This window comes from Schistocerca americana, chromosome 6 (genome assembly GCF_021461395.2).
Source record: "Schistocerca americana isolate TAMUIC-IGC-003095 chromosome 6, iqSchAmer2.1, whole genome shotgun sequence".
Lineage (NCBI taxonomy): Eukaryota > Metazoa > Arthropoda > Insecta > Orthoptera > Acrididae > Schistocerca > Schistocerca americana.
In genome coordinates, this window is record NC_060124.1 from 231,377,482 (window position 1) to 231,621,274 (window position 243,793).

At 40.1% G+C, this 243,793-nt stretch overlaps 1 protein-coding gene and 1 pseudogene across 1 annotated transcript; both read left to right on the forward strand.

Annotated features, from left to right (window-relative positions):
- Window positions 1-41,371: 41,371 nt before the first annotated feature.
- On the forward strand, window positions 41,372-43,154 carry LOC124620063 (annotated as a pseudogene).
- A 3,361-nt stretch (window positions 43,155-46,515) lies between these two features.
- LOC124619879 (centrosomal protein of 120 kDa-like) lies at window positions 46,516-238,094 on the forward strand. The gene is made up of 16 exons (XM_047146505.1): window positions 46,516-46,639; window positions 46,678-46,860; window positions 68,407-68,554; window positions 71,204-71,324; window positions 116,326-116,466; window positions 135,904-136,095; window positions 155,308-156,053; window positions 156,218-156,464; window positions 156,552-156,687; window positions 166,107-166,210; window positions 166,288-166,470; window positions 178,073-178,126; window positions 178,214-178,369; window positions 178,456-178,595; window positions 232,899-232,986; window positions 237,819-238,094. The coding sequence occupies exons 2-16, from the start codon at window positions 46,827-46,829 to the stop codon at window positions 237,981-237,983; spliced, it is 2,655 nt and encodes an 884-aa protein (XP_047002461.1). The 5' UTR covers window positions 46,516-46,639; window positions 46,678-46,826; the 3' UTR covers window positions 237,984-238,094.
- The last annotated feature ends 5,699 nt before the right edge of the window (window positions 238,095-243,793 follow it).

Below are 243,793 nucleotides of genomic sequence, written 5' to 3' on the forward strand. Positions count from 1 at the left end.
CATTTGAGATAGATAGGTCACATGGATTTTACAATACCAATAGTTTTTATTTTTGCATTTTTTTGTTATTGTGTTAACTTTTGAGAATTTTGTGCGCTTTATTTTTGGATGAATATTTGTTTTGCATTGATATCATTATTCTTACTGTCGTATATTTAGTTTGTCCCCACCTGAAATCTCCCTTTTTAAGTAGCTGTTCTGTTAGTTTCATTCTGTTGCTGGAGTTAAATACTTGACATGTTATTTATTTTTGTTCACATGTCTAACGAGTGACGTCGTGGTCGCCATAGTTTATGTGCTTGAAATAGATGTGTATGCCACCATGATGACATCACTGGTCAAGACAGGTTTGTGTAATCACAACGTTTAATTATGCCAGTCTATCTTTTATAACTGTTTCAGCAGTAGATCCCTTTATACAGACTGATTTTGTTCTTCTGATATAGTTTGTGTGTGATTTGATTAGTTAAAAATAATGCCATATTCCAAGCATCATTGGTCTATTTCTATCAAAATGGTGTAGATTACATTGGTTTCACACTTTCACTCTGTGTTTTTTGCGTTTATGGCTACATACTAGCCATTTGCAGATAGTTGACTAGCTCCTTGGCTTAAAAGTAATTACATAATTGCTATAGGACGTCGATTTGCAGCCTTGGCATCGGTTTTCAACGTGATTCATCAGCAGCAGCGTTCTCCTGAAGATGGTGAACAGTTGGATTGCCAAAATATTGAATACAGTTGATTTTAGGATCTGGCAGCAAACCCAAAGAGACACCAGGAAAGCTTACGAAGTCACAATAATAATGAACATATTAGTCTCTGTCATTGCTCATGTTACTGTTAAGGAATATTTACACCTACTTCTTAATAGGAAAAACAATTATTCTAGTGTTTTATGCTACGAGTTTTAGTTAAATATTTATCTTCAGAGCAATGTAAGTTCCGATTCGAAATTGTGTAAAGCTTTGCAGAAATTACTGCGACTACTGGCATTTTGTTTTCTTCTTCAATTTTTATTTACCATGACTGGTTTTGAGTTGAACCCCTATTTATCATCAGATGGTGCATATTTATTGTATATTTGCAGTATTTTGGGAGTCATGTATGTAGCAATGGCAAGATGTAAAAACGATACACGTATGCACAAAATGTGGTAAGAATTATATAGGGTGGTTCATTGATAGTGACTGGGGCAAATATCTCACGAAATAAGCATCAAACGAAAAAACTACAAAGAACAAAACACGCCTAGCTTGAAGGGGGAAACCAGATGGCGCTATGGTTGGCCCGCTAGATGGCGCTGCCATAGGTCAAACGGATATCAACTGCGTTTTTTAAAATAGGAACCCCCATTTTTTATTACATATCCATGTAGTAGAAAATGTAAAGAAAAATGAATGTTTTAGATGGACCACTTTCTTCACTTTGTGATAGATGGCGCTGTAATAGTCACAAACGTATTAAGTATGTGGTATCACGTAACATAGCGCCAGTGCGGACGGTATTTGCTTCTTGATACATTAGCTGTGTTAAAATGGACCGTTTACCAATTGCGGAAAAGGCCGATATCGTGTTGATGTATGGCTATTGTGATCAAAATGCCCAATGGGCGTGTGCTATGTATGCTGCTCGGTATCACGGACGACATCATCCAAGTGTTCGGACCGTTCGCCAGATAGTTACGTTATTTAAGGAAACAGGAAGTATTCAGCCACATGTGAAACGCCAACCACGACCTGCAACAAATGATGATGCCCAAGTAGATGTTTTAGCTACTGTCGCGGCTAATCCACTCATCAGTAGCAGACAAATTGCGCGAGAATCGGGAATCTCAAAAACGTCGGTGTTGAGAAAGCTACATCAACATCGATTTCACCCGTACCATATTTCTATGCACCAGGAATTGCATGGCGACGACTTTGAACATCGTGTACAGTTCTGCCACTGGGCACAAGAGAAATTACGGGACGATGACAGATTTTTTGCAGGCGTTCTATTTAGCGACGAAGCGCCATTCACCAACAGCGGTAACGTAAACTGGCATAATATGCACTATTAGGCAACGGAAAATCCACGATGGCTGCGACAAGTGGAACATCAGTGACCTTGGCGGGTTAATGAATGGTGCGGCATTATGGGAGGAAGGATAATTGGCCCCCATTTTATCGATGGCAGTCTAAATGGTTCACTGTACGCTGATTTCCTACTTAATGTTCTACCGATGTTACTACCAGATGTCTCACTGCATGACAGAATCCGATGTACTTCCAACATGATGGATGTCCGGCACATAGCTCATGTGCAGTTGAAGCGGTATTGAATTGCAAATTTCATGACAGGTGGATTGGTCGTCGAAGCACCATACCATGGCCCGCACGTTCACTGGATCTGACATCCCCGGATTTCTTTCTGTGGGGAAAGTTGAAGGATATTTGCTATCGTGATCCACCGACAATGCCTGACAACACGCGTCAGCGCATTGTCAATGCATGTGTGAACATTACGGAAGGCGAACTACTCGCTGTTGAGAGGAATGTCGTTTCACGTCTTGCCAAATGCATTGAGGTTGATGGACATCATTTTGAGCATTTATTGCATTAATGTGGTATTTACAGGTAACCACACTGAAACAGCATGTGTTCTCAGAAATAAGTTCACAAAGGTACAGTACATGTATCACATTGGAACAACCGAAATAAAATGTTCAAATGTACCTACGTTCTGTATTTTAATTTAAAAAAACTTACCTGTTACCAACTGTTCGTCTAAAATTGGGAGCCATATGTTTGTGACTATTACAGCACCATCTATCACAAAGCGAAAAAAGTGGTCCAACTAAAACATTCATATTTCTTTAGGTACTAAACGAATATGTGATAAAAATGGGGGTTCCTATTAAAAAAAAATGCAGTTGATGTTTGTTTGACCTATGGCAGCGCCATCTAGTGGGCCAAACATACGCCAACTGGTTTCCCCTTTCAAGCTAGACGAGTTTCTTTCTTTGTAGCTTTTTCGTTTGATGCTTATTTCTTGGGATATTTGGCCCGGTCACTATCAATGGACCACCCTGTATACAGTTCACGTCTGGCCACAGCTGCACAACTCCAATGCCGCAAACGTGCAATAAATATATACCGTCTGATGACAGTTATTTGAATCTGGTCATGATAAATAAAAATTGAAAAATAAAACAAAAGGTGACTGATCGCAATGATTTCTGGCAACTTGTATTCGTCACAGTCACAGTGTCCCACAACTATAATGGATAGACCTTAAAGTTTTAAAAATTGTGTTGTTACCAGTAAGATAATAGAAAACTTCTGTGGCTATTGTTGAACGCTTTCGTTAGCCATTGGCAGATTTAGTGATAAATTATTATGTTTTCTTCTAAATTTCGATTAAAATAACTTTCTGGCCGACAAACATCCATGGTGGAGCAGGATTGTTGGTGTTATACAACAGCAATAGCTAGAAATGGAGCAAAACGTACATCCAGATTATTGTTATTGTTGTCGTCATCAGCGGCAATGGGGAGTACATCAGTGGTGGTGGTTGTTTGGACAACTGTTGGATCTCCCCATCCAGTGTATCCTACTGTGCCTGGGAAAGTTGTGTGGTGTCGAAAAATCAGTCATTATAGCGGGCAAATTAGCCCAGTCAACAAAGACAAAAAAATGGCGATTAGGGGAAAAAATTCGTATAGCCACAAATTTTTGTATAGTGGTAGCGGGAGTGTCATGAACGTCATACTAAAAATCCTGACCTATAAGGTGTGGCCATTGGGGCATTTAAAGGTCACTTTTGCGTTTTTCTTGAATAACTCGAAAACCGTGGCCTCTAACGAAAATGTTTCCCAGTACAGAATTAAAGTACGCTGAATTTCCTACAAAAAAGGTTCATCCACAAGGGGTGGAAAGATAGCAAATCCATGAAAACAATGTTTTAATGGTATAAAATTAATGTTTATTGTTAAATGAAGTTGATTAAAACCAAATATTAAATGGCTATAACTCTTTTATGTACAGTAGAACAGCACTGAGGGATAAATTTTGTTCTGAGTATGTGACAGGTGGCAGTGGGTGAGGGTGGAGTTTGAGGGGATGGGGGGGGGGGGCAGTGGAACATAGACGACGATGGAAGGCATGATGCGGAACTATGTCAAACACTTCCCTTATTTGTGCATCTGCAAAACGAAGAGCGAGTTAGTGAGTCTTCACTCTACCTACCCCTTTACGTCACAAGAAGCAACTATAGGATGTTTCACCAAGTTATACCAGCCCTTCCACAGTGCACCTCGTAAACAACTGGTGACGCAGTGTACAGACACACCTGGAGATTTTTTATATTTCGCGAAATGCATTGTATGTGGAAACATGTTAGAAGTGTTTATTTTTCACAAATGCTTTAACACTAAATCCATTTAGTACTGATATTAGTATTTAGATATTAGTTATTAATAGAACTACGCTTATGAACAGCATCTACATACATCTCTACACACCACCTTGCACCGGTAGGCTGTTTGTTGCAGCTTTTTTTCTGGGAACTACTCGCTCTTCAATTTGCAGACAGCATTTTCTGTCCAGATCTGTTATGCAAGTAGACAAAACAACTTTACTGTTGATTTAGTTCAGTGGTTCCCTCTACCTTTATAAGGCATGTTTGTACCTCGTGCTTATTGTTTATTCTGCCTCTAATGGTTTAGATAAGTTCATGACTCAAAAGTTTCATGTAATGATTACTCCATCATTTGTTGCAGTTTATATGATGGTGGTCTAAGAGAACAAAATGCGTTTTTAATTATTAACCATTGCAGCAGAGACTGTCTTATATTTTGAAATAATTTTATTAAGTTATTAGTTATTTGCAGTGTGTAGGAGTGTTGGGCAAGGATGGAAACTGTCAGGATGCACCGTATTAAAACTCTTCCAAGTGATTTATTATTTCCAGCTACAGTGCCCCCGTTTCTCTCAGTCTGTGCCACCGGGTCCTGCAATGCTGAGGACACCACTTTGCTGTCTGCAAAACAGCTTGGTGTGGAATGGCTGCCTCAGAGACCTGTGCAGTGCACTGCTGTGTGTCGGAATTTATGGCCGCAGAGTTGTGACACTGTCAGGATGCGCCGGCAGCCGACTCAACGGCCTTCGTCCTCGTTGTCTCAGCGCCACTCATGGGAAGCCACTGGGCGGCCCGCTGTGTGCTTCTTTGCTGGCGTGGTTAGGATTGCGGCGACAAGAAGCGTCTGCAACCCAAGAGCCAAATCTGCAGCCCTCACCTCAGGATGCCTCCGGCATGTGTTGAAAGCCAAAAAGACTGCATGTGGTAGCGAGCTGCGGCGTGGCCCACCGGTGGCTGGCTGCGGACCCCGCACTGGCCTCAGAGAGTCGAACCAGCAGCCTGCCGTGGACTGGAACGCTGGTGCCCCATCTGTTGCTACGTGTAGCCGGTGGTGTGACACAGCCTGCCGTCCAGGAGAGCTGTCACACTTGAATGCCTTGTTAGTGAACCGGCACCTAGTTATACATGGCTGTGCGCCTCTGATTTTCTGGTGCACTGCTCCGAGTCATGTAGGCCAATGGCCCCCTTCTGCCTGTAACATGTGCAATGCATACCGCTGTGTTTACTCTTTTCAGCGGTTCCACAGCCCTGTGGCCTGCATTCTACTTCACAATCGCGGGTAGCGCAACTTACTGTGAACAGGCCTGCACCTGGCTCTAGCTATTGTGCTCAGAAATATTGCACCATATCTAACTTTATCCTATCTTAAATGGTGGTGCAACTACAGTATTCAGAAAGACGCGGTCCCTGGGTCGACCTCTAAGTACTCTTAAACTTGTTTGGGTCAACCCGTGCTTATGACTATTACTACTATTACTACTATTAGAAAACTTAGATGTGCCCTAGCCCTCTTAAAACATATGACATGAGAAAAAACGTAAAAATTCCTTACTGGATGACCATTCCACTTAATGCTCGATCAATCCCTTACCTATCTGTCTTACACCCTTGATATCCAATCCACTGGGATTTGGACTACCGTCGGTTCTCTCTTGGAATTGGTTCTCTGCCTGATCAGAATGAAAACAACACACAACAAAGTACAGGATGCAATGGCACTTGGCACAGAGGTGCTCATACCGATCGTTACATGTCGTTGCCTTTCCCTACACTGAGCAACATGCTGCACAAGCTGTTCGGCTGATATGCACCCCTCTTGCTCTGAAATGAACTGGTTTATGGATCTCAACAGACCTCACTTCCGAGTTTGATTTAACAAGGTCAGATTCTGCCTTGGCAAAACTCTAAAGTTGCTTCTGGCCAGTACAGCTGTGGCTGTGTAACATTCAATTGCGTGACTCCTGAAATTGATGCTGACAGATGGAAGCTTGCTCCTATTAAGTTACACGCAGTTCCACTGATTAAAATTCTGCTCCCTTCGAGCTCTATGCATTTTGCTTTTGCAAATACTCCCTGCTCAAAACTACTTGCTACTACTTCCAAATTTTCGTAAGTGGAGAAGATCCAATGCAGCCCGACCTATTGCAAGCTCAATTTTGGCTCCACGATGTCCCTTGGACAGTCTGTTTCTTTCCTCCTGGCTAAAAATAACTGCACTGTGCACGTGTCCGGATACGTGCTTATCACCATGGCTGGACATACTGTTACCTTCCCTCTATGGCAGCTCCGTAATTCCTCCCTTGTCATCTCGGCATACCAGCTGTTAACTGCTGAGATCAGCAATACCTCCTCAGTTTTTACTTCTACAAATTTGCTCAACGCTCCCCATTTCACTGGCTAAGGACAGGGATCACCATCACCCTTCCTCCCTCTTCAAAAAGACTGTTGTCCCCAGCAGGCTCACAACACTCGAAAACACATACAACAAATGAAAATACAATACCTAATTAATCTACGCAAACCCAATGATACATAACAAGAAAACAAAAAACTACAAATACTCTACTACTTTCTGGATCGAAAAGCATGTGGTACATCATGCGGTACTCTATCTTCCTGGTTTTACCTGCGCTTAACACCCCTCTCCAATCTCTCTTTCTTCCTCTTCCCTTCCTGTGACATGCCTGGAACCATATCCGGACAATCTTTGAATGGCTGCAACTGCCCAATGTATACTATCATTGTTCTAGTTGACAGCTGAAGCTCAACATTAATGAGGGATGTGATATCAACTACTTGGTGTGGCCCTTGATACCTAGTGACGAACTTCCTCGTTTTTCCCTTTTGGTGTATTAGGGCTGACTAGCATTACCCATTGCCCTACTCTATACTGGGGTAAACTTCCTTTCTGCTTCACTGCGTCTTCCTGTCTTTCTAAAGCCTTTTGTATCTATTTCTCACGAACTGCCATCTGCTTCACATCTCCTGTGCAACAAGCTATGTAAATTTAAGTATTAACTGTGTTTTTCTTACTTGTCACCTGTTTTTCCGTGTGTTTTTGATTTTAGGAAGCTTTAATTTTTGAGTACTAGTAATAGTGTTCCATAGATTACGTGTTTTTTTAAATACAGTCCAGAGACAGTTAGTGCTTATTTTCATTGTTTACAACAAGAAGTGTCTAGTACCACAGTTTAGTCAGCTATCAGCCGCTTTTAGTGAATTAGCAGTCTAATTAAAAGTTGATTACTTAACTCTCTACAGTAAATTGTTGATTTCTTAGGATGGATAGGATGTGTGACTCCTGTGTATGGACACAGGAGGAGCTGGCCACTGTTCGCGAACAGCTGAACGTGCTGATGGCGACGGTCAGCCGTCTTCAGGTTGCTGCTTCAGAGTGTAGCGGCAGTGGGAACTCTGGTGCATTGCATGGTACACCCCAGGTGTTACATGCTTCACCCACGGTTCCTGCTGTCGAGACATCTTTGCGGGTACCAGGCATGGTTGGATTACCCTCTCCCCAAGGAGAGTGGCAGATTCAACGGCATTCACATCGCACGAGGCGGAGGGTCAATGTGGAGGCTGCCCATGTGGCATCACCCGCGCTGCTTGTGAGTGGACATGTGGCCTCTCCTTCAGCAAGATTTGAGGAGGCACATGGGGGGAGGGTTTTATTAGTGACTGGGAGCTCCAATGTTCAGCGGGTGATGTAGCCCCTTAGGGAAATAGCGGAAAGGTCAGGGAAGAAAGCCAGTGTTCACTCTGCTTGCCGGGGGGGTCTCATTCGAGATGTTGAGGAGGTCCTGCCGGCGGCGATAGAGAGCACTGGGTGCACCCGACTGCAAATTGTTGCTCATGTCAGCACCAATGACTCCTACCGTCTGGGTTCAGAGGGCATCCTCAGTTCATACAGGTGGTTGGCGGAGTAGGTGAAGGCAGAAAGCCTCGCTCATGGGGTGGAATCTGAGCTAACTATTCGTAGTGCCGTTCCCAGAACCGATCGCGATCCTCTGGTTTGGACTCAAGTGGGAGGCTTAAACCAGAGGCGCAGACGATTCTTCGGAGATCTGAAGTGCAAATTTCTCGACCTCTGTTATTGGGTGGAGAAATGTGGGGTCCCGCTGAATAGGTCAGGCGTTCACTACACGCAGGAAGCGGCTACAAGGGTAGCAGAGTATGTGTGGAGTGCACATGTGTGCTTTTTAGGTTAGAGAATTCCCTCCCTAGGCCTGACAAGACGCCTCCTGAGACACGACAAGGTAGCAGTAGGCAAAACGCAGCAGGGAATGACAATATTAATGTGATAATAGTAAACTGCACGAGCCTCTACAGAAAGGACCCAGAACTGCTCTCATTAATAAACTATCACAGTGCCCGCATAGTACTAGGGATGGAAAGTTGGCTGAAACCAGATGTAACGGTAACGAAATTCTAAACTCAGATTGGAATGTATACCATAGAGACAGGCTGGTCAGTGAAGGGGGAGGCGTGTTTATAGGGATAAAATGTGCGATAGTATCGAAGGAAATTGACGGAGATCCTAAATGTGAAATAATAAAGGTTACAGTTAAAGCAGGCTCAGACATGGTAATAAGATGCCTCTATAGGCCCCCTGGCTCAGCAGCTGTTGTGGCAGAACACCTGAAGGAAAATTTGGAAAATATTTCGAGTAGATTTCCCGACCATGTTATAATTTTGGGTGGAGATTTTAATTTGCCAGATATAGACTGGGAGACTCAAACGTTTATAACAGGTGGCAGAGTTACAGAAACCAGTGACATTTTTTTAAGTGCTTTATCTGAAAACTACCTTGGGCAGTTAAACAGAGAACCGACTTGTGGCGAAAACATATTAGATCTTCTGGTGTCAAACAGACCCAAACTGTTTGAAACAGTTAACTCAGAACAGGAAATCAGCGATCATAAAGCGGTTACAGCATCGGTGATTTGAGCCGTAAATAGAAATATTAAAAAAGGTAGGAAGATTTTTCTGTTTACCAAAAGTGACAAAAAGTCGATTTCAGAGTACTTGAGGCTCAACACAAAAGTTTTATCTCAAGTACAGACAGTGTTGAGGATCAGTGGACAAAGTTCAAAACCATCGTACAATATGCATTAGATGAGTATGTGCCAAGCAAGATCGTAAGAGATGGAAAAGAGCCACCGTGGTACAACAACCAAGTTAGAAAACTGCTACAGAAGCAAAGGGAACTTCACAGCAAACATAAACGTAGCCAAAGCCTTGCAGACAAACAAAAATGTAGTATGAGGAGGGCTATGCAAGAGGCATTCTACGAATTCGAAAATAAAGTTCTGTATACTGACTCAGCAGAAAATCCTAAGAAATTTTGGTCTTATATCAAAGCAGTAGAAGGATCAAAACAAAATGTCCAGACACTCTGTGACCAAAATGGTATTGAAACAGAGGACGACAGACTAAAGACCGAAACACTAAATGTCTTTTTCCAAAGCAGTTTCACAGAGGAAGACTGCACTGTAGTTCCTACTCTAGTTGTCGCACAGATGACAAAATAGTAGATATCAAAATAGATGACAGAGGGATAGAAAAACAATTAAAATCGCTCAAAAGAGGAAAGGCCTCTGGACCTGATGGGATACCAGTTATATTTCACACAGAGTACTCGAAGGAACTTGACCCCATTCTTGCAGCGGTGTACCGTAGGCCTCTAGAAGAGCGTAGCGTTCCAAAAGATTGGGAAAGGGCACAGGTCATCCTCTTTTTCAAGAAAGGATGTCGAACAGATGTGCAGAACTATAGACCTATATCTCTATCATCGATCAGTTGTAGAATTTTGGAACACGTATTATGTTCGACCATGATGACTTTTCTAGAGACAAGAAATCTACTCTGTAGGAATCAGCATGGGTTTCAAAAAAGACAATGGTCTGAAACCCAGCTCGCATTATTCGTCCACAAGACTCAGAGAGCCATAGACGGTTCCCAGGTAGATGCTGTGTTTCTTGACTTCTGCAAGGCGTTTGTTACAGTTCCCCACAGTCGTTTAATGAACAAAGTAAGAGTATATGGACTATCATACCAATTATGTGATTGGATTGAAGAGTTCCTAGATAACAGAACGCAGCATGCCATTCTCAATGGAGAGAAGTCTTCCGAAGTAAGAGTGATTTCAGGTGTGCCGCAGGGGAGTGTCATATGACTGTTGCTATTCACAATATATATAAATGACCTTGTGCATAACATCGGAAGTTCACTTAGGCTGAAACTTCCTGGCAGATTAAAACTGTGTGCTCAACCGAGACTCGAACTCGGGACCTTTGCCTTTCGCGGGCAAGTGCTCTACCAACTTGCCCGCGAAAGGCAAAGGTCCCGAGTTCGAGTCTCGGTCGGGCACACAGTTTTAATCTGCCAGGAAGTTTCATATCAGCACACACTTCGCTTCAGAGTGAAAATCTCATTCTGGATTCACTTAGCCTTTTTGCGGATGATGCTGTCGTATATCAACAGGTTGTAACAACAGAAAACTGCACTGAAATGCAGGATGATCTGCAACGAATTGACACATGTTGCAAGGAATGGCAATTGAATCTCAATGTCGACAAATGTAACGTGCTGCAAACACATAGAAAGAAAGATCCTTTATCAAATTAGCTACAATATAGCAGGTCAGCAACTGGAAGCAGTTAATTCCATAAATTATCTGGGAGTAGGCATTAGGAGTGATTTAAAATGGAATGACCATATAAAATTAATCGTCGGTAAAGCAGATTCCAGACTGAGATTCATTGGAAGAATCCTAAGGAAATGCAGTCCGAAAACAAAGGAAGTAGGTTACAGTACACTTGTTCGCCCACTGCTTGAATACTGCTCACCAGTGTGGGATCTGTACCAGATAGGGTTGATAGAAGAGATAGAGAAGATCCAACGGAGAGCAGCGTGCTTTGTTACAGGATCATTTAGTAATCGCGAAAGCGTTACAGAGATGATAGATAAACTCCAGTGGGAGACTCTGCAAGAGAGACGCTCAGTAGCTCGGTATGGGCTTTTGTTGAAGTTTAGAGACCATACATTCACCGAGGAGTCAAGCAGTATATTGCTCCGTCCTACGTATATCTCGCAAAGAGACAATGAGGATAATATCAGAGAGATTAGACCCCACATAGGAGCACACCGACAATCATTCTTTCCACAAACAATATGGGACTGGAATAGAAGAGAGAGCTGATAGAGGTACTCAAGACACCCTTCGCCACACACCGTCAGGTGGCTTGCGGAGTATGGATGTAGATGGATGTAGAATTGATGTACAGATTAAGTAATCCTTCCCTTCTGTAGTTTCACTAAATCAAACTGTGATGGCATTTTTCGCCTGTACACTACCTCATACGGAGACAAAACGGTATTGGTATGGACTTTTGCATTGTATGTGCATACAATATGCTTCAAATGCTTGTCCCACTAACAGTGATGAGAATCCACATAAAAACTCAGCATCTTCCCGATTGTTCTGTGTACCCGTTCTGCATCCTGTGGGTGCAACGTGCTCATCCTCAACTTCTTTACCATCAATAATTTACACAGTTCCTTCATTAAATCTGACATGAAATTGGTCCCTTTTTCAGTAATTATTGTCTCCCGTGCACCGACTTCAAAATCCAGTTATATATTAACACCTTTCTGACCTTAGCTGCCTGTTAATTTGGCACAGCCAGCATCTCCACATACCTCGAAAAATGGTCTTTTATTATCAGAACGAATCTGTTCCACGATGATGTTCGACTGAAAGGTCCTAAGACATCAGTTCCCAACATAGAAAATGGACATGTTGCTTACGGCAATCGAAGTAGCTGTATCTGTTTCTGACTCAAATCTGTTCTCTGCGCACATGGTATACAATTCTTGACATACTGATCCAGAACCACCTTCCTACCTCTCCACCAATACTTCTCCGCCACTCTCCTATTCGTCGCTCTACACCCACTATGACCAGATAATACGTTGAAACCTCCCCACAATAATTTATAATAAATAATATGAGTATGATTCTAATCTAGTGTAACCTCCCCACAAAATTCTTTTCACATTAACCTCCACACAAAATTCTTTCTGATTTAATCTAAGCTCAAAATTCATTCACATTTAGCGTAACCTCACAACAGAAAAATTCCTAAACCACTCAACAGTAAAAATTATAATTACGTCGTTCACATTCAGTGTAACGTCCCAATAAAAAATAAATAAATTCAGTAACCTGGTAATAAAACAATGTAACTAACCTCTCAATTAAATTGTCGCTCACTTACAACCTTTCAATAATTCACTGTGAATTTAACCTGGTAAATTTTGGATGACAGCAGTGCTGCGTCATGGCCCTGAAAAATCTTCTGAATAAAAAAAGGAAAAATTCTTACCTCAATGAAGTCCCTGGATATATCTGCTCTTACAATAAATTTTTCCGGCACAGCTCTGTGCAATGCTGGCCGACCTATCTGTCATTTATGAAAGGAAGCAACTGATTTTTCTATTGCAATAATCGGGATGATCACGGATGGGAGATATTAGTAAATTCATTAAATTCAACTGAATGGTTGTTAAAAGTTACTTTTTATGAGGAAGATTATTATTAGGAGAGTTTTAAAACATTTACATGCGACTTGAGATAACATTACTACTTATGCGCAAGGCTGCTTTTTTACCTTATACAATAATACTCAGGCTCCGGCATTGCTGCACCGTGACCGGGCCAGCCAACACGATACACCATACCAGACCAGAGCAGACTCCAGACTAGCAACAACTTACTGCTACAGATACGCAGTCCCTACTGCAGTCAACACTGCTCTCTGGTCAGAGACCTTGCATATCGCAGGCAGCACATGAGCAATACATCGAAATTACATCTGCTCAGACCTCTTACATAACCCACCACTGGGAGGGGGGGGGGGGCAAAAATTTGGCAGCGATGGTGAGTCAATTGGACTTGCCATGAGCAACAAATTTTTCTAAAATCTACTTAATTACATAAGTTTACAGTCACAGAGTATATACATATATATACATATATATATATATATATATATATATATATATATATATATATATATATATATATATATATAAGTGCAGAACATGAAATGAAATCGAGTGCACATGCACTGAGTACAGAACATATCAAGAAATGACAAAATGTATACGCAATGAGTACAAAACATATTAACAAATGACATAAAGTGCATATGCACTGTATATATCTCTACCATTTTACAAGAACTAGGATACGCAATGAGTACAAAACATATTAACAAATGACATAAAGTGCACACCCACTGTATATATATTTACCATTTTACAAGAACTAGGAAAGGAAAGGGAAGGATTGCGTCATGGTTGTAGCACAGTAGGTTGCACGTAGCTGCACTGAAAGTCCATATCTTTCTACAGAAGCACAACACCAAGTGAGACAAACTGAAGTTCTCTTCCCTGAAGTATTAATCAGTGTAGCCAAGACACTGAAATGTCGTATTAATATTCAATGTTATCATTTTGGTAGTACATTAGGTACACCAAACAGTGGGACCATAATAACATCTCCATCGTTCAAGGTGGTGGACAGCATGATGTGTCAACACCACATTCTTGTAAAGTACACCAACGTAGAATTAGTGCAAAAACCAAATATAGTGCTCCATGATCATGAGGATAGACAGGACAAAAGGATATTGCAGTAATTTCTGGTAATTACGTCAGAAGGTGAAGTCTTATGCTAATCATCATAGAGAATTACACTAGTCTATTAACCGATTTGAGTAATTGTTGGCACTCATTGCCTAGTTACTAAACATTTCTGTACTGTGTATGGAGTATTACAGAACATTATTCATAAGTCATCTGATTACACTAAATATTGGCACTCATTGGCCAGTTACAAACCATTTTTATGCATTATTCAGAAGTGATCATTCAAAACAAGAGTTAATTAATGGCATACCATTTACATAATTCATCTAATTATAGTAATCATTGGCACTCATTGGCCAGTTACAAACCATTTTTATGCATTGTTCAGAAGTCATCATTCAAAACAATTGTTAATGAGTGTAGGATCAAGCTACTGGTATTCATATATAATAGCATGTAAGTGACATAAGACAAATTTAAAATATAAGAAACAGTGGCATTCATTGGCCAGTTACAAAGTATTCATATAGTTTTATAAAACATTATTCAGTATTATTCAGAAGTCATCATTCAAAATGAGAGTTAATTATTGGCATAGCATTTATAGAGTATAACAAAAATATTATTTACAGAAATTATTGGCATAGCATTTATGCATTATTACAAAACATTATTCAGTATTACTCAGAACTCATCATTCAAGTGACATAGGACATATTTAAAATGTAACACACTGTAACTGTTACTCAAGATCTGTGTTCCAATAATACATAGATGTAATGGATTCAATACATCTGACAAATCTGCATTATATTTAGTACTATAAATATCTCTTAAAGTAGTAGCGTTATTTGGGACTGGTAATACATTTTTTGTGCTAGCAATGCATTGCGTTGGGATCGATAATTAATTGCTGGGGCATAAAAATATTTGCTTTTGATGTATTGCTGCAAATAAGGACTAGTAACGTCATTCGTCATGAGTCAGCTGTAGCAAGGTTATGAAACAAGTAGAGTATATGTGATCACATTCATGAATGACACACACAAATGGGTAAAAAAAAATCAAGTACTAGAACAGGTTTAATAGCTAACTGCTTATAGCACATTAATTTTCATGAATAGCTTCTCCTAAAAAAAATACAAAATGGATTATTAATCTGAAAGAAGAAACGCATATTATGCTGAAAAGTAGTGAAATTCGAATTAACAGGTAATGAAATGTGTACTCAATATGTATGTACTCTAGCTGTCCTTTCCAAAACATTCAGTCATTATACCATGACATACTGTCAAAACGAACTGCAACAAATATTTAAATAACTACATAGCATTTCTTAACTAACAGTAAATATATGAACGTCATCATTATCCTCATCTGCAAAGAAAAACTTCATTATTCATATTACCATAACTTCATCACTATCATCAGCTGCAAAGAGAAACTTCATTATTCATATTAGCATATTCTTCATATAACTATTCATCATCATTCATTATCATCTGCAAAAAAGACTCTTCATTACTCATATTACCATTTACTTCATACAACTATTCATAGTATAGAGTTTCTTATTTCTAACGTATTTCATCACTAAAACTAAGATGTGTAGTTCTGTCTGACAGCCTGCATCAATCGCCTCGTATTCTGAAAGAAAAATAATTAGTTAAGACTGCTATCATACGATGTGTATAGCATATTCTTGTGAATGCTTGTTAATTCTGATCCATTTACTCTTCATCACAAGGTATTCCATTTTCTTTCGTTCATTCCGAAGGTCAAATTCCCATTTCATAGTAATCCACTGTGGTTTGTTTAAGTTATTTCTTTTACACGTTATTGCTTTCTGAAAATGATGAAAAAGGATTAATATCTTGCATTTAAATCATATACCCATTAAATAAAAACCGGTTTCTAGTGATATAATTAAGCATACAGCATAGCATGACAGAAAACGTATTATGTCAAAAACATAGACAGTTTTCAAGTGCAAAAAATGTACACAGAATATCATAATGTAGTAGCAAAAAAAAAAAAAAAAAAAAAAAAAAAAAAAAAAAAAAAATGTAAAATAGCCACGATGTTGAGATATCATAAGGCAAAATGTCAAAGTCAACTGGTGTTTGTTATATCTTAAAGATTTCGTAGTGCATACAAACAAAACAGGAAAACAATCATACATACACGAAAAATGGAAAATGTGCACGGTCTGATATATAACGACAGGAGAAGCGACCTGCTAACCTTATCTTGCCGGGCACTTGCCAAGAAAAAATACGATAATCATCAGTAAGTAGTCACATAGATAGAATTGCATAATTGGTCATAAAATATGTAAGTTTATCTGGAAAAATGTGCACGGTCTGATGTGTAATGACAAGAAAAGCGACCTGCTAACCTTACCTTGCCGGGCACTTGCCAAGAAAAAATATGATAATCATCAGTAATTGTTCATTTAAATATAATTGCATAAGTGGTCATATAAAAATCAGAAAATGGCATTACAGTGTGATAAATCATAAAGTATGTTCATTCAATAAAGGGTTTAATATTGGAGGCATGATGATTGCCCCTGCTTTTTCTGGTTCTCAAAGTTTCGACGTGTATTACATTGGGGTGAGGAATGCTGCGAATTCGATATGGACCTGCGTGTAAAAGCTCAAATTTACTGCATCTACTCTTTCCTCTGTTGGATAAATAATGTGTGCGTACTAATATCTTCTGTCCAATGTGAAAGTCACGGCGTGTACAAACCTGTTTTTGCTGTCTTCTGCGGCGCTCTGCGGCACGTTTGATGTTGTTCAGCGCAATGTCAATTATTTCATGGTGTCGTAGTCGACGAGATGTAGGAAAGGATACTAATTCTTTAATTTTGTTAGGTGGTTCATCATTTTTCAGTATAACAGTCGGAGATAACATAGTAGATTCATTTGGTATGGAGTTAATTACATCCTGGAATGACAGTATGTGTGTATCCCAATCAATATGCTTTTTATAGCAGTATATTCTACATAGTTTACCAATTTCTTTCATTAGTCGTTCACAATGGCTCGAAAAAGCGTGATACTTGGATATATAGATCGGAGAAATGTTTCTAGCTCGTAACATACGTATCCATATAGCAGATCGAAACTGTGGTCCATTGTCGGAAATTACTTTCAATACATGCCCTACATTAAATAGAAAATGTTTTACAAATGCTTTCGAAACAGATTTAGCAGTAGCTTTGCGTAACGAAGTGAAGGTAACTAATTTCGAAGTGAGTTCAACAGCGACAAAGATGTAACAAAAACCTCTATTAGATCTGGGAATCGGACCAAAAATGTCTACAGCGGCCATGTGTCTTAATTTAACACGTACAATAGGATGTAACGGAGGAATATGTGAAGTCGTGTCTGACATAGCTTTCTGGCAGATTTTACACGACGCTAAAACTCGTCGTATACGTTTCTCCATGTTGGCAAAATAACAGTTCTGTCTCAGTATAAGAAAACATTTTCTGGCTCCGTAATGTGCGTAACTTAAATGAGTATACCAAATTAATTTGTTAACAAGCTCGTCAGGAATGCATAGTAATCAATTGTTGCTGTCAGGGTGAGGGCGGCGAAACAGAATGTTATTGCGTACAGTGTAATGGTTTCTGATGGTAACGTTATTCCTATCTTGCCAAAGGTGTTTAATTTCTTTCCACACGTTGTCTTTGCTCTGCTCTTGTGCTATGTCTCGTAATGATGCCGAAATAAAATTTTCGAATGCAACTTGTTGAATATACATGACGCTAAAATTTGCTTGGCTGAAGTTGGTTGCGATGTCTTGCTGATTGTTGCTGAGAGAACGGGATAGTGCGTCTGCTACAATATTTTGTGTACCGGGAATGTGAACAATTGTAAAATTAAATTCCTGTAAATAAAGTTTCCATCTGCTTAACCCGTCGTGTGTAAATTTTGCGGAAAGTAAAAACTGTATAGCTGTATGATCTGTGTAAACGGTAGTGTGTCTTCCATAAAGAAAATGCCTAAATGTCGTAAATGCCCATACAACACATAATGTCTCAAGTTCTGTAACAGAATAATTGCGTTCAGCAGGTGACAGAATGCGACCTGCAAAGGCGATGTTTTTAGTTACTGTAGTACCGTCTACTTCAATTTCCTGAAAAATGTGTACGCCTCAAGCGGTGTTAGAACTGTCGGTGGCAATGGAAAAATTTCTAGTAAGATCTGGACGTGATAAAAGTGGTGCATTCAACAAAGCTTGTTTCAGATTGACAAATTCAGACTGCGCTTGACTATCCCAGGACCAAATAGTGTTTTTACCCGTCAACTGACATAATCTAGGGGTGTCTAAAGCAGAGTAATGAATAAATTTACGAAAAAGTTAATTAAACCCAAAAAGCTGCGTAGTTGTTTCTTCGTCGTAGGAACAGTAATGTTACGTAAAGCTTGAAGTTTTTCCGCGTCAGGCGCAATGCCTTCTGCTGAAATTACATGTTCAAGAAATTTTATAGAAGTTTTGCCAAAATGCGATTTACTGAGATTAGCTGTGAGTCCTTGTGCACGAAAAGTTCGTAACAGTTGTTCAAGAATCAAACTGTGTTCAGGCCAGTTAGCTTCTGCAATAAGAATGTCGTCTACATACGTTGTTATTCTGTCTTTTAATTCTGTCGGAAGTATAGTATTCAAACCGCGAATAAATGCTGCTGAAGAAATAGTTAAACCGAACGGTAATTTGCAAAACTGTTAACAGTCACCAAAACAGAGAAAAGCCGTGTACTTTCTGCAGTTCGGATGGAGCTGAATTTGCCAAAATCCCGATTTCAAATCTAACGTGGAATAAATAGCAGTACCATGAAATTTCTGTAGAAGTTCTTCCCCAGATCACGTAAGAAACAGATTGACCGTCCTTACGGCGGAGCAGGCAACCGTAAAAATAGTTTCCCCGTCGGTCAACAGATGTCACAGGCGACGCTACAATGCTAACTGACCTGTCCATGTCGCGGAATTGGCAACGCTGTATCTTCGGTGGCGTGAATGACGCTGATTTGCGTTCGGCTAGAGCGCTGCATGCGAAATGCATTTGTCACACTGGTGACTGTAGCTCATGATCGGCTGTGGTTTTTCCCGAGTTTTCAATCTAAGAATGTAGATTAGCTCCTGTAATTCTACAAACGAAGTTTATTGCTCACAATCATATGCGAAATGAAATAAATCAAAAGTAACATACAAACATTTCTCGTGAGTTACTGTTTAAATGCAGACTGTATTGCAGTCGCAAGGGTGTTACACTCGCCTTCCAAGCCGTCTCTTTCTCTTTGCTATACAGCTCTTATGATACGGATTATGGTGGTAAAAAAGATCTCCACATGCAGGTTAACACTAGAAAGTTTTCAAAATCCGCACTCGGTTATGATGCGAATTAGGGCTGGACATATTTCAGTGACAGCCATTTCAAATTTAAATTCTTTTACTTTGCATGTAACTTAGCGTAAATGATACAAGAGTGGCACAAAACGATGACTTTTGGATTGTTGTTGAAAAGGGGCTGCAAACGCGGTAATATACAAGTGAAAGCGTGGTTTTCGAGCATATTCTGGCGGTGTCAACTTTGAAGAGCCACAGACGGCAAACCATTAATTATGTTAAAAATTTACTTTGTACAGTTTAAAGATAACCCGGAAATATTCGCAACAGACGTACGCTTTTATCTGCAACATAGTTATTACTGGGGATATCCGCACTCGCGCAGACCTGTTACTATAAGTAGTGTTGTTTTCAAGTGAAAGCTGTGTGAGGATTATTAGCGCACAGATAAAAAAAAATTAAAATAGGCAGCGTCTATAGTTTGCATGTTATGCTCGTTCTCTTCTATTCTCCTCCCTTCATTCCAGTATAAACGCTTGTTCACAAGTATAAACGAATGGTAGTGAACATTGACGAATTATCTATGAATACTCGTTTGCAGCAGTGTAAACGAGGTTTTACACTTGTTCACTTCGTTCGCTCTAGTATATACGAGGATTTAGAGGGACCGATGATCTAGCAGTTAGATGACGGCTATTATTCATTTATTTCACTGTTGCGATTTCAGCTCTAGAGCCATTTTCAAGTACCAAGGGAAAGGTCTTGTAAGGTAATGCTTCTTAAATTGTTTACCAAATGTTACCACACTATTCTTTGCATTTTGTTATCCATATGTTATATTGGTTTCAGTTTTCACATTGCACACAAAAATGCCTCTGCATCCAAAATTACAATGGTGAAGTGAATAAACAGTTTTAAAAAGTCCAAATTGCAGCAAAGATTTCATTTAAAAATCATATGATATGATTCTTGTACAGGAAGGGCTGCCACGTTATATCGAATATAACATCGACAAAATTTAAAGAGGATCGAATTATTTTGGCTCTTTATTAAGTCTTACTCGTAACTAATTTATTGATTTACCTGAATTTAAAATCCACTCGCGTAACCTTTCTTTATCTTTGACGGGAAATCTGAACATTTTTAGTTCAGGATTTGTTCGTATACTCCCTCCACAATTGATATACTTGTAGGTCCTCGGTATGACGACTCGATCCACTACCACCGCCGCCCACCGGTATGTCAGAAACAGCTGTACTTCACAGACGCTAAATAGTGGAAAGCTGCACGCGTTCGGCCGATGTTGCCACATATTTCACAGAACGGAGTACCATCTAGTGGTTGATTCCAGAAGTAAGGGTGTGACGCTGTTGCCGCCTGGTGGCCGTTCCTGACAAGGGTTGCCTGCTAGACCAAGCGATCGGGCAATCTGTTTCTTACGTGATCTGGGGTTCTTCAAGTGTTTGAGGGCGATCTGTTTCATTAATAATAATGTCACTGATGTGACGCGAATCAAGTACGAGGCGAAGTGAACCATCCTTTTTCTTAACAATATGGAGTGGGTTTATGTACGGACTAGCTGCCGGTTCAATAATTCCTTGGTCAAGCATAGCTTGCAATTCTTTCGTAACTTGTTCTCTGTGAATATACGGAATGGGATAATGTTTGGCTTTAAATGTATCGTGCTGTTTAACTTGAAATTCATACATAAAACCGGACATAGTACCAGGGACGTTGTCAAAAACTGGAGCTTGCTGTAAATGAATTTTGTGTAGTTGAGTACGTTCGTCGTCTGTATTTGCATTGCTCTGTTTAACTCTATCAGAAATCATCTGTATAACGTCATAGTCGCCTTCGTCTAGAGAATTATAGTTGTGTACGTACGTATCTGTGAACAATGTCAAATGACAGTCTATGTAATGCGATATAGAAATGACCTCTGTACGATTAATTGTTTGTTCTTCTGCAGATAAAGAGTGCTGAAATTCTAATGCCAGTTGTACATATTCATCCTTTAACATTAAATAGGAATTTTGAAAGTCAATAATTGCGTCATGTTGTACCAAAAAACTCGTACCGAAAATAACGTCTGTTGTCAATAAGGGAACAATCCAAAAATGTGAGTGAAACGTATGACCTGCAATGCAAAATGATAAGTGTGTCCGTAATTTTACATCTACTCCTTTACCAGATGCTGCTCCTTTTACTTTAATTTTGCCTAATGGTAGCGTAGGAAAGGTATTCTCTTTGTTACACTCGTTGAAAGTTTCCTCATTTATAACTGACATAGGTGATCCAGAATCGATTACTGCTGAAAATTTGGATGATCCAATCTTTACTTCAATGACAGGGTGGAAAATGGTTTCCTGAATAACTGGTTTTTCCTGCAAAAGAGTGTCTCAGATGTCGTCAAAAGTAATAACATTTTCGTGAACAAAATTCTCTGTGTCAAAAGTATTGCTTGCGTTGCTGAAAGATTCATTCAGCACTGTATCTAGTCAAATTCTTTCTGACGTGCTGTTACTCGCGGGAGGATTGTATTGTTCTGTTATTTCTTCCTTACGTATTACGTTCGGGATGATACCGACTGTCTGTTTCATTCATGATAATCTGTTATTGCGGATGATTTTGCTGCTGGTAAGACCGACTGTTATTAAACGTACGCTGAAAATTGTGCTCATTACTTTTACGTCTGTCATGGTAGTCATTTCTGTACGGTGCATTGCGATATGAGTTGAAATGGTGTGTTTTCGGTACGTACTGATTTCCTTGTTGCTGTGCGTTACTATTTGGCGGAGCCGACGCTATACGTGTAGGCGGCGAAACATTAAAGCTTGGTTGACCTTGCACATTACATTGTTGGTTAAGTATGCTAACCGGCTGGTTTTGTTCCTGTTGTTGGGAAAAACCTCTATTGTTGTCAAAATGCGTTTGCGATAGCTGAAAATTTTGACGATACTGATGATTAAAATTTTGTCACTTATTAAAAATAATACTGGTATTTCTGGTCATTTTGGGAGCGTCTAATGAAAGCTGTTACTTTCGGGTAAAACTTGTCATATCGGGTTTTCTTTATTCATTCCTAATTCTAGATAGATCGATAGTTGAAGAGTTGCTTTGACAGATATAAAGGATAGTAGAAGAGAAGGCAGCAGTGCAGAAAACTAAAGATGAAATAGCACTACTACGGCTCGGGGCCCTGTGCACACTACGGCACATATTCATTGAAGCGTAATGAATCCCCTGAGGTCTATTATGCGCTGCAAATAAATTTTAGTTTCTGCGTTACAGGCAATACCGGTGAAAATTCAAAAGCAAATTGTTGTATCCAGTCCAATTCTAGTTTCTGCATTACAGGCCAAGCTGGAGAAAATACAAAAGCAAATTGTCGTATCGAGTCCAAAGCGTGTACCTGTGCTCTGTCATTTTTAAATACCTTAAATTTTCTCACGGATAGAAAGTGTTTGTAATAAAAATTATCGTCTCTGTATGTCTTAGCAGGTTCAGGATTTCATGAGAATCTGTTTGTCTGTGTCTCTTCGGATTCTAAGTTGCGTGGTATCTGTAAATTACTTAAGTTATACTGGCTGTCTGAGTGTGAGAAATGTTCGGAGAGTGGCGTATGCTGTGTCGTGTTAAAGGCTGAAATATTTTTCATCTCCGTCACTTCTTGCTGTAAAGATGACAATTTTCTACGTAATGTATTATTGGACGAACCTATCTCACTGATCGTCTGCTGTAAATTTTGGAATTTGGGTGTTTGATTAAGCGAAACTGGTGACGTATCATCTGGTTTGGTGTCATCATTATTTTCGATAACATCAACACGACTGGCCAATTCATCATATTTTTCAGTCAGTGCTTTTACGTGATCATCGTTTTTAGTATCACAAACATTAATCTGTTTTTGTATTTTATGTGTGGTTTTGTTCAATTTTTTAACGTCTGCTTTGATGGCATCGGAATCCTGTATTAATTCCAAATTTTCAAGTCTGTTGGTCATTGTCTGAAAGTCTAATGTGTGTGTGTCTGTTTTTGTTTTAAGATCGGAGATTTCATCATGCAATTCGGTATTCAACTGTTTGATTTCGTCTGATACTGTAGCAATATTGTTGTCTACGTATGTTTTTGCTTTCGTAAACAATTTACGCTTATCTTCCTGTCTCTGTGCAGTAATTGTTTCCATGACTTGTTGCTTTACTTTATTCTGTTCCTGTATAAATTTCCTGTAACGCGTTTCACTGTTTTGTAGGTGGTGATTAAAACATTCGTCAATTTGGCTGTTCTGTTGGCCAAATTTCGCGTCTACTTTTGGATCCAGTGTGCGTGAAAGTTCTGCTGACATTAATTTAAACTCGTCGCGTAACTGTGTTGCGTTTTCAGAACATTGTTTAGCGACTGCACTAATTTCATCTCTAAGTAATTTAGTTGTGGCTGCATGTGTATTACTAAATTCTTGAGCCACAGATCTAATTTCTTCACTATTGCTCCTAGCACAAGCCTTAATTTCCTAACGTAATTGTTCTTTAATATCATGACATTGCGCGGCAATGGCTGTAATCTGTTCACTAAGTTGTTTGCTCTGTTCATTAAGGTTGTCTTGTTTTTCATTAAGTTTCTTGTTGGATTCATTAAGGTCGTCGTATTTTTCGTTCAATTGTTTAAGATTTTCATTAAGTTGTTTGAAGTTGTTGTCTTGTCTTTCATTCTGTTGTAGCAATACTGCCATAACTTGATCCAAGCCAAAATTAGCGACTCTATTTTCTATGCTGTGTAATGGTGTATGTGCATTTGTCACGTTTTGTGTAATCATTTGGTCATTTTCTGATGCTTGAAAAGGTTCGCCAATTGGATGTGTACTGTTAGTCACTACCTCGGAATCAAATAAATCTGACGTACTTTGAGCACATTGTTCACCTTCGTTAGAAATAATTATCTATTCACTACGTAAATTTTGCAAATTAGGCGTGTCAAACTGGACAGCGTTCATTGTAACGGAACGTGCTGCGTCATCAATTGTTACATTTACTGTGGACATAATTGCATTTGTTTGCTCATCATTAGGATCAAAATCAATAATAGTGATCGGCACGCACTGATTATCTATAATTAGGGGATTATCACTATTAGACTGAGTGTCGCTAGTATGACCGGTCAAATTATTCGAGTCGGCTATTTCACTCATTGAACATCGTGATGTACTGTTAACAGTTTTTCGCGGCATTTTTCACAAATAAAAATTAAGCACAAAATGAAACAAAGACGAAGCAAAAATGGAACAAACACAATTACAACAAAGAGCAATAAATTGCCGATGATCTGTGAAAGAAAGAGTGACAAATTAGTAAATGCGTTGCGCCAGATACAAACTACATTTAAGTAAATAAGAGCAGATATATGACTACTTCTCAGAGATTCACAAAGAAATACGATTCTGGCCGGTTGTTGCCAAGTGTAACCTCCCCACAAAATATTTTAAATAAATAATATGAGTATGATTCTAATCTAGTGTAACCTCCCCACAAAATTCTTTTCACATTAACCTCCACACAAAATTCTTTCTGATTTAATCTAAGCTCAAAATTCATTCACATTTAGCGTAACTTCACAACAGAAAAATTCCTAAACCTCTCAACAGTAAAAATTATAATTATGTCGTTCACATTCAGTGTAACGTGCCAATAAAAAAAAATTCAGTAACCTGGTAATAAAACATTGTAACTAACCTCTCAATTAAATTGTCGCTCACTTACAACCTTTCAATACTTCACTGTGAATTTAACCTGGTAAATTTTGGACGACAGCAGTGCTGCGTCATGGCCCTGAAAAATCTTCTGAATAAAAAAAGGAAAAATTCTTACTTCAATGAAGTCCCCAGATAAATTTTTCCGGCACAGCTCTGTGCAATGCTGGCCGACCTATCTGTCATTTATGAAAGGAAGCAACTGATTTTTCTATTGCAATAATCGGGATGATCATGGATGGGAGAAATTAGTAAATTCTTTAAATTGAACTGGATGGTTGTTAAAAGTTACTTTTTATGAGGAAGATTATTATTAGGAGAGTTTTAAAACATTTACATGCGACTTGAGATAACATTACTACATCTGCGCGAGGCTGCTTTTTTACCTTATACAATAATACTCAGGCTCCGGCATCGCTGCACTGCGACCGGGCCAGCCAGCACGATACACCATACCAGACCAGAGCAGACTCCAGACTAGCAACAACTTACTGCTACAGCTACGCAGTTCCTACTGCAGTCAACACTGCTCTCTGGTCAGAGACCTTGCATATCGCAGGCAGCGCATGAGCAATACATCGAAATTACATCTGCTCGGACCTCTTACAATGTGATCATGTGGTTCTTTAAAACCTCATCTCTCAGCATCGCTGGCACTACTACCCTTGGCTCTAACTTCGTTTCCCTGTTCAGATGACCCTTGTACATATTAAGTTGTGGCTGTGTGCGATACAATTTACAATCGTTGTCAGCGTCCTGTAATTCTTGCCATACTGCTAGGTCACAACCTATGACTTCTCCTTTTGCCACATTTCTACTTAGTGCATCTGCATTACCGTGCTTCTTCCCAGGCTTGTGCACCACATCGTATTCAAGTTCACTAAGCCCCACAGCCCACCTAGCGAGTGTAGTGGATGGATCCTTCAACGCCAACAACCACTTCAACGCAGCGTGATATGTCACTACCTGAAATCTTCTACCACATAAATAACATTTAAAATACGTGATTTCATAGATTATGCTAGGCATCTCCCTCTCTGTTGTTGAATAATTCCTTTCCACTGCATTCAACTGCCTAGATGCATAGGCTACAGGATGTTCTTTCCCATCAATTTCCTGACTAAGAACACACCCTAATGCTTGATTCGATGCATCACATGCTAGAATAAATCCTTTTTCAAAATCTGGAAACACAAGAACCGGTCTTCTACATCTACATCCATATTCCGCAAGCCACCTGACAGTTTGTGGCGGAGGGTTCCTTGAGTACCTCTATCGGTTCTCCCTTCTATTCCAGTCTCGTATTATTAGTGGAGAGAAAGATTGTCGGTATGCCTCTGTATGGGCTCTAATCTCTCTCGTTTATTCTCATGGTCTCTTCGTGAGATATACGTAGGAGGGAGCAATATACTGCTTGACTCATTGGTGAAGGTATGTTCTCAAAACATCAACAAAAGCCTATACCGAGCTACTGAGCATCTCTCTTGCAGAGTCTTCCACTGGAGTTTATCTATCATCTCCGTAACGCTTTCGCGATTACTAAATGATCCTGTAACGAAGCGCGCTGCTCTCCGTTGGATCTTTTCTATTTCTTTTATCAACCCTATGTGGTATGGATCCCACACCGGTGAGCAGTATTCAAGCAGTGGGCGAACAAGTGTACTGTAACCTACTTCCTTTGTTTTCGCATTGCATTTCCTTAGAATTCTTCCAATGAATCTCAGTCTGGCATCTGCTTTACCGACGATCAACTTTATATGATCATTCCATTTTAAATCACTCCTAATGCCTACTCCCAGATAATTTATGGAATTAACTGCTTCTAGTTGCTGACTTGCTACATTGTAGTTAAATGATAAAGGATCTTTCTTTCTATGTGTTCACAGCACATTACTCTTGTCCACATTGAGATTCAATTGCCATTCCCTGCACCATGAGGCAATTCGTTGCAGATCCTCCTGCATATCAGTGCAATTTTCCATTATTACAACCTCTCGATATACTACTGCATCATCCGCAAAAAGCCTCAGTGAACTTCCGATGTTATCCATAAGGCCATTTATGTATATTGTGAACAGTAACAGTCCTACGACACTCCCCTGCGGCACATCCGAAATCACTCCTACTTCGGAAGACTTCTCTCCATTGAGAATGACATGCTGCGTTCTGTTATCAAGGAACTCTTCAATCCAATCACACAATTGGTATGATAGTCCATATGCTCTTACATTGATCATTAAACGACTGTGGGGAACTATATCGAACGCCTTGCGGAAGTCAAGAAACACGGCATCTACCTGGGAACCCGTGTCTATGGCCCTCTGAGTCTCGTGGACGAATAGCGCGAGCTAGGTTTCACACGATTGTCTTTTTCGAAACACATGCTGATACCTATAGAGTAGATTTCTAGTCTCCAGAAAAGTCATTATACTCGAACATAATACGTGTTCCAAAATTCTACAACTGATCGACGTTAGAGATATAGGTCTATAGTTCTGCACATCTGTTCGACGTCCCTTCTTGAAAACTTGTTGTTAACACTTCTTTCAGTTTGTCAAACGCCTTCTGACACTCTTCTGACCACTAAAATTTCACACCCTTCCGTAACAATCGCGTCGATAGCTGTGTTAAGTCTCCAAAACCCTTCACGAACTCTCGATAGAAATTGCAAATCCCGACGAATGATTGCACTTCCTTAACTGTTTTCGGCTCCCGAAATTACCTTACACAGCCTGTACCAACCTCGGATCTGTTCACACTCCGTCCTTACTGATGATATGACCTAAATATTTCACTTATTACAATGCAAAATGACATTTCTCCAGGCTCAACGTCAAATGAGCTGCTCTTAACCTCATAAAGAGTTCCCTTAACCGCTGTCTATGCTGCTCCATACTGCTTGAAAACACTATAATGTCATCCAAACAGGCAAGACACTGCTGTGGTTTCAAACCCGTCAACACACTGTCTAGCAACCTCTGAAACGTTGCTGGAGCGTTTTTCAAACCGAATGGCATTCCGATGTACTTGCAATGCCCTCCAGGATTAGAGAAAGCAGTTTCTGGACGATCCTCTGGTGCCACCTCTAACTGATGATAACCACTTGTCAAATCCATCATAGAAAAGTACTGGCACTGTCCTAAGTGATCCAAAGTCTCCGATATGTTTGGAATGGGGTATCTGTCCGTTACTATCTTATTGAGGTATAGGTAGTCACAACAGAACCTGCATTTCTTAGTTCCATCCATAGATTTTTTAGGGACAACGACAATGCACGCTCCGCAGCAACTATTACTATGCTCTATAATACCATTCGCAAGCTGCTGATCAATGAAATCCTCCACAATCGGCTGCAAATACCTTGGTACTCTGTATGATTTACGGTAAACAGATGCTTCGTTCCCTGTTGGTATCCTATGTTGGATTAATGGAGTTGCTGGTAATGGCCCTCGTGGAACAAGCAAATCCTTAATTTCCCTCTACAATTCTTGCATTGCTCTTTCTCTCCTCCTTTCAAATGCTTAACATTGTTGCATAATGCAGTTGATCGCTATGCCTACCTCTCGAACACTAGTCTTCATCATCTGGTACATCCAAATTCGCTACTAAAACTCCTTTTATCAAATTCACGTCTACAGCGCTAAAATTATCCACGTTCAAAGGGACTACTCGCCTGTCGTTTCTCTCTTGTACGCTTACAGTACTACATTTCACAAAACAACCTAATGGATCCAAAACTTCATTATCCTCCAGTGGTTCAATAACACATACTGTACCCACAGGTAGATTTGACTCTACACTTACCCGAAGCGACTTCCCAGTACCACTAGACATACACTCATGCGTATTAAGCCTTAACGCTAATGTACGTGTTTCAGTTGGTTTGTTCATTACGTTGAACGCCCCTCGCGACAGCTCTGGATCGACAGCAGTTTCCCCTAACTGAAATAACATTCCGCCAAGTACCACAGTTCGTTGTCCAAGATCAATTTTGGCCTGTTGTTGATGCAAGAAATCTACTCCTAGGATCATGTCGTAGCCCTCGCTTACCCATGGTACTACCTCCAAGCATGCATCAAATTGGACTTCCCATATGCGAAAGTCAACTGTCACTGACCCCAAAGGTGTGACCTCCTTATCCCCCACTCCACGCAACCTATAAAGTGGTGGGTCTAACTTCCTTCGTCCCATTTAACTCTTAGTAGCCACTGAAACTTGTGCCCCTGTGTCCTCCGCGCGACCGCTACGGTCGCAGGTTCGAATCCTGCCTCGGGCATGGATGTGTGTGATGTCCTTAGGTTAGTTAGTTTAAGTAGTTCTAAGTTCTAGGGGACTGATGACCTCAGAAGTTAAGTCCCATAGTGCTCAGAGCCATTTGAACCCCTGTGTCCAACAAAATCTTAAACGTTTTAGTTCCTATGGGTCCTACCACTGAACATTCCATCTCTGCATCCGTATTTGTTGCATCGAAATTAAACAGGAACTCCCTTAAGTGAGTCTTGGGCCCCCTCTGTTGTTTAACGATTGTCCACCTCTTCTAACTCCACTTCTCCATCCTCCACGCTGCTGATTTCCACCCCTTCCTCTATATTCCTCGGTGACTGGGTACATTGCCACTGCATGTGTCCCGTACCACCACACTTATAACATTTTATACCTGCTGTAAACTCTGCTTGTCTGTCGCATACCCTCATTGCCACATCTATTTCCTCACGTTGAGTTGCCAGCTGATTGGCTGAATACAAATCTTTCAGAGTCCCTTCATGCACTTCACGCGCCATATGCGCTGGTAACCTCCTCAAAAATACATCAAGTGCCCTTTTCTCAGCCTCTTGCAACAGAACACCACTCACCTCATCACTCTAACACAACTCGTAAGTATACTCGTTAATTTCTCTTATCCTGTCTGCAAATTTCTCTACCGTCTCCCCCTGCCTCTTTGTCATTGTACTCAACCTCTCCTTGGAGTACCGAGCGTTATTCTGTTTCTTGTACCTCTGTAAAAGCCCCTCCTTCAGCTGCTTAAACTGTCCAGCCTTCCTTAAGGCATCAGAATACCTTACATATGTCTTCACTTGACCCGTTAATCTAATCTTGGCTACATGTAACAACTGCTCATCAGACCAACCATTCATCACAGCTGAAGTTTCCAAGCCCTCCACAAACGAATGCACCTCCTCAGATTCCTTACCGGGAAACGGAATAATCAAACTCGTGGCAGCTGGATCAATCTCCTGCTGCGGCACCCTAGGCAACAACGACTGATCTGACGCTGTTTCCCGCTCATTTCTAGCTGTTAATTCACTTCTCAACTGCATATTGTCCGCTGTCAATTGTGTTACCTTCCCCAACAAAATACGTACCGCTTCTGGTTGTGACACACCTTGTGTCCCTGACACTGCCATTGTGTTGCTTTCGTTCCCAGTTAGTCCCAAAAGAAAACATTTAAGTTCAAGAATAACCTGACTTCCTACAGCTCCGTATCTTCATACTCAGTATCATCGTACACAAATACAAAAGTAATCAAATGCCATAAAAAACAACATCTTATTGCCCCAAACACACTAACATTTATTCTGACAAAAAAAAAGTTTATGCCTATGGAAAACATCTAAAATGGCCTGCCAGGAGTCATACTGAAAACATAAACAAAAAAAGAAACAAAACGTCAAATGCTCAAAAAGAAAAATTGGTCAACATTCACCACGTTTTATGACTGTAATGGAGGTGGTTGATTCGAAAGTCATACTATACACCCGCTATTCTGACACCAAATGTTGAGGTATTGTTGGGCGAGGATGGGCTGTCAGGATATGCTGTATTAAAACTCGTCCGAGTTTCCCAAGTGATTTATTATTTTCAGCTACAGTGCCCCCGTTCCTCTCAGTCTGTGCCACTGTGTCCCGCAATGCTGAGGACACCCTTTTGCTGTCTGTGAAATGGCTTGGTGCAGAATGGCTGCCTCAGTGACCTATGCAACGCACTGCTGTGTGTCGGCGTTGTACAGCCGCAGAGCTGTGATGACGTCAGGATGCGCCGGCAGCCAAGTCAGTGGCCTTTGTCCCTGATGTCTCAGTGCTGCATGTGGGAAGCTACAGGGTGCCCCGCTGCGTGCTTCTTCGCCGTCGTGGTTAGGATTGCAGCGACAACAAGCAGCTGTGATCCGACAGCCAAATCTGTGGCCCTCGCCACGTGATGCCTCCAGCATGTGTTGGGAGCCAACAAGACTGCCTGCAGTAGCGAGCCATGGCGTGGACCGCCAGTGGCTGCCTCCGGCCCCTGCATTGGTCTCAGAGGGTCAAACCAATGAACTGCCATGGACTTTAATGCTGGCGCCCCATCTACTACTGCGTGTAGCCAGTGGTGTGACATGCCTTGTCGTCCAGGAGAGCTGTCGCACTTGAATGCCTTGTTAGTGAACCGGCGCCTATTTATACGCGGCTGTGTGCCTCTGTTTTGCTGATGTGCCACTTCGAGTCATGTACTCATAACACCTAGGTAGGCCAGTGGGCCCCTTCTGCCTGTAACTTGGGCCATGCAATCCGCTGTGTTTACTCTTTTCAGCGGTTCGACGGCCCTGTGGCCTCCATTCTACTTCTCAACCGTGGGTAGCATAACTACACTACATGCTGTTGCACTCTTCATTCACAGGAAGTTTGGATCAAAAACTTTGATCAGTCTACTTGCTGATTTGGGATTCAGTGGAACATATTACAAAGCACAACAGCTGGAGCTCTCAGCTGTCTGCCTCACTGAAAAGCCTGTCCCAAGTGGAACATTTTGTCAGTATGAATTCGACAATGTCGATTTCAATGTCCCCACTATCGACAGCTGGTATACGTTCCACAGTATGGGGGGCATCAAATGCATCACCCCAGCCTAGCTCTCTCACCCTCTGAACAGGTTCAGAAGGTTAAATCGGCTCCCTCTGCCGCAGAAGCAGGCAAACTGGGTGTCATGGAACTTGAGGTACTTGTACACCAGTGAAACAATGCATTATGATACATTACTGTCCTTGACTTGAACATAATTATCCCATTCCATCTGACATATTAACACTCACTATTCCAGATATGCTGTGGATGTGTGTTAAATGGCTTCATTCTGTGCAGAACATTCCACAAGTGTCAGCAGTTCCTGAGTGGAAGGGATTTATGCAGTCTCTCAGTAACGCAAATAATGTCGAAAGAAGTGCAGTAAATTTCCTATCATTCATTAATTCACCATGAAATGATTACAATACAGTATACGCAGCTTTACAATCTGCTGCTAACGAAGGCCAGCAGCAAGGTGCCGCAATTTGTTTCGTTACTTTCGAACATCCACTGTACATAAAGGCTCGAAAAGTCCATTGTGGGATAGTATCCGTGAGATTGGGAGAATTTCATACACTCATGTCGTTCATGGAGTGCATTGGTCACACAATGTCAGGGTTTGGGCTGGAGGAAGTGTTAAGCTTAGTTTGTGGTGCAAATTCTGTTGAAAAGATGTTAACTGAACATGGTTCCGGCAGGGGTGTTAGAGGAACTAACTTGTTCCAGCTGTTTTAACTGGGATCATTCTGGAAGATGCCAGTGTCTCCAAGGAAGAAAAGAAGAGTTATCAGCATTTTGAGTAATAAAGATCCTCTTACTGCACAAAAAATTGAGGGAGATGATTGTTTGGCATCAATTTAAAAAAATGTAAGAATGAGCTGGGGCGTTTCAAGGGGAATGGACCTACTGCTGTTTTGTGGGTGCAATATTTTGATATGGTTTCATTAATGAAGAAGTTCATAGATTTTGAATGTCGTGGTGATTGGAATGGCCATTTGGCATATGTTCAGAAAATGATACCATTCTTCCATGCAACTGGTCATTTTCAGTATGCAAAATGTGGCCATCTTTGCATCTAAGATACGATATTATTAAAAATTAGCTGGCCAGATGTGTTCAAGTATTTTTCAACTAAGGGTTATTTCACCATAAATAGAACTGCATCTGTTCCATAAAATTTAGGGCGTGCAGCCGCATAAATTCAGCTTCTTCTCCTAATATTTCGGCTGAATACCGTCGAGCCATCTTCAGAGTGAGCCCAGGTGACTTACGCTCCAGCACTTGCTCCATCCTTTTACACCTGAGGACCAAACCACTGCGTATGCGTCCAAAGAAGAATCGGAATTTATGCGGCTGCACGCCCGAAATTTTATGGAACAGTCTTTGTGCCGTGAAAACGTGAAGATGCACAGAACTTCATCTTCTTGTGGAAGGATTTGATCAGACGTGACCATATAACAGACTCTAATGAGCTCCATTAAAAGCTCAGGTCGTCTGGCACAAGGAGGAGGCACAACTAACTCCGTTCTAGAAAAATGTGGTGGATGATCTCCTGGAGCAACCGCCATCTGCTCATAACTGGAAGAGTCTACTGGAGTGATTTTTTCGAGTGGGGCCCAGCATGTTGATTTCCAGGTGTCACGGCAAATTAGGGATAGACGAGACCAGACAAAGATCTACGAGTGGTTCAGCAACCGTCCTCCTTTTCCAAAATTGAATTCACTAATATCTCTCTTGACAGGCATTATCGGAAACTCAAAACTAAATAGTTACTAAGTCCTAGAAATTGGTCCCAGAACCGTGCACAGTTATATTGGTTGTAATTTTGGTGACATAAAACAGTCTAAGAAGAATGTGATGACATCTTTGGCTAGTATGAAACATACCATAAAGGTGCACGGTGTGGGCCATCTGACAATTTTCCAAAGAACAGCCAATGCAAAAAAGGGTGATGAGGATGTTGCAAAGCTTATGGAATATGAATTATCTCCATTATCATTGTCTCTCTCTTTAATGAAGTGTTAATGAAGAAAGGAAAGAAATCTTCTCTCTATGATGCTTTTTCAGAAGAAAATCATGCAACTCATGACCTACAAACCAACAGTTCCCAGTTCCTTTGCATTTAATTTCCTCCCTCGCTAATAGTTGCAGAAAAACATCTCTACATGATCCTGGCTGAATTTATACATTAACAAATACTTCTTATAACCAATCTCAACGAGGTCAACAAACATCCCTCGATAATTTGAATGATGCAAAGGAATCAATTATTGGAGTTATGCACTGTCTTCTACAGATTCCTTTACCAGTAGTATCTGTCAAACCCAACAAATGAGATTCTGCCTCTGTTAAAAAGGCTCCCAGTTGGGATTGTTTGAGACCCATAAAGCAGATTTGTGATTAACTGCAAATGGACTTTTGCAATTGCAAATGTCAAACATTTCACAAAAATCTGCTGTACCTTTAGAACCTTTAGAAGTATCAAGTTGTAGGTCTTCAGTTAAGTACCATAGACTTGTGCAGACTGAAGAACTAGACACTTGTACAGCTGATTTCACGTTTATTTTTTGTCTCTGATATGTGACATGATTTCTTTTCAGTCTGTTACCCAAAACTAGTCCATCCTGGCGCAGTAATTTTTCTAGTGCAACTATGTATTCCCACCTGATGACATTTCCATTAACATCTATCATCACTTTCATATCAGAATAAATTGCTCACCAATTTCAACCATCAGCCCATATGAATACTTTTTCTGAAATACTGAGACATAAAAAGTAAGGCTACATATGTTTAACATTTGTAATGGCTCCCAGTTTTGAGGCAAGTGTCAAGTTAGTGTTTAGATCATCAAATCTCAGGCCCACATACTTCATGTTAACTTCATACAGGAGGAAGAGCATTTTGCACCACACCAAACTATTCATCAGAGGACACGCTATAAACTAAAATATTGGTATCTTCCAGTTAGTTTTTTTGCCCACAACACGAAGCACTAATGTTTTCTTGGCTTCCTCTAATTCCCCATTTTGTATTGCAAAACCTCTATCAACATAACCAACAAACTTTTTCCCATACCAGTCTAATCTTTTTTAAATGAATTTTCATTATATGTTAAACAGACATTAACATCACTATTTACCTGCATTGGTCTTTTTGAAATTGCTAAAAATGCTTCAACAGTAAATACTGACTTTCCATCTGCAGAGTTGTACTAGTGTCTCAAACTACTCTAATATGGCAAAGCTAAAGCTAAGGAGTTACACATACATTCATAAGCCCACAGCGAAAAAATTGCTGTGTTAATGAAAATTGTTTCAATGTGTCAGAGTATTCACCGTTCTTGTGAGACAAAATTCTCATAAATATTTCTAAAGACACATCTTGCAGGGTCTCATCAATGAGGCCTACAGTTCTGTCACTGATTAGGTTTTTAGTTTGTAAATCAGATACAAGCTCCTTTAAACACCTCCTTGTCTTTCACATTTCACTTTCTTTGCACACAATTGTTTTTGTATGGTCCTAATCACACAATCCTTCTTTTCGGTAATTTCACTGCGCTGTCCTTGGCCTTTTTTTTGCAGTGAATATATGTGGTTATTGTTAACACTACCAGTACTTTTTATGGGTTTTGCTGCTATTTCTTGTTCAATCGTGGTAGTGGACCTAGCTCTCTCTACCCTCCCGCCCCCCCCTCTCTCTCTCTCTCTTGCCAACTTTGTGAGACAGTGATGTAATAAAATTCGTGGTAGAAAGAAATCACAATGCAGCTCTGTCGTGGGAAGTTGTATATAGCCAGTTGTACTTTATAACTATAAAAAAGCCCGCTAACCAAATCTCCTGTTGCTTGCATCTCAGTATCTTTAAAAGTTCTACACTTAAAATATGGATTACAAATACTCAGAGCACAGAAAATAATTATCTGTTAGTCAGAAATCTTGCCTCGTGACAGCATATTACGATTTTTTTAATATCTGTGATTTTGAAATGGGAAACATGCGAATAAATGCACAGTCTTTATGTCAACATCATGTAATAGTCACTTTTATCGGGCAAGGGCATTAACATACAACACTTATAAAAATATTTATCATAGGTCCATATTTTTTCGAAGAGACAGGTGCTTCCGGTCCTGTTACCTGCAACATCACTGGTAAATACTATGAGTGCCGTTTGCGCAACCACATCATTAGAACTCTCCAACGGCATGAATGTGTGGATGGGATCATTTTTATGCAAGGTGGCCACCTCCGCACATTGCAAATTCAGTTAAGCAGCTGTTGAAGCGCTATTTCGGAAATGCTAGAATTATTAGCCGCCATTTCCCTACAGCCTGGCCATCCCAATCACCTGATCTTAATCCGCGTGACTTCCGGCTGCGGGGCTATCTTAAAGATGTTGTGTTCAATGTTACGATTGCAAACGTAGCTGCATTCAAGGCATTCATTGCGCAATGCATTCTGAACGGGACCCCGGAAACACTTTGATCAACTGTGGAACATGCTGTTTCTCGATTTCAACTTGTTGCAGAAGACGGTGGGCAGCACATTGTAAATGTTTTTCGCCAGTCACACAGCAATCAATAATCCGACTCGATTTTGATTGATACTTTTTATGCGGTTTATGGCCTCAGGAAAATTAAAAACCGATGTGATTGATGCTTTTGAAGCAGATTTTGGCCTCAGGACAATTAAAAACCAATTTTTTCCATCTGATGTGATACAACCTTGCTGTGGTTGATGGGCTTACGTAACTAACAGTATCACACCTGTACACCTATGCACACTGAGTACAACAATTTGTTTAACGTCATATGTATGCCGCTTAGGCATTGTTATATGACTCATTTGTCATTTGTAGTCGACCACTATTAAATTATGATGCTTACAGCGCCATCTATTGCTACATATTGTAACTATTTAATTTTCTACTGCTATACGTTTTCCCCTTTCTCCGGTAATATTCCATTGCAATTTGACGTCATTCTGACCAGTGGCATTATTTCTATAGCGGTTTGAAAGTTTAATTATAATTATCCTGCACATTCAAAGCTCGTGCGTGAGTTAATAACTGGTTCATTACAAATCTAGCGAGAGGTTTTTCGTAACGAAACACAAGGGCGACTGCTTATGTACTTGACATACAAGCGGAACATTATGCATTGCATTTAACCAAAATTATCTCGTGTTAGAAAAATCGGACAGATTCCAGGTTGGAGTAGACAAAAAAGGTCATGTAATCTTAAGATTTCGTTCACATAGTGTGTCCACCTAACTCCAATAACAGAAAAGTTTCCCACATGTCGAAAATTCGATAACATCGCCAGAAATGCTTTTTCATAGACTGTCCGTAATCGTCTTAATAATTTGTTATCGCACATAAAAGTAAAACAGAAAGGTAGTGCAACTCTTCCAGGACATACTGATGCCAGTTCCACATTTGTAAACTGAATTCGTTTGCCTTTTTGAGCGAGTAGAATGAAATGTAATATTACACGAGTCTTCTATGCAGGGCGTGGCAGACAACACACACCGAGAACCTTCTCAAGAAGGAGGGGAGGTAGTGACATAGAACTCCCTCATCAGAGAATACATTCGAATTTTTTACTCATATAAAATTGACATGGAGGTAAGAATAAATATTCTGATCTCTGTGAAAATTGGGAACTTTCTCAGAGAATGCTCTTTTGCTCTGAGATTCTTGTCGGGTGAATGTTCTCTTTTTTTATCCGTAGGACCCATTGACTGTGAGAAACTAATAAGTTTAGTGAAAGGAGGAATTTGTGGTACCCTGAGGATGAAGATATCGTAATTAGGATATAATTTGTTGCAAACCACAATTAGATAAAATCTATATCGGAAATTTTGGCGTAAATTATAATTTCAAAAAATAATTTGTTCAGGTGAGAAGGATGGCGAATCATATGCTTAAAGTGACTGTGTTGGTTCTTTTTTTGGCTGTGTTAGGTATAAAAATTGTTATTACTGCTTACTCGTGTTTTGATGCCCGCAGAGTGGTGATTCCGTTTCTGTTACATGAATTGGTTTGGAAATGTGGTGTATGTCTTTCTACTTTTCAATGCTTTAGGTGTTCAGAGTGTCTTCTTCTAAACTTCACATTTGTCTTTCACACATAAGCTGAATGACAGTCATTGTAGGTTAACTGACCTACATCTGCACAACTTCAAATAAATGTAGCACAACAGAGTGTTTGTAATCTTGCTTTTTAAAGGTCGCCATGAACCATCTCGAGTATATAAAGCCGATGACCCATACATGAAACTTTCGGATAATGAAAGCTAATGGCGAGTAATTGTAGAGATACGATTCGAGATTTGTTAAAAAAATCCGATACTCATACTAAAGATGCAGTTCTGGCTCAAGTAAAACTGAATGTGACACGTTGATATTTGACATTTGATGATTATACCTTTCCACTATATTAAGTTCTGGAAAGTACAATTTCAAAGTTTTTGTGTGATATGTTGGCCGCTATTTACAATGTACTAAAAGCTTATTTAAATCCTAATATTTTTATTTTACCCCCAAATAATACAAAATATTAAATTTTTTCTATACCGAATTTCAGAGTTATGTTTCGTGCAAGTGCCCTGAAAGACACTGTAATATAGCTGATTTACTTTATTAAATGCTAGACTCAATCTGAAATAATACTGCCATCAGAATGCTTGTTACTTCCTTTCTCAAATCCACTGGGCAAATGTTCAAAGTGTGTTAAAGTTGCGAGTACCACAATCTATTTACCTAAATATACTGCCAGTATTGCATTGAAAATTAATTAACTTTCAGTGCGTTATTTATATAAAATATAAAAATGCAGTAAATGAAACAGGCAAAAAGGAATACAAACGTCTCAAAAATGATATCGACAGGAAGTGCAAAATGACTAAGCAGGGATGGCTAGAGGACAAATGTAAGGATGTAGAGGCTTATCTTACTAGGGGTAAGATAGATACTGCCTACAGGAAAATTAAGGAGACCTTCGGAGAAAAGAGAACCACCTGTATGATTATCAAGAGCTCAGATGGGAATCCAGTTCCAAGCAAAGAAGGGAAAGCAGAAAGGTGGAAGGAGTATATAGAGGGTCTATACAAGGGCGATGTTCTTGAGGACAATATTATGGAAATGGAAGAGGATGTAGATGAGGATGAAATGGGCGATATGATACTGCGTGAAGAGTTTGACAGAGCACTGAAAGACCTGAGTCGAAACAAGGCCCCGGGAATAGACAACATTCGATTACAACTACTGACAGCCTTGAGAGAGCCAGTCCTGACAAAACTCTACCATCTGGCGAGCAAAATGTATGAGACAGGCGGAATACCCTCAGACTTCAAGAAGAATATAATAATTCCAATCCCAAAGAAAGCAAGTGTTGACAGATGTGAAAATTATCGAACTATCAGTTTAATAAGTCACGGCTGCAAAATACTAATGCGAATTCTTTACAGACGAATGGAAAAACTGGTAGAAGCCGACCTCGGGGAAGATCAGTGTGGATTCCGTAGAAATATTGGAACACGCGAGGCAATGCTGACCCTACGACTTATCTTAGAAGCAAGATTAAGAAAAGACAAACCTACGTTCGTAGCGTTTGTAGACTTAGAGAAAGCTTTTGACAATGTTGACTGGAATACTCTCTTTCAAATTCTGAAGGTGATAGGGGTAAAATACAGGGAGCGAAAGGCTATTTACAATTTGTACAGAAACCAGATGGCAGTTATAAGAGTCGTGGAGCACATTAGCGAAGCAGTGGTTGGGAAGGGAGTGAGACAGGGTTGTAGCCTCTCACTGATGTTATTCAATCTGTATATTGAGCAAGCAATAAAGGAAACAAAAGAAAAATTCGGAGTAGGCACTAAAATCCATGGAGAAGAAATAAAAACTTTGAGGTTCGCCGATGACATTGTAATTCTGTCAGAGACACCAAAGGACTTGGAAGAGCAGTTGAACGGAATGGAAAGTGTCTTGAAAGGAGGATATAAGATGAACATCAACAAAAGCAAAACGAGAATAATGGCATGTAGTCGAGTTAACTCGGGTGATGCTGAGGCAATTACATTAGGGAATGAGAAACTTAAAATAGTAAAGGAGTTTTGCTATTTGGGGAGCAAAATAACTGATGATAGTCGAAGTAGAGAGGATATAAAATGTAGGCTGGCAATGGCAAGGAAAGCGTTTCTGAAGAAGAGAAATTTGTTAACATTGAGTATAGATTTAAGTGTCAGGAAGTCATTTCTGAAAGTATTTGTGTGGGGTGTAGCCTTGCATGGAAGTGAAACGTGGACGATAAATAGTTTAGACAAGAAGAGACTAGAAGCTTTCGAAATGTGGTGCTGCAGAAGAATGCTGAAGATTAGATGGGTAGATCACATAACTAATGAGGAGGTATTGTGTAGAATTGGAAAGAAAAGGAGTTTGTGGCACAACTTGACTAGAAGAAGGAATCGGTTGGTAGGACATGTTCTGAGGCATCAAGGAATCACCAATTTAGTATTGGAGGGTAGCGTGGAGGGTAAAAATCGTAGAGGGAGACCAAGAGATGAATACACCAAGCAGATTCAGAAGAATGTAAGTTGCAGTAGGTACTGGGAGACGAAGAAGCTTACACAGGATAGAGTAGCATAGAGAGCTGCATCAAACCAGTCTCAGGGCTGAAGACCACAACAACAACAACATTTATATTTTATTTTATATCAAAAGTTGTTCACACAACTTTGATTACGAAAGATTACATGCAGATTAACAACCTGGGACTTGACAAATTTGTGAAACTACTAGAATGGAGAGTGTGTTTTCCAATTTGGTACCTTTTGCATAATCAGTGTATTTTTTTTCTATTTCTACTACTTTGTTGAGGAGCTACACATACTCCATCATTTCTTTTGTTCAGATATCAGGCTCCACAGTTGTTATGCTATAAAGTCGTCATAGCATGAATTATTATTCCCTGTTTTCCTATAAAGTCGTCATAGCATGAATTATTCTTCTCTGTTTTCCTATTTTGAAGCTTATGGTAACTTTTTCTTTACAGTAATATAATCGGGGGGTTTCTACCTAATCCTTGCACTCAGGGCATCTCATCTCAAAATTTTTAACATTAAATCTTAGGCTAGGCGCGCACTGGCGATTTTCCGTCGCGCGATTTATTTGTCGCAAGAATGAAATACAGTGGCTCGAATAGGAGCGCGCACACGTGTGACAAAAAAGTAGCGGCGATTTAAAAGACGCAACCGGCCCTATTTCACGCGCGACGCGATTGTCGCAGGTGTGGAATGTTTCACAGGCACTGGCATGGGTCCGCGCGCACTAGCGACGCGATTTCTCGGTCAGTCGCTCACGCTCTGTGTTGCAGACACACAAGTTCAGTGCGCCAGCAGCATGTCTGATAACGGGAATTGCGCCACGGATGACATTGTAAGTTGTGTTGTCGATTCAGGAAGACTAATTGCAGAAGTAGAAAAGCGACCAGCTCTCTACAACAGGATATTAAAAGAATACAGTGATCGCAATTTGAAAGAGTGACTATGGGGAGAAGTATGCTACAGCCTAATTCGGAACTGGACTGAACTGCCTGGACTAGAAAAGACTAACAAAGGTATTTCATGGTTCACTTATTTTATTCATTCATGTAGACATCACAGTTACAACAATTTAATTTTTTTCAAATTGCCAAGATACTGATCCTTGTGGAGTCACAAAGCAGTTTGCAAAATAGTCCCTTATCTGTATACCACACGCATTAGCTCTTATTCCTACAGGCTTCCAGCCTTGCAGAAGGCATTCGTACGACTCGTCCTCAGTTCGTACACCGTCATTTCGTCTTACGAAATTATGCAGAATACAACATGCTTTTATGATTGTGTCTCAAAAACCAACATCCACATCCATAGGTCGATGAAATATTCTCCATTTGTTAGCCAAAATCGCCAAAGTACATTCCACCATTCTACGAGCACAACAGTGTCTATAATTAAAAACACGCTGCTGTTTCATTGTCAGGATTTTCTTCGAGTACGGCTGGAGAATATGTCTAGACAATGAAAATGCTTCATCTCCTACAAAATTAAAAGGTTGAGGCTCTCCTTCCTCGTCGTGTGGTAATTTTTGAGGATTTGGAATGTTTAACTGATTAGATTTCAGTTTTTGATAGAAGTTAGATTTCTTGAACACATTAGAATCCCCATTGGCTCCATACGAGCCCACGTCTACCACAGTGAAACAATAGTCAGCGTCCACTATGGCCAAAAGCACTGTCGAAAAATAATTCTTGTAATTATAAAACTCTGAGCCACTGTCAGCAGACTTCTTCAGTCTCACATGTTTCCCGTCCACAGCACCAATGCAATTTGGAAAGTCAGTTCTGTCTAAAACCTATTTGGCAATAATCTTCAGTTTTTCTGCCATATGAATAGGCTGTAGACATTCCCACAACTGCTCACATATATTCTTCACAATTTCTGTGATTGTAGTGGCTCCCAATAGATATTCGTAGTGTAATGAGCGAAAGCTATTTCCAATTGCAAGGTATCTGGAAGAAATAATATTCAGTAACAGCAATAATATTTATTCATAAAAGTATTAAGGTAAATACTTACAATAAATTATATATAGCGATAATTTCATTTATGACAGGTAAAGAAATTCAAAGGAAGTGGAAAAACCTGAAGGACTGCTTCGCGAGAGAACTGGCATCACAGAAAAAATCTTCGTCTGGCGAGGCTACAAGGAAACGGAGGAAGTATCTATGCTTCGATGCAATGTTATTTCTGCTCCCTCAAATGGAAGACAGACCGACCACCAGCAACTTCGAAATTATACCCAGTAGCACAGGAAACAAGGAAGTAGGTTCTCCCCCCAGTTTGTCTTCACAAAACAACAAGAGCACACTGCACAAAGCACAAGAGTACGACATCCTACGAAAAGAGAAGCCAAGAAGGTTACGTCCTACAAGGAATCTCTATTAAATATTTTAAAAGACAGACAAAAAGAAGATGTTAACGAGGATAAGAATTTTGCATTAATGCTTGTCCCCATGCTGGTGAAGTTAAACGAAGAACAGAAACATTACCCGAAAATAGAAATACTGAATGTGATGAGGAATGCCAGATATTATCAGCTTTCACCGATTTTTCCACAGCATCCGACCGAACATGTGTTATAAAACAACTCAAGCAACTTATTCTCCAGCATCTTCATTCGTTCAACCGTATTCTTCAAATTTCCTAAATGAAACGGAACCTCCACAAAATTTGTTCGTATGCCCCTCTGCTGACTACCGCAACAAGACCACAGAAACCTCTATGCGCAACATGGTTTTGCAGTTTTCTCATGAAACAAGTTCGCCAGTTTCGACTTGCAGTAGTAATTTTCTTTATGTATCTGATCAGTAATGTAAAATGGCAACAATAATTGTTGAATGCAATGATTCTCTTGCTGCATCTAATCAATAATGTAAAAGGGCAATAAAAGCTGTTGAATGAGGTAATGTGTGCTCACCTCAAAGTCACTGATAAGCCCTCCTCAGGTGGTATACACTTCCTCCATGTCGTATCTTGTTTTGTTATATTCGGTCCTACTGTCTGAAGCAGTGCATCAAAAGTATTCTTACTCATTCGATAGTATTGAAAGAATATATCTGGGTGATTTTGTAACTCTTCGTGTAATTTGTAAAACTGCCCTTTCACTAGTCTTTGACTTACAATCGGATGCACCCAGTAACGACATTCGCGCTGTTTTCTCGCTCTTCTTCGTAGTAAAAGCGCCACCAAACAAGCTGTTTCGATGAAATCCATGCTGGTACTGAGAGTAGTTGCGATTTTCCTGCCGCTGTGTGCGCACCACAATGTACTTCCGCGACAGCGATTGTTAAGTCGCGCCGACTGAAAAATCGCCTGTGCGCGCCTAGCCTTAGAAGCGGCATTCCATATGGCTTATCTTTGTAATCATCTATAAGTTTAAGCGTGTTTCCTGTGGAGTCGATAGGCATTATTGCACATGAATTCCTTCGCAGCATTGCCACAACATACTACACCACCAAACACAAATGGATCACAGCTACCTGTCTGCTAAGAAGTACAAAGATTCCAAACGAAGCCGGGAGCAATGCGCTTTACGTATGCACTATATAGATAGTGTATTTACATTGCGTTGTTTATGCAATAAAGACTAACACATGATGTTAACGTCCCACCCATTTCAGTTCCATAGACGGCCTGTTACCGCAATTTGAATGCGTTAGGTTCGTTCAAGCAGCTGCTAGCGCGCTGATGCGCGGGTTCTTCAATTCATTCATTCATTCATTCTTTATTGATCCACTGAATCATTTTGTGTACAGAGAGTATTTATTACATGATATGAAACAAGTCATTAACTTGTTAAACATTTAAAAAATACATAACTCCAAACTCAATACGCCTAGACTTACACAGTTGTATGATAGTTATAGATTGCAGGATATTGTATTAGTGTATTCACAAGTTGTTCAAAACTAAGGTCAACAAGGCCTAATTAAAATTAAAATTTGTGGATACATTTAAAATGAAATTAAGTACAGATAATCATCACGTAATTTATACAACAGTAAATATTTACTAGAGAAATATAATAAGGACGTACAAGTAGATCAATTTTTGACAGTCGGTTAGGCCTTATTGAATATTATAGTAGGGAAAGATAAACGTGCAAATATATTACATGGAAAAATCACATTCAAAATATTCATGTAAGTTATAAAAAGAGTGTTTTAATAATATCGATTTAGGCCTTATTTTGAAAGCTGTTGTAGTTTCCGTGATCGACTATTTCGTGCTCACGCTTCATCAATAAATATAAGGTAAGCATTTTCCTTACTCATATAAAATCACCTTTTCTTGTAGAAGTGCAAAAGAATAGCAACTGGCTGAATCATGAATCACACAACTGCCGTTTATTTCAGGTGTCCAGCGAACGGAAATCGGATTTTCTGCCGAGTGATGAGTAGTTGGTAGTGTTAAGTCGTTCAAATGTGATACCGCAGTACAGCGACGCTGAATTTATGGAACATTTTCGTGTGCGGCGTCATGTGGTAGGCGAGCTTAATGAAAAATTCAGGAATTCTCGCATTATAAGTATCAGGCAGGGGGAAATGGGAAGCTGCTTCCACTACTGCACACTCGGATCTTCTGTGGTTTGCCGACCACGAAGCGCCAAGTTTTAAAGACGTAGCAGACAGATTAAAGAGTGGCTTATTTCGTTAGTGGTTTAGTTAGGAGTCGTTATGAAGTGGCCACCTGCCGAGGAATGTTTGCGTATCTTCCGACACAACTTCCCAACAATGTACGCAGTTGCTGGTACTACACATGTCCGGTGTTCAACCATCACTACGCGCGGGAACCAAACCAGAAATAGGACAAGAAACGTTTCAGGCCGGTATTACACTATAAAATTTCCTTGTCAAAGTTGATATGTCAAATATTTATGTCAAAGAAATTTGATGGTGTAATAGGGAACTTTGTCAAACGTCGCCTGTCGTCAAGTAAATATGGTCAGATCTAGGGCGTTGTCGTAGATTTGATCATAAGAGTTCTGTTCACTGCAATGTGAAATGTAACCGCTTTGAGCGCTGGTGCCGCTACAGCTATTTGACGAATCTGTCATTTGTTTATTTCATGGAGGTAAAAAATGGTTTATTTATTAGTTTAGCAGCTTATGATGTACATCTATGGAGTAAATCCATATTTTTAATAAACTTGCCTGGACGAGGTTGGGGTTGAGCAAGGGGCACAGTGCATGCTATTAATTGTGTGTTGATGGGCAAGTGGAACATGCTGTAGGCGACTTCATGACCACAATCACAGCTACAGGCATCCACATCTTCATCTGGAACCATCCAGGCCGCCTTCCAGCAAGCCGGAATAGAGAGCAAAAAATAAAAAAATTCTTTCTTAGCGTTCCATTCCACTTTGTTTATCCTTAAACTCTAGTTGCCACAAGAGCGCTTCATCTGTTTCGTACTTTTTATTAATTTTGTAGTTGTTGGAACACTAATTCCATTATTCAAAAATAGAAATAGTTCTTATTGCCCATGTAGTGTACTAAACATTTATTTACATTCACATATTACCCCTTCAGTGCTTTATAAATCGCTTCACACCTTTCTGGAATTATTTTGGTTAATGTGCAATGTGATAGTCGAGTACTGTGTTGTAAACTAGAGTAGCTCTCTCCTGTGTCAAGATATCCCAGTGTCACAGTTTGCCTGTCTTCTGCACGTAAATCATTTCTCAAAAGAGTATTATCTTTTGTAATTTGAGAAGCCACTTTAATGAGCAAATACTGAAATACACTCTCACCCATTCGTATGTAATTTACGTCCTCCATTAGCAGCTCTCGTAACACATTTTGCTGAATGCTTTTACTATCTCGACGTAATACCTATGATTTCATCCAAGTATAAGCAAAGGAAACATGTTTTTTACGTCATCGTTTCTGCGCATGCGTAGTGACTCCTGTTTCTAGTGCTTTAAGGTAATTCTCTAGCAGCTGCTTGAACGAATCAATTGTGGTATGTTTTGAAACCCCCATCGACCAAGTGTGTATTGTCCTTTTATAAATAGCCAAAATGTTGATGATTTACAAACCGAAAAAAATTAAGTACTTAAGCCAATGGTAAAATGCTTAGGTTATAGATACATCTGTGGTTTAAGGTAAAATACGAATGTAATTAGGCAAATATCAGATGTACAAAATGTTCGTATTATGGCACACCTGCCACTTGTTGTGCTGTTGCCATGGTGACAAGTGACATGATGCCAAGCTAGGCATTGCAGTTGCGGCGTGTGTTTATATACTGAGAATGGAGTCGTCGGTTATTTTGCGTATAAGGAAAGGTACCGATATTTAGACGTTTTTATGCAATATCTAATTTTAAGTTGGGCATCTAAATTTATTTATTCATTCAGAAATCATCTCATAGTGACATAGGATTAATTTTTTAATCTTAATAATAATGAAAAAATTGTACTGGTAGCTCAAAAAATATACACAGACAGAATACAATTATGTTTTTATGAGGATGGACAGTTGGTGGGCTGTGATCTAGATAAAGGAACCATCACAGTATTTGCGTAAAACTAGTTAGGGAAACTTTATCCCTATAACGGACAGAGCTAACTCCAGAATACTAAATATCAGGTCATTGTGTTAACAACTGCACTATCCCATCCGGTTGGCCCCTGATGTACAAAATTTTATAATGTAACTAAAGTATTGACTAAACGAAACATTTTTTTTTAGCCAAGGTTGTTTCACAGAATTTATCATTTCTGTACGACCAGTGTTTCGGATTATGAGCCCATTTTCTGGTATGCAACTGATCCCGAAGATAGAAACCAAAAATCAACGACAACTACTTAATCTGTATGGTTTGGCAAAAACTATAAATTGTTTTTTTATCTCTGCTGGTAATTTGGCATAGTTTAATAAATTAAAGTAATATAAACATAGTTTTGCTCTTCATCACTGCACACGGCAAAGGGCACATGCTGGTGACTCCTGGACAATGAACATGCTGTTATACCCCTTACACAGACTCCAGTCTCTTTGGAAAATTGACACCAAGCCCACAAAACATGTCACAATTACCCGAACTCATTTTTAATGTCCTCCCGTCAGTCCAGCAGACTTGACATCTTCCTGTGATGAGTGGAATGTTGATGTTACTGTTATGCATAGTACATCTTGGCACATTAATTTCTCATAAAACCGTTATAATGTGACAAGATTGTGGTGTTGTCCCCTTCCATTGTTAACCACTACTCTGAGTCATCTAAATGATCTTTAATTGTTTAGTATGGATCACTTTTGAAGTGTGTTTTAGCTGCTATTTCAGACACACATTTTAGTAATCTTTTTGATTTTCTTTCACAGTTTGTCATACTTTTTTATTCTCTTAGAGAAAATCCTGTTTGGAGTGAGTTGTTTGTTTTCTTTGGAAATTACAAGCTTGATTATGTACAGAACTATTTGTGAAATACTTAGTAATGTTATCCTGATATGCAAAATATCTACATCTACATTGATACTCTGCAAATCACATTTATGTGCCTGGCAGAGGGTTTGTCTGAACTGACACTGTTTGCTGGTGGTACAAACATCATTATTAATCTGGTAAAAGAAACTCCAAATGAAAATGATACAAATAAGGTCTTTGGAAAAGTCATTAATTGGTTTTCTGCAAATGTGCTTGCTCTAAACTTTGGGGGGGGGGGGGGGGGGGGGGGAACAGTAAACCAATTTTCTGCTGCAAAAAGTACAGTTCCTTCAATAAATATAGCACATCAACAGAAATCAGTAGACAGGGTAGAGCACCTAAGTTTTTGGGTGTACACATAGATGAGAATCATAGTTGGAAAATTCATATTTTTTATCTTCTAAAGTGACTAGGTTCAGCAACTTTTGCAGTCAGAATAATTGCCAATTTTGAGGATATAGAAATTAGTAAGCTAACATACTTTGCATACTTTCACTCTCTGATATCATACGGAATAATATTTTGGGGTAACTCAACATTTAGACAAAGAGTATTCACTCCTCAAAAGAAAGTGGTAAGAATAATGTGTGGGGTTGATAGTCGCACATCTTGTAGGCATCTTTTTAAAAGATTGGGAATTCTTACAACAGCCTCACAGTACATTTACTCACTAATGAAATTTGTTCTCAACAATATGGACCAGTTTAAAAAGAACAGTGACTTTCATGATTATAATACCAGAAAAAAGAAAGACTTACACTATCCTTTACTCAACCTATCTTTGCCACAGAAAGGGGTAAAATATGCTGCTGTAAAATTTTTGACAAATTACCAGATGAAATAAAATGTCTGAAAGACTGCAGTAATAGCCGTTATGATGTGGAACGTGTCAAGTGCACAAGAAATGCACATATGAAACAAGATTTTTAAAAATATATATATATATTTTACAATACAGAGTTAAGGATTAATATTTCTATTATTTACCCCATTCCCTTAAATGGCACAAAATGGACATACTATATTTATAGATTTATTTATTCATATCCAAGAATTCATCTATGGTATAGAAGGAGTTGTCAAGGAGATATGATTTCAGTTTATTTTTGAAGCTATTACTGCTGTCTGTCAGACATTTTATGTGTGTCTACTGCTGACAAAGGCCTTAATGGCTGATAGCTATGAGTGTGTGAATCTTATTATTGTGCCTATAGTGACTCAGCATCTCTGCTATATGGTGAGTAGCAACTTTCCTTCTCTGGTATTGTTACATTCCATTCTGGATTTTCCATTGTTTGTTTACGAGGTTTCTTGTGGCTATATATCAGCACATGGTCTAAGATTGATGCTGAACTTTTTGATACCATGCCAGAAGTGCTCAGAATGTTTAGGAAATTATTACTAATTTCATCATCAACATCTATATCAATATTCATAACACAAACTCAAGCTTTTAGCTTTAGTTAGTTTGTGATGGGTATCGGTCAGGGCTACGCAGTGGCACTGTTTAGCAGCTTACCATGTCATTAGGAGCCTTGGTTCGAAAATGGTTCCGTAGACTAATACTGGTAACTGGAAGTAAAAAATAAAAATTTATTGTGGTATAAACTGATGTAGTTTCACAAGGCATTGCCTACACCTAAACAGGACTGTGAAGGGAAGATTGGTACAGCTGATTCATGAAAGTATAGGGGGTGGATCTCAGGCCACACATGGTCAAATACCTGTTGTCGTAGGTAGAAAAAGTAGGTATTTTTTGGGATAAATCCAGACAGCAGGTTCCCCTGCCTAAAGGAAAAAAAAAAAAAAAAAATACTGAAACAACCATTCACAAGACAGATTGTAACACTTCAAATATCACACATACCATATGTCACAAAGGAAAACAAACCATTGTAAAGAGTAACATGGGGCATTTCACACACTTAACAATCCTCCATCAAAACATGCAATCATTAAAAAATGAAATAACTGTTAGAAGTTGAGCTCCAATCTTTGAACTGCCCAGTAGTTTGCATTACTGAGCACTGGTGTAGGGAAACAGAAATCCAACATGTAGTATTATCATTATATGAAATGGCAAACTCTTACTGCAGAACTACTTCAAGGGGTGGAGGATCATGCATTTATATCAGGAAAGGAACACAGTTCAAATCAAGATATGACCTCAGTATAGTAAGTGAAGACAAACACTTTGAAATATCAGCTATAGAATTAACAGGGCTTGATATCACCAAGAAATTAATCATTTTATGAGTGTATAGATCTCCCAGTGGGAGTGTGGACACTTTTTTCAATAAATTAACAGAAGTTCTAGATAAAGTATCAAGTACAAAGGTCAACATAATTCTGTGTGGGGACATTAACATCAACACTAATATCATAAATGAACCCAACAGCACCCTCATAAATATCCTTCAAAGTTTTGACATGTCCCTATTGGTCAATAGTGCAACAAGGGTTACTACAGTGACTGCATCAGTAATTGACCATGTGGCCACAAATATGGACAGGGAAAAATGTGATGTAGTTGTAAAAGAGCTCGGACTATCAGACCATCTCTGTCAAATAACAAAAGTAAAATCAGGCATTGAATCATTCCCTAAACTACAAGCCGACAAACGACATCTATCAGAAATAAGAATAAAAGATTTTTCAAAAGAACTAGCAAAACAAAGCTGGGATGAAGTGTATAGGGAAACCAATGTGAATACGAAATTCTCTAAATTCTCCACCTTATTTAAATTGAACTTTGAAAAAGCATTTCCAAAAGTGTGCATGTCTGTATCAACACCTCACAAAAACAGATGGATAACAGCAGCTATTACAAAGTCCTCCCAAACACTTAAACGCCTCAGTTCCATGAAAAAGATTTGCAATGGTCCAGAATTCTTAAACTTTTATCATAGACACAAAAAGATCTGTAGGAAAGCGCTGACTGCTGCAAAAAGTTATTTAATGACAAAATAATATATAATGTAGAGAATAACAGCAAAGCAGTCTGGGGTGTTATAAAAAAGGAAACAGGGAGAAGCAAACAAATGCAGAATAACATAGGCCTACTTCTAAGGGAGGGGGATAAGGTAATAAATGGTCCACAACACTTAACAAACTAGGTAAATGAGTATTTTTCAAGAATTGCAGAGAAGTTACAGCAAAAATCCCCCAAAACAAATATAACGCCTATAAATAATGTTGCACTAAATACAATGATGTTTCTTCCAACCAAAGAGAATGAAGTCAATAAAACTGTTCATAAAAATTCAGTAGGCTTAGATGAATGTGTGTACTGAAACAATGCATAGGGATAATACAACGCCCCTTAACAAATATAATAAATGATTCCTTCACATCAGGGACATTTCCAGAGCAGTTAAAATGTTCAAGAGTTGTACCTTTGCCTAAGAACGGTAATGCAGAAGACATAGAAAATTACCGGCCTATTTCCCTGCTGTCACCATTCTCAAAAATAATAGAAGCAATTATGAAACAGAGATTAATGATTACCGGAATACATACAATCTTTTAAGCGAATCACAGTTTTTGGTTTCTGCAGTGGCAAAAATTTGGAGTCAGCCATAGTAGAATTCACAAGTTGTACATGATGCTCTTGATGAAGATGAGTGTGTCATAGGCATACTGTTGGATCTTTCTGAGGCGTTTGATACAGTCAGCCACAAGATTCTATTAAATAAATTAGAAGCATTATGAATAAGAGGAGTTGCTTATGACTTGCTTCGATCATACCTAGCAGATAGGGTACAAAGAGTAGAGATATCACATACTCAAATACATCTAAACTTCTAATAAATCACTTATCAGAACCAAAATACATTAATGTACGGATTCCGCAAGGTAACATATTAGGATCAATACTATTCCTGATATACATCAATGACTTTCCCAGTAGTGTTACTCATAGTGAAAAAATTTTCTTTTATCTAGATAGCAATATTATAGTTGCTGAGAAAACAAGAGAACTCATGGCAGAGAAAGCAAACGAAACTCTCAAGGAAGTTTATGACTGGTCAGTACGCAGCAAAGTGACATTGAACACAAAGAAAACTAATGCCATGAATTTCAGTTTGAAGAGGGAAAATGACAATGTTAAATTAAATATAGATGGCACCTCTATAGACTGTGTAACAAATGCAAAATTTCTAGGAATGAATATTGATTCTCAGTTGAAGTGGTGTGAATACACAAAGGTACTTGCAAACAGAATGTCATCAGCATGTTATGCCCTTAGAATCCTATCATCAGTGTGTGTCATGCAGTGTCTTTTAGTTACATACTATTAATATGTACACTCAATTCTTAGCTGTGGCATTCGTTTTTGGGGAACAAATGCACAAAATATGAACGCAATTATTAATTCCAGAAAAGAGCCATTAGAATAATAACCAAAAATTGTAGTCGAGCTCATTGTAAAGATCTGTTCAAAACAATGGGGATTTTAACTGCTCTATGTGAATACATTTACCAGTCAGTTGTACACATCAGAAATAGTGTAACTAATTACTGCATAAACAGCTATGTTCATGACCATGCAACAAGAGATAGACTCAACTTACATTTACCAAGATAAAATAAACATAAAACTAAAAACAGCATTTTCTACCAAGGAATATAACTGTACAATAAATTACCAAAAGGGATTTAAGAAACTGCAAAAATACACTTATTTTAAAAGAAAGCTAAAAAGTACCTGTTATGCAATACATTATATACATTGAAGGATTACTTAGATAAAACAGAGTAGGAGTTTGGTAAAAACAATGCTATACAAATAAATAATAATAATAATGATTATGAAACATCCAACATTCCACACAACACCTTCACACCATGTTTTCTCCCTTCTTTTTTTCGTTTTCTATAAATATTTACCGCCAAGCTATGCATAACACAACACTAACACCTCTTCCTCTTTCTGAGCTCAACATCTCACTCATTATGGAGGGATATATCTAAAAACACAGATGATGTGACTTACCGAACGAAAGTGCTGGCAGGTCGGTAGACACACAAACAGACAATGTCTGCTTGTGTCTGTGTATGTGCGGATGGATATGTGTGTGTGTGTGTGTGTGTGTGTGTGTGTGTGTGTGTGTGTGTGTGTATACCCGTTCTTTTTTCCCCCTAAGGTAAGTCTTTCCACTCCCGGGATTGGAATGACTCCTTACCCTCTCCCTTAAAACCCACATCCTTTCGTCTTTCCCTCTCCTTCCCTCTTTCCTGACGAAGCAACCGTTGGTTGTGAAAGCTGGAATTTCGTGTGTATATTTGTGTTTGTTTGTGTGTCTATCGACCTGCCAGCACTTTCGTTCGGTAAGTCACATCATCTGTGTTTTTAGATATATTTTTCCCACCTGGAATGTTTCCCTCTATTATATTCATTATGGAGGGATGTTGACTCAGTTTTTCAGGATAGCAAATGGGAAGTTGCGGTGCAGAAAGTGGTCCAAAAATCACCAGTGTGTGTGTGTGTGTGTGTGTGTGTGTGTGTGTGTGTGTGTGTGTGTGGTGAGTGAAGTGTTCTGAAACAATGCGTGTATAGTGTGTGCAGTGACTGATAATGCGATATGAGTGAACAGTGTGGAATTACATTATTTAATATGTTATTTGTAAAAAAAGTCTTGTATACCAGTAGTAAATCTAATGATTGTCTCTAACTAGAAGTCTGTAAATATATGTGTGTACGAATTAGCTTATTTTAAATTGGTCTAAACTTGTAAATACTTTGACATGTCCTATATCCTTGTAAAAATAGAACTACAGATGAATAAAGCTACTACTACTACTACTACTACTACTACTACTTTATGAAGGTAAGAACTGTATAAAAACTTCATAGATCGCGAAATGGGTTGATGGTTGAAATTTAATCCACATGATCTTGAATCAGAAATGCAAAAAGACTAAGCCCACAATGTCCAAAAATTTTAACTGCTATGTTTGAAGTGACCAAAAATTTGTTTCTGAGTCAGTTTTGTTACACTTGCCTACTGAAACTTCCACTTCCATGGAAAACCAATCTGCCTGCAGTCATCCGTATTCATCAGAGACACTATGGCTCATGTGTCTAATTTGGAATCTGCAGCACAGTTGTTAATGCTTGGGGTAAATGTCAACTTGCTTAGAGTCCTGTGTGGACTTGAGCATAATAGCATGGGGTGAGGGTGATGTACAACAACTGAAGCACACAATTGCTAACTGTACTGTTTTGTTACAGGCGATACATGGGGTGTCACAGTGAGAACTTGCTTGTGCCTGCTACCACAGTCTGTGTTCCACATAACACTGATGATAACATTGATTGTGAACTATTCCATGTATGTGTCATCTGTTCTCAAACAGATGTTGCACAGCCAAGTGCTACTAAAAATGTTTGTGCACTTTTTGATACAGCATCAGGATTTTGTTGAAATGATCTCAAAGCCTTAGCTCTGACCTATGTAATCTATGTTTACCATTGTGAGCTACGGAGCATGAATAGAAAATGCCACATTGATTACAAAGGAAATTACATTGGAAAGCTGAATATCTACAGCCCATGCTGCTTATGGTCATTGACTTTTTGTGCATACAGATTGAATTTCTGTCTGTTAAAACATAGGCAAAGTCACCATAGTAATGCAGAATTCATCTAAATTCAAGGTACTGGGTCCCAAAAATAATGACTATTTGTGCACCAGAAAAGAACAAAAACACACTGTTGTCATAAGGAGAACTTGGGAAGAAGGTAGTGAAATTAAGTCTCTAAACTTGATCTTTGTAAGTGAATAGATTTTGGTAAGCAATGAGTAAAATTTTACTTACTAAAAATGTTTTTGTCAGAAAGATATCACAGATCTGTACTTTCAGCCTATCTGTAGTGACCTAGATGTTGACAGTGTGTTAAACCATAATCTTCCTTCCTTCATAAATTCAGCCACTCTCCTCTTCTGTACATGTTGCTGAGCAGTGTATTGTCGCCCCTATACATATTTCTTATCAAGCACAAAGTATGTAGAAATTAAGGGGGTGCGCAATTCTGTATAAACATGTTATCATTCCTCAGCAGTTGTATCTTCTGTCACGTGGTGAGGAATGTATTCTCAGCCTCTGAAAATTCAAAAGAAAATTAAAACCATATCTTGTGGAATCGTAAAATCGTCATCAACTTGAAGGTTCTTTTGAGCGTCACAGTGCTTTACCAGGCACTGTCCTCTTGGAGATGGCCATCTCTAATGATCTCGATGCTGCCATGGTGTTGAACTCTAATCTTTCTTCCTTTTTTGTTGGAGAAGAGATGGTGTGCACTTGTTCTTCCAACCTCTGAATTGACTTTCCAGTCAGTTATTGGGGCACGACACACAGTTTGTCATGGACTCTGAATCTCACTGTTACTCAGCATTTTCACATATACAAATGATAGCTGAAGGTGGAAGAAGCATTAAGTATCAGAAAACAATCCTTAGACTGACAGAGGATTGAACCTCAGACCTTTGAATACTTACCCATTGGGCTTAGCTACCTTTTTCTTTTTTTAGATTATCTAATTATATAATGTTGAACATTAAAAATTCTATTAGCAACTTGATAAGAGACCTTGCTGTTCTATACTAATAACAAAACTGTAAAACCATCATCCCTGTCTGTCTGTTTGAACACACTAATCTTCAAAACTACTAGACAAATTTCCATGGGATTTTCACAGGTAACATATAGGCTTTATTTCATCAAAATCAGAATACGGAAAAAAAGATATCATAATTTAAAGTTTTATCTGAACTCATAATTCAGATGTTTAAACATGTTTGGGAGTTTACATCAGTGACAGAATTAAGTGCTGCAATCTTATCTTTACAAATACAAACTGGCTATGAATTTACTTGGGTTGGATATATGGATTTACTGATTTTGTTTTTGTATTAATAATTTTACTTCTTTCTATAAGCTTTGTTTTATTTTATTTAGAGTGGACTGAACACAAAACTGGGGGGGGGGGGGGGGGGGGAAATTTCCTTTCGAGCTTAAAAAGAAGCTCGTAGAGACACTAATACTCCCCATATTTGAGGTGATACCATTCTCCAAGGACTTCCGTTCAATAGCTCACACAGGCTGGAATTGGAAATGTATGCTTGTGTACAAAGCATTTGTGACATAGCATTTTCAATCATATCACACCATAACAGAAATACTCATTACCAACAAAGTAAAATCCTCTCTGCACCAGACTTAACATTGTAATCTTCTCTAAATCATTTTCGGTGTCAGAAACCAGTCTTTGGAACAATCTTCCACAAAATATAAGAGAAATTAAATTCTTTCCAGGCATAAAAAGGCAATTAAAGGTCAACCTTGTATCAATATAGCTGTCTCTCCTACATTCTGTGCAGCTCATTCTTGTCAGTCCTCATCCCCCAGAACTTGTATTTATCCTTTGTCAGCAGAATTCTGTACTTGTATCCTGTTCTTTTCTAAAAGCCATTGTCTCTGTCATTTCAGTCTTCTCCTCTTCCTTTATACATCCCACTTTTTATATGTTGTGGGTGTGGACCTCAGTGTCAATTGCTTTTTGATGGGCAGCTTTATATGGCTCTCTCTGTTCAATTCAATTCAATTTTTATCACAACATAACATGCCTTATACAATCAAAGATTGTGACATAGGTGACTTGTCAGTTATTACACTATATATAACAATACTAAAAATAGACAATAAACTAATAATATACATGGTGTAACATCTTCAAAGAGGTATTTTAATTACAATTATAATGCATTGTTACCATTCATGAAATCTTCTACACTATAGTAACATTTATCTTTCAGATATTTTTCCAGGTCTCTTTTGGTGCCTTTTATATTTGGGTCATCCATATCTTTCCATATTTTATTTACAAATTTCATGCCCATATAGTATGGGGTTTTTTCATATGATTTTAAACGGTGGGTAGGTAACATGTAGCTCGTTCTATGTCTTGTATCATATTGATGCAAGAAGAAGTTGCCCTCAAAAAGTTGCGGGTTTCTTTTCGTGAAAGTGAGAGTTTCATAGATGTATATGCTTGGAATGCTCATTAGATCCAGTTTTACAAATAAAGGTTTGCAGTGTTGATTTGGTTTTGCTCCCACCATTGCTCGGATGATTCTTTTTTGTAGTCTAAAAGCTCTAAGTAAATTTGTTTTTTCAGACCCCCAGAAAATTGTACTATACCTAATGACTGAAACAAAATATGCATTATATACAGTTTTTCTTACAGCTAAATCAGTAATACTATACAAGATATTCATAATATATACAAGGCTATTCAGTCGACCCAGTATGTTATCCACATGGCGACTCCATAACAGGTTTTTATTGACTAACACGCCAAGGAATTTGACACAGTCTGCAGTCTCTAATTTTTTGTCCATATACCTTATTTCACTTATAGACTGTGCAGATTGTTTTGTGGTAAAATGAACAATTTCTGTTTTCGTAAAATTTAATGTCAAGTTATTGTTTTTGACCCATGCCTCCACTTCCCCAAGTGTTTGTTCAATATGACGAATTAGGTCTACCTCATTTTTACAACAGACTACAGCTGTTGAGTCATCTGCATAGAGGATAGTATCAGACTGGACCTGACGTGGCATATCATTAATATAATATAGAAAAAGCAGTGGCCCTAATATTGAGCCTTGTGGAACACCTAATTGAGTGTTTTTCCAGCCAGAGAGAAATTTCTTGCCGTTGATGTTAATAAGTACTCTTTGTTTTCTGTTTGCCAAGTATGATGACATCCAGCTAAGAGATTTGCCTTGAAAACCATAGCGTGCCAATTTTTGGAGAAGCAGGTCATGATTTACTGTGTCGAAGGCTTTGGACAGGTCACAAAAGATGCCTGACACACACATTCTATCATCAAGACATCTGCTGACTTTTGCGACTAATTCATTTATTGCATGGATTGTGCTGCGGCCTTTTCTGAAACCATATTGATTGCCTAAGATAATGCTGTTAGATGAATTGTGATTTTCAATCTGATCACATGCAGCTCTTTCAAATATTTTTGAGAAAATTGGTAACAGTGAGATTGGCCTATAGTTGCCCAATTCATCTTGTTTGCCTTTTTTGTGTATGGGCCGAACTTCTGCATATTTTAATCAATCTGGGAAACATCCCTCATCAAATGATTGGTTGATTATGAAAGAGAGTGGATATGCAATACTGTGACGGACTATTTTTATTATTTCAGTGGGGACCTCATCCCACCCCGCAGATTTTGAATTTTTTAGGGACATTATGATTTTGATGACATCTGAGATGGAAACATGAGAAAACTTAAAACATGTGCAATTGCTATCTGTCATATTGGGCTTTGTATTTGGTGGTGAACAGTCACCAAATTTGTTACAATTTATGAAAAAGTCATTGAATGATTCACAAATGGCACTGGGTTCTGTAACAGCTGTACCATTAATCACTATTTTAGAAGGGCATTTTCTCTCTGCCTCGCTGCCAACTTCACTTCTTATAACAGACCAAACAGCTTTTGATTTGTTTTTTGCATTTGTAATGAAGTCGTTATTTGCAGTACGTTTTGTTAGTTTAACTATTTTGTCAAATGTTTTTTTGTATGTGCTTACATACTTAAGAAATTGAGGGCTTCGATTTACTTTTGCCTCCATATGCAGTTTCCTCTTAGTAGCACTAGACACTCTAATTCCTTTTGTTACCCAGGATCTACTTTTTTGGGACCTGGTCCTCACTGTTACAAAAGGGAAGCATTCATTGAATACACCCAAGAATTCAGTTAAAAAGTTATTGTAATTGTCACTTGTGGAAGTGTGTTTGCTGACTGTCCACTTGGTTTGGCTTAGTTTTTTGCAAAATACTTCCACATTTTCTTGACTGAAATTCCTACATCTTTTTGTTGTGCAGACTGAATTTTGCTTCGGTAGTGATACAAATAGTGCTTTATGGTCTGATACTCCTAAATCTAGAAGAAATTTTTCTTTTACATAATAATTATAGCTACTTACAATATTGTCAATACGTGTTGCAGAGCTTGCTGTAATTCTTGTATACTGATCGAAATTGAGATTTAGCCCATTTGTGGCTACCAGGTTCTTTAAGTGTGAAGAAAATTTGTCATCAGTCCTTACATCTATGTTGAAGTCAGCACATATAACCACTTTCTTGTACAGTTTCTCACATTTTAATTTATGTAGCAATGTATCAAACTTATCTAAGAATACAGAGCTTATATGGTACCCAGGGGTGCGATATATGCTGATAATTAGTGTGTTATACTCTTTAAGTTCTATACAACAACTTTCAAATGTGCCTTCTTCATTCAAATGGCTAAAATTCTGTCTGATATCATAGTTTACCGTGGAATGAACTAATATGCAAGAGCCTCCATACCCATTGGTCCTACAAAAGCTGGTAGCCAGTTTATAACCTGTAAGTTTATTTAGGAGACTGATATTTTCAGATTTTAGCCAATGTTCATTAAGGCATATTACTTTCACAGATTGTTTCACACTTTCTAGCAAAATTTCTATATCATAAAGCTTCCTGATCATTCCTTCAGACAGACCTCTTATGTTCAAGTGCATAACGAAATTACTACTGCATATATTATTAGGTAGAGGGTCTTTAAAACTAATTTGACTATAAAGTAACGGAACGTCCACCTGAGTGTTGACTACTTGTTCTGGATTCGTTGTATTGGGCCAAATTCGGATAGAACTGGCCCCCTTCATCAGTTTCCCTGTGTGTGAGCATCTGGATGATGAGTAGGTACAGTTTTCTTGACGATAATTTCAGTCTTTGCTGTATGTTCTGAGGCTGGTTCTGGCACCTTCTCATCTTCTGGACGTGATGTTCCTGTTTGAGCTGGCGCTGTGGCTGCGATTTTGAAATTGTTTTCTCGTTTATCCATTTCCTTGGTCGAAACTGGTTGCACAGCAATTGGTTTTCTTGCAACGTCGTCGTCTTTTTGTATTAATTTCGCTAGCATTTTGCCAACGTATGACTTGCCAGCGTTATTATAATGTAGTCCATGTTTCGTAAACAAATCTCTTGCATCTGGAAGATCAAGAAATGTTACATTTTGTTGGGACTTGCATATTTTGTAGAATTGTCTGTTTACTTTTGCAAGCTCCAGATTTACGATGGAATTGTCTTGCAGGTCGTATCTGTGAGGCAAACTAGTAACAATGATGTTCGGAACTTTAAGATCAAGTAATGTAGTTTTTAAACACTGGGTCGCATGTTTACTCTCATTTCTGTATACATCATTACTTCCACCCATGATTATGACGGCATCAGTCTTAGATAGCTCATTAAGTGAGTTGCTGCTCTTAATTATCTCAGTCAAAGGTGCACTGTGTTAGTGAAGCAAGCAACCTCTTTGTTCATGTCCCCAATTGCGCTACTTCAAGTGATGAATACCAAGAAGCTTTATATTTAAAAATAAATTTCACATGTACAATGTGTCAGGCACTGCTATAAATAAATAGCAATGCCAAGTTTCTCAGCTACTTGTCAGTAAATCTCAATTTTTTATAGTGTAAATAACTGCCATTCTTTGACAGTTTTCATTGTTGAACAAAATGTCCTCAGTTTCCTAACAGACGATGTTTTATGCAGTTTTGCCCCCACAAAAGATTCAGAGTACATGAAGTTTTCATTGAAGTCACATAAATATTAAGGAAGAAGTAATTTATAAATTGCAACTACTTTGGTTATAAATAATGGGAAGAGTAAAACTAACTACTCACTGTAAAGTTGAGGCATTGAGTTGTGGCGTCGTTAGGTTGTATCAACTATTATTAACACCATCTTTGGACTCTTATTGCACTGTCGAGCCTCCATGTTAGTTTTTAGTTCTGTTCTGTATCTTTATGACTAACTATGAAATATATCTCTATGTGGAATTTAATGGGGATAGTTATTGCATTCGACCGATAATCGTATCCTGCTCCCATACTGTTGACACCGAAGTTTCTACGTCTTCCACGGCTTCTGCACTGGGTGTTTTAAATCAACAGGTTATCCACACAACGCCGTAGCTACCTCACCCAATGCTTTGTTCAAAGATTTGAAGGCCCGACTACGACAACCAGACCACTCCAATCCTTTGCCAACGGCCGGCTCTCCACTAATCGACAGTGATTCGCGATCTCCATCAACCAAGTTAACCTCAAACTTTGTTGTTCTACAACGGTAGAGTGCTACACCATTAACTCAGACAATGGACTCAGGTTTTGTGTTGTCGGACTGTGCTCGTTAACATGTGAAATGTGAAGTGTATAATTTTCAGAACTCTGTAACTACCAATCGATCGTGTAATGTTCAGAGTGATCTACATTTGCACATGTACTTTGACTCTCAACAGGCTGCAATGTTGGTTACAGTCGTGCTGTGTGCAATGCCGCCATTTGTGCAAAATGCACACACTATCAACCTATTCTGGTTTTGCCTCACTCACAAACTAACAATGGACATTTTCATGCACCAAATTCCCCTGCTCACCGACCAGACCTGTTGCTCAGTTTTTCGACCAAGTGGGCTCGAGCACATCTTACGGCGCTTCGCCTTCCAGGAACGTTTTACCGCAACAGTGCGATCTTCAGCAAGTTTCACTGGTAATTTATAGTCCGACCACATGGGGTGTGTTCCTGATGTGCACAGAAAACTCATTCTGTTGTCACAGGAAGTACCAGCATCCCCTGCTCCCTAACCCCCCCCCCCCCCCCCCACGTGCATGGGGGCCCCCGATTCCGACCATTCAGCCACTCGCCTCTCACACAGTTCTGCCAGGGTCTGCCGCGCCTGCCTTACGCGTCATTTCCGAGGTGGACAATTCCAAATCTGTACCTTTAACCACTGGTCCAGCTTATGGGACCGCCACACTTGTTGCGCAACTGGTGTTTCCCACGGTACTGACCGTGTGGCCGTGTCGTGTTTTTGTGACATGTCTAGGACAATGTAACCTGCCGTTGCTTCAGACGTGCCTGCCAATAACACACCTTCGCCTATGATGCCGGGCTGCAGTACGGCCCCTCCTACCACGGACCAGCAGGCCTTCCCAGATACTCCGAAGCCGTCTTTGTGCCCCCATCCCCCGGCCGTCTGCCAAAGCTGCCCCCTTTATACGAGGACAACACCGTATCGTGGTTTGCACTTGTGTGGAGCATCTTTTCAAGTTACATCATGTGTCCGACAACAACTCTACATTCCTATGACTCGTCATGCGCCTCCACGATCATTCGGACTTGTGATCTACTCCTCTCGCCCCTGCCCCCACCGACGTACGGGTTCACAAAGAAAATAATATTGGACTGACTCGCCTGCTCACCACAAGAATTAATCATCAAGATCTTGTACAAGGAGCACCTGGGGGACCGAACTCTATCACAACTCTAGCGCCTCCTTCGATTACTTCTGAGTGAACATATGATGCCGAACGTTACTCTGTGGGTGTTATGGTCCGCCAAGTTACCTATTGACCTGCAGATTCACCTGCTGCCACACTCCTTTGAGTCAATTGGCCCTCGTCTTCGCATCGCACACCAGCTGTATGCACTGCTACGATAACACCAACCAGCACACCACTCACCACTGGTTGGCACAACTGTTCCTGTTTACCGGTCGTCTGTGGGCAGAGGCAGAGCTCGATCTACCTCTGTGGCATCTACATCGCCAGGAAGCATCCTCTCGCTCTCTCCTCCGTCGGAGCACTCAAGAATCGCCCACACACCATATGTGCCAGTATACATCCCAGAACAAATCAATGAGGACAAGCCTCCTCCACTGCCACAATTGCCGCCACCACCACATCTGGCTCATCCGTATTGTTGGTACCACAAGATTTTTGGCGATGATGCCAAGATGTTTCGATTACCTTGCCAGCACCCAAACACCGACTGCAGGATCTAGAAGACACCAAGTCCTGCAGGGAACCTAACAGACATCCTCATACATTGCACTCCGTCCACTTGTCCACCGGGTCGAGTGGTCGTTTATACATGACCGATTTTTTGTCACGGCTTGTCTTCCTGGTTAACACAGGTGCTGTCGTGTCTATCATACCCACATCGTTGGCTCCTCCTGCCTTTTCACTGACAAGGTCACTTCTACAATCTGTCAACGCATCAACGTTACAAACCTCAGGCTCTGTCAAAGTTACAGTGCACTTATCTCCTCCTCTGTGTTTTCCGTGGACTTTCTACATTGCTGACATCGATGAACCAATTCTCAGTATAGATTTTTTTTGTCACATTACAAACTCTCTCCGAACGTGGTACAGGGCTCAGTACTACATCATCCCACTAACACTCAGATACCACGCTCCCGCACTTATGTTCCACATTCTGTTTCTCTTGCGACATGTGAGTTAGTACGCGAGTGCTCCGCCCTCGCGGGCAACATTGTGACCTGTGTCACTAACTTACTGTCAGAGTGTGACACAGCGACACAACTGCGCCAGGAAACTGACAAGCTGAAACAACGAATAGCACACACTCACAGCGAGCTCGTCGCAGCTTGTACCTTGCTGATGAAACTGCAGTCCACATTGCCGCCACCTAATTCAGTTTCTCCAGCAGACACCAGCTCGGGCACTCAGAAGGTTAGTCCAAAAACATTAATCGCATGTGAAGATTCGCATCCGGTAGACACCGCATCCCCGACGCGTTCGCCACATTCGGTGCCATGTGTTTTGAACAGTGCTTCTAATGACAGTCACATGCGTGATATGACCACGCCCACTGTGCAGGTAGCTGCCCCGCGTGTTGATAAACATTCCCCCCCCCCCCCCTCTCTCGCGCGCCAGCCGCATGACTCGGCAGCCATCACTGTTCCCTGTGCGATGCCAACGCTTCTTTCGCCTGCACCGGTTACCCAAGGCAAGGCTGACAACAGATAGTCACTGCATGTCCTGACCCACTCCGCACTGCATGTGCATCCGACCTCTCCAAACGGGCGCATGCTGCACTCACGTAATAGACATGTGACTTTCGTGCTGCCTTTTCCCACTCGCGCTAATGGTTACATCTCATTGCGCCTCACTCTTCCAAAAACTTCATGTCAGGACATTGCTCAGTCTCATGTGCAGTTCTCAGTTTCTTCCGTCACTGGCGGAACAACACACAAGATACTTACCACTGCTGGCCCTCCTAATAGCACAAGGTTAGACGCCTCAACCCCATTAAGTAGCCCGCAGCCCGGCAGTAAATTAATGAACTTCTGGAGGCAGGTATCCTGCAACCGTTGGACAGCAACTGGTCTTGACCGATTCACTTAGTCACCAAGCATGACGGTTCTTTCCGAATGTGCGGCGACTAGGGATGCTTAAACGCTTGTACTGTCATGGACAGTTACCCAGTGCCGAACATAAATGACTTCACTCATATGTTATCGCGCACCACAATCTTCAGTGTTATTAACTGTAAATGTGCCTATCACCAGATTCCTGTAGCACCGGAAGACATTCCAAAGACAGCTATTATCACGCTGCTCGGTTTATTCCAATACAACTTTGTGCCGTTCGGCCTGAAAAATGCGGCGCAAACATGGCAACGTTTCATCGACTCAATCTTATGACAGTTCAAGTTTTGCTTTGCATATCTGGATGACATACTCATTTTCAGCAACTTGGTGGAGGAACACGAAAATCATTTATCCGAGGTCCTCCAGACCTTGAGCTCCAACGGCATCGAGGTCAACAAGGACAAATTCCAATTGCACCAGTCTTCTGTCACATTTTCGGGTTACACCATATCCACTGACGGAATACAGCCTCCCAAATCCCACGTGCAGGCCATCTCGTCACTGCTGCCTCCGGCTACTTACAAAGAACTCAGACGTTTCTTGGGTACAATAAATTACTACCATCGGCATCTGCCTTCTGCCGCTGCCATGCAGGCCCCACTGACAGACTCGCTGTCAGGCAAACAGTTTTCAGGCCTTAAAACCAGTTCGCTGGACTGAACCTATGCTGGAGGTCTTCAAGGCTCTAAAAACTTCCTTAGCACACGCTGTGACACTCACCCAACCTGACCCGTCGGCCAAGTTGTTCATCACTACGGACGCCAGCGACATCACGGTGGGGGCAATACTACAGCAACGCAAAGGCAACGTGGTTTCTCCCCTTCATTTCTTCTCTAAGAAACTGTCTACAGCTCAGAAGAAATATTTTGCTTTTGATAGGGAACTTCTGGTGGTCTATGAAGCTGTCAAACACTTTTAACACTTTTGCCCCGACATCGGGGGCCGTTCGTTCTTCATCCTTACTTATCACAAACCACTAGTGGACGCATTTTGCAACACTCCCAAGGACCCCCCCCCCCCCCCCCCCTCCCCCTGGCATCTCCGCCACTTTGATTTAGTCTCTCAATTCACAACACATGTTCACTACATCAAAGGCACAGGACACATCCCCGCTGATTTTTTCTTGAGGATCAATACTGTCTCACGCATCATTGACTTATCCAATGTGGCCACTCTCCAGGCCTCTGATGAGGAATCTCAAGCTCTCCTCGCAGATCCTCAAACATCTCTTGTGTTTACCAAAGCCAAGTTCCCCGGCATATAGGACGAGCTGTGGTGTGATTCTTCTACCAGCACCCTGCGGCTGTTGCTCCTGCCCACATTGTGTCAGCAAGCCTTCGACGCATTGCATAACCTCGCTCACCCTGACGTCAGCACCACCACACATCTTGTATCCGAGCGTTTCATTTGGAAAAATATTAAATGAGACTGTCAGACCTGGGCATACAGCTGGGTCTCCTGTCAACAGCAACAAAATCGGCCACCACACCACCCCTCCACTAGGTAGGTTCGACATTCTGAAAGGAAGATTTCGTCATATACATATCGACCTTATCAGTCCACTACCACCATTGGAGGGCCACAGATATATAGTCTCCACAATCAACTGCATGTCTTGCTGGGTGGAAGCTGTTCCTTTACCCAACGTCACCGCTGAAACCGTGACCAAGGGTTTTGTCTCCTCATGGATTGCCAGGTTCTGTTGGCTGACCACCATCACCACCGATCAAGGTCGGCAGGTTGAGTCTGCCCTGTTCACCATTTTATGTAACATCTGTGGCATTAAAACATTTCATACAACAGCCTTCCACCCGCAAAGCAACGGGTTAGTTGAATGGTGGCACTGCACCCTCAAAACTGCCCTCGTGTGCCATGACTGCCTCTGGTCCAAGGTGCTTCCATGGGTATTGATCGGTCTCCATTTGACCTTTAAACCAGACTTACAGGGAACCATCTCTGAATTCATTTCCGGGGAGAACCCAGTCCTACCAGGGGAACTTATCCTGCCTCAAGCACCCGAGGATTTTCCCCCCTCCCCAGGTTTCATTAGTTGCATGCGCTTTCACTTCAAACATGCATGGCTACACCCGCCTATCAGCCATTCCCTACTGGACACTTACGTGCCAACAGCACTCAACACTTGCTCGCACGTTATGCTCAGGGATGATTCCGTTAGACAACCCCTGCAGTCATCCTACCTCGGCCCCTTTAAAGTACTCCGGCGGGACGAGACAACGTTCGATATTATGGTTAAAGATCGTCCTTAGACTGTTTCATTGCACAGGCTCAAACCTGCTTTCGTGGTCTCCTATGCCCCTCTGCGTCATAATCGGACCCTCCTGATGACTTTTCCGCTGCAGAGTCTGAAAATACTTTGTCTCATCCCATGGCGCTGTTTTCTCCAACCCATGATTCGTCGCCATTCCATGTGGAATTTAATGGGGATAGTTTTTGCATTCAACCGATAATCGTATCCCGTTCCCATAGAGTAATCAGTAGGCACATAAACAAAACAGAAAAAATACTGCAACTTGAGGACCATAGGAACAGCTATAGAGGTGGGCATGGGCCTGGGGATAGTGATAGAGACAAAGAGGATTTCATTATCGTGGATGTCTTGTATGAACAGTTCCCATTTATGCAGTTCAGAGAACCTAATATTGAGGGAGGGGGCAAATCCAGATGGCATCGGTTGTGAAGCAGCCGTCGAAGTCAAGAATATTGTATTCAGCAGTTTGTCCTGCCACTGACTGATGATCAACTCTGCTCTGGGTCACAGTTTATTAGTGGTGATTCATTCATGCTTCTTGGGTCAAACCCCTGTGAAAGACCCAGGTGCGAGGCACATCTTATTCCAGTCCTTTCCAGTCCTGTCATGGTCATGCTATCTTATCAGATGCTGGGTCGTCTTTGAAAGCAGTCATATCAAATGCCGGCTTTCTTGGCACTTCTACACATTCTTTTATGTAGATGAGACTACCAAACAAGCATCCATCTGAATAAGAGAAAGCAGTAGATTTTCTCATAGTAGAAACCCTATTGCTAATTGTATTATATGAAGGGTGATCAAAAAGTTTCCGTTTGAGGGCCACACATTCCAGAATTGGTATTTCAATCAGGCAGAAATGCCACGAGCGTTGAGGCAACCATCGCACCGACACGTCAGGTTGAAGGTACCTGTTTGGTAAAACACTGTGTCCTGCTGCATGAAGAAATTTGCAACTACATACTGCACATCCTTGTCTGATAGGAATTGTCGGCACTTCAAGGCCTTTTTAATGGACTGAAGGTACAATAATCACATGGGGAGAGATCAGGACTATAGGGCAGGTGCTAGAGTGTCTCCGGCTTGAGTTGGCGTAACTTCTGTGTTACGACATGTGCGATATGGCGACATGCAATATCATGAAGCAGTGGCACCCCTTGTCACAGTTTTCCCAGACTTTTCTCTTAATTGCATGCTGTAGTTTCTCCAGCATTGCACAGTACCATTCCCCAGTGTCGGAGTCACCAGGTTCGTTGAAACCAATGGGTAAGGTTGCCCTCCCAGATCAACTGGATTCTTGTGTCAAATCGTGACCAGTACAAAACTTTACGCACCGTTCCGAGAGACATCCAGTATCCATGATATCAAAGACTGGTAACAACAGTTATGGGCCGTCTTGCCTCAGGAGAGGATACAACAGCTTCTTGACACTCTTCCCAATCACATTAGTGTCAGCATCCAGGCTAGAAGGAATGCCATACTGATAACTGGACTCATACTGCCAAGTTATTTGTAAATTTGACTTTATTTTGTAATCATTGAAATAATATTACTTATCCTCTCAACCTATGAAGTTTCATTTTGTTTCCTCTGCCCTTTCTGGGTGCTTCAATTGTTTCTCGGGCAGTGTAAATAATAGCTGATAGTTAGCACAGCCTACAGAAATAATTTATGACAGATTCTTCTTTGTTATGCCTTAATTCATTGTATATTTATGAAGCATCTTCTGGATGATGGATTCTGCAGAACACTTTATGAATGCATGATTATGGAAGTATAATAAGCATCCTTATATTCAGTATTATTGTAATTATTTTGTTTCAGGGTCTGGATTTGGTTTCCTGGAAGAGCCAATCCTCATTAGAGCATCATTAGCTGGAACTGTACACGAGACAGAATTATGTCAGCCGTCAGAAGAACCTATTCTGGATGTTGAGTTACACTGGGACACGGAAAAGAAGGTGGTTAAGAGGTAATTTGAATACCTTTGTAACACTATAACGCTATCATGAAATTGCAGTTGCGTCTTCTATTAAAGTACAACAAACTTAAGTTATGAACAAGAAAAGTATCACCACATTATTAAATCACAGACAAGTTTTTGTATTCCATTTGGATTGATTTTGGACCCGCAGAAGTCTGGTTACATATTGTTTTCTAAAAACAAGCAAAAATAGATCAACTTTGGAGAAATGAGGAGAGTAACAATACCACAATTGTAGTTTCAAAAGTATAAATTAGGTATGTATGAAATTAGATCATATTCAGAAATGACTTTTAATCTGCAAAAAACCTCAAAAAAAAAAAAAAAAAATGGCCAAAACTGTGTTTGGATAAATTCACCCCCTTCATTAATTAAAAGCTAGCATTTGAGGATATAATACAAGATTGAGTTTTCATTACAAACATTTCATTGGAAGGAAATTTACAACATATGTGATGTTACGAGTATAAAGAACATTAGAGCATACATTGGTCAGAAATCAAAAATCAGGATTGTCTGAATGAGAACTTAACAGTTATGTATCACATTAGAGAAATGTGGATGCTATGTGTTTTCACCATACTTAAAGAATTCTGAATACCTTATCGGAGAACTCCTTAAAAGTCATGCAGTCATGACAGTAGCATATAAGTGGATGCCCCTGTAATTCTGTTATGAAACGGAAAGATGCTACTCATCATGTAAAGGAGATGCAGAGTCATAGATAAGCACCACAAAGAGTCACAAATAAGCTTTTGGCCAGCAAGGCCTCCATCAAAAATAGATGACTGACACACACACACACACAACACACACACACACACACACACACACACACACACACACACACACACTCACTCACTCACACGCAACTCGCACACACACGACTGAAGTCTGTAATTCTGTATGACAAAACTAAGAACTTTACGCCCCCACCCCCCGCCCACACACACCAAAGTCAATCATGGAATCTTCTATTTAATACAATCTAGTATATGTCCAAGTCTCTTGTAAGGTTTCATAATGTTTTCTGACACGAACTATTTACTGCAAGCGGGATAAAAAATTCACTCAATGACAAATCAGGTAAATTTATTGAAATGGGGTCTCAAAAGATAATTTTCACCCAACAACACCAACAGCTCCCTAGCTAAAATTATACTTTTTAAATCTGTTAGCACATCATGATGAACACTATGCATGCAGACTCTGGAAAGTGAATGTCTTCTTTCCTTTGGATTGTTTTTGGCATTTTCAGTTCTTTAGCTTCTGCAGATTGCTGCTTGCAATTTGTAGTGCCCACATGGCCCAGCCACCCAGACTTAAGTTTGCTGTGAGTTCCTCAAATTGTGTAAGCTAAGCACAAGAATGATTCATTGAAAAGGACATGTCAGGTTTTCTACCCTATCTTTTTTTAGTCTGAGCTTGTGTTTCAATCACTTGTCACCATTTACCTGTCGTATGCATGCAGGTGAGGATATAAGCATTATCAATCCAGAGATGAAATTATTTTACTTTATGTTTCCAAATGAATTAAATAAATGATTGTTACTGGAATTTCACTTATGTACTTGTTATGCAGAGTGTAAGTAGCAGTTTATGTAAACTTTGGTTTTATTTCACTTACTAAGTAGACAGGTTAAGGGCTAGGAAGAAGCCTGTAGAGGCTACCAAATTGTCTTCACTTAGTAACCTTAAGGAACTGTTAGCATTTGTGGGGAAAAGCAAACTATTGTGGAAAATTCATTCCTAATGCAAATCTTTGCCGGCCGCGTTGGCCGTGCGGTTCTAGGGGCTCCAGTCCGGAGCCGCGCTGTTGCTACGGTCGCAGGTTCTAATCCTGCCTCGGGCATGGGTGTATGTGATGTCCTTAGGTTAGTTAGGTTTAAGTAGTTCTAAGTTCTAGGGGACTGATGACCACAGCAGTTGAGTCCCATAGTGCTCAGAGCCATTTGAACCATTTTTGCAAATCTTTAAATTGTAATGTTCAGCAAGACTGCTGTAAGTGTTTTGCATTTAAAGTCTAATTTGTGATGACCACCGCGTTTATCAGTGACTCATTTATTCTTAACAGTTGACACCTCTCATATCTGGATTGACACAGCACTTTTAAGATAAAAACGAACATGACTGAACAACTGATAGCTTATGTCTTGAAAATACCAAATGTGCCCCAAACAAGCTATCTCCAAATTGAGAGGCAGACAGACCGACTTTAGCAAAAATTTTTGGACATGAGAAATTCCACACTTTTGTATATTTCCTGGAAGTTCCACTTAGTGACAGGTTTTGTCTGACTCATGTTTGAAGCTGCTTGGGAAAACTACATACATACAAACTGCAGTGATGGAAACTATTCCTAAGAGTTGTTGCTATAAAGTAAATTGCAAAACAACAAGTAAACTGACAAATCCTAGTGCTTTATGAAGATTGCTCATGGTCCAAGCCCATATTTTGATACAAAGGGATCAATGTATTTTCAGGGAGCCACAAACTTGCGGTATACTGTGGCATTGTTTCCAGGTGGCTATATAGATTTTGGATAAAAATATTGAGAGAAATTATGGATTTTTCTCATTTTTGCATTGCATGCTTACAGTTTTTACTTTAGTTTTCAAAATGCATTTCTTTTTTCAGGTTACGAACACTAAGAACTCAGTTAAGACTGGAATGTTTGACACAATCACTCAAACGTATTGGTTATTTTCTGGTACCTCTCACAACTGCATGGATTATAAAGCATGGAGAGGATGTAAAGGTAGAGGAAACTAATATTTGCATCATTAAAAGCAAATGAAATAATGTATAATGTTTGGCAGAGATTAAAATTGTTATAGAAAATGAAACAAGCTATTTAAATGAACATTGCTTTTGTTGTAAAGTGAATGGGAATCTGCAGTCTTTGGCACTAGATTATCAGATTATACATGGTGTAAAGGGTATATGTACAGATATTTCTATTAGTGAATGGGTATGGTTTACTGAACAACATTACGTCAGCATTTATGTCAGTTGCAGAGTAATAATTATAGCTGTCGGGCGTATTATGTCTATAGGTTGGTTAGTATCTCCAAGCACATTTGGCAAGAGCAAGCCATTAATGCTTATTTTCACCTTGTTAGCAGGTCAGGTGCTCTTTGCTGCTATTTGTGATGACATCACAGGGTGGTTGTTGAGCGTTAAATGAACTTCAGTAGCAGGTTATGTTTTTCTTATAATTTTGATTAAATTTTCGGAATTATCCTTACTTAAGGTAGGAACTGAGTTAGAAAATTTGAATCTTTGACGCCAGGAAGCCATTTCACACAGCAGGTACAACTAATCTCGTCTTCCACATCGTGAATTAGCTGTCTTAGCCATCACTGTAGTGATGAGACAGAGGTAAATGCAACAGTGTGTAGCCATTTGCCTACTTTGTTTCTTCATTTGTTGTCCTCGGTGTCGACGTACTCTGATGTAGGGCCCTAGTGTGGGTTGCACTTCCACTGAAGAGCTACCATCAGGCAGTCAGAACGGTGGTAGTTAGTCACCATCTCTGTGAAAGACTTGGCCATTCCGTGGGTACACTCACCAACGAAGCTTGGGTAAGCTGTATTCCTTCTGAATAAACTAGAACTTGTGTAATGTTCGGAGTAGTTTATTGCCACCCACTTCATTGGTACATTCACACCAGGGATTTCAACCTCGTAGCCAGATCAAAAGTCTCCCCTCTCACTAAGGTCAACCGGCTAAATCCCTTCCACGAACCATGTCGCTCAATCCCCAGCAAAACCCACACTTGGGACGCGAGACTGTGGCTGACTCCATATTTTTGCCGCTTTGGAAACCAAACTGTGATTTGCTTAAAAGAGTGTATTTATTAAGGTAATTCATTAATCTGTCTTTTGTAATTGCTTCTATTATTTTTGAGAATGGTGACAGCAGGGAAATGGGCCGGTAATTTTCTATGTCTTCTGCATTACCTTTCTTAAGCAAAGGTACAACTCTTGCCTGTTTTAACTGCTCTGGAAACGTCCCTGATGTGAAAGATTCATTTATTATATTTTTTAAGGGGCCTTGTATAATTCCTATGCATTGTTTCAGTACATACATTGGTACTTCATCTAAGCCTACTTCAATTTTTATTTTTTAGTTTTTGAACAGTTTTATTGACTTCATTCTCTGTGGTTGGAAGAAACATCATTGTATTTATTGCAACATTATTTATAGGTGTTATATTAGTTTGGGGGAATTTTTGCTGTAACTTCTCTGCAATACTTGAAAAATGCTCATTTACATAGTTTGCTAAGTGTTGTGGATCATTTATTACCTTATGCCCCTCCCTTAGCATTATGTTACTCTGCGTTTGTTTGCCTTTCCCCGTTTCCTTTTTTATAACATCCCAGACTGCTTTGCTTTTATTCTCTGCATTGTATATTATTTTGTCATTAAATGACTTTTTTGCAGCAATCAGCACCTTCCAATAGATCTTTTAGTATGTATGATATAAATTTAAGAATTCCGGATCATTGCGACTCTTTCATGGAACTGAGGTATTAAAGTGTTTGAGAGGACTTCTGAATACCTGCTTTTATCCATCTGTTTTTGTGAGATGTTGATACAGACGTGCATACTTTTGGAAATGCCATTTCAAAGTTCAATTTAAATAATGTGGAGAATTTAGAGACTTTCTTATTCACATTGGTTTCCTTATACACTTCATCCCAGTTTTGTTTTGCTAGTTCTTTTGAAAAATCTTTTATTTTGATTTCTGATAGATGTCGTTTGTAGGCTTGTAGTTTAGGGAATGATTCAATGCCTGATTTTACTGTTGTTATTTGACAGAGATGGTCTGATAGTCCGAGATATTTTACAACTACATCACATTTTTCCCTGTCCATATTTGTGGCCACATGGTCAGTTAGTCATTGTAGTAACCCTTGTTGCACTATTGACCAATGGGGACATGTCAAAACTTTGAAGGATATTTATGAGGGTGCTGCTGGATTCATTTATGATATTAGTGTTGATGTTAATGTCCCCACACAGAATTTTGCTGAGGTTTATACTTGAGACTTTATCTAGAACTTCTGTTAATTTATTGAAAAAACTGTCCACACTTCCACTGGGAGATCTGTACACAGGCAAAATGATTAATTTCTTGGTGATATCAAGCCCTGTTAATTCAACAGCTGATATTTCAAAGTGTTTGTCTTCACTTACTACTGAGGTCATGTCTTCATTTGAACTGTGTTCCTTTTCTGATATAATTGCATGATCCTCCGCCCCTTGAAGCAGTTCTGCTGTAAAAGTTTGCCATTTCATACAATGATAATACTACTTGTTGGATTTCTTCACCGGTGCTCAGTAACACAAACTACTGTGCAGTTCAAAGATTGGAGCTCAACTTCTTTATTTTTTATTGATTGCAGTTTTGATGAAGGATTGTTAAGTCTGTGAAATGCTCCAGGTTACTCTTTCCAATGTTTGTTTTTCTTTGTGACATCTGGTATGTGTGATATTTGAAGTGTTAAAATCTGTCTTGTGAGTGGTTGTTTCAATATTTTTTAAACTGCTGGACATTTCTTTAGGCAGGGGAACATGTTGTCTGGATTTATCCTAAAAAAAGACCTACTTCTCCTACCCATGACAACAGGTATTTGACCATGTGTGGCCTGAGATCCACCCCCTATACGTTCATGAATCAGCTGTACCAATCTTCCCTTCCCAGTCCTGTTTAGGTCTAGGCCATGCCTAGTGAAACCTCATCTGTTGATAGTACCGACAGTTACCAGAGAAACATGAGCATAGTTGGCTGTCATCAGAGCCATCCCTAACCCCACATCAATTCACCTCACCGGTTCATCAAAGTTGTAGTTGATCATGACGCCGGAACAGCTCAACAAAGTTTACGTTGCTGCCATGAGTCAGGGAAGCTATCTTGTCCAGGTCACCACCTATTTCATATGCCCCATCCCTGTCCAAACTGTTTCCCACCCCACCCACTATCACTACATGGTCCTCTTTTATCAAGTCCTTACATAAAGACCCTATGCCAGGCTGTTCCAGCTCGTCGGCTCCATTGTGAACTGTGGAGCGCTCCCTGCTCCAGGGAGCCGTGTCGCTCGCTGTAACCAGTCAAGTGGGCCGGCACGTGGCACGGCTGGCTGAGGCAGGCGGCAAGGCAAGTGTTTTGATGTGCCAGCTGCGTCTTACAAGATCGACAACCTCATACTCTTAGCTGCTAAGACGTGGTGACATGCTACACCAGGAAATACGATGTTCAGGAAATAAATAAGAAACAACTGTTTTACAAGAAATTGCATACTAACTTTATTGGGTCTCTGTAGCTTGACATTTTCTTTTCATTACAAGATCGGAAATATCAGGCGTCAAAGTGGTCGCAGACTTAATGCGGAGGATGGCCTTCATTGTTGCATCCTGAAGAAACAATCGTTCCTTACTTTTTACTCTTTTCATTTCTGAGAAAAGCTGCTCACAACAATACGTAGATCCAAACATGCACATGATCTGAGCGGCATTGTTGTGAAGCTTGAGAAATGTTTTTTGCTGTAATGAATGATACCATCGTGACAAATCCAACGTGTTGTAGTACCTATCTTTCAACAAATTTGAATTTTGCAAATCAATTATCTCCAATTGAAATGACGGTGACAAGTCATCGGGGGAAACTGAAAAAGGAGTGCTGAACACCTTAAGTTCCATTTCCAAACTAGTGAGGTCTCGGAATCGTGTTTCAAACGACGTGATGAGCTGCTTTAACTTTGCTTGGTAATCGCCGAAAGTAGTAACTTCAGGTAGTTCTAAAGAATCAAGACGACTGAAGAACGTTAAATGTCCATTACTCATCTGCCTCTCAAATAAACATAAATTTTCCATGAACGCTTTGATCTGGTCGTGCATGTCGACGATTAGCTGCCCTTTGCCCTGCAGGGACAGATTTAAATTATTCAGATGCATGGTTACATCAGCTAGGAACGCTAGGTCTGATATCCATTTTATATCTTTCAGACAACACATTTCTTCCCCTTTCATTTCGAGAAAAAGGGATATTTCCTCACGAATGGCAAAGAAAACATCAAGAACTTTTCCCCGACTCAGCCAATGAACTGTACTGTTGTAAGGTATATCCAACTGTACTGTTGTAAGGTATATCCCCATACTCCGCTTCGATATCTTTCAGGAATCCTTTGAATTGGCAATGATTCATACCGTGACGCCGCAAAAAATTCACACACTTCACGACATCTTTCATTACGCCACCTAGCTCTATTGTTTCAGCACACAGTGCCTCTTGGTGAATAAAACAATGAAGAATCAAAATGTCTTTCCCGAATTCATCCCTGAGTTTATTTTTCAAACGAGAAGCAAAACCTTGGTGACGCCCAATCATTTGTGGTGCACCGTCTGTTGCTACAGAATGGAGCTTATCCCACGGCAAATTCATATTGTCCACTGATTCACAAACAGCTTCAAAAATGTCATGTCCTGTTGCGGTGTAATCGAGTGGTACCACATCCAAGAGTTCTTCAGTTACTTGCAGCTCCATGTCGACACCACGCACAAAGACTGCAAGTTGAGCACAGTCCGATATGTCGGTGCTTTCGTCAAGCGCTAGCGAAAATGCAACAAAGCTCTCCGCCTTTCTCCTGAGCTGTGTCTCTAAATCCACTGCCATGTCCAGGATTCGACGAGACATTGTTTGCTTCGACAGGCAAACCCCTTCAATTGCCTGCACCTCCATTGCAAACAAACATTCTGCAACAGCTACCATGCACAATTTTACAAGTGGTCCCACCGAAAATGGCTTGCCACTTGTCGCAATGATGTGAGCGACCCTGTAGCTTGCTCGAAGTGCAGATTCAGTAGTGTTTTCTCCACTCTTATTCACCTGAAAATTATAAACGCATTACAGAACACGAACTATGTTGCATGTTTTGATACCCTCCGTATTACGAAACTGTTTTTGAACTTACGTCTCCTGCTATGTTGTTCTTAAGCCTGGCTACCAGTTCTCTGCGTGCAACGCCTTCTACCTGATCGTAGTGCGCAGCGTGAAGACGTGTATAATGTCATTGTACATTGTACCTCTTCGCAGAATTGAATACTTTATGACATACAAGACCTTGCGGACGACCATCCCTCTCAATGAATAGAAAGGTATCCTCAAACAGGGGTACAGGGCTCCCGCGGCTAGTCATAGCTGTCATTGAACAAGGATTATTGCGTCAGTTACGGCTGCATGCGGCCAGGGGGCAGTGAGTTCGCTTTCCCCCTCCACGCGGGCTCCGAGCTGCCGCAGTGAGCGCTCCGGAGCGCTCTGGCTCCCTGGAGCTCGGTTGGAACAGCCTGCCCTATGTCCTCTATCACATGACTTAGCCCTGCATTTGGCTTGAAGATACTGGTGGTACACTGCCCCTAAACTTTCCTTTAACTGAGGGCCTACACCTCGCTCGTGGCTACTACCTAGCAGCACATTTTCTTCTCTTCTCCACTTAACTCTGACAGTGGTAGATACCTGTTTTTGGTGTTGATGATAAAATTGTCAGATCATATTCTCTTTCTTCCTTTCCTCCTACCAGCTGCCAGTTCCCAACCACCCTCCTCCCCCTTATCTCCTGTGATCCTTATCAATTCTTTCCTTGCTTCCTCCAACTGTGCCTGAAGGGCACACAGATTTTCCTTTCCTGTTCCCCAATTGAAATGTTACTACTTCGTACTCTGCAGTCCCGGGAGAGAGCCTCTTCTGTTCTCCCAACATTCTACCCACTGAATCCCCCCCCCCCCCCCCAGTGAAAATATTTCCTACAAGAAATTTGCACTATCAAGAAAACTTGAATAGAATTTTTTGTTTTTATGTCACGCAAAATTTCGGGTTATGTCTCAATTATCGGGACTTCAGATAACACGAAGATTTTTCAAGAATAGGCTCTGCTGGGACACTAATATTCAGTTGTGTGACAAGAATGGAAAGAATGGACACTACAGCAAATATAAGAAACAAAGAAAATTTAAATTTGACACTATTTCCTCTTAAATAAGTTCTTTTAGCAGCCGGCCATCTTGTAGTCTGTAATAGTCAAAATAAATTAGAAAATCAATTACATACATAAAACTAAGCACAAAATTGGATCTGGTGTTGTATTCTTTAAAACTGAAGGTCAACCTTTCACTTTTATGTAAATGCAGATTATACTTACATATGTTAATGGTAAACAGTTAAAACTGAAAAAATTAATTTTAAGGAGGCAGATGGCAAAACAAGGGGGGAAGTAAAATTATCCCAGCTTGCTTCATCACAAGTAGCTTGTTAGACTGTTCTCAAATAGTTGCTTTGGGAAGCAAACACTACCTTCTTTGAAACTTCCTGGCAGATTAAAACTGTGTGAGCTTCTGTAAAGTTTGGAAGGTAGGAGACGAGATACTGGCAGAAGTAAAGCTGTGAGTACCGGGTGTGAGTCGTGCTTCGGTAGCTCAGATGGTAGAGCACTTGCCCGCGAAAGGCAAAGGTCCCGAGTTCGAGTCTCGGTCGGGCGCACACTCCGCTGCAGAGTGAAAATCTCATTCTGGAAACATCCCCCAGGCTGTGGCTAAGCCATGTCTCCGCTATATCCTTTCTTTCAGGAGTGCTAGTTCTGCAGGTTCGCAGGAGAGCTTCTGTAAAGTTTGGAAGGTAGGAGATGAGATACTGGCAGAAGTAAAGCTGTGAGTACCGGGCGTGAGTCGTGCTTCGGTAGCTCAGATGGTAGAGCACTTGCCCGCGAAAGTCAAAGGTCCCGAGTTCGAGTCTCGGTCGGGCACACAGTTTTAATCTGCCAGGAAGTTTCATATCAGCGCACACTCCGCTGCAGAGTGAAAATCTCATTCTGGAAACTACCTTCTTTGTCTGTTTCAATCTCTCTGGAGACTTACAATGATACATCGCCTTCTCACCCCCTCCCTTACCTTTGCTGCAAGCAGTCAATTCAGAAATCAGTACTGAGCGAGGTGGCACAGTGGCTAGCACTCTGGACTCACATTTGGGAGGACAATGGTTCAATCCCGTGTCCGGGCATCCTGATTAAGGTTTTCCATGATTTCCCTAAATTGCTCCAGGCAAATGCTGGAATGGTTCCTTTGACAGGGCACGGTTGACTTCCTTCCCCATCCTTCCCTAATCCTATGAGACTGATGACCTCGTTGTTTGATCTCCTTCCCCAAACAACCCAACCCCCAAAAATCAGTAAGAAGTTCTTAAGAGAACTTTTCCATCATAAGTCTTTTCGTAATCTTTATTCAGTACCCTTTACATCTGAAAATGAAAACCTTATAAACTTGCAGGATTTTGCAGTTGTTACTACTTCTGCTTCCACTGATGTAATTTTTAGTATTTTGTGAATAGACTATTTCATTTTGTTTATTCGTGGCAGTGAATAATTTGTAAACTGGGTTTCTTTATGCATCTTATCTCATTGCCAGTGGCTCATTAGTCTTGCCGCAGGTGTTTGAATTTGGGTGTCTGTGCTGTTGTATGTGTGAATGTGTGTAGTTTTTCTAGAGAGAGAGCAAAAACTTGAAAGCTTATGTGAATATTGTCTTCTGTTGTGTATGTATGCACCATACATCAGTCAGCTATAGGTGAATGGTTGTCTTTGCTTTATTTTATGTATCAGCGTCATTTTCCTCACTTTTGTGGAGGTTGTGAAATGGTGTTTGAGTATGGGACATAGGGCTTCATGTAGACACAAATTGTTGTACTTATTCATAAAGTTTCTGGCAGTCTTATTTACAGATACTTTTTGTTTTATGAAAATAGAGTGTAGACATATGGTTTTCATGATAACTTGTATTTCATTTGTAGTACTAAAGTGCATATTTTATATATTTTTGCTCATTTTTTTAACCTAACAGATAAACATAAGACTCTAATTATCACCAACAATATTTTTTCTCACATAATCTACAGTCCAACATTGCTTGTATAGTTTTTTAATTTTGTGCCTGTATAGAGTTAATGGTTAGTGGCTCAGGTAATCATCAAACCAAGTTTGATTCAAACAATGGAAAATCCTGGATGGAATAATGACAATATTATGAAAAGGATAGATTGGTACTCACCATATAGCGGAGATGTTGAGTCGCAGACAGGCACAACAAAAAGAGTGCTAAACAAGCAAGCTTTTGGCCAGGAGGCCTTCTTCCGAAATGGACAACATACACGTACATTCATGCAGACACCAGCTCTGGCCCCAGCAGCCAGAGACAGTGGTCATATGTGTGCGAGCTACATATGCGTGAATGATGTCTATTTTGGAAGAAGGCCTTCTGCCGAAAGCTTATGTGTTTAGTTGTTTTGTCGGCTTTTTGTTGTGCCTGTATGCGACTCAACATCTCTATTGTATGGTGAGTAGCAATCTAATCTTTTCGTAATATTGTCGAGTTTGACTCACATTTTCATATGGAAAGGACTTTTCAAGATGGCCGATATGGAGTGAAAAATGGAAACATTTGAGGGCACAAAAGTAGGAGATTAAGTGTGATGACTTCCCAGTGACGATCCTGGATATCTTCTTTTGCCATATCGACAATGTGTGGGTAGTTGATGCAATCATCATGTTTCTTTTCCTTAGGCTCAGTTATTGTCAGCAGCTGTGATGGACACACACCTGGGAAACAGTTCATACTACAAAATACTTTCTTTTGTCACCAGAAGCAAAACATTATGTTTTGTGAGCTTTTCTAGAGGAAAATATTTTTGTTAGGCCTCAGCCATTAATTTGTTTTTTATGAAGTTAACCTAAAGGCACTATATCTCGTTGCCAATAATGATATTGGATAGGAATTATCGAGGATCAATCGATAATGTTCAAGCAAAAATGCGTATATTAGATGTTTGTTTCTTTGATTTACAGCCTGCAGTATCTCTACACCTAACCTTGAATCTTGCCTGTTGAATGCAAATTTTACACAGAGGTTAAATGTTTGCAATTGATCACATTTACTGAAATAGGGTTCATTGATGAGTTTCATCATGGATTAAACCTAAACATTATTCATCATAGCTTGTAGGTTTCTGAATTTGAATAATCATTCTCAGCAAAAAAAAAGAGAAAAAGAAAGAAAAAAAAATCATTTTCTGACATGATTTTCTCCACTGTCATCATCCCATATATAGCACAAATGTTTCTAGCTTCCTCCCTTCTGTTGATCCCAAAGTGAACAATACCTCACAAATGTTAGACTTTCTCCAGATGATACTGCATTTCGTAACACCAAATAACAACCATAACCTTCAACTATGCGAAGGTCAATGTGTAATCTCAAAAGCAATGCTAGAACTTCAAATAAAAAGATGAACATAGGTAAACACCCTCATAACAACCTATACTCAAACATGCCCAAGACAGTGAATCACCATATGATTTCTTTTTTCTTCTCCAAGGTATATTTTAATCATTGTAGTAGAATAATTACATTAATATTCTTCAAGTGGTATTGTGCATGGGCAATGGAAGTGGCAATGGCAATAGCATTCTTACTGCACAGTGTTCTCTCAGTTTTAAAAAGATATTTTTTGTGGAAACTCACACAACAATAATAAATCATTTTATATATTGGGCAGTCAAATGAAAACAAGACAGATAGGAAAAAAATAAGTGAACTGTTCATTATTTCAAAAGTAATCACCAAATCTGTTAATACATTTATCCCACTGTGAGACAGGATGGTCAATACCTTCGTGGGGAAAATGTCTGCGGTTGTCCTTGGAACTATGATTGTACCCAGGCATGCACCTCTTTGTCCAAAGCAAACTGATGGCCACAAATGTCTTCCTCCAGAGTTCCAAAATATGGAAATTGTGCGGGGAGAGATCAGGAGGCTTCCTAAAGAAACTAGTGCAGCATAGTCAAAACAGCCTCAGCATCGTGTTGATGGGCATTATCCTGCAGCAGATGATGCCTTCTGCCAGTATTAATGATTATTTGGACTGGATGGCATGCTTCACATGTTGAGAAGATTGTTTTGCCAGTGCTGCATAAGTTTCGCTGGAAAGACCTGAAACACCCTCCGTACAGTCCCAATCTCTCCTTATGCGATTTGCAAATTTTTGGAGCCTTGAAGAAAGGCTTTGGAAAAAAAGGTACATGCCTAGTGCAATAATAGTTCTGTAGGCAACTACAAATATTTTTCCATGAAGGCACTGACATCTTGTCTCACAGTGGGATAAATGTTTTGACAATTATGGTGATTACTTTTGAAATGATCAGCAGTCTAATTACTTTTTCCATTTGTCTTGTTTTCATTTGACTGCCCCTTATACTTGCTATAGTGATGGAAGCAACTTGCTCTGTAGATTATAGAATGAGATACAATGCATTGTGACCACCTGGGCAGATGGCAGTTGCCATCAGGTGGTTTCTGCTGACCGGTGTCTATTGCATGAAGGGCAAACTATTGAACAAGAGGCATTTGAGCTGAAAAGATGGTGACAAGCTCTTTTGTGGAAATGTTTTCACAATTTTTTGCCATTGTAACATAACAGATGCTGAGGACAGACTCAGGAGTGCCCGTTTTAAAGCGCTCTCCTGTCAGTGGAAGCGGAGCTTCAGCATGGCTCCTGGCTACCTGGTAAATCGCAATGCATGAGAGATGCTGAACATGTGGATTTCCTTGCTGCAAAGATATGTCATACCTGCATGTATGGTATGAAAGGAGTGTCATGGCAAGAATTCTCACTAAAATAAAATCTGTGTATTTAAAAATATTCGATATTTAATGTCACAAGATCCAGTAACACTGTGTTAATTCTAAAGGTACCAAACCAAGAGTGCCAAAGAGATGAGTCCATTGCTGCTTAGAATGTTTTTATACATCAAATTCTTTGCAAGTTACATCAGTCTTTGTAATTGCCATTTACTCTAAGGTACTACACACTCAAATGAGGTGACAAATTAAATATACTTGTTTATAGTATAACCTTTGAGCACCATCCTTTAATAGGCTACAAACACTGTACAAATAATTTTGCAGCTTAACAAATTAAGGCAGAATGTGCAGCTCTCTACAGTAACACATATTATGAAGTCAGTACAGTGCTGCCTTTCCATTACCTATTTACTAAGTGATTCTACAGTATTTTGTGTTTTAATAGTAATTTTGAATTTATTTAAATCATCCATTTATAAAGGTTTTTACCACATGAGTATGATACATATATCGTAAATTCTAGGTGAAAGGTTGTTGAAAACTGATTTGGAATAACTAATTTTATTAGTTAAAAGTGAGAAGGGAGCTCACACTATTACTAATGGGTCAGAAAATGAAACAAATTTTCTTTTTGCTTCCATCAGACTGATATTTTACCCAAACAGGCGAATTGTGGTTTTGAAAAAGTCAAGTAATGAGGCACTTTGAACTCATGACACCGCATGGCATTTAGCCTTGGACTACGAACAGATACAACTCGGTCTCTGTTGATCCATTATGGCCAGGGGCATCGGCTGGTACGTATGTCTGGTGGAATTATCCAGTATTACCCTTTCATAGGAATCAGTTGCATAATAGTTCGGATTTACGGTTCCAGTTTTATGGCACCACATGATAAGCTTGTTAATATGAAAAAAGTTTATGGGGTCTGAAGATGGCAATATTGAGTTGCCGAAACTGGTAGCATTTGATATTTAAAATAAAATAACCCAAAACATATGGCTGTTGGTAAAGTTTTTTGAATCGAGAGATACAACTCAAGTGGAAGACATAAGTTCCTCCAGAAAATTCTGCATTGTACAGTGTTACTAGATATTGCAGAAAACCATACTTATTATTTTGAGTGACAGCCATTTTTCTTGCCTGGTTAGTGAATGACTTGGGCTTAGTCTATGGTATGGCCATCCAATGTCCAAGTTTTATGTCAAATACTGTACATAGATAAGGAGTTACAAAGTCACTATGAAGGTGACAGAGATCCAGTGTTATGACATTTTGTAGCTATCACAACAGTCTCAAATTTGATTGGAAAATCAAATATTTGCGATCAGAGACAAATTAATTGTTCTTTGCAAATCATTTAACCACTATATTGTCAAGAAAGTTTTCACATGCAAGACTTAATTATATTACCTAGTATAAGAAACATCTCATTATTGTAGAAATGCTGACTATGCCAAATGATAACCTCTTGCGCCTGTATAATCCACGTGGAATTTTAGCCACAACTAACTTTTGTGATGCTTTGTCTCATGCTAACTGAAGGTATGCATCAGCTAGATCAATTTTACAAAAACTTGAATTATTACTTTCATTATTGCTGGGTATAAGCCTCTTCTTTTTGGCGTCATCTCTTCCAGCCCTGTGTCTTTCTCATCCACACCTCAAAATATTTAGTGAAGTTGTAATTACTTATTATATAAAATATGGAAACCAGTTCATCTTTAATTAGCCTAAGATTGTTAAAGAATCTATTTATGTTATATACTAGTTTAACATGGTTGCATACAAACTTAGTTTCATTCATTAATCAAACTTATGAGACCTATATTCTGTAGTGGTTTGATGATAGTGTACTAACTCATGCCTCATTAAACTGTGAACACAAGTCGCATAGTACATGGCATGTGGGGTGTAACCAACTGTGGCGGCTGAACAGGCGGTCATATGAGGGCGGATGCCACTGACTGTTGTATCTATATTGTGAATTTTTCGGAGTTAATTAATTAAGACTTTGTCTCAGTGATTTGATATTGTTCTTTTGGTATTTACCTGCATTGCCTAGGTAGCTGACTTGTATTTAAATTTCATACTTTATCATTTTTAAATGTATTCTGCTTTTTGTATTTACTTAGTGGTGTCCCAATGCCACGGTTCTTGAATCAAAATTTTGCAGCTTATCTTAAACTTAGATGGGCAATATATGTTATTTTTTTACTTTATAGACTTTTTTAAATTTTTTATTTAAGTTTTGTTTTTAAACTTCATGTTTTTCTAGAACACACACACTATGATTGATACACTTTACCCACATTCACACAAATACTTTCCGGGATGAAACATGAAATTGTGATGCAAGATCTTTTTCACTTATGTGATTTATGTGTTTCTTTTTTTAGTTCACACATGTATTTATTGAGTATGTTTTAGTACACATTTAGCTAATTTATGCAACATAAACAATAAGCAGTGGCGATAATTCTAAATCGAGAAGTGGGTTGCCATTGTGCTCTCTTGCAAGAGGCTGCATAAATTATTAGGGCAAAATCATTTGATTTAGTACTGAATTGTAAACCTCAAAAAGAACTACAAAAAAGTCTACAAAAACATATGTTTATATTTTACAATTGGGTCGTACTCGCCCTTTTTCTGCTTTGTAGGTGCTGAAACAGGCGACTTCTGAAACCAGAAATCATCAGTATTGTTCAACTGTAAAGACAAACATATATTCTCTCAGACTTTCATTTAGATCTTTCTGAGCTCTACAGTCTGGAATTCCATAACTTGATGTAACTCTTATACATTACATGGTGTATGTCAAGAGAGCACACTGGCAGAAAACATTTTTACTTAATTTAGCTGATGAAATTTAATCATCTGAACAGACTTTCATGGAACATAGCTAAGAACCATCCCAATTAAACCGGCTTTCAAGTAAAAGAACTGTATTAAAACTAGACTTTTGTTTGGGAGCTATGATGCTTCAGACAGATACACAGTTACATATTTTAAACTTACAACACCCTTGTGTTTACATCGGGGTTTAAAAATACTTGAAGTTATCTGTTTGTGTATGGATGTTTATCATTACTTAAAAGTTGCTGCACAAATGGAGGACACTATTATGTTTTTCCGAGAATTACTAAAGCAGTCATAGAGATGGACGGGAAGTCCATCCACACATGACACATTGTTGGTGTTACATAGGACATGCTAGTTAACAAGGTTTGTGACTGAAAACTCTCCAGTGGCAGCTGTCGGTTGTGTCTGGCTCGCAAGCCACACAGTTTGCTTACAAAAATGGTCATGTGTAAAACTGCCTACAGTAGCTCACATTTCCTCCCTTGTCATATCCTAGTACTGTTGTTCTGTCTGTAGTATCCATAAATAAAAACTTCAGTATCCAGGAACATACTATAAGACAAAAAGTAAAGTTCGATGACCAGTCAGTAAGGACATCAGCTTATAAAAGTCTACATAATATCAGTTGTCGCAGAAAATATTTATATTAAATTACCAAGAAATTTCCACAGCCTTTAAGAAAATGTGAATGTGAATTTTAAGAAAATGGATGCAGCAAAACCCAAACCTACTATGGCTACACATAACTTCATAACTCAGCGTCTTCATCTGCTATCCTACACTATCTTTGTGTAACATACAAGCATATATTTTATCATAAATCTCCTGAAGGCTTTAACTTCTTATATGTTATTAGCTTTCTTTTAATTATAACAAATCCTAATGAGAAAGTGTTTTTAATGAATGTTCAGTGTACTGTTGCTGTAAAACAACATACTGTCATAACATGCGATTTATAATATGAAAATAACCAAATATGAAATTCTGTAACCACCAATAGGACTTATCCTGTCACTGTATACAACAAACCATACTAGTAATGGTACATTTTTGAGAGATGCTTAATGTTCTGACTCTTTAAAACAGCATATATTCACAGGATATAGGTTATACAGAGTGTACATAAAGTCTGGGGACGCTTTCAATTATTATTGCACAAGAACTAAACATTGTACAGATGTCAAACATATTGCATTTTGAAGAGAAACTCAGAAATTTTTTTTTACAAACATATGCGAAACATGAGCGACCAGGCAGATGTCAATATGGTAATCAGCATGGCATCGTTGACCGGAGCAGTTGCTTTCTGTATTCTCTCCCGGAGCTCTGCTACATCACATGTTAGTGACAGTACATACACCAGATCTTTAATGTGTCCCCATGGAAAAAAGTCACACGGAGTGATATCTGGTGATTGGGGAGACCATTTCATGAAACAGCTGTCCCCTTCTGTAGCACGGCCGATCCATCGATGCGGCAGCTCCGTTTTCAAGTACCCACAAACTTCACAATGAAAATGGGGTGGAGCTCCATCCTGCTGAAAGAAGAACAGAGAGCCCGATTGCATTTGAGGCCGCCATTGCTGCAACATGTCCAAGTGGGAATATCCAGTGACAGTGCTCTCGGTGAAGAAGAATGGCCCGTACAGTTTTCGACGTGACAGTTTTTGCTTCTCTTTGCTGGGCACAGGCAACCCATCATAACAAATTTGTTGTGCCAGTGGTAAATGGCCTTCCTTGTTGGTGGCTTCATATCGTACTTGGCTCTAAACAGTTGTTGAACAGCTGTAGCACACTTGTTTTTGTCGGACTCCAACACACAGAAAGCTCGCTCCGCACCTGAACTCACCATGTTTGCGACTATCACTGACTATCGGCAAATTACCAAACTATGCTGTGGCAGTACACACAAAAAAAAACTTTCAGGGTTTCCCTTCAAACTGACATATGTATGATATCTGTACAATGTTTGGTTCTTGTGCAACAAATAATTGAAAGTGCTCCCGGGCTTTATGTACACCCTGTATTATAAAACCCACCAAATATGGGCTTAAACTGTAAACAATGAAATCAATATGGCATCTCCCAAGTTCTACTTGTGACGTAGAGAGCATTCTTGCCTCTTTTTTGGTTCAATGTTTTGTGACACATTACTGAGATATTGCAAAATTTATTTTGTGTTGCATGCACAACAGTTACTCCTCAACATGAAATAACAGGAAACGACTTTATAAAACTCTTACATTTCCATGTCATCATTAGCTAACTCACTCTGTGTGAGTACAGCTTAAGGGTGTCACCCAGGGAGACAAAAACTGGCATGTCAGGGATGGCAGAAATGTGGTGGATGGGTTAAGGAAGATGTAAACAGAGTAACTGGTCTAGACTGTCCAGGAAGAGCAATGAGGGTACCAAAAGTGGAATGGGCATAGTTATGAGGGTTTGACTAACAGAAGAAGTAATTGAAATGAATGAGAGAATGATAAAGACCAAAATATCATTGTGGGTGGTATTACAGATGTAATGCACATCGGAGCAAAAAGAGGAGATTTGAGAAGAATTACAGAAGCAGATGACTAAGGAGAACACAGTTGTAGTGAGATGTGAGTGCATTTGTTAATGTAGAGAAATATGAATATGAAAATGTACTTGGAACAAATGGCTTGGGAAGCAAAAACAAGGAAGGTGAAATTTTATTCAGCTTTTGCAAAAAGGAGTCAATTGAAAGTTGGGAACTCACGTACTGATAGGAGAGAAAGTCATAAGGTTAATGTAGTATAGCAGAGATTGGTCTAAAAGTCAGAGGTTGATTATATGTTAGTAGATGATGAATGTTGACAGGCATAGCAGATATCAAAGTAATACCATCAAGAGGCCAGAGAAAATGACCATCAGCTGATATCAACCAACAAGAGAGAATTAAAGGAGAAAAAAAGAAGAAAAAAAAAACAAGAACCGTAAATAAGAGCACTGAAACTAAAAGAATGCAGACTTGAAGGAACACCATCACAGGAGAGTAAGAACTAAAATTTACCTGTGTGTGCTACAAGCAGTGGAGAAACACTGGATGTGTTTTAAGAGCATACTGGTAGAAGCTACAGAGGAAGTGGAGAGGAACACTTCAGTGGAATTCTAAAGTTGAATAAGGAATTTTGGAGAAGAATAAGGTGTTTAAAGTGTGATTTCAACAAAAGAAAACAGAAGCAACAGAAGAATGTGAGAGGGAGGCACGGAAAAGTGGCTGCAGAGGAAAAGAAAAAAGTGAATACACAGGTGGACTATGATGATGGAACAGAATAGCAAAAGAAATAATAAAATACTGGGGGAGAAGTCTGGTGTCTCGGCCTAGCAAGTTTGAAAGCTTGCCGGAAGGTACGGATCTCGATGAAGACTGCTGGAAGGTTGTGCCATAATCTGCAGGCACAGCTCTCTCTGCTGCAGTGGAGACGTGCTTGTCCTGCTGCCATATCAGTGCTCGTGGCCGCCCTTTAAAGGCAGAAGCACAGATCCACAGTCAGTCAGTCATGATTTCATGATACTATAGTATTTATTTCACACACATCATTGATTGGTTCCGAATTTGCTGCATCTTAGATTTTGATCTTGATTTACTTGCTGGACTTGTTCCTCTGCTGTATCGTCACCATTGTTTGTCCTTCTCTGTTGTTGCCTTTCTATTTGCTTTTGGCGCCTCACTCTTGGTGCCCTCACCCAAATGGCCAGACTCAGAAGTTTTGCAAGTCATTCCTGGTCTTGTCAGGCTCTGGTCACTATAACTGACATTGAGGTAAAAGGATAGTGGCGTCTCATGAACGCAAAGCCCATGCAGCTCATGGGACTGCAACAGCTGTTCCTGCAGCAGCAATTGCAACAGCAGTTTCAAAAGACTGAATTTTTTCATCTGGAAATTCAGTTTTTGTTGAATCACTTACAGGTTCAGAGTTCCCAAAGCATCCAGGCTTTGGTCATTTCCCAGGCAGAGAGCCGCCTAACTGTGCTTCCTCCATTTAACAGTGCCAAAGAGGACTGGGACACGTATGTGCAGCAACTGGAACAGCACCCCAACACTTTTTGAGTTATGAATGACACTCTCCAATGATCACTGTTTCTTTCTTGTGGTTCCCAGAGACATTTTTCTTAGTTAAGAAGTTGGCTTCACTCTCAAGTCCTGAGGCTCTCATTTTTGAGGAGATGTGTGTGTTGTTGTCCAGTTATTATTCATAATGATTCCACACGGTTACATTGTGCCTCATTTGAACCTGGCCTGGGTTGTGTGTCAGATTTCCAGGCTCAATTCTCCTTAGGTCCAGATGCAGTGTCCCATTTCTGCTGGGCATGCCCTATTCCTGTCTCCTTCTGGGCAGCCATTAAGCAAGAACGCGATCACTGGGGCAAATGCACCAGTTAAAACCAGTGTTTGGGTTACAACTGTGGTAGTGGTCAAGAAGTCTAATGGCTCCCTCCAGCTATGTGGAGATTTAAATCAACAACCAGTGCTCAGACACAGGTGCAACCCTAACACCATGTTACATCCAGAGGACCTCCTCAATAAGCACAGAGCGAGGTGGCACTGTAGTTAGCACACTGGACTCAAAGTCAAGATGATGATGGCCTAAGTTGTTCCAGGTAAATGCTGGGATAGTTCCTTTGAAAGGGTACATCCCGATTTCCTTCCCTATCCTTGCCTTGCTACAGTCTGAGCTTGTACTCCATCTCTAATGACCTCAATGTTGATGGGACATTAATCCCAGACATTCTTCCTTCCTTTTTCCTCAAGAAGCATGTTGGAGGTGAATATTTTTCTTACATTGACCTTGCCGACACACATTTGCAGACCCCACTGGAATCACAATGAATTATGATCATCAGCACTCCATTTGGATTATACAAATACAAGCACTTGCCCTTTGGGATCTCTTCTGCTCTGGCAATCTACCAGAGATATCTGCAATAGTTAACCATGTCCATCCTTGCTTGTACTGTCTTGATGGCTCAATTATCACAGGCACAACTTGTCAGAACCACCTGTGCAACCTTTGTATCCTCTTCACAACTTTGTGTGATGCACATCACAAGTGCCGATACCACATTGCCACATCTTAGGGGCAAGTGGAATATCTCAGAACTTGCTCAACAAAGATGGGGTTCAACCCACTGATCACAATGTTTTTACCATTGGCTCTCTGCCCCATTCCCTAAACCTACAGAAGCTGCAGGCTTTTTTTGAGAAATGTGAATTATTATTCTAAGTTCCTTCTACAAGCAGCCCACATTATGCACCTGCTGAACCAGTTCCAAAAAGAGGGCACTCAGTAGATGTGGACAGCTGTGTGTGAGCATGTTTTCACACAGCTGAAGCATCTGCTGTGCTCGGCACCCTGCCTCACACCCTTTTCTCCATAATGTCCACTGGTTTGGCTGCTGATGCTTCTCCCTATGGCATAAGTGCAGTGCTGGCACATAGAAATGATGATGGTACTGAGCAACCAATTGCATATGCATCAAAGATACTGACACATGCTCAAAAGAACTATTAGTGGAATGAAAAAGAAACTTTGGTGATCATCTTTGCCATTAAGAAGTTCCATGGTTGTCTGTTTGGGAACAAGTTTACCTTCATTATGGATCATAAACCATTGGTAGCACTCTTTGGGTCTCACTCTTGGCTTCCAGAGTGGACGGTACAATGGTTCCAGCATTGGGAACTTTTCCTCAGCTTGTTCAGTTATGTCATTAATTACAAGCCCATGGCACCACACATAAATGCAGCTGCCTTCTCTCGTCTGTGCTTGGAGCTTGACTCAGCATTTGACCAACAGGAAATCTTGTTTCCATGTCAACATTGAATGACAGCAGACCTCGGACAGGTTTCCCATTACAGCTTCTCGCATCACTGCAGACACACACCGTGACCCTGTCTTACAGTGTATCATGCAGTTTGTGCTCCATGGATGGCTCATTGTTTTTTGAAGTCTACCGACCCAGAACTGCTGGCCTGGGCTCACCTCTCGCAACATTTGTCCATGCCTGCGATTTTCTCCTGCTTGACACAGAGACAAAATCTCACTGTTATCATCCCGTCTACCCTGCATCCTCAGATTTTGCAACTGCTCCATTGTGGACATTGGGAAATGTATAGATGAAAACCCTCGGGAGGTGATGTACCTACTGGCCAGGACTGAATGGAGATGTGGAGGCCATGGTGTGCAGCTGTTCTTCTTGTGCCCAGAACCAGGCTCCTACTCCAACATTTTCCACATCCTGGCCTGCTCCCTGTCACCCCAGGGATCAAATTCACCTAAAGTTTGCTGGTCCCTTTCTGTCCTCCATGTGGCTCACTGTCGTGGATGCTTATTCTAACTACTCCTTTGTGTCAGCATTGTGACCACCACCAGTGATCCTACATTCAATGTTTTCATCCAGTTTCTACTCATTGAAGGGCTTCCCTACACCATCATGTCAGACAATGGACATCAATTCATGGCGACAGCTTTCTAACAATCAAACACCTGTTTAGTCTGCCATTTCATTCATCCTCCAATGCTGTAGCAGAGTGTATGGTGTGGAGGTTTAAACAATAAATGTTAAAGGTGTGGGGCACTTCCACCACCACTGCTGTGCTCACAATGTTTCTGAGCAACTACAGGACCAACCACGTCAACATCTGTAGCCCAGCAGAGCTTGTCCATGTGTGGCAGCTGCTTACCCACCTCAATGTCCTGGCCCTTGCTGGCCATGGGCAGTGCCTTACTGTGGTTGACACTGTGAGGTGATTGTAATGCCATGATACCAATCAACTCCATCCATACCTACCGACTGTCTCAGCATCGATGGCTCAGTTAGACCTGGAACACTCACCCTTACTGATCTCCCACTTGAACTGGTACAACTTGCTCTCGAGGGCTCCTGTAGTGTTTCCCATGGATGCATTCATGGATATGGAACCTCACTGCAGCCTCCACCCCCTCAGTTGTTGTTGCCCACATCACGGGACCCAGTGTGTTGCCAGATGCCCCAGGTTCTCCCAGCCAGCCGATGGGCTTCAGTGCCAGGGCTCTTGCTGTGCTGCCAGTTCATATTCCCATGCATCTCCCTGCACACTTCTGGCCCTGCGTGCTGTTGCAGCATGGACATGGAGACACACCCATCCTGTCAGCCAATCGGTGCTCGTGGCCACCTTTTAAAGCGAGCAGCACAGCCTCTCAGTCAGTCAATTCTTATTTCACTGTGCTATAGGATTGATCTTGCTACACATCATTGATTGGTACTGAATTCACCAAGTTTTAGGTTTTGATCATGGTTTACTTGCTGGACTTTTTCTTCTGCTGTATTGCCACTGTTGTTTGTCCTTCTTTGGTGCTGTCCTGTTTGCTTTCAGTGGCTTACTGTCAACATCCTCAGCCAGCTGGCCAGACTCAGAAGGGTGGCAAGTTGTTCCTGATCTTATCAGATTCCGTTCACTTTAAGAGGAATGTCAGGTAACATAAAAGTGGCTGACAAGGGTACCTAAAAGAGCTGTGGAGGACTTATTTGATGAATTGCTTAATCTAGACAGAGCATTGGCGGTAGGTAGAGATGTTGAGAAGGTAGATGGCGAACTGGGTGTGGAAAAACATCTAACAGATAGACATGGAGGTGGCACTAAAGAACTTGAGAAGTAGAGGCGCACTGGGGTTGGATGGGTTGGGTGTAAAAATGATCAGAGGATCAGAAGAGTTGGGGGTGCTGTGGTGATACAGAGTTATGAGTGCTGTATGGAAGGAAACTGAGAAACCCAGAAGATTAGAAGGGAATAACTGTACTTGCCTTCAAGAAGGGAAGCTGAAAGGATGTAACAATGCTGTTGGGACATCATCCTTATGTGCCACTACAAAAATTTATGGGAAGAATTCAAGGGACAGTGCAAAAACAGCTGATAGAACAACAAGACACCCTGAGGCCAGCAAGGTCCGCAGTAGATCTCATATTTGCAGGGAGACAGTTGCAGAAACACCACTATGGTTTGGGAGAGATCTGCTGATGGTATTCCTGGGTTTAGAGAAAACATACAGCACTATATACAGAAGTAAAGTGTGTGAAACACTAAGAAGGAAATGGTTATAACAGCAGACTGTAATGGTGAGTGTAAATCATTTGAGAGTGGGAAGAAAGAGAACATGATGGCTGATGCAGAGAAGCAGTCTGAAACAAGGAAGTACATTATCTCCATTACTTTTCATAGTGGGACACAAGTGGCAAGGAAGATAGAATGCAGGATGACAACAGTGTTGGTTATTAATGATTTGATGGTGTGGGGGAACAACGAGGATGAAGTACAGAAACAGATCTTTGAGAAGAAGTTGTGCAAGAGTTTGACCTGAAATTTTATCTAATGAACTGTGAGTGTGTGGCCACAATAAGGAAAAAAGATAGACCTACAGTAAACATGACACTGGAAGCAAAGCACCTGAGAACAGTGAAGTCTTCAAGTACATGGGCAGTATAGTACAGGAAATGCAATGAATAACTGAGAGGAAAGTGGCAGGAGTCAAATACTGGGAGAGAAGGCTATTTGCAATTTGTACAGTAACCAGATGGCGGTTATAAGAGTCGAGGGGCATGAAAGGGAAGCAGTGGTTGGGAAGGGAATGAGACAGGATTGTAGCCTATCCCTGATGTTATTTAATCTATATACTGAGCAAGCAGTAAAGGAAACAAAAGAAACATTTGGAGTAGGAATTAAAATCCATGGAGAAGAAATAAAAACTTTGAGGCTCACTGATGACATTGTAATTCTGTCAGACACAGCAAAGGACCTGGAAGAACAGTTGAACGGAATGGACAGTGTCTTGAAAGGAGGATATAAGATGAACATCAACAAAATCAAAAGTAGGATAATGCAATGTAGTCGAATTAAATCAGGTGATGCTTAGGGAATTGGATTATGAAATGAGACACTTAAAGTAGTAAATGAGTTTTGCTATTTGGGGAGCAAAGTAACAAAGTCGAAGTAGAGAAGATATAACATGTAGACTTGCAATGGCAAGGAAACCATTTCTGAAGAAGAGAAGTTTGTTAACATTGAGTATAGATTTAATGGTTAGGAAGTCTTTTCTGAAAGTATTTGTATGTAGTGTAGCAGTGTATGGAAGTGAAACATGGATAAATAGTTTAGACAAGAAGTGAATAGAAGCTTTCAAAATGTGGTGCTACAGAAGAATGCTGAAGATTAGATGGGTAGATCATGTAACTAATGAGGAGATACTGAATAGAATTGGGGAGAAGAGGAGTTTGTGGCACAACTTGACTAGAAGAAGGGATAGGTTGGTAGGACATGTTCTGAGGCTTTAAGGGATCACCAATTTAGTATTGGAGGGCAGCATGGAGGGTAAAAATCGTAGAGGGAGACCAAGAGATGAATACAGTAAGCAGATTCAGAAGGATTTAGGTTGCAGTAGGTACTGGGAGATGAAGAAGCTTGCACAGGATAGAGTAGCAGGGAGAGCTGCATCAAACCAGTCTCTGGACTGAAGACCACGATGTTTTCAAGAATTCATCTGAAATTTAGAATACAGGGAGCTGCACAAGAATTCATTAGTGCTAAGCTCACTTACATGAAATCGGAAAATTATAATTACAGGGACTACAAAAAAAAAAAAAAAAAAAAAAGAAAGTAGTAGTAATGGGTTCTTCCCAGATTTCCTGGTTATAATACTTTTTCTGAGATGAAAATATACTTTTTCCCGGATGAAAATACACCATATCTCAGATGAAAGTATATTTTTTCCATGTTAAGTGACAACGTACTTTCCCTTGGAGCCATAACACGTACAAATCCTTTGAATGGTAAAGGTTTTATACACCAGTGTAGAACTTCTCGGCATTTTAGTTAATGAAACCCAGCAAAAAATGATGCATTTTGGAAACGTGTGATGAGTGGCAGCATACGCTGCATATTTTTGTATTATGAAAGTATGAATGCAAATTCCACCAGATACAGAACAGTAGTTTCCGAAGCCTTGGAATCAAGATTGTGATGCGCTTCTGTCAGCCAATCATAGATCATGCTACATGATTCACTAGCCAATGACAGCAGATATTCAGGATATGTGATGATGTCAGCCAATAGCAGCATCACTGTTAAGTAGTGCGAACACACAAATAGAAAAAAATTAATGGTTTCAATTAATATTCATCCAGTTTAGCTACAAGAAAAGCTTAGTTTTCACATATAATATTGGTTGTCAAAAATTTTTTGCTGTTTTTTTTTTTTTTTTTTTTTCGAAGGGTGTGGTTATGCAAGATCCTAAGAGCACAGCTTAAATTGCAGCAGCTGAAATATTTCTGACAAGCATGATTATAAATTTCACTGCTGTGCACTGAATATTTCATGTGTTACCTGGCTGAATAAATGTTCTGTCAAGCACTTTGACTTTTCCATATGTGTGAAATTGCTCAAGAACTCACTTCGCACTCTTGTTGGAGGATAATAATGTTTTTGCCATTGTTATTTCACATTTTGTAATCTATGAAGGAACTAAACTAAATATGAAAAACTAACCTTGATGCTTGATCTTTTTTAGCTTGTGTTACCTGTCAAGGTATATTAAACAAAAATGTGCCAGTAAAATTTTAAATAATGACATAAGTAGCTTTTCTTCTGGCCCTGATATTTTTCTAAGTGGCTTGTCCTCAAAGTCTTAAGTTTTGAATGAAATTCAGATGCTCCATGATTTAAGAAATACATCACATAATCTCACATGCAACATAATTCATCTTGCGTAAAAGTAAATTTGCTTTGGAAGTAACACTTCTCAAACCACCATTCACAATATTTACCTGTGGCCTGCTAGAAATGTAAACAGTTGTGACGTCCGGCTCATCGAAAGCAGCTTGTTGTTATGAAGTATCTTTGTCATAAAGCTTTTTAGACGTTTTGCTGTTGGTAGATGCTTGTGTGTGCATTTTGTTTTGTTGTTGTAAATGGCGAATTTTCTTTTAACTGTAGTTTTATTTTGGTGGTGTTCTGTAGTTTATGTTTTATTGCTGCAGTATTATTCTGCAGTAGTGGCCTAAAGTAAAAATTCTTTGTCAGAGTATCAATTCTTGTTAGTCAAAATAACAAAAGTTTAACTGAAAACCAAAACAATGAAAAATTCCCAGAATTCTAAAAAATTCCTGGGTTTTTCTCATATGAAAGAATCCTGGGTTTTCCCAGATTTTCTGATTGTCCTGGTTGCATACACTCTGAATTAGTTCAAAATGATTGTTGTTCAGAGGTTTAAATGCAAAAATGAAATCAAATTCTAGATGGAATAGTTTTATAGCCTGCTTTTGCAGCAGGATGAATGTATTAAGCAATTTGCTGACAGAATTTGAAAAATTAATGCTCAGATGAGCTGGTAGATGATGATGCTGAGAATGGCATTTAGCTTTTCAAGTCTTGTCATTGAGCTTTGGGCACATTCATCCATGGGTTGTATGGACAGAAAGTAAGAAAAGCAGCAAAGGCTGGCATGATATAAGGCCTTTTAGGAAGCAGTAGAGAGAGCTGTTGCATATTCAACACAGCTGTGGAACATTAACAGATATAAGAAGCGTGGCCACAAATGTAATGACTGTAAAGAAAAATGAATGTGCTACAATTGTGGGCTACAGGTAATGTATTGCGAGGTTGCCACAACAAAATAAAAAGTAATGTTGGCAATAGACAATTTTGCAGATCGTTAAGAGTAGGTGGATGCATGGGCTACCACAATGTAATACGACAGTGTATATGGATTTAATTTCTTGTTTGGTAATAGGGCAGAATATTTGTAGCACATAGAAAGATTTGACTAGACCGCATTAACTATAACCGAGGACCTCATTCTTCAAATCGTACTCAAAAGGGTGGCAACACAGACATTGTGCTGTTGGACCACCTCGGTGATGTATCGGTTCTAACCCACAGAGACAATGTGCAAATTGATCAGTCCCAGAAAATTCCCCAGGGAACAGGAAAAAAAATATCCATTGTAGTCATGTCACTCTGATGCAAAGAAAGAACTCATATTGGCTGAGCAATCACATAAATGTGAATTACCATGCGAGGTACATTGATATATCACCAGGAGTGTAGGTGTGGCTACATTGGTGAGGCTGAATGCAGCAAGAATCCCAACAAAAATAATGAACATGAGCAAATTAGAGGTTGTATTACCACAAGCTATGAAGGTTGCTGGAGTATTGAGCATAACTATAAGTGATGTAATCCCAATCCCAAATGAGTTATGAAACTGATACTTCAATGGTACCACTTTCTTAGAGAAGCATGAAAACGAAAACAGTAGTGATTCACACCTCACCAGTAACCAGCAGTGGTTGTGTCTGAGACGCAGGGACTGGCCAAAATGTTTTAATTGAAAATCATTTACCATGACATTTTATTAACACAAGTATTGTAAATTGATATAACTATACTGAACGTGCAAGTGAAGTACAATCCTTGTTTTAACAACAATAAGTATTAAACGTGCAAGTGAAGTACAATCCTTGTTTTAACAACAATAAGTATTAAACCCCCCCCATGAACCATGGACCTTGCCGTTGGTGGGGAGGCTTGCGTGCCTCAGCGATACAGATAGCCGTACCGTAGGTACAACCGCAACGGAGGGGTATCTGTTGAGAGGCCAGACAAACGTGTGGTTCCTGAAGAGGGGCAGCAGCCTTTTCAGTAGTTGCAAGGGCAACAGTCTGGATGATTGACTGATCTGGCCTTGTAACAATAACCAAAACGGCCTTGTGTGCTGGTACTGCGAACGGCTGAAAGCAAGGGGAAACTACAGCCGTAATTTTTATCGAGGGCATGCAGCTTTACTGTATGATTACGTGATGATGGCGTCCTCTTGGGTAAAATATTCCAGAGGTAAAATAGTCCCCCATTCGGATCTCCGGGCGGGGACTACTCAGGAGGATGTCGTTATCAGGAGAAAGAAAACTGGCGTTCTACGGATCGGAGCGTGGAATGTCAGATCCCTTAATCGGGCAGGTAGGTTAGAAAATTTAAAAAGGGAAATGGATAGGTTAAAGTTAGATATAGTGGGAATTAGTGAAGTTCGGTGGCAGGAGGAACAAGACTTCTGGTCAGGTGACTACAGGGTTATAAACACAAAATCAAATAGGGGGAATGCAGGAGTAGGTTTAATAATGAATAGGAAAATAGGAATGCAGGTAAGCTACTACAAACAGCATAGTGAACGCATTATTGTGGCCAAGATAGATATGAAGCCCACACCTACTACAGTAGTACAAGTTTATATGCCAACTAGCTCTGCAGATGATGAAGAAATTGAAGAAATGTATGATGAAATAAAAGAAATTATTCAGATTGTGAAGGGAGATGAAAATTTAATAGTCATGGGTGACTGGAATTCGAGTGTAGGAAAAGGGAGAGAAGGAAACATAGTAGGTGAATATGGATTGGGGGACAGAAATGAAAGAGGAAGCCGCCTGGTAGAATTTTGCACAGAGCACAACATAATCATAACTGACACTTGGTTTAAGAATCATGAAAGAAGGTTGTATACATGGAAGAACCCTGGAGATACTAAAAGGTATCAGATAGATTATATAATGGTAAGACAGAGATTTAGGAACCAGGTTTTAAATTGTAAGACATTTCCAGGGGCAGATGTGGACTCTGACCACAATCTATTGGTTATGACCTGTAGATTAAACTGAAGAAACTGCAAAAAGGTGGGAATTTAAGGAGATGGGACCTGGATAAACTGAAAGAACCAGAGGTTGTACAGAGATTCAGGGAGAGCATAAGGGAGCAATTGACAGGAATGGGGGAAATAAATACAGTAGAAGAAGAATGGGTAGCTTTGAGGGATGAAGTAGTGAAGGCAGCAGAGGATCAAGTAGGTAAAAAGACGAGGGCTAGTAGAAATCCTTGGGTAACAGAAGAAATATTGAATTTAATTGATGAAAGGAGAAAATATAAAAATTCAGTAAGTGAAACAGGCAAAAAGGAATACAAACGTCTCAAAAATGAGATCGACAGGAAGTGCAAAATGGCTAGGCAGGGATGGCTAGAGGACAAATGTAAGGATGTAGAGGCCTATCTCACTAGGGGTAAGATAGATACCGCCTACAGGAAAATTAAAGAGACCTTTGGAGATAAGAGAACGACTGGTATGAATATCAAGAGCTCAGATGGAAACCCAGTTCTAAGCAAAGAAGGGAAAGCAGAAAGGTGGAAGGAGTATATAGCGGGTCTATACAAGGATGATGTACTTGAGGACAATATTATGGAAATGGAAGAGGATGTAGATGAAGATGAAATGGGAGATACGATACTGCGTGAAGAGTTTGACAGAGCACTGAAAGACAAGGATAATGGAATGTAGTCTAATTAAGTCGGGTGATGCTGAGGGAATTAGATTAGGAAATGAGGCACTTAAAGTAGTAAATGAGTTTTGCTATTTGGGGAGCAAAATAACTGATGATGGTCGAAGTAGAGAGGATATAAAATGTAGGCTGGCAATGGCAAGGGAAGCGTTTCTGAAGAAGAGAAATTTGTTAACATCCAGTATTGATTTAAGTGTCAGGAAGTCATTTCTGAAAGTATTCGTATGGAGTGTAGCCATGTATGGAAGTGAAACATGGACGATAAATAGTTTGGACAAGAAGGGAATAGAAGCTTTCGAAATGTGGTGCTACAGAAGAATGCTGAAGATTAGATGGGTAGATCACATAACTAATGAGGAAGTATTGAATAGGATTGGGGAGAAGAGAAGTTTGTGGCACAACTTGACCAGAAGAAGGGATCGGTTGGTAGGACATGTTCTGAGGCATCAAGGGATCACCAATTTAGTATTGGAGGGCAGCGTGGAGGGTAAAAATCGTAGAGGGAGACCAAGAGATGAATACACTAAGCAGATTCAGAAGGATGTAGGTTGCAGTAGGTACTGGGAGATGAAAAAGCTTGCACAGGATAGAGTGGCATGGAGAGCTGCATCAAACCAGTCTCAGGACTGAAGACCACAACAACAACAACAAAGTATTAAACGGAAAAAACAATAAGGAAATAGTTTAAATTAAAACAGTAATACAAATCCACACACAGAGCAGGAACCAGATAACTGTTTTCTGTTGATCGGAGACACCTTTACCTTCGGGGAAAGGCAGTAGATGAAGTGAAAACATAAAATCGGGCACCCGCTGAACGTCAGAACAACAAAATTGCAGTAGTTACAGGAGTTAATACTCAAGCAAAACTTTAAGACTGCAATAAGAAAACAATATAAGTGAATAACATAGATTAATAAGGCTGTGCTTAAAGGTGCACCCACAAGCATTCATTCCACAGCCAACCTGAGTTGATGGGGGCCACACTAGCTGGTACAACCACCAACCACACCCGTGCCGCGGACCTGCCGGCATGGGACCAGGGACAGGCCAAGTAGGACCCCACACAAACACCAAGTCAGAAAAGCCACAAACCAGATTACAGTCGAACTCTGCAACACACACACTCACACACACACACACACACACACACACACACACACACACACACACACCATACCACCAGTTAGTTTCTTTGTGGATCATAATAAGGATGATACACTGCACAGATGAATGCATAATCAACAGACACACCATAACCTGCATATACATAAGGGGTAGCCTACAAGAATTTCCTATTAATAAAGCAACCTGCACATATATACATATGTACAGATCTCCACAAATAAGGAGAAAATTATTTTGAAATGAGTAAATAAGTAAATGATAACTTGCTTACACTCATTTTAAAACTATCAGTGAGAATAACAATAAATATGTCCAAGTAACTTTTAGACATTAGAGAGAATTTATAGCTCCTTGGAAGAAGTGAGGAGAAACAACCGTGCAGCTTACTGATTAAAACAATGTTCTGATCACAGCTCAACTACAAATAGACTAGCGTAAAACACAAAATATTCCCCTTAAGTAAGAAAGGGTACAGACCACAGTTTTAACTGATAATAACTTGAAACTCAAACTTTATAAAAGTGACTTAGCATTAACACTGAGAGATTGAGCTACTACTGGATCACCAAAGCAACACGTGTGATGCAAAACATATAACTAGCAAGCTTAACTGCTAATTGATTTCAGACATTCAGAAATGCCAAAGATAACTGCACGTAGCAACACAATACCACTGAGTTGCTGTAGACGGAAACACTCTGTCAATATCCTTAGTTGCAGCTTTATGTCTGCAGGTGATAACAGTAGAAGACCATTCCGGTTGAGTCGGCAGTCCTCGCTGAGTCATGCAGAACTGATGATTCCAGCATAAGGCAGCCAACTAATGCCACACAGTCACAACTCGGTCCAGAAAATCAGCAAGCTTCCACATGCAGCACTCAATGGCCACCAACTCTGTACACTCTTTACACATTCGCTGCCACAAACACATATACTGCCTGCTGTACAAGCGTTTCCTCATCACCCCTTCCCTCACCGATTTAAAAAGCAAAACTGGCCAAGGATGCAGGACCATGAAGATAGGACAACACCAAAGATATCAAAATAAGAATTTACTGCAACATCTGAGCCCCACTGGCTCAGGCTCCTTGCCACAAACTGGACCCTGGGGAGGGGAGACAGTAGGTTAAACAGACCTTACCCCATATTGCCGTACTTGACCTGTGCACAACATCTGAGACCTCATCTCGCACCCACAGCGTGACCGAGGAGGACACCTCGATGACACTCCATTATCCCACAAAGGGTGGGGTAAACTTGTTGGGGTCCTGCCCTTCCTGTCACACTCTGCGACATCCTGTCACACTCTGTGACATAACGCACTTAAATAAGCTGGCTGACTTTGAAACTCACCACTCTGCATCCCTAGTTATAATGGATTGCCGTAGAAATATGAGCATATAGCCTGTTGCCAGTTCTCCTGAATTATATCCGGACTAACCACCTCGGGCAACAGTTCAGATACCCCCCCCCCCCCCCCCCCCCACACACACACACACGTTAGCAGATGGGGAGTTAACCTGATAAGTAAACATCAACTAAACCAGGGTAGATTGGTGCGACTTGTGTCTTGCCATGTTAAATACGAAATTTAAAATGGCAAAGACTGGTCCCACACTGCTGGACAATTAGTTTGAAAAGCAATAACTGCAGCCTTCAAATTCCTATTCATCCTCTTCACAAAGGGCTGCTGTGAGTAATAAGATGTCATAGTCATGTGCTTAAAGCCATTCTTAAAACAAAACCCATGAAATTCCTGGGAAACAAAAGCTGAGGCATTATTGCTCAGCAAGGTAACAGGAAGACCAAACCATGAAATGATTTTACTTAGGAGGTTTGAACTAGCTCCTGCTGTGATATCAGTAATGGGCATCAACTACATGAAACTAGTACAGTAAATGCATCAACAATGATAAAAGTATACCCATAACCATATCCTTTGTGGGAAAGAGGGCCAACATAGTCGACAAGTCTCTGCTTGGGAAATTCTGTTGTGTGGAGTTAAGAAGGCTGCACTGATGTCCCAAACTAGGTTTGGACCTTTCTCATTCAGGAACTGTCTAACCCTAACTAGTTAACATCTTTACACAGGGAAGGCCTTATCTTATGAAGAGTCTTGTAAAGGCCAAGGTGCCCCCCTGTCCCCAACATTGAATGATGGTAATATTTAAGACAGCAGGATTTAGCTCCCTAGAAAGACACAGTTTCCAGACCCCACCTCCTTGGATTTCTGTGCACAGAATGCCTTTCCTAACTTGGTACACAGTACATTTTCTCTGGACTGGATTCACTGCTTAATCTTTCCTAAATCAGGGTCCGATTCCTGCTGTTGCCCCAGATCCCCAAAGAGTTCAGGCACTCCACTCAGAACCACAGCCACCAAGGCCTCTTGCTGGGCAACATGTTTATCTTTGTTTGCATTGTTTAAGGTGTCTTGCATGCAAAAGCTTTGTGTGCCAGTGCATTAGCCAAAATAGACAAGAGTATTGAGTTTCTTTCTGGAGGGACTCCTACCTACACTCAGATACTTTGAATGTGAGCCTAGATCTCACACTGGTTACATAGAGTAGAGGACCTGAAGGTGGTGGTCGACAATGGGGTTAATAAAGAAAAGGTAGATGAGGTAATATTTGCTTCAATGAGTGCACAAAGAAAATTGAGTTCTGTGGAATGGGATGAGCATTGTGTGAGGTTGATGGAGAAGTGCAGGCGAGGGGAAGAGTACAGCAAGTTTTGATTGATACTGTGCAAGGTTTAGATGGATGTTTCCCTAGTTTTGCTAAGTTACCCAACTCATTTTTAAGTATGCTTCGTGGTGTGGAGTGTCTTGTAAAATTCCTGTGGTTTTCAGTTGATTTGGAGAAACAGGTTAGGATTTTTAAAATTCTTTTGCAGGTAGTGTAAAGGTTCACTGCTCAAGTTTGTCAGTGATGCCATGCAGCAGGAGGGAGAGATAGGTAAACGAACATTTCTTTCATATCCAACAGGAAAGGGAACCTCTTCGTGCTACATCTGGGAAGTGCATATGGCATCTTAAGCCCTTGAAATGGCTTTATCTGAAGCCAAGATAGTTTCTAGCATTGTTCAGAGAATAAATCCAGAAGATAAATAACATATTTTGTTTACGAGCAAACCCTCCACATTTCAAGAATTAGAATCATTATCGTCCAATGTTATTGGCATTGCACAAGTCGATGCAAGGCGAAGGGATTGTGATGATGATAAGCAAACTGAATGTGGAATTAATTCAAAATCTGGCGCCAGTATTGCTAATCAGTCCAGCAGATGTTTTTATTGTGGTTTTGCCTGGCAGTGCAATCGCTCATAACGTGTGGTGGCGAACAGGTGGCACGAGAGTAGGGTCAGGCAGAATGGCCGAAATAAGATACCACGTGCTTGTAATCATCTCAGTGCAGCTAGTGACTGAATCTTGCTGTTTGCCTGTACCCATATTAGTGAGGAACCCGTATGTGGGTTAGTGGATTTGGGAAGCTCCACACCACTACTCAGTTATGACTGGTATACTAGACATCAAAATATTTGTAGTTTTGGGCGTTTGCTCCTGACCCCTGTAAGGTATCACACTGCCAATGGTCAGCAACTGGTTACTGTCGGAGCCCTGCAAGTCAATCGCAGTATTGGGAAATTTTCTTGGCCACTTTGGATCATTGTGGTTAAGGATTTGCATCTTGAATTAATTTTGGGCTGTGGCTTTATGGATAGAACTGGATTAGTATTGGATTATAGGAGAAGGTCATTCCATTTCAAGTTTGCGCCCACAACTAAGTTGGTATTTTGTCACTGTAGGCACAATCACAGGATACATTTGATGCCCGCTAGTTATGGGGAGTTTAATTTGCACCACCTGTCGGAGGTGGAGCCACGATAGGTGTGTGGAGAATATTAAAACAGTTTCCTCACTTGTGGACTAATAAACCTGGGGCATAAGGTGGAATACCATATCCAACTTATCAATGATATTCCTGTTAGACAGTCACCATATCATTACCTCCCTCCCCCTCTCCCCCGAAAATGAAGGCCTTGTGTGCCGAGATTGAGAAGATGTTGGGCCTTTGAGAAGATGTTGGGCAAGGGTGTTATCCGGCCATTCAGCTTTCCCTATGCGTCTCCAATATTTTTAGTTAAGAAACGTAATGGATCAGGGGTTAGACCTATGGTGGATCAATGTTTGTTAGAAAAGAAGGTGGTGTTAGAATCTGTTCCTTTCCCAGACCTCCACCACTGTTTTACTTGGCTCGCTGGTGCGAGGTGCTTCATGGTCCTGGATCTCCAACTAACCTATTATCAGATTCTGCTGTCAGAGACTTCTAAGGCTCTTACTGCCTTTGCTATGGACTGGAATTTATACGAATTCAACCATGCCCCTTTTGTTTATCCATGGGAGTTGCAGTCCTTTCACATCTGTTGGATTCCATCTTGGGTGACATGAAACTCTAGTTGTTATACAACTATTTAGATGATATCCTCATATACAGTAATACAGTAAAACCATTTCCAAACACCTGGATCACCTCTGCCAGGTTTTGACTAGGTTGGGGGAGGCAGGTTTAACTGTAAAGTCATCCGAGGTTGATTTGGTCCATCCAGAAATTTCGTTTTTAGAGCATTTAATATAGTAGACAGGGCACAAATAGATCGTTACCGCACACAAGCCATTTTGAATTTCTTTCCTCCAAAGAGTAAGAAGGGGATAGCCTGGTTTGTGGAAATGATTAATTTTTTTAGGAATTAAATTCCCAAATTTGCTGAAATAGCAGCTCCTCTGAACACGCTGCGGTGGAAAAATCAGGAATTTATGTTGACTGATAACCAACAGGCGGCCTCCGATGCCCTAAAGCACATGTTGAGATGTTGACTGATACCCGACAGGCATTCTCTGATGCACTTAAGCACATGTTGAGCAACACTCCAGCTTTAATGGTCCCTAATTCTGACTTGACCTTCATCTTTCAAATTGACGCATCAAACTCTGGGGCGCAGCAATGTCGCTGCAAGAGCAGGATAGTCAGCGACATCTTGCAGCTTATGCGTCACATGCTCTTACCAGTGCTGGGGCCAAATATTTCACCTACGAGTTCAAGGTGCTAGCGGTCCTCATTGGTACCAAAAAATTTCAATTCTACCTCAAGCATCAGTCGTTTGTGTTGGACATAGACAACCAAGCAGCAAGACTGGTAGGATTGCGAGGTGGACCATCAGGATATCTGCATTTCAGTTTAAGGTCAGTCACATCAGGGGTTCTGACAATGTGATCACTGATGCCTTCAGCAGAAGGCATTAAGTGCTTATGTACCCCTCATGTTGTGGGACTAAGATAAAGTGAAGAGTTTAAGAAGGTTCTGTTATAGTTTGTAACTAAACCAACAACTTCACACACGATCTGTCACCTCGATGTTCTTCATGAGCACTTTTACCTTATTGTATATTTACAGTCATCCCTTATTGAAGATTAACAGTCATCTTCTCATGTTTTTCTTGATGCAGTGGAGCAATTATTCCGTGCCACTAACCATCTGCATAGGGTCGAAGGCTAAGAGAACTCACATCTACACCAACTCACTACAAAGTGATGTAAATGCCTTTTTAGTGAACTCTTCTGCATTTGGTTGTCCTTGTATTCAGTCTTTACAATGTTTGGTGACAAATCTCTTATTACTCAGAACAGCATATCTGAAATGAATTTCAGAAGTGTACACAAGAGAATGACATTTCTCGACAGCTTTTATCAATTGTTTTTAGTTGTTTACATTGTCAGCAGATGTGCTTCCTCTGTGCCTTCCAAAACAGTACCAAGCCATGATCTCAAGTATAAATGCCACCTCCAGAGCAGGTAGAGACTCTTTAACAGCTTTGTGCTTTGCCGATGTTGTGTGCTCACACTTCTTGCATTGTTTTTGCAGAAACCAAAATTGAAGCATGCACAGTGGTTATTTTTTACATGCTAACTATATAAACAATGTTTTTACACAAACATCTTTCACCTGATTGCAAGGAAGACGTAGAACAACCTATCACACCCCAGACTTCAAGCACTTTTCAAACATATGGGGAGCATGAACTAGTCTTCTTTGATAGATAAACGTCATTTTGCGCAAAGTTAAGTAAACAACTTTGGACACATTATAACCAGTGAAGGCATCTGCCCCGATCCAAAATTAGTTGAAGCTGTTAGGCAGTTTCCTGAACCACCCTGATCCAAAATTAGTTGAAGTTGTTAGGCATTTTCCCGAACCACTGAATTTAAAGGATCTACTGTCATTCCTAGATTTATCAAATTTCTACAAAAGATCCACAGCCAATTATGCAAATTTAGCACTTCCAATGACCCGGCTACAGAAAAAAGTGGCCTCATTCAATTGGTCGACAGAATGCAAAAAGATGCTCTAAAAACCCAAAACCACTCTAAACATAGTTCTAGTGTTGGCCCATCCAGATTTTTGAATGCTCCATTTCTTTTAACACATGCTTCAAATTTTGCTGTTGGTGTCTGCATAATAACACAAAATTTCACTCCTTAATATTTTGACTAATTATTTGAACAGTACAAGACTGCATACTGTATATGTGTGGATGGATATGTGTGTGTGAGCGAGTGTATACCCGTCCTTTTTTCCCCCTAAGGTAAGTCTTTCCGCTCCCGGGATTGGAATGACTCCTTACCCTCTCCCTTAAAACCCACATCCTTTCGTCTTTCCCTCTCCTTCCTTCTTTCCTGATGAGGCAACAGTTTGTTGCGAAAGCTTGAATTTTGTGTGTATGTTTGTGTTTGTTTGTGTGTCTGTCGACCTGCCAGCACTTTCATTTGGTAAGTCACATCATCTTTGTTTTTAGATATATTTTTCCTACGTGGAATGTTTCCCTCTATTATAACTTAATAAATTTGCATACAATAATTCAGTGGTATAGAAACACACAAATGCATACACACCTTTATGGATGTAATGTAATAGCTATTAATTCTCTACTCAGAGTATTATTTGAAAATAATCAAAAGTTTAAGAACATATAAGCATGGCTAAAATACTGCACATTGATTGAGAAGCAGTCAAGACTATAGCACAAAATACAAAAATGTGAAACATCCAAACACAAAAAATTGTTGCCAGATCTTTGTGTGAAGAAAACTTTTAATAAACAATTTGCAATTATCAAACAGTGGAAAATTAAGGGCTGCTAATGACAATATTATGAAAACGATAGATTGCTACTTACCATGTAGTGGAGATGTAGAGTCGCGGACACCTAAGCACGTAAGCTTTTGGCCAAAAGGCCTTCTTCTGAATTAGTTAGGCAAAACACACACACACACACACACACACACACACACACACACACACACACACACATATTCACGCAACAACAACTCATACACACATTATCACTGTCTCTCGCTGTTGAGGCCAGACTGTGAGCAACAGAGCATGATGGAAAAAGCAATCTTGATGTGGGGGAGGGGGGTTAGGGCAGCTGTGTGCATTTGGGAGGTTACACAGACAGTGGAGGGGTGGGGTGGGGGGAACAGAAAAGGAAAGAAGTAAAAAGACTGTTTGTGCACTTGTGGAATAGAATGCTGCATAGTGCTGGAGTGGGAATGCTGGAGTGGGAACAGGGAAGGGGACAGGTGGGTGAAGGACGGTGACTAATGTAGATTGAGGGCAAGGGGGTGACAGGAATGTAGGATATGTTGCAGGGAGAGTTCCTGCCAGTGCAGTTCAAAAACTGGTGTTGGTAGGAAGCATCCAGATGGCACAGGTTGTGAAGCAGTCATTGAAGTGAAGGATTTTGTTTTAGGGAGTGTGCTCAGCAACTGGGTGGTCCAGCTGTGGCTCAACATCTCCACTATATGGTGAACAGCACTCTATCCGTTTCATAATATTGAAATTATGATTATGTTGGATTAATAGTGTGCTTTTTGGTATCCCACACTATATTTTGACAACCAACCCAGTCATCTTTTCCATGTGCTCTGAGTTTTGTTGTTATACTTGCTTGTTATCTTTATACCAACTGTATTATGAAACATCATTAACGTCACGCTGCTATTTATAGCAGAGTTTGACTCCTGGTGCCCACTGTGCCCTTTGATACGTACACTGAGGTGACAAAAGCTATGGGATAGTGATATGTACATGCACAGATGGTGGTGGTACAGTGTGCAAATGATATAAAAGGGGCAGTGCATCGGCAGAGCTGTCATTTTTACTCAGTTGATTCATGTGAAAAGGTTTCCAGCATGATTATGGCTGCACTATGGGAATTAATAGACTTTTGAATGCAAAATTATGTATGGAACTCAATGCATGGGACATTACAGTTCGGAGATCATTAGGGAATTCAGCGTTCTGTTATCTACAGTGTCGAGAGCATACTGAGAATACCATATTTCAGGTATTACCTCTGACCACAGACAATGCAGTGTCTGACTGCCTTCACTTAATGACCGAGGGCACGGTGTTGGTGAAGAGTTTTCAGTGCTAAGAGACAAGCAACACTGCACAAAATAACCACACAAATCAATGTGGGACGTGCGATGAACTTATCCGTTAAGACGGTGAGGTGAAATTTGGTGTTAATGGGCTGTGGCAGCAGATAACTGATGGGAGTGCCTTTGCTAACAGCACATCACGTGCAGCACCTCTCCTGGGCTCGTGACCATATTGGTTGCCCCATAGACAACTGGAAAACTGTGTCCTGGTGAGATGAGTCCCGATTTCAGTTGGTAAGAGCTGGTGTTAGGGTTTGAGTGTGGGACAGACCCACAAAGCCATGGATCTAAGCTGTCAACAAGTCACTGTTCCAGATGATGGTGGTTCCATAAAGGTATGGGCTGTGTTTACATGGAATGGTCTAGGTCCTTTGGATGTTCAGCTACTTGGAGACCATTTGTCGTCATTCATGGACATCATTTTCCCAAACAACGATGGATTTTTATAGATGAGACTGCGCCATGTCACTGTGCCACAATCATTTGTGATTCATTTGAAGAACATTCTGGACAATTTGGGTGAATGGTTTGGTGACCCAGATCACCCAACATGAATTCTATTGAACATTTATGGGACATAATTGGGAGCTCAATTTGTGCACACAGTTCTGCAGCAGCAACACTTTTGCAATCATGGGTGGTTATAGAGGCAGCATGGCTCAATATTTTTGCAGAGGACTTCCAACAACTTGTTGAGTCCATGTCACACTAAGTTGCTGCACTACCCAGGACAAAAGGATGTACAACATGATATTAGGTGGTATCCCATGACTTTTATCATCTCACTGTATTGGGCTTTTCAGTCCGCACTGTTATTCCATGCTTTACATATTCTGTCAGTGATTCCAGGTGAAATAGCTTTGCTGCCATCACTGGAGAATAATCAAGTACAAAACTGTTTACACTCAAGTTAACTGATACAGCAGTAAAGAAAGATTATATTAGTCCAAGAGAGCAAGCCGTTCTAGTCCAGGGAGTAAAATAAAGTTTGTTGTGTGGCTCCAGATACTGAGACTGTATCATAGGCAGCCACATAACCATGTAACTACATATGGAGTAGCTGTTTGTGGCTGTGACAGTGACTTAATGTCATGTGCTAACCACAGAGTTGGAACATTTCACTCATCATCATGGGAGTGGCTGTGCATGAGGCATCATTCGTAGGATGCTTTGTTTGCCTCATGTGTTGTGGCTGCATGACTGGCATGGTTGAGTGCCCATTCATGTGATTTTGGTGTGGTTTTTGATGGCTTGTTATGTTGGTCAGAGTGGTTGGGTTATTATTACTACAGTGTTTTGCTAATTTCCATTACTTGCACAATTTCAAAGGCTTGTAAGGTGAAAAAGACTTTCTTTAATGTTAAACACTACAGAGTGGACTCTAGACTCCATTATAAAGCCCTAGCTGCCTATGATTTACTAGATAACTTTCTAAGGACTGTTGATTCTTTGAATTAGTACTGGTTACTGGTCACTGTGAGTGTGTAGATCTGTGACCCTCACTTGATGATACTGTATTGAAAGTTTCTATTGGTGGTTAAATTTGAAGCATGTGACCACATGTGTCTTGCTTGTATGATATTCTCAAAGTTAATTGTATTGATCTGAAAAGAGAAATGAGTTGGGCTCAACCAAGGAATTCAGCTTACAAAACAGATACAGAATGTCTGCAAGCAAACGTAACTAGAGGAATGGTTGCTGGAAGGTATAAAAGTCTTGCTGTGGGTGCTACAAGTAGATGTAGCAGTCGTCTGATATTTCAGAATTGGAACATTTACCAACATTGATGGAGGTAGTGTTACTGCTGTGTGTTATTTCTTTAGTTCCTTACTGACAACAAAAACAACAACAACAACAACATACAATTATGTCAATGGTGGTGAGCCAAGCATTGAAATTACACATGCATGAGAGAACAATTGGAAAGAACACAAGTGCAGGTAGAATCTGATCACATGCTATGTCATTCTATTGTGACACATAAATGCTCAAGTCTGTGGGTTAAAACTTCACCTAGCGCAGCTGATGTGCAGGAGAGCAAGGCCGCATTGGTGATGTGCCACCAGCAACGCTCGTCTGGCAGTGGTGCTGCCATTGACTGAAGCATGCGCCCTCGTATTGCCTTCTTGCGGCAGCACTGAACATGAATGTTGTGTTTGTGGTTGTGGCATACATTGGCTTGATGCCACAGTTTCTGTAACAGCTGAAGTTGCAGTAGCTACAGTTGGCATGGTGGCTGCAGTTGGAACTGAAGAACTGCACAGCCATATCAGGTTGTCAACAGTGTGTTGTATGGCATGGTGGTTCCAGATGGCAGGATGGCATGGTGGCTGCAGTTGGAACTGAAGAAGTGCACAGCCATCTCTGGTTGTCAACAATATGTTGGACACATTCCATGAAGTTTCAGGATTGCGGCTGGACATCATCAACATCTTGCCATGATGATTTGGCTGACAGCCATTGAGCCATCATCATTTGAAATTGGCACAATTGTTGCTATCAGAGCTGAAGAAGTGCACAATCCTTTTCAGGTTATCGACAGTATGTAGAATACATAAATCCTTATTCCATGAAGTTTCGGCATTGCAGCCAGACAATGCTAATGTTTTGCCATGACATTTTAGCTGACCATTCAGCCATCTTCAGGTGAATGTTTTACACTGAAGATTGCTGGTGCAAGTCGTTAATTTTATACCAAAAATTGGCAAGGAGGTGCATGAGCAAAGATAGCTGCTATATTAGCACCCTTTTATTGAGTTTAGCATCCTCTTCGAGTATTGTTCCATCTATGGACCTGGCGTGATACCAATTCAATTCTACACAGAGTACACGAAAGAACTTACCCCCCTCCTAACAGCCATGTACCGCAAGTCTCTAGAGGAACGGAAGGTTCCAAATGATTGGAAAAGAACACAGGTAGTCCCAGTTTTCAAGAAGGGTTGTCGAGCAGAGGCGCAAAACTATAGGCCTATATCTCTGATGTCGATCTGTTGTAGAATTTTAGAACATGTTTTTTGCTTGCGTATCGTGTCATTTCTGGAAACCCAGAATCTACTCAGTAGGAATCAACATGGATTCCAGAAACAGCGATCGTGTGAGACCCAACTCGCTTTATTTGTTCATGAGACCCAAAAAATATTAGATACAGGCTCCAGGTAGATGCCATTTTCCATAACTTCCGGAAGGTGTTCGATACAGTTCCGCACTGTCGCCTGATAAACAAAATAAGAGCCTACGGAATATCAGACCAGCTGTGTGGCTGGATTGAAGAGTTTTTAGCAAACAGAACACAGCATGTTGTTCTCAATGGAGAGATGTCTACAGACATTAAAGTAACCTCTGGCGTGCCACAGGGGAGTGTTATGGGACCATTGTTTTTTTACAATATATATAAATGACCTAGTAGATAGTGTCGGAAGTTCCATGCGGCTTTTCGCGGATGATGCTGTAGTATACAGAGAAGTTACAGCATTAGAAAATTGCAGCAAAATACAGGAAGATCTGCAGCGGATAGGCACTTGGTGTAGGGAGTGGCAACTGACCCTTAACATGGACAAATGTAATGTATTGCGAATACATAGGAAGAAGGATCTTTTATTGTATGATTATATGATAGTGGAACAAATACTGGTACTAGTTACTTCTGTAAAATATCTGGGAGTATGCATACGGAACGATTCGAAGTGGAATGATCATATAAAATTCATTGTTGGTAAGGTGGGTGCCAGGTTGAGATTCATTGGGAGAGTCCTTAGAAAATGTAGTCCATCAACAAAGGAGGTGGCTTACAAAACAACTTGTTTGACCTATACTTGAGTATTGCTCATCAGTGTTGGATCCGTACCAGGTCAGGTTGACAGAGGAGATAGAGAAGATCCAAAGAAGAGCAGCGCATTTCATCACAGGGTTATTTGGTAAGTGTGATAGTGTTACAGAGCTGTTTAGCAAACTCAAGTGGCAGACTCTGCAAGAGAGGCGCTCTGCATCACGGTGTAGCTTGCTGTCCAGGTTTCGAGAGGGTACATTTCTGGATGAGGTATCGAATATATTGCTTCCCCCTACTTATACTTCCCGAGGAAATCACGAATGTAAAATTAGAGAGATTCGAGCGTGCACGGAGGCTTTCCAGCAGTCGTTCTTCCCGCGAACCATACGCGACTGGAACAGGAAAGGGAGGTAATGACAGTGGCACATAAAGTGCCCTCCACCACACGCCGTTGGGTGGCTTGCGGAGTATAAATGTAGATGTAGATGTTGATGTATGGCACACAGATGCATTCATAATAACAATCCTACCTGCGTGCCATCTGTCGGTATTCAGGTCTGCAGAGTTATAATTTAGATGTAAAATTAATAAAAGTAATTGTCACTAGATGTGTCAGTAGTCATGAAATGGTTTCTTTACGGACGTACTAGATATGTTCACTATGTTTTAACCATAAAATCCTTTGGATGAAGGTCATAAGTTCTTCTTTTCTGACTTATTTATTTGTGATTTAAACACATGTTTTACATTTGTAAGTGGTGAAACTGTTTGGCTTGTCATAAGTGCATTGTTGATTGCTAATGTGTGCCAGTCTCTCGTGAATGGTACCAGTGTTATAAGAACTGTGTGTGCACGCCCAGAATATTGTTGAAGGTTGTTTTGTTCTATGTCGGCTGCCATGTTGTGCTATTGTGTGCATCCTTCCCATGTGCAAAAACATATAAATAGTGAATATGGCTAACAGACATCACTTGTCAAACTTAGAGATTGAAGAACTCTTGAACAATGGCACAGAGCTTGATGATCTTTCAGACGACATTGGTGGTTTTTCAGAAGACAATGATGACACGTGAGCTGGAGAGTGTAATCTGTGCTGCTGATAGGAATGATGTTAGTGAGTATGAAGAAGCTAAAGCCCAAGTTTCGATTAGTCAGATTTGTCATTCAGTTCAACAGTCTGCCCTTCATAATGAATGGTGTCATTTTTGATGCATTCCCTGAATTACCTCTATTTGAAGAAACAAGTGGAATTCAGGTACATGTTGATACATTATCAACAGAACTAGACTGTTTGTTGCAATTTTTTGATCGTAGCATGTTTCTAAAAGTAAAGTAAGAGAAATATATATGCTACTGATACTATTTCTGAACTTCGCCGCCAGAACAGAACCAAACCAAAATCTTTATGGAAGAAATGGAGAGCAGTGAGGATGCACACAGTATATCATTTTTTTTCAATTGTTTTGCATATGTGTGTTGTAAAGAAACCTAAACTTAGGGATTATTGGTCTGAAGACCCTGTGCTTGCTCCATCATTTGCTTCTCAGCTAATGTCATGAGACAGATTTTTTGCTATATTCAGGATGCTGCATGTGAACAATAATGCGCTATGCTTGTGTCTGTATATATATATGTGTATGTGTGTGTGTGTGTGTGTGTGTGTGTGTGTGTGTGTGTGTGCGCGCGCGCGAGTGTATACCTGTCCTTTTTTCCCCCTAAGGTAAGTCTTTCCGCTCCCGGGATTGGAATGATTCCTTACCCTCTCCCTTAAAACCCAAATCCTTTTGTCTTTCCCTCTCCTTCCCTCTTTCCTGATGAAGCAACCGTGGATTGCGAAAGCTTGAATTTTGTGTGTGTGTTTGTGTTTGTTTGTGTGTCTATCAACATACCAATGCTTTCATTTGGTAAGTTACATCATCTTTGTTTTTAGATACTTTTTCCCCACGTGGAATGTTTCCCTCTATTATAAACATGTAATTATTAAGATATCATTAGAAGATAAATATAAGGGGTGATCAAAAAGTTTCTGTTCCAAGGCTGTACAGTCCAGAATTGGTATGCCAACTAGGCAAAATTACTGTGAGCATTTGAGTCAATCGCCCCACCAATACACTAGGTTGAAGATACGAGTTTGATAGAACACCTTGTCCTACCACATGAAAAAGTCCATAACTGCTTGCCACTCATCCTCATCTGGCTAGAATCATCAATCCTTCAAGGCCCATTAAAGCGATCAATGATGTGATAATTGCATGGGTAGAGATCAGGACTATAGGGCGGGTGCTCAAGTGTTTCCCACTTGAGTTGGTGAAACTTCTGCACTATTACATTTGCGGTATGGGGATTTAGATTATCATAAAGCAGCAGCTACTCCTGTCGCAATTTTCCAGACGTTTCACCTTAATTACATGCAATAATTTCTCCAGCATTGTGTAGTACTGTTCTCCAATGATGGAGACACCAGGTTCTTTGAAATTAGTAAGCAATAGGTCCAAGTAATCAAAGAAGAAGGTGAGCATTACCTTTCCAGCAGATGGTTAGCTCTTGAACTTCTTGGGACAAAGAAATGATGGATGACACCACTTCATTGTCAACACTTTTGACTCCACTTCCAGTGGTGGCACCAGCTTTCATCGCTTGCAATAACATGCCCAAGGAATGCGTTGCCTTCATCTTGGTGCAACATTCCACAACAATGGTTTTTGGACAGATGTGCTGCCCCATACACATTCTTCACTCTCCAATAGTTGTCTACTGGTGTTTATCCTTTGGCAGCCAAGAAAAGAATAACAGCATGTTGGTCCTGTCTGCATGCATTTGATAATAACATCGTCATAGTTCCCATGTCTGCATGTACCTCAAGCATCTTGGAAAGATACAAATGGCACACTGATCCATTGCCTGCATGTAGGTGGTTATATACCCTCATCAGAGTCATCCTATGTTGCATATATGCTGCAGCAATGCCGTAAAATGGAAACTTTTTAATAGCCACTTATAGCAGATATTTAATATGGCAGAGAAAGCAGCATGTTTTTCAGGATAATGGATTTTCTTTTGTACTATTTTACTTGGTTAAATTTAGCTGGTGTAAGCTTAGAAAATTAAGCAGTACAGGAATTATATTCTGCAGATACAATATACAAGTCAATTTTGTGTGAGTCACTTGTTTTGTTAGTGTATTTCTTAACTTGTTCCGTGATCCTAAAGCTTCTCCTTCTCAGTGGGATTTATGGAACACAATTAATGAATGTGGTAATGTAAATGCAAGTTGACAAAAATTGATACTGCAATAAGATTTTATAAAAGAGCTTTTTTGTATATTGTGTTAAAAATAGAATGCTCTGAAATGAAAAGTGCCTCTGCTATTTATTTGATGTATATATTACACATGATTGCATGGTGAATTATTTTCTGAAACTCACAAAAATCTTTACAGGTTGAAGACAAATGGTACAAGTTAATCGATGCAGGGTTTTGTAAACCACATAAACCAGAACTTTTAATAAGCTTACGAATTGAAGAACGAGAGAGAATACAAGTGGACACAGAAATATCTCAGTCTGAAACCAACATCGAGGTAAGAATTTTGTGTATCTTGGGATATGTGCTGTTATTCACTCTGAAATAGAGTTTGTGCAGTGTTCCTTGACACGATGATTCCCAGGTAATCAGTTGTCTGAATTCACTTAACTTCAGGAAAATGGTAATGTTTATTAGCAACCACCAATTTTGTGGTCGGACAATGCTTCAGTACTTGTGTAGACCCATGAAACATCCTAGCAGATTAAACCTGTGTGCCAGATTGAGACTCAAATCTGGGACCTGTGCTTTTCAGGGGCAAGTGCTGTACCAACTGAGCAATCCAAGCGCGACTTACTACACATCCTTATGCCTTTACTTCCTCCAGTACCTTAGCGCCTACCTTCAAAACTTCAGTGAAGTCCTCTTGTATGCCTTGTGATAGACTAGCACTTGTGGAAGAAAGGGTATGACAGAGACATGGCTTAGCCACAGCATGGAGGATTGTTTCCAGAACAAATTTCCACTCAGCAGCAGAGTGTGCATGAATTCAAAACTTCTACATCTGCATATGTACTCCACAGGCCACCTTAGGGTGCATGGTGGAAGGTATGTTGCATTGCCACTATTCATATCACTTCCCATTCCACTCTTAAATAGAGAGGGAAAAACGACTGTCTTTATGCCTCCACGTGAGACCTATGTCTCTTATCTTAGGTTTGTGGTCCTTAAGTAAAGTGTACGTTGGCGCCAGGAGGATCGTTCTGCAGTCAGCTTAAAGCCTGTTCTCTGAATTTTCTCAGTAGTGTTCCTGGAAAAGAATGTCTCCTTCCCTCTAGGGATTCCCATTTGAGTTCCCAAAGCATCACTGTTAATAAATGCATGTTGATTAAACTTACTGGTAACAAATCTAGAAACCCGCCTCTGAATTGCTTCATTGTCTTCCTTTAATCTGACGTGGTGTGGATCCCAAATACTCAAGCAGTACTCAAGCACTGGTACTGGAGGAAGTAACGGCATAAGGATGTGTAGTAAGTCATGCTTGGATTGCTCAGTACTCTAGTGTTCCTTCACAGATGAGCCACACTTTCCTAAAACTCTCCCAATAAATTGAAGTCGAACATTCGCCTTCCGCACTACAATCCTCACATGCTCATTCCATTTTACATCACTCTGCAACATTATGTCTAGATATTTAGTCAAGCTTAATGTGTCAAGTAGCATACTATTAATGTTGTATTCAAACATAACAGGACATTTTTGCCACCAGGTCCTCTCTTACATTGGACCAGGGTTTCCCACTTAAAGTATCTACTGCATCATAGTTACCTTAGAAAATTACAATTTTAATATGACAACTAGTGTTACAATGATGTGAGAGTCTAAAGTGGCAATGTGAGTAAATTATACTGACTGTGAACTGACAAAGTTAACAATGGCCTTACTTGTAGTACTGCAGCTGCAGCCACTAAAAGTGACAGTAGTATTGATAATAATGATGATGATGATGGTTATGATGATAATAATAATGACAACAATTGTGACATTAATAAGGATAAAGACAGTGGCAGATAAAAGACGAATTTGTGGGTCTACAACTAGATGTTTTCTGATACAGCAAGTTCTGGGAAAAGGAAATTTAAGAAGACTACATTTAGAGCTAGCTGCCATTCATCACAAGAACTAGAAATTTTTGAAAGTTATATTATATCCTCCAACAGTCACTCAACAATGACACTTTCCCATACACCTCAGCATCATCATCAAACAACCAAAGATTGCTGCTCACCCTGTCTATCAGATCATATATGTACCTAGAGAATAAGAGCAGTCCTATCATATGTCCTCGGGGCACTACTAATGATACTCCGTTTTGGATGAATGCACACTAGTTGAGGACAACGTACTGTGTTCTATTTCTTGAGAGGTCTTTCAGCTGTCACATTAGTAGACCTAGGTGCTGTTTTACAGGCCTCTGGTATCTGCACTGTTTCACTGAATTATGACTTGAAATAAAATGATGTAGGATCTTCACCTAAATGGAGAGCCAAAAGCCTCCTTTATAAGTTCAAATTGATAGTTCACCAGTCTTTAATTGCTTCACTGAGATCCTGCTGGTGATGACCAGGTCTCTCACAGTCTCTAATAGTGTTTACAAACAGGTAGTTCTAATCTCTTCATACTGTAAAAGCGCGCACAGTACAAATGAAGTGATCAGAAGTTGCTTCACACGTGGTTAAGTTAAGAAGTCACAGATTGTTACTGCAGTCACAAGTATTATTCGACTGAACCAAAACACACACATTTTAAAGTCTACTGCTCATAACAAGAAAATATGCTCTCTCAGCCTGATTTAAACAAAAAGAGAGTTGCACAAACGTAACCCAAGACTTGGCTGTTATGCCGACAAGCGAGCTAAATGAAGACTGAAAGCAGACTGACTGAAATAGCTTGAGCGTTGGTCTCATGAAGATTTGCTCCATGGTATTACTGACCTTCGTTAATTTATAATAGTTTTTAAAGAGTATAGATCTGAGTTCATCTTATATTGGCTATTGCATCTGTCAGTTTATTTTGTTTGTATATTATATACCATGAGCAGCAGCTGATAAAGTATGCAGTACTAATTTATACTTACGCAATAGGAATTCAGGGTTTATGATGGTGCGATTTGTCTTGTTATATTAAAGTTTGTTTATTGAAAACTTAGCAATTTTTAATTAGCAACTCTTGATTCAGAAAAATAGGGCAGTAAAAGTATATCAATAGATCTCAGGAGTTTACAGTGGTTTTTGCTATAAGTAGCACTGAAAATTTGGATCAAATGAAATCTTAAATTATCAATATCTTTTCAACTAATTAAGTTAGGACTAATATAAATCTGTCACTGAAAAGAGGAAAAATAGTTCTTTAATTTGAAAGTTGTCTTTCCAAATCTACCTTTTAGCATATAAGGTTTTCCATATTGCTAGATCTACAAAGTTTTATAATTGCAATAACTTTTGATTGCCATGATTTTTCACAAAACTAATTAGCTGATTGCAACCAGAATAACAAACTGAATGATGTGAGTAATAAAAATTTGTGTGTGTATGTGGGGATTTGTTTCTACAGTTTTGATAATTCACATAACATCTGCTTAATGTACAAACTTAAACCTTCGACTTTTGAAAATTTTGTATGGACCTTACTATTGGATATAGGAGTGTACTAATGAAGTGTACTAATGATGGAAGCTATCATGCTTTGTCATAGGACCACTCACATATCTGGGAATTTAATCCATATTCTTGTACCTTTGTTAACAATCTGCAATGGGACACCATGTGAAATGTTTTTTTGGAAATCTAGGAATATGGAATCTGCCTGTTGCCATTTATCCATAGCTCACAGAACATCGAGTGAAAAATTGACAAGCTGAGTTTTGCACAAACAATGATTTCCAAACCTGTGCTGATTTGTGGACAGAAGCTTTTCTGTCTCAAGAAACATTATTATATTTGAACTGAGAATATGTTCAAGAATTCTGCAGAAAACCACGTTAAGATTATTGATCTGTGACTTTGCAGGTCATTTCTTTCAGCCTTCTTATATTCAGGATGACTTATTCCTTATGCTATTTTTTGTTGTTATGATTATTAGTGAGGTTAGATGTTTAAGTTGAATTTTCAGAATTAGCTTATGATTTAGTTCAGAAGTCTTTACAGATGGTCGAGGTGAGGCAGCAGCTCCTGTGATCACAGGTTAGTGAACAGTCGGAGGGACTCCGCAGTGTGCAATTTGTCCCCAGGTAATGAAGCTGAAGCTGCAAACTTTCTTAGTAGGGGCATGAAATGGTGTTGACCTTGTAGCAGGCTTGTCCCCAGATCACCAGATCCATCATTCCTATTTAAGTGCATACCATCATAACTAAAACCTCAATGACAATTAATAAAATAAGTAGTCAGTGTGTAATCTACCCCCTCCTTCCCAGTTGCTGCTATTGTTCACCAATGTGCAAAAGTCTTTTCTGACGATTTGACAGGAGTAACATTACAATAAACTTTTTAGTTTACTTATCTTTTCTTGTGGAATTGGCTCCAGTTGTTCTTGTCTAAGGGTCTGAGTCTTGAAGCTGAAATTCTCACATTTTAGGTTCTCATCATTCTAAATAATTATGAAGATTGTCGTTGCAATATTTTTGTTTTTACATTAATTTATTTTGTCACATTTTTGTGTAACACACAGTCTTTTGAATTTTCTTATTAACAAAGCCAAAATTACATTGTTTGCCCAAAATACAAAAATACATCCGATTACATCAGAGGCATGCTTACAACTACTTCACTCTGCAGTAATAATAATATTCCAAAGGATTTACAATTTTTCTTGACAAATGAATTTCTATTAGTGTCGATTATTTTTTCATAAATGAGTCCAGAAATAAACATATAAACAGTACTAGATTGCATAATTGATAATAGAAATTTTAAGTGTACCAAATAATTTGTAATTTCAAATGTTTCTAAAAAAAATAATAATTTTGACTGTACATTCAATGCTAGTACTTATCGATTGTCATATCGAAAATAAAGTAATGCCTTGTTCATAGATTTAAGCTTGAAATATAACATATCGTGTATAAAATTATATGAAATTTCTCAGAAAAACAGCTGAGATAATATTGACCTGTCTTAAATTCAAATAATAATACTGGTATCGACTACTACTGTTGAGGAAAAGTAATACTAGAGGAGGATGTCTCTTTACAAGAGGTAATTTGATTTGAGTCTCCCAGAAATCTTGTGATGATTTTTATGTGACTCCTTCCTGCTGACAACTCATTTCCATTCACTTAGCAAGTAATGGCAAAAGACATTTGATGGCTTGTTAACAGCTCTCTTCATGACTTATCCGTACTGAGAAATTACAAAACCAAACTAACTATTCCATATTTGGATATGGCCAGCGTCATAGACCCTGGAACTTAAATTGTTTTCAACTCTTTCAGTTGCTACTCTACGTCAGGGATGCCTCTTACTATGTCCTACATATGTGAGTACGTACAGTGGCCAAAGAATTATGTGTCTGTGTGCTCCTCCCATATGAATGATTTCTTAAATGTGAAATTTAAAACTTAATCTAAAACTTCATCTTTCTTTTTGCTGTCTTCTGTTGCCATACCAAATTGGTCAGTGAGTGGTTGGATAGAGGCCTTTGACCTGCTTAGCAATTTTATGTAGGACCAGAATTTTCTTGAGTTCTTAGCTAGATTCTTTGCTAAGGTATGACTGTGGTAGTTGTACACTTTGCATGTCAATCTTTTCACAGGCGCATGAATCTCTGCAAAGTTATCCCTGTTGTCTTTTGTACGTTCTCTTTTGTACCAAGAGTGCCTCTGTGTTTGCTTCCTCAGCACTATCCAAATTTTGTTATTAAACCACGGTGGGTCGTATCAGTCCTTTAATCCACTTACTCATACATATTTCTCCAGAGCATGATTTACAATCCATTTAAACTTTGCACATAATTCCTCTACTTCTATCATTTTGAAACTAAATGGTCTCCTTTCATTGTCTAAATCAGATGCTAGCAACTTGTTATCTGCTCTTTCTCACAAAAATATTTATGTAGCCATTTTGATTAACTAAAGTAACCATTGCTACAGTGATGACATTATGATCAATAATCCATGTCTTCATACTGATGCCAGCAATAAGGTTGGGTATGTCTGTAGCTGTGAGGTCTAAAATATTTCCACTGCATGTGGGCTTTCAAACTCGCTACTCAAGACAGTTTTCAGAAAACAGTACTTTGCAAAACTGCCTATCTGTATCCCCCTGCAATGAATTCATAGACATTCCAGTCTATACTCAGTAGGTTAAAGTTGCCTCCAACTAATATTGCAAGATCTGGTTGTTTTCGCACTACTGAGCGTAGACTATCTTTAAGTGGTTCTAAAACTGCCACTGTGGAATTGAGTGGCCAGTAAAAACATCCAACAATTACCTTGATTTCACCTAGACCTGTTATACCCATCCAGATAACTTCATAGTCACACTCAAAATTGACTTCATTAGAGGCAAAATTTTTGTTAATTGCAATGAACACTCCCCCTCCTATGGCATCTAATCTGTCTTTCAGAGTTAATGCTCCATGACTCGTTGAATGAATGTTAGAACTTTCTACTTCAGGTTTCAGCTTGTTCTTAGCCCTGAGAATAATTTGAGTGTGAAAAATTTCCTGGAGGCCAGTAAATTTGAGAACTCTGTTACGAATACTTTGAGAGTTTACTGATAAAATTTTGACAGTCAGTGTGTCTGAACATGGTCTGAGTTCGGTATCTGTGTGTCATCTTGTGAGTGTTCATTAGAGTACCTCCAACTACTGCCTAGCCTAAAAAAGTACTCCACAAGTACTCTGGTATCTGACTAACTGCTTCCTTTTTGTAATGCACTCCCAACCTACCAATTGGAGTCCTACAGTTCTTGACCTGATAACACAGGTCCAGAAACCTGCAAATTAAAACCGTGTGCCAAACTGGAACTTGAACCTGGAATCTTTGCCTTTTGGAGACAAGTGCTCTATCATCTGAGTTATCCAAGAATGACTCACCACTGTCCCACAGCTTTACTTACTTCCTCCCGTACCTCAAATCCTGGTTTCCAAACTTTGCAGAATTCTCCTGAATACTTCAAGGGACTAGCATTCCTGGAAGAAAGGATATTGCGTAACTACAACCAGGAGGAATGTTTCCAGAATGAATTTTCACTCTAAAGTGGAGTTTGTTCTGATTTGAAATTTCTTAGAAGATTGGACAAGTTATTGTTGAACCTATATATTTTTGTGAAAGCTGATATTCATGATGTAGTAATATACAATTTCCAATTACACACCTCTTTATAAAGTAATTGTAAGGAGTGCTCAAATGGGAAGGTACGAAATATAATAACAACCAAATCGATCAAAATTTGCATATAATGCTTTCAGATAAAGTAGTGGGACATCTATCGATGCAAATGTAGTGTCGTCACCTCTCCCAAAAAGTTTAAACTTTGCCCTCAGCAGGCAAAGCAATGCTCTCAGTCTTTTTCAATGCCTGAGGTCCAATACTCATCGAATTCCATGAGCCTAATGAAACCATTAACAGTGACATGTAATGTCAGACACTCCGTAGCCTATGGAAGTCCATAGAGAGCAAACAGCTTGGGCTGCTCACAGACAAGGGTTACTAATCCCTGATAATGTGTGTTCACATGTCTCCAAGGTCACACAAAGTGAAATGGCCAAGTTCAAGTGGGAGTAGCTTGAACATGTGGCCTACAGCAAGTACATGTTACTCTGTGTCTTCCGTATGTTTGGCCTGCTAAAAAAAATCTCAAAGGGAAGTGCTTCATATGAGACAATGAACTGAAGGTCATAGTGGAGCACTGGCTCACGTCACTGCCACAGGAATTCTGGGAATAGAGTCTCCTTCAACTCATGAAACAGTGGGATAGTTGTGTGCTCAGGCATCTGGTAATTACTTTTGAATAAAGACTTCAATTACACCGACAGTCTTGTTTCATATCTTTTCTTTTTAACACCCCGCACCCATACATCCTCAGTTGTACAGAATATTTAAGGATTTGTTACAGTTGCAAGTTACTATTCTCATAGATGATAGTCTTGGCGATAGTACTTTTCCTGGCAGTGAACAGGTTCTACAACACTCTCCATGTGGCGTATTGAGTGTAGCACCAAGCTTGTTTGCTTTTCCCTCACAGTCTTGCTAAACCAAATTACAAAAAAGGGGATGCACTGTGCTTGAGCAAGACCTGTACAACAACGTCTCCAAGGTTTGAATAAAGTTACTTTGTGAGAATTAGATGTTAGTGGTGGGGAGCGGTGCCCATTTGGCCAACTGGTGTCATTGTTGCTGGCTTCGTTGGTATTGGGGCGAGTGGTGGTGCATGCTACAGGAACTACTATGCATATTGATGATACTGTAAAGCTCATTTCGTGCATGCAGAGTAAATTATATTTTTCGGAAATGCTTTGCACTGTTTCTCCCTTCTGTAATAGAAAATTATTAATACCCGTAGAAGATTTTTCTCACATGCTATTGAAGCCTGGAATGGTAGAGAAATAACCTGAAAATGGTTTTCCAAACACTTAAGTATGAGTTGCAGAAAACTCATGTAGATGAAGATGCAAGTGAGATAAACTGTGAGAGCTGGGAAAACCATTTATTTATCCTTACTGTACTTGCTACAGATACATAAACTTGTGAGTTAGTCATGTGACATAACAACCAGCAGTCATGGCAACAAAATAATGGTTTGTAAATTAACAGAAGTTGATATTCTCTTGCTGACAGCTAAAAATTCTGCCATTTCTTTTATGAGCACACCATATCAAGTTTATGTGTTGAATGTATACTAGTTTCATATGACCTAGTCCATGGATAAGACCTCCATGTAATTAATCATGTTGTTGGACATGAAAGTCTAAACACCAACTGTAATTGATACTACGTGCTTAGTGACAGACTTAATAAGTGAAATTCAATTTTTACTAGTTTTCATAAAGCTTGGTAGCTTAAAATTTGCTACAGGATATACATGAATCTCTGTGCGGATCAGTGTATTTCATACCCATATGTTACCCACATTTGAACCCAACATTTATATTTTTTATGTCTCTTGTGCATTCCTTTGATAGAGCTTTACTGCCATAACCTGCACAGCGATATTCATTCTCACTCATATGATTTCCGTTGAAGCCATATTGAAAGCTATGCCACTGTAATTATTAATACAGCATTTTGAAATGGCAACTCAGGGTGCTGCCATAGTTTGAGCCATCATACCATTTGTTGTAGCATCACTTTAGTTGCATGGGGACATGCGACTTAATTGCACTTTGGAAGATGTATGGTAGCAATAAGATGAGTGTTCAGCCATACATAATAAATGTTGCAAAGTAAGTAATTATTCAATTTAATAGAAAAAAATTGTTAGATATGAACACAAGTGGTATTTGGTAAAACACACTCGTGGATACTTGCTGTATAAAAATCTCTGCTGTAAACAATGGTAAAGGATGTGTTGGTTGTTTTGAGAAATTACACAGTAAAATGTCAATGAAATCTCATAAGTAAGGTATTTCAAGTTCACCCATTGTAATTTTGTTATTCAGATAAGACATTGTTTTCAGATATATTTTGAAGTACTAATATATTTTTAAAATTTTAAAGAGCACCCAAAAATTAAATCTTAAAAATACATAGTGTCCACATAACATTGTTTACTGGTGAACTGGGTGCAGTTAACGTGGGTTAGCAGTGACTTACCACTGTTTACATGCTGAGTGAGTTAACAAAACACTACTGAGAAGCTTCACAAAATAAATACAAAAGTTCATAATTGTTTCAGTTTACAATACTAAGATTTTCAGTAACAATTCATGTGAGAATAAAGCAAAGTTACTGCAAAAATTTCTCTGCGATTCATCACACTATAACATTAATTTTATTGTTACCTTACAACACCATGTAAACAATGTTAAGGATGGCCCTTAGCATTTCTGCCATTACACTGTTATGTAGATTCACATGAATAAAGGCAAGGGATGAAACTTTACGTTGTTTGCTTGCTTAAATAATTATTTGCAATTACCTGATTAGCAACAACTTTTGAAGTGCATTTGCATTCATAAACATATTCAGGATGTTTATGTGAATTGGAGTTATCACATCTTCCTCACATTTGTGCAAATAATCTCTCAAAATGATTTTCCTGGACAAACACTATGCACATTACTACTACTGTCTCCCTTGGTAATGGCAGTTAAAATTGGGGTGCCTTTTATCAGTTTATTGTGGAATTATCAACTAATATTAATATCTAATCATCATATACCATATTTTACAAGCAATAACTCTGTTTCTTGTCATCATCTGTGCCTTACCTTAGTTTACAGCCAAGGTCTTCATATCAGACTCACTTCCGCAGTCAACTTGTGTGCCCGTGAGACCCACTATCTGAATTTAGTGAAATAACAAGCTGTTCAGCGTCATTTTACAGTACACATTCATTGCTCCATACTTTCATAATTAATTTCTACATATGTCTCTCAGATGTATGTCACTCTGATGACAGTGTGTGGTTCACAACGTCTCTTGCCAGTATTTCTGCTTTTGCCAGAAATAGTAAACTTCAACCACTGCTATTGCAAAAACCAAATTGCAAAAGGTGTAATGTGTCTACAATGCAAAGGATACACCTTTGCAGTTGTACCCACACCATCCCAAGCCAAAACATTTGGTTGTGTCATAATTGCCACGAAAAAGAATTACGTCTACAGTCCTATGCAAGTGAAATTTTTCTCAGTTGCTTGATGAGATACTTAAAAGACAAATTTGATACTATGGTCAAGGATAACTGATTCTTAAATGCAGAAGTCTAAAGACTGAAAGAATCTGTGTTCACCATACAGAAGAAAACACACGATAGTTCCGATTTAAATCATGTAAATTTGAAGACTACAGAGAAGACATATCAGTGCAAAACCTTCAATACTGGGGAGACTTCATAATCAAAATGTGCCACTCAGTTACAGAAAGAGCTAAAAGAAAATGCAAATGAAAAGAATAAAGTATTTGTAGTAATGGGTACTAGCATGAAACAAGTAATGTATAAAAAAAAGAGCAAGATGATAGTAGGTCGAAACCTTGAAAAATTAGAAAAAAGTGCAAATTAGTCATGACAATAATATATGCAGATAACTGTAACATTGCTGAAACACTATGGTACGAACAAAACATTAATGCGCAAGTTACTTAAAACCAGAGCCCCTACGAATAAAGTAGCAAAGAACTGCTCCATCTGTGATCTGTACGTCCAGTGCATTTTATGAATGCCAGGGTCAAATGATATCTGCCTAAATGAACTAATATTTACTTGAAACACTGTATGGTCTAAACACCAAGTAAAACTAGAAGTGCTTGTAGATGATGCCTCATTACAGGGAATAGAGGAAGTTTTGTCTCAATAGGTTGGCAATATGGAACACCTTGTAGCATTCGTGTCTTAAGACACTGAACAAGGCCCAAGTCAACTACAGTCAGCTGGAAAAGGAAGCTTTAGTCACAATTTATGCTGTCACAAAATTTCCTCAATATCTGCATGGTAGAAAATATTTTCTTGTGACTGATCATAAGCTGATGAGTGCTGATTTTTGTCCAGCAAATGATGTTCCTGATCATACAGCACAGAGGCTACCATGTTGGTCACTACATCTTTCCAATTATCAGTATGAAAGTGTTTTTATTGCCCTATGGCACAGCAGTGCAAACACAGACATTCTGTCTCATTTGCCTATGGGAAATGATTCTAATTTTGACACATCAGACATTTCTTGTCTTCAGATTCCTCATTCTGTTTCACAAGCACTGAAAGCTTTTCCTATTGATCCTTGGCAGATTGCACAGGCTACTGAACAGCCGGCCGAAGTGGCCGTGCGGTTAAAGACGCTGCAGTCTGGAACTGCAAGACCGCTACGGTCGCAGGTTCGAATCCTGCCTTGGGCATGGATGTTTGTGATGTCCTTAGGTTAGTTAGGTTTAACTAGTTCTAAGTTCTAGGGGACTAATGACCTCAGCAGTTGAGTCCCATAGTGCTCAGAGCCATTTGACCCATTTTTTTGCTTCTGAACATGGTCCATCACTTGCTCAAGCACTTCATTTGGATGAGGTAGACTCATAATCAGAAATCAATCTCAGATGCATTAGTTAACAAATACCAAGCTCTTTGCAACAGCCTTTCTCTTCAGAATGAGGTAATTTTATTGCATTCTCGTAATGAACAAACATGAGACCCAATTCTCGCATTTGTGCAACAACATATGCTGAAACTATTACATAGAGGGTATTGGGGAATCATTAGAATGAAGCAGCTAGTGTGCCAGCATTGTTCGTATCTCAGACTAGATAAACAGATAGAAGATATGACTGCCGTAATAACTAGCCAGTGCTGCACCAAGAATTATTTTTTCTTTTTAATATTCATGTTGATTTTGCTGATCCTTTCTGGAATGTAAGAGGGCTCATTATAGTCAGTGCATTAAACAAACATCCTTTTGTCATTCCAGTGCATTTGGCATCTAGTGCTAGCACTAGCACTATCGCTATCGGAGCACTCAGTTCTGTCTTGTGTCTAGAAGATTGTCACAGGCAATGGTTTCGGACAATAGTCTGCAGTTTTCTTCTCTGGAATTTCCACAATTTTGCTAACAAAATGGAATTCAACATATCCTAATGATATTATTCTCTCCTCAATTGAACAGTGAAGTTGAACATTTCTTTCACACTTTGAATGCCCTGATGTCCAAACGTCATGCTTTGAACTCGAGGGATGATGCTTTGTTGTTTTTTCTGAGGAAATGGTTCAAATGGATCTGAGCACTATGGGACTTAACTGCTGAGGTCATCAGTCCCCTAGAACTTAGAACTACTTAAACCTAACTAACCTGAGGATATCACACACATCCGTGCCTGAGGCAGGATTTGAACTTGCGACCGTAGTGGTCACGCGGTTCCAGACTATAGCGCCTAGAACCGCTCGGCCACTCCGGCCGGCTGGAAGGGAGCTAAAAGACCAAAGGGAAATGGTTACTGAGGTTACTGATGGGACAAACAATCAAAAGAGAAAAAGAGACAGGAAGTATGGAAGCATATGGCAAGTATTGACAGTCAGTGTTACTCCTATTGCATTATGCCTGCTCACAATGCTTCCCCATCATAACTTTTGTAGGATGTTTCAATGAACCCTCTGTCAGGGTGTGAATTGAAGATTAATCGTGTAGACATGGCTGCAGATGTTCATTCAAGATTAATCATGTAGACATGGCTGCAGATGTTCATTGCCACCACACTCTGCTGTTTCTCTTTCACCTTTGCCATTAACTTCCAATGAACTTCTGCGTGAAGGACAAAATTTTCTGTAATGTCCATAACAAGCTTCACAACTGAGAGTCTGGGGTCATCACCCGGAGATTTAGCTGTGCTCATACATTATTGACAGTGCATTGGGCACCCATCATTGGCACCAAAGCCTACATTGTTTCTGTGATTGTAGTGATCCTGACGTAGGTTTTAATTTTTCAGACACCCTGCCTCCAATCCAGCCTGCTGCTATGAAGCAACCTTTGCTGGTTCCTGATCAGGGTACATGGGTCTTCCGATGGCTCTGTCATGATTGATCCCTGCCTGTCTATGCAGCTAGTGCTACCTCCACAGACATTGCTGCAGCCACTGCTGCACCCTTTGCTGTTTGTAGTGATGGCAGTCACAGATAACGAGCCTTCCTGCAGTCTCAGTTCAGTATCAATGCTGTAACCACCTGTGCCATTGAATGGATGTCCTACCTTCTGTTTTTTGGGAAATGTTCATGGTGGTTAGCAATATGAAAGTTGGGATGCAGGTTGATTGACACCATTCGCCACAACGCCACAGCCAACCCCATCAGCAACACCACAGCACAGACACAAACCTCCCCCTCGTCATCGTTGACAATCCCACTATGCAATGAATGGACGCAATGTTGGTGCGGTGATTGGTGATAGGCAGGAGATGCAGTTTTCAGTATAGAATGGTATCATCATCTTCTTTGATGGCATGCAGCTATAAGGGAGACAGTGTATGTACACCTTCCACCAGCAAGCTCGCTCTTTCATTGCTCGCTGTCTCCTGTGGGGGGCGCCACATATATGTGCCACCAGAGGGTACTGAATTCACAAGACATCACTGCCTGCAACTCTGATTTTTTGAACAGCCACACTCAGAGTTTTGACCCAGATTCAGTGACTCTTCATACTATTATTAACCATAGTATGAAATACAACAGTCAGAAAATGTGTCGATGTATTTCAGCGCTATGAAGTGTTACTAGCACTTAGAGACTACTGGGTAGCATTAGTTTGTCTCTGTCAAGAACATTACTCTCCTTTATATAACTCAGCACCAAGAAGAACTCACACCTATTAAAGTTACATATATTTCAATATTTAAGTGTAAATATTGTAAATAAACTTATTAATATGTTACCCTTTTGTAGACGTCTGATTGTCTTTCTCAGCCATTTCGATCACTGACACACCACACTGCACAGTTCTTTGATGATTGTGAATGAGAATTGAATTCACTGGATAAATTTAATTGTAGACTGTGGGTTTGAACATGATGTAGACTGCCACCCTCCTCCCCCCCCCCCCCCCCCCCCCAGACAGAAAACTGCACACAGCTGTCAAACCATCTGTGATCTTTCATTGGCATCTGCATCGTGGTCGTCAGCAGCACACGTAATCAGCTGGCTGGTCTTGGAATAACAGTGTCCAGGTCCACTTGTCCTTGGAACAGCAGTATCAGCTCCACTCATCCTCATATCTTTCCAAAGTTATTGGCAGTGGCACGATACTCTTGTGCACCCACTCTCCATCAGCTCAGTTGAGCCCTCTTCAGTGGATTCACCTATCTCTTTTAGTCTCTCCGCTGTCCTGTGAGCATGTCACCAAGTGCTGTGTTATGCTTCTGGTCGGAAGAACTATGTTAGGGTAGTTGACTTTAGTTTAATCATGCTCTAATTTCATTGAACCAGAGTGTAGGCCACATGACAGCTTTGAACTACAGTAATGAAAGATTTTTTTAATAAACCTGGATATCTGTTGTATGAGAAAGAGACGTGACTGGAAAAATAATTCATTCACCTTGTAAGGAGTTCTTTGATGTCATAATGTATTGATATTGTACTCCTTAATAATTGCTGACTTTTGGAGGGAGAAGAGTCAGCAATGGGCTACTGTGAGGAGTGATCACATGTCACCACTAATCAGTAATGTGCAGAATTTGATAGACAGTGGAATTAATAGTTAAAAAGTGTTATGTCAGTTAGTAGAAGAAAAGTATTTCGGGGAAAGGCATTCTGTATTCGTTAAGATTTGTGGTTGGTACAGTGTCATGTAGAAATATCAGTAATTGTCATGGAGAAAAGTTGATACAGTTTTATGTTTGAGAATTTATAATTGTCGTAGAGACACATATTGACACCAGAACATAAATTAACCCTTTAACGGGCGCATTTTTTGTGGTGACTCAGCGAAGCTAATTTTTTTTGCATCGAATTAGAATTTTGATCAATTTATTATATTTTATTTTTTGATAATTTTATTTTTGTGATTTAGGTCTAAAAATTATGGTGGTAAGTATATCACACAGCACTTTTTTAAACCTTACATTTTCAGTGGTAAACCGATTTCCCTCTTGCGAGCTTTACACTTTGGTGGGAAGAAGATATCCCATTTCCATTTTATAAGCTGTAACATGTTGGCATTACGTGTAAAAAAATTTTAAGAAGGCGGTGATTTCTTTTTATTTTACTTTATTTCAAAAACATTTACATTACAAATTTACAAGTAATAATTCTTTTTCAACAAAATGTTCAAATGATTGTTACATTTTCTTTTTATTTTCTGTGAAACTGACGGAAGCATAGTTCAATACACAGAGGTACGTTGCAGGAGCAACATACATATTTTGTTCTCTTGTCGCAAGCTTTTGTTGAACACTTTCGGCACCGTCTGTTGGTTGTTTCTAAAACAGGCATATGATCGCCTACTTTTGCCAGTTGAACATGATCTGGTACGGTGTTCTTCTTGGTTAGAATGGTTACTGGACGTAGCAGTCTATCAATTGTTTTGCGAGTCATAATCGAAAGTTCAATTGATCATCATATCCCTCATGTCCTTTATTAGTTTTGTACAATATAAAGGCATTTACAACTGCCATGTCTAATAGGAAATAGAGAATCGGATGCCACCACTTAAGAGAACGTCGACCTATTGCATAACGTTCTCTAAGTTCATCAAAGTGATCTACACCTCCCATTATGGTATTGTATGTTGCCACAGCTGTGGGACACGTAACCATGTTGGTTGTGCCATCCTTATTCTTTCTTGAGACAAGTGTGGTATCTCTAGGATTGTCTGAAGTTTTCAAAATAGTGACAGGTTTGTTGTCCATCCATTTGATAGCTGCAATGCCACGTTTGAATTGAAACTGAAATTCTCCTCTTTTCAAGGTACATTTATCTTTCATCATTGAAGGAAGCCCTTTCCGGTTTGCTCTGACAGTCCCTATGGAGTAGATTCCATTGTTCAAAGCATTTGCATTAGATTCACTGTGGTGAAGTAGTTGTCAAATGCTACTAAACTGTTACTGTATTTCAGGTCTTGGGTGAGGCTAATGACCACATGCTCTCCCAGGGAATTTTCTGTACATCCGTCATTTGATTTTCCTGTGTAAATGTCATATTTTATGACATAGCCAGCCTTTGAATCTGCTAAACACCATACCTTGTATCCTCGTTTTACTGGCTTGAGAGGCATATACTGCTTGAGCGAAGACCATCCCTTGAAAGGTATCATGCTTTCATCCACAGCTAATACCTTACTAGCAGTGTATGGCTTACGAATTGTGTTGTTCAGGAAGGTTATAAGAGGTCTGACCTTGTGAAGTTTATCGTGGTTTGGATGCCCTCCTGGAGGATTCAGCCTGTTGTCATTTATGTGAATAGTTTCACACATCTTTTTGAAACGTTTGCATGTCATAGGTTTCGATATGTAAGGCTGAGCTAAGGCAGGTTCTGAACTCCAGTAGTGCACTACACTTGGCAACACAACCACACCCATGAAGATATTCATTCCAATCCAGGCCTGTAACTCCTCTACAGATAAATTTGTCCAGTTATTTGTTGACTCACTCACAGTCTGACCAGATTGCCATTTTTGTTTCTGTCATTCTGCATACAGATTTGTCTGCTGAATCACATACTCCAGCATCTCATTGGTAAATGAAGAAAGGGTGTAGTCTCTCTCTGTGCTGTGTTTTGTCAATGGGTGGTTGACAACTGGTTCTCCTTTTGTATCAACACAAAGAAAGTCGAAAACAGCAGTGTCATTGGACCATTCCTCTTCTGCCAATGGCTCTTCTGCACTTATGGTACTGTCACTAGAAATATCGACGTCCATGGAGCAAGAATTGTTTGCACTGTTATTGATATTAGGTTGTGGAAGCAAACACAGATCAACGTCTGAAGCAAATTCATCTTATGACGCTTCATCACATTCTATTTCAGAATCCTCAGGATCGCTAGGTAGTGAAAATAGCAACTCCAATGCTTCTTCTGGTGTGTATTTCTTAGTATAGGCGTGCTTCCTTGACATTTTTGCTACGAAAAGCAAAGAAAGATTGAGAGGCGAACAATAAGTGATAATATGATATTCCAGTTATATTTGCCACCAATATTAAAATTTACTTACCACAATGTGAAAACAGTAAAGCTATGAGCTGATAATAGTGACACTGACATATACTTCAGAAGCGAAGCAAACTCTTTCGACGACAGTAGTGATCCCGCGATACACACAAACTGATTGTTGTAGCAGTTTTCATACACCTGGTACAGTGTACTATCACACAATGTCAGGCAAATACAGCGGTGGTAAGACTTATTTCCAGAAGCATTGTAGTACCTCGACGTTTGTGGTAAGTATGCTTCCTAAGGACCACAAAAGACATTGTGGTATATATATTTCCAGAGCTCCTTTCAGAAACAACTTTTGGTGGTAAGCATACTTCCCAAGAACCCTGGGACCACCATTATCTGGTGGGATATATACTTCCCACAGTCCTAAAAGCTATGTTTAGCAACAAACAGAAACCAGAGCTAGTGCAGCGGACTTCCACTAGGGGCCAGGAGCATTCGGGAGTGGGAACACATATTTCCTTGAATGCAGTAAAGGAATAGTATTAGTGGGAAGTATATCTCCCACAGCCCACGAAAGGGTCAAAAGGCTTTCTGTGATCAGTGAATACCTGCTCAATTAATGTGGAAACACAACATAGTAATGCTCACTTCAGTGTGAAAGTGAAACAACAATAATTGCTAAATGGGACTGGATAAGTGTAAGTATTGTTAGGGAAGTATGTCACATGCAAAACAGACAATAAAAGGAAGTGATTTAAATTGTACTGTTATTATTTCAGACTGACGTTTTTCATTCTTTAATTAAATAACTTCAGTATGTGTGCAACCTAAAAGAGACACATTTTCATATCAGACACATAGTCAAGCTATTTTCATAATGAAGCATGATCTTTATGTGAAGCTCCCATACTTGAGCCTGATAGTCTGATATCAGCAAAATCGTGAAGAGACATTTAGTAAAGAAAAGAGTGACAGGGCCTTACAACTTGTTCTCTTGAAAATTTGTTATTCCGATATTGACCAGTCAAATATGCAGTATGTTGGTGAAAATTGCACCAAAATTCGGTTATCACAGATGAGATCATGATTTTTTGTCTGAACATAAATTAGCTTCTTTACTTCAGAAGTAAATATGACATAAAATTAACATTCAATTCTAAACATTTTCACTGTCTTCTTAAAGGGACACAGCAGCTGATAGACTGTCTCTTTACGTCATTAGAATTTTATTACAAGTACAGTTTGATTCTTTTTCTTTCAATTAAAATATCAATGCTTTAATTTAATTAACATTTTTTATGTGTATTCACTAAGCCAGTAAGAACATCAGTATGACAACTTCCGATATTCTGCTACACTGTAGTGCACAGTACTTCACCATTTCTTAAATCCATATTGATTGTTCAGGATAATTTTATGAATTCTGTTTCACTTTTCTGATCGATTACATGCTGTTTGCGCAGATATTTTATTTAAAAAATTTGTAGTATAGCCACTGGGCAGAAATATCCTATCTCACCTTGTCTCCCCCTTTTATGTATAGGTTGAACTTCGGCATATTTCATCGTGTCAAGGAAGCAAGAAATGATTGATTTATTATGTGGCAGAGATGGGGTGCAATTTTGTGATAATTCATTATTTTTTTGGAATTTCATCCCAGCCCATAGATTAACATTAGAAGTATGGTTGAGACAAGATACTCTCTTAAATCATTAAAGAGTGCCCCTTTGTGTTTTACAGCCACTGTCCATTTGCAGATGCTTATGATTGTAAAAGTTAAATGATGAATTTAAAAAGTGTGGCCATTTTGTTGGTGATTTGTTACTAGATAATATTTAGAAATTGGTAACTGGAAATTGGTAATTACAAATCCCTAAGTTATTTTAGTGTCTTTCAAGAAACATTAAAGATACTTATTTTTTTAAATTTGTATTTTATTTCCAAATCTTTCACTGATGTGATATTTTCATCAACACACCTACAATGGCGAACATTCCTCTTATGACGTCTTTTACTTTTGCTCCTCTTAAATAGATTTCTATTATTTTGAGCCCATATTTTTTCAGAATTGTGCTTTATTACTCCAAGGAAACCAGAAACCATAAAACAATTGAAAATTAAACAATATATTTGTATTAAGAAGTTTGCTTTTTTCATTTTTTTTATTAGATACTTCAAATTGGTTATTCATAAATGTCTTATTTTCCTTCCAGAGTTGTGAATCGTTGTTACAAGAGTCTGGTAGCCAGACATCGTTTAATTCAGAATATACATGTCAAAATTCCCAACTATATTTTCCGGAATTGTGTGAGGCTGAAGGTTTTATACAGATTGGTCCTCAAGAAGAAACAAGAGATATATTTTTGTTCACAGTATTTATTGGCGACTCTGGACATTTGAGCTCAGTAAGTGTGTATGGCAAACATATTTTACTATAAAGAGATTGGTTAAACAACTGTGAAATTTGATTTTTGTGCAGTTGATTTGTGTGTTTACATTTATTGTGTAATACCATTTGTAAATATTCATAGCATATGAGAACTGATAAATGGAAATGTTTTGTTAGTATGTAAGAATTTAAGAAAGGAATGTTCCATATATTTTTGTTTCCGTCATTATGCCAGAATGAGAAACATGATTGAATTTATGTAACTTTGCTATCCTCTTCTCCCACAACCTCTTCGTGTCCTTGATGAAGTTTGTCTTCCATTCCTCTGACCAGGTCCTTTTGGTTCCAGCTTTTGCTTTGTCTGCAAACGTATGATTAAAACTTTCTGGCAGATCAAAACTGCATGATGGACCAGAACTTGAACCTCTACCTTTGCATTTTGTGGACAAGTTCTCAAATGACTGATCTATCTGATCGTGACTCGTGTTTCCCTCAAAATTTTGCTCCCACCAGTAGCTCTGTCGTATCTGAATTTGAAAGAAGAGCATTGTTGCCGGGATGAATTTCCACTCAGCTGCAGAATGTCTGTTAATTTGAAACTTCCTGGCAGATCAAAACTGTACTGGACTGGGATTTGAAAAGGGAAACTTTTCCCTTTCAGGGGCAAGTGCTGTACTGAGTTAACTATCCATGCCATTTCTGTGCTACATTTTTTCTTACAGGAATGCTAGTCCAGCAAGGTACGCAGGTGGGTTTTCGAAGATTGGAGAAATGTACTGGCAGATGCAAAGCTGTGAGTCATGCTTGAATGGCTGCAGAGAGAAAATTCATTCAGAAAATTTATGATCCTCAACAAGTGTTTTGAATGCAGATTTATTCTGTGCTGTGTCACTTGTAATGCCAGTGTTCCAAGCAGCTCATTGATCTCGCCTTTCATTGTGATGGCAAGACTTAAGGATTCCTTTGATCAGCCTGATATTACTCATTGTTAGAATGTAACTTCAGTATTTAATCATCTTTTTCTGAAAGTGTGAGATATTTTCTCAAAATTCTGATATTATTCCTGAGATTCCCTTTACATCTGAATTCGCCTATTCAGACACAGCCAAATGTGAGGGTCATTGCAAAAGTCATGGCAACTATTTGTTGTCTCGAAAATGGTAACAAATAAAAAACTTCTGAAATATGCAGATGGAAAGTTAGTTCATATGTAAACATTACTTGTAGGGAGATAGATGAACATACATATTGCCATAAAGATGTAACATGAGAAGAAAGATGAAACAAATTTTGTCGTTTCAAACATATTTTACCATCAGTTGCAACAACACACCCTAGTACATTACAAACTATGTGCATTCCATGGCATCAGGAGTCTCCCCAAGAATCCACAGTAACATAATGTGATACTAGATGGTAGTTCTTTCCAGGAGAATGAAGCATGAAAAGAGACCACAGTGTGAGTTGAGCAGCTATTCAGTAGGGATGTTACCCAACTTGAACAGTGCTCTTACGTAAAGATTGCAGTTCACCATGGAATGAATGCATGATAAAGACACAAGTAGCTTCTGAAAGTGGCAGGAAATACTGCTGTACCATACTGAATGGTTGCTCAGTGGGTAGATGCTGTCAAGCTTGGCAGAGGTGCAATGGGCGACATGCACCAATCCAAGCGGCCTGTCAGTGTGCATATGGCTGTGCTCACCCAGATCATCCAGAGCTTGTGTACAGGTACTGAGAAGATAACAATCTACAGGATTTTACACAATGAGCTACACATACATAAAGTTGCTATAAAGTGGGTGTCTCATGCACTATGTGAAGTAGAAAAGTGAAAACATTACAAAACTTCTCATGTGGATCTAGCACATTGTGAGGAGGAGAGAGACAATATGCTTGCAAGAATCATCACCATGGATGAATTCTGGGCCAGAGCCTATCAGCCAGAACTGAAACACCAGTTCCTTAATGGTGTCATCCAGGTTCACCACACAGACAGAAATTTCATCACAGTGCTCTTCTGTGAAGTTAATGGTCATTATAGCTTGTGACATTAGAGGAGTGGTTTTTGTGCCATTTTGTTCCACGTGGACAAACTGTTAATGCACTGTACTACTGCTGCACTTCCCTGCAATGAAACCTATGACAGGCTATTCAGGAGAAATGTCCTGAATGGCTACACAATGCATTAATTCTTCAGGACAACATGAGAGCACATACAGCAATGTGTGTGTGGAATGTGCTCAAGCGATGAGGATGAGAAGTACTGGATCATCCACCATATTCACCAGATTTATCACCTTGTGATTATGACCTTATACCAAAACTGAAAGAGCCATTGTGTGGAAAACACTTTCAAACATGACAACATTGCCACAACAATGACATGTGAGATGCGATGATTCACTCGTGGTGAGGCCATGGGTATTCAGCATCTTCTACAGCATTGGCAGTGTGTGACGGATTTGTTGGGAGATTATTTTGAGGGACTCTGAGATGTCACAGGTTCATGTTCCTGCCCTGTACTATTGTATACCGTTGCAAATGACAATAAGACACATTTCAAAAGATCAAACTTGTTTCATCATTTTTCTCATGCTATATCTTTATGGAAGTGTGTGTGTGTGTTCATACATCTTCCTACACACAATATTTACATATGAACTAACTTTCCATTTGCATACCGAGCAAGGTGGTGCAGTGGTAGCACACTGGACTCGCATTCGGGAGGATGACGGTTCAATCCCGTGTCTGGCCATCCTGATTTAGGTTTTCCGTGATTTCCCTAAATTGCTCCAGGCAAGTGCTGGGATGGTTCCTTTGAAGGGGCATAGCTGACTTCCTTCCCCATCCTTCCCTAATCCGATGAGGCCGATGACCTCGCTGTTTGGTCTCTTCCCCCCAACAACCCAACCCTCCATTTGCATATTTGGAATTTTTTAATTTGTTTTGCCATTTTTGAGACATAAAATATTTGCCATGGTTTTTGAAATGACCCTCGTATTTTCATTGGAATTTTTCTTTCTTGCTTTTCTGTGCCTTGATCGGCCTCTATTCATTAAGATTACCCATTTTTGTAATCCTTGTGACATGATTAATGTGTTGTAATGTCTTAGTTTTGCATTCTTAGATAATGATTTTTGTTATCTGTTTCAAATGGTTTTGTAGGCATTTTGTAATGCAGAGGTTATCTCTCTGTTTGGTTCAAGATTTAATCCTGAAGATTAGATAATTACTCCTAGGTATTTGAGTGAGGTACTTCGGATATTTTGGCAAATTGAGTAGTCCATCAAGATACTGCAAAACTATTTCCCATGTGCTGAATCTTTATATAAGGTACTTGGATGCCAGTTTTGACTTCCATTTTAAGAATTTTTTTAGGGAATGAGTTGCTTTGTTTCTGTTGTCATAGAGGAATGTTAGGTCATGAATTACATTTTAATACAGCCTGCAATAGTTTCTGTTTCTCTTTTATTTGATAGTGAGGTTAGTACCCTGCTATGTCCACTATTAGCATCCAGTACGAGGTGCCAGGATGTCACAAGGACCTGGCTGCTGACATCCAGCCAGAGATAAAACCGTGCTCCCAGTTGAATGCAAGGCACATCAAATTCCACTGTGTTAAAGTCTCCAATTCGCTTGCACTATTCTTTCATGACTTGGTTGTATGGTGGATTTCAGCTGGACTATGTTTTTTATTGCTATACTACAGATTATTGACAGATTTGTTTGCTGTGGACAATCTAGTTTATTTTGTTGGTGTATTTGACAATTTACAATGACCTAGTGTGGACTAGAATTGTGTACTATCCAGTGATTACAGTGTATCTACTTTTTAGTGTACCAATATTTTATGTGCAATAAAGAGTGTGTTGCACCATAGCAGGTGTAATATTGGTGACAGGGATTCAAACTTAGCACATGTGTGAGGAAAACAGAGTATCAGTGATCATGAATCTTGAACTCATGAAACTACGGAGTAACAGCTGCAACTTCAAATGCAACAGCAGGCACAACAAGAACAATGAAAGTAACAGCTGCAATTTCAAAAGGCAATTCTGGAGCAACAGCAGCAGCTTGTATTGCTGCAACTCATGAAGCTAGAACAGCATCCCATGACCATCACCACCTTTTATGCCATTTCATCCAGAAGTCAAAGACTGGGACTTACACTGCAGCCATCTACAGCTCCACTTCCAAGCGAGTAGCATACCGACATTGCTAAACAGAGTGCTTTTCTGATAGCTACTAACCCTCAAAATATTGTGTCTTCTACAAAAATTATGTCGTCTTGATAAACTTGAGTGCTTGGGTTTGTCTAAAATCCATAGTTTGCTCCCTAAACATTAACGCAGCAAGCACATTTTGTAGCAGCTAGGCTTGCATTTTTTTCATTGTTGCAAGAAGTCGCATCGATCATATGCTGCATAGCATCTCAAAGAGCTGACTCACAAGTGTCAGTTGGTATATGATAATCAAAATTTTAAACAATCCTATGCTGCATAGTATATGATGATGTAATAATTATGTATGCACATGCACACTCCACATTGGAAGAAAATGATTCGAGGAGTAAGAAGAGATGCAGATGTCGTCTATGTGGACAAACTAATAACGAAGTTCAGTGAACTGTGCTATGTGTAAAAATTCACTTGCAAGAAACATCTTACACACACATGTAAAACATTTTAGTTAAGGTTAGGCATAGAATAATAAAATCAACACATGTATCATTTTCAAACAATGGAAACCCCAGATAGGAATATCAACAATGCAGGAAAAGACAGATTGCTACTTGCTCTAAAGAAGACGCGTCAAATTGCAGACAACACACACACAGACACACACACACACACACACACACACACACACACACACACACACACACACAAGCAAGCAAGCACACCTTGCACACACACGACCGCCAACTCCAACATCTCAGGCCGGGGATGCTGGAGTTGAGGTGTGTGTGTGTGTGTGTGTGTGTGTGTGTGTGTGTGTGTGTGTGTGTGTGTGTATGTGTGAGTATTTTACTGATGAAAGCTGTGACCAAAAGAGTTATGTGAGAGTCATTTAACTGTGGTTGTCTGCAACTTGACACATATCATTTTAACACTTTCATTGCTGTGGGCATGTATACATGTATACACATCTTGCTACGGCCATCCTCATGTGTTGTGGACATGTAAACACACACTGCTTGGGTTTCCGTAACTACTACGGACATCTTAAGTGCATCCTGAGCCGGCAACCTCTCACAACTGCAAATGAGTTACTTCCATATCTCTGTGAATAAAAAAAGTTCCAAGTTTTTATCATACAACATATGTTCCTCATAGCATGTTATTATTTGCAGAAAACCTTGTTTCATTATCTTGAATCATTTACAAGATATGAAGGTTGTTATGATCACAGGATTTGTGATGTGCAAGGATGTGAATAGGCATGTTGCGCATGACCATCCTTCAGACATTAAACCCAATAACTCAAGAAGAAATGAGATAGCCTTCTTTCCGCAGTTTTAAATAAAAGTTTGATATCTTATCTACATTTCATTCACAGCATTGTATGAACTAAAATCAACACAGGAAGCAGCTACATGGGTAGCACAGTACTTGTGGCATGCACATGGTTTTTTTTTAGATTAGGTCCCTCCCCACGGGAAGCAAACCGTTGGCCTGAAAAATTACCATTTCATGTCAGTGATGTGGGTGCGCCAACTGTAAAAATTGTTAGTTCGCCTAAGCAGTTCATTCCAAAGGATTTAAATATGCTTAATCTCATGTTAGTAAATTGTCGAAGTGTCTGTAGCAAGATCCTCGAGTTACTCTCTGAAATAAACAGTAGTGATGCCAATATTGTGTTAGGTACTGAAAGCTGGTTGAAACCAGACATAAAAAGCAGTGAAATTTTGAACTTGGATTGGACAATGTTTAGGAAGGATAGGACTGATGCTATGGGAGGTGGTGTGTTCATTGCAATTAAAAGCTGTTTAAACGCAGTGGAGGTCGATACTGGGTTGGACCGTGAAATAGTCTGGATAAAGCTGTCAATCAGACAGGGACTGACCATTGTATTAGGATGTTTTTATAGACCACCAGCATCCGCAACAGATGTCACAGAACGTTTCAGGGAAAGACTTGAGTACATAGGAAATAAATATCCAAATTATCCATTAGTTATAGGTGGAGACTTTAATCTGGCATCAATTGAAGGGGAAAATTACATGTTTATCACAGGGGGCAGAAGCAAAGATTCGTGTGAAGTTATTCTAGGAGCACTCTCAACATACAACCTTGAGCAATTGGTTAGAAAACCAATTCGAGATTGGAACATGTTAGATATCTTGGCGACAAACAGACCTGATATTTTTGAGAAAGTTTATCTAGGAGAAGGTATTAGCGACCATAATGTCATTGTGGCTTCTATGTCAGTGGTACTTGAAAAAAACACCAAAGCAACAGCATAGAGTTTTCTTGTTTGGGAAAGCAAATAAAAGTGTCATTAATGAATATCTTCATTGTCAGCTCCAAGCATTCACTGTGGGACACAAAGATATTAAGCATCTTTGGTTAGAATTTAAGGGTATTGTCCACCATGTGCTAGAGAAGTATGTGCCTAGCAAAAATATAGGGAAGGGAATGGATCCACCTTGGTACAACAAACATATTAGGAAGTTGCTGAGAAAGCAGAGAATTTTGCACAGTCGTTTTAAACATAGTCACTGCCCTGCTGACAAACAGAAATTCTGTGAAATGAAAGCAGCTGTCAGAAGGACAATGATAGATTCTTTTAATGAATTTGAAAGCAATATTTTATCTGCAGATTATAAAAATAACCCCAAAAAATTTGGGTCATATGTAAAATCTATGAACGCTACAAATAATTCAATACCTTCTCTTGCTGACAGTACGGGTGATGTAACTGATGATGATAAACAGAAGGCCAAAATTCTAAACCTAGCTTTCAAGAACTTGTTTACAGTAGAGGACTGCAGCACCATTCCCCCTTTCAATTATCGAACAAATGCAAAGATGGCTGACATAGTATCTGGGATTGTAAAACAGTTAAGATCCTTTGCCGCCAGGAAGGCATCTGGCCCAGATGGTATCCCCGTAAGATTATATGTTGACTATGCTACCACCATTCTTATCCATTTCTGTCAGAGATCATTGAACAGTGGAAAGTTCCATGGGACTAGAAGAAGGCCCAGGTCATAGCAATCTATGAAAAGGGTAGAAAATCGGATGCACATAATTACCGGCCAGTTTCACTGACATCAATTTGTTGTTGAATCATGGAACATATTTTGTGTTCAGACATAATGACCTTTCTAGACTCTGACAAAGGAACATCCCCATCACACCCCCCTCAGATTTAGTTATAAGTTGGCACAGTGGGTAGGCCTTGAAAAACTGAACACAGATCACTCAAGAAAACAGGAAGAAGTTGTATGGAACTATGAAAAAAATAAGCAAAATACACAAAGTGAGTAGTCCATGCCCAAGATATGCAACATCAAGGATAGAGAGAGTATTCCTGCTAATGAGGCTCCCTGGCTGGCAGTTGACTGTTCGCTACTTTGGACAAGAGTGCATTAAATACGTGAGATGTATTCCATGGGCAATATGAATCCAGCAAATATAGCTCGCGACTTCAATAACAAGGTCAATGAATATTTCCCAAACTGTAAGGAATCGGAAAGTTCCTTAAGGGATCGAACGATTGTCGAACATTTGTATGACTATTTCCTACATTTGTTGATAAACAGTACGTGTGGTGATGATGATACCTTGCTGATTGCTGCGGGGTTGTATGTACCAGATGATGAGATTGTTGACGATCTGTACGAAGAACACAAAGAGGAAATACTGCGACTTCAATCTGATGGTATTTCTTTGGGTTACATGTAGGAAATGCTCCAATACAGGGTACTGTCCAAACCAATTTAAAGACGCAAATATAGATTATGGAGTGAAGTAACAAATAAATTTAAGAAATTTAAAGGGATGGAGAAGAAAAGCACAATTAAATATTGCAAAGAAGTCGTGGAACGAGGTGGAATTCGAAGATAGAAGTTCAGTGAACTAGAAAACCATGTATACCAACAATTTATTAAAGCCAGAAATGAATTAAGTGCAGTGCATGATACAATCTTACAGATTTGGGGATTGCATTACGCTAAACAAATCGGCCTGGACTTCAAGGCTTCATCTCATTGGCTTGTCATGTTCAAAAGAAAATACAAAATTACGGGCAGGAAGATTACGAAATATGTAAGTAAGAACTACTCGAATAAACTGGAAGAACTTTTAGAGTGTTCCAAGATGTTTGTTACAGAAACTAATGTCAGATTCCAACAGTATGAAGACGCATATATTATCAACACAGATCAGTCCAGTTTTAACTATGAAATGAATTCGATTTGCACGTTATCGTTAGTTGGAGAAGGCGACACAGAATGTACTGTAGACCAGCTGCAAACAGCAAGGTATCATCATCACCACACATACTGTTTATCAACAAATGTAGGAAATAGTCATACAAATGTTCGACAATTGTTCGATCCCTTAAGGAAGTTTCCGATTCTTTGATAATTGACACACGATCACGTAAACAATACTGCTCTATGTACCTGTGCAGCTTTGCAAAATCATAGAATCTTTTCACAAAGTATTTCACTTGCCAAAAACCAAACACATCTAACGGTTGCACAAGAGGTGTACAACCTGGAGGAATGGTAAACACGTCTACTCCCACACTAAAATTGTACAATGCCTGCAAGTACCCTATTCACCTGTTGCTGAACTTGCGGTCCAAATACACCATTTTTTTCCTGCAAACATAAATAAAATGTAGGTAAAAGAAATCCTGCTTTGTTCAGAGCATATTGTATGGTATAACGTGTTTACCATTCCTCCAGGTTGTACACCTCTTGTGCAACCGTTAGATGTGTTTGGTTTTTGGCAAGTGAAATACTTTGTGAAAAGATTCTGTGATTTTATGAAGCTGCACAGGTACATAGAGCAGTATTGTTTACGTGATCGTGTGTCAATTATCAAAGTTCAAGCACTCACACATAATCAACTTCACTCTCCAAAATATTATATTCCTGTCATGTGACGCACATGCCGTCACCAGTGTCGTATAGAATATATTAGACGTGTTTTCCTGTGGAGGAATCAGTTGACCTATGACCTTGCGATCAAATGTTTTCGGTTCCCATTGGAGAGGCACGTCCTTTCGTCTCCTAATCGCACGGTTTTGCGGTGCAGTCGCAAAACACAGGCACTAAACTTATTACAGTGAACAGAAACATCAATGAGCAAACGGACAGATCATAACTTTGCGAGAAAATAAAGAAAGTAAACTTTTCACTCGAGGGAAGACTTGAACCAAGGACCTCTCGTTCCGCAGATGCTAACCACGAGACCATGGTGCTCCTGAGCTCACACTATCCTTGATGTTGCCTATCTTGTGCATGGACTACTCAGTTTGTATGTTTTGCTTATTTTTTTCATAGTTCCACACAACTTCTTCCTGTTTTCTCGAGTGATCTGTGTTCAGTTTTTCAAGGACTGTCCACTGTGCCAACTTATAACTAAATCTGAGGGGGGTGCGATGGGGAGGTTCCCTTGTGAGAAGCTCATCTGCAGAAACCAGCACGATTTTAGGAAACAGCGGTCATGCGAGACACAGCTGGCCCTCTTTGTGCATAATATACAACAGACTCTAGATACCATCTCCCAGGTTGATGCCATATTCCTTGACTTTTGAAAGGTGTTCGACTCAGTTCTGCAATGTCGCTTGCTCCAAAAAGTGCGTGCTTACGGTCTATCCGATGACATACGCAGTTGGATAGAAAGTTTTCTAACAGACAGGGAGCAGTATGTTGTCCTGAATGGGGTGACTTCAACAGAAACAAGCGTAACTTCAGGTGTGCCCCAGGGCAGCGTAATCAGTCCACTGCTTTTTATGATTTACATAAACGATCTGGTTGATAGCATTGCCAGCGGCATTAGACTGCCGATGATGCTGTAGTCTACAGTAAAGTAATATCACACGAAAGTTGTGATCAAATCAGTGAGGATTTGCAGAAAATAAATGCTTGGTGTAGTGACTGGCAGTTATCTCCCAATATTAGTAAGTGTAACCTACTGCATATAACAAGGCAAAAATCCCCATTAATGTACAAGTACAAAATAAATGCCCAGTCTTTGGAAGCGGTAACATCCGTCAAGTATATGGGTGTGACTTTTCGAATCGATCTAAAATGAAATGATCAGATTGCACAAGTAACAGGTAAGGCAAACTCTAGATTGCAGTTTATTGGTAGAATCCTGAAGCGATGCAGTCCTTCAAGAAAGGAAATAGCTTACATTACGTTAGTTCATCTAGTCTTGGAGCATTGTTCATCTCTATGGGGCCCTTACCAGTTGGGTCTGATTCAAGATAATGAGAAGGTCCAAAGAAGAGTGGCAAGATTTGTGACTGGTACATTTAGCCATCACAAGAGCATTACAAATCTCATAGAAAGTTTGAAGTGGGACACACTTGCAGATAGACAGCACACTAAACGGAAGGGGCTGCTCACTAAATTCCAAAATCCGATCTTCACCGAGGATGCAGAGCATATATTATTACCACCAACTTTCAAATCACGCAATGATCACCATTGAAAGATAAGGGAAATTAGAGCTCGTACTGAGGTGTTCAGACAGTCGTTTTTCCCTCCCGCGATCCGCGAGTGGAACAGAGGGGGGAAAATATGACTTTGGCACGAATTGTGCCCTCCGCCACACACCGCTTGGTGGCTAGCAGAGTATATATGTAGACATAGATATATAGATGTAGATCAACCATACACAATGCATTTTTACCTCTACAAGATTTTTAAAATCGGGTGTAACGTTTTACTTAATTTAATGCAGCACTGTAACTATAGCGTGTAATTAAAAGCAATTAAGTCCTGTATCAAGTGAAGATATCAGACTGTAAGATGGGAAAAATCAGTTTTTTTTCACCTAATAGTTTTCTTTGAAATGGATAAATGGATGATTAGTATTTCATAGCAGCCGGCATGTCCGCATGGATGGAACTGGGCGCGTCGTGTCTGACCATCCATCCGTTATCAAACCCAATAACTCAAGAACAGAATGAGATACCATTCTGCTCTCAATTTTAAATGATATTTTGATAGCTTACCTATGTTTCATTTACTGCACTGCATGAGCCAAAACTGACCATATGTAAAGTTTTGTCAGTGCATTTGTACCTCTGTGAACTCTTCAAAATTTCATGCAATGTTTTACTTAATTTGATGCAGAGCAGTAAGTATGATGGACAATGAAAAGAAATTGAGTTCTTTATTCAGATGCAGATGTCAAATCGTAAGATGTGCAAAAATCAATTTTTTTTCACCTAGTAGTTTTTGAAAAATAGGATGAGAAGTATTTCATATTGGCTGGAACACCATCTCTCAGCACAGGCACCAGGATTTGGTGAACAGTACATCCACAACAAGAGCTATCTCGGCATGAAATGCAAAGAGCACATTTGTTGCAGAGAAAGGGTTAATATTTTATTATTGTATTATTGTGCTATTCTGTTACCCAGTTTGTTTTAAACTATCTAAATTATAACTTTATTTATGATTTCAGTACACAAAAGTGTAAAAGTATACCTACAGGAGACAGAAAAAAAACTGAGTCCTTTTTGACCCAAACATCTTGAGAGCATGTAGAAAATAAACAACATAGAAGGTAGGAGGCGAGGTACTGGCGGAAGTAAGGCTGTGAGGACGGGGCGTGAGTCGTGCTTGGGTAGCTCAGTTGGTAGAGCACTTGCCCGCGAAAGGCAAAGGTTCTGAGTTCGAGTCTCGGTCCGGCACACAGTTTTAATCTGCCAGGAAGTTTCATAAACAACATAACACAGAAGACGAAAATGTACGTATCCCAATGATATTTTGTGCCTGATGTGATGGCACAACTAAGATGACTTGTTTGTACAATGCCATTACTTCACATTTGTGTTGGACTGTCGATATTGATACACCATCATATCAGGTAATTTCATTCTCAATGTGGTCATGAACATGGCCTAACATGACAGCTCCTTTGTGTCTTTCTGGCACGTCCTCATGTCAACCCATCTTACTTCACTGATTCCATATGACTGACTGGCACATACACACCGTTCCACTGCCGTGAGCTATGTCACTGGTGGAGTTTTGCATGGCATCCTGGTACTAGTTCTGCACCATTCCTACACTGCAAAGTGACCAGTAGGCTCTTTTAAGGAGGTTGCTACTATTATGTCTGGTGATCTTATTTAAATATGTCACATTTTAAAAGAGTACATTTCATATTCTTTTGAAAGTGCAGCAGTATATTTTAGCTGATGACAAGCTGTGTGTGGGATGTGTTTCAATAGTTTTTAAATTTTTCAAATTCTAGCCCAAACTCTTAGATTTGAGGGTTTAGTATGTTCTATAGTGACTTGTTCATCCATTTTTAGTTTCATAATCAGCCAGTCATCTATATCTGCGGTAACAGTTTAATACCATTATCTTTGAGCTTTGTTTTTTGTGTTTTATATAGGCTTGCCATATTTCTTTTGGGTTCAACCCAGGACATAATATCATATTTTCTTAGGTCCAATGCTGGGCACATTTTTGAAATTACTTAAACCACTTTGAACTTTTCTGGACACTTTTTCATTCCCCTTTCTTTTCACATCACTAAAATGACTGTTAATATTATTAGTGGTTTAACAAAGCAACTTTTCTTTGAGTTTGTATTTTTTCACACACTGCAAAAGTTATTAAGTCATAATTTGAGCAGTTTCACATGACACTTTGGCAAAATGTAAAAGGTTAACTTAAATTTCCTTCTCCAGACTGAAATATCTTACAACAGTGGCTACAAGTTTTACTTCTCTTCTGTTTGAGCTGTCCTTATATTGGAATATGCAGTGGATGCCAGACTAAAATCATTTACTAGAAAAAATAACATTCTTTCTTCTGCTCGGTATGGGTTCCAAGAAAATAAAACCACTACTGATGCACTCTAGGGATTTCTTGATACTACTATACATCTTGTTGTCAAATCACAACATACTGTTGCAAAAGTTGCATTCGTGTGGGATAAGGGGAACTATCCACGGCTGGCTCAGCAACTATATTAAAGACTGAGCACAGAACATTCATACAAATAAATTCAAGCAATCAGGATTCTAAATGGGGTGCACTCATCTATACAAGTCACATACAGGGTTGTGTTCTAGATCCTTTGTTATTTCTACTTATATAAATGACCTCCCTTCCACTTAGCCACTAGCAAAGTATTTCTCTTCACTGATAATACAAATATCCTTATATCGAAATGAGTTGAATCTCTTCAGTCAGCAGTTTATAGAAATACAAGCCAACTAGACTCAAGGCTTGCATAAAATAGACTACTTCTAAATGGAAAAAGGACGGTATGCCCAACATTCCACACCATTCACATCAGAACTCCCCAGGTTCCAACAGTAACACTAAGTGGCAGCAATGTAGTATTTGTCAGTGAAACAAAGTTCTTAGGGATTGACATCACTGATACATTCACATGGAAAAGCCACATTGACATGATCATTTCCAGGCTAAGCAGTTTGCTTTATGCTCCACTCAGTGAGGGATGGATGATGATGATGATGATGATGATGATGAAAAAGGAGTCAGAATAATCCTGAATGGAAAGGAAAGAGAAAATGTAAACTGCTCTTTAAAAAATTAAACATTTTGCCTTTGTCTAGCCAATATATATTTGAACTTCTCTGTTTTATTAAACAAAACATCAACAGATTGCACAGGAGACTGGACAGCCACCTTCATGACACAAGGTCAAAAAAATTGTAAAGACTAGCTCCCCATTCTACCAAACTGTATAGTAACAGTGTTAAACATATGGGAATCAAACTCTACAACCATCTCCCAAGTAGAAAGTATTCAAGATCAACAAAATTTTAAAAAATCTTAAGAGCACTCATAACAAAGCATTGCTTTTACAGCATACAAGACTTTCTCGAATGTGTTCTATCGTAAATTAAATTATACATTTTTATTATGTTTCAAAATCAAATTGTTTCATTAAAAATAACCTTTTGTCCATTAATAAACTTTTGATGGTTGATTATGGCCAGTATTATTATGTGAACTTGTTCTTACCCTGGTATTATTATAAATACGTATGTAATATATTTAATATATTAGTTATACTATAAGAGACAGTGCTGTACCTACATACGTGTATGTTCTCATATCATTTGATTGGCTTGTCCCATGTCATGTCGTACACTTCTGTACATTGAATGATTGAGTGGATCAATAAACATACAAATACAAATACTGTTACATAATGTAAGCTTTCCAAAGAACACAACATATGCCATGCCATGTCATACCCATGTCATACCCATGTCACACCCATGTCATGCCCATGCCATGTCATACACTTCTGTACATTGAATGATTGAGTGGATCAATAAACATACAAATACAAATACTGTTACATAATTTAAGCTTTCCAAAGAACACAACATATTATCAGATATGAATGGCAAAATAACAGTAGCAATACTTGCTTTGGTTTTGGTTCTAGCAGATGAAAATATTGGGTCATTTGGCTTTTTAACCAGTTTATATGTGCAGTCTGATATTTTCAAACTGAGTTTGTATCCGGCAATGTGATACTTAAATGTAGCCTTTTTAACAGCACACTCCACATCACAATCTCTGTCTTTGGCTTTAATAAAATCATGTATCTTTGGTGGAGCATTAGCTTAAATAGTATTAATATGGTCTTTAATATCACCTGTTGTTTTATGTGCAACAGAAAATTCTCCATTGCAGAGTGTGCAATAAACACGTTTATTGTTACTGTCATTACACAATTTCAGAAGTTTGTATTCTGTTGCAGGTTAACATTAAACACTTTCTTTTGTGCACTGCTAAATGATGAAACAAAAAACAAACAGAGATAAGGTGATCAAAAAAGGGTAGATGAGTTACTTCACACATGAAAAAAACATAATTGCTGCCGTTGTGTTGCCAGATGATAACATTAAGTGGAAAGTTATGGCAGAACTGATAGCTATACCTCTCCACTGACATCAGTGCTTGCTCAAAGTTTCACTGACAGAGGCATGGTCTTTACTGCTACTGTTTAAAAATGTGATGTTGAACATATAGATCTAAATAAAAAAATTAAAAAATTTCTCGCCAGTCATAAAATTCTCAAACCGCAGGCAACACTAAAAAACAAGGACTGACCGGTATTAAGCCAGACATATAGTAAGCCTAGTTTTATCTCAGTTTGTTTAGAGAACTGAGATATGGAGATATGGTAAGTTTAGTTTGTTTGTGTGAGGGGAGGGGAGGGGAAAGCAGAGAGATTCTGTTTCTGGTTGTTGTGTAAGATGTTTTAGGGTGATAATTTTTTTTACTGTAGTAAAACTTTTCAATGTATTTAGTCATTTTTAACCACAGTAGTCTCATCAGGTTTCACTATTTTCACTGAAGATCTTGACCCCATGCTCTGAAACAGTTCTACCACCATAATCGTCATTTTCTTCATGACTGAACAATGAGTATCTAAAAATAAAAGAACAGGGACTATTCATGTTACTAAAGAACTATTTGTTGTGCTGTACAGTATTTGTGCATACGTGTCATTCAACATAGAGATGTGTCTATACTCCGTGACTAGTTTAATTAAAATCAGTTAGCTTGATGAAAGTGAGTGATCAGTTTATGGGTATGTTCTTGTCACCTGTGAGAATAAAAATCTCACATATGAGTATTGCTGCAGATTTGTGTACTTACCAAATATATTCAGGTAGGGGTGGTAGCCTTCGTGGTAGGATCCTATTGAGTACACAAAACTTTTGTGTTTATTCCTTTCACTATTCATCAATTTAACGTGGAGCTAATCAGTTTCATTGACACTTGTTGCAAAATAAGAACACATTTCACTGTCAAAAAACAGTCGTGCACTGAGTGTAGGTATGGTGAAATGTGGAGGAGAGCAACTGTTGTGATACAGCATTCCTCATGGCTAGGTTACCAGAAAGATACTAAATCTCACTAGCTATTTATGGTTAGTGCAAGTGGATGCACAGAAGAGCTCAAAACTGGACCATCAACTGACCTGGTGTTGTGAAAAGTGTTATTTCTTCCTATCAAAATAGTCCACTGGCAGTATATCAATGAAGAGACCTTCTAATGCAAAGAAAATCATGATAAAACAAATTGAAACCTGCATGGCTTTGGAAACAACATTGATTGTTTTCATACTTTGGATTGATAATAATTGCTGTCACTTACTTCTTGTATACCTGGAAGAAGCCTAGAGATACTGACAGGTGTCAGATATATTATATAATGGCAAGACAGAGATTTAGGAACCAGATTTTAATTGTAAGACATTTCCAGGGGCAGATGTGGACTCTGACCACAATCTATTGGTTATGAACTGTAGATTAAAACTGAAGAAACTGCTAAAAGGTGGGAATTTAAGGAGATGGGACCTGGATAAACTGACTAAACCAGAGGTTGTACAGAGTTTGAGGGAGAGCATAAGGGAACAATTGACAAGAATGGGGGAAAGAAATACAGTAGAAGAAGAATGGGTAGCTTTGAGGGATGAAGTAGTGAAGGCAGCAGATGATCAAGTAGGGAAAAAGATGAGGGCTAGTAGAAACCCTTGGGTGACGGAAGAAATACTGAATTTAATTGATGAAAGGAGAAAATATAAAAATGCAATAAATGAAGCAGGCAAAAAGGAATACAAATGTCTCAAAAATGAGATCGGCAGGAAGTGCAAAATGGCTAAGCAGGCATGGCTAGAGGACAAATGTAAGGATGTAGAGGCTTATCTCACTAGGGCCAAGATAGATACTGCCTACAGGAAAATTAAAGAGACCTTTGGAGAAAAGAGAACCACTTGTATGAATATCAAGAGCTCAGATGGAAACCTAGTTCTAAGCAAAGGATGGAAAGAGAAAGGTGAAAGGAGTATATAGATGGACTATACAAGGGCAATGTACTTGAGGGCAATGTTATAGAAAGGGAAGAGGATGTAGATGAAGATGAAATGGGAGATATGATACTGCATGAAGAGTTTGATAGAGCACTGAAAGACCTAAGTCGAAACAAGGCCCCGGGAGTAGATAACATTTCATTAGAACTACTGACGGCCTTTGGAGAGCCAGTCCTGACAAAATTATACCATCTGATGAGCAAAATGTATGAGACAGGCAAAATACCCTCAGACTTCAAGAAGAATATAATAATTCCAATCCCAAAATAAGCAGGTGTTGACAGATGTGAAAATTACCGAACTATCAGTTTAATAAGTCACAGCTGCAAAATACTAACGTGAATTCTTTCAAGACAAATGGAAAAACTGTAGAAGCCGACCTCAGGGAAGATCAGTTTAGATTCCGTAGAAATGCTGGAACACGTGAGGCAATACTGACCCTACGACTTACTTTAGAAGCTAGATTAAGAAAAGGCAAACCTACGTTTCTAGCGTTTGTAGACTTGGAGAAAGCTTTTGACAATGTTGACTGGAATACTCTCTTTCAAATTCTGAAGGTGGCAGGGGTAAAATACAGGGAGCGAAAGGCTATTTACAATTTGTACAGAAACCAGATGGCAGTTATAAGGGTTGAGGGACACGAAAGGGAAGCAGTGGTTGGGAAGGGAGTGAGGCAGGGTTGTAGCCTCTCCCCGATGTTATTCAATCTGTATATTGAGCAAGCAGTAAAGGAAACAAAAGAAAAATTTGGAGTAGGTATTAAAATCCATGGAGAAGAAATAAAAACTGTAAGGTTCGCCGATGGCATTGTAATTCTGTCAGAGACAGCAAAGGACTTGGAAGAGCAGTTGAATGGAATGGACAGTGTCTTGAAGGGAGGTATAAGATGAACATCAACAAAAGCAAAATGAGGATAATGGAATGTAGTCGAATTAAGCCAGGTGATGCTGAGGGAATTAGATTAGGAAATGAGACACTTAAAGTAGTAAAGGAGGTTTGCTATTTGGGGAGCAAAATAACTGATGATGGTCGAAGTAGAGAGGATATAAAATGTAGGCTGGCAATGGCAAGGAAAGCGTTTCTGAAGTAGAGAAATTTGTTAACATCGAGTATTGATTTAAGTGTCAGGAAGTTGTCTCTGAAAGTATTTGCATGGAGTGTTGCCATGTATGGAAGTGAATCATGGACGATAAATAGTTTGGACAAGAAGAGAATAGAAGCTTTCGAAATGTGGTGCTACAGAAGAATGCTGAAGACTAGATGGGTAGATCACATAACTAATGAGGAGGTATAATATAGGATTAGGGAGAAGAGGAGTTTGTGGCACAACTTGACTAGAAGGAATGATCGGTTGGTAGGACATGTTCTGAGGCATCAAGGGATTACCAATTTAGTATTGGAAGGCAGCGTGGAGGGTAAAAATCATAGAGGGAGACCAAGAGATGAATACACTAAGCAGATTCAGAAGGATATAGGCTGCAGTTCTTCCTGGGAGATGAAGAAGCTTGCACAGGATAGAGTAGCAAGGAGAGCTGCATCAAACCAGTCTCAGGACTGAAGACCACAACAACAACAACAACAACAACAACAACTTGCGATATTGTTTACCACAACTGACACCTCATTGCTAGATTACTTATCATGAAGAAAACTCGTTACAGCTATATTCAGTGCAGAAAGTGCTGTTGAGTCAAATTATGCTGAGACTCTTTTCACATAAAATTTTCTATTAAGACAGCAAATATGTAGATTGTAGTGTTTCACTGTAACTAAGACAAAAATTAGAAAGAGTCATGTTATGTGGTTTAAATAACTAAAAAAAAGTGTCATTTATTACAGACAATTGTATATTATGCTTCATTTTGACTCTGTGTGCAATTTTAGTATTTATTTATATAAGTGCCAGTTTTGCCTAACTCCACTACAAACTGAAAGATTCATTCTGGACATAAAACTGTTTCACTTATATTCTGTTCAATTACATTGCAGGCACAATTTGGTACTGGGTGAATCACACATTTATTGATTTCTTGTTGCTATTGCACACAACAGATGCTTGTTTATTGTCATGTGGATAAAGTACATAATTTTGTTCTTGGTGATAATTAAGTGATTTTGTGCATATAAGTTAGTTTATTTTTCTGTTTCAGCTTGTAACTGATACAGAAGATCAGAATTCAGCAGAAATGCACTTTAGTTTTAATGTGTTGGGAGTAACAGTAAGGACAAATCCATTAGTAAACATATCTGAACCAGTTGTTACAATGAAAGAGAGAAGCGTTTTTCGCATCAGAAGTTCTCTAAAAATATTACAGACCTATTTTTTAAGTAAACCTGTTATGAAAATATGCCTGATGAAAGGGGAAAAAGAATGTGCTTCTTCAGATGTCGATCTCTCTGCGCTCATTCCTAGTGACAGAATACTAGAATTTAATAATGAATCATTCAGCAAGTGTGTAAAACGTAAGAAACATTGCATTTTATGTACATCAGCCACAGAAGTGCCACAGGAAGTTGCACATGAACCATTTGTTGATATTTTGGTGAAACTAAAATATCTTGGCACAGGTGGAGAAGTTTTGTTACTGAACACTGAAGATACAGAGCTAGCTAGAACACCACGGAAAAAACTACCAGTTGAAACTCTTGAACTTAAGGATGTTGCAACCAGTGTTAATATACCAGATTTGTCACTCATGGAAAAGACTGCTGAAATTAATGATGATTTTATTACACCAACTCCAGGCACTCTGAACACAGCTGTGGGACCTGGAAGTTTCTGCTGGTCTGTCAAAACAAGTGATAATGTTGAGCCATATCATATCTACTGCCTGCAAATAGAGTTACAAGAGATCATTTTTTACAAGTATCCACCACAGGAAAATTTCTTTTTTATGTAAGTTTCCATTGATATTGATAAATATTTAGTTTGATGAAATCAGAATATGCCATTGCTACTAGATAAAACTTTGAATTCAGGGAATATCTTATGTATTTATTCCACAGTTAGAGATGAAAGCTGTAACTTGAAGTTAAACATTTATGAGTGTGTTTTTACAGATTTAACCACTCAAAGGCACAAATTTTAACAACTGCTCTTGATGAAATTTGTGTACATGAAGTGAACAAATATATACATTTACAAGGCTTTGGGTGCAAAATGCATTTTGAAGCACCTGTTCAGGAGATTGATAAGCAGCTTCTGACGGAACCACCAACAATATCAATTTACAATAAGATAAATGGAGAAAATATTAAATTTGCGGAAGCACAATTAGATGTGGCACTCTTGTTCTTAAACAAAGAGGTAGTTTCAGAAATCTCATTCTGTAAACTTTTAATTTTGTTTCTATTGTATTCATGATAATGCTACATTGTTGATAATTTTTTACAGAAGCTCTCTACGTCATCTGCATTAATATCAGCACTGAACAAGGGTGAAATTGTTGGCATTTTGACAGTCTCAGTGGCACTCAAGGATTATGGTCTTCAGCTGCCCATGGATGTGAAAGCTAAATATACTTCGTTAGGTAAAAACTTGAAAAGCTGCATTCTTTTTTACTTCTGCTTGGTTGAATCCTTTAGTGTGCAACATACAAACAGTGGGTGTCTCAGCTGATCAGTGTTAATGTTAAAGTTGCGGACTACAAATTCAGAGGTCACCAGTTTGATCCCTGGTCACATCTAGGATTTTTAATCTGTCACTTATCACTTCTTTCACCTGCAGCAGTGTTTATTAATTTGAAAAATACTGAGTTTACATCATGGTTCGAAGTCCATGTTAAAAGTATAGGTCCCCTGTAACTGCCTGGTGAAGCCAATTCAGAGGTCAGAGGAAGGCTATGGCATACTGCCTCCTGTAGGAACATACCTATTAAAGCAGTGTGGTGTTCAGATCAACCTTCAGGTTGATGACCACTTTATCTTGTTTTATACTAACAGTGTACATTAGCACCAAAAGATTAAAAATGTGAATCACTGATGCCATGTGAATATATGCAGATATCAGAATACCATGAAAATCATCAGCTTAAAGTGATAAAAATTTGTCTCATGCTACTGACAGACTAGTAAAACAAAGTCCAGGGGTATTAAAGGCTGTCAACAACTAGGGTCCTTAGCTCTGCAGCTTGACTGGAGTGTGATTGTGCATGTGGCGGGGGGTTGGGGGCGGGGCGGGGGGGAGTGAGAAGTGGGAGGGAGCAGTGGAGAAGGGGAAAGGGTGCTAATGGCTTGGTGCAAGGCAGGAAGTGCACAAGATAGGAATGTGAGAAAGAGAGGCAGTGGGTGCATGGGATAGGAGTGCAACACGGGCACTAGAAGCAATTAATTTGTGTAGAGCACAGTGATGGTGATATGGAGGAGTGGATTGGTAAATGTTGTCAGCAGTGGAAGAGGAGACAGGAGAAGATAGTGTGGGTATAGGATGAGTGAAGTTAGGGTCATAGGGCAGGGGCTAATAGAGACAGAGACCAGGAGGATTACAGGAATCAAGGATGTGTCACAAGAATGGCTCCTATCTACATAGTTAAGAAAACCTGTTGCTTAGTGGGAAGGATCCAGATGGCAAAAACGGTGAAGCAGCCATGCTTCTATAAACAATTTGTGTTAGTTTTTTTTGCAACAAAGACATCGATATGATTGTTCTGCATTATTCACCCCTGTTACTAGGATGGTCCTCAGGATTGGAATTATCACTTTCTTCTTGAAATCTGGGGGTATTTTCGCAGTCTCAGTAAGTAGGTTCCAATTGATTTAGGTTGCCGTAATTTTGCACAACTGAAGAGGCTTCCAGGTTAGACTAGCATCTGTCTTTAGACTGAAGACCACAACAGACACAATAACATACCCTGATGAGGTGTCATCCATAGTCTTCTGCCCTGTTTCTTTGCCATGGTGTTATCCCTATGAGCGAAGAACTAACGTGTACATGTGTTGTAAACATAGATAATACATTGAGTGACATTGGTAGTGTTCAGTAGCTGAGCCCTGGTTGTGACAGAAATTTCAGTTTTCACGTTAGATGCAGTTTACTATGGCAAGGTATGAGTGGACTGATGGGTGGAATGAATGGTGCTACACTTTTTACCTTCTTAACAGCACCCACTGCTTAATCAAAAGATTTTATAGCAAGCACCGATCATACATAACTTAAGTTAGGCAATAATGTAAATAAATAAATAAATAAATAATTGATAAAACCCTCTAAATAGAATGGGGGAAGTAAATGGAAAAGATGACTGAATAACGTAGTAATTTCAGTGATGAGTTTAAAATGAAAGGTCACAAAAATATGATGATGGCCTTACAAGAGTATATTAAAAGCAAGTCTGTTCTCCCTCAAGTTGAATGATGAAAACTGTAGCAAGTGCAGTTAAGTTGTGTAAAATAGTGAACTATTTGGCAGAGTCCCCAGCAATTCAGCAAACCCAGCTGTGCTATCAAAGTAAAAATTTTGATGAAACTGTACAGTTAAATTGCCTCATTTATACTGCATCATTATTCGCAAACTATTGTCATGAATATACGATCACATACGCCAAACTAATGTCCTTCAGTCATAAGAAAAACACAATACTCAAAAGTGTTATGACAATGAGTAAGTCCATTGGACCATATATGGCAGGTGACATTGGAGGTGTGGGCAGGTTGGTTGGCTCATGTGGAGATGCAGCATTGTCCCGTAGCTCACATGGCAGATGAATTGTTGAGCTGTGTGTGTTGGTGTTCTAATTGCAGAGGTGAGGATCGCCATGGTTCACCAACAGTGGAGGAGGTCTGTTTTGCAGTATCCATGCTGCTTTGAGGTGGTTAAGGGAGACAAGAGTTGGTTTGTCATTAATAAAAATGTTGAAGATATGGGTTCCACATTTCAGCACTTCGTAGGGTTCTGAATAAGAAAGGTGCAATGTGGGACATATGATGTCATCATGGAACATCAGTTGGTGACATTGTTCAAGACCTCTAGGAATAAATTCCTTTGATGTGGAGTATGGTGACAGTAGAGTGATCCATGTGTGGTGGATGTGATTTTTGAAATGTCATACCAATTGAGGAAGAGTGAACTCTTCGATGTTGGTTGTGGACAGAGTATAATCAGCAGGGAGTGCAAGGGATTGTGCATACACTGTTTTGGCAAGTATCATCGTCATACACAATCTGTATGCCTAGTAGGACCCATGGAAGTACCTCGGTCCGTGAACCGTTGGGGCACATGAGCACCACTTTCATTGTTCTATGCTCCCTCTCCACCAAACCATTGCTTTGTGAGAGGTAAGCAGTGGTGCATATGTGAACAGTTCCACAGAGGCAGCAATGAGCGTTGAAAATGGCTGACTCAATCTGTCTGCCCAAGTTGGTCTTAATATGGTCAGGTACGCCAAAGGACACAATCTGTAGTTCTACTAAAGCCCATACGATGGTGTCTTCTGTGATATCGTGAAGGGGCCTGCCTCCGCCCAGTGAGTCATTTTATCAATGGGAGAGAGAATATAACAGAATCCTTTGCACTCAGGCAATGGCCCAGTGATGTCAGTGTGGATGTTTTGAAACGTGCTATCGAGATGGGAAAGTTGCCTATTATAGGTTGAAGTGTGTTGCCCAGTTTTTCTTTGTTGGCAGGGTAAACAGAATGAGATTTTCACTTTGCGGTGGAGTGTGCGCTGATATGAAACTTCCTGGCAGATTAAAACTGTAGGCTGGACCGAGACTCCCGAGTTCTTGTCTCGGTCCAGCACCCAGTTTTAATCTGCCAGGAAGTTTCAGGGTAAACAGCATTGTGCCCAGTGGTGAGTCATGTTTTACATTAGACCACACAAAGTGGTCTGTTATGAGCTGTGTCATTACCTGGCACCAGGGTGATTGAGGTTGTGAAGTCTGTCAAATACTTTGCATCACATGTTGAGGGGTACCAGTGGCCATGCTTTCCCTCCTGACACATCACAGAGTAACGTTGTGGTCACTGAAGGCAAATTGCATAGTTTAGTCTGAAGGCTCATATATCCATCAGTGACTAGTTGAGTGATGGTGAGATCATTTGTTTGTTCTTGTGCCACTCGTTCATTGTTGTATTACAGGGAGATTTCAGCTTGTGCCATTTGTTCGTAGTTGCATTACAGAGAGATTTCAGAAATATGTGAGAAATAATTGGTGATGATATTATCGGCTCCATGCACTTGTCGGATGATGGTTGTGTGTTCAATAAAATCCAAGTGATGGAAATTTAGGGGCTAGCATCTGTGGACAGATTGCAAATGGTGTCGACCATGATCTGTGAATATTGTTACATGATGAACTTTGACGTCTTCATTGAAATAATGCACAGAGGAGTAAACTGTGAGCAGCTTGCAGTTGAGTGCTGACCTTTTGTATTGCATGTCCGAGAGTTTCGCAGAGAAAAATCAAAGTAGTTGTGGCACACCATTATTAATCTGGCGAAGAATTGCTACATTTGTTGTGTTGCTTGTGTCCATTGTAAGTGTCAGTTGCACCTCTGGTTGTGGGTGTGCCAACATAACTCTTTGAACCCTGCAATTTTTGGCATGGCATACTTTTGAATCATTTCTTGGGGTCAGGATAATTTTCTTTTTCCTGAGTTTGTCTTTGCCTTTCAGTGCATTTGTTAGCAGAATCTGCAACTTTGATGTCTGTGAGAGGTTTCGACGGTAAAAGTTCAGAATCCTGAGGAATTGTCACAGGTAGTGAAATGTTTCTAAGTGAGGAAGGTTCCACACCAGCAGCACACATTCAGTTGTCAGTTTGATGCCATTGGCATTAAGAGTGCCTTCCGTCTGCTGAAGTTGTGATTTCATCTTGTTAATGACTCTCGGGCAATGTGGCTAGAACCTATTCTAGATGCCATGACTGCTCATCAGCAAAACATGAGTGTGCCATCAAGATATGTAGAGCAGAAGGGGAAGCGAAATAGGAGACTGCCACTGAACCACTGCCAATCATGCACAGTATTTTTAGGCCCTTATGGCATAAAGAGATACTCAAACAGTCTGAATGGAGTTAAAATGGCAGTCTTTTGGATGTGATTGGGGTCCATAGATATTTGCAGGTGGGCACACTTGCAGTCAATTGTGCTGATAATTTTAGCACCTTTGAGGGTGTGCACAAAGTCTTGTATGTTGGGATTGGGGTAGCTGCCATGTGCTGTTCGAGAATTGGGGACTCTGTTATCACCACAAAATCTGGTAGGGCCATTTTTTCTTAGGATTGATCTAGATTCTGGAGGCCCAAGGATTGTCTGACGGGCAAACAACTACTGCCTGAAGGAGTTATTTAACTACAACTTCAACAAATTGTAAATCTGCTGGGACTAACCGTGTGGATTGTGTCGAACTGGGGGTCCATCCATGGTCATTATGTGATCCATGGTTCCATCACGAACAGTACGGGTACATGAACATATACGTGAGGTCAGGAGCACTGTTAACAGACACTGCAGTTTGCTGACTTTGGGATGGTTTTCAGCAGCCAGTGGCGTCTGTATTGGTATGATGTGTGCTTGAGTGGGGAGGGGGGGGGGAGGGTCTTGCCCATGTGAGGGTGTGGGGCCATGTCCAGCTGTTTGTTGCCTGCCATGCAGAGCTGTTCGTGTTGCTGCTAGGGCCACAGAGGCAGGAGGCAGCAGTGATGCGACATTGAAGCTCATCGTTTTCGGTATGGAGTTATTGCATCCACACATTACAAGCAGTATAGCGTCGATGTGTGTGGAGCATGTTCTCTGAAAGTTGGCCACATTTGCAGAGAATGTCATGGGCATTGCGTTTTAGGAGGGGAACAGGGGGCACTGATTGTGAAGGCATGGAAGATGTGGAGGTAACTTGCAATCAGTTGCCTGAGATGTGGTGAATATGCATGGGCTCTAAGACATCAGGGTCAGCTGGTGATGTCATAAAAAGTCAATTCCGATTGCCTATGGATACAGGGTGTGCCTGACAGGTGCACAGTGCATGTGACTGTGCCGTATAGACAAATGTTGGTGTCATTGGTATCCTGGAGTGTGAGGGCGGTTGTAGGCTCAAAAGTTGAAACAGATGAGAGTGGAAGTGAGCTAACATCAGAGGCCATGTCTGTTAGTAGACATTGGTTTGATGCTTTGCCCAAGGTGAAGAGACATCCATGAGCAACAGTGGAGGTGGGTTTGTTAGGTATTTAGTGGTTTGGAGGTAACTTGGTGAGGTGTCATGGGCTGGAGTGCCTACTGCAACCCACTCACGGAGTCTGCATGCTTTGTTGCCAAATTGTGTATGATGCAGGGTGATCAGGATAAAAGTAGCCAATGTATTTGTAAAGGAAGTGCAGTGAAATTACAGAAATGAAGAGCTGAGATGGATGTACCATTTTTTTGCAATGAAAAATACTGTGAAAAAAAAACATTTATAGAAGATGTTGATAGTGACTTCCAACAACATCAATACACAGCTGTGCATGTCTATGCACATTCAGATACACCCAGCGTAAAGTTCGGGTGTCAATGGCGGCAACTTCATGGCAATGTTGTCTTTCTGTTCCTGTATTTTGGGTGGACTTGTTTCATAGACCTCGCTCTTCAAGTGTCCTCACATGAAAAAAATCAAATGTCATTAGATGCAGCAAACGTGGAGGCCATCAATGTTTTCTGACAGTTCGTTCCTCATTGAAGACATCATGGACTCATTCCAGGAATACCTTAAGATGTGTGGCATGTTGCCCCATCTTTGCAGGAAAAAGCAGTATGGTCTTTCATATTCAGTGAGTTGAGCACAAAATTTATCAAAAATTTCCATATATGCAGCTGTGTTGAGGACAGTGTCAAAAAATATCAGTCCAGTGATACATGTTCCTGTTATACTACACCAAATTCTGATTTTTTTTTTATCATAGAGTGGTTGCTGACACACAGTGTTAGGGTCCTCCTTTGCACAGTACCTTGTGGTCATTGAATTAACATGACCAGAAGGAAGAAACCATGTCATCACTCACAATTTAATGGAAAAAGTCTAACAAATCATCATTGATGTTATGCAAAAGTCATGTGCTATAAGCTACACATTTCAGACTGTCATCCTCTCATAATCCCTGCACAATCATCACTTGAAATGACTTCAAATTAAGACTTTTTAATATTAACTGATAAATCCTCCTCCTTACATACACCTTTTGGGCCAGTCTACATGCAGACTTCTTTGGGTTCTGAATATTTCTTTGACGAATATCTGCAATAACTTCTGGCATGTGAACTGAAGGAATTCATTGTCATTTTACATTTTGCACAGATCTGTTGGTGCACCAGTTTTTATACATATTCTGTATTGCTCTCTTTGCTGGTAGTCCTCTATCTGGATACTTGACTCTGAAAATTTCATGAGTTTCCTTAATCGAACCTGTTTTTGCGTATGCCTCCACATTTTCAATTCTTTCTGCTGTCAAGCAAGTTGTTTTGCAGACTGCAAAGCGAAACATGTAACTTCACTGATGAAATAAACTGAAATGATGAAAGAATGTTAATAATCAATTATTGCATAAAACTGTCCATTGTTGTAGCTGTTTATTTCAGAAGCTAAAATATTACATTCACATTCAAAGGGGAGGCAAAATACTTTTAACTGCTCCACCCCTTGGCAGCAGAGAGCAGGTCCTGGAGCTGGGATGGGTTGCATGACGTTTTTGCTCTGTGTAGCTGTGGGTGTGGATGTGCACTGCTGTGCAGGCAGCGATGAGTGTTGCGGTCTGCCATGATCATGGCCCTTTGTGTCTCATTGGCTGTGTTCATGCGGTGTGTGAGTGAGGTTTGCCACATACACTGCCGAGTCAAATCTTGGGATGCTGTTGCTTTTTGGCTATGGTGAATGACAGTGAACATTGTATCAGCTGTCTTTTGGCTGTCTCATTAGGGATCATGGTGGGCTTTAGGTCTGTCGGTAGTGTGATCAACCACAGGACGCACAGCGTGGCGTCCGATATAAGAGCTGGATCGGCCGAGGTACAGAGGTAGCGCCAAAGATGTGACAGTGTACTATCACCCAATTTGATCTCGTACATGATCTCTTGACAATGCTGTTTGCCATGCATGATTGTCTCTGTAACAGCACCACCTTGGCCGTCTTGTATCTATTTTCTGCTGGAGGCAATTTGATGATATTGTCAACTGATTCCCAGTGGCCTGCCAGGTGGCCGATCAGATGCATATACTTCAGTTGGGCATCAAAAATGCCAGTTGTCTGAAAAATGCACTCAATGATCGTGAACCAAAAGCTTGGCATCGAAAAGTGGTACTTCGAGCTGAGCAGCACCTGAAGATGCCAGTTTACCAGTGGTCACACTATGTCTGTGAAGTGTGTGAGGCAAGATGATTGCTGATCGTTCATGCGTAGTTGGTTGTTGCATGGCCAATATGTAGTCCAGTATGGAAGACAGGGATGAGACGAACATGGCACTGCAGAGATAATTAGAATCGAGAAGGCACTAGAAGGTGTCTATGGAATTTGTTGGATTTAAGTCGGTTAAGAGGTTCATCATATGCCTCCATTGTTGCGGTAGCGTACCACTATTGGCTACTGATATTGAAAACAGATTATTCACGCACTCAGTTTCCACGGTTGGATTCACACACTGTTCACACTGATCTTGCATGGTATTCCAATGTGCTGTGGCCATTGATGTAGGTACATTGCCAGTGTTGTGGTGTACAATGGCCATATTGTCACTGTGCAGTAAACACAATTGTGTTTGGAGACCAATTTGTGTGCATTTGCGGATGACATGGGGCGACCAATGAAGGAAGTGGGATATTAAGCTGGTAGTAAGCGACAAATAGAGATAACACACCTGGATCACTAGAATACTCTGTATTAAACACAGCACTAGTGAAATCATGTTGCATTGTACGAAAGAGCTTGCAAATTGCTCATGCCAAAAATGTTTGGTTTCTCTAGGACAATTTCCCTGCACATGGTATCCCACACAAATGTTAGTTATAACTAACGTTGCTGAACATATTAAGGGAAAGGTTAATGCTATGAGGGGCACATGCTGACATCATGCTTTGAGTTTCTGCAGATTACCAGGAGTTTGGGTTCATTTGATTGAATTGTATTAATTACTATTGTTGTTACTCTTGTATCATTTGAGTTTCAGATAAAGCAAGTTTCTTTTTTTTTCTGTTTGCCGTATACATGAGCTTCAATTTGACATATATATGAAGAATGTAGCTACATTGATTTGTCACTAGTTTAATTTAAAATGTTTGTTAAATCATAGTTAATGAAAAGCTGTGCACTAGAAGATATAGAGAAAGTGCAAAGCTGCAATGTACTTGTGGACTCACACTCCACAGTTTGATATCTTCATATTTTTTGAGTCACCACTAGACTCAGTTTCAGTATTTTTCATATATTTCCAAGTTATATTAAGTAGCTGGAAAGTATCATTGGTGCACAAGTCTCCCCTAACTCGTGGGCTTTACCTGCCATTTGCTGTCACCTAACCCGTTTGTAAGCACACGTGCTGGGCTGTCTTGCTGCAGTGTTGCTGGGCCATATCCCAGGCAAATCCAAACCATGGCTGTAAACTAACAAAGAAATGTGGTTCTCTTATTAATAACTTGAATACACAGTTTTAATGTTCCGCAGTAACATCTATTTAATAGTATGTGGAATATCAATACTGTGTATTCAGTTTTTAATATGTCTATGTTTCTCCAAGAGCTGATGGAATATTCTGCAAGTATTATCAAATGATTATCATGTTGCTTGTATATGTAAAGCAGCATTGTATTATTTAATCTCTGAGAAAACGGTCTTAAATACATCATACAGACTTTTAAAAAAGTAAAGAGTGGAGGAATTTATTAAAATCATTGACTATTTCATGTACCAAATAGATGTACAAACATTATCTTACTTCATAAATTAACAACGGCTATTGACAATATACAGTTTTGTAACCTTTTATGTTATAGAGCAGGGTATGAGCCCATTGGTGTGTAATAACCAGTTGACCTCAAAAGCTGTGAAGGAATTGGAAGAATGGAAAGCAAAACAGAAAGAAATTTTTAGGGAGCAGGTTTGAGCTTTATATATTGTATTTAAATTAACTTTTCTTATTGACTATTCATATTCATGTAGTTAATATACTTTCAGCTACAGAGGAAAGAAAATTATTATTTGACTGTTTTATCAGCAAACTGGGAATTAAAAAAGGAAGAACTTGAAAAAGCTATTAACAGTAACATACAGAAATTTAGTGCTTTAGCACAGTCGCTAGAAGTCTCAGCTACCGAACTTTATGGACAGTGTACACGAGCCAGGGAAGAAGAAATTCAAGTAAGCCACAAGATTTATCTAAATATATACTTTACATTCAATTGGAATATTATATGTTACAAAATAATTTTATAAATTTTGTTTCATAAGTAAATTCATTAGATAAAATGAGATCAATTTAAAAAATGCTTTCATAAATATGACAACTTTTGTGGACACAAGATGGTATAATCTTGCCACCCTCTGACTTGAAAACTGGTCAGCAAAGTCATTTATTGCCTGGTGTGTAGCTTAAGATGAATGCAAACCATAATGCAACTGAAACTTCCTGGCAGATTAAAACTGTGTGCCCGACCGAGACTCGAACTCGGGACCTTTGCCTTTCGCGGGCACGTGCTCTACCATTGAGCTACCGAAGCACGACTCACGCCCGGTACTCACAGCTTTACTTCTGCCAGTACCTCGTCTCCTACCTTCCAAACTTTACAGAAGCTCTACTGCGAACCTTGCAGAACTAGCACTTCTGAAAGAAAGGATATTGCGGAGACATGGCTTAGCCACAGCCTGGGGGATGTTTCCAGAATGAGATTTTCACTCTGCAGCGGAGTGTGCGCTGATATGAAACTTCCTGGCAGATTAAAACTGTGTGCCCGACCGAGACTCGAACTCGGGACCTTTGCCTTTCGCGGGCACGTGCTCTACCATTGAGCTGGCAGAAGTAAAGCTGTGAGTACCGGGCGTGAGTCATGCTTCGGTAGCTCATTGGTAGAGCACGTGCCCGCGAAAGGCAAAGGTCCCGAGTTCGAGTCTCGGTCGGGCACACAGTTTTAATCTGCCAGGAAGTTTCATATCAGCGCACACTCCGCTGCAGAGTGAAAATCTCATTCTGGCATAATGCAACTTTCCATTTTTCACTGTAGCACAACATTGCCAGAGGTGTTGCAAAAAAGACTTACAGGACCACAAAGGAACTGTAACTCTATAATTTGCATTTGTAATAAACCCTGAACTATTATTTATATATTCTGCATTTATGTCATCTGCTTCAGTTACTTTCTGTTTTTTAATTTGTTTTTCAAGAATGGAAATCCCTGGATGGAAAAATACATTAATAAAGGAAAGACAACCACTGACCTATAGTTGACTTATGTCTCGCATAGAAATACACAACAGAAAACTACTTGTAATAGCTTTCAAGCTCTTTCTCTTTCTCTAGTAGAAGTTCACACATTCATACACACAACAACACATACATCCAAAAGCACACACCCATACCCACAGAATTATCAATAGTGGTTGCCTGGGCAGATGGAGGTGGGGAGGAGGCAGAGAAAGACGCAAAAGGCAAGAAGGGGGTAGTAAGATAGCGTGAGGAAGGTCTTTCCACAGATGACTTAGCGTCTGCACAACAAGATGAAAGGACTTCAGAGGGTGGAGCATATAAGAGGTAGGGAGAGGGAGTAAGAGGAGAAAATGGAGGGGAGGGGAGGAAAGGAGAAGAAGGTGGAATGAGGAGGGGAAAATGGGGGGAAGAGGGGAGGAGAGAAAGGGAGAGTGGGAGAGAGGTAGAAAAAGGGGAGAGACGGGAAAGGGGGGGAAGAAGAAAGGGAGGGGTAGAGGGGTGAGAGAAGGGTAGAGGGGGGAGAGAAGGAAAAGAGGGAGGGCGAGGAGAGTGAAAGAGAGAGGGAGAATGGCCACATAGGGGGAGGAAGAGTAATTGCAGCATAGCTGATACATAACATGGCTGTTTTCACATGTGGCCCTGCCTTTTGTAAGGTAGGAAATGAATCATACTGGCCTTGGAAGGAGATGGTGGTTTGGTATAGGGGACAGGTCTTGCAGCTGGGTCGACCAAAAGGTAAGACACATGGTATGCAGGGTTGGGAGTAGGATTGTAATAGGGGTGCGTAAGGATATTCTGTAGGTTGGCTGAGTGGCAGAAGACAACTTTGGTGATGGGACACAACTTTGGGTGATGGGGACATCCCTCATCTCAGGGCATGATGAGAGGTAATTGAAGCCCTGGCAAAGGACATGGTTGAGTTTTTCAAGGTCTGGGTGATACAGGGTTATCAGAGGTGTGTTGGTTGGTGACTGGTTATCAGGGTTCTTTGTGTCATAGGTGGGGAGATCTGTTTATAGATGAGCTGGATAGGATACTGTATGTCAATAAAGGCTCTTGCAAGGTTATCGGTAAATTTCTATAGCTCCTGCTTTCCGCTACAGATGTAGTGTCCTTGGGAGCAGTAAGGCAGAGGCTTCTGACATGGAACATGTGCAGCTGTCAAAGCAGAGGTACTGTGTGTAGATGGGTGCATGATACAGGGTGAGGAGCCATAGTGGCACTTGAAAAGGTGAGAAAGGTGATAAAATATTTTTAAAAGTTGATTAAAAGATGACAAATTACTTCAATAAACAAATATGGAACAAATGAATTGTTTTTATTTTTGGTAATGTTCTGCCAAAAAGGCCAGTGTAGACCGTAATAAATTTCTCTATTATGATCATGGATGGAATATGGCCTTCTTTTCAGTCATACAAGTTTATTAATGCATGCTCATATATTGGTAATTCAGTGTTGGTATCATCATCCACAAACAAAATATATATCACATTTTTACAACTAATGAAACTCTACAGATTAGTACTGGAAAAAGATAGCAGAATATTTTTGGACTGCTTTTTCTTAGGAATTATAAAAAAAAGTGAGGTAATCATACTAGATTGTCCTTTCTCAAGATTTTTTGAATGGTTTACACTTCCCTTCCTTTCACACTTTCTTCTATTTTCAAGAATTGTGAACCATCAAGCATACACTGGACGCAGGAGGACCTTAATTTCTCCTGGCATATACAGTGTTCAAATAACTTATAGGACTGCAACCGGGTGACGTCATCAATAACTACCAATATTTTGACAGGAGCACACTATGCCATTTTCAAGGAAAGTAAGCATTGTAAGCACTGAGCAAGCAAATGTAAAACCTCGGTTTTCAGAGAATCTCCGTAAAGATAAAAAACAAACACACACACACACACACACACACACACACACACACACACACACGCAGTGGCACTGACATTGTTGTTTTGGACAAAAGATGCAGTGTTTACTGTGTGATTCAGTTATCACAGGATCGGTGCTGACCGCACAAACAGTATTGAGAGAAGAATTAACAGCTATCTGAAGAAAAGTTCCTTATTGCAGAAGATTATTGAGAATCTCAGTTCTTATTGTACTGTTCCCCCTAGGTTACATGGCCTCCCTAAGGTCCACAAGCAAGGGGTTCCTCTTCCTTCAATTGTGAGTAACATTGGTGCTTTGGCGCATTGTGTAGCAAAACACCTTGCTACTCTGTTGCGGCCTATAGTAAGTTGGCGTGAGCACCATATTAAGAACTCAGTGGATATCTTATGTCAATTAGAGAGGATTCATTTGAATGACTCCGATATTCTAGTAACTTTTGATGTGGTCTCTCTCTTCACTTGTATCTCTCTGTCTGATTCATTAAGTCGATTGAGGGTATTAATGAACTTGTTTTAACATGTGTTGACGTCCACTTACTTCATTGAATGACCAGTACTACAAGCAGACAGATAGAGTTGCGGTGGGAAGCCTATTGTCACTTATTATTGCCAATTTGTTTACAGAAGATTTCGAGGAACATGCCTTGGAGTCATTGAGTTGGTGGCTTTGAAACCTGCATGTTTTTTCAGGTATGTAGAAGATAGTTTTGTTGTTTGGCGTCATGGCAGTGAGACTTTGAATGGCTTTTTAGAACATCTTAATTCAACCAACCTGAATATTTGTTTCATGATGAAGGTGGAAAAGGATGGCTGTCTTCCCTTCATCAATGTGCTGGTCAGGAGCAAAGTGAATGGTACATTGAGGCATGTCATTTAAAGGAAGCCTACTCACACAGACTTGTATCTGCGGGCTGATAGTTGTCACCATCCAGCTTAGCGTGAAGGGGTATTTTATACCTTGGCTCAAAGGGCTAATGTTGTCCTGGACCCTGAGAGCTTGTCAGCCAAGTTAGCCCATCACAAAGTTACCTTTCATCAGAATGGTTATAACGAAAGACAGAGTAGATGTGTGTTGTGTTATTGACCAGCTGTGCACTGGGTGAATGACAATTATACCAAGGTGGCACCAAAGTCTATGACGTTTTTGCCTTCTGCAGGGAGCATTTCAAACAGGATTGGTCATATTTTGCAGAAACATGAAGTGTGTTTTTCGACCACCATCTTTTTGGTTGTGTAAAGAATTATCCTAGTTTGCGTAAGGTGGGTGTCTACCATATTCTTTGCAGTTGTGGCATGTCATGTATCAGTCAGACTATCAGCACTGTGGAGAACTTGTGTACGAAGCATAAGCAGCACACGGTTACAGTAGCTGGGCAAATCTGCCATTGCAGAACATTGTCTTGGCACCAGTTATCCTATGGAATATAACAACATGAAGACTCTAGCATGCACTTACAGCTATTGGGGTAATGTTATTAAGGAAGCTGTTGAAATTAAATTAGCAAGTAACCTTATAAATAGAGAAGGTGGTTTTTGATTGATTTCTGTATGGAATCATGCTCTCTCATTTGTCAAAAAACAGAGAGACAGAGTTTATGCTACTTTACCCATTAATTATTTCTGTCTCTACCAGTAACTGCTGATGTCGGCCATTTTCAGTTTGTGATGGCACTATTGTTTACAGTGTGTCTGTGTGTTACCTTTACAGATTTTCAATGAAGACTGAGGTTTTAAATTTGCTTGCACAGTGCTTACCTGCTGCTGTTTTGCCTTGAAAATGGCAGGGTGTGTTCCTGCCAAAATATCGGTGGTTGTCGACGACATCACCCAGCTGAATTCCAGTATGTTATTTGTAAGCAGGTCGGAATTTCCAGCATATCCTTAGCTCTCACAATCCTCCTGACCTAAATCCCTGCCTGACTGTTTCCCACTGCCTCACCTTCCCTTTTCCCTTCTTTCTCTCTTCCCTCTCTCCCTTCCTCCCTCTTCATCTCCACCTTCTTCTCCTTTCATCTCCTCCCTTTTCCCCTCCCCCCTCTCTTCCTGTTTCTTATACACCCTAACTCCTGAGCTGCCTTCATCTTGTTGTGCCATACTGACTCATTTGCCTCACCCTATCCCACTACCCCCTCCAAGCCTCGTGCATCCTTTCCCTATTCCTGCCTCACCTCCAACTGCCCAGGCAACTGTTATCAGTGATAAGTAGTCAGTCATGCTGTGCCCACAGATGTTTGCATTTGGGTATCTGTGTGGTTGTGTGTGTGTGAATATGTGTACTTCGAATAGAGAAAATCAAGAGCTGAAAAGCTAATGTAAATAGTTTTCTGTTGCATGTTTCTATGTGCCACATGTCAGTCAGCAGCAAGTGAGTGGTTGCCTTTCCTTTATTTCACATAATTGGTTTTTCATATTTTTGAAGCTCTTTTATTGTTGTTGCTGATTGTGGGTTCAAGATCAAGAATCTAAGATCAGTTTCCTATTCCCCCCACTCAGAATAGAATCAGTGAATCCTACTTGTCTGCACATAGAGTAAATTCCATGTGCAAGCATGAGGAAATTTTCTGAATGTTTGCCTAGCATGTATCTGAGGCTGGATATGGCTTGTGTATGTCACCTAGTTGGATGAGAGGAAACACTCTAAAAACGACATCCAGGCTGACTGGCGCATCAACCACATCTGTCGGGCAGATTCAGACTGAGGCAGTTGCGTCTCCTCGTCCCAGAAGCGTGTGCTTTAACACACAGGGCTCTCTGTTGAAATCTCATTTGTTCTAATTTGGGTCTGAAGTTCATCTCCTTCTTCAGACAAGTCTTCCTATTCTCTCTGTTGGTACCATAGGCCATTGTAGTGCTTCATTTGTTTCTATTTACATATCATATTAATTCTTACTGTTCCCCTCTCAGTCCCAAGCTATTTGTTATTCTTATCTGATTATTGTTTTACCAAGGGCTTATGCACACAATGTGTATTTTTAAAGAAAAACTTTGTAATTTTTAAATTTGTTTTTGCAGGTAAATTACTTTGTCTGAATTATTATTTCTGTCTCATCCCCCAAATGAAGTGATAACTCATTGTGTTATGGTGTTACTTACTCTTGCTTTAAACTTATTACATATGATTATTTTTATTAATTTCATCAGTGTGTTATATAGTTATTGATAAAACTTTTCAACTTTTTCTTTATTTCCTTCTTCAGGAGAAAATTTTTTATATGAACAGGTAACTCTATTTCGAGTCTGAGTGTGACACACTGTTTTAATCTTCCAGGAAGTTTCATATCAGCACACACTCTGTTAAAGAGTCAATATTTCTTTCTGGCAACTCCACTTAGTCTCGCTGTCCTAGATATGGCTCCCCTTAAGGAAGTGGTAATTTTGAATCCTCAGTTTCAGCCTTAATGAATGAATGTGGCAATTCCTGCTTTTGGGTGTGCTTTCTGTGTAACACCACTATAAATCATTATGTACTTATAAATTTCATACATTCTTTGAAGTTTCTTCTTTGTTTTTGTAATGACTGAGTGATATGGTCCCTTTCTTCAGTATTGCTTTTCTTTTTAGTTCCACTTTTTTTGGATGCAAATCCCCTCAGAGTCTAGATGACAGTATGTAATCTTTCCGAAATTTCCATTCTCTTGTATTTTCCTTTCTTTTATCTTCTTCATGGTTTTTCTTTGGTTGTCTCAGGTGGTGAATTTGAGTTACGTAAATACCCTTTATAGCTTACCAAAAATGAGATCATTTTTTTCGTATTTGGATTATTTGCTATTCACTTGTTAGGATGTTGTGTATGTAAATGTGCCTTGTGGTAATGTGACTCAATATTTTTCTTAAACAGACCTGCATACTAATTACATTTTTATAATAATTAATAATCATAAACGTGCTTTGAATTCCATTTTTCATTAGAATTATTAAAAAATATTTTATGCAGCCTCACAATTTGTGGTCACAAACAGTTCTTGCAGTCTTGTAAATCTTAAATCTCACAGTGCGAATCAGATCCTTCTGTATAATTGATACTCTTATTTATGCTGCTGGCTATTAAAATTGCAACATTGTGAAGGTGGCATGGAGCAAATGTTCATCAGCATTTCTGCACAGCTGCACATAGTGGGTAGGAGTGACACCATCTACATTCTGTACTTAAGGAAAGATTACACGGTGGGTTTGTCATTCAGAAATGATATTTGGATGTCAGTTGTTTGTGTAAGAAGGAGAAATGCCTACCAGCATGTGTGTTAGAATTCAAATGTCATAGGACCATGGCCCTACACAACTAGCACTAGAGAGGACCAAAGTATTTTTGTCTGCTCAGCTGTGCAAACATGGCACATACCTTGGCCAAGAAATGGGCTTGTTTGCAGCAAGGCAGGTATCAACATGGTCAGTGTGCTGACAGTATCATGGGTGGTTGTTGTGACTTCACTCAATAGACCACCAAGAACTGAGGTGCCAAGAGTGGTGCACCAAACAACAACATTGGCACCATTTCATCTTTTCAGATACCTTAGTTCTGCATACTGCATCACAGTGGATGCATCCGAGGAAAACAAATGTTGTCACATTCCATTTGTCATTGGCATACAGGTCCAGCACTTGGATGGTGGTGATGTGGTGCAACTGGGTACACAAGGTGACCATTCTGGTGCTGACCTTTGGACACCACCTGTTGCTTTTCTGATTGTTATGGTCAATGATGTGCACTGTCTTCCAGGTCTCTGTGACATTATCTTCCAACAAAATAACACAAGACCACATATTTCTCCTAACCTGCACTGTTGTCCTTGTCAGTTTGTTTTCTGTTTCTGTCACCCATTGAAAACTCCTGGTCACGGATTATCAAGAGATTGGCACGTGATTACTTGCCAGCCACAGCAGTTGATGAATTCTGGCATAGAGTTGAAGGAGCATGAAATGACCTACCCGTATCTGAATCCAAACTCAGTTTGGCTTGATCAGCTGGGTTAGAGTCATTGTTGCTGCCAGAGGTGTCAACTTTGTGTACTAAATTCTGCACCTTGTACATCCCCTAATCCCCTACAAATTTAATCATGTATTCTTCCTACTATACTGTATATACACAGTAAGTAAAAGGCTATGGTTCCGTTGTTCCAAGCCAAGATGGTATTGGATGAAGAGGAGGTTGCTCTTTTGCAGCTAGTTCAGGGAGGAGTGTGGATGTGTTAGGATACGGTGAAGGAAGTCTGTTTGCTTACTAGATATGGAGGATATTACCTGTCAGTGAAGGCCTTACTGAGACTGTCAACATACTGGCAAGGGAATTTTAGACTGTCAACATACTGGCAAGGGAATTTTTGTCATTGCAGACACACTGTCCGTGGGTGGAAAAGACTATAGGGGAGTGGATTTTTCGTGTGGAAGGGATGACAGTTGTCAAAATTCAGGTACTGTTGATGGGTAAGGTACTTGATATGGACAGAAGTGTGGATGGAGCCGTCAGAGAGGGTAGGTCAATGTCCAGGAAGGTGGCAGACTGGGCTGAGGAGGACCAGATGAAGCAAATGGGAGATAAGACACTGATGTGAGAGGGATGAAGATAGGGTATCTCGGCCCTGGGTTCATATCATGTATATATCATATCATCAGTGAACTAGACAAGAGGTTTTGGGAGGCAAGGAAGGTTTGTTCCAGATATAACATAAACATATTGGTGTAGGAGGGTACTATGCAGGTGGCCATAGCTCTGTTATGGATTTGTCTGTTATCTTTCCCTCAAAGGAGAGATAGTTACATATGAGGATGTAATTAGAAGTCTAAGGGATGAGGTGGTGAGTTTTGGAGTTGGAAGGATGTTGGGGGGTGTAGTGTTTGATAACAGCAAGACCATGGGTATAGGGGATGTTGGTGTTTAGGGAGGTGATATCAACACTTACAAGTAGTGATCTAGGTGGTAATTGGGTGGGGATAGTTGAGACTCAGTGTAGGATGTGTTTCATAATTTTAATATGAGGGGCTGGGGTATGAACAATTGATTTGAAGTGTTTATCAACTAGAGAGGAGGTTCTTTCAGCTGGAACACAGTAATCAGCTATGGTGGGGGGTTCACTGAGGTGACAAGAGTTATGGGGTAGGAATACACACATATACATGTAGCAGTAGTATCATGTACACAAGGTAAAAAAGGGTAGTGCCTTGGCAGAGCTGTCATTTGTACTTAGGTAATTTATGTCAAAAGATTTCTGATGTTATTATGGCCACACTATGGGAATTACAAATTTTGAATGTGGAATGATAGTTCGAGCTGGACGCATGGGACATTCCATTTTGGAAAGCGTTAGGCAATTCAGTATTCCGAGATCCACAGAATCAAGAGTGTGCCAAGATCACCAAATTTCAGTCATTACCTATCACCACAGGCAACATAATGGCCGATGGCCTTCACTTAATGACCAAGAGCAGCTTCATTTGCCTAGAGTTGTTTTTGATAACGACAAACAACACTGCATGAGATTACCACAGAAATCGATGTGGGACATACAGTAAACATATCCATTTGGCCAGTGCAGCAAAATTTGGCATTAACGGTCTATAGTAGCAGATGACCGATGCAAGTGTCTTTGCCAACCACACATCGTCTGCAGTGCCTCCCCCGGGGATTGTGACCATATCAGTTAGACCATAGACAATGGGAAAACTGTGACCTGATCAGATGAATCCTGATTTCAGTTGATAAAAGCTGATGTAGGGTTTGAGTGTGCCACTGACTCCATGACCATGGATCCAAGTTGCCAACAAGGCACTGTCAAGCTGGTGGTGGCTCCATAATGATGTGGGCTGCATTTACATGGAACACACTGGGTCCTCTGGTCCAACAAAGCTGATCATTGACTGGAAATGGTTATGTTTGGTTATTTATGTTCCCATACGATGATGAAATTTTTATGGATGACAATGTGCCATGTCACCAGGCCACAACTGTGAGCAATTGGTTTGAAGAACACTCTGGACAATACAAGCAAATGATTTGACCACACAGATCACCTGAAAAGACTCCCACTGAACATTTATGGGATATAATGGGAGGTCAGTTCATGCACAGAATCTTGCACTGGCAATGCTTTTGCAATTATGAATGGCTATAGAGGCAGCATGATACTAAGATGTAGACTTTCATGGCCAGAAATGTCATGTCCATTATAATTATCCGGGCTGTTATGCCGTGGTCGGTTGATGAATTCTCTGTCAATTCCCAACGTTTCGTCCCCGTCTGCAGAGGACATCTTCAAGGGTGTCTGTAGCTCGATTGAAGGTCCAACACACCCACTGGCTCGCTACTGACTGCCGCTAAATTCCGTGCTCATGCGCTCCCGTGCCGAGGCGTGACGTCATGTGTTTTGAAAACGTCAGTGCAATTGGCCGCTGTCCGCTGCCGTCGATCGCCATTGCCATCACCCAGTAGTGGACGGGTGGTACACATCTTCTTCAACACCAGCATCCATATACCATTTAACTTCATGCCCTCCTCCTTTTGCTTGAAATTATTAGGGTGTTTGGCGATTTCGATTGCCTCCCTGTAGAGCCTTTCGTAATATCCGCTTGTGGCCACTAGTACTTGCGTCTCCACGAAACGAATATGGTGGTTACTTGGCTGGAAAGCATACTCTGCAACAGCTGATCGTTCTGTTTCTCCTCTTCTACAATTGCTGTTGTGCTCTTCTAAACGTTTTGAAACAGGTGTGGATATGTTTGTGTGGGTACCACTAAAAGAACTGTTTCAAAACGTTCCCTGCTGGGAATTGAATGCGGGACCCCATGACCTATGTAATGAGTAGTAATCTATCTTAATTCATAGTGCCCTAGCTAAGGTTGTCAGAGGTTGGTGCTGCCAGTTTGAAGCCATCTGACCTGTTTGTTTTCTGTAAGGGGCTGTTGCTTAGATGGTTGCCTTCACCATGGCTCAAAAGTTACACCCCTGTGAGGATAATAGGACTTGGTCTAGCATTGGACAGATCGTTGTGAGACATACTTTGACTGGCTCCTCCATTCAGGCCTGACTGACAAGGGTGGTACTGTGGATATCTACGCTTCTGCTAGTATGATCTTAAGAATCTTTGACTTCCAAATGGCAATTCATCTGACTATCGGGCTAAGCCACTGCTTGATATGAGGAACATGCAAGAGAAATCACATGCGTGGACTGGTCTACAAAGCTATTAGATTCTAAACAAACTGAAATGTTGGGTATCTCGTAAAACAACATATGAAATGCAAGGGCTAGCATCAAGTCTTCCTGGTATGCATTGTTGGGCATAATGTACTATACATTCTGTGTCTTGTCCTCTGCAGGTTACAGAGAGCTGCAGCATTTTAGTATGGTCATTTCATTGGAACCAGAAAAAAATGTAGCACAGTATCTCCAGGTAGAAGATCTGTATACGTAGAATCCGTATATGTAGAATACTTTTCGTGTGTTATTATTTTACAGCATTCTGTAATCCATCATTCCTTTTATAAGCAATTTTGGTGCCAGACATAACGACCTTTAAAAATAACTGGAATTGTGCTACTCTCGTGGGCAGTGACAAAAACTGCTTTTGTTTTGTTACCAAAAGTGTGTAATCTGTTTTTTTGTAAGTTGGCTCTATTGTTACCGACACTGATTTTCTTTTCAGCTGCAAGAATTAAAGGAAATGTACAGAAAAACTCAAGATGAACTGAAAATTGAGGTAAGTATTTTATTTTCAATTCTTTGAAGTTAAAAAAAAGGAATATTTGTGAAATTCTTGCAATGCCCTGATTGGTGTGATTTTTAGCGAACCAGTCACGAACTTGCAAGACAGGAATGGGAGAAAGAAAAGGCCACATTGAAACAGAAAAACCAAAGTCTTGAGGAAGAACTTAATAAATTGAAAGATACAATCTTAATATTTAATCCCAGTGGTGAAACCTCAAACATAGTAGCAGAACTTGTAAGTTTGTATTCATATGACATTCAGAATGAGAAATTGGTAAAGATTAAGTTTTTTTTAAATATCATGTTTTGTTCACATTTCAGAAGGAAATGGAAGCCAAATATCAAGATGCCCTCCGTGCAAAAAAGTTTTTTAAAGAAGAGCTGGCCTTACTGCTCCATGAACACAGGGAAGAAATACAATCACAGATGAAACACAATAAGGAGGAACTTAAAGCCCTGGGGTAAGAGCCATCCGATGTGTTGTTTTCAGGCTGAGAATTTGTAATGAAATACATGTTTTTAATGTGAATATTGTCTCTGTCAGCTCCTGTTCAATGAAATTCATTTCTTACACAAGGAGAAGTTCTTGGTGTTCAAGAACCATTTGTGGTAAATGCCTCCTTAAACACACCATAAATCTACAGTTTTGATATTTCATAAGAAAAACTATTTTGACATTTTTATTTGCTGTCCACTTCAGTTGAATTACCTTTAAATTTATTTTAATTTTGGGAGAATGCAAATATTCATTAGAAAATGTTAAGTATATTGCATTTTTACAAGATAGTTTCTGTAGTTCATTTTGTGTACTGTGAAAGTTGCCACTTTCAGAATAATGAGCTTTTTGTAAGGGTTGTGGATCTCTGTGAACCTAAAGATACTGTCAAGCAGATTTTTTACTGTATCAGGACCTGCACCTACATGAGACTGACACGAGCTTGGTCCAATGTAAGTTTAAGAATGAAAAAATTTTGAAAGCTGGAGACAAGGTAAATAGCCTTTAAACACCAATAATGGAATTTTTACTTCTTATCATGGACTAGGTCTGTATGGTTTGATTTACCAAAGACTGTTTTTACTGAAGTGTCCTGCCACCTTGGCTTTTGAAGAGTTGTGTAACTCATTATTAATATGTTACAGTCTAAACTGGCACCTAGTGTCAGTAGGCTGCAATTTAAACAACACTAGTAGTAGCCATTCCCAGTCCCATGATTAGTGATCTGCTGACAGAAATTGGGGACATCTAAATAACAAATGAGTGTTTGCATCCAATTCCTATCTTGTATGACATATCCTCACCTTAACTGTAGCATCGCTTGTCTTCTATAAAATCTGGTTCACTGCAGTAGTTCTTATGTGGTGTTTGACCACTGTGAACTTTAGTATGACTCCCTCATCATGACAGAGTTGTAGGAAAGCCAATTGTAACTTGTTAAAGCCAATCTTGGCCTCAGAGTACCAGGGATTTATAATGTGTGGGCTATTCAGAAAGTAAGTTTCAGTTCGTTGCAAAATGGAAACCACTGTGAAAATCTGATGAAGCTTTGCATGTATTTGTTGGTCAGCATCTCTAGTACACCCATTGAATATATCACATTGCTCTTTTGAGTTCTGAACGCACAGTGAGCATGTAAAGATGCCTAGAAAATAGTGTCTCCCACTAGGTACGACAGCCACGTGAGAAATTTTACCTGAATCTGTGCAGCGCACATAACATAACTGTCATGTGTTTCCTTCTACGAGACAATTCTAAGCTGTATTCTGCAGGGCAATGAAGATGCTCCTGCAGCATTTTTTATAGGAAGTGTTTGATCACCCACAATACAGCCCTGTGAATTTCATCTATGCTCACATGAACCACTGGTTATGAAGAGAACATTTTGGCACAGACAGCGAACTGTAGACCAGTATAGAGAAGTAGCAGAAAGCACTGGTGGCTGCCTTCTACGATGAGAGTATTGGAAAGCTGGTACAATGCTACAACTAAAGTCTAAGTTGGAGTGGTGACTATATAGATAAGATGCTGGAACTTGTAGCTAACTGTTTCAAATAAAACATTTTTGAGCTTCACAGTGGTTCCCATTTCGCGGCTGATCAGAAATTACTTTACGAATACCCCTTGTACTCTTTTTTGAGTATGGCAGCAGTTGCGTTGGATAGTCTGTACAGACTATTGTCGATTGCTGTGTTGAACGACAGCTAAAATACAAAAATTCTGAAAAATCAGCAATGGCTTATCTCACTCTAATAAATAAACACGAGATTGTATTTGAACATACAATATTTCTAGTTCACACTTTGAACTACTGGAACTAAACTAAACTCCACCCAAATAGGCCATGAAGGCTCGACAGCACCGGCTGGCCGCCATATCATCCTCAGCTCACAGCCGTCACTGGATCTGGATGTGGATGTGGATGTGGATGTGGATATGGAGGGCCATGGGGTCAGCACACCATTCTCCTGGCCATATGTCAGTTTACGAATTGGGACTTTGTGATTAGGGAAGCAGTGTAAATTGAACTGTGTGTGAGAACAACTTCAATAGAGACACTGACCATACACTTAGCAACACATGGAACTGTGCACTTGCAGATACTGTTCTTTGGAAATAGAAGTGGGATCTTTGCCAGTTTCACAACGGTCATAGTTAGCCCCTGATGATGGTTACTGAGGCAGTCATCAAAAGCTTGGGATTTTATCTGAATTTAAAGTGGCAAGTTAAATGAGAACTTTTTATCCAGTTGTTCTCCCTGTTGAAAATCAAAGAAGGGCTGCCACGTACCACACAAAGTTTTCATAATGTGGTTCTTTTCATCTGTACAGTGAAGACACCTGAGTACATAATAAACTATGACTTAGGTTGTCGAGTGTTGAGTAATGTCTCCTGAACCCACACTGGACAATGATTAATAACTTTCTTGACTCAGGGATATGTACTGACTCTACATTAGATGGTGATACATGGGAGGCTTTTGTATAATGGCATATTTATTTATGTTAAAAAATTCTATTGTACTATCTGGTGGTATAACAGCCTACAGCAGATATACAATTGGGGGTTTTGTGGTTATCTCGCTATTATATAGAAAGCTTCCCTCGCTGCATTGTTCTTCAGATTTTGAGTGAATTGTATATTTTTTGGTCAATATTTGTGAGAGAATGGGGTTTCTCAGGGAAATTTGTTTTAGTGCTGCACTTTTTCCTTGAAGAATTCAAGAATACTTCTGTAGTAAATCGTTCATTTAAAGCCAGTGAGTTGATCTGTTTCAGTGAAAGTTGTCACAGCCTAAGTATACAGTTCAAGATTAAAATCCAGTTGTACTATTACACAGGACAGATAGTACCTTAGTAATGAAGCAGTATCATTTGCTTTTTATTGCACTTTGTATTTCTCATTCATCACCATCACCATCATTATCATTTATGGCATTAATGGACCTTCAAGGCCTACAGATGAAAAACAAAAGAAATAACCACACTTCAAAAAGAAAAAGAAAGCAGCACACTATAAAAAATCATAAAAGAACACATCATAAAAAGCACAACAAAAAAGGAGGTCAGTCTGTTGCAACAGAGGAGTTACCTACTACAGATGGTAGTCCATCATTGCTGGACTTTGGCTTCATCTTCCACTGCCTTTGGTTCCACTTGTTAGTACTCAATCCTTCCATCAGGTCCCTGGGTGTCCCCTAGGGCATTTTCCAGCAGGTTGAGAATCAAGGACTTGGTATGGGAGTGATCTATCAGTTTGATGGATGAAACCACTGTAGCCTCTTGTGCCCTAATATTCGGTCAGTGTGTGGAATTTCAAACTACTGGTATAGGCCTTCATTCATTTTTTGTTCCCATTTACCTTTAATGGTATTGTAGACGGATCCATAGATCTTTTGAATTATCTTCCTCTCGAAGGTGCAAGTTGCATCTTCAGTTCTTGCTGAAGTTGTGCAGGCTTCACAAGCATATAAATGTACCAGCCATGTTAGTGTCATGTACAGATGGATATAATTCTTCTGTGATATCAGTTGTGACTGGAATAAACTTTTTAGTGGACATATTAACTATGTACCTAAAAGTGATGTATTGTTCAGTTGTTGAAAACATCACTATGAACAGAGCAGAAACATCGGTAATAAATAAGCTCCAGAGAAGCAAGTTGCTTGCACTAGATATTGACTTTTGGAGGCAAAGTTGTGGCATTTCCAAGCTGGACTATGCGCCAGATACTAACATAAGAGTGGCTAAGAGTGTTGATAAATCAGTAATAGACTCTATAGAGGTGGAATGTCTAAAATGACTGGACATCTTGGAAGAACGGACATTAGGCAGTAGCCAAAGAAAGTGTGGCCTTGTGCCCCCGCAGAAAGACGGAAGTGTGGGCAACCTAGGAGAGCTAGGGTTGAGATGAATGGGACACGACGGTAGCACGAGGACTACAAGGAGGAGATTGGCATGATCAGGGGCTGTGGAATGTGGGAAGCGAGAAGTGGCATCAGCCATAGAATGCTCGCAATATGTTGACTTAAAAGAAGCAGTTTTCTATGAATTAACATTTTTCCTGCATTTAAATTGTCACTTTATGTGTTACTCATTTGGACACAATCATAGATCAGTTGTAGATCACAAAGAAACAATACATATATTGTGGTTTTCATATTACAAGTTGTTACCATATTTAACACATGTTTTCAATGAATCTTCAGTGGTATTGTATGTTTCTGGTATTTCTGTGTACAAATAAATCAGTTTTCGTGATTCTTTCTAAGTTTCAACTTGGAAAGAGTTTGTTGCAGTGGTGTCAACCTTTGTTGCCTGCCAACCATTTTATAATGTCTGTTAGTAGAAAAATTTTCTAACTGCCCACTGGTTCCACATTAATGGTGATATACAATGTCCAGTCACATTAATGTGACTATCTGCCGAAAGTCTGAATAAAAACCTTTTGCAGTGCAGGAAGAGAGAGAGAGTGAGGTTCTTTAAGGTTCAACAGGGATATGGAACCATCCTGACTCCAGTGCCATGGCCAGCTGCACTATGTTTCTCTGATAAGAACTCATGGTGCGAAGATCCCAATTGAGGTGGTCCCACAAATTCTCGATTTGGTTTAAATTTGAAGAGTGTGGTGGTCAGAGGTGTGTGATAAACTCACTGTGGTGCTCTTCAAACCACACATACACACTGTGAGCTGTGTGACGTATTGTATTGTCCTGCTGGAAGATATGATCCTGCTGAGGAAAAAAGAAACTTCATGTAGGGGTGGACATGCTCCCCAATGGTAGATGCAGACTTGTGTTGATCCATTGTGCTATCCAGAATGACAAGATCACCCATGGAATGCCACAAAAACATACTCCAGACCATAACACTCCCTGCTCGGCCTGGACCCATCCAGTGATTGTTGCAGGGTGTTTGATTTCAGATGTTTCATTTCGATGGAACATAAAATGTAATTCATCAGAAAAATTCACCTGTTGCCACTCTGTGGACACCCATTTGTGGTATTGGCATTCAAATTCCAGCCTTCATTACCACTGAACAGTGGTCACATCGATTTGTGAAATAGGCACCTGCTGTGGAGGCTCATATGGAACAACATTCTCTGAACGGATATTGAGGAGACACTGTTGGTAGCCCCTTTGTTCATCTGGGTGATCAGCTGCTCAGCAGTTGCAAGTCTGTTCACCCATACACTCTGCATCTGCCTCCCACCTGACACCCTTAATATACCTTCCCCTGCTAGTTCTGCCATCTGCTGTCTTTAAGTGGTTATTGCACGTTGATGTCAAACATAGGTGGTGGTCACCTTCATGTGACAGGACTGTTTATAAAGTAGGGAAGTAACTTTACATTATAACATTTATAATGAAGAGTTACATCAGGTTACAGCATATAACAGTTACTTACCAAATACTTTATTTCAAAATTTTATGACAAAGTAATGAAAAATTTTTTTTAAACCCGTAGTACCCAACATGAAAACTAGGTTGCCCATTAGTGGGCGGTAGGGACTGGGTTGGCTACCACTGCTTTAGAGTATCTGTTTTATCATTTGGAGCAGAGTAAGATCACACACTTTATAATCATTATTTTAGCACAGTTGCCCATTCATCTCTTTCATATCAGATGGTGATAATGGGAAAACATTGTGTGTGAAGTGAGTGGTGTCACTGGAATGTGGGTATTTTCATCTGTAAGTTGGCCAGTTGTTCAGGCCTTAGCACTGTGAATGTACTTGGTGCACTCATAAATCAATTCTTAGCTGCAACAGGCAGAAGATGTGCTTTGTTGGTGCTGCACATTTTAGCAATTTTGATTGAGATGAACTCAAGCTGCAGTGTTTGTCTTTGGCATGCCAGTGTAGAAGTGTTTACAGAATCAGTTAACTGAAAAGTGCATATTGCACAGATTTTTCATATTCCTTTTTCGTAAGACTGCATGTACAGGTTCACGTGCCAACTTGAAAGTTGTAGATTTGCATATTTTACTGTTCGCATTGTTTCTGCATATCTTTCATTGATTGTATCAATACCCGTGTGTAATTTGTTCTGTGATACATTGTAAAATATCAAACATTCTTGAGTGGGCGATAAACTCGTACTGTTATCATTAATTGTAGGCTTAAACTTAATTGTGCTCTTTTAAAATTTTTGAGAACAGTAGGCATATCCCCATTCAAAATCATTGTTCTCTAATTTCATTGTACAGTTATGTGAAAAAGCAGGTTATCTTGAGAATTTTTGGATGTTTGCAAAATTGTATTTTTGTAAGTCATCGGTCTGAGAGTTGTGAGTATGTAATTTATTTCGTAGCAAATCAGCATTTGTGGTTCTCCCAAAGAATGCATCACACCTAAATTTCATTGTATATTGACATAAGTAAGTGTGTGTTTTTGGGAATTTTTGCAAGCTAACATTGTCCTTTGCATAAACTACAAGCAATTTTTAGCAAATCAGAGATTATGATTTAGTTACTGTAGCAGATTTTCTAACTAACATATTGTGTTACATCTAGTTTTCCCCTAAAGAGGAGTAGCCCTGTGTATTATCTGCATTTATCATAAATTAACTCTGTTTTCGAGTTTGCAAATAACTATAATTAATCTCAAAATGTTTCATGACACTGCTAGTTTTCACCACAGGTTTTTGTGTTGCATTAATAGAAATCTCATTTGGTATATTTGCTTCAATTCTTATAGAAAATTACCAACTTTTTAGCACAACAAATTAAAAGATAATCAGTGGGCTTAATTTAAAGTTATTTGTTCACTGCCTTATAAAGACGTTGCACCAGCCAAATTGCAGCCCCATTGTGAGTGCTGTTCTTGAACATGGCATGAGATGACTGATGTTTGTAGGCAGCTGGAAATCACCATGACTACTGTCAAATGGTTCTCAGCTGCTGCTGGTGTGTTGGAAGAACTCCCAAGTGTCATGTACTTGTGTTAGCTGTACCTGAGGTATCTCAGGTACTATCCTCTCTCATGGATCCTGTCTCCTCTGCAGAAAGTACCGGATCTGTCATTATACATCCGCTTGAGTGCAAGTGGCATTTCAGTGGCAGATCTAGGCATCCTGTAAAGAGTGGATGGGGACCAGGAAGGACTCAGGGTGTTGTACCAATCCCAAAACCAACAAGTCTGAGGTGCTGTCTTTGACAGAAACTGAGCCAGTGGGACTCACTTCACCTGTTTTGGAGAAACCTGTTTTGTCCAGTGTCAGAAGGAGGCAGTTGTAAAAGGATAGGGGTCTATTAATTGTCAGCAGTTCAAATGTACGGCGAATGATGGTACCCTTAGGGAAATGGCAGCAACCAACTGGACCAAATGATGCCTGTTGCCTGCTCTCCAAGGTCATTTTTGGGTCATTCCAGTGACTGACAGAGAAGGTCGAGATGACCAGCCTTGTGCATGGAGTTTCAACGAAACTCACAATTTGCAACATTATCCCCAGAACTGATTGTGGCCCTTTGGTTCTGAGTCGAGTGGAAGGACTGAACCAAAGACTTCAAAAGTTCTGTGACAAGCTAGACTGAAACTTCCTGGAGTTGTGCCATAGAGTTGATTACTGTAGGGTCCCCCTAAGCTGGTGTGCACTACATATCTGAGGCTGCTACTTGGGTAGATGACTGTGTGTGGGGTTCACACAAGGATTTTTCTTAGATTAGGTGACTCTTCATCCAATCCAGATAACAATAGCTGTAGGAAACCCCGAAGTATCAGTGAGAGATTGAAAGAAATGCCTCCCACAGGTGAGAGTATTAAAATCCTAATGGTAATTTGCCAAAGCACTCCCAACAAAGTGTCAGAATTTGAAGTACTCATGAAAAGCAATGAAGCTCACATAATACTAGACACAGAAAGCTTGCTGAAACCTGAAATGGATAGCAGTGAGATTTTTGGGGAAATTTAAGTGTATATCTAAAGGATAGGCAAATGGGAAATAGAGGTAATGTATTTGTCACAGTAAGCAAGAAACTCAAATTCACCAAGACAGAAACTCAAGGTGCATCTGAGATTGTTTGGGCAAAACTCAGTATCAGGGGTGGGCATAATGATAATTGAGTCCTTCTGTCACCCAACAGATTCATATCCTGATGTAACCGAAAACTTTATGGAAAATCTCAGTTCAGCTGTTTGTAAGTTCCCCAATCATACTGTAATCATTGGTGAGACTTTAATCATCCAACAAGATAGTTATGAACCCCACTCATGATGTAAATATATTGGATCTAATGGTGTCAAATAGACCTGACGTCTTTGAGGATGTCCACATCAAAACTGGAATCAGTGACCATGACGCAGTTATGGCAACAATTATCACCAAACTGCGAAGGAGAACCTAAACAAGCAGAAAGATGTATATGTTCAGTAAAGTAGATAAAAAGTCAGTAGTGTCATATCTCAATGAGGAACTCAAAACTTTCAGCACAGGGCATGAGCATGTAGAGGAACTGTGGTTCAAGTTGAAAAGAATAGTTGGCCACGCACTGGACAGATATATACCCGATAGAACAGTTCAAGTGAGAGGGAACCTCCATGGTATACAGTCACTGTAAAGAAACTACTGAAGAAACAGAGATTACTGCATAATACTTATAAAACAAAGCGTAGAGCTATAGATGGAGAGATGCTGAATGAAACACATTTGGCTGTCAAGAGAACAATGTATGATGCCTTCAGTGACTAGTGTAGCAGCATATTATCAAGTGATGTTTTATGAAATCCAAAGAAATTCTGGTCATATGTAGAGGTCTTTAGTGGAACCAAAGTTAGTGTCCAGTCCATAGTGAATGAGACAGGAACTAAAATTGAGGGTAGCAAAGCAAAACTGAAACCCTTAACTGCATTTTCGAATGTTCCTTTACAAAGGAAAACCCAGGAGAATTGGCCCAATTTAATCCTTGTACCAATGAAAAAGTGAATGAAATAACTACTAGTGTTGGTGGTGCTGAGAAACAGCTAAAATCATTAAAACTGAACAAAGCTCCAGGGCCCGATGGAATCCCTGTCATATCTGTGTTTGTGGCTGAGTTAGCCCTATTGTAGATCCCTCAAACCAAAAAATTTGCCCAGTTCTTGGAAAAAGGATACACCTGTCTGCAAGTAGGGTAGTAAAAGTGATCCGCAAAACTACTGTCCAGTATCCTTGACATCGATTTATTGTAGAATCTTAGAACATATTCTGAGCTTAAACATAATGAGGTATCTTGAACAGAATGACCTCTTCAGTGTCAGCCAGCATGGATTTCAAAAACATCAATCATGTGGATCCCAAGCCACATTTTTCTCACATGACTTACTGATAGCTTTGGTTCAAGGCAATCAGGTAGATGCTGTATTTCTTGATTTCTGAAAAGAATTTGACTCAGTATACACCTGTGCTTATTGTCAAAAGCATGGTTGTGTGGGCTATCAAGTGAAATTTGTGACTGGATTGAGGACTTTTTGGTAGGTAGGATGCAACATGTCATCTTGGATGGAGAGTCATCACCAGATGTAGAAGTAACTTCGGAAGTGTGTTGGAACTCTTGCTGTTCATGTTGTATATTAATAGCCTTGCAGACAATAAGAATAGTAAAATCAGGCTTTTTGCAGATGCAGTTATCTAGTCAGTTCTTGATAAGATTTCAAAGTGGTGCAGAGATGAGCAACTTGCTTTCAGAAATGTAAAATTTTTCATTTCACTAAATGAAATAACATAGTATCCTATGACTATCATATTAGTGAGTCACTGATTGAATCAGCCAACTCGTACAAATACCTGGGTGTAACACTTTGTAGGGATATGAAGAAGAATGATCATGTAGGTTCAGTCATGGGTAAAGCCTTTGTTAGTCTTCAGTTTATTGGTAGAATACTGCGGAAGTGCAATCAATCTAAAAAGGGGATTACTTACAAAACACTTGTGTGACCATTTCTGGAATTTCGCTCAAGTATGTGGGACCCTTACCAGATAGGACTGACAGGGGATATTGAACGTATACAGAGCAGGGAAGCATGAATGAGCACAGATTTGTTTAATCTGTGGGAGTGTGTTGCGGTGGCCCAGTGTAACGTTAAGCGTTTTCGTGGACTTGCTTGTTGAAGAATGCTGGTTCTGCTTTTCTTGCAGCGCCAATGTCTTCTGCTGGCACCGGACGCTTCTCTGAAGATATCACTGCTAGGAAGGGGAAATTTTCACTCTCTCGCTCTCTCTCTCTCTCTCTCTCTCTCTCTCTCTCTCTCTTCTTATTTAAAAAATATGCTACTCTTGGAATATCATTCAATGCTTCAGAACATATTTATTTCCACTTGGTAAAAAAAAAAAAAAAGAAAAAAAAAGAAAAAAAAAAAAGACTAAACTTTATGACGTAAGCCCACACATTTCTGGGCACCCAGAATCAGTTTTGAACACAATTAATACATAAGCTTTTATCGTGGCTGACAATCCCCGTCCAGTCCACGTACAAACAACAGCAGTTCAACGTCTACTAAACAGTCATTATCTCGAGTCACTCCATTTGTTTTTCAACAATACAAAGCTACATTACTCTTTGCAGCCGGCCACGGAGCTTCTGGACCGTATTTGATTATCCTGAGAAAGTCTATTTAAAAAGTTTCAAGAAATGGCTTTAAATGATTCTTACATTCTTATCTCTTCACAAAATGCAGACGTGATTGCAATATTGTTGAGTCATGATTGGAGGCACTTGACTCGTAAAAATGCGTACGTGTAACAATTTGTAAGGATGTTGTTGTTGTGGTCTTCTGTCTGATGACTGGTTTGATGCAGTTCTCCATGCTGGTCTATCCTGTGAAAACCTCTTCATCCTTGCTTAACTTCTGCAGTCTGTGTCAATTTGAACTAGCTTACTGTATTCATCCCTTTGTATTTTTGTAGTGCTTGAACTCCACATGCTTACAGCTCTAGTTTTTATATTAATGGAAAATTCAGAATTTAATATGGAATGTGTATGGACATATATCTCTCTTTGCCAAATAGAGTAGGTTCTGAGCATCTGACGTCCGCATTGAAAAGAGAGAAAATCACTTAGCTTTTGGACAAAGTATTTCTTCAAAGCTAGTAGACATACACCCAACTCATACAGTCTCAGACACGTCTCCCAATGCTGTGGTCTAAAGGTGCATCTCATAATACAGGACTCTTGCCTCCAGCTGCAATGCAACTCCCTCTCCGATGCAACAGTGGCTATCAAACTGCATGTGTAAATTTTGACTTTAGGATTCAATACACAGCAGATGTGCAGTCTTGATGCAGCAGCACTGGACCGTTGCATAATGCTGTGACTGTGCAAATGAAGCTTTTAAGGAAGTCTTTCCATGAGTTGTGTATCACAAGAAATCAGGAGTACAGTGAGTCACTTATAACAACAGTGTCTGTGTGATTTACGGTGTCAAGAGTACGAGGAATGTAAAATAAGACAGACAAGTATTTTATGAAATGAACTGTCTAAATGAAACAAGTCAGTTACACTGTACAACTTGAATAATTGTTTGTTGTAATCACAAATATTAATTTTCTGCATTTATTTATTTGATGAGACAGAAGGATGTTAGGCCTAGTGTCAGTAATGTTGAGAAATAACAAAAATCACTAAAATTAAGAAAGGCTACAGGTTTGGATAGCATCTCTGTCAGATTATATATAGAATTTGCAGCTGAGTTAGCTCCCATTTTAACCATGATACACCATAGCTCACTTAAACAAAAAACTGCCCAGTGATTGGAAGACGCCATAGGGCACAATTGTCTACAAGAACGGTAGCAGAAGTGAGTGAGTTAGTTGGTTGGTTGCGTGTTCCATTGATCAGTCACACAGTACGGTAGCCATTATAATATGGAATGTGTCAAGTGCACAAGAAATGCACTTATGAAACAAGAGATATATATATATATATATATATATATATATATATATATATATATATATATATATATATATATATATATATATATATATTTTCCCCCTAAGGTAAGTCTTTCCGCTCCCGGGATTGGAATGACTCCTTACCCTTTCCTGATGAGGCAACAGTTTGTTGCGAAAGCTTGAATTTTGTGTGTATGTTTGTGTTTGTTTGTGTGTCTATCGACCTGCCAGCGCTTTTGTTCGGTAAGTCACTTCATCTTTGTTTTTTTTATATATATATATATATATATATATATATATATATATATATGTGTGTGTGTGTGTGTGCCTTTTAATATGTCTGCTTGTCTCTGTATATGTCACGAACAAACACAAACATACACACAAAATTCAAGCTTTCGCAACAAACGGTTGCTTCATCAGGAAAGAGTAAAGGAGAGGGAAAGACAAAAGGATTTGGGTTTTAAGGGAGAGGGTAAGGAGTCATTCCAATCCCGGGAGCGGAAAGACTTACCTTAGGGGAAAAAAGGACAGGTATACACTCGCTCACACACACATATCCATCCGCACATACACAGACACAAGCAGACATTTGTAAAAGCAAAGAGTTTGGGCAGAGATGTCAGTCGAGGTGGAAGTAAAGAGGCAAAGATGTTGTTGAAAGACAGGTGAGGTATGAGTGGCGGCAACTTGAAATTAGCGGAGGTTGAGGCCTGGCGGATAACGAGAAGAGAGGATATACTGAAGGGCAAGTTCCCATCTACGGAGTTCTGACAGGTTGGTGTTAGTGGGAAGTATCCAGATAACCCGGACGGTATAACACTGTGTCAAGATGTGCTGGCCGTGCACCAAGGCATGTTTAGCCACAGGGTGATCCTCATTATCAACAAACACTGTCTGCCTGTGTCCAGTCATGTGAATGGACAGTTTGTTGCTGGTCATTCCCACATAGAAAGCTTCACAGTGTAGGCAGGTTAGTTGGTAAATCACGTGGGTGCTTTCACACGTGGCTCTGCCTTTGATCGTGTACACCTTCCGGGTTACAGGACTGGAGTAGGTGGTGGTGGGAGGGTGCATGGGACAGGTTTTACACCGGAGCCAATTACAAGGGTAGGAGCCAGAGGGTATGGAAGGTGGTTTGGGGATTTCATAGGGATGAACTAAGAGGTTACGAAGGTTAGGTGGACGGCGGAAGGACACTCTTGGTGGAGTGGGGAGGATTTCATGAAGGATGGATCTCATTTCAGGGCAGGATTTGAGGAAGTCGTATCCCTGCTGGAGACCCACATTCAGAGTCTGATCCAGTCCCGGAAAGTATCCTGTCACAAGTGGGGCACTTTTGGGGTTCTTCTGTGGGAGGTTCTGGGTTTGAAGGGATGAGGAAGTGGCTCTGGTTATTTGCTTCTGTACCAGGTTGGGAGGGTAGTTGCGGGATGCGAAAGCTGTTTTCAAGTTGTTGGTGTAATGGTTCAGGGATTCCAGACTGGAGCAGATTCGTTTGCCACGAAGACCTAGGCTGTAGGGGAGGAACCGTTTGATGTGGAATGGGTGGCAGATGTCATAATGGAAGTACTGTTGCTTGTTGGTGGGTTTGATGTGGACGGACTTGTGAAGCTGGCCATTGGACAGGTGGAGGTCAACATCAAGGAAAGTGGCATGGGATTTAGAGTAGGGCCAGGTGAATCTGATGGAACCAAAGGAGTTGAGGTTGGAGAGGAAATTCTGGAGTTCTTCTTCACTGTGAGTCCAGATCATGAAGATGTCATTAATAAATTTGTACCAAACTTTGGGTTTGCAGGCCTGGGTAACCAAGAAGGCTTCCTCTAAGTGACCCATGAATAGGTTGGCGTACGAGGGGGCCATCCTGGTACCCATGGCTGTTCCCTTTAATTGTTGGTATGTCTGGCCTTCAAAGTGAAGAAGTTGTGTGTCAGGATGAAGCTGGCTAAGGTAATGAGGAAAGAGGTTTTAGGTAGGGTGGCAGGTGATCGGCGTGAAAGGAAGTGCTCCATCGCAGCGAGGCCCTGGACGTGGGGAATATTTGTGTATAAGGACGTGGCATCAATGGTTACAAGGATGGTTTCCAGGAGTAACAGACTGGGTGAGGATTCCAGGCGTTCAAGAAAGTGGTTGGTGTCTTTGATGAAGGATGGGAGACTGCATGTAATGGGTTGAAGGTGTTGATCTATGTAGGCAGAGATACGTTCTGTGGGGGCTTGGTAACCAGCTACAATGGGGCGGCCGGGATGATTGGGTTTGTGAATTTTAGGAAGAAGGTAGAAGGTAGGGGTGCGAGGTGTCGGTGGGGTCAGGAGGTTGATGGAGTCAGGTGAAAGGTTTTGTAGGGGGCCTAAGGTTCTGAGGATTCCTTGAAGCTCCGCCTGGACTTCAGGAATGGGATTACCTTGGCAAACTTTGTATGTGGTGTTGTGTGAAAGCTGACGCAGTCCCTCAGCCACATACTCCCGATGATCAAGTACCACTGTCGTGGAACCCGTGTCCGCCGGAAGAATGACGATGGAACGGTCAGCCTTCAGATCACGGATAGCTTGGGCTTCAGCAGTGGTGATGTTGGGAGTAGGATTAAGGTTTTTTATGAAGGATTGAGAGGCAAGGCTGGAAGTCAGAAATTCCTGGAAGGTTTGGAGGGGGTGATTTTGAGGAAGAGGAGGTGGGTCCCGCTGTGACGGAGGACGGAACTGTTCCAGGCAGGGTTCAATTTGGATAGTGTCTTGGGGAGTTGGATCATTAGGAGTAGGATTAGGATCGTTTTTCTTCGTGGCAAAGTGATATTCACAGCAGAGAGTACGAGTGTAGGACAGTAAATCTTTGACGAGGGCTGTTTGGTTGAATCTGGGAGTGGGGCTGAAGGTGAGGCCTTTGGATAGGACAGAGGTTTTGGATTGGGAGAGAGGTTTGGAGGAAAGGTTAACTACTGAATTAGGGTGTTGTGGTTCCTGATTGTGTTGATTGGAATTTTGAGGTTTTGGAGGGGGTGGAGCTGGAAGTGGGAGATTGAGTAGATGGGAGAGACTGGGTTTGTGTGCAATGAGAGGAGGTTGAGGTTTGCTGGAAAGGTTGTGAAGGGTGAGTGAGTTGCCTTTCCGGAGGTGGGAAACCAGGAGATTGGATAGTTTTTTAAGGTGGAGGGTGACATGCTGTTCTAATTTGTAAATGTCTGCTTGTGTGTGTATGTGCGGATGGATATGTGTGTGTGTGCGAGTGTATACCTGTCCTTTTTCCCCCTAAGGTAAGTCTTTCCGCTCCCGGGATTGGAATGACTCCTTACCCTCTCCCTTAAAACCCACATCCTTTTGTCTTTCCCTCTCCTTTACTCTTTCCTGATGAAGCAACCGTTTGTTGTGAAAGCTTGAATTTTGTGTGTTTGTTTGTGTGTCTATCGACCTGCCAGCTCTTTTGTTTGGTAAGTCTCATCATCTTTGTTTTTAGATATATTTTTCCCACGTGGAATGTTTCCCTATATATATATATATATATATATATATATATATATATATATATATATATATATATATATATATATATATATATATATATATTTGGAATGACTCCTTACCCTCTCCCTTAAAACCCACATCCTTTCGTCTTTTCCTCTCCTTCCCTCTTTCCTGATGAAGCAACCGTTGGTTGCGAAAGCTTGATTTTTGTGTGTATGTTTGTGTTTGTTTGTGTGTCTATCGACCTGCCAGCGCTTTCGTTTGGTAAGTCAAACAATACAGAGTTAAAGATTAATATTTCTATTATTTACTCCATTCCCTTAAACGGCACAAAATGCATATACTGTATTTATAGTTATATTTATTCTTGTTCAAGAATTCATCTATGGTATAGAAGTAGTTGTCAAGGAGATATGATTTCAATTTATTTTTGAAGCTATTACTGCTGTCTGCCAGACATTTTATTTCATCTGGTAATTTGTCAAAAAATTTTATAGCATCATATTTTACCCCTTTCTGTGCCAAAGATAGGTTGAGTAAAGGATAGTGTAAGTCTTTTTTTTCTGGTATTATAATCATGAATGTCACTGTTGTTTTAAAACTGCTCCATGTTGTTGAGAACAAATTTCATTAGAAAGTAAATGTACTGTGAGGCTGTTGTAAGACTTCCCAATCTTTTAAAAAGATGCCTACAAGATGTGCGACTGTGAACCCCACACATTATTCTAACCACTTTCTTTTGAGCAATGAATACTTTTTGTCTAAATGTTGAGTTACCCCAAAATATTATTCCATATGACATCAGAGAGTGAAAGTATGTTAGCTCACTAATTTCTGTATCCTCAAAATTGGCATTTATTCTGATTGCAAAAGTTGCTGAACCTAGTCACTTTAGAAGATCCAAAATATGAATTTTCCAACTAAGATTCTCATCTATGTGTACACCCAAAAACTTTGTATGCTCTATCCTGTCTACTGAATTCTGTTGATGTGTTATATTTATTGAAGGAACTGTACTTTTTGCAGCAGAAAATTGGATGTATTGTGTTTTTTCAAAGTTTAGAGCAAGCCCATTTGCAGAAAACCAATTAATGACTTTTCCAAGGACCTTATTTGTATCATTTTCAATTGGAGTTTCTTGTACTGGATTGATAATTATGCTAGTATCATCAACAAATGGTGTCAGTTCAGCTTCCTCTTTCAGATAGGAAGGGAGGTCGTTCACATATATCAAGAACAAAAGGGGACCAATGATTGAACCTTGTGGAACACCTAATGTAATTTCACCCCAGTTAGCTGAAGTAGCAAACTTATTTAAATCACTTGACCCATATAAGGAAACGTTTTGCTTCCTGTTCTGCAGGTATGACTTAAACCAGTCATATGCTATTCTATTGATACCATAGAATTGTAATTTCTGTAACATGAAGTCATGGTTCACACAATCAAATGCTTTGGACAAGTCACAGAAAATTCCTGTTGGTGACATTTTACTATTTAAAGACTCTTATGTGGATAGTGAAATTGTATATTGCTGTCTCAGTGGAACAGCATTTCTGAAACCTGAATTGTGATTTACTAAGTAGCTGGGGAAAATACCTTGAGTTAGTGATGCATTACATATGTGACTCAGAACATCAGCTATAATTGCTCCACATTGTTTTAATATCTTATTAGAGATGTCATCTACTCCAACAGAACATTTATTTTTCAAAGATTTAATAATTTTCCTTATTTCACAAGAGTTTGTTAGATGAAACTTAATCGGACAAATTTTTTTCAGAACAGACTCTTCCATGCACTGCCTGGCTTTTTCTTTTGAACAGTTCTCACCAATTTTTTCTCCTTCACTTAAGAAATGGTTGTTAAATACATTAGCTACTAGTGTACTGTTGGTTAGGATGGTCTCGTTCTCCTTAATAGTAATACTACCTACTCCCAGTGGTTACTTTTTCTGTCTCCCTTCTAACAACATTCCATATTGATTTTATTTTATTGCCAGAGTTGTTAATTTCTTCTATAACATACATATTTATTGTTTTCCTTACAACTTTTCTCAGTATGTTACAATAATTTTTATAGTGTAAAACTACTTCTGGATCTTTACTAGTTCTTGTTGTCTCACACAGTTTTCTTTTTCTTTCTGAAGACACTTTAATACCTGTAGTAATCCAAGGTTTCTTTGAAAAGTATGTGGTGTTACATTTAGTAATTTTCTTTGGGAAACAATTTTCAAAAAGGGATATAACTTTATCAAGAAATATGTTGCATTTATCATTAGAATTTGGCTCATTATATACATCTCCCCAATTAACATTTCTTAAGCTTTCTCTGAAGTGCTCTATAGATACCGGGTTGAACGACCTCTCATTTCTGAACTGTACACTCTGTGAAACAAACTGCCATCCTGTTTCATTCTCATTCTGTTTTAGAATATCAGAACATATTGTGTGCTTAAACATAATGAGATATATCGAACAGGGTGGCCTCCTCCATGCCAACCAAGATGGATTCTGAAAACTTGGATCATGAAAACTCATCTTTTATCAGACAATGTACTGAAGGCCTTAGATTAAAGGAATCAGGTGGATGAAGTATTTCTTGACTTTCAGCAAGCATTTGACCTTTTGCCATACAAATGATTATTAACAAAAGTATAATTATGTGGGATATCAAACAAAATTAGTGACTGGATTGTGGATTTCTTAGTAGTGAGGATGCAGCATGTTGTCTCAGGTGGAGAGTTGGAGGTATAGAAGTAACATACTTCTTATATGATAGCGGAACAAACACTGGTAGCACTTACTTCTGTAAAATATCTGGGAGTATGCGTGCGGAACGATTTGAAGTGGAATGACCATATAAAATTAATTGTTGGTAAGGCGGGTACCAAGTTGAGATTCATTGGGAGAGTCCTTAGAAAATGTAGTCCATCAACAAAGGAGGTGGCTTACAAAACACTCGCTCGACCTATACTTGAGTATTGCTCATCAGCGTGGGATCCGTACCAGATCGGTTTGACGGAGGAGATAGAGAAGATCCAAAGAAGAGCAGCGCGTTTCGTCACAGGGTTATTTGGTAACCGTGATAGCATTACGGAGATGTTTAATAAACTCAAGTGGCAGACTCTGCAAGAGAGGCGCTCTGCATCGCAGTGTAGCTTGCTCGCCAGGTTTCGAGAGGGTGCGTTTCTGGATGAGGTATCGAATATATTGCTTCCCCCTACTTATACCGCCCGAGGAGATCACGAATGTAAAATTAGAGAGATTAGAGCGCGCACGGAGGCTTTCAGACAGTCGTTCTTCCCGCGAACCATACGTGACTGGAACAGGAAAGGGAGGTAATGACAGTGGCACGTAAAGTGCCCTCCGCCACACACCGTTGGGTGGCTTGCGGAGTGTAAATGTAGATGTAGAACATCAGGAGTGCCCCAGAGAAGTTTGTAGAGACCTTATTGTTCACAATATATGTATAAATGACCTGCCAGACAATATTAATGGTAACATTTTGCAGATGATACAATTATCTGAAATGACATACTATCTGAAAAAAAGATGTGAATGCAGTCAGAGGTCAATAAGATTTCCAGGTGGTTCATAACCTGGCAACTTGTTTTAAATGTTCAGAAATCTAAAACTATACTCTTCACAAAATGCAGACATGAATGCAGTATTGTTGTCGTGATTGGAGGCAGTCAACCCATACAAATACGTACGTGTAACAGTTTGTAAGGATGTTGTTGTTGTGGTCTGCAATCTGATGACTGGTTTGATGCAGTTCTCCATTCTATTGTCATGCGAAAAGTCTTCATATCTGCATGACAACTACAGTCTGCGTCAGTTTGAACTTGCATACTGTATTCATCCCTTGGTCTTCCTCTGCAACGTTTACCCCCCGCTCTTTCTTCCATTGAGAAATTGGCTATTCCTTGGTGCCTCAGGATATGTCCTACCAACTGACCAATCTTTTAAATACGTTGTGCCATAAATTTCTTTTCTGTGCACAGTTCAGTGCCTCCTCATTAGTTACACGGCCTATCCATCTAATCTTCAGCATTCTTCTGTAACACCACATTTTAAAAGCTTCTGTTGTCTTCGTGTCTAAACTGCTTATTGTCCACATTTCACTACCGACAAATAACTTCAGAAAAGGCTAACATTTCTAAATTGTATTTAACTAACACATTTCATATTGTTTACTAGTTAGATAGATGCGATCTAGGCCTAAATTTTCCGAGTTATAAACGTTTAAAAACCTGACTAAACATGCCTGATAAGGTAAATTCTCTAAAAGCAAATTAATTACAAATTCATTCTTCTGTCATTGTATTTCTAAATCAGTACAAAAACAACAACCACCACACATAAGACCTTTGTGTTGTTTGTTGTTTACACACAACCAATCTCGCATCCTTGACAAATTTAAAACATTCTTTAAACTTAATTATTCTTTTGAAACTGACCATGAGTGAGAAATGTGGGAGCTGTTATAGGGTAGTGATTAGAGGGATTTGTTGCCAATCTTGTAGGAAATATTTTCACTGTGATGGTGGGGGGGGGGGGGGGGGGGGGGGGGAATGCAGTGGGTAGAATGTTGGGAGAACAGCAGATTATGCAGTAGGAACGTAGGAACTTTTTGATTGCGGAACAGGAAAGGAAAATCTGTGCCCTTCAGGCGCAGTTTGAGGAAGCAAGGAAGGAACTGATAAGGATCAAAGGAGATAGGGGGAAGGAGGGTGGTTGGGAACTGGCAGCTGGTAGGAGGAAAGGAAGAAAGAGATGTGATCTGACAGTTTTATCATCAACACCAAAAACAGATATCTACCACTGCCAGAGTTAAGTGGAGAAGAACCTCAGGTAGAACGAGGAGCAGGAACTGTGTAGCACACTTCAACCGAGGCCAAGAAGCCTAGAAATGTACAAAGTCTTAGGAAGATGAAAGTGTGCTGCTAGGTAGTACCCATGGGCGAGGTGTAGGCCCTCAGTTACAGGAAAGTTTAGGGGCAGTGTACCAGGCCACCAGTATCTTCAAGCCAAATGCAGGGCTAAGTCATGTAATAGAGGACCTAGGGTCTTTATGTAAGGACTTTACAAAAGAGGACCATGTAGTGATAGTGGGTGGGGCAGGAAACAGTTTGGACATTGATAGGGCAGATGACATAGGTGGTGACCTGGACAGGATATCTTCCCTGACTTATGGCACCAACGTACACTTTGTTGAGCTGTTCTGGCATCATGATGACCACACCTTGATGGTCATGTGAGGTGAATCAATGTGGGGTTAGGGATGGCTCTAAGGACAGCCAACTTTGCTCATGTTTCTCTGGTGCCCGTCTGGAATATCAACAGATGGGGTTTCACTAGACATGGCCCACACCTAAGCAGGACTGGGAAGGGAAGATTGGTACAGCTGATTCATGAAAATATAGGGGGTGGATCCTGGGCCACACATGGTCAAATACTTGTTGTCATAGGTAGGAAAAGTAGGTTTTTTTTTAGGATAAATCCAGACAATAGGTTGCCCTGCCTAAAGAGTATCTCCAGCACTTTAAAAAATACTAAAACAATCACTAGCAAGACAGATTTTAACACCTCAAATATCACATATACCAGATGTCACAAAGAAAAACAAACCACTGGAAAGAGTAACACGGGACTTTTCACAGACTTAACAACCCTCCATCAAAACTGCAATAAAAAATAAATAAAGAAGTTGAGCTCCAGCCTTTGAACTGCACAGTAGTTTGTATTACGGAGCACTGGTGTAGAGACACAGAAATCCAACATGTAGTATTATCGTTGTATGAAAAGGCAAACACTTACTGCAGAATTACTTCAAGAGGTGGAGGACCATGCATTTATATCAGAAAAGGAACACAGTTCAAATCAAGAGGTGACCTCAGTACAGTAAGTGAAGACAAACACTTTGAAATACCAGCTGTTGAATTAACAGGGCTTGATATTACCAAGAAATTAATCATTTTGTCTGTGTATAGATCTTTCAGTGGTAGTGTGTAATAAATTAACAGAAGTTCTAGATAAAGTCTCAAGTGCAAAGGTCAGCATAATTCTGTGTGGGGACATTAACATCAACACTAATATCGTAAATGAATCCAGCAGCACCTTCATAAACATCCTTCAAAGTTTTGGCATGTCCCTATTGGTCAATAGTGCAACAAGGATTACTACGATGACTTCATCAGTGATTGACCATGTGGCCACAAATATGGATAGGGAAAAATATGATGTAGCTGTCAAAGGTCTCGGACTATCAGATCATCTCTGTTAAATAACAACAGTAAAATCAGGCATTGAATCATTCCCTAAACTACAAGCCTACAAACGACATCTATCAGAAATAAGAATAAAAGATTTTTCAAAAGAACTAGCAAAACAAAGCTGGGATGAAGTGTATAGGGAAACCAATGTGAATACGAAATTCTCTAAATTCTCCACCTTATTTAAATTGAACTTTGAAAAGGCATTTCCAAAAGTATGCATGTCTGTATCAACATCTCACAAAAACAGATGGATAACAGCAGGTATTAAGAAGTCCTCCCAAACACTTAAACACCTCAGTTCCATGAAGAATATTCGCAATGATCCAGAATTCTTAAATTTCTGTCATAGATACTAAAATATCTATAGGAAAGTGCTGATTGCTACAAAAAAGTCATTTAACAACAAAATAATGTATAATGCAAAGAATAAAAGTAAAGCAGTCTGGGATGTTATATAAAAGGAAATGGGGAGAGGCAAACAAATGCAGAATAAGATACTGCCAAGGGAGAAGGATAAGGTAATGAATGATCCACAAGACTTAGCAAACTATGAGATGAGCATTTTTCAAGTATTGCAGAGAAATTACAGCAAAAATTCCCCAAAACAAATATAACACCTATAAATAATGTTGCACTAAATACAATGATGTTACTTCTAACCACAGAGCAGGAAGTCAATAACACTGTTCAAAAACTAAAAAATAAAAAGTCAGCAGGCTTAGATGAAGTACCAATTTGTGTACTGAAACAATGCATAGGAATTACACAAGGCCCCTTAACAAACATAGTAAACGAATCCTTCACATCAGGGACATTTCCAGAGCAGTTAAAACAGCTAAGAGTTGTACCTTTGCTTAAGAAAGGTAATGCAGAAGACATAGAAAATTACCAGCCAATTTCCCTGCTGTCACCATTCTCAAAAATAGTAGAAGCAATTATGAAAGACAGATTAATGAATTACCTGAATAAATACAAACTTTTAAGCGAATCACAGTTTGGTGTCCGAAGTGGCAAAAATGTGGAGTCAGCCATGGTAGAATTCACAAAAGTTGTACTTGATGCTCTTGATAAAGATGAGTGTGTCACAGGCATACTTTTGGATCTTTCTAAGGTATTTGATATAGTCGTCCACAATTAGGAATAGGAGGGGTAGCTAATGACTGGTTTCGATCATACCTAACAGATAGGGTACAAAGAGCAGAGATAACACATACTTCAAATAGATCTAAACATCTAGTAAAACACTTATCAGAACCAAAAAACAATAATGTAGGGGTTCCGCAAGGTAGCATATTAGGACCAATACTGTTCCTGATATACATCAATGACTTTCCCAGTAGTGTTACTCATGGTGAAAAAATTCTCTTTCCTGATGACAGCAGTGTTATAGTCACTGAGGAAACAAGAGAACTTCTTGCTGAGAAGTCAAATGAAACTCTAAAGGAAGTTTATGATTGATCAATAAGCAATAAAGTGACATTGAACATAAAGAAAACTAAATGACATGAATTTCAGTTTGAAGAGGAAAAATGACAATGCTAAATTAAATGTAGATGGCACCTCTATAGACTATGTAACAAATACAAAATTTCTAGGAATGAATATTGATTTGCAGTTGAAGTGGTGTGAACACACAAAGGTATTTGCAAACAGCATGTTATGCCCTTAGAATCCTATCATCAGTGTGTAACATGCAGTGTCTTTTAGTTACATATTATTCATATGTACTCTCAATTCTTAGCTATGGCATTCATTTTTGGGGAACAAATGCACAAAATATGAACACAATTTTCAAACTCCAGAAAAGAGCCATAAGAATAATAACTAAAAATTCTACTTGAGCTCATTGTAAAGATCTGTTCAAAACACTGGGGACTTTAACTGCTCTATGTGAATACATTTACCAGTCAGCTGTACACATCAAAAATAGTGCTGATAATTACTGCATAAACAGCTCTGTCCATGACCATGCAACAAGAGATAGACTCAACTTACATTTACCAAGAAAAAATAAACATAAAACTCAAAACAGCATTTTCTACCAAGGAATAAACTGTACAATAAATTACCAAAAGAGATTAAAGAGATTGCAAAAATACACTTATTTAAAAAGGCAGCTAAATAGTACCTGTTATGCAATACATTTTATACATTGAAGGATTACTTAGCTAAAACAGAGTAGGTGTTTGATAAAAAAATGTTATACAGATAAATAATAATAATAATAATAATAATAATAATGATTATAAAATATCCAACATTCCACATCACACTTTCACTTTATGTTTTTTCCTTCTTTTTTCCTTTCTAGAAATACTTACCCCCAAGCTACGCTTAGCATAATACTAACACCTCTTCCTCTTTCTGAGCTCAACATCTCACTCATTATGGAGGGCTGCTGTCTCAGTTTTTCAGGATAGCAAATAGGAAGTTGCAGTACAGAAAATGTCCCAGAGATCACCAGTGTGTGTGTGTGTGTGTGTGTGTGAGAGTGTGTGTGTGTGGGTGGGTGTAGCGAGTGAGGTGTTATGAAACAGTGTGTGTATAGCGTGTGCAGTGACTGACAGTGATAGTGAGATATGGGTGAACAGTGTGGCATTACATTATTTAATAAGTAATTTCTAAAAAAAGTATTGTATACCAGGAGCAAATCTAATGATTGTGTCTAACTAGAAGTCTGTAAATATATGTGTGTATGAATTAGCTTATTTTAAATTGATCTAAATTTGTAAATATATCTAAAAACAAAGATGATGTAACTTACCAAACGAAAGTGTTGGTATGTTGATAGACACACAAACAGACACAAACACACACAAAAAATTCAAGCTTTCACAACCCACGGTTGCTTCATCAGGAAAGAGGGAAGGAGAGGGAAAGACGAAAGGATGTGGGTTTTAAGGGAGAGGGTAAGGAGTCATTCCTATCCCGGGAGCGGAAAGACTTACCTTAGGGGGAAAAAAGGACAGGTATACACTCGCGCGCACACACACACACACACACACACACACACACACACATATCCATCTGCACTTCGTAACCTCTTGGTTCATCCCTATGAAATCCCCAAACCACCTTCCCTACCCTCTGGCTCCTACCCTTGTAACTGTCCCCGGTGTAAAACCTGTCCCATGCACCCTCCCACCACCACTTCTCCAGTCCTGTAACCCGGAAGGTGTACACGATCAAAGGTAGAGCCACATGTGAAAGCACCCAAGTGATTTACCAACTGACCTGCCTACACTGTGAAGCTTTCTATGTGGGAATGACCAGCAACAAACTGTCCATTCTCGTGAATGGACACAGGCAGACAGTGTTTGTTGGTAATGAGGATCACCCTGTGGCTAAACATGCCTTGGTGCACGGCCAGCACATCTTGGCACAGTGTTGCACCGTCTGGGTTATGTGGATACTTCCCACTAACACCAACCTATCAGAACTCTGGAGATGGGAACTTGCCCTTCAATATATCCTCTCTTCCTGCTACCCACCAGACCTCAACATCTGCTAATTTCAAGTTGCTGCTGCTCATACCTCACCTGTCATTCAACAACATCTTTGCCTCTGTACTTCCGCCTCGACTGACATCTCTGCCCAAACTCTTTGCCTTTACATGTGTCTGGTAGTGTCTGTATATATGCGGATGCATGTGTGTGTGTGTGTGTGTGTGTGTGTGTGTGTGTGAGAGTGTATACCTGTCCTTTTTTCGCCCTAAGGTATGTCTTCCCGCTCCCGGGGATTGGAATGACTCCTTACCCTCTCCCTTAAAACCCACATCCTTTCGTCTTTCCCTCTCCTTCCCACTTTCCTGATGAAGCAACCGTTGGTTGCGAAAGCTTGAATTTTGTGCGTGTGTGTTTGTGTCTGTCTGTGTGTCTATCAACATACCAACGCTTTCGTTTGGTAAGTTACATCATCTTGGTTTTTAGATAGATTTTTCCCACGTGGAATGTTTCCCTCTATTATATAAATTTGTAAATACTTTGACATGACCTATATCCTTATAAAAAGAGATCTACGGAGGAATAAAGCTGCTGCTGCTGCTACTACTACTACTACTACTACTACCACCACCACCACCACCACCACCACCACCACCTTAAATTTAAATTTATGTACAGTGTTAACTAATTCCTCTTTCTAGAAATTATTTCAAGGCTTAACTTTTCTGCATTTTGTTTACTCTTTAGTGCGAGCATCATCAATTTTACTGCCAAATAGCAAAACCCATCTACATTACTCATTCTATTCAACTGCTCTTCCAGGCCCTTTGCTGTCTCTAACAGAATTACAATGTCACCAGCAAGCCTCAAAGTATTTATTTATCCTCACTGAGCTTTAATTGCTTCGCCAAATTTTTCTTTGGTTTCCTTTACTGCATGCTCAATATAAAGGCTTAATAACATTGGAGATGGGTACAAACTTCATAATTGCCGTCTCAACCACTGCTTTCCTTTCATGCCTCTCGACTCTTATAACTGCCATCTAGTTCCTGTACAAGTTTTAAATAGCATTTTGCTCCCTGTTTTTATCCGTGGTACCTTAAGAATTTCAAAGAGTGTATTCCAGTCTACATTGTCAAAATCTTTCTTTCAGTCTACAAATGCTATAACGGTGTATACGACCCGGGACAACCGGGAGATCCGGGAAAAACCAGGGAATTTTTCATCTGGGAGAAAACCGGGAAAAGCCCGGGAATTTTTTAGAATTCTGGGATATTTTTGTTTTGTTTTAGTTTTCAGTTAATTTTTTGGACTTTTGACTGGTATGAAATAATACTCTAACAAAGTATATTACTGCATCCCGCTACTGCAGAATAATACTACAGCAATAAAACAAGAACGAGAGAAAAAAACTAAAGTAAAACTTAAGTTGCAAAGGAAATGTGCCATGTACACAACATAACACAGTGCTCATACAAGTGTCTGCCAGTAGAAAAATGTGTCAAAAGCTTTAGGAAGACTATGCAATGCTTCATAACAACGAATTGCCTCCGATGAGCATGACGTCAAAACTGTTTACATTAGATTCATGTGAGCAGTTGCGAGCGGACCCATGCGCATGCGCAGTTGTGTCGTGCATGTACCTTCTCCCGCTTCTGGCTACAAAAGTTTGGCTGTTAGCTGTAAAAGCAAGCAGCAGTATGCTACCTGGAAAAATTTTACTGGCACGCGCAAGCTGCCATATTCACTGGGAGCAAACCGGGGTATCTGCCTCGGGAGGCAATTTCAGTCAGGCATTAATCGCCTTGCAGATCTATGAAGTTATTTTTGTCGGTTTGCTAAAGAAATATGGCTTTATTAATCTTTTCCGCTGAGTCAGTTAATTTATTTGAAACGAAGTGTTCAATTCCACACTGTTGGGTAGTTTCAAGTGTTTGCTGTATTTCAGAAGAGCATGTTTTCAACTTATAGCACGTATGGCATTATGCCACAATAAAAAACAAAAAATGAGGCAATACAGTACTGGTACTCCAAGAAAATTTACAACCGAATATGGACATACGAATGTGGACTTTAAGCTGAATTATGCGTTTTACTATGGTTCACGGAATTCCTCTGATGCCTTGTTTCTTTTATGACATAACGTAAGATCGTTTAATGTTTTACATGTACGAACATACAGGCTTACTGTGTCATCATAGCTGCGCAAGCGCGGTGATGCCTGTTATCAGGTGCTCTCTGCAACTGCTGAAACGAACCTCTTTCTAACAGGTCCCAGGAAAATATTGCAAATGATTGATTGAAAAGCATTACTTTCAAAGTAAATTTCCTTTTATGCAAGATGAACGAAGTGCGAGAATGTGCAATGAATTTCTGAAATCACAGAGCGTTTGACTCTTGTTTAAAAATCAAGTACTTGAGGACGACCATACAGAAAAAATTTCGAGCCCAGAATATCAGACATTTATGTCGGTATTAAAACTTTTACTGGGACATCTGTGTGATGTATCATAAAGTCTAACAGTCGCAAAAAGAGATCAACATTATACGTGAAAGTTTAACTTCTCTTGCAGCTTATTAATCGTAGAGACCAATATTATATGTGAAAGCTCTGCTTTTCTTGTAGCAACACTATGCATATTAACCCGTAACTGGTACACCTATAAATTGTAACACATAAGGTACATCTGGGTCCTCGGGACCCACCCAAGTTTTGAGTATATTTTGGTAAAAAAAACACATTTAAATGAAATTTAAATATGAAACTTTTATTAATGTTTTGTTACTAATGTTTTAAAACCACATTCCTCATTTATGGTCATACCTTAAAGATGTTACAAAAAAGGACAATAAACTGCATAAAATACGAAATGTGAAAAATATACTTTTGGAAAGTCCTGCACATCAGTTACAAATAGTAAGATAGACAACTGAAACTTCACGTTTAAACACAAAATGTACTATGCTTCACAACAGTAAGCCAGAAGAAAAGTTCAAAATCAATATAAAAATTTCTGCAGGCACAACTTTTGGATAAATTTTAGTACATTTCTCAGCTAAATGACTATGTGATCTTTGAAAATAGCAGAAATTATGACAAAATATTAGGTTTCAATTATACAGCATCTTCACCAGTCCATTTCAGTTATTTCATTCATCCAGACTACCGAAACAGTTTGGACATAAAGCAGTGGAACATTCCAAACATAATGGTGTTCGACATCTGGCACACGCCCGGGATGCTTTCCTGTCTTTTTTAGATGGGCACACTGAGCATCTTTTCCTCTTCGATTTAGTAGCACCAGCTTCACTGTGAACCTGGGATGTTCCTGATGCCTTGGAGGGGGTCATGCCTAGAATATCACAAATGGAATTTCGGATATCTTTTCTCAAAAATGGAGAATCCAATCTTCTTTTCATACAATCACTTATGAGTTGTGTACCTAGTTCAATGAGGAATTCTCTGCGTGTCACATCATCAGTATCTTCTTTCCCATGGTACAAAACAAAAGCATTTACACCTGCTATATCTAGCATAGTGTAGAAGACTGCCATAGGCCACCGCCTTGTTCTTCTAGAAGTCGTGTAATTATGCGTCTTTTCGTCAAGTGCGTCAACTCCACCTTTTGTTTTATTGTAGTCATGGATTATTTCAGGCTTATTTTCCACCATACATTCTCCATGGTGCATTGTCGATATCAGGTTGACAACCTTGTTCTTTTTGGGGACGTGTGAAAGTATTGTTACAGAACCAGAGTATCCGTAGATTGAAGAAGACACATTTCTGCCCTTTGCTGTTGAAAAGCTTGGTGGTAGCTCAGCCTTGTTCTTTCTCATGGTGCCAATATAAGTCAAATTACAGTTCGACAACTCATTGACCAACTCCACACTTGAGAACCAGTTGTCCCCTGTCACATTTCTGTTACTTCCCTTGATTGGTTCAACCAACCGCATGACAACAGCTGTTGGTAAGAGGACACGGCGCGGGATGGCTACAGCTGATTTTCCCGAATATATCTCTGCATTCAAACAGTAGTGCATTTTGGCATCAGCTAGAATAAATATTTTTATACCGTATTTCCGTGGCTTGGATGGAATGTACATCCTAAATGGACATCTACCACGGAATCCTACAAGCATTTCGTCAACAGTGACGTACTCTCCGACTGAATAGTTTTCTTGACAAGCTTCTATCAATGAATTGAAGAGCCAAGAGATGTGGTACAGTTTATCTGTGAGTTTCCTTGCGTCACGGGTTGCTGCATCATCAAAACGAAGGCAACGTAATAAAAACAGCAAACGTTTCAAGGGCATAGTTGCCCTAAAAATTGGTCTACCAGTGCCGTTTGTAGCATATAAACCATTCAGATCTTCGTTGTTTGACTTGAAGGCTCCCCACAAATAACAAAGACCTATGACAGCTTTTATTTCAGTACTGTCTGTTAGATTTGAAAAAGAATTCTTTTTTGACTCAGGTGGCAATGACATAATCTTTTCATTGGTTCTGAGTACTACCTCGGCAATCATTTCTTTGCTGAAAAGTAGTTCCCAAAATGCTAGAGGGGTCTTTTCTGTTACCTGTCTAGCTGCATTACGTATGCCAGGAAAGTGAATTGGAGCAATGATGTTGGTTTGAGAGGTTCTTCCACGTATGCTGGGTGTTGTTGACCACTTGAATCTGTTTCTTCCATAGATATAATTAGTTCCAGATTGTTCGTTGTTACTGTCTCCATCATCACTTTCATCACTTCCAGTTTCATGTTCACTAATTTCATAGTCACTGTCGCTTCCACTTATGTCTTCAATATCACTGTCCAATGGTTCGTTCAGATTATCTGTAGTATCTTCCTCGCTCATTTTTCTGAAGCACTACACCGTAAATCCAAGATACCGGAAATAATGCCACGAAAAGAAAACTTTCACTAACGGTACACCTGGGTCCACGGGACCCGATCACCTTTATAGAAACAAAACTAACAAAGAAACGCCTGCAACAATGTTGTGGGCTGGTAGCCAGTTGATTGTTAGGAGAGTACAGGGAGAGGGAAGTCAGTGCTACCACACACATCACGGAGCTGGAAAAAAGAAATTTCGCTCGGGTCCCTGGGACCCAGGTGTACCAGTTACGGGTTAATGTACACCACACTTTTCCTATTGTGTGCACGCGCTACTTAACAATGGTAATGCTATTGGCTGACTACATCATGTGTCCTAAGCTCTGAATATCCGCTGTATTGGCTGGCGAAATCACGTGACATGAGCTATGACCGGCTTACAAAAGCGCATCGCAATCTCAATTTCAATGCTTCGGAAAGTAACGTGCGGTGTTTGGTGGAATATCTGTGTTTCGTTTTCAAAAGGGCTCAGAAATTCTACACCAGTGTATAAAACCATAACCATTCAAAGGATTGATTAGTTTTACAGTTCCAAGGAATAGTATACTGTCACTTAACACGGAAAAAGTGTTTTTTCACCCGGGAGGGAGTGTGTTTTTAACCGGGAAATCCGGGAATTTTTTTTCCTTGTTCTTGTATACACCCTGTGTAAGTGTACATTTGTCTTTCTTTAACCTGTTCTAACATAAGTAGTAGAGTCTGTGTTGCCTCACATGTTCCTACATTTCTCTGGAACCCCAAAGTGGTCTTCTCTGAGGTTGACTTCTACCAGTTTCTCTATTCTTCTGTAAACAATTTGTGTCATTATTTTCAGCCATGAGCTGTTAAACTGATAATTTGTTAATACTCACACCTGCTCTCTTTGGAATTGGAATTCCAATGCTTACATAGTTCTTGAAGTCTGGAAGTATTTTGCCTGTCTCATACATCTTGCACACCATGTGGAATAGTTTTGTCATGGCTGGATCTCCCAACGATCTCAATAACTGTTAGAGAATGTTGTCTGCTCCAGGGTCCTTGTTTTGACTTAGATATATCAGTGCTCTGGCAGATTCTTCTTGCAGTATCATATCTCCTATCTCATCTTCCTCTTCCCTTTCTTTAATATTGGCTTCAAGTTCATTTCACTTGTAGACTTCTATATATATTCATTCCAATTTTCAGGAGCTTTTCTTTCATTGTGTGGGAACAGGATACGATTGTCCGCGTATCATGTCGTTCCTGGAAACATAGAATCTACTTTGTAGGAATCAACATGGATTCCGGAAACAGCGATCGTGTGAGACCCAACTCGCTTTATTTGTTCATGAGACCCAGAAAATATTACATGCAGGCTCCCAGGTAAATGCTGTTTTCCTTGAATTCCGGAAGGCATTCGATACAGTTCCGCACTGTCGCCTGATAAACAAAGTAAGAGCCTACGGAATATCAGACCAGCTGTGTGGCTGGATTGAAGAGTTTTTAGCAAACAGAACACAGCATGTTGTTCTCAATGGAGAGACGTCTACAGACGTTAAGGTAACCTCTGGCATGCCACAGGGGACTGTTATGGGACCATTGTTTTTCACAATATATATAAATGACCTAGTAGATAGTGTCGGAAGTTCCATGCGGCTTTTCGCGGATGATGCTGTAGTATACAGAGAAGTTGCAGCATTAGAAAATTGCAGCGAAATGCAGGAAGATCTGCAGCAGATAAGCACTTGGTGCAGGGAGTGGCAACTGACCCTTAACATAGGCAAATGTAATGTATTGCAAATACATAGAAAGAAGGATCCTTTATTGTATGATTATGTGATAGCAGAACAAACACTGGTAGCAGTTACTTCTGTAAAATATCTGGGAGTATGCGTGCGGAACGATTTGAAGTGGAATGATCATATAAAATTAATTGTTGGTAAGGTGGGTACCAAGTTGAGATTCATTGGGAGAGTCCTTAGAAAATGTAGTCCTTAACAAAGGAGGTGGCTTACAAAACACTTGTTCGACCTATACTTGAGTATTGCTCATTAGTGTTGGATCCCTACCAGGTCGGGTTGATGGAGGAGATAGAGAAGATCCAAAGAAGAGTGGCGCGTTTCGTCACAGGGTTATTTGGTAAGCGTGATAGCGTTACGGATATGTTTAGCAAACTCAAGTGGCAGACTCTGCAAGAAAGGCGCTCTGCATCGTGGTGTAGCTTGCTGTCCAGGTTTTGAGAGGGTGCGTTTCTGGATGAGGTATCGAATATATTGCTTCCCCCTACTTATACCTCCCGAGGAGATCATGAATGTAAAATTAGAGAGATTCGAGCATGCACGGGGGTGTTCCAGCAGTTGTTCTTCTCGCGAACCATACGCGACTGGAACAGGAAAGGGAGGTAATGACAGTGGCACGTAAAGTGCCCTCCGCCACACACCGTTGGGTGACTTGCGGAGTATAAATGTAGATGTAGATGTAGATGTATCGGTTGAATGCAGTGATTCCACATAGAGATATATTTTGCAGTAAGTCATATATATGTACACAGCTTGAGGTACAGAATAGAACTAAAAACGAACATGGAGGCTCGGCAGAGCAATCAGAGTCCAAAGATGGTGTTAATTGTGGTCAATACGACCTATCAATGCCACACAACCCCCCCTACCCCCCCCTCTCATTACGGACCCAGTACGGATTACTACCAGTGAGGCTTGAGCGGAGGTCATGTGGGCGTCGGTAGTAGTCGTACGGGTCAGCAGGCGCACGGCCGGGATTCCCACCTCGGTCGAGGCAAAGTGCGGAGGTGGAGTGACTGGAGGCAGGTCCACCTCGTAGTCGATTAACCATCAGGGACGGACGATGTGTCAACCGGCCAGAGAGCAGGCATGTGGAACAGCCTGCGGCATGGTGCAGGCATGTCCACCCCGTATGCAGATCGAGCCATCCGATGAGATGAACATGCGCATTTCTGACGGGTCGCACTCGCGGGGGAGAGACATGCTATGCATGACACTGACATTTAACTGCGTGTTGGATGGCGAGGCCGCAGTGTCTGTTAGGAGCACGAGCACTCGGTCATTGAAGGTGACGAATGACACGTCGTCCACGCGGTGTGGTGGCACGTTGCAGCACAGGTTGAGTGCGGGAGACTGAGTCTCCACAGATGGTGAAGTGGCTGCGAAACCTGCACATGGGGTGGATGGCGACGTGCCTGGAGAACTTGCGAATGGTGACGCTGAATCATGGGTTAGAGGAAACAGCACCATGGGATGAGACAAAGCATTTTCAGGCTCCGCAGTGGAGAAGCCGTGAGGAGGGTCTAACTGAGATGTCAGAGGGGCTTCGGAGTCCACAAAAGCAGGTTTGAACCTGTGCAATGAAACCGTTTGAGGACGATCTTTAACCATAATGTCAAACGATGTCTCGCCACGCTGGAGTACTTTAAAGGGGCCAAGGTAGGGTGATTGCAAGGGTTGTCTAACAGAATCATCCCTGAGCATAACATGGGAGCAAGTGTTGAGTGCGGTTGGCACGTAAGTGTCTGGTGGGGAATGGCTGATAGGCAGGTGTAGCCATGCACGTTTGAAGTGAGGGCGCATGCGACTAATGAAATCTGGGGAGGGGGGGAATATACTCAGGTGCTTGAGGCAGGATAAGTTCCCCTGGTAGGACTGGGTTCTCCCCGAAAATGAATTCAGAGATGGTTCCCTGTAAGTCTGGTTTAAAGGTCGAACGGAGACCGAGTAACACCCATGGAAGCGCCTCAGACCACAGGCAGTCGTGGCACCTGAGGGCAGTTTTGAGGGTGCGGTGCCACCGTTCAACTAACCCATTGATTTTTGGGTGCTAGGCTGTTGTATGAATCAAAATGCCACAGATGTTACATAAAATGGTGAACAGGGCAGACTCAAACTGGCGATCTTGGTCAGTGGTGATGGTAGTTGGGCAACCGAACCTGGCAATCCATGAGGACACGAAACCCTTGGTCATGGTTTCAGCAGTGATGTTGGGTAAAGGAACAGCTTCCACCCAGCGAGACATGCTGTCGATTATGGAGAGAATATTTCTGTGGCCCTCCGACAGTGGTAGTGGACTGATAAGGTTGATATGCACATGACAAAATCATCCGTGCGGAATGCCAAACTTGCCTAGTGGAAGCGTGGTGTGGTGGCCGATTTTGTTGCGTTGACAGGGGACGCAGCTGTGTGCCCAGGTCTGACAGTCCTGTTGAATATTTTTCCAAACGAAACACTCAGATATGAGCCATGTAGTGGCACAGACACCAGGGTGAGTGAGGTTATGCAAGGCGTCGAAGGCTTGCCGGTGCAATGTGGGCAGGAGCAACGGCCGCAGCGTGCTAGTTGAAGAATTGCACCACACCTCATCCAAAATGCTGGGGGACTTGGCGTTGGTAAACTCAAGAGATGTTTGAGGATCCATGAGGAGAGCTTGAGATTCCCGGTCAGAGGTCTGGAGAGCGGCCAGGTTGGATAAGTCGATAATGCGTGAGACAGTATTGATCCGCGAGAAAAAATCAGCGGGGATGTTTTCCGTGCCTTTGATGTAGCGAATGTCTGTTGTGAATTGAGAGACTAAATCAAAGTGGTGGAAACAATGAGGGGGTGGGTCCTCGGAAGGGTTGCAGAAAGTGTTTGCTAGTAGTTTGCCATTGGTGAGAATGAAGAAAAAGCAACCCTCGACGTCAGGGCGAAGGTGTTTGACGGCTTCATAGACCACCAGAAGTTCCCTGTCAAAAGTGGAATATTTCTTCTGAGCTGTAGACAGTTTTTTAGAGAAGAAATGAAGGGGATAAACCATGTTGCTCTTGCGTTGCTGTAGTAGTGCCCCCACCGCGATATCGCTGGTGTCCGTAGTGATGAACAACTGGGCCAACCGGTCAGGATGAGTGAGTGTCACAGTGTGAGCTAAGGAAGTTTTTAGAGCCTTGAAGGCCTCCAGCATAGGTTCAGTCCAGCAAACTGGTTTAAGGCCTGAAGTCTGTTTGCCCAACAGCGATTGTGTCAGTGGGGCCTGCACGGCAGCAGCAGAAGGCAGATGCCAATGTAGTAATTTATTGGGATTTGGAAGGCAGTATTCCATCTGTGGAGACAGTGTAACCCAAAAATGTGACAGAAGACTGGCGCAATTGAAATTTGTCCTTGTTGACCTCAAGTTCAAGGTCTGGAGGACCTTGTATAAATGATTTTTGTGTTCCTCAGCCGAGTTGCTGAAAATGAGTATGTCATCTAGGTATGCAAACCAAAACTTGAACTGTCGTAAGATTGAATTGATGACACGTTGACATGTTTGTGCCGCATTTTTCAGGCCGAATGGCATGAAGTTGTATTAGAACAAACCAAGCGGCGTGATAATAGCTATCGTTGGAATGTCTTCCATCGCTATGGGGATCGGGTGATAGGCATGTTTACAGTCAGTCACACTGAAGATTGTGGCGTCCGATAACATATGAGTGAAATCGTTTATGTTCGGTACGGGGTAATTGTCTATGATGGTATGAGCGTTTAAGTGTCTGTAATCACCGCACATTTGAAAAGAACCATCATGTTTTGGGACGAGGTGAATCAGTGAAAACCAATTGCCGTCCAACCGCTGTAGAATACCTGCCTCCAAAAGTTCGTTAATTTGCTACCGGCCCACGCCCCACTTAATGGGGTTGAGGCGTCTAACCCTGTGCCTAATAGGAGGGCCAGCAGTGGTAATTATCTTGTGTGTGTTGTTCCGTCAGTGATGGAAGAAACTGAGAACTGCACATGAGACTGAGCACTGTCCTGACGTGAAGCTTTTGGATGAGCGGAGCATGACGAGGCGTAACCGTTAGCGCGGGTGGTAAAAGGCAGCACGAATGTCACATGCCTATTATGTGAGTGCGGCGTGTGCTTGTTTGGAGAGGTCGGCTGCGCACGCAGCACGGAGTGGGTAGGGATGCACAGTGACTGTCTGTTGTCAGCCTTCCCTTGGGTAACTGGCGCGGGTGAGAGGGGCGTTGGTGTTGCATGGGGAACAGCGATGGCCGCCGAGTCACATGGTTAACGCGCGAGAGAGGGGGAATGTTTATCAACAGACTGGGTGGCTGCCTGTGCGGTGTGTGTGGTCCTATCACACACTGTTTGAAATGCATGACACTGGACATGGCGAGCGCGTCAGGGGTGCAGTGTCTACCAGACGTGAATCGTCACATGCAATTAATGTTTTTGAACTAACCTGCTGAGTGTCTGAGCTGGTGACTGCTGGAGAAACAAGTTAGGTGGCGGCACTGTGGACTGCAGTTTCAGCAGTGAGGTACGAGTTGTGACAATCTCGTTGTAAGTGTGTGCTATTCATTGTTTCAGCTCTTCGTTTTCCCAATGCAGTTGTGGTGGTGGTCATTAGTGTTTAACGTCCCGTTGACATCGAGGTCATTAGAAACGGAGCACAAGCTCGGGTTAGGGAAGGATTAGGAAGGAAATAGGCCGTGCCCTTTCAAAGGAACCATCCCGGCATTTGCCTGAAACGATTTAGGGAAATCACGGAAAACCTAAATCAGGAAGGCTGGAGACGGGATTGAACCGTTGTCCTCCCCAATGGAGTTGTGCTGCCAAGTCATATTCTGACGGTAGGTTAGTGACGCAGGTCACAATGTCGCCCGCGAGGGCGGAGCACTTGCGTACTAACTCACATGTCGTGAGAGAAAAAGAACGTGGAACATAAGTGTGAGAGCACAGTATTTGAGTGTTAGTGGGATGGTGTAACACTGAGCCCTGAACCACATTCAGAGAGAGTTTGTAATGGGACAAAAAATCCGTAGCGAGAATTAGTTCATCAATGTTGGCAATGTAGAAAGTCCACGGAAAACACAGAGAAGGAGATAGGTGCACCGAACCTTGACAGAGCCTGAGGTTTGTAACATTGATGCGTTGACAGCTCGCAGAAGTGACCTCGTCAGTGAAAAGATGGGGGGAGAGCCATCGAAGTAGGTATGATAGACATGTCAGTATCTGTGTCGACTAGGAAAACGGGCTGTGACGAAATGTCACTCACGTATAAACAGCCGGGCGGACAAGTGGATGGAGTGCAATGTAAGGGGACGCTTATGAGGTTCCCTGCAGGACTCTACATCTTTTAGGTCCTGCAAAGTTTAAGTTCTTCTTAAGTGAGCACAGAGAGTTTTGTGCGCTAAAATGTTCTTGATTAGTTTGCCAATGAGGCAAAACTGGAACAGGTCATGGTTGATAGTGGCTGGATGCATTTTGCAATAATGGCAGTGCTGCACACGGCACAACAGTAACTGTTGTTGCGGTCCGTTGAGAGTCAGAGTATGTGTGCAAATGTAGATCACTTTGAGCATTATACAATCAATCATTAGGTACACAGTTCTGAGTATTATTCACATCACACTTCACATGTTGGCGAGCACAGTCTGGCGACATGAAACCCAAGTCCATTGTTTGTGTTAGCGGCGTAGCACTCGACCGTTGTAGAGCGACAAAGTTTGAAGTTAACGTGGCTGGAGATCACAAATTACTATGAATTAATGTAGAACCGGTTGTTGGCAAAGGAATGAAGACGTCCGGTGATTGTTGTTGTGCTTCCAAATCTCCGAACAAAGCATTGGGTGAGGTAGTCATGGCGTTATGCGCATAACCTGTTGATTTACAACACCCGGTGCGGAAATCGCGGAAGACGTAGAAACTTCAGGGTCACCAGTATGGGAACAGGATATGATTATCGGTTGAATGCAATAACTATCCCCATTAAATTCCACATAGAGATATATTTTGCAGGAAGTCATATATATGTACACAGCTTGAGATACAGAACAGAACTAAAAACTAACATGGAGGCTCAGCAGAGGAATCAGAGTCCAAAGATGGTGTTAATCGTGGCCGATACAACCTATCGATGCCACAGTTGTTTAGTACTCACTTTCCATCTGAGCCCTTGATTGTCACACAGTTGCTTCTCTTTTCTTTGAAGGTCTGTTTAATCTTCATGTTGATGGCATCTGTCTTTCCTCTATCTGTATATGCCTCTAAAGTTCTTTATTTCTCCTCTAGCCATTCCTGCATAGCCAGTTTGCACTTTCTGTCAGTCTCATTTTCTCAGGTGACTGTTTTCTCTTTTGCCTTTTTCTTTTGCTACATTTTAATTTTTTTTTTTCCTTTCACTATTTAAATTAAATATCTCCCGTGTCATTCAAGGATTTATACTAGGTCTTGTCCTTTCACCTGTCTGCCTGGTTAGTTGGGTGGTAATGTGCATGCCTCCCATGCAAGTGAGCCTTTGTTCGATTCCCAGCCAGGTTGGAGATTTTCTCCACTTGTGGACTGGGTGTTGTGTTGTCCTCGTCATCATTTCATCCTCATCATCATTTCATCCTCATCACTGGTGCGCAAGTCGCCCAATGTGGCGTTGAATGAAATAAAACTTGCACTTGGTGGCCAAACTTCCCTGAATGGGACCTCCCAGCCAACAATGCCATACGCTCATTTCCATTTCCTTTTACCTGTTTGATCCTTCATGGCTCTCGCTATTTCATGTGCCAAAGTTACCCATTATTCTTGTACTGTATTCCCTTCCTGTGCTTCAGTCAAGCATTGCCTAGTGCTCTCTCTGAAACTCTCAGCAATCTTTGGTTCTTTCATCTAAGTACCATCTCCTTAATTTCCTACCTGTTTGAAATTTCTTAAGTTCTAACTTACAGTTCATAACCAGTAAATTAGGGTCAGAGTGCATATCTGCCATTGGAAATGTCACAGTTTAAAATCTGGTTAGGAAATCTCTGTCTACTGTTACTCAGTCAGAAACCTTTCACTATCCGTAGGTCTCTTGCATTTACAAAACCATCTTTTATGATTCTTAAACCAAGTGTTAGCAGTGGTTAATTCATGTGCTGTGCAAAATTCTACCAGGAAGCTCCCTCATTCATTCCTTTCCCTCAGTCCATGTTCTGTTACTACGTTTCCTTCCCTTCCTTTCCCCAGTGTCACATTCCACTCGTGCATTACCTTAAAATTTCATCTTCCATAACTATCTGAATGATTTCTTTTATTTCATAATACAGTCTTTCAATATCTCCACATCTGTGGAGCTAGTTTTCATAGAGTAGTAAGTTTGTACTGCTGTGGTGAGTTTTGACTTTGTGTCTATAAGTTCACTATGCTGTTCACAGTGTCTTACCCATATTCCTACTTTCTTATTCGTTAACTTTTGGGAACTCTGGTAATACCCATATTTTATTTTGTATTTATAACCGTGTACTCACCTGACCAGAAGTCCTGCTCTTTCTGACACTGCAGTTTACTAATTCCCACTATATTTAACTTCAACCTATCCATTTCCCCTTTTAAATTCCCTGGCCTTCCTACCTGATTAAGGGATGTGACATTCCACGCTCTGATCTGTAGAATGCATTTTGCTTTTCCTGATATTAATATCATCCTGAGTAGTATCTCTGAAATACTTTACCCAAAAGGATGCCATCATCATCTAACTGTACGGAAGAGCTGCATGCCCTCAGGAGAAGTCATGGCTTTAGTTTCCTATTACTTTCAGCTGCTTGCAGAACCAGCAGAGCAAGCCCACATTGGCTAATGTTACAAGATCGGATCAGTCAATTGTCCAGGCTGTTGCCCCTGCAACTACTAAAAAGGCTGCTGCTCGACTTCAGGAACCACGTATTTGTCTGGCCTCTCCACAGATATCCCTCCATTGTGGTTGCACCTGGGATATGGCTATCTGTGTTGCAGAGGCTCTCAGGGCACCCCACCTCAGCGAGGTCCTTGGTCCATGGGGGATATTAAATGAAATAATCACACAAGCTCATCATGGATAAAGCACATGGCACATTCTGGGTCATTGGAAGGATTCTGCGAAAATGCAGTCTGTCCACAAATGAGACTGTTGATAAATTACTTGTGCATCCCATCATAGAATAATTCTCAAGTTCGTGCAACCCATAACAGATAGGACTAAAAGATGACATTAAACTTGAACAAGGAAGGCCAACACATATGGCCATATGTTTGACTCAAGGAAAAGCATACCAAGTGAGGTGGTGCAGTGGTTAGCACACTGGATTCACACTCGGGAGGACAATGGTTCAAACCCATGTCTGGCCATCCTGATTTCGGTTTTCCATGATTTCCCTAAATCGCTTCAGGCAAATGCCACAATGGTTCCTTTGAAAGGACATGACCAACTTGCTTCCCCAACCTTCCCTAATCCATTGGGACCGATGACCTCACCGTTTGGTCCCCTCCTCCCAAATCAACCAACCAGAAAACCATAGGAGAGCATTACGGAAATGTTGAAAACCCCAAATTGTCAAACTTGTGAAGACAGGCTACTTATCAAGTTCCAGTATTAAGTGAAGAATGTAGAGATAATTAAGCTGTCCTCCTTCCTGTGCTACATACATGATTGGAACTGGAACAATCACTAATGTAGCACCACACTATGTGCAGCAGCCATGTCCTTCACAGTGGTTTGCAGAGTATATGTGTAAGTGTAGATTGTATTGCCAGAAGAGCAAACCCTCACTTGCGAAGTAATCTGTAAACTGCTGTCTAACACTGAAACTTTCACGTCGTGACAAACTGCAAGCTTACCCCTCTGTTTTGAGAAATATATGTCAATGTTCTGAAACTGATTATAGAAATTTATTGCAGTTCAGGCTAGTGGATGACCCTGATGACAAGGTGTGGCTCTATAGTCTTAGGGGTGGATCATAAATTGCTATACTTTTGCAGCATGGGCTGTCTAAAATAGTCTTTATTGGCAATCTCCAATTACACACATAAAATTTAGTATATGTTGCAAAAAAGTGAATAAATAAGTTTGTGGAAACAAATAAATAAATGTAGTTGTCACCGTGGCAAATTTAAATGTATATTGTATATATTGTTTAGCATGAAACACACAAAATATTATGGCCACACATCATTTTAATTAAAATTAAAATTTTATATCTGTTCAGCTTGAAACACACAAGACATGATGGCCTTAATCACGTAATTAAAAATTAGAGAAATGAAAACATAGCTTGTATTGTATTGTATTAAACCGGGAACCTAGAAATGACGGAGAGCCTCATCCCGCCATAGCCCTCAGTAGTTCACAACCCCACAACAGGCCACAGCAGTCCACCCACCCCACTGCCACCCCACACCAAACCGAGGGTTATTGTGTGGTTTGGCCTCCAGTGGAACCCCCTCTTCTGGGAGCTTCTCATACCAGACAAGTGTAAACCCAAATGTTTGCGTGGTAGAATAATTATGGTGTACGCATATGTGGTAATGGTGTTTGTGCAGCAATCACCAACACAGTGTAACTGAGGCAGAGTAAGGGGAAACAACCTGCATTCACTGAGGTAGATGGAAAACCACCTTAAAAACCATCCACAGGCTGGCTAGCAAACTGGATTTCGACACTAATCCGCTGGGCGGATTCGTGGCTGGGGACCGGCACACCTTCCTGCTTGGGAAGCAGTGCATTAGACTGCGCAGCTAGCTGGGTGGGCTAAACATAGCTTAGTGCAGTTAAGATTGCCTGAATACTGAATAAACCTAGGCAGTTCCTCAGTTTCGTTAGCTACTGTGAAAGCAGAACCAATATCCCTGTCCCAGATATACTTTAACATTAAAATTCCTTAGTGATGCTGCTCCACTGTCCAGAAAAATTCACCACAGAATATAAAAATCACTTGCACAAAGGTAAAGTCTTCATCTTGAAAACAGTGTGAAAATAAACAAGTCCACTGGCACATTTTTTCCCTCTTTTCAATTTGTCTGTCAATTACACACTGCTTCCTGTATTTGAAGAGTAGTGATTCATTTGCATGTAAATATTAGATACAGCTTTTAATTCATTGTTGAGGTGGTGACTCAACATAACTTTCATTAATGGTACTCAGTCTTAAATGAGAGGTCCCCAGGGATGGGACTGACTTTTTGAAACCATCTATATGGTGGTGGTGGTTGTCAGTTAGAGTCCCAGCCATTCACCCAAGTGGGCCCTCATTTGTGAGTAATGGATGAAAAAGGATATCATGTGATGCTCTAGAGCCTTAAAAATTATAGAATTATCCAGGTTAGTGGCACAGTGTAGTGGTTAAGATATATTTCTGACATACTTAAGGTGATGGATTTGAATCCTGTCAGGTGCTTTGAGATTATTATTTTTTTCCACTTTTTATAAAAAAAACATTAATCATTACTTTTATTTAGTTAATTGGTGTAAATGCAATTTTTGATATTTGTATTCCTTTCCACATCATTTTAATCATTGAATTAACTTTTATAATTGCTCTAATTTTTTTGTCTTATCATTCTCATTTTTGCACATGGGATTTAAATTACTTTTTATTTATCTATCATACAGTGTAAATACTTGAAAAATATTGATGTATCAGTTAAAAGGCAAATGACAAAATAATCTACACTCCTGGAAATTGAAATAAGAACACCGTGAATTCATTGTCCCAGGAAGGGGAAACTTTATTGACACATTCCTGGGGTCAGATACATCACATGATCACACTGACAGAACCACAGGCACATAGACACAGGCAACAGAGCATGCACATTGTCGGCACTAGTACAGTGTATATCCACCTTTTGCAGCTATGCAGGCTGCTATTCTCCCATGGAGACGATCGTAGAGATGCTGGATGTAGTCCTGTGGAACGGCTTGCCATGCCATTTCCACCTGGCGCCTCAGTTGGACCAGCGTTTGTGCTGGACGTGCAGACCGCGTGAGACGATGCTTCATCCAGTCCCAAACATGCTCAATGGGGGACAGATCCGGAGATCTTGCTGGCCAGGGTAGTTGACTTACACCTTCTAGAGCACGTTGGGTGGCACGGGATACATGCGGACGTGCATTGTCCTGTTGGAACAGCAAGTTCCCTTGCCGGTCTAGGAATGGTAGAACGATGGGTTCGATGACGGTTTGGATGTACCGTGCACTATTCAGTGTCCCCTCGACGATCACCAGTGGTGTACGGCCAGTGTAGGAGATCGCTCCCCACACCATGATGCCGGGTGTTGGCCCTGTGTGCCTCGGTCGTATGCAGTCCTGATTGTGGCGCTCACCTGCACGGCGCCAAACACGCATACGACCATCATTGGCACCAAGGCAGAGGCGACTCTCATCGCTGAAAATGACACGTCTCCATTCGTCCCTCCATTCACGCCTGTCGCGACACCACTGGAGGCGGGCTGCACGATGTTGGGGCGTGAGCGGAAGACGGCCTAACGGTGTGCGGGACCGTAGCCCAGCTTCATGGAGACGGTTGCGAATGGTCCTCGCCGATATCCCAGGAGCAACAGTGTCCCTAATTTGCTGGGAAGTGGCGGTGCGGTCCCCTACGGCACTGCGTAGGATCCTACGGTCTTGGCGTGCATCCGTGCGTCGCTGCGGTCCGGTCCCAGGTCGACGGGCACGTGCACCTTCCGCCGACCACTGGCGACAACATCGATGTACTGTGGAGACCTCACGCCCCACGTGTTGAGCAATTCGGCGGTACGTCCACCCGGCCTCCCGCATGCCCACTATACGCCCTCGCTCAAAGTCCGTCAACTGCACATACGGTTCACGTCCACGCTGTCGCGGCATGCTACCAGTGTTAAAGACTGCGATGGAGATTCGTATGCCACGGCAAACTGGCTGACACTGACGGCGGCGGTGCACAAATGCTGCGCAGCTAGCACCATTCGACGGCCAACACCGCGGTACCTGGTGTGTCCGCTGTGCCGTGCGTGTGATTATTGCTTGTACAGCCCTCTCGCAGTGTCCGGAGCAAGTATGGTGGGTCTGACACACCGGTGTCAATGTGTTCTTTTTTCCATTTCCAGGAGTGTATTTTTTGTGTCGCTGTTGCCACTGTACAGTCTTGTACCAGGGGAAGCAAGGGAGAGGACGTTGTTTGGTGGCTGGTATTCTCTTTCTACAACACGTGTGTTTATAGGGTTCTTTATGTACCAGAACAGAAAGCTAGTTATCTTTAAGCTAGTCCAGGTGTTGTGGTACAAGCTCTTCCGTAATAGTCCACGTTGGCCTCACTGCTGGTAAAGTACAAGTCCTGCTATAAGCACTACACTCTCGTAGCCGTTGACTTGAACTGACAGATACCGACTAGAATAGTGACTGAACTAGTAACTGAGACTGATTTGGCTTTTGAGACTGTTTGACTGAGACTGGGTGAGTGGGCGTTGTGGTCCGCGGCAGCAATCTAAATACTTGTGGTCAAGAGGGTGGTAGCAGCGCATTGTTTGCGAGTCTGTCTTTGGCCCCTCTTGTGATAGGCATGCTTGATCCAGTGCCCGTGATCAATCTTGCAAACTCTTTCCCAACCAGTGTGCTGGCAACAGCTTATGTCAGCACATTCCTCCGCCTGGAAATGCCGCACCATTGTCGTGTAGGGAGACTCTGAATGACAACGTGGAGGGAGGCAGGACGATGGACGTAGAGATGAGCCGGGAGCTGCGACTGTGGAGGATGGTGTACTCCTATCTGCACCCCGCCATCTGGCTTGTGAGACAACAGGACGATTTTCCAGAAAGCTGCTGCCAGGGCATGTGTCAAGGCCTGAGGGAGTGTTGTGGGGTGATGACGGCAACAGCGATGGTGGGTCCAGGTCCATCGGGTCTTTGAGCAAGGACAGCGGAAGTGAGGGACACATTGTCCATCCACTCTTCCTTGGGTGCCCTGGTGCAAATGCTGTGCAGTCCCATGAGGCCATGAACCTGGGGGAGGGAGGGGGGGGGGGGAGAAAAGTAGCAGAATAGGGGGGGGGGGGGCAAATGACATATGCGAATTTGGTTGTGGTGGCAACACTGCAAACCATCAGGACCTGCAATCAAATACATAGAAGAGCCAATGCATTCCTGGATCACACCTCTTTCTTTGTGCACTCAGTTGCCATAAACCATGAAAATAAAAAGATCGCATGGTGCAAAGCGATATCTGTGGACCATTGGCAGCACCGGATGCTGTGATGGGTGTAGCAAGTGTAGCAGCATCTGGTGGCGGCGGCCATGCAGAAATTCTGCCAGTGATGGTCCGTCTCATGGGTGGGGGTGATGAGTGGTGAGAAGGAGTTGCAGCACTTGTTTCTGTGTGTGGGTGGTGTGAAGCTTGGCCATCTTTGCTTAAAAGTACGTACAAAGTGTTCTGCTTTTCCATTGGACTGCGGGTGAAACGAGCAATTGTTAGATGACGAATGCCATATCGTTCACAAAACTATTCAAAATCATGCGACATAAACTGTGGCCTGTTGTCCAACACAACTACTTCTGGCAAACCTTCTATGCGAAATATGGAGGACAACACTTGAAAGTGCTACATGACATGGTAGAGTTCATAGGCACCGCAAGTGGAAACTTGCTAAAAGAGTCTACCACTATGAGCCAACAAGCATTCCAAAATGGTCCTGCAAAGTCAGTGTGCACTCGTTGCCATAGTGATTGAGTCTTAGGCCAAGCTGTGAATGTCTGTGGTGGAGTGGATTGGTTTTCCTCGCATGCGAGGCACTGTGACATCATCTGTTCAGCGTGGGCGTCCATGCCCTGCCAGGTATAGAGCCATCGCGCTAATAGTGCGAACAAGTCCCTAATGTCCTTGGTGGAGCAATCACAACATATCCTTTTGCAACACTATGGGAGTAAGCACACATGACTGTCCACTGTCATTTTGAACTAGAAACACACCCTGTTACCCTGTTGAATTGTAAGGTTATGCTGAAGAGCAAAATATCGGTACACAGCTGAGTTCTGGATACTGTTCAATGAATAGGCCAAATGTGTAAATGTAATGCAACAAAATCTTGAGATCTGGGTCTGCTCCCATGGCCTGTGCAATTTCTCTGTAGTGCAAGGGAAAAGAGTCCAGCAATTCAGAGTCCTGCGCATCGATTTGGCAACAAGATGCGGCAGATTCATCAAAACCAGAGTCTGGGCCAAGGTAGGGCATCTACATTGTCATGTTTTGCTGTAGGTGTGGACACAATTTCATACTGATACAACAAAGCACAACGTTGCAATTCTTGAACAGTGCATGTAGGAACCATCTTTGACAGATGAAACAAATACTGCAAAAGCTTGTGACCTGTCACTAAATAGAACCTGCAACCACACAAATAGTGATGGAATTTTGTTACACCATACACATAGCAAGAGCTTCTTTTCCTATTTGAGAATAACTGCATGGAGTTTGAGTTAACAACATTGAAGCAAAAGCACTGGGACTGTCTTGTGGACCAATTCTGTGCAGAAGCACAATGCTGATTCTGTCAGAAAAAGCGTTGACTTGCAAAACTACCGGCTTGGCACTAAACGTCTGTCATTATGTAAAACATTTTTGAGTTTTTGAAATGTGTCATGACAGTCTTTGGTCCACACAAAAGGTAAATTTTTGTGATGCAAGTGATGCAATGGAACCGCAATTTGTGCAGCATTTAGTATTATAAGGGGGTTTAGTGTGTGTTGTTGCCCCGGATGATGATAACATGAATATGTTGTCATGATTTGTAAGCGGTGGGTCCTTGAGGTATGGCAATACGCGAACGCGAGAAGTAGTTTAAACAGTTTTATTGACAAAGGCGGATTATAAAACACGCATGCTACACGCACCCATCATCACTGTGTCTGACATCCTAACACCAGCTAATTACGGTCGTATCGAAAGGCTCCATGGTGAGCTAAGAAAAGAGACATACTCATGCCCAAGGCCGCGCTAGTTAATACTGCACACTGCGGATGGCGGCCAGTCGTGTACTCTCCATCGCAGTGCGGCCGGATGCCTGTCTACTGACCAAGCAAATTGTCAGCATTCCAGACAGACAGGCCGGCCGGTGAGCGCGTGTCCGTACCGTATGACTGCGTACAACCCGTAGACCCTTACATCACTCTCCCCAGAGAAAAAGAGCAACCATAGGTGGCTCAAAGCGACCTCCTGGGCATTACGAATCTATTTTGCCATTTGTGGCATCAGAAGGCATTGCAATAAGTGTATCATTTGCAAACAAAGTAACGTTCGGTACAGAGAGGCATGCCTTCAAGATGACAATTTCATACATGACAAATGCTGTTGACAAAAGACAAATTAATAAAAGCAATAAAAACACAATACTGACAATCAAGTATGCAATAATATTACTGGAGGAATCGAAGGACTTAATTCTATTTGCTGCTTCAATGAAATTTAACTCATTATTTGAAGAGATTACATTTTCATGGATGTCTGTAATTAAATTATTGTCTTCAGAAAAAATTGATCAGGAATGCTTTCCATATGTTAATATGTATGAATCATTGTAATAAACAGATAACATTCTAGTTAATGGCAAAAGTCCAGTTGCATGAAATGTAGTTGGCAATATACTAGGCATATCAAATAGTTCACGTGATAAATCACAATGTGTGGCATTCAAGATTAATCCACTATTGTTCAATTTTAGGGTAAAGGGTAGCTCAGGTGTATCATAGTTTTTACATGTAAATGTGACATCAAGGGTGGAGTTAAATGAGAAAATTATACCTTCAGAACATCGTTTAAGAAATGGTTGATAAAGATGCCTTAAAATTCTAGGGTAAATCACAGTATATGTTGCATCTAGCTTTCGTTCAATTGATTGTAGGACCTGTAAAAATTGTTCTGAATGTAGTAGCACACTGCTCAAACAATCATTTGAACTACTTTTTAAGACTGTTCTTAAGTTAAGGGCATCAATTCTAGCATTTGGTAAACTATCAGTAATCCTTAACAGAAGAGTGTTTAAATCTAAGTGTGCACTCACAGCATTTAATCCCTGGAATAGTTCTTGGATATTTGCATTTGTTTCGTTACGAAGTACGTGGAAATGTGAGATAAATTGCTTTACAATCTGTTCAATGAAAACTGTGGTTAGTAATGGTTCTTTGCATATTCTTTAATACGATAATTTCATTAGAGAGGTTAGTTGAATCTGTACTGGACTGTTGTTAAAGAGCTAATATTTTGCCTTTAACTTCCAGATCTTGACTAGTTAAAGTACCAAATACAGTACGAAGGATACTCCCTTCAAAATCAAACCAGGCATGTTTATGCCTAATTAAAGTTTTGTGTGGGAAAAACTTTAAAAAACAGTAAATCTCTTGTTCATAATTAGCAAATGTAGACTCTACCTACATTTTGGCTGTGATCCAGTTATTATACCAAGATGTACCCATTTCCAAAATTGTATCATTACCCTTAACAGAACGATTTATGTCAATTTGATTCTTTACAGAATTGAACTCTTGCTGGACTTCACTCAGATTGTACTTGAGGACAAGTTTTGTATTAGTTGTTGAAACTACCATGTCTGATCAAACAAAACACCTGTATTCTGTGGTACTGTTACTACAGCATTAGTAGAATACGCTATCATAGCAAGCATTAGAATAAAAACGAACATGATTAATTAGTTCTGAATACTAGAGTTAACCATGAACGTAAAATAAATGAATTGCTTGCGGTAACCTGTGGAATAAAAGGTTTAGCTCTACTTCTGCACTCGTGTAATAGCTTCAATACTAAATTTTCACAACACATTCACATAAGCACATGGCTGAAATAAACACACGCATTGCACTCTCATACACTACACATGTTTACGCAGATTGTAGGGGTGTCTGGAACAGGATTGCTTGGAACGTGGCAATGCCTCGCCTCGAAATCTGGACTGCGACCTCGTGATTCTTGCTTCCTGGGTTTGAGAACAGTTGGTCTGTCTCTCGGTCAGTCCTCATCGTCTTGCGATACTACAGGAAATCTACCCAGAAATGCCTTTACACGATTGACATGAATGACAATCAAACGAAAGGGCAGCTGGGGCTTAAGAGTGACTAGCAACATCTCCAAGATTGGATATGGTCCTTTTTAAAAGTCTTAAACTTTTTGACGTGACTCTTCTTTAACATCACATTGCTCAGATACACAAGATCTCCAACTCGATACTGTGGCACTGTTGCTTGGCGGTCATGTTGTCTTGCTTGTTGAAGAAAGGATTGATGATTCCACTGTTTCACTCCCCTCTGTGCTTCCTTTAGCTTGCGTGCTAGATCCCTTACGTGTTCATTGCTGATTCCAGCAGTCGATCATGCAAAGTCCAAGGGTGAATGTATTCTTCTTCCATAGACAATCTCATATGGACTTAGGCCAGTTGAGATGTGCATTTTGGCATTGTAACAACTTACCAAGTACGGTAAACAAACATCCCAATTGTCGTGTTTTGCTGCTCACGTAATGGCTGACCATTTTAATAATTGTTCTGTAGACTCGCTCAACTCTTCCATTTCCTTCAGGGTGTGCTGGTGTAATCCTTAACTGAGTTATTTACATGAGCTTATAAGTCTGTTTAAGCAATTCACTCATAAAAATCGTTCCTTGATCACTAATTATACTTAATGGTGATCCAGACTTAAGAATCCATTCTTTTACAAAAACTTTAGCTATAGTCTCAGTGCTCTGATCAGGTATTGGTATCGTGAGAAGGTATCTAGAGAAATGATCTAACATTGTCAATATGCATTTGTTTCCATCTTTAGTCTTAGGCAATGGTCCTACGACATCTAGTCCTACTTGTTCAAATGGTTCACTAGTTTCTGGCAGTTCTACTTTTTCTACATTATTCTGTCTGTTACAGGAATCACATTGTGAAACAAACTCAAAAACGTCAGCTTTGCAGCTCAGCCACCAAAACATTTTAGCTATTTTGATGTTTGTTGCTTTTTTCCCGCACTGTCCTCATAATAAAGAATCATGTAGCTCTCCCTTGATTTGCTCTTTCATGCTTTCTGTAATAACTAGGCGGTTTCCTTTACTAGTGATTTTGTACAATAATCCATCTATTTCAGGGGACTGATGACCATAGATGTTAAGTCCCATAGTGCTCAGAGCCATCTATTTCGACAAAGCATTGATCATTTTTCCATAATTTGCATTGTGGATCTTCTTCTTGAGCTGCCTTTAACTCTTCTTCTTGACTTATTGTAACACAAACATTGACTTTTCGACTCATTGCATCAGCATTCACATGTTGTTTACCAGATCGGTCCAGATAGGCTAACACTGGGGCTGTGGTTAGAGCAGTTTTAAATTCTTGCATTGCCTTTTTGCATTCTGTTGACCAATTAAATGTTGCTCCTTTCTTCAGTAGCTGTGTCATTGGATGTGCTATATTCGCATAACCAGCTATAAGTCGTCTGTAGAAATTTGACAATCCCAAGAATGATTGTAGTTCTTTCAAATTCTGTGGCTCAAGAAAATTCTTTATATCTTCAATTAATTTTGGATCAGGTCAAACACCTTCACTGGTTATAACATGACCAAGATAGTTAACTGTACTTTGTGCAAAATGACATTTATCTATTGATAAATACAGGTTTGCGCTCCTTATATGCTCAAAAACAGCTTGTAGTCTCTCAGTATGCTGCTTCATGTTTTCACCAAAAATTATTACATCATCAAGGTAAAAAAGTGCTTGTTTTGGGGTGAGCCCTCGTAAAACTGAAGGTGTTGAAATGTAGCTGGAGCATTACAAAGTCCAAATGGCATACGAAGATACTTGTATACTCCTGTTGCGGTTACAAATGAAGTTTTTGCTTGATCATCTGGATGCAGTGTTAACTGGTGATAACCACTTGTTAAATCACATACTGAAAAAATTCGACATCTGCCCAAATAATCCAAGGTTTTCACTAAATTTGGTAAGAGGTAAATGTAGGGTGTGGTCACAGCATTCAAAGATCGGTAATCAACACAAAAGCGGAACTGTGGTTCTCCAGAAATTGATTTCTTCTTTACAATTACAAGAGGCGAACGCCATGGTGGGTCTGAAGGATCTCTTGGTTTTATAATTCCGGCTTCCAATTGTTCTTTAACCATGTCTTCTACTAACTCTCTTTGACTGAATGGTATTTTGTAAGGTTTCTGTGTGATTGGGGCTGCAGTCCCTGTATGAATACGATGCTGAACTAAATGAGTGACAGGTAAATTTGTGTGTTCTCGGAATAAGTCTGCATACTCCAACAAAACAGGCGCGAAAATCTTCTGTTCATCAGCCGTCAAATGCTGTATCTTTTTCGAAATCTTGTGCTTCAGTTCATTATTAACTTCATCTCCTCATTGCAATTTTGTGGTACTATTACAAAAATATGTGTTTATAACTGCAGCATTTGTTACTCATCTGGAATCTGTATTTCGTCACTTTTACTTACGCTTGACACTTCAGCAACTTTCGTTCCTCGTGGCAAAACAACATCCTCATTGCTCATATTTGTTATTGTAACCGGGACTTTTGCGACATCCTGTCTCACCATTGTACAAAACCCACACGTCTAACAACATAACAATGCTTTGTATCCAATAACTCACTTTTCTGGGATTGCTCAATTAATAACAAAGTTCCTTCCTTGCATCAGGGTGACTTAACTTCAACATAGATTGTCTTTCCTGCTCCCTTGGGAATTTGCTGAGGCTGATCAATTTGAACATCGACTCAGACAGTGTGAACTGATCCATCATTTGTGTGGCCCATTCCCATGACGTCAGTATTGCTGCTCCTTTGAGTATGATCTGAAGAACGATTTCCTAGGCTGTAGTTGCTATGGCCTAGTCCGATCCTTCGTTCTGCGACAAATATCTCTGCCTCGTTAGCGGACAAGAAATCAAATCCAAGTACACCATCGTAACGTGTTTCGTTATTTGAAACTACTTGCACCCTTGCTGTGTGTTTATCTTTATTTTCACCTTTATCTTGGCCTTGACCAAGAATGAATTCTACATCAACTTCTCCATAGTTATGTAGCCTTCCTCCGTTTAACCCTCGCACTTTTATTAACGGCAGTTTCAATTTATCCTGTTTATCTATGCAAAGCGACATTAATGAGGTCTGTGCTCCTGTGTCAATAAGTAGTTTGATGTTTCTCCCATAATATACAGCACCTATCACGAAGTCATTTTCAGTCTGATTTTTGCTGGAACTAACAGGAATCACTTTCTCTGGCAAGGGGCAGATGGAGTGGTGGCCTATACATCCCCATACTCGTTTAAAGATCTGGCAGATTGTCTGTTGTTCACATTACCTTTCTTCTTGTTGCGACAATCTCTCGAAACATGACCCTGCATCCCGAATGATAGTAGATTCGATTCTCTTGATTCTCTTTACAATCCTTATCCTTGTGACCCGGCTTTTTGCATCTGTAGCATTGTTACTGTTCTGTTGAAAACTCTGTGTTCTTGTTTCTGCATCTCATTCGGTCGTCTTAGTGCTTCAGCGAAACCAACAGCTGATTCTACTGCTTCCTGAAATGTTTTACATCATGCCAATCAAACAGCTTCGCTTACTTCCTCTCCGTGCAACCCATGAATGAATGTGTCCAAGGCTCTCTGGTTGGCTTTGAACAACTGAATGCGATTATCATTTTCATCTTTTACAAACTCGTACGTTTGAGCATTGATGTTTCGAATTCTGTCAGCAAACTGCTTGATAGATTCGTCTCGTCGCATTCGCAAACTGTTAAGCTGCTCTCTGTAAAATCGGATCGCATTTTTACGTTTAAATCTCTGTTAAATCTCTGAACAACAATCGTTCTAAACTCATTGTAATCTTCTGTTTTTACGCAAGTAGGCTCCGCGCAAATGAAATCTTGTGCTGCTCCCTGAATTCTTAATTTGGCAACCACTAGCTTATCGGAATCTGCCCATGATCCTAACAGGGTGGCACCTTCAAGTTTATGAAAAAACACTTTCACATCATCTTTGGGTTTTCCCTAAGCACTGGTACTGATGGCAATAATGAAAAATTCTTTATCGTAGTTGTACTTGTACTGCATGAACTATCATTCGACAAGTCTCTCGGAATGTTGCGATCACTTCTTTCTGCTTTTAACTGCCAAATATCTTCTTGCAGTTCATTAATAAGAGTTTGTAGATCGACAACGTTACTCTGACTGGATTGCGACATTTTGTCTAATTTAACGCCAATGAGTCACTCAAATGTAAAATAAAAATCCATCACTGCCTTTCGTATTCTAGCCGAACTGGAGTAGACCAATCTGAATTCCAGCGTTGGATGTCCCCGCATAGTCGGAAAATGTTCACACTGCTGCTGCTCGAAGTTCATGTTGTACTGCACCTCTTCAGGATTGTAGATTTTCCATAATTATCCCCATGCTGACACCACTTCTATAAGGGGGTAGTTTGTGTGTGTTGTTGCCCCAGATAATGACTACATGAATATTTTGTCAGGATTTGTAAGTGGTGGGTCCTTGAGGTATGGCAATACGCGAACATGAGAAGTAAGTTTAAACAGTTTTATTAACAAAGGCGGATTATAAAACATGCATGCTATGCGCACCCATCATCACTGTGTCTGATATCCTAACACCGGCTAATTACGTTCGTATCGAAAGGCTCCATGGTGAGCTAAGAAAAGAGGCATACTCACACCCGAGGCCGCACTGTGGACTGCAGCCAGTCGCGTACTCTCCATCGCAGTGCGGCCGGATGCGCGTCTACTGACCAAGCAAATTGTCAGCATTCCAGACAGGCTGGCTGGTGAGCGCGTGTCCGTACTGTATGGCTGCGTGCAACCCATAAACCCTTACAGTATATTATTTTGCCTAATACTGACTGCAGTTCAGACACATTGCGAGGAACAGGCTGGTCACGGATTGCAAGCAAATGAGATTGGAGGGGGTGCATGCCTTGACTATTTATCACTTGACGGAAATAGTCACACTTTTGAAGATGACACTTGAGTCCTGCTTCTGACAACACTTGAAAAAACGGTATGCAAATTGGCAATGTGTTCCTTTGGTGTACAACCTGAGATGACAATATCGTCAAGGTAGTTTGAACAAAATGGTACTTCCGCAGTCAGCTATCCCAAGTAACAATGAAAAATGGTTGGTGTGGAAGCACTGCCAAAGGGCAAATGCAAATACTTCAACAGTCCTAAGTGTGTATTTACAACAAACACTTTCTGTGATTCTTCAGCCAATGGAATTTGCAAGTAGGCATCCTGCAAATCTATCTTACAGAAGCAACATCCTGTACCAAACCTGTCCATAAGTTCCTCAGAGTGAGCTAACAGATAAGTCTCAACTATTGTCAGTGGGTTGACAGTACACTTGAAGTCAACACAAATGCGAATGCGACCAGAAGGCTTAGGCAACAAAACAAGAGGACTTGCCCATTGATTAGCTTGAATGGGAGCAATTACACCATTACCTTGCAATTCTTTCAGTTTACTGGCTACTTTGTCTCTTAATGCATCAGTTCTTTACCAAGTTTTGGTGGCATAATCATGTGTGTTTCTTGTAATATTCCACTTGTTTCAGCTTGGAGCAACTGTTACACCGGGAAATGCAAGATTTGCAAAAGGATCAAGATCTCATTGCAGCTGCACCACGACTTTCCATTCCTGTTGTGAGTATTCAACAGTATAGTCGTAACTGTAAGTTTAATGTAACTAAACAACTACCTTTTTTACTGCAACGGAGCGTCTATGTTGAACTTTTGCATTACATTCTGTTCCCTGTATCTGATACATTTTCCAAGAACAAATATCATTCTGTGAACTGAGAACCTTTATACTGACTATTAAAACACTGTGCCCATGACATTTCTATGCAACTTGCTGAAAAGCTGATCTATTTTAGAGATTACACCGGATCAGTAAACTTTCCAGACACACCAGAGAAGTGTATTTATACGCAACTTGCTGAAAAGCTGATCTATTTTGGAGATTGTACCAGGTCAGTAAACTTTGCAGACACGCCAGAGAAGTGTCGACAAGCTCTGTTCATGTGGTTAATTTAACTTCAGTATGAGCTAGTTAGATGTAAAATGATCTGCCCTAAGAATTTATCAGCATACTGGATGCAAGAGGTCAGTCGATTATCAATGATGAAGCTGTGGTCAAGGGAATGTATACTTGCTTGCCATCCTGGCTCCGGATGACAAAAGTATACCAGAGCGCACCTGAACCAGCATATCAGATAAGAACCTGTGGGTCACATGTCAGTTGCAGCACAAAATAGGACTATCAGGATCCAGAGCTACATACAAGGGTGCCACTGCCCAGGCTTCCTCTTGAATCTTTTCACCACAGAACATGCCTCCTTTGGTGAACTGATATGCATGGCCAAAAAGATGAATGACAAATTCTTCCTTTGTCAGAAAAGTTCCAGGACAGACTATTTAAAAAAAAAAAAAAAAGTAGGAAATAGCACTTACCAAGTAATGATGGTAGCTCCTATCAAAGTAGTCCCCTTGGCCATCCGCACACATTTTCCAACATTTCTAGAGGTACTGGAAGCAAGCAGGGAAATTTTCTACTGTAATGCTTGTAAGCTAGTTTGTCACAGTGTGTTGGATATATGCAATATCTTGATGGAGCTTTCTTTTCAGTTGCATTTTCACTCACGGAAACATGAGAAAATTGTCTGGCAAGAGGTTGGGCTAATACAGCAGATGTGGAATGTTAATATCAGAATGTCTGGCCAGGTACTTGGTAATATATAAAGCAGCATGGGTTCTTGCATTGTTGTGCAGTAAGAACCAGTCCTGAGTTTGTCACAAATCAGCACGGTGATGTAGAATTGCTTGTCACAAATGTTTCAAGACTTCGATGTAAAGAGTTTGGTTCACTGTATGACCTGGAGGACCATACTCATGGTGAACTAATCCTTTGTTATCAAAGAATGCAGTCAACATTAATGCAGTCAACATTGTCTTTGTTCGCAAAGGTTGTCATTAGACATTTTTCGGGGTTTGTGATCCGTGACTCTGCCATTCAGTACATTGATGCTTCGAGTGAGGATTATACTGGTAGCACCAACTTTCATCTCCAGCAATAATCTTTGCCAGAAATTTGGGATCATGTCTGTCTGACTCTATCCAGTAGCTCTGCAGAAATTCTTTGTCTCTCCTCTTCATGTTCGTCTTTTAATGTGTGAGGGAGGAGTTTTGCCTTAAGCTACTGTTTCTGTAAGTCTTTGCTTATATTCTTAAGACACACATCACAATTCTATTTAAATTTTTCTTATATCACACGCACAGTTACATGAAGGTCTTCTTCCGCTAACTGCCTTATATGCTCCGTGTTTGCATCTGTATGTGCTGTAGATGTTTGACCTGCTCTGGGATCACGTTTCACTGAATCTCTACCTTTATGAAATCTTTTGTTTCGCTCAAAAACATGACTTCTTGAAAGTACCTCGCCTTCTTTTTCTCACTTATTCATTGTCTACATTTTACTTGGGGTTTTCCTCAGCTTAAAACAGAACTTGATGTTATCTCTGTGCTCACAATCAGCATCCGTTGTGTCAACGTAACTAATGCACCGAAATCCCAAACAGTGTGTTGCTAAGCATAGCCCTGCCATCTAGTGAGTTTGCCTCGAACCATGGCCGAGGTCATTTTGTGGAGGCACACATACCAGGTAACATAAAAACACCTGTTCCTTTTTGTATTGCAAAAAAAAAACTGTCCTGGAACTGTTGTGACAAAGGGAGTACTTATGTTTCACAGCTAGAGCAGACTCTAGCTTGATGTTGGTAGAGAAGCATTAACTGAAGGGTGTCAGGCAGGAACATACAGAGACACTATGGGCAGCATAATGTGAGCAGCTATAACCTGCAATGACCATATGCCTCTAATTTTTGAGGGCTATCCTGAGAATTGCATTATACAAAGTCGGTTGAAAAAATTCCGTAACTTTGTCCACAAAATTTTTCTGTGCTTGCTTTTTAGTTATTGTGCATGGTCTCCTTTGAAATACTCTTCTCCACAATTGATACACTGCTCCCAGTGCCATTTTCACTTCTGGAAGTAGTCTTGGAATGCCTCTTGCTGAATCACGCGAAGCAGCGTCTGCAGATTTTTTTCCTCTCACGTACCATTGCAAATCCTCGTCTTTTCAATGGGGTTCTGAACTTTGGAAATAAAGAAAAGTCTGGAAGGGCCAGGTCTGGTGAGTTTGGAGGATGAGGCTCCACAATGATTTCATTTTTTGTGCAATAGTCGCTCATCAAAAGGGCTGAATGTGCAGGTTCGATATCGTGATGCAAGAACCATGAATTGACTCACCACATTTCAGGCTGTTTCCTTTTCACATTTTCTTGCAGGAGTCCCGACACGTCCCAATAGTACCATTGATTAACAGTTGTCGTGTGGCATGAATTCATGATGAACTAATCTTTCAGAGTCAAAGAAAACTGTCAGCATGACTTTGACATTTGACCTGACCTGATGAACTTTTTTAGTTTTGGAGAACCTTTGCTACCCATTGTGAAGATTGAACCTTGTTCTCAACATTATAACTATAGACCCATGTCTCATCACCAATTATGATTTTCTTAAAGAACATATAATTTGCTTTTCACAGATTGCGAGGCGAAGGTCTTTCTGGTCTCGGTTCATGAGCCGTGGGATGAACTTGGCGGCAACACGATGCATTCCAAGATGCAGTGTCAGGATTTCATGACATGATCCAACTGAAATGTTACATTCTTCTACAATATCTCAGTCAGTCATTCTTCGATTGGCACGCACAATTTCGTTGATGTTCCTGTCATGAGCGTAGTCAGTAGACATCGAAGGGTATCCTGAATGAGGATCATCTTTAACTTCTGTCTGGTCAGTTTTAAACCATGTCAACCATCTGACACCGAGTAGGGCTTCAGCACTCATCACTGTAGGCTTTGTGCATCATTTGGTGTGTCTCTGTAAAAGTTTTCTTGAGTTTCATGCAAAACTGAATGCAGATGCACTACTCCTCTAACTTTGCTGTTTCAATGTTTTGCAAACTGTGCGACACAACGTTCTACTTAATACAGCACTGAACAATAATTAACAGACTTTCTTTAACTTTCTTTCACATGTGGCAGCATTTTCGATTACGGCTGACATTATAAAGAAGCACTGTAAAGCACACATTGGCAGCAGTGATCTGAAAATGACGCACATGTCTTCTCCTTGAGTCAGAGTAACTGCTGTGCATGCTCGGAACTGCGATCGTATCGCTGCCACGGATAGAAATAGAGATGGAACTTATTTTGTGGATGAGCCTCGTAATTCACTTTCTGTGAATTCCTTGACATCAGCTGTATTAGGTATAGACCTGCTAACCCAGATGATGAATTAAGTAGACTACAATATGAGGCTGTAGGCAGTGCGATATGAAAGCTTCTCTCAGTCTGGGGAATGTTCATGGATAGCTGATCCGGTTAAGGTGAACACTCACAATAAGCGGGAAATCTAGGTTTGAGTCCCAGTCGGGCACAAATTTTCATATGTCGGCATTGGGATAGTAGATCCGTATAACCGCTGATGTCAAGTAATCCGCAGTCCGGAAATTAATTTCAAAAATGAATGAAATGCCTGTCAACCAGAATGTCTAAATGCATTAACATCCACTATCTACTCCTAAATGGATGTCAGTAAGATTTCCAGCACAATATAGAGCAGCTACCCCAAAGAAATTAAGACCTTTTCTTAATTAAAAAAAGGTTAGGTGTGTTATTTGTGAGAGACAGATATTTTCTTTCACAAGATGCATTGGAAAGCACCAGTTCTACATCTCAAACATTTTCACATATAATTCAAGAATTGGTACATGAATTTCAACAGAAATTTCACATTGTATAGCACAACTACTGCAGAAAGCTTTAAGCTTGATTTATTATAGAACTGGCTGACAGGTAATGGAGATAAAGATCTAATGTCAGTCTCAAAGTATCTTTTTTCACAGCTCCTGGGATCTTTTTCTCCATGTTCCATAATTAGCAAAGGTTTTACACCATGGAAACATATTGTATTGATAAACATAATGAAATTTGTTATGAAGTTGTCATGTTATTACTCTTGGTGTAGGTTATGTAGATACTGATAAAACATTGACTTTTTTAATGACATTTTCTTGTATGTATCTCAGAAGGTTTATGTTTTCACTATGACATGCACATTTTCTTATGATGTAGTGAGCTTAGCTACACTTTGCCTAAGCTTACCTATCACTTTGCCTAACTAAATAATTAAGAAACTCACAGAATATATAAATACAACTAACTGAATTGACTAAATGAATATAACTGATACAAGGAATATATACAAACAGTATCTATGTAAATTAAATCACCACATGCTGCACTTCACTGCTAGACAGAAAATAGATGTTTTGCATCCCCATGTGTAACCATTATGTCTTATCTTATGTGTAATTTGAAAGTAATATGCACAACATCTTTACTCCACAGCACCAGAAGTCACCTACAACCTTTATAAGTTGTCACGAAGATGTGCAGCGTGATGCTTCAAGACTAATAGAAGAGATGGACACACTTCTCAGTACAGGAAACTATACTGAAGATGATCCAGTTATTTTGGGATTAAAAAATGAGATAAGAAATCTACAGTTGTAAAATAACTTAACTACCTGCACACATAATTAAATTATTAGCCTGTGTCTAGCAAAGATGAGGAGTATCTCTTGGCATGTCATCATAATACTGTATGTAATATATGACTCTTAAGTGGTGGCATTGTGGTTTTCATTCCAAAGACTGGTTTAATGCAGCTCTCCATGCTAGCCTATTCTGTGCATGCTATGTATCTTTGTGTAACTAGCTGCTTATCATATTTGCATGAATATAGGCCCCATGGAGCTATAGGTTGAATCTAAACTTTTGCTGTGAGATTACAGTAAAAAGTGAACCTTGAATGTAGGTTGCACTACTAAATTTATGAAAAAGTGCACTTAGACAGTGCTTTTAGTTGCATGTTTTGCCACCCTTTCATCAAATTCTGCATAACTAAGGCTGACTTATCACGTGGACACAAATATGTGACATTCATTTATCTCAGAGCACTGCCAACATTAAGCTGCCCCTAGTCTCGAAAGCTGCACATTGTTAAGGGTAACGGTGCCAGGGCTATGGCAAGCAGCCAGTGCTGTCTTCCTCTCATCGCTCCTTTCCCCTAGGCAGGCAAAATGCCCCTCTTGCCATTGCCAACAGCCACCGTGCGAATTGTCAACTCATCCGGGACAAACAGTACATGATGCAGACAGACACTAAATTAAAGTGTAATGTAATTGTATAGGTAAAAAAATCTACTCATCAAACGGTAGCAGGAGAACACATACAAAGTTATTTAAATTTTGCAAGCTTTTGGAACCAGTGGTTCCTCCTTCTGGCAGAAGGGTTAAAGAAGAAGGAAGTGTTGGCGACTGCACCAGATGAGATCTGAAAACCTGAGAGCTTAATGGTGGAAGATAGGATACTACACAAGACAGAGATTACTGCCAAAACATTGTGCATGAGTTAATAAGAGCAAAAAGCTAAATGCATTGTATGTGATAGAGGTGGGGGGGGGGGGGGGGGGGGGGCAATAGAAAAGTCAGAAAATGAAAGACATAGAAAACTAAAAGGGAGTGGAAAAAAGGATAGTTACTGTGAAGAAATGCTGAGGCCTAAGAAATTAATGTAAATTAAGGCCACATGGGTGGCAAGAACCAAGGACATGTTGTAATGTCAGTTCTCACCTGCGGAGTTGTGAGAAACTGGTGTCTATGTGAAAAATCCAGGTGGCACTTATGGTAAAACAGGCACCAAGATCTCGACTGTCATATTGCAGAGTATGCTCTGCAACAGGAAATCACTGAATAATGTTGGCAACCATACATAACAATTGAGCAATGCAGAGCAACAATATTATACCATGGTATCTTCTGAAGAAGTAGTGCCCAAATTTGATCATTTGGTTTGTGACAATGGGAAAGGAGCATGCTTGTTACACAGTGAAATTTAAACTTCAAATTATCAGCTGTGCAAGGGAACAGGGAAATTGCACATTTGATGTTGATGGAAAAAAAAGGGTCATCGGTGTTGTGAAAATGAAGAGAAACTGTTGAATATTGGGCATGTTGGGACACTAAGTGTTTTTACGGCGAAAAAACTCATAGAAAGATTTTCCAAACCAAAATTTATTTTCACAAGAAGAGCATTTCTTAAAATATTTTTCTACGCAGTTGCCACCATTCTTCAGATATTTGTCATAGTGAGAGACCAACTTTTCTATGTCGTCTTCACTGCTGAACACTGTTTTTTGCATTGTCATTGTGTCCAAGTGCCTTCCTCCAGAATCATGCTTAAAGTTCAAGAGTAAGTGGCAGTCAGAAGGTGTGAGATCAGGGCTGTATATGGTGGACGATCAAACTGCTCCCAACTGAATAGGGTTTTGAGTGATGTCAACAGAATGGGCACTGTGTTACTTGAAACAACACAATGCCTTGACTGAGAATTCCATGTCTTTTGTTTTGAATTGTGCACTGACATTTTCTCAGTGTTTCGTAGTATCTTACCACTTTGATGATTTCATCTTTGAGAAGGAACTCAACTAGCAGAATGCTCTGTCTGTCCCAGAACACTATGCACATGATTTTTTGTGCTGACAATGTTGCTTTGAATTTTTGGTTTTTGAGGGATTGTGAGAGTGCTGCTTCCATTCCATCCTCTGTTGTTTTTATTTTGGAGTGACATGACAAACCCAAGTTTCATCGCTGGTCTTAATTCTGTTTAAGAATTTATCTTGTGAGGGTTCATTTATATTTTAAGGTACCTTGTTGTGATCTTCAGCCAGGAGTAATCTGCAAACTTATTAAATATTCTTCTTAACTGTACCATAACTTATTTTTTACTAAAAACCAAGACTTGGTAACTCCAGTATTAGATGGTAAGTATTATGTTGCAGTAGACCTTCTGGATTATGAATAACAGATGTTTTTTGATAACATACATATATACATTGTTGATATAAACTTCTGGTCATTGGTATTTTGGCAGAAGACTCTTTGCTGCCTTTGACTGTTTTGCCTGTCAATAGTCCAAATACATCTTCAACACTCTTGGAGTGGCACAAAGACCAGCGGAATACCTCATTCAAATAAAAAAAAAAAAAACGCAAAACACGACTTGCCCCCTAATAAATCTTCTTACAAAGTGATTAGAATTTCATATTCTGATTGATTATTCTGGATGACAAAAATACATATAATTCTGCTAAAAAAGCTCGTTCATTTATGTTCAAAATTAGTATGAGATTTCACTTCCACTCAGTGAAATTATTTATTTCCAAACTTTGGCTACAAAATATTTGGAAAATCTCATACCCTCATACCTGATGCCCCTTATAAATAACCAAGTGTTTGGGTACTAAGTAGTTTCCACCTATAATAAACCAGTGTGAATTACCTCAAAGAAAATGGTCTATTGATACACAGTCAACACAGATTTAGAAAACGTTGTTCTTGCAACATACAACTGGCTCTTTGCTCACACGAAGTGTTGAGTGCTATTGACAAGGGATTTCAAATTGATTCCGTATTTCTAGATTTCCAGAAGGCTTTTGACATTGTACTGCACAAGTTGACAAGTGGCTTGTAGTGAAATTGCGAGCTTATGGAATATTATCTCAGATATGTGACTGGATTTGTGATTTGTTGTCAGACAGGTCACAGTTCCTAATAACTGATGGAAAGTCATTGAGTAAAACAGAAGTGATTGCTGGCATTCCCCAAGGTAGTGTTATAGGCCCTCTGCTGTTATAAATAATTTAGGAGACAATCTGAGCAGCCATCTTAGGTTGTTTGCAGGTGATGCTGTCGTTTATCGTCTAGTGAAATCATCAGAAGATGAATATAAATTGCAAAACGATTTTGAAAAGATATGTATATTGTACAAAATTGGGAGATTGAGTCAATAATTAAATCACTGATGACTAAGGACTCTCGTGGTTATGATGGAGTGTCTAGCAGAATATTAAAGTACTGTGCTGTACATGTTAGCCCTGTATTTAGCCATAATTGTAGTTTTTCCTTTAGGAATGATCAGTTTCTTGAGTAGTAAAGCTGCTTTATAAAAAGGGAGAAAGGGATAATGTAGATAATTTTAGACCTATTTCTATGCCATCAGTGTTTGCAAAAGTTATTCAAAAGGCTGTGTATGTAAGGATAATTGATCATTTCATATCACATGATTTGCTATCAAATGTACGGTTCGGCTTTACACAAGTCATTTAACAACTGAAAATGCTAGATTCTCTTTTCTCTCTGATGTACGGGATGTGCTAAACAAAAGGTTTCGAATGCTCAACATTTTTTTTTTTATTTAACTAAGGCATTTGATTCTGTTGATCACAAAATGTTGCCCAGAAGTTGGACCATTACAGAATACAAGGAGTAGCTCACCATTGGTTACTTTAGCAACAGGCAGCAAAAGGTAATTATTCACATTGTTGATAATGGCTGTGATGTGGGATCTGAGTGGGGTACTGTCAAGTGCGAGGGGGGGGGGGGGGGGCAGAGATCGGTGTTGGGGCCACTCCTGTTCCTTATTTATATAAATGATATGCCCTCCAGTATTACTGGAAACTCTAAAATATTTCTGTTTGCTGATGACACTAGCTTCGTAGTAAAGGATGTTGTGTGCAACGTTGGCTTGGTTTCAAATAGTGCAGTACATGACGTAAGTTCATGGCTTGTAGAGGATAAACTGACACTAAATCACAGTAAGACTCAGTTTTTGCAGTTTCTAACACATAATTCAACAAAACCTGACATTTTAATTTCACAGAATGGGCATATGACTAGTGATACTGAACAGTTCAAATTTCTAGGTGTTTAGATAGATAGTAAGCTGTCATGGAAAGCCCACGTTCGGGATCTTGTTCAAAGACTTAATACTGCCATTTTTACTATTCGAACGGCATCAGAAGCGAGTGATCATTCGACACAAGAATCAGTCTACCTTGCTTATTTTCATTCGTTTGTGTCATATGGTATTATATTTTGGGGTAACTCTTCCCATTCTAAAAGGATATTTTTGGCTCAGAAACGGGCGGTTCGAGCAATAAGTGGTGTCAGTTCACAAACCTCTTGTCGACCCCTGTTCATAAGTTCAGTACATGAAATGAAGTTGGTAATGTGATTCTTATCAAACTTACCAACCTCATCCTCACCCATAATTACTTCACTTTTGAAGGCCAGACCTACAAACAAATCAGGGGAACGGCCATGGGAACCAGGATGGCTCCGTCCTATGCCAACCTCTTCATGGGCCACGTGGAAGAGGCTTTCCTGAAGACCCAACAGCTGCTTCCCCTGGCCTGGTATTGGTTTATAGATGACATCTTTGTGGTCTGGACTCATGGTGAAGAAACACTCCTTAATTTCCTCCATAACCTCAACTCGTTTTCGAATCTGAATTTCACCTGGTCCTTCTTCACAACCCAAGCCACCTTCCTGGATGTTGACCTTCATCTTGTTGATGCTCACATCCACACCTCTGTCCATATCAAACCCACAAACAAGCAGCAGTACCTTCACTTTGATAGCTGCCATCCATTCCACATCAAACGCTCCCTTCCCTACAGCCTAGGTATTCGTGGCAAACGTATCTGCTCCAGTGACAAAATCCTCAACAATTACACCAATAACCTAACCAGTGCTTTCCTCTACCGCAACTATTCTGCAGACCTTGTCCACAAACAGATCTCCCAAGCAATACATTCTTCCCCATCCAACAATAATGTTCCTACCCCAGACCACACAGAAGCATCCCCCTTGTCACCCAATATTATCCTGGCCTTGAATACATCCTTGTCAAACCCTACAATATTCCCAGACCACCTTCTCTACCCAGCGGTTCCTCCCCCTCTAACCGACCCCACTGCAAAACCTGCCTCATGCATCCCCCCACAACCACCTACTCCAGTTCTGCTGCTGGTAAAACATAAACAACTCAAGGCAGGGCCACATGTGAAACAACACATGTCATTTATCAGCTGACATGCCTGCACAGCCTTTTACATTGGTATGATGACAACTAAACTGGCTAAGCGCATGAACGGGCACAGACGAACTGTCCGCCTAGGAGATGTCAAATACCCGGTAGCAGAGCATGCCCTCCAGCATAATTCTAGGGACCTAGGAGCCTGCTACACCGTACGTGCCATTTGGCTTCTCCCATCCCAACACCAGTCCCTTGGAATTGCGGAGATGGGAACTTGCACTCCAACACATCCTTCCATCCCGCCATCCCCCTGGACTGAACCTACGTTAACCAACCTCACTCCCATTTACTCTTCAGTCTTCTCCTCTTTCCCTCTCGTCTTTAGCCATTCACACATCTTTTCATCTTACATAGTTGTGTTTATCTTTATACTATATACCTCT

Bases quoted from the DNA above. Each gene is read 5' to 3' on its own strand.
- LOC124619879 (XM_047146505.1), top strand. From the start codon at position 46,827: ATGGAGTCGTCGGTTATTTTGCGTATAAGGAAAG. The intron at 71,325-116,325 runs GTAGAGGAAACT...AAATCTTTACAG, and splicing joins AGCATGGAGAGGATGTAAAG to GTTGAAGACAAATGGTACAA. The intron at 178,370-178,455 runs GTAAGTTTGTAT...TTCACATTTCAG, and splicing joins CAAACATAGTAGCAGAACTT to AAGGAAATGGAAGCCAAATA.